The 286,900-nt window shown below is 47.6% G+C and overlaps 3 protein-coding genes and 1 non-coding gene across 4 annotated transcripts in view; all 4 read left to right on the top strand.

The window, feature by feature from the left end:
- The window catches only part of CETP (cholesteryl ester transfer protein), a 17,063-nt gene extending 3,033 nt beyond the window's left edge, over positions 1-14,030 (top strand). The window contains exons 3-16 of the mRNA XM_074969082.1: positions 1,067-1,201; positions 2,148-2,218; positions 4,145-4,232; positions 4,365-4,434; positions 4,992-5,052; positions 7,558-7,649; positions 8,498-8,677; positions 9,971-10,021; positions 10,615-10,782; positions 11,484-11,551; positions 11,673-11,715; positions 11,814-11,883; positions 13,668-13,753; positions 13,851-14,030. Coding sequence (XP_074825183.1) covers positions 1,067-1,201; positions 2,148-2,218; positions 4,145-4,232; positions 4,365-4,434; positions 4,992-5,052; positions 7,558-7,649; positions 8,498-8,677; positions 9,971-10,021; positions 10,615-10,782; positions 11,484-11,551; positions 11,673-11,715; positions 11,814-11,883; positions 13,668-13,753; positions 13,851-13,925 — 1,258 coding nt within the window. The 3' untranslated portion in view covers positions 13,926-14,030. The remainder of the gene's footprint in view (positions 1-1,066; positions 1,202-2,147; positions 2,219-4,144; positions 4,233-4,364; positions 4,435-4,991; positions 5,053-7,557; positions 7,650-8,497; positions 8,678-9,970; positions 10,022-10,614; positions 10,783-11,483; positions 11,552-11,672; positions 11,716-11,813; positions 11,884-13,667; positions 13,754-13,850) is intronic.
- Positions 14,031-26,002: 11,972 nt separating this feature from the next.
- NLRC5 (NLR family CARD domain containing 5) lies at positions 26,003-102,631 on the top strand. Its single transcript, XM_074969081.1, has 47 exons — positions 26,003-26,071; positions 26,680-26,974; positions 29,651-29,716; positions 37,014-37,082; positions 40,649-42,404; positions 43,352-43,435; positions 49,171-49,254; positions 49,348-49,431; positions 51,990-52,079; positions 53,100-53,150; positions 55,002-55,070; positions 58,626-58,709; positions 60,308-60,391; positions 60,937-61,026; positions 62,019-62,084; positions 63,403-63,474; positions 64,976-65,059; positions 67,552-67,635; positions 68,301-68,390; positions 68,526-68,573; positions 69,049-69,120; positions 70,445-70,528; positions 71,630-71,713; positions 73,435-73,524; positions 73,660-73,722; positions 74,542-74,625; positions 76,889-76,972; positions 78,207-78,296; positions 79,020-79,085; positions 81,018-81,101; positions 81,213-81,296; positions 82,215-82,301; positions 83,465-83,545; positions 84,012-84,095; positions 85,123-85,206; positions 86,719-86,802; positions 89,196-89,279; positions 90,602-90,685; positions 91,288-91,371; positions 92,495-92,578; positions 93,652-93,735; positions 94,860-94,943; positions 96,140-96,223; positions 96,847-96,930; positions 99,832-99,915; positions 101,049-101,132; positions 102,550-102,631. The coding sequence occupies exons 1-47, from the start codon at positions 26,066-26,068 to the stop codon at positions 102,629-102,631; spliced, it is 5,583 nt and encodes a 1,860-aa protein (XP_074825182.1). The 5' UTR covers positions 26,003-26,065.
- A 30,104-nt stretch (positions 102,632-132,735) lies between these two features.
- Positions 132,736-286,132, top strand: CPNE2 (copine 2). The gene is made up of 16 exons (XM_074968527.1): positions 132,736-132,867; positions 170,826-171,022; positions 195,930-196,109; positions 200,008-200,082; positions 212,585-212,656; positions 214,941-215,024; positions 222,145-222,234; positions 225,117-225,215; positions 231,202-231,288; positions 232,197-232,256; positions 236,756-236,889; positions 238,584-238,638; positions 250,297-250,348; positions 254,644-254,777; positions 284,329-284,565; positions 285,579-286,132. The coding sequence occupies exons 2-16, from the start codon at positions 170,855-170,857 to the stop codon at positions 285,684-285,686; spliced, it is 1,635 nt and encodes a 544-aa protein (XP_074824628.1). The 5' UTR covers positions 132,736-132,867; positions 170,826-170,854; the 3' UTR covers positions 285,687-286,132.
- Positions 272,454-272,596, top strand: LOC141996938 (small nucleolar RNA SNORA57). Its single transcript, XR_012641662.1, has one exon. It is a non-coding gene; the product is annotated as a small nucleolar RNA SNORA57 (small nucleolar RNA).
- Positions 286,133-286,900: the final 768 nt, after the last annotated feature.

Below are 286,900 nucleotides of genomic sequence, written 5' to 3'. Positions count from 1 at the left end.
GTCAAGCAGCTGCTGCAGACGGAGCTCCTTTCGTAGCGCTGCGTCCTTGGGTGGATTGCAGGCGGGGGGATTGCCCCTGCCACCTCTGTGTCTTAAAGCATGGGCCTCTAAAGGTACAGCTACACAGCAAGCAAGCATCAAAAAACAAACAAAACCCACAGCAGCAAGTCTCAGAGTGTGGGTCAACCGATTCGGGCTCACGCTGCAGGGCTGAAAAATAACCGTGTAGACATTCAGGCTTGGGCTGGAGCCAGGGCTCTGAAACCTGGCAGGGATCTCCGGCTCAGGCCCTCGCTTGAACATCTACACTGCTGTTTTCAGCCCCAAGCCAGAGGCAGTTGACCTGGGCTCTGAGATGCATGGCTGTGGCGGGGTGTGTGTGTGTGTGTGTGTGTGTGTGTGTGTTTTTTTGCTGCGTAGGGCTGGCTGACTGAGCTAAATGAGTCAGCTGTATCAGCCAACAGTGTATCAGGCTTATCAATCTCTAAATGACAGGTTTCAGAGTAACAGCCGTGTTAGTCTGTATTCGCAAAAAGAAAATGAAGTGAGCTGTAGCTCACGAAAGCTTATGCTCAAATAAATTGGTTAGTCTCTAAGGTGCCACAAGTCCTCCTTTTCTTTTTGCAATCTCTAAATGTGACCCAGCCACCGCCAGAGGGTGCCAGAGGGCCACCCAGGGGCACCGGTGACACATTTCAGGGGTGGATAAAGCAACTTCTACTTATAGTGAGGTGTTGAGTGTGTAACCACTCTGGGATGAAAGAAGCTGTATTCTATGTTGTTAACTTATTATTATTGATCATTTATACAATCCAGCAAAAGCAACTGTAAGAATGCAAGACTATATTATTATTTATTACTCACACAACCAAGAAGAAATGCAATGCAACAAAACAACTTTATGTCGTGTCTCTCCTAGAAATTGTCCCAGAGAATGTACGGAGTTAAGTACAATTACAAGGTTAGCAAGAAACAATAACCGAGAGAGGGCCAATGGAGAAAAGAGACGCATTCAGGTCACGCCGGGCATTCTGAATGTATCCACCCTTTTCATTTTCTTCTTTAGCATACAGATCAACGACTTGTCCATAGAAAACAGTGAGGTAGATTTTAAGGAAGATGATGCCATAGACATTGCAATTCAGAACGTGACAGCATCCTTCAAAGGGACCCTGAGTTATGGCTACACTGGTGCTTGGTTGTAAGTATGTAGGAACACAGGAACGGCCAGATTGGATCAAGCCCAGGCCCATTTAATCCAGTAGCATGTCTCTGCCAGAAGTAAGAAGCCCACAGTGGACAGATGTGGGGTAATCTGCCCCCACATGCTGGTCTCTAAAAGTTAGTGACTGTGCTTTAGAGTTTGATATCTCTTCCGACATTATTATTATTTATCATTTTTCATTGTAACTGGATATTCTTGACATCCAGATAAATCTCCAATCCCTTTTGGAATTGTGGTAAATTTTAGCCCTCAAAAGTTTCCTGTGGCAGTGAGTTCCACCATCTAATTATGTGTCGTGCAAAAGTATTTCCTTCTGCTGGTTTTGAATGTCCCTCCTTTTGATTTCATTGAATGTCCCCTTGATCTTGTGTTATGGGACAAGAAGAACAAAAATCCCCAATCTACTTTCTCTGTCCCACTCATTATTGTATAGACATGTACCCTGTCCCCTTTATTTGTCTCCTGTCTAAGGTAAACAATCCCAGACTTTTTCTAAAGGATTCTCAAAATAATCTGTATCCATTTAATCCTGCTTGGCAATGAGAACAAGCAGGTGGAGGGAGGGTGGGGGAAGTGAGAGAGCTTCACAGACAAGGAGGGGCCAGGTCTGAGCTCTGAATAGTGCATCAGTGACCACATCTATTCTTGATGTGACATCAGCTAGCAACTCACAGTGCAAAGAAACCCAGGGAGTGAATACAAGGGAAGGATGCACATTCTGGGTTATGGTTTTTTTAAACAATTTCTTGCCCTCTTTATTAAGGGGGAAATGGCTAATAAAGACAGAAATGGGGCTAGTCCTACATAGTCCATCTAATGTCTTCAAGGTGTTTAGAAGGCACCTATTGCCATTGGGGTCTATGTGCCAGACTTCTATTTCTAGGACGGATACGGTTGCTGAGTGTTTTCCATTCTCTTACAGTGTGAAACTCACCCACTCCATTGATTTTGAAATTGAATCCTCAATTGATCTCCAGATCAACGCTAAACTGAGTAAGTAGCCTGGAATACAGCATCCTTAGCGACAGCTGGATTAACTTCACTGAGCCCAGGGCACCGTGCGTAACCTCTCCTGCCATGCAGTACGAGGAGGTTTTGCCGTGAGACGCTTATAATGGCCCTTTTGTTGCTTATCTCTGTTAGAATAGCAGCGAGTGGCCCCGCCCGAGATTGAGGCCCCATTGCGCTGGGTGCTTTACAGACACGCGGCGAGAGGCTAACAATCTAACTAGGCAAGGCAGGCACAACGTAGGAGAAAGGAACCCCGTTTTACAGAGGGGGAACTGAGGTCCAGGGAGATTAAAGGGACAGGTTCTCCGCTGGTGTAAATCGTTTCGATGGAGCGACATGGATTTACATTGGTGGACAGCTGAGAATAGCGCTGGATCTCTTGAGGCCACGCCCGGTGCTCTAGCCACAGACCAGCCCTCTTCTCTATTTTGCAGTTTAGGATAACAAAAAACCCACACACCCATGCATGCATCCGATGAAGTGGGTTTTAGCCCACGAAAGCTTATGCCCAAATAAATGTGTTAGTCTCGAAGGTGCCACGAGGACTCCTCGTTGTTTTTGCTGATCCAGACTAGCACGGAGGCTGCTGCTCGGAAACAAACCCATGGGTGAGTTGCACAAACTTGCGTCAGCTGGGGTTTTTGATCCGGGGAAGCGAAACTTCACAAGAGCCACCTTCATTTTCAGTTAGCTCCTGTTCTGTAGCCAGTTTCTGAGTGCCGTGTAATAAATCAAGTGACTTACTTTATGGAAAATGAGTCAATGGCTTATCCCAGACTGGGCGTTAGAATCCTTGCTGGCTTCCGCATTCTCTCACCATTAGGCCATACTGAACCACCTGGAGGGGGTTGGGTTATTTCTTTGGTTTAAGACACCACTTCGGTGGTGCAATAACAGTGTGAAGCACGTGACAACAGTGTGTCATATGTTCAGAGCCCTGCACAAATGTTAAGCCGATTATCCCTTGCAACACGTCATTTATCAACAGGAAAAGCAAGGCAGAGCGAGGCGAAGGGAACTTGACCAAGGTATTGCAGCTAGTCCGTGCAGAACTAGAACCCAGAAGTTTGTGGTGAAACTTCCTACCAGTCGTCTCTCTCATCGGATGAATGACAGGAGCCTTTTGCATGCAGTTGTTTGCAAGCGTTGCTGAGTGCATGGAATGATTTGCAGACCTTTTCCTCACAGTTCAGTGGTTTGGGCCGGGAGGCTGGGGGAAGAAGTATGTTTAAAAATCGCTTTCTGTGAAGAAAACGTCTGGTGGAGGAAACACCTCTTTTGGTTGTGGTGGGGGTCGCCATAATACGGGAGTCGCTTTGAAGTCAAAGATGAGCGAGATCCTGGCGGGAAGGGCCAGAGTAGTTGATATTTGCTAGTCTTCTTGGAGAGGAAGCCAGGTGCTCCCGCTCTCAAAACGCTGCCTGGCAATGGGCAAGCGTTCACCCCATAGTACAGAGGGGCAAACAGAGGCCCAGAGAAATGAAGTGACTTTGCCCGCATCACAGAACGAGTTAGTGGGCAGAGTTGAGACACGGGTAACATTTTCAAAAGCATCCAAGTGACTTAGGAGCCTAAGTCCCATTGACTGTTAATAACACTTCGGGGATCTCTACTGTGTGAGGGCTACAGCAGAGTAGCCACTTGCTCTGGTGATGGGAGAGGTTCTCCTGCTCTTAATCCACCTGCTGGAGAAGCAGTAGCTTGGCTGACAGAAGAATTCTTCTGCGGATCTATCAGTGTCCACGCCAGGGCTTCGATCGGCTTAACTACATCTCTCAGGGGCGTGGACTTTTCACACACTTGAGCAACGTAGCTAAGTCGACCCACGTTTTAGGTGTAGACCAGACCTCAGACTCCTAAGTGCCTTTGTTCCCTTCCCGATCCATGTTCGGTTTTTGTGTTCTGCAGAGTGTGCAAAGGGCCGGGTGGCGGCTGATACCTCGGATTGCTACCTGACGTTCTATAAGCTGACGCTCCACCTCCAGGGAGACAAACAGTGAGTTCCCTCTTCAAGCAATGCATCGTTGTGCGCATGGCAGCTTGCACGGCCCATCGCGACCGTCCCCACGGGCTTTTGATCCCATTGGGCACCCCGCCACATTTCTGTAACGATATTTCTTCTCCGCAGGCCAGGGTGGCTAAAACAGCTCTTCACAGACTTCATCTCATTTACCTTGAAGCTCGTTCTAAAAGGCCAGGTAAGAAACACAAACGACTAGATGACAGAAAAGCAAAGGCTGTGTCTTATGTCCACAAAGTGCCATATAAGCCTCTGGCATTGGTACATAATAATAATGAAGGGCCTGATCCTGCAAAGATGTAGCCACCTACTTAACTTTATGCACCATGAGGAATCCCAGTGATACTTAGAGGCTGGTCTAGTGGCTAAGTGAAATACTCTGGACCGGCGCTGCCAGGCATAGGTTTGATTCCCAATTCTAGATCCTGGTATCCCGGGTTAGCAGGGTTTTGGCAACAAGCTGACAGGCATGGAGCATCCTGCCTTGCTTAGCAGCAACCTCTTCGTGCTGGTATCCAAAGAGAGGGTAACGTCAGACACTTGATGGTCACATTTAAAAAGCAGGAGGCTGATTTTAGTCTCCCAGCAGTGTAAATCGGGAGTGACTCCAGTGCAAAACTGGCATGAGTGAGATCACACTGAGGCCTCGGGGGCTGCAAGACTTGGATTTAGACACATGGCAACACCAGGGTTTTTTTGGCCCACACCGATGCATTCAATTTTTTCCCCTTGTAGGTGTGTAAAGAAATTAACCTCCTGGCTCAGCTGCTGGCAGATTTTATACAGGACAGAGCAGGTAAGTGTTCCGCCCATTTTCTCTTCCCTGTCTTCCTCCTTTCTTAGACACAATCCGCTAAGGCTGAGCTAGACCCGACGGAGACAATGACCCTGTCCCTGCGAAACGGGGATTGAGACATGGCCGTGGGAGGGGAAGCAGCACCAAAACAGCACTAATTGGAATTCCTCCCCTGTGTGGTGGGGGGCTTGGGGAAAGAAACGATGCAGGCTGGAGACGGAGGGTCCGTCTACCCTGCAGTTATGGGGTGGGACTTCCACTCGTGTGGGGTGGATCTTCTCAAGCGAGCTTTTATCTAGCTAGGGCTCCAGTGTGGGTTGTGCAAGCCATCCCTGGCCCCTGGGTAATTACTCAGGGCTAGTCTACACTTGGAATGCTACAGAGGTGCTGTGGCACTTAGGTTTAGACACTTACTACAATGACAGGAGAGCTTCTCCCCTCGCTGTACTTAATCCACCTCCCTGAGAGCTGGGTAGCTGGGTCAATGGAGGAATGATCCCCCCGACCTGGCGTTGTGTATGTCGCGGCTTAACTGTGTTGCTCGGGGGGGTGGATTTTTCACGCCCCCAAGAGATGTAGCTGGGTTGACCTCACGTCTTAGTGTAGACCTGGCCTCGGGCAGGTAGTACCCGAGTTCGCTAGATCAAAGCGAACTTGGGCACGTCTATATGGGCTGCAGTCACACCCAGTGGTTTCAGAGTTGACCTGCTCTGAGCTAAAACAGGAGGAGAGAGTGATTGTTGCTCAGGTTCCAAAGAGACGCTCAAGTCCATCGGGTACGTAAGATTGCATTAGAAGTGCCTGTGTAACACCAACAGACCTCGGTTGTCAGCAGGCAGGATCGAACCGAGGACCTCGGGAGCTGAGTGCGTGAGCCTCTACCCCATGAGCTGAAAGCCAGCTGGCTGTTAGCTAAGGCTGTAGAGCAGGCTCATTTGATCTCTCTCTTTAAGTGGTCTCGGTGCCACTAGATGGGGCAGAACGCCACACCCAGGAGGTGTGTGCGTTACACCTGCGTGAGACTTGAGGCTGGATTTTTCTAAAGCCTGTAAATGACTTCAGAGCACAAACCCCAGTGGAAGTCAGTAAGGCTCGTTCACCTACCCAGAAGTGACCTCTCAGACTGCCGGCAGAAGGGCAAACTGCTCCAGGCTGTCTGGTGCTTTGGAGATCCCATGAACCTGGGCCCAGCAGGAGCCTCTCTTCCGTTGTCCCTGTTTCCACACAACGGGCCCCACGCCAACGACATGGTTCTTTAAGAACCAGGATTTGCCCAGCAGACCTTGCTCCTCTTTTCACCAGGGCCGTTTTGCATGAGAAAAGACAGTTTCTCACGTTGGTGAATAGGACAATGGGTCATGTGTGGAGACAAACAGGACTGGTGCCTCTGAAACACACTCCAGCTTTTGATGGGATGGGAAACCTGTCTGGAAACACACCAGAGCGTGATTTTTGTGCGGGGGGGTCAGATGAAAGAAGTCAGGGCGTCGTGAATCAATGATTCGCTGAATGTGAAGAAACCTGAGTTTTGTGCCAGTGTTGTCAATAGTGTGATTCTTTTCGCACCATTCTACTAGCCAGTCCTATTACTGGGCCACTTTAGTGCTGCCTCAGATACTGGCCCAGGTCCTGCCCCATGTACTTGCTACGTTTTCTTTCAAGTGCCAACGTTGCCGTTAAACGCTGGCACTTACGCCATGAGAGCAGCTCTGGAACGGCATCAGCAAAGCCCTTAGGACCAGCGAACTGCTGTCTGTACACTGAACTGATGTCGCGTGCGTGGGCGCCCCCATCAGAACGTTCCCCCGAGGCTGCCCTTGCTTGAAATCCCTTCTGGGGTTCCGGCACCTGAAAGCACCTTAGACATTTGTCCTTCTGAGAACCAAACAGAAATTGACAAACGAAATGTTCATTGCAGCCATTGAAAACGACATCCCAGTTTGCCAGGGGCTTCTCCCTTAAGATGAAATATTGACCCCAGTTCTGTGCAGGTTTAAAAGCTTTAGGTGCCGTCCTGTAGGAAAATATTTGCCAACGGGGAAAAAATACTTGATAGAACTTGTGCTCCTAAGTCATGTAAAATGTGCTTGAAAATCCCACCCTTCCTGGTTGGCCTACGTGCTCAGACACCACAGGGATGGATAAATAATATTTATTAGATTAGTTAGATAGCAAGTGATCTTAAACTAATGCATGAGGCCTGAGAGACTGAAGCCATTCATGTCCATCTAGCTAAGGTTTTTCTATGGCACCCATCACTTTGGAATGCAAAGATTGAGAATTATTAGCCCTGTTTTAGAGGAGGGGAAACTGAGGCACAGAAGGTCCATGGCAGAGATAGTAATAGAATCCAGGTGTCCTGACTCCTAGTACTGTGCTATGTTATCTTCTGATAGTCTGCAGGAGTCAACCTGTTAGTGTTCGAAATGGACTTCGTAAATTCTGGCCTCGATCATGTGAAATTGCACAGTTGGTAAAATGAGTGGTTTTTATTTTTTTCTGCAGCAAATTTCCTCCAGGATGGGGCTATAGGAGTAGATATTTCACTGGCATCGTTTCCAGTAATAAAGGCAAACTACATGGAATCGCATCATAAGGTAAAGTAATTTGGGGGGGGAGGGGCATTTCAGACTAATTTCTTCCCAGTTCTCTTCTCTGTCCCATCTGTCTAGATGGCTAGAAGGCAGAGATGTCTAACCGTTAGAGCAAGGGCTAAGGAAGGAAGACTCCAGAGTTCTCCTGCTGGTTCTGCTTCTGATTCATTATATAATTGAAGTCACTTAATGACTCTCTGCCTCAGTTTCCCCACCTATGAAATAGGGATAATAAATCCCTACTTCGCAGGGTGCAGTGAGCTGTAAGGCCCCCAGATTAAAGGTGTTCTAGAAGGGCAGAGTATTCGTTTTTCTGGGACTAGTCTTCCGGGCCCCCGAGCCAGCACCACCTTAACTGATCTCTTGAGGACTCCCCCAGTGTGCAGGTGAATCTATCCCGCCTCCCACATAGGATGGCTAGTTTGTCACAAGGGGGTGTGGCTGAAGCATTACTGGGCTCTCGCCGTCCCTACCTGGCATAACAGTCCCTTGTGGCTTCAACCAGCTGCTGTGATTTAGAATGGTCCTTGAGTTGCTCTCATCTATGCTGGGGATGGGGCCAGCATAGACTCATCCCTAAAATCAGGAAGCTGCAACTGGCTTCTTTGCTCCACCATGCCCCTTTGGAATTAGCTATCCATGCTGGCTACACCCTGCACATATTCGGGGTAGCTGATTATTTTGCCCAGGCTGTATAGTGCCCCATCTTCCATCTGTGTCTGCTTAGCTTATCCTGTCAGGCTTTAATAAACACAACTAGCCCTTTGCATTGCAAACCAAGCATGACGTGTCCAGGTGAGGAGAGCCGGTTAATTGGTGGTCACCAGCAATGCATTCTCTTTCCTTTTAAGGGTCTGCTTTTGTACAAGAATTATTCAGTCGTCTTCAGTGATTCCATGTTTGCTCCATCTCTGCTCTCCGAGTCCAGGATGCTATACTTCTGGTTTTCAGACCAGGTCCTGAACTCTCTGGCCTTGGCAGCTTTCCTGGATGAACGTCTGGTGTTAACGATCACAGGGGAAGAGTTAAGGGTAACTATTACAGGGTTATTTTAACTTTTTCTCTCACTCAAATAGTATTTTGCAGCCCTTTCCCCCCACCCTACTTTGGGGAGAAGGTAAAAATTCTCAGAGCCTTCATTTGCTGTGCAATCTGGTTCCAAAAGAAGAAGGGAACCTACAGTGAGATACAGCCTACAGTGCGATCATAGTCAGAAAAGTGGTACCTTCTTAGACGTCCATACCTGCTCCCTGTGTGTTGGTTGATGAGTCCTATCTACTAATCCCCTGCAGACCCCAAAGAGCTATGGGAAAGCAAAGTGGATTCTATTTGGTTTCATGGTAACAACACACTCATCTTATTTTCTGGATTGCGGAATCTTTGCCATGAGTCTAGCTGGATTTTCAGATCCTGGGGTTAAGTCTGTGGTGCAGGTATAACAGTGGTCCTATGGGAAGGTTGTCAGCAGTGGGGATTGAAAGTGAGAACTCAGGATCTAAACTCCTGAGCTAAAAGTCTCAGCTGTTAAGCAAGGCTGTATCAGCAGCATCTGCCGCTGGCTGTGTGCGACAGAGTGGGTTACACTGGCAGATAGAAAATTAATCTTTTGATTTGTAAACTAAGCAAAATGTGCGGTGGGATCATTGGGAGAAAAGGAAATCTGCAACCTCACAGTGTCTTACACGGAGTCACTTTATTGGCTATAACCACATCTTAAGACAGAAAAAAGAAATCCTCAGAAAACAAAACGCTGTGGGTCTTGTTTTCCCAGCAGTACTGCAGAAGAGAAGGTGTTACAAGACCCGAAATTCCAGCTTGCACCACGCTTAGTTCTGAGTAGACAAGAGCACTTGGTTTATTGCAGCTTAGACTTGGTACTGGGTTTGGGCTCTGCTTAGGGGAATGACTGTGATGAAGAAGGAAAATCCAGTGGGTGAAACCTGCAGCGGCCGGGGTGAAAAAGCACAGACAGAGAGACAGGGGTAGGAGAAGGAGCTGACAGAAAAATTTGCTGATGTGGGGAACAATGTATTGTAATTTATCCTACTTTTAATGAGAGCAAAACCAGAGCCTGGTTCAGTGGTAGCAAAGATCTCCAGCCACACATTGTTCCTGTGGTTGGTTGGTTCAAGATAGACCATTGCCCTGTGGTCTCCAGGGGCTGCCCTTCCTGTTACATATTAATTCAGCCACATTTTAGAATTCCTTGGGAGTTGCCCTCAACCTACGGGTATTCTTTGGTCCCCCACCCCAGCTCTGGTGACACGTTGGGAACACATTGTGCTCAAGCCAACTCATAATTTCATTGTTGTTGTTCCTTGAAGGAGATGTTTGAAATGGAAGACACAGAGGCTCACCAAGGGATTGTGCAAGAGGTAACCATGGAGCTGGTTCAGAGCTAACTTTATGGACCATGGCACTGTTGTTTATTCACTTTACTGTTTTATATTCCATTAAAAGAAACACATAAGGACCGCCCTTCCTGAGCTGGAAGGCGATGACCCAGCTGAAGGTCAATGTCTGCCCTGTCCAATTGGACTCAAAAAGTCTAGTACAGAACACAGAGGTCCTGATTCTCCCTTGCCACACGGAACCACTGGGGGGGGGGGCAGGCTGGAACAGGTTGGGGCTGGGTGATTTGCTACTATGCAGCATCTTGGGTCCTTCCCCCTCCCCACCATCTCTAGGATGCTGGGGGAAAGGGATGCAGAGGCTACTTCGCCCCTTGGCTGGAGGAGCAGTTGTAGAGCTGGTGGGGAGGGAGTGGATTTCTCCAACCCCCATCTGCGTCGTTCCCCCAGGGTCCCAACTGAATTACTGGGGGTGGGGGTAGCACTGAGAAGAACCTGGGGCTATAAGAGGGTTACAGTGTGTTGCATGTTTCGCATAACTTAAGAAATCAAGTACCATGTCCCGAAGAAAAGCCTTGAGCACTTAGCCCGTATCCTGTCCCCCTTGTGCCCTGCAGATTTTTCAAGGCACTTCTTATAATGACTCGCTGGCTAAGGTCTGGAGTCTCACCCCTCCCCAGATCACCCTCCAGCCTGAAGGGACCATTGTGAGGTCATCGGTTGCCGTGGAACTCACCCTTTTCTCCCAAGGAGCAGAGCCCACGGTGGTGTTCTATTCTGAGAAGGTCAGTTTCTTATTCAGTTAATCTAGGTTGCAAACTCCTTGGGGCAGGGACCATGTCTCACTCTAGGCTCTGTATTGCATCACAAATACTCTTAGTGCTCCACCAATCAAACCAATAATAACTTTGACGTTCGGTCATTACGTTGACATTGTTTGGAAAGGAAATGCGTGCTGGGGGGTGCAGACAAATAGCAATCTGAAGTTGTTAGTTTCTCCCCCCCATCCTCTCTGAGTCTTGGGGTTTGTCCTCACCAGCCAGTATAGCTTGGGTGTTCCTTGACCCCCATCCACACATGTAAACCTGGACCATGACGTTATTTCTAGAGAGTCCTGTGGGAAAAGTGTTCAGTGGTGCGTTATATTAATGCTGACTCTGTGGGCCGTGCACATCTCTGGTCTGGAATTCCATTGGCTTTATCAGAACTACAGCAGAGCCCAGGGCATGCGCGGATGGGACTGTAAGGGTTTGGTCAGTGCTGTGTGCCTACCCAAACAGTATAGGCGGAATAAATAACGCTTATTAGACACGTACCTCACTGATCAAGGCACAGAGCTTCCATTCCCAGAGCTCCTCGTAACGAGGGACTCAACAGGATTTTACCATGCTGAACTGGCAAAAGGGAATGATCTTGATTTTCTTCCTCCAAATGAATCTGGTGATGAAGCCAGACAGACCATGTGACTGTCTCTTTCTCTTCACAGGAAGTCACTGTCACAATCCAGTCTGCGTATGTAGAAAAGAAACTGGTTTTGCACCTCGCTGACTCTGTGTAGGTACTCTTGTGCATTGCCACCGGTCTCTTAACTCGCCTGTGCTAGCTGCAAGGAAAGAAGGCCTTTTCAGATGCTTCTCACTGACTTGATCTTTTCTTGGTTAATATTTTCCTACAGGATAGAGCCTAAAGTTTTTAAATGTGCTTTGGAGAGAGCTGGGGTAAGTAGAGAGCATTTAATCTCCAGGGAAGATGACTTGCTAACTCAGGGGTCATTATAGATCTCTGCAGTTGCCCCTGTTTTCTGTTTGATTTTCAGGATGACAAATCTCTAAGCCACTTCCTGCAGAGAATCATCTCCGTTGCGGGAATCCCAGAAGTGATTTCAAGTGAGTTTATGCTCTGGAGAAAATTCTGGCAGAACGTGCACTGTCAGTTCTGTTCTCGAACAGCCGTTTGAAGTGGCTGCACATTGTTTCTAATTGTTCCATGGTTGCTGTTCAGAAATGAGTTGTTTTCCATGGAAAATTTTGACTTTTTGGTGAAAAATCAAAATTTGAAATACTTTGATTTGGAAATATGGTGTGGGAGTTGTCGTCTGGGTGCTTCCTCTATAGATCAGGCTCCCTGGTTGGATTACACTGACCATGCTGCGCCCTTTCTCTTCTTGGTGCGGAGAAGTGGTGCACCATGGGAGCCCCTGGCTGTAGTGCATCATGGGAGATGCTCTCAACCCCCTTAAAAAGAAAAGGAGGACTTGTGGCACCTTAGAGACTAACCAATTTATTTGAGCATAAGCTTTTGTGAGCTACAGCTCACTTCATCGGATGCATACATGCATAATTCCAATTCAGCAGTCTCTCGTTGGAGTCTGTTTTTGAAGTCTTTTTGTTCTAATATTGCGATCTTTAGGTCTGAAATCGAGTGACCAGAGAGACTGAAGTGTTCTCCAACTGGTTTATGAATGTTATATTATATCGGAGAACACTTCAATCTCTCTGGTCACTCGATTTCAGACCTAAAGATCACAATATTAGAACAAAAAGACTTCAAAAACAGACTCCAACGAGAGACTGCTGAATTGGAATTAATTTGCAAACTGGATACAATTAACTCAGGCTTGAATAGAGACTGGGAGTGGATGGGTCATTACACAAAGTAAAACTATTTCCCCATGTTTATTTCCCCCACCCCCCACTGCTCCTTGGACGTTCCTGTTAACTGCTGGAAATGGCCCACCTTGATTATCACTACACAAGGTTTTCTTCCCCCCTGCTCTCCTGCTGGTAATAGCTCATCTTAGGTGATCACTCTCGTTTCAGTGTGTATGATAACACCCATTTTTTCATGTTCTGTCTGTATATAAATCTCCCCACTGTATTTTCCACTGAATGCATCTGATGAAGTGAGCTGTAGCTCATGAAAGCTTATGCTCAAATAAATTGGTTAATCTCTAAGGTGCCACAAGTCCTCCTTTTCTTTTTGCGAATACAGACTAACGCAGCTGCTACTCTGAAACCTAAACCCCCTTAGTCTCTTTGGAAAATCTTCCGTCTAATCACAGTGTACCAAGTACATGGGGCAGTACCTGGTACGGTATCTGAGGCAGCACTAACGTGGTTAAATAATAATAAAGTGGCCAGTAAAGTAGTGTGAAAAAAGTCACATCATTGGCAAACCTGGCACAAAACGGAGTTTCCCTTAGATTCAGTGAATCACTGATTGATTTATGATGTACTTTTATCAGACTCACGAAAAAAATCACACTCTGGTGTGTTTCATTTGTTCATGTTTTCCAGCATGTCAAAAGCTCCTTGTGTGTGTGTGTGTGTTTCGAAGGCACAAACTAATGTTCATCCCCATGTGGGATCCACATTCCTATTCATCAAGATGAAAAACTGTCTTCCCTGTGCAAAATGACCCTTGTGAAAAGAGGATCAAGGCCTAGTGCACAAATGTTGGCGCTTAAAAGCAGCGGCATTGTGGAAACGGGCCCATTGTGTGAAAATAGGGACAATTGAAGTTCACGTGATCTCAGAGGTATCACACCCAGCCTGGGAAGTTTGCCCTTCTACTATGCAGTCAAACCGTCTCACTAAATGTGTTTATTGTCGAGGGAATAGCAAACCACCGTTAATGGACTTATAACGGGATGGTTTTATTGCTTTCATAGGGATCGAGCCAGCTTTAACTTCTCTGATGAACAGCAAAGGACTCAATCTATTTGAAATTAAAAATCCTGAGATCATCACAAAGGAGGTAAGTAAATTTACATCCACTTCTATGTACAGAGCACTGCAAGCTTTTTGTAAATGTGGTGTGAGCTAGTATAACTGGTCTCTCTCTTTCTTTATAGGGATACCTAATTATACAGCTGGACTTTGGCTTCCCACATCATTTGCTTGTAGATTTTCTTAAGAAAACATTATAGAAGGAATCCATTCAGAAAGGAGTGCTGGACTTGACTGTACAAATAGAAAGAATGCATGTGACCCAATAAAATTATGTCCTTTTTTGGGGTCAACTTCCCTCTAACCCAGCCATTAAAAGTGATATTGTTGCTTTAAAAGTCTTAGGTGATTTTCTGTGCTTATGAAAGTGAACAACTAAGTCAGTGGGTTTGGATCAGGCCCTACTACCTAGTGCCGGGCCCAGTGAAGGATTTAACTGGTCCATTTTCATCCCTGTTGATGTTGACATGCAGCGTTTTACTGTGCTAGTCCCAGGCTTCTTCTAGCCACCAGTCATATCAAAGGGTGTAGTGTGGTGATATTAACAAACCCGAGAGATGAGACCACCAGACTTGCTTAACTTCCCGGAGAGTAACGTCAGAAGCAGTACTGCCGAAATGTCTAGGCATGGTATTAGTACCAGTAAGTTGGTTATGACTCTGAAGTGTAATATGGCAGTCTCAATGACTGATGCTTATATAGAGGCATCACATCCTGGGACATGAGATGATGGGTATAGTCCCTTGCTACACCGTTTGCAACTGGTACAGTGTGTTCGGTTATAGCCATCTCAGTAACAGAGGGATGGTGATGCCAGTGGTGCAAGTTTACAAGCAGCAAAAAGAAGAGACTAGAAAGAGCACAAGGAAAGAGCAAAAGATACGAATAGATGGACCCCCCAGAACCATGCATTCTTTTGTATGCTCCTGCAGTGCAATGACATTTTGGTACCGTTCAATCTCTTTTTTATTTTCTTTTGTACCAATTATATCTTCTTTCCAGCCATCACATTTCTATGAAGCTTTCAATATGGGGGAAAAAACTCAAAAGCACAACAGGAGGAACAAATACTAAATGCAATGCCAAGAATCACAGGGTTATCACAATAATAAAAATAGGAGCTTGGAACTCTCTCCCATTGCACGAAAGCATATTAAAATCAGGGTTTCTCCAAGAAGTTTGAGACCCCCTCCCCACTAGGGGTCATGAAATGTGAGGTTCCATTTCTGCTTCTGGTTCTATGCTTTCATATTTATGTGGCAAACCCATGTGGAGAGGCCATGTGGTCTAGTGGCTAGCGCAAGAGACTGGGCACTGGCTGGCCTGGGTTCTGCACCCAGCTCAGCTATGGGCTTGTTTGAGTGTGAGCAAGTCACGTCATAGCTCTGTGCCTCAGTTTCCCCATTTGTTGAATCGGGGATTTCTTGAACTCACAGGAGGGGGTTTGAAACTTCACTAACTGCTGCTGAGATGGTCCAAGGAAAGGTGCTATTGAGATAACTCAGCAAGTTCAGAGATGCCAGGTGGTTTTAGTCAGACAATCGCTGGGACTCCTCTTTAGTCACCGCGACGGGGGATTGGGTGAGCTTCTTCCCAGGCAGCCACGTGGACAGGAAATAGCCCTCTCTGAGGCCTTGCTCGTGCTAGGAGAATCCTGCTAGTTCTCACTGGGGTGTTTGTATATTTTAAATAGCTCCCGTAGCACAGACCCAAAGTCATCTCTTTCGCAGCCAGCAGCAAACACTGTGGACATGAAATAAAGCCCCCCCCCCCCCCCCCGCGGCTGTGGCTGGGATCCCAGGACTCTCTTTCTCTTTATCTCTCACCTTGACACAAAAACTGCAAGGCAGTGCCAGGGACTTCCCAGCGTGGTCAGAAACAATGTTCAGGGTACCAGCCTAAACAGCAGTGGGCTGGTTTCAACCTCCGATTACCTCCCCCTCCCTGCGGCTGGCCAACCCCACTCTGCAAGCACACCAAGCTCTGCCACTTCCTGCTGCTCGGGGCGGGCTCGCCCCGCTGGCGGGCCAGGCGGTAGGGGCACTGCTGGGTTTGGCTGGGCTAGCTCCAGCAAAGGTAACGGGGCTGTGCCTACATAAACCGCATTCACATTGCTTGCGTTGCAGTGTAGACGTAACCTTAGGTGGAGCAGGGTGTAGTTCCCAGCTGAAGGAGACCTCCCTGCACTAGGCCGGATCCAACTAGAGGGTGGCAGTGGGAGGGGCGAGCCCCCCAGCAGGATCCCCTCCCAGACATTAGGTGCCTATAGGTTCACCCACTGCTCATACTGCCCTCGCCTGCTAGCTCCAGCAGAGTGACACAGGTCTGTGTGTCCTGGAGCTGGGGATCCTGCTCCAAGCGTAGCTGGGCCCTTTGTTACCAGATTTGCCCGTTACTTTGGGGTACACTCATTTATTACGGTTACTCTTCTGGGGAGGGTAGGATTCTGTATTTCTATCCATGTCCTGCTTGTGTCACTGGTGTTTTCACACACAGCTCCACTTCTCCCTTCTGCAAGTCCCCTCCAAATGGAGCTATCCTGCAGGACCGAGGTTCCCCAGGGCCGGGTTCCTCCAGCCCCAGAATCAGAGGAACACACACGCACACACATTAACAGAGCGAGTCTGAGCAGACCGGGACAATCAGCACTTCCAAGCTGTCACCCTCATATGCCCCAGGTTCAGCATGTCCCGATCCCCAATTTCACGTTACGATTGTTCTGGTCGTAACCCACTTGATGAGCAAACCCCACAGGATTTTTGGGCGCTACAGGGATCTTTAGCTTAGGTAAGAGGAGCACTGCTGCAGAGCGAATGAGGAAACCAAAATCACAAGAGAGAGTGAGAGAGGGAGGGAAGGAAGCAACCAGCTTAAGCATTCAAGTTATTTATTGCCAGGTAATAACCATAGGGAAACCAACCAAACAAAACAGTTACAATATTAAATCTAGCTTAAATTTGATTACCAAAGTATAACTGATCGCACAAGTCAGGGTTAGAAAGTGATACCTAGAGTAGGAAAAAAAACAGAGAGAGAGACAGTTGGGTTCTCACCACTCCGTGAAGCTTGAACTGGGTGGGGGTCCCGGGTGGTGGGAGTAGCTGAGGGTCCGGAGTGCTGGAGACAGGCAGAGCCCCCAGCATGGTCAGTCAGGAGAAGATGAAGTCCCAATGGAGCTGATGCAGATTTTGGATCCAGGCAACAGAACACTTACTGGAGCGTGGGTAGGGGTTTTTGTAGGGAAACAACGATGGTTCAAGGGAGACATTAGATTTGTTTATGGGTAAACTGATGGCTCAAGGGAGGAAAGCAACGTTGTTTTGTTCAGGCTAGACAATAGGAGCTGATCATTCCTGGCTATGGGCAGTGTTCCTTGGAGGGAGCTCACAATGCAATTAGGCAGCTTCAGTATTTTGGATACCAATTTATTTATTACTAGAACTGGTCTGGTAAGTACTGAGCTGGGTGTGTGCAGGCGTGGGGTCATTAACATCTGGAGCAGAGATTCCCCCATCACGCAGGGCTTCCCTGCTTTTCTGGTGCCAGAGTTCAGTGTGGTTCTTGCCTTGGAATCTCTGTTCTCCATTCTGTATGCTTTTTGTAAGTCTTTCTTCTGATCGGTTTTGGTTCAAGAAGAGGCTGAGGGAGGAGGGAGTGCCCTTCATGAGTCAGACAGGATGGATACTGCAGCTTGGTTCCCCAAGAACACAGAGCTGGCAGGTAACACCTTAGAAACCTACTTTGCAGAGCAGGGTCCCCAATAGCTGGTGTTTCTAAGTGTTCCTGCAGATCACGCCCCCTTTCCCCCTTATGATATCTTCTGAACACCCTGCTGAGTGCTACTCACCATCAATATACTCCGGAGGGGTCCCAGGAGCCATGCCCACAGCCAGCCAAGCGAGGTTTCGGATTCGCTTTAAATGGGTAAAAAATAAGAGGGGTGTGCGCACGCGAGAGGGAGAGACGTGCTCTCCCCTGGGCATACAGGGTTTCACAAACACTGGCTTCGCCCTCCGCTGCCCAGCACGTGGGATGAGTTTCAGTGCCCACAGACGAAGAACCACCTGATAAGCCCTCGGAGCGCGGGGTGCATGGCTCCCTGCACTTTTGGCTTCTCTGCTGCTGACCACTGAGGGGATAATCGGTTTGGCCTCGCACCTGGGGCTCTCACGGGCCTTTCCAACCCTACTGAATTAAACCAGCCAGCCCCTGGAGGCAGGATCTTCCAGGGAACACAGGGGGGTGAAAGGACTAGGTCAGAGTATCTGTGATTCTCTTTGAGCATGACCAGACAGCAAGTGTGAAAAATTGGGACGGTGGGGGGCGGGTAATAGGAGCCTATATAAGAAAAAAAAACACAAAATCAGGATTGTCCCTATAAAATCGGTACATCTGGTCACTCTATTCCCTCTCCTGTGTCAGCCCTGTGCTGGACACACCACTTCAGGGACACTGGCTTCTGCAAAAAGAGCAGATTGTCAAACAAATATTCCAGTGAAAAATTGTCAAACGGCTTTCTTTGACTAAATGGAATTTTTTGCGGGGGGGGGGAATCAATTTTGGTCTAAAACATTTGGGGCTCGCCCCCACATCCCGGGCACGAGGTGCCTGCGGGCACCCGGGAGAGCCCCTCCCGCTGCTCACACTACCCCCGCTCCGGTCCATCTGTGCAGGGCTGTGTGTCCTGAAGCTGGGGATCCTGCTCCCAGCCTAGCTGGACCCTGACAGACACCTACACTGCAGAGAGCAGCGTCTCCACAGACAAGCAAGCCTACGCCGCAAACCAAAACCCAACCGCAGCCCCACGATTTCCCGGCCTCTGCCACCTGCAAAACGCCCCTTCCGGCAGCTTTTGGACACCTGGCCGGGCCGGGGGCGGTTTGCTTTCCAGGGGTCCCAGACCAAATGCCTCTCGCGCCTGGGCACCTTAAGAGTTTGGCCCAGGTCTCCGCCGGGTTGCCTGGGAGGCTGCATGCAGGGTTTCCAACCCCTTTGAGCGCTTGGGCATTTACACCTGCGGAGGGAGTATTAGAATTCGGATTAAGCGAGGGGCCGGGGCGGGCCGGAGCCCGAGCCACGCGCAGCCCTGTCTTTAGCCGCCCTGGCTCGTCCCTCGACGGGGTGGAGCGCGGCCGCGGGGAGCCCCCGGTTCTCCCCCGGGCTCGCCTGCCCGGGCTGCGGCCCGCGGGCAGAGGGGGTGCCCGGCGTGCCGGGGCAGCGGGCGGCGGCCGGATCACATGGTTTCTTGGAAGCGGCACCCGGGCAGTTGTTTTCACTTTCGAAGGGGGCGGCGGCTCCCAGGTGGGGTGGCGGGGCGCGGGGCGGCGGCCCATGAGCACGGAGCGGGGAGCCCGGAGGAAGGGGCGCCCCACGGCGCGGGGTGAGTGTCTCCCCCCAGCCGGTGCCGGGTCTGGTGCAGATCTGGGCACGAGCGGGCCCAAGGCCGCCTTTGCTGCCCCCCATCCCACCCTGCTCCGGGCTGGGACCCCTTCCCCGCCGCCCTGCAACCCAGGGGGGCCCTGGCCCCTGCCCTGCCCCGGGGGATGGAGCTGAGGCTAGCCAGTGGGTGTAATACACCCCATCGGGGACTTTCTCCGCCCCCGCTCCGTCTCTGGGGGGCCGCCGGAGCCCCCTGGCACAGAGGGTGCCTTCGAGGCGCCCTTCTCCGCATCAGCACACGGAGGTGGGCCGGCTCCCCGCGGGTGGGGCATGAAATCTGCCCGCAGACGGATGCTGAAGAGCGATTCCTTGCAGGGAGGGGCTCCCCTCTGCAGAATACAGCCTTTAGTTCAGAGCCTGGTTTATGGGATTTCTGAGGTTGGATGGTCCTAGGGTAGGACAGTGGGCGAGGGCCACTGTCACCGGGTGCTTAGCCCATACAGAGCCTTTCCTTGAAACAGCTGGGTGAAAATCGTGCCAGCCTAATTTTCTGTTCCCTGAAGCTTTCAGTGGCTAAATCGGTCAGTGTTGCAGCTAGCAAAATACTCCTCCGGGTCCCTGTTATTTTTTTCCAGCCGCTCTTTCAAGCTCTCTCCCCCTAGATCTTACTGTATTTTAAATGTAAACATTTACCCTGACTGGTTAAAAGTGAATGGTTGAAATAGTCGAGGACCGTTGATTTGAAATGCCTGTTGCTTATTAACCTGGAGGCGTTTTTACATCAATCCCGGATGTCTTTCTAAAAGATTCAGCCACAAGTTACTGGGCTGAGTATTGTTCATTTGCATAGTAGAAAAGAATAAGTCCTTCCACCCAGTAACTTGAAATTCTGTGTTCTGCAGGAGACCACACTAAATGATCAAAATAGCCCTCTCTGGCCTTAACATCTGTGAATGTACTTAATAAACTGGAACCTGGTTAGCTTTCAGATCTGACTTTTTTCTCTCTCTTATGGCTCCATTTGTTTGATAAAAGGAGCATTTGCAAATTTATCAGACCACCCAAATATAATTCAGAGAGATTGGGGGTTTAGAGTTCCTGTCCCATGATTATAGAACCGGCTCCCTCTAGATAGTCAGAAAGGTAGACTTTTTCCCCTTTAGATTTGTATTTATTTATTTTATTGTCAGTATAGAAGCATAAAGACAACTGCCCCAGACTCTGTGCGGCCAATGGAGGTAACACCAGGAGCAAAGCCGTGACCTTTTTTCTGCACAGAATCAGCCAGTCAACAAAAGACCCCAAAACTTAGCTACCACCCACATTCAAACCCTGTATCTGTCAGGTCTGCCCAGCTAGATGGGGTGTGCTTGAAAGGTCAGAAAACAAGGGCGATTTCTGGTGGGGTGAGGGCAGAGGTGAGGGAGGGGGGAGAATTTATTCTGAAGTAGAGGGGCTCTCACAGGGACTGCTTTGCTTGCAATTCCCTCTGCTATGAACAAGTGAGCTCCAGCTGTGTTCACACTACCCTAAGGGCAGAGTCTGCATTGACCATATTAGAGAATTCTCTCTCTGTTTTCCCCGCCGTGCCCTCTAATCCTGTTCTGAGAAAGCCCGGACAACACTGGGGTAAAAACGCCAGCACCGTGTCTACACCAGTGCTCCCAGTTTTTGCTAACCCCGGAGAAGCTGCTAGCACAATGGTGAGAGATTTGCTTCCCAGATTCCCGCAGACAAGATACAGGCATAAGTATTTCTTCCTGAAACACGAGGATCAGCAGCTCTTGTCCTTTTATCCCAGCTTGGAGTTGTAGCTGCTGAACCTAATTATTATCTGATTATGTTATGTGGTTTCCACCATGTGCTAGTGTGGCCAAGTCGATAAAGCACCAGTGTGGGAACCAGGAGACCTGGTTCTATTCTCAGCGCTGTCACTGGCCTGCTGGGTGACCTTAGGCAAGTCACTTCCCTGCTCCATGTCTCAGTTTCCCCATCTGTAAAATACAGATAATGATACTGGCCTTTGAGATCTACTGGGGAAAATCCTAGGTATTATTAATACATATTGGGCTGGATCTTCGCTGGGTATCAGTCAGCATAGCTTCATTGGATTTAATCAGCACCAGAGGATCTGGCCTGCCATATCTGTGTGTCGGTGAAAGAATAGTAATATCTGATCTCCTTTTGGACCTTTAGCAAGCTGTTTGTCTGCAGTCATTCTGTGGCTAACTATTACAGAATAACCTCAGGACCCTCCTATCGATGCATGCAAGCCTCTTTGGATTCCTAGAACATTTCACAAATCGCCCGAGTCTCCAACGCGCTCGCCTAATCTCATGCCGTATCCAAAGCGAGAACCCTGAGCTTTTAGAACTTTCCCTTTCAATTCCTTGAGGCTGTGTCCATGCTTGGGAATTTTAGGGGGAGATTCCCATCAGTGCTTTTAGAGCCATGTGTACATTGAGGCTCCCACCCCCATAACCTTCATTATGGCTGAGCTGGGGTTAGCGCCAGTAGAGACTGGCTGGCTGGCTGATTTCCTTGGGGTGAATTCTTTAGGGAGGGATGCCCTTTTTACCTAGTCTCCCATCTGTATGTTTGGAAGGAATTCCTAATGTTTTTAATACAGGAAAGGGCCGTTGCAAGGGGGAATTCCTTATTGTTTTTACTTTCAGTTTTAGTTAGGCTTTGTGCCTTACCAGAGCCGGTAAGGGAGGTGTGGGGGTGTACGTGTGTGGTAGTTTGCAAGTAGTTACCAGGACGTGCAGAGGTCAGAGCTAAAGAGGACACAATTTTGGGACTTTCTTACTTCGGAGTCCTCTGTCCATTTCTGTGGTGGTTTGTGTCTCTTTCTCTCCCTCGGTAAGTACATGTTCTCCGGTGTCTGTGCAGCGTTTAGGCTCATGGTGGCCAGCTTCACGTTTTGGTTTTATGTTTCATGCTGGGGGTGGCAAGCAGCATGAATGCTGGCTTTTTCAACTGATGTTTTGATCGGTTTGCTGCTCAAGCGTTACAAAGGCTGTGATAGAAATCAAAATGTTTCCATTTGACTGAAAAGGTTCCTCTGCCTAGTTCGGAGCCAGGACGTAAATCTTTGGCCCTCACTACCCGTTGGGTTGCATTGTGCATTTATTTTGCAGTGGTGTATATGGAGAAGAGGATTAAAATATCTTGTGTACTTTAAGCTGTAGTCACACATTGTTCCCTTCTTCGTGTACAAATTTCCTCCTATTTACAAGAGTTGACATTCTGGACTAATGACCTTCCATTAGTACCTGCACTATGTTCTGTGGTATTATGGTCCAATCCTGCAAGCTCTTATTTGCATGAGTAGTCCTTGCTTATGTAAGTAGTCCCTGTATATCAAAGGTGAGGAAAGGTCACTCACTTATATTGTAAAATTAATTTAATTGCTCAGCAGTAGAAAACTTAAATAATTGTGTCCCAAAGATTGATAAGGAGAGCCGGCCAAAATTTAAAATTTCCATTCCATGGGAATTCATTCCAAATCGGAACTTAAATAAAAATATCAAAGTTTCCTCAAAAATGAAATTTAAAAAAATCATTTGGGTCAATCAAAACATTTTCCTTGTTGATAGCATTAAAATATTTTGGTCTGATATTTTGTTCCGATGTCTTTTAAAATTGTATGTTACCTCATGATTTATAACATAAAATAAATTCCATAATGAAAAGTAATCTTGAAATGAAACATCAAAGCATTCCTGTCTGATAAGGTCAAAACGTTTTTGATGCTTAGTTTCAAAGTGTTGTTGTTGAAATTGACACATTGCCATGGAAAGTTTCAATTTAGACAAAAAGACATTGGCTGATGGGAAACAATTCCATCGGAAAATTTTTGAGACGCTCTATTGCTAAGGACTATTGGAGAGGCATTGGTGGGTTTATATTTATTTGCTTTTTGGCCAGCATGTTTTCATGACACATTTGATGATTCCCTGTTCTGTTCATTCCCTCTGGGGCACTTGGTATTGTTCCACTGTTGGAAGACAGGATACTGGGCTAGATGGACCTTTGGTCTGACCCACGTGGCCGTTCCTATGTTCTTATTTCAACACAGAACAAAAGTTCATTTCCAAGTTATACACCCTAAAAACTGGATTTAGAATGGGAATGCTGATAGACTCTTAACTACAGCAGCCCTGTGAATGCTGGCATAATGAGTGTGCATAAAAGGTAAGGACTGTTATTAAGAGTTTGCCTACTAAAGTATCAAAGCAGTTAAGAAAGTTGCTAGAGTTTGGGAGGAATGAAAAAGTTCGGTACAGTTGGGGGGACAAATTAACCAATTAAGCTGGTGCATCAAGATGAATTGTGATGGCAAACCCCACTTGGCCTGGTAACAAGACCTTCAGAGATCAGTCAATTTATCTTGAGATTCAAAGTCTTTACAAATAAATGAATGTTACTGATCAATCCTGTTCCCATCAGTGTACTGGGAAGGGAGGGGTGGAGGTTTTGTTCTAAGAGACATTGTGGAGAGGGTGGCGACAAAGGCGACCCCATGCTTGCCGATGGGGAGGGGGGCCGAGTGAGGGCATCCAGCTTCAGCAGTGTTATTGAGCATGCTCAGTCCATGTGAGCATGCTCAGTACAAGCCAAGCAGCAAATGGGGGGGGGGGGCGGGGGGTGATCGGATTGACCCTCTCGGGGGCAATCTGCAGTGGGGAAGGTTTGTGCCTCTCTGGCTTTAGCTTGACAACAGATTTCCTCAGCTGTTTTTCCTCTGGATTCCTGAGGATGGGGCTGCTTCCTTTCTCCCCATATTTTGGTGTTGTGGGGTACGCCTTTAATTATAGAGAGAGTGGTCCTTTCCAAGCCAGAGAATTTGGGCTGCAGTGGTAAGCAATGCTCAGCCACCCAGGTTGCCCTGTAGGGGCAGCAAGGGTCCCTCTCAGCCTGCCCAGCCATCAGCCTTCTTTCACTTTTGAGTTTCTGGTTTGGGTTGTTCCCCCAGCTCCATGTCAAACCCCGGCCTTCGTCCGTGGCTCGCATGGGAACTGGAGGGCAGCAAACGGGGGGACAAGTTGCTGGGTCTTAGGCTACTCAGCTGGGGTCTAATGCAAACTCAGGAACGAGGGTGTAGCCGGTCAGTAATGGCTGGATTGGAAGGTGGTTTTTGCAGAACAGCGCCCCCTTTTGCTCTGTCAGATTATTATTACTGCAGTTGTTTTTTTGTTACAAAAGCACTTCTGATAGTGGGGGAAGAGGCTGGGGGGAAAAGGCTACAAATGCCTGATACTGGCTAGAAGGAGACGACTCTTTGAGCTCAAGAAAGCAAAAAACAACTCCGAGAAATGGATCCTGTCACCTGACCGTGTCTCACACTATTGGTAGCTCATGGCAACCTAAAACTGACAGATGCTATTTTGCTGTTTTGGTTCATTTCTACACACAAACACGCACTCACATATGCAGAGTCAAATACATCCGTGCTGGAACTCCCTTGATTTCAGGGTCAGTTTGGCTTGTTTTGTTTTGTGTGCGGGGGAGTTAAGGTCTGTGTATTTTCACTTTCGTTTGACTCCAAACTACATCAACAGTTCTCATCTAGAGCTTAACACTCCTGACGCTTGTACGCCTCTAAACTTTGTATCAGTGAGTTAATAGTAATGCTTTACCCTGCGTTTCCACCTGTTGAAATCAGAATCTGATTGTGCCAAAAAATGCAGATCATCTGTGAAATAGAGGCAGTGTTGTAAGGCTGATCCCTAAGCTCCCTGACGTTGAGGGGTGCCGTTCCATTGATTTCAATGAGTTTTGGATCAGGCACTTAGTCTATACCATGATCCGCAAATTCACTCACGTCTTCTCCCATCATCTTTATGCTCCCAGAATTACACAGAACAAATTCTGCAATGGAATATTCCCTGGCTTGCACAAAATGCACACTCAGGCTGTTGCTGGGACTCATCCAGTCTCATCTTTTTAGTTGGCAAGTGAAATGACCGATGGTGAAAGATGTTAGATGAGCAGCCTAGGAGACCAATCCAAAGTATAGGGAGCCTACCTGGGGAAGTCTCAGATCCTACAGAGATGGCGGCCAATATTAAGCCCTAAAATAGATTAAATAATGTTAGTGAAGGGTATCAGAGTAACAGTACAAGTTTCCCCACTCTGAGCCACCATCAGTATGTTTCAGCCCTGGGCTTGGAGGGACGCACCCGCCCCCAATAGGGGATAGAAGGTAATTCAGTTTCCATGGCCTCTTCCTTTCTTAGCCTCCCTGCCAAAATAACCCACAAGTCAGTTGTGGTGGGCTGGTGGCTTTACTAGAGCTTCGCAGTTCTGTAGCACTGCCCCTCTGAAAGCACCATCCAGGCATGAACTAGGCCTCAGAGCACCTCGGCTGCTGTGATCTCCATGTGGGAACGGAGGTACAAAAAGACAAAGTGTCTTGCGGAAGGTCACACAGTGACAGAGCTGAAAATAGAATCCAGTGCTGCCCTCTTCTAATCTCGAGATAAAATTGTCTCACACACACTGACATGAAACCCGATGTGTAAGGAGCTAGACTGAGTCTACCAACTCATTTCTCCCAGCCCAGTCCTCACAGGGCAAAACACTTTGGTCACCACTCACGTGGGCAGGATTTGAACTGTTCACCTGGAGATGAAAGGCCCTGTAGCCCAGTACTAGTCCCAGTCCCCTGCTGCTCTCCTAGACAGAGCTCCTAAATCTGAAACGCTGGTAATTGCATATGTCATTTTGTATTTGTTCGTGCGTTTTTATATCCTGCTCTGTTAACAGTCCGCTTCTTTCCCCGTAGGAGGCTGCACAGGACAAATCATCCACTTACATGCACAAAACATGCATCCAAGAACCGATATCTATTGAAAGTGTGATGTCTACGGGGGCCGGTAATTCTACAGGAAATGGAGGAGAATCCACAGTTACATTTGAAAATGTAAATGTCTAGCAAGAAAGTGACCGTCTCAGGATGCAGGTAGGAGATCTTCAATTGGGTAGGGCAGAAAAGATTGTGAGAGTAGAACATGGACATGGCAGGTTTTGTGTTGCCAAATGGGCCATGAACGTGTCACAATTCCCACTGAAGTCAATGGCGCGTGGCTAAAAGTGGCTGCATCAGTCCCCCAGATAGGCAAATATAACCCCACTCCTGGAGTCCAGAGCCTCCCAGCCGCTCTGTTTTATGACACTGTGTGATCTATGATCCAACTTGCCCTATCAGTGAAGTTATTGATGATGAAGTTGTACATGACTCTGCTTCTGTTATTTATTTCTAGCTCAGTAGCCCCCGAGTCCCCCAAAACGAGGATTGGCTTGCCATTGTGCTAGGCATTGTACAAACACACACTCCAAAAAGAGTCCCTGCCCCAAAGAGCTCCTAGTCTAGGGTTCTGACAATAATACAGCAGGTGAATGAAACAGACAATTGGCTGGGGATGGATGGGCAAGGGAACAATAGAGATGGGGTTTTGTATAAGCAGCCTAACCAAACAGTAGGCAGTAGTGATTTGGAAGTCTTAGGGTGAAGGCAGGTTTCCATTATTCCCAATTCCACTGCTAACCTATCCGGTTTCTTCCCTCCAGCCCAAGATGGAGGATATAGATCTCCAGAGGGCCATAGCAAACGCTCAGCCACAGCTGGTGGAGTCCCTGAGTCATACCCCTGAGTGGCTGCTTATGAAAGCCAAATGTTTCCTCCCTCACATGGACCTGAGCCACGTGGATGGAATCACTGACCGCAAAAAGAAGGTCTTGTTGCTCCTTGACACACTTGAGAATGCAGGGCCAGTCATTTGGAAGCAGTTTATCCAGTGCGTCTGCATGGAAGGCAACCTCCCCATGGACCTGGAGATACAACTCATGAGTGCGTCAGGAGAAGGTAAAGGAGAAAGAGCTGGGGGGTTGATCAGCAGCAATTCACACTGAAACACAGTCCCCACTGGCTTCTTCCCAAACAAGAAGCCAGAACCTTGATCCCTAGCACCACCACTCTTAGTCGTAGAGCTGATGGGCAAACTTTGTCCCTGGTGCAGCCCAGTGGCTTCGACAGAGCAATGGCAGGAGTGAATTTTGCATTATGGGAGTGGATGTTTTAGGATGGAAATACAGTAAATGGATCAGTTTGGACCGTGTCCACTTTGCTCGTTCTGGCCCTGATCCTGCAAGATACTGAGTGCTCTCAATTCCTGTTGACCTAACTGGGAGTTGAGGGTGTGCAATACCTTCCAAGATCAGGACCTGTCTCTGAATGATCAGAACATCCAGTTCCCAAACTGGAAATGTGCACAGAGGCAAAATCGCTTTGGAAGGACTCAGGGCATTGACTAGTCCAAATTGGGACTGTGGTATGACAATGTGTTCTGCCCCATAAGGATCCTGACAGCTTTGGTGAGAGGACAAAGAGTGATTATAATGTATACATCAGTCATTTTATTTCACATGCATAATTATATTAATATTGTTGTTTAAATCATTATAATTGAATGTCCCACCCGCTGGAACAATTTATCCCACAATCTTTATGCCTTTATAGCCCTCCAGAAGTTGTGAGGTGGTTTTCTCCCTTTGCAAACATCAAAAGAAATGTCTTCCCAGTCTGATCCATACAGCGGAATACGGGAGGTGGCTTTGCTCCACGTACGCTGTCGTCATTGACAATGAATTCCACCACACAGAGTGTTACAGACACCAAACTCTTATTTAATAGTTCCTGACACATTGGGTGAAATCTTGAGCCCCATCGACTTCAGTAGATCGAGGATTTCACCGAGGGTATCTTCTCTATTTAGCAGTTGGATATCCTCAGCCCTCAGCTTCCTGCTTAGCAGGAGGTTATGCAAATAACTGACAGCTCATCTAAGCAGACTGGTCATGCAGGCAGTCTTGTTATTGCACATTAACCCTGTTTGCCTCCATGAATAGCCAAGTGCACCAGGAGCAACCCACACAGGAAAGGAAAGGGGAACAAGGTTAAATCCAGCCACAAGCTAAAAAGAACTGTCCTGTACTTTCTTTGATCCAGAGTTCAAGCTAAAACAAGGTTTAGCCTCAGAGTTCAGTGGGGGTGTTTTTTTAAAGTTTCTTAGGTTGTAAAATCTCTAGATCAGGAGTTGTGGCTTCATGTGTTTATTTCACATAGGGTGGCCAGATGTCCCGATTTTATAGGGACAGTCCCGATATTCAGGGGTTTGTCTTATATAGGCACCTATGACCTGCCATCCTCCGTCCCCATTTTTCACACTTGCTGTTTGGTCACCCTAACTTCACAGTGTCTAATACAATTATTGTGATGGGCGCCTCTGAGTGCTACTGTAATACAAATATTAAGTAATCATTTAAAATAGTCATTGTTCATGGTTTTTGGTACCAGGCAAGTACAACGCAGGGACCTTCTACATGCATCTCTCTGCTTCCTGCTTTCAGCTGGGCCCTGAAAATGGAAATACCATACTACTGAACTGATCTCATTGTACTTCCAGCTTGAGCAGAAATAACAAATGCTGGAAATGACAGGAGAAAGAGTCTGTTCTTGGGAGTTTAATGTTTTTTAGACCAAAGATTCTCTGATAAATGCTGAGCTTTATCCAGACCTAAGCTCCAGACCTTTGGAGGTTCACTCATCACTAATGATACAGTGATCAACATTTACCCTGAACTGGGTCTGTGATTCTGCAGAAGTTTCCCCAGCTCCTCTCCTTGCCACAGAACTTTGCTCCAGAGTCTTTTTCATTTCAAAAGGAAAATGTTTTGTTGTTCTGGTTGTGAAGAGAAACTGCCAAACGGAAGCCATGTACAAACCAGTGTAGTGACGTCTGTCTGAATCTGCAGGCAGCCTAAAGCAACAGCTGTGAAATAAAACACCTGTTTATTTCTTTGGGGTGTTTACTCTGGTACCTAATAAGTTCTTTTATTGTTAACTATTTAGCTTAGCAGTTGTGCTTATCTCACAAGCCAAAAACATTTCCCACACATTCCTGGATAACAAAAACCTGAACTATTCTCCACCAGCTGCTGAAACTTCTGCCTTTTCCTTGACAGCTATGATGCATTAATCATTAATATATCATCAATACAAAAATCCATGGCAAACTGAAAATTGAGCATCAGCCAGGAATCTCCAGGCTTCCACTCTGGAGTGGTGCTGAAACCAGGTGATGCAGGAGTAATCAGGTTACCTAACAAATGAGAGTGTGGGTCAAATTTAGGCTGAGGCAGGTCTAGTACTGCAAATATTGTGAGTCCCATCAGAGCAAACTGCATTGTGTAAAAGTTGAAGCTTCACACCTCTCTGGGAACAAAAGATTAACTGTGAGTCAGGGCACATATGAGGTGGGACACAGTGCCCCATGCCTGTTTGCAACACAGCAGACTATCAGACACTAGTCAGACATTGTACCGGGGTTTCCTTTGCAGCACTGTGTGTGTGTTTGCATGTTGCATACCTTTGGTTTTGTCAGGCTGGTAATGCCACAAACAGGTGAGCCTAACCCATTTGGAGCACATTATAGGGAGGCACTGGCAATATCCTAATTTTATTTTAAATTAATAATTGTAGGTAATTTAAACCAGGAACAAGAAGCCTTTGCAGAAGCAAGTACTCAGTCTCCTTCTCAACCTACAGGTAAGCCTGGTATCTATGGCATGAATGCAAGGGGATAACATTCTAGGAGCTTCCCAGCTCTCTGAGAGGTAGCTGTCTTGGGGGTAGGGTTGCCAATTTTGGTAGGACGTGTTCCTGGAGGTTTCATCACATGACATAATCTTTAATTCCTGGAGACTCCAGGACAACCCTGGAGGGTGGGAACCCCTACTTGGGGGTGGAGCCAAAGACCAGGACATTGCAATAGTCGGAACCACCATAGAGTAGGCCACAAACTGAGCCCAGACAGAAACGCCCTGTGAGGGAACCCGCTTGTACCATGTTCTCTCATTCTCTACACGTCGCAGCTATTTGCCAAGGTTTTGATTTCCCTCTTCGTGTTTCAGAAAAACCCAATAAGCCCTGAATTCACCAATGGTCTACTGATTTGTTCTTCCAGTCTAGAGAAGCTCCTAGCCCCAGTGCATTATAACATGACCCCCTTTGGCTAATTCACTGCATTTGAATGACTGGCCTCACTGAGGGTTAGTTTGAGGAAACTCATTTGGTTTTATGCTGATTTAGTGACCCTTAATGCTTGGCTCCTGGTTTCCTGACTACGGATTGTGGTCCAAAGGTCAGTGCGAGGCCTTTAATCCAACGTATCAGGAAAGGCTCAGACTCAAATTTGCAGATGATACTAAACTGGGAGGAGTGGTAGATACGCTGGAGGGGAGGGATAGGATACAGAAGGACCTAGACAAATTGGAGGATTGGGCCAAAAGAAATCTGATGAGGTTCAATAAGGATAAGTGCAGGGTCCTGCACTTAGGATGGAAGAATCCAATGCACCGCTACAGACTAGGGACCGAATGGCTAGGCAGCAGTTCTGCGGAAAAGGACCTAGGGGTGACAGTGGACGAGAAGCTGGATATGAGTCAGCAGTGTGCCCTTGTTGCCAAGAAGGCCAATGGCATTTTGGGATGTATAAGTAGGGGCATAGCCAGCAGATCGAGGGATGTGATCGTTCCCCTCTATTCGACACTGGTGAGGCCTCATCTGGAGTACTGTGTCCAGTTTTGGGCCCCACACTACAAGAAGGATGTGGATAAATTGGAGAGAGTCCAGCGAAGGGCAACAAAAATGATTAGGGGTCTAGAGCACATGACTTATGAGGAGAGGCTGAGGGAGCTGGGATTGTTTAGTCTGCAGAAGAGAAGAATGAGGGGGGATTTGATAGCTGCTTTCAACTACCTGAAAGGGGGTTCCAAAGAGGATGGCTCTAGACTGTTCTCAATGGTAGCAGATGACAGAACGAGGAGTAATGGTCTCAAGTTGCAATGGGGGAGGTTTAGATTGGATATTAGGAAAAACTTTTTCACTAAGAGGGTGGTGAGACACTGGAATGCGTTACCTAGGGAGGTGGTAGAATCTCCTTCCTTAGAGGTTTTTAAGGTCAGGCTTGACAAAGCCCTGGCTGGGATGATTTAACTGGGAATTGGTCCTGCTTCAAGCAGGGGGTTGGACTAGATGACCTTCTGGGGTCCCTTCCAACCCTGATATTCTATGATTCTATGATTCTATGATTCCTCCACACACCCCAGTTACACATGACCCCCACCATGCGGTTCGTGGAAGTCATGTAACGGCCATCCGCGTGCCAAGCCTTGTGTATTATTAGATGGCTGTTACACCGCTAAAGAAACTCAGTGGGCGCCTCTCATTCGAATGGTGTTTGGTTTCTAAAAATCAAACCACTGGCACACCTCCCCGCCCACCCGCCTGAAGAGAATTACAGCAGATGGAGAAAGGCTGTGGTAAGTATTGCCACAGCACGATCACTTCCTGAGCTGGGAGGCAACTGTCCCCCAAGCCAGCAGCGACAGAAGAAGCTTGCTGGGTGTTGGTTAGCTTTTATATAGAAAGCTCTCACCTTCCTGCTGCATCCGCCCCAAAGGTGTAGGTAAGTAGAAATAACAATGCTGAAACGAACCCTTTGTTATTCTGTGCTCTGCAACGTGAAAAAATCTGCAGACAGAGCACGTAGAGCTGAATTTTTGAAACCTGGGGTGTCAGTGAGTGTCTGAGAACAGTGCAAGCTGATGGCTGTGCAGGGCTCTGTGCTTGGGCAGGGACAGGCTGAAAGTCAGTGGCCAAGTGTGATTTTGCATGGTAGAGAAATAATTGAGCAGAAGGCCGCCATGCTCTCCATTTGCCTAGGAAGTTCCCATTAGTGTGTTAAGTGCTGAGGAGAGTGGTGAGGGCTGCTAACTTGTTACAGCTACTCCGTGCTCCTGTGCTCGGCGCTCCGATGCCAGCTGCACTGGCAGTTAATGCCGCTTACCCCTTCAGGAGACCTCAGTGTTATTTGTCAAGAAAGACCACTGGCTGTGTTCGGTGGTGAAGGCACTTGGCCAGGTTTATTGTCAGCAAAGCACAGGCCTAGTGCCTTGGCTCAATGGTTACATGTACACTCACACATGTGTGCCCGCAACAATGGTACCGGGCTAATCGGCACACCAGGATGCTGTCCCCTAGGCAGGACGGCAATGCCCCCCATAGGACTTCTCCTTTCATACATGGATACAAACAAGTTACGTATTACACTCCGGATGTTAGTTACCACCCTTGTACCTGCTAGTTAGAACATCCTCATCCATTATCCTGTCATCCCCTCCTTATCTTACGAGGGGTCGATGTGTTCTTGTACCATCCCTTAAGAATGTGTTTACATAGTTACTTGAGAGATCCGTGTGTTTTTGTCCAGTCAGGAATGTGCTGACTTGGTTCGCTGACACCTGGCGCATTGCTGTTCTGCCAAAGCCAGGCCTACTCCCGGTTCAGAGCCTTTGGTTCATACAGTGACTCCTGCTTTGGGCTCCAGCCAGGCGTACATAGGTCTGTGAATTTAGAGACTAGCTAAGGTTTGGTCTACACTTATGTAACCCTTCTGCCCGTCAGAGTTGGCAGCAACAAGGGCCGGGTTCAATATCTAGGGGATCCATTCCAATAACACAATGCAAACCGGCTCAAGCCCCCACCCAGTGACCTGGGACAAATATATACCACCCCCGCTGGGCGCCTCCAAGAGGCAATACTTCCCCTCTCGCAAGCACATAGTCTGAGTGTAGCAAAAAGCCTTTTAATAACAGAGAGAAACAATGTGGCATTATGTTGGGGAAACACCACCAACAGGATTCATAACACAACCCATGAGCAAAAAAACCCACCCCAAGCAAATTGGGGCATGCCCCTTTCCCTTTGGTTCTTGAGTCCAGCAACCCCAAATCACCCAAAGTCCCAAAAGTCCAATGACCCAAAAGTCTCTGTCCCTGGTCAGGGCAGCCCCAGAGTTCAAAAGTTTATCTGCGGACCTTTACCTCCCAACCTGGGTGGAGATGGGACGGGGGTAAGAGGCACCTTACATGATCTGAAGCTGACCGCCCCACAGCTCCATAGGCCTTCGCTCCGCTCCGCTCCCCCAGCCGCCCCATGAACTCCTTCGCTCAGCTCCGCTCAGCTCCGCTCCGCTCCACCAGCCACCCCACGAACTCCTTCGCTCCCCTCCGCGGCCCGCCAGCAGCTCCCGCCGTCCCACAAACTACTCCACAATATATCTTCAGGCTCCCCCACTACTTAACACCACGCGCAGTGATTTCAGCTCTTAGTCAGTTCAGCTCTTTGGTGAATTCAGCTTGTAGTAGGAGAGCCTCAGTGCTGGTGCACCATTGGTCCAAAGTGAGCTCAGCAGCCTGTAACTAGACTTCTAATGAAATCAAAATTAGCTCTGATATTCCACACTGGAGAGAAGAGGAAGTGCAATTGGCATGTAAGGCCCTCACCAAGGGGCCCATGCCACCAAGTATTAATACTTGTCCCCAGCCTCTCTCAATTCACAGAGTTTTGGAACCCATGACCATTGCCTAGCAAGTGTTACTTAGTTGATGGTGAGTCCCTCCATCATAACAAAAGGCCAAGTACAGTTCCCAGCACAGTTCCCATAATAACAATTTATTCTTCCTGCCCCAATAACAGAGACACTGGGGATCCCACAGCAGCCAAAGTGACCATTTGGGCAGCTATGGCCTCATTCTAGGCGGGGTGGGTGTGCCTATGCAAATGAGATCGGCCCCTGAAGTTCTTTTCCACAGCTTGCCACACCTCGCCACCAGATGTCAGGGTGGAGCTCATCCTGACACTGCTTACACTTAAAAGTTAGGTTGACACAGCTACATTGGACATGCGTGTGAAAAAACCCACACCACTGACTAGCACAGTTTTGCCGATCTATTCCCCAGTGCAGATGCAGCTACACTGGGGTAGTGGTGTTCCTACATGGAGGGGAAAAACCCTTCCATCAACATAGGCTGCATCTACACTCTGGACTACACCACATGACGCAGCTCTGCTGGTAGAGGCACTGTAGTGTAGACATACCCTAAGGACTGGAAAATTAGGTCAACCCAGCGACGTAGCTCAGGGGTGTGAACAATTCACATGGAAGAAGTTTTCTGTCGACTTAGCAACCACCTCTCGGAGAGGTGGGTTTACTACAGCGCCAGAAGAGCCCCAGCAACTGTGCCGCTGCAGTGTTTCTAGCGTAGACATAGCCTGAGATTCAAATTCATAGGAACACGTAGCTCCTGCAGGGTGCCAGGCAGAATGTGGCTCTGAGTCACTAGTGCCAGTGGCCCTGATATCTTGTCATTTGTGCATGTGCAACGCACACCTATGTTTTTCACTTGAGGGTTTACACGCACAGCTAGAGAGCCATGCAGCCCTTGTATCCCCAGAACTGTGCGTGCACACGGAGTAAGCACCTGCATAAAATTGGCCTGCATTTGTGTGTGCGCAAACATGACTGCAAATTGGGACCAATATGCCTAAATTACAGTGTGGTTATGGAAAGGTTAAGGACATTGTGGGCTGTTTTCTGTGGTACAGTGTGCAGCTTTTGGATCTAGTATTGCAGTCTTGAATCCGCAAGACTCGCTCTCTTCTATGTATTCAAAACCACATCCTACACAACCTACCTCTCACTACTTCCTTATATAATGTACAGTTGAGAGGATTTTTTTTAAGACTACAATACCTATACCTCTGCATCCGCTTCTCTCTTCTCTGTATACCTACAAAACCTCAATATGGCAAAGTCCTGGCCCTTTAAAATTTTGTCTGCCCAGCTCAGGTCTCTTTAGACTGTAAGCTCTTGGGGGCAGGGACTGCCTCTTACTATGTATGTGTGCACCACCTTGCATCATGGGGGCCCTGATCCCAATTGGGGCTCCTATAATATAAATAACTAATAACAATGAGAGATATCCTTTATCAGTAATGTTAGGAGCTAGGTGAAACCTTGTTATGGAGTGAGTTAAAACCTCATTGAGATCGACAGGTGTGAACACATCTTTCAGTTAACATAACTGTAAAGGATAAACCCCAACCTAAACCACCAGGAGTATGTGAACCCACCCAGGAGCATTTGCTGAGTATTGTTTTGAGTAGGCGTGTGCAGGAATGGAAGGGAGGGAAGGCAGAACACAGAGAAACTGAAAACAGACAAAAATTGTGAGAGAGAGACAGACATCTGGAAGGAACAGCTGGAAGTGCAGAGCCTGACCCTGGAAGAAATCTAAGGAAAGGCTTTTGGGGCGGGGTGCAGACTGAGAGAGAGCTGTAACCATGTTCCATTGTAACAGGCCAGATTTCATAAATTCTGCTACCCGATTCTGTCAGGGGCTGGGGAATTGCGCACACACATCCATCGCCGGAGGCCAGGCGACATCCCCAGCTGGGTGGGTGGACTCATTCTGCCTGATTTCAGACATCCATGAATGTCATCGGTTGGGATGTTTGGCTCAGTCTTCATTAGGTTTCTGTCTTGCTTAGGAAAGAGGGTTTAAAAAAAAAAAAAAAAGAGCCGAAGGGAGGAAAATTCAGATGCAAAACTGAATCCGGCCCCTGCTGTGCCTGGCCATACTATGGTGATGGACACTTGAAAACGCTACTGTAACTAGACGGCTCATAAGGGGGACTCCTCTTTCCCTGATCCAGAACAAGTCTGCCTTGTTAAAGGTGAATGGCCTTTGTGGGGAGGCTGGAATATGCACTTAGATTGCATGAAAAAAATTGCTACCTCTAATGAGCCCAAGAAAGAGCTTAGGAGGCTTTCAAGACCTCCCACTGAATGAGGCTCCCCCATTCCCAATTCCAAGCCACGGCATCCTTGGAACTCTGGTGGGGTACCGCTTCATGGCTCCGTGTTACCTGTGCAGTGAGTTCTCCTCTGCCAATGCCCCCGTGGTCAGGTAGAAATCCATTCGCATGCCACTGTGTGCGGCAAACTGCCTCTGTCACTCTGCTCCAAATTGGAGTGTAAGATGATCAAACAGTGTAAGATGATCAAACTCCAGTTAGCCGGGCAGCCCTCCAGCTTTTAACCTGGATATAAATTACAATTAGGAATTTTGAGGCACTTTAACCAAGCAAATGGTTTTGTTAAGCAGCTGGTGCACAGTGGGTGCTGCTTATGATGCTGACTGGTATTGTCGTCAGTCTAGCTGGCAATGAGAAAATAAGATCCAATGACTGGCAATGGAAGCTAGACAAATTCAGACAGATAATCAATAAGGAACAATGAGGCGTATTGGCCATCGCAACAGTTGGATTCTCGATCACTGGCAATTCTGAAATCAAGATTGAATGTTTTTCTAAAAGACCTGCTGTAGTGCAAACAGGAATTAATTCAGGGAAGTTCCTACTACCTGTGTTGTACAGGGGGCCAGACTAGTTGCTCACAATGGACCCTTCTGGCCTTGGAGTCTAAGAATGTATATTGGCAGTCTCCGTGCAGTTCGTAACAGTCCCTCAGAGAACGGTCTGGTTAATGTGTTGGTGATCAAGGGGTCTTAGCACCGTGCGTCTTACCAAATGGTGAAAGGATCCGTCGAAATCATCAGACAACCGTTTTCTAAGTCTGAACACTTTTTTTTTTTTATAAATACCCCTTTTAATTTAAAGTGTTGCCAGTGAAGATATTTCAAACCCACAAACAGCCTCTAATGTTACACTGAAATTTTTATGCATCCAGTCAACTGTGGGATCAAAGTGACAGAATTTACACCCTCTCCCTGATACATGAAGCACAAATGAGTGTTACCCCCACAAATCAGGTGATGTTGACGTTCTATTATCCATCCCCATGTATGTCTGCACGGCACGCATGCTTTTACCTCAGCAGTTGCAGGGTTTGGACTGGCTGTTGTTGACGGGATGATGTACCATGTGATCTCAAACTCACAATGCTGCATTAAGATGTTTGCTACTTTTCAACTTTCAGGACTTGAAAGACGTCGTCATGGAAGCAATTCTCATCCCAATGGTAAAGAGTCTAAACAGCAACGATTAGGTATGTGGATTTCTCAAACGATGCAGGAGCATGTTTGTATTGGTGTATAGTGGTGAGCGTAGCTGCCTTCCAAGCAGTTGACCTGGGTTCGATTCCCAGCCAATGCAATAATGGATTTTCTCCTTTGTGGGGAGGGAAAGTTCAGTGGTTTGAGCATTAGCCTGCTAAACCCACGGTTAGGAGTTCAATCCTTGAAGGGGCCATTTAGGGATCTGGGACAAAAATCGGGGATTGGTCCTGCTTTGAGCAGGGAGTGGGACAAGATGACCTCCTGAGGTCCCTTCTAAGCCTGAGATTCTATGCTCATCTGGGGGGAAATGCCAAGTTATTGACTTTGTATGAGTCACATACAGTACTGACCCAAGGGTCCGTTATTTTTCTTGCATGCCAGTAAATAAATCAAAAGCACCACTAAATCATCCTTATGGGAAGCCTGTGTTGAGAAGCTGCATTATCTCATATGCAACTGATCTTAAAAAGAACAAAGACGTTTGCAAAAAACTGGCTCAGAGGTGCAATAAAAACCCTTCTGGAAAAAAATGGATTAAAATAATCTAGAATAAAAACCTTCTGACAGAATTACGTGCCCAGAAGGTATCTCGCAACTTGTTATGCATGAAAGATTTTTTTATATTTTTTTAGACTGGGGAACCAGTTCAGGAAATATGCACATTTAATACAAAACTCCAATAAGCCTTCAGAGCTAGTGTGGCACATTTGAAAATGCCCTTGTAGGATTTCATAACCCAGAGAAATTGAGGAAGAAATAAGTTTCCACAAACTGTAGGTGAGACAGAATAACACCAACATTGTCCATATGGCCTGAGCCAATACCCACAAAACATTAATGGACAAATTATAGCTGACTTACATTGGTGCACAATAGGAAGCAACAAAGGGGCTGGAGAGAGCAGGGGCTGTAGGGAGCTAGCTAGCATTTCCAGTAGGTACTAGTGTGTTCTCAGAGGGGGCATGTCTCAGGAGGTCAAGAACAAGGCCTTGATCCCACCACATTGTGAACTCGGAGAGTTGTTTAGAAACCGAAATGGGTGCAAAGCAAAATGTTGGATTTAGGCAACTCTCAGCTTGGAGGGGGCTGGACTCTGATCCCAGATAAGGATCCAAATTCATGACTGTAATTAAAGACTGTATCATATTGCACATGCACAAGGTGGATATGAGTTAAGGTTGCACAGGCAACCCTAATTCTGGCATTGCCTAACTTTTGGGTGCTTGACTTTGCAACCTTCACATTCTTTTAACTTAGGTTTTTTTTTAAAATGTAATTTCTAGGGATTTTTAAAAACTTAAAAATTGAAAAAAATAAAACCCAGCAAAATTCTATCTTGTGGAACCATACTGATCCTCTATCTTGGTCAGCAGCCTGGCTGGGATTTTTAGATCCGCAGCACAGTCCTCTACCATTCAAACTAATGGAGTAGCTGGTAGCAGTAGAAGACTTATCTTTTATGTGGACCTTCCCCTAGAGGGGAATGGAGACACACATTTTACCTGTATGTTTCACACCTATTTGCTAGACAGCAAGGCAATGTTGAGACTCAGGACTCATGGATTCAATTCCAGGTTCTGGAGGCAAGTAAGCTCTAGTTATGGACTCTTCTGCCCCTTCTCCCTCCCCCCCATTTCTCCCTGTCTCCTTCTGCTCCCTCTCCAGCCCCTCCGCCAACCTGGCTATCAACACCCCAGCTCCTGCCCCCAACTCCTTCCTCTGCCTCCCTGCTCCTGCACCTGTTGTCCCACCCCTACAGCTATCCTGACCCCTCCACAGCTCCTACTCCTACTTCATCTTCTGCCTCTTTCTACTCCTGCCTCTGTCCTCCCCTTCTGGCTCTAGCTCATATCCTTCCCCAACCCCCATTCCTCACCTCTCTGCATTTGAGCCAGGTTGTGTCTTCCTTTTCCTCCATGCTACCTGGGCACGAGCAAGGGTAGCTCTGAGAACACAGGAGAGGCAGAGTCTCCCTGCTCTCAATTCCAGTGCCTGCCACTACATCAGCTACCAGGAGGAGCAATGTCACAGGAAGTCCAGCTCATCCCTTGCAGCCTTGGCTGGAGCATGCTCAGTTGCTCTGTGCGGATGGCGCATGTGCAGGCTGATCACAGATAGGAGCTGTGAGGGGATGGAGCGTCCTCAGTGCAGTTGTAACCTTCAGAGAATTTAGCTGCCAAACGCTAACAAAGTCCTACTAAGCATGTGGGAACTGAGATTTTTTCAGAGGCTAATAACTTGGCCACATTTGGGCAAATTTTCCATAGGCACAGCAAAAAGCCACCTAAAAGTCAAATGTCAAGTCCCCCTGCTTCAAAGCATGGCTATACTACAGCTGCTCAGTGATGTGGTTGTAAGGATTTTTTTAAAAACAGAAATGGTTGAGCCATTTTAGCTGAAATTTTTTCAAAAGATTCAGCCTGAGGCAGACACCCAGCATGGGAAATTTCAGCCTAAAGTTTGGCAAAGTTAGAAGAAATTGAAAATAGGGTCTTATAATGGGAAATGTCGGGCAACCTTAACTATTGGCATCACTACATACAATATCTATAATAAAAAAGAGAAATACATGCAGATGCCATCTGTAAGGGACTCTGCTCTCCTGAGGGAGTGAACACCTATTAGGTTCTAGTCATTGCCCTTTATCTCCTGCGTTCTTGGCAGCCTAACAAAACACCCTAGGATCTTGTTTGAAATAAAAATAGTCTAGTGTCTCTAGGAGGGATCTCAACAGAGAACACCTTTCCTCAGAGTTAATCAGTGTGTTACTGGGCTGAGTTCCATACAGAGAATTGATGAGATTGCTCAGAAGACAAGGCTATTTTGTGTGTTTCTGAAACAGCCACTGGGGTCCTAATGGGGACATTTTCTAACCCATGGCTAATTTTATAGATCCATAGATTTTAAGGCCAGATGGAACCTTTATGATCATCTAGTCTGACCTCTTGCACAACACAGGGCAGAGAGCCTCATCCAGTAATTTCTGCATCAAGCCCATAACTTCTGTTTGAGCTGTGAGCTTGTCTTACTCCCCATACTGGGTGAGGGAGAAGTGTGAATCCGTAAAACCAGGTCCATGAGGCAGAGGATGGAAGATATGCTACTTTGGCAAATAACGCTATGTAATTGTGCATGCCTGTGGTTTGTTATTGTAAGGCCGCACAAAAGTGCTGCTTTGTTTACAAATTACTTGGTGTAGGGTTGCTGGGCTGGATATACTGCTTTGCGATTGCAGGGCTGCTGGTATGGATTTATTGTTTTAAATGCATGTTTAAGCATGGAGTTTTTAAAAAAATTGCATAGGTAAAGAATCACATGGACTTTGCAAATAGATCTGCCGGGTGGGGGGGGGGGGGAGAAGTACTTGATACCATGAACCTCCCAATGCAAATCAGGATCTATTTCAGTGGTTAAGCAACAGGTCAGATCCTATATGAACAAGCACAGCTCCACGGTCTCACTGTGTTTAGTACGGTGAAGATCACTTTTCATGAAGCTGATATAGCTGTTTCCCATTACCACTCTCACACACACTCTCTGTCATTCTCTGTCTCAGATTCAACTGAAAGGTACCGGCATCTCATTATTGCTTCAATGTGCCAAAGGTATGGAAATGAGAGAGCAGCAGGAGCAGCTGTCCTGGGAAAAGTACAGACACCAGCTTTCAGCCAAGCCTTCGTCAACCTAGTCATCCGGCAGAGTAAAGCTTCCCGACTAAAGGAGAGAGCAGATAAACCCAGAGAGGACTTGGCAGGCATGCAGGAAGCAGAGGAATGTGTGGACACGGCTGTGAAAGTCTCAGACCTGTTTGAAAGTGTCGTTAGCTCGGGTACCACCAAGGTTATCCTTTTGTTTGGCAAACCGGGGATGGGAAAGACCATGCTGATGCATAGGCTTTGCCAGAAGTGGGCAGAAGGAGCCTTGCATCAATTTCTGTTTACTTTTCTCTTTGAGTTTAGGCAGCTGAATCTGATCAGTAGAAAGCTGACTTTAAAGGAGCTTTTGTTTGACTTGCTCCTTCAGCCAGAAGATTGCCCTGATGCAGTATTTCAGCACCTCCTGGAGAACGCCCAGCGCATATTGTTCATCTTTGATGGGCTGGATGAATTTGTGGGGAACATAAGCCAGCCATCCTCGCCTTGTTTAAGCCCTGCCCTCCACAGGCCTATGTCCATATCAGAGCTGTTTGCTAATTTCTGCTTTGGAAAACTTCTCCCTGGGTGCACGGTGCTGGTCACCAGTCGGCCTAAGAAATTACCTGACTTTCTGTTAAACAGAGCAGATCTGCTGGCAGAAATTTGGGGATTTGACCGCGAGAAGGTTGAAGAGTATGTCAGCCACTATTTCCACCAACATTCCTTCAAAGAGCAGGCCATTGCTCACCTGAAAAACAACAGCAAGCTTCTGAGCATGTGCTTGATCCCTGCCTTGTGCTGCATCGTCTGCGTCTGTTTGGAATATTTGCTGAGGAAGCGTTTGTCAAAGGTGGAGCTTCCTCAGACCATGACCCAATTTTATATCAAAATGCTCCTCATCTTTATAAGTAAGCAGCAGACAGAGGGCACTGTGAGTGAAGACATGCAGCTGAATAACCACAGGACGGCCATTTTGGGCCTGTGTGACCTTGCACTGAAAGGTCTGGAAGAGAAGAAGCTTGTGTTTTATGTCGATGATATCCCAGAGCATGTGAAAGAGTTTGCTTCCCTACATGGGTTGCTGACTGTCTTTGAGGTCAAGAGGAGTGACAGCCTCCCAGAGGCCGGCCATGCCTTTGTGCACTTGAGTCTTCAAGAATTCTTTGCCGCTCTGAACCTGATGATAAATAATGCAGTTGACGGAAACTACCTGAAGAAAAAGTTCTCTCTGAAGTCAAAGTGGACTTTAAAAAATGAAGCCAGGACCGAGTTCATGGAGAATTTTCACACCTTTCTCTCAGGCCTCTCGTCGAAAGAGTGTAGGACGTTCCTCACCCTGCTAGCTGAACGGAATCAGGCGTGGGTGCGGGACAAGCAAGCCGCCATCTTGCAGTCATTGAAGAAGCTGGCAGCTACTCATCTAACGGGGCCCAAGATAATTGAGCTGTGCCATTGCGCCTATGAAACACAAGACCTTGAATTAGCCAAGCATGTCGGGAGCCAGTTAAATTTCAAGTATGAATTTAGAAACTTTAGATTGACACCTCTAGATATTTCAGCTTTGGTTTTCATCATTAACTGTGGCCGGGATTTGACTCACTTGGATTTTGCAGGCTGCCCCATGGAATTAGATTGTCTGGAGGTTCTAGCCAGCTGTAAAAATATAGAGCACCTGAGGTAAGTAATGCATGAAAGACGTGCATTTAGATTGAGATTTTTGAAGGGATTTCTATGCCCATTTACCATTAAAATTAATGGGAAATGGGTATCTAAATTACCTAGCATCGAAGGGCTCAGATATCTAGCCATGAAGTCCCAAGCATTTCACCTCTGGGTTGCTGGGTCACAGGCAGCCAGAACTGATAGCGATGCTGCCATTTGATTGCCGTTAGATATTGTAGACGAAATGAGTCTATTATCTCAGTCCAGTTTCTACTGGACAGGTGCCCCATTGCAGTGGGCACGTTCAGCGGAGACCTCAAAGATTATGAGTGAACTACCATCGCATCTCTAAAGCTGGTACTTGACAGCCTCCAGGTCGGGAGCTAGAGGGGCAAAGTAGGCACTTCAATCTCCAGAGCCGTCAATTTGATACCTTTTATGAGTGCGAAGTTCACTTTGAAGATTGCATGCATTCCAGGTCACTGTGTGCTACTAATTTACCATAGTGTAAATGGTATATTTCTCCAATAACAGCTTTAAAGCATTCAGACAAAATTCATCCCTGGTCTAACTCCATTGACTTCAATAGCTTTACACACAGGAACCATTAGTTGTTTCCAGTTCTTATGAGTCAGATTTTCACTGCTCACTGATATAACCGTGAGCTGAAAATGTCCTTAAATAAGGAATTACTTATCTTTATCATAGGGCTAGCAGAATGCTCAGTCATACTGTCTCCACAGTTTAGCAACAGCTACTGCATGAAGTGTCTTAGTAACCAAGTCAATAAAGTCTTTCCCCCTTTGTACATTTGATTATGTTGAAATTGTATTTAAAGAACTAATATGTTCAGAAATAAAAATGATGCAATAAGGTGGCTGGATCATAGATAATGTTAGAACAAAACAGAACTCTTTATTTTTTTCTATCATGTTTTAGCCCACTTTTTTTTATTGTTTTAGCTTTAGGAGCAGGAAATATGGTGACGAATTTGCAGCTGCTCTTTCCAAAAGCTTACCGAAGATCAAGAGTCTGAAGAAACTAGAGTAAGCATTTAATATTAGGGTCAACCCATCTTACTTTGCTCTAGTGCTGAATAGGAATAGGGAATGGGTTCCCCTTTGGATTTTGTACCACCATCTTATGTCATATGTATTTTAAATCTTTTGCTCTGGTTGATGTGGTCTAAAATATAATCTGTTGCATTGTATAGTGCTGCACAAAAATAGAAATCCATGAAAAATGTGATTGTATATGGTACCTTCTGTGCATTGCTACCAAATGCCAGGAGATAGCTTTTTGGTTTTCAGGTTTTCAAAAAAAATCAATTTTTTTGAGGAAAGCAGAGACACTTTCTGCAAAAAATTGAGTTAAGTAGAAAATCCAATTATTTGTCCAACCCCTCCCTAAAACCATGCTTCTATGGAAAATTTTTGACCAACCTTAATATCTGTACAGGATAGGAAGGATGGTCAATGGAGGTAGGTGTGGTGATCCGTGGGTTACTTGTCTAGGGTTGTCTGTAGGGTTCCACTGTTGAAGCTGACTGTGGTGTCCAAGAGGTTGATGCTATTGTGAGCGTGTTCCAGAGAGAGTTTAATGGATGGGTAGTTGTGTTGTGTTGTTGTGTTTAATGGATGTTGGAGTTGTGGTGGAAATCTATAAGACAGTTTAAGCTGTCTGTCCAGAGGATGAAAATATTATCAATATATCTCAAGTGTATCATTGATTTCATGGTGCACTGTCTCCATGGACCTGTAGTAGTCAAATCCTTGTTACCTATTTATCAATGAATTATTTTAGCCCCAAGATCTGCCTAACACTCCTAACTACCTAAAATAAACCCCTACATTTTTGATAGACTGAGTCCAGCACAAGAAGCTTGCACATTTAGGCCTGGTTGACACCTAAAATTTCGGTTGACATAGCTACATCACTCAGAAATGTGAAAAATTCACACCCCCGAGAGACATAGTCAAGCTGACCTTAGCCTCAGTGTAGACTCTGCTAGGTTGACAAAAGAATTCTTCCATCAACTTAGCTACCTTCTCTCGAGGGGATGGATTTATTATGTGATGGAAAAACCCCTTCCATTGTCATAGCAAGCGTCTATGCAACAGAGGTCAACCCTGGTCTCATTTTATGTCTGTATACACCTAGAACGTCAAAGGCAGTCTACCATTAACTATGGTATATGGTAGACGTGCAGTTCTGAAATCTTTGTTAACAACAGTAACTTGTTCAGTTTTAAAGCTACTTTACAACAGTCTTGGTTGGAACCTGGTCCAAAACAAAGACACATGCTGTAATTCTGTGACAACACACACACACAAGCATGTATACTTCCTTACTAATTAGGTACTCAGTTTCAGGAAGCGACCAATTGACTGATTTGGGTTGTCTCATGTAACAGGGCGGGACTCACCACTATGGTGCCTCCTGCCGGTCTTTCTGGGAATTAGCTCTGTCTTTTTGCAGGGCACCTTCCTCTGGTGGTGTCTCGCCACCGTGACTTCTGCTCCAGACCCGCAGCACCTCAAGGACTGTGGCGTCCTCTTCAGGACACAGGCCTCCGGCCAAGCCCCATTCTATTCTCTTTTCCTTCTGGGGGGGCAGCAGTCCTCTGTCCAGCCACTCACCTCTGTGGCCGACTGCAGCCCAAGCTTCTAGCCACTTGCCCCAGTGGCAAACTGCAGCCCTTCACTGGCCACTCCCCTCAGTGGCAAGTGGGGGCGAGGAAGACTTGGACCCACCCCCTACTCCAGGTCCCAACCCAGGGACCCTCTAGGCGACAGCCACACACTGCGTCTCCTTCAACCCCTGCCATCCCTTTCGGTGGGCCACTTCCCCTAGCCCTAGCCCCTTCTCTGCCCCTGTATCAGGGCTTCAGTCTTCCAGCCAGTCAGGCTGGAGCTCCCTGTCCAGCATTGCTCTGTCCAGGGTGCTGGCAGTTTCCTCAGCCTTTCAGGGACCCAGTCCTTTCTTCCTGGGCTCCCAAGAGGGAACTGCCCCGCTACCCTTCAGCTCTCCTTATATATGGGCCTGCTCTGCCCTGGTTGGCTGCTCATTGCAGCCCCTCTCTGGTTAGTTGTCTGCTGCACGGCCTCCCCAAGACTGTTTTTAACCCTTTCTCCACCATTGTGGGGCAGACGCCCCATCACATCTCCCAAAGAAAGTCTCTGTGTTACTTATCACTAGGTCTTTGCTCAGAAAACACCTTTCAGCTCAGTAATTGTCCACAGCAGGTCTTGACATGCAAACACAGATTGAGTAAAGGATGGATACAGCTATAGTCTTTTCCCAGTGTGCTAACAGGCAACCTGAACTGCTGGAAAATAGAAAGAGACGTTAAAGGTGGTCTGTCTGAAATAGGTCTTTGGTGTCACCAGGAGGACTCCGAGATTGCTGGCCCAGGAACTGTCTTCTCTCTTCCAGGTGTCTTCAGCTTTTGAGAAATGATGTGCTGAAGGACACCAGTCATTTTATCCTATTTCTGCTAGCTGGTCCAACTTGGTTCCTCTTTTTGGAGGTTCTGGCATGTTGACTTCTTCTGAAGATTCAAAATATCCAACCAAAAGGAGAGTCATCCTCTCTTACCATCCCATCAGGGAACAAGGCATCAGCTTTTGAGTTCTTGCAACTGAGACTGGGATTTTCCTGTCTCATTGTGTAATACATCTTGTCACACCAGCTAGTGTAAGACACGTTAGGCCATAACTGTTGGTACAACCATCTTGGGACACACCTTGAACACTGGCTGGCCTGCTCTGGTCAGCAGCTTATCTCCACAAGACCCTTTCTGTGGACCCCTTTATGGTGCGTCCCTTGGCCAATTTTGCAATTAATGCTTGTTTAATTTGCAGTTTTTCCATCAACATCAAGCTAGCTGCTGAAATGTCCAGTTTAAAGTTCATATAATTTATATAAAGTCTCTTTGTAATCTTTGGTGCTCTTTAAACATGTTTTAACAGTCCATTATACAATGCAAAGTCCCTTCAAGAACTGTTGTTCTCCAGAAGGCCGGAACAGCTGTATAAATATTCCATGCCTCTTCTCCTTGTTTTAACAACCACAGTAGGACCTTGGTATGCATGACTGAGCTGAACAGTTGTGATTATTCCACTCTGTGGCCAAGTGTCCTTATACACACACTGTGTGGTTTCAGTGCCTCTTCAGCACTACCTTGATAGCATAAGCATGCTTAATTGCAAACATTGGCCTTACTCCTTCACTTGATCATGTAAAGTAAAAGAAATCAGTGTGAATGCAACCTCGTTCTTTCCTGACAGGATTGCACAGCGGGCAAACTCGGGCACTAAAGTTTACAATAAGTAATACAGTTGACTTCCCTTTTACACATTTTAATTATTCCATCAAGTTCCCCATTTTTTACGACTGGGCTCTCAGCAACATCTCCTGCAGCTTCTTCCGCAGTCACTTTCTTCAGGAACCCTTCTAGTAAGTCTGTCATTCTTTCCCTTACTTCCCTGAGCTGAGGTCTGGGCTACCATCTGAATCAGAGGGGAGAAACTACATGCTAGGCAGATTTTATTTCAAGTTTATTTAGACGTAATAAAGTAGAACCCCAGCAAGGGAATTTGATTTTTACCTTTTGGACTGTGTGAAGTTCTTGAGGGGCCCTGTGAGAAGGGAAACTGAGGCAAGGTGCTGCAGAGCCATGCTTTGCCTGCAAGGAGTGCTACATTTGCATTCTGGTAGCACCTGGATCAGGGCCCCATTGTGCTAGGCACTGTACAAACACAGAACAAAGAGCTAGCCCTTGCCCCAAAGAGTGTACGTGAGAGGATGAGGGCCTGGACAAGAGTTTTAGCTGAGTGGATGGAGAGGAAGGATGGGATCTTAGAGATGTCATGCAGGAAGAAGTGGTGAGATTTAGGCTATGTCTGCACTACCACTTATGTCGCCACAACTTATGTTGCTCAGGGGTGTGACTATTCCACCCCCCCCCCCAAGCGACTTAAGTCACGCTGGCACAAGCGTAGTGTGCATAGTGTTGGCGGGAGAAGTTCTCCCGCCAATGTAGCTTCTGCCGCTTGCGGGGCTGGTTTTTCTAACTCGATGGAGCTTTCTCCCATCGTCATAGAGCGTCTTCACCACACGCGCTGCAGCGGTGCAGGGGAACCAGCATCGGCGGTGCATGACTCCTCCATGTGGGGAGGCTGTGAGCCCCCGGACGGTGGCCCCGCCCTGAGGCCCGCCCTTGCTCAGCCTCCTCCCCTGGAAGCTCCGCCCAGGCTCCGTCCCCGGCCCTGCGAGGCCCCCCCCCCGCCATTTGTGCCTCTTCGCCCCATCCGCGAGGACCCCCTGCCTGCCGCTTGTGCTGCTTTGCTGCCTCCCTCAGGCCCCCACAACCCACCTGCCGGTCAGCCAGCTGAGCCAGCTGCCGGCCACTCACCCGCCCATTGCCCGTCGGCAAGCCAGCTGCTCGCACATGCCTCTTCACCTCCACCCATGCGGGCGGAGTGGGGACAGGACGAGGCAGGGCCTGGAAGAAAGAGGACGAGCGGGACCACGGCCTCGGGGCAGAGCGCGGGTGGGGCCACAGCCAGGGCGCCCACCCTTTCGGCAGCAGCGTGCGCCGAAGGTGGCAGGCAGGCTGATTGGGGCAACTTAGCCTCCCCTGGCCTCTTACACCCGCCGCCTGTGTGTACCCGAGCGCTGTAAGTGTAGACAGGCCCTTTGAGATGGCTGGGCCTGAAGGCCGAGGGAGAGGGCCAAGTAGAAGACCATGCGTGGGTTACGGGGAAGGCTGCGATTCTCTCACAGATTCCGTGGCTTTCCACAACCTCCGTGGCTTCTGCAGCGGCTGGTGTGGCTGACTGTGCAGGCACCCCATGGCCAGCCGCACTGGTTGCTGTTGGCACAACCGGGGGCCAGCTGCTCGGCCGGTCCCTAGGGCCAGCCATACTGGCCACTCCTCGGGAGGCCCCGGGCAGCTGGCTCTGGGGATTGTGTGAGCAGCCGCCGGTGCGGCTGGCTCCAGGGAGTGCTCAAGCAGCGGTCCTGGGGCGCCCTGGGGACCGCCCGAGCAACAGCGGTCCCAAGGTGGCTGGAGCAGCATCCTCAGAGGTGCCTGGAAGCTGTCTGGAGAGTGATTCCCCAGGGAACAGCAGCCGGGGGCAGTCAACCCTCAGCACTGAAGGGGGGCCCCCCCCGGAGCAGCAGCTCCCCAGAAATAGAGATTTAATCAGAGGTATTTTTGGTAAAAGTCATGGATAGGTCACGGGCCATGAATCTTTATTTATTGCCAGTGACCTGTCCATGACTTTTACCAAAAATACCTGTGACTAATTCTTAGCCTTAGTTATGGGGCTGAGTGACACTGAGGGGGCTGTCCATGGTGCTGAAGAAAGAAGGGAGTGGACAGGGTTTAGGGTGGGAAAGATGAAGAGCTCCATTTTGGCTCTGTGGAGCTTTTGTTTGGAAGCAGTTTGGGATGTATTTTCCTCTCTACTTCCTGCAGCTTTCCCCTGCATGTTAAGAGACTGAAAAGCAGGGAAATTGAATGTGAGGGACTCAAATTCCTGCAAGCTGCGATGGATGCACAGCAAAGTGATGGTGCTGGAGCCCAGTTCTGCCCTTTGTCCCCAGGGGCATAACTTCCATTGACTGAGAGCAGAATCAGGCCACATGCCCCTGCATCTTCCTCCTGCTCACGTGTTGGACGTGGAACCCAGGGACATCCCAGACACTGTTTCTGCCACGAGTCTGGCGGATTTGTATTGATCCGACATTTTCAATCTGCTTTGTGTTTTTTCAGGTTAACTGGTGGTAGTATCACTGCCCTGGGGCTAACTGGCCTGGCACAAGTCTTTCCAAACTGCCTTCAGCTTGAAGAAATAAAGTAAGTGACCCGCGTTATTGGGGGTGAGTGATGCTTTTAAAATCAGCTGAGAATTATTTGTGGGGGATATTAACCAGGCAAACTGATTTGCAGCTTGCAAGATAATCGACTGAGGGACCAAGACATGGGGAAGATGATTGAAATGCTTTCCAGAGTGGAAAAGTTAAAGATGATTGAGTAAGTAAGAGATTTAATGACTTAAGCCCATTGCAAATATCATCTCTGAAGAAGCAAATCATCCCATCAAAGGGTCAAGTAGTTTAGGGTCAACATGAGGTCAGGAAGGAATGCCGGCAGTCCCTGGGGTCAGTCAGGGGCACAAATTTTTCACAGGGAGGTGGGCAGTCCAACTTGCAGCCCTTGGGCTGGCCTGTGGGATAATTTTGTCCAGCCCCCAACTGTGTCTGCCCCCATTTGTAGCAGACCTGCTCTGCAAAATGGTGTTCTCTGCACAGTGGGACTTTATCATTACAATACATGTGAGGTCACGCCGCATGGAGCACGCCGTTTTGTAGAGCACATATTCCTGGATGTGGCCTGCGGAGGTGCCCCAAACTAGCCTCTGGCCCACAGCACTGAAAAGATTGGACCACAGATCCTCAAATTCCACCCAAATACCCCTACATCATGGAGCCCAATGACTTCAATTAAAGCAAAGCATTTTAGTTCTCAGGAGACTAAACTGTTTTGTGCCACTGGGGAACAGGAAAGGCCGAGACACAGTCAATGCCTGAGGCCCCTTCCATTAACCATTAGAACAAGCTACCAAAGGAAACAGTGAATTCAAGAGGAGTTTTGAAGTCTCTAGATCAAAACTGGTTGCCTTCCTAGAAGAGCTGCTTTAGCCAAACACAAGCTACTGGGCTCAGAATGGGAGTAACAGGATGAAATTTGATGGGAATAATCTGATAGTCCCTCCTGGTTTTAATATCTAGGAAGGTATGTACAATTAGATTTCATTAAAAAAGAAAATAATCCCCAGCCTCAAGGTTTTACTAAACCTAATATGAATAAAAATGTTTTCTTGGGATGTACTTGTGTATGCAAATATGGTGAGGGGGAAGAAGGATCGGAGTCAAACATGCCTCTGCCAGGCTGGAAAGTGGAAACCCTGACACAACAGCATTGGCCTCATAATGCACAAGAGCCTTCAGTGAAACAAGTTGTCAACTGAAAAAAGAAGAGAGTGAAAGTTACCAAATAGACCAAGCTAATTTTAGGGCCTGTTCCTTCAAACTCTTACACATGTGCATAACTTTACTCGTGAGCAATTCCACTGATGTCCGTTGGAGTCAATTTATGCCCATGCAAAAGTGTTTGCAGGATCAGGGTCTTATGTTCTAAGTTGAGTGAAGTCCAAAACTTAAATAAGCAGCATAAATAAAGTAAATGATATTTTTAAAAAATCCTTTGAGTTTTACTAGTAACAGGTTAGATTTTTTTAAGCATAAGATTTTTATCTTGACTGTATTCCTTTAAAGTGCTGTACTTACATCTGTTATTTTGCTGCAGCAGACTATGAAAAATGTACTGTATGTATTAAATATTTTATCATAAATTCCTATGATATTGCAGCTGTATCACCTACATTATTAATAAGTGTTTTGTTTAGCCGAAAATGGTGCATAACTATTTTACTATCCTATAGATCTATCAAGTGTCCCTGATTCTGAACTCAGGGGCAGCAGTTGCATTTGAAAGAGTCCATAAAATAGAATTGAATTGCTGTCATGGTGCCTTCCCCATTCTGAACTCTAGGGTACAGATGTGGGGACCTGCATGAAAAACCCCCTAAGCTTATTTTTACCAGCTTAGGTTAAAACTTCTCCAAGGTACAAACTATTTTACCTTTTTCCGTTGGATTTTATTGCTACCACCACCAAGCGTCTAACAAATATATAACAGGGAAAGAGCCCGCTTGGAAACGTCTTTCCCCCCAAAAATCCTCTCAAACCCTACACCCCCTTTCCTGGGGAAGGCTTGATAAAAATCCTCACCAATTTGCATGGGTGAACACAGACCCAAACCCTTGGATCTTAAGAACAATGAAAAAGCAATCAGGTTCTTAAAAGAAGAATTTTAATAGAAGAAAAAGTAAAAGAATCACCTCTGTAAAATCAGGAGGGTAAATACCTTACAGGGTAATCAGATTCAAAACGTAGAGAATCCCTCTAGGCAAAACCTTAAGTTACAAAAAGACACAAAAACAGGAATATACATTCCATTCAGCACAACTTATTTTATCAGCCATTTAAAAAAAACAGATACCTAACGCATATCTAACGAGATTGCTTATTAACCCTTTACAGGAGTTCTGACCTGCATTCCTGCTCTGGTCCTGGCAAAGGCAACACACAGACAGAGAGAGCCTTTGTTTCTCCCCCCCCACAGCTTTGAAAGTATCTTGTCTCCTCGTTGGTCATTTTGGTCAGGTGCCAGCGAGGTTATCCTAGCTTCTTAACCCTTTACAGGTGAAAGGGGTTTTCCTCTGGCCAGGAGGGATTTAAAGGTGTTTACCCTTCCCTTTATATTTATGACAATTGCGAACAGACAGAAATGTCTGTTGGCTGAAAACAAACAGTATAGTTTAAATGGTCAACAAATCCATTAGATGTGCGTGTGTGCATGTGTGTGTGTGTGTTTGTGTTGAGAAGCAGTGATTGTGTATTAAATAAAAGAGACTTACTATCAAATACAAGCAGCTGATATTGTGATGCTCTGACTATTATCCACAGTTTAAGCCATAATGATATTTCGGTGAAGTCTGTTCTTACTTTGGCGAAGGGAGCCACTGCTTGTCCAAATGTTACTGAACTACATATAAGGTACTGGTAATATATGCTATGGAAATATACACTTCATTTCTCTAACTGTTGACTTTAAAAATTGACTTCTCTTTTCAGTAGAATTGCTCCTTAATAAAGATTGGTGCAAATTGAGTTCCAGTCTCTCCTCTTATTGACAAGTTGAAACATGGAGTTTGATTCAGTTACATTATACAATATGGAATTATTAAGGCATTGATCTTTACATGTTCATTTCACACATTGATTTTTCAATGTAAAATGTATATGTAACATAATTTAAACTCTGTTTTTAAAACATGCAATATCTACACGGTGAGATGCCTTGTCTGTGCAAATGAGTTATAAACCAGCGAAAATCACTGGAAAAGCAACACTTTGCATTGCTGTGCACTTGATATGTCTTTGAACAATGGTTTTGATATTATCACATGTCCAAGATATTGGGTAAAGTTGAGACTTAAATTACAGATCTTACAACTAGTTCACATCCACGTGTAAACTCCAGGAGCCAGATTAATCCCTAGTATAGCTCTAATGAAGTCATGTTGGACAGTTTGCTTTTTTCCAAGTTTCTCCACGCAGTACATGTGAGACTGAATCACTGCTGACCCTTCTTATAACTTGTCTTGCAGAAAACATTTGTGTTATTTTGCTCCATGCCACAGCTGGACAAAGGGCCAAATCGCTGCCGTAAATTGTGGCATTTTGGATCAATCAGTGGAATGATCTCCTATTTTCATGAGAGATGTATCTAGAGAAGGGGAACCCCAAGAAGCAGTCTGCCTAAGCTTCCGGCCAGCCTTGCTGAGACCAGTGATTCTTTTGATTAACATCCACTGCAATATTCCCTTTTGCTTCATAAGCTTAAGAGCTCTGAGAGCAGCACGTTTCTAAGGCTTGATTCAGCCCCACTGAATTGAATGGGAGCTTTGCCGTCCATTTCAAGGAGAGCAGACCCAGGCCCCTATTGAGCATTGCTGCATAAGAAGTTTAATCCTTTAGCATTTAACCTAATAGTGTGTTGTATTTTGCTTGCAGGAAGGACACCGTCATGATATATTTTTCTGGCCAGTCCAGAAAAGTCCCAAGGTGAGAAATTGACCTTGGAGTTGTGAGTATTTAAGGGAATTCTAATTCAAATAGTCATTTCTACCATGGACACTGGTGACTGCTGGCTCCAGAAATGGCAGGAGCGGATTTACCATTAAACAAACCGTGCGGTGGCACGGGGCCCCCAGTGACAGGGGGGCCCCAAAATGCAGAACAAATATCATAGAATCATAGAATATCAGGGTTGGAAGGGACCTCAGGAGGTCATCTAGTCCAATCCCCTGCTCAAAACAGGACCAATCCCCAACTAATATCTGACAACCTGCCCCCGAGTCCCGGCCAGCGGTGCAGCAGGGCTCAGGCAGGCAGGCTGCCTGCATGCCGTGGCCAGTGGCCCCACACCACTCCCGGAAGTGGCTGGCTGCTGGCACGTCTCTGCGTGCCCCTGGTGGGGGAGACCCACTGTCCCCTTCCCCACAAGGGGCGTGCAGAGACATGCCAGCAGCGGGGCTAAGGCGGCTCCCTGCCCTTTCTGCCTCCCTCCCTCTGCACCGCTTCATTCCCAGAAGTGGCCAGCATGTTCCTGTGGCCCCTGGGGGGAGTGTCTCCGCACGCTGCCCCCACCCCGAGCACCGACTCTGCAGCTCCCATTGGCCGGAAACTGTGCTTTGGGAGCTGCCCCGCCCAAGGTAAGCACCACCCCCCTTACCCCTCTCCCGCATCCCAACCCCCTGCCCCAGCCCAGAGCCTGCACCCCACACCCAAACTTCCTCCCAGAGCCCGCCCCCCGTACCCCTCCTGCACCCCAACCATCTGCCCCAATCAAGGTACCTCACTTTATTTTCATTTATTTCCCATTACTTATAATATAGGAGGAGGATGAAGAAAAAAAGAATGAAAAATGGGGGAGAGATCAGAGAGAATGTTCTTTTTCTTGGCTGGGTCCTGAGGGGGGGACTGAAAATGAAGTTGAGCACAGGGCCCCACTACCTCTAAATCCACCACTGAGAAATGGGACATAATTCCCCTGCACCCCGTGCAGTCATTTACACCTGTGAAAAGGGAATGTAAAACATTTAATCTGGAATGGTAGCATTTTGCATGGGAGTAAATGACAGTAGAGGTTGCAAGGCATTTCTGAATCACGGCCATGTTGATTTTTTCTTTAGGGGGTGGGGGCATAAATAGGGTGCAACACGTCTTGCACCTTGCTTGGTTGCCTCTTTTCATGCCTCTGCGTATGTGTGGGGACAGCCCAGGTCAGTAAATACCAAGCGAAATATGAGTCCTTGTTTTTCTCTTAGAGGATCAGTCTGAAAATGCCCCAGCCGGAAAGCACCTTTCATCACATGCTGTGCTCTGTAGTTGAACGTTTTCATTTGCAACGAGCAATCCTTAGCCTCCTAACTCCCATGCAGCCACACCTCGGCAACGCTGGGCCAGAGAACTGAATCCTGGAAAGAGACTCAAGCTACATCTGCACTGCAGCTGGGGTAGACATACGTGCATTAGCTTTGATCGCGCTAGCATGCTAAAAATAGCAATGTAGCCACGATGGTGTGGGTGGTGGGAGGCATGGGCTAAGTATAAGCCTATCTGAGACTCTAGGTATGCACTCAGAACGGCTAACCCATCCTGCTGCCCATGCCACTGCAGCCATTCTGCTGTTAGCACACTAACTCGATCAACGCTAGCGCAAGTTCGCCTACCCAAGCTGGGAATTACACCCCCCGCTGCAGTGTAAATGTACCCTCAGTGACTTCTTCCAACAAAGCTTTATTCCTTCCCTGTGCATACTGTATCCCACAGTGTAGCTGGAAAATATTCTCAACAGCGCAAATGTCTCATGATGGAGTTTCAAAGGCCGGTAAATATTTTGTTTCTTTGCAGATCACCAAATCTGAGGAGAAGGGAACATAAAAAGGAAAATGCTACTCAAATAAGAAATATGAAGTTCCGGTAAAAGAAATATATTTAAAAAGTCTATGGGTGAATAGAGATCTTCCTGTGACAGGTTGCACAGATGGGCAAAGTAACAGCCACCTTAGTCCTGAAAGGCAGAGGATATTACTATTGAAGAATGGTTTGAAATAGGGCTGGATAAATGGTTAGGAATTAAAAGTATCCCAGCCTGTCCAAATGAGGGCCCCAGCAGACATGGTTTGACAATGTTCCATTGTGACATCACATGTTGTCGTGGGAAAGTTTGCATCACAATGTCACCATGCCGTGACACCAGCCCGGCAGAGCCTGCACTTGTGGCAGGAAAGGGCTGTGTGCACTGGGAAGCCACCGACTTTCTTCCCCTCGCCTCCACGTGATGATGGGAGATGGACTCTCAGAGCACTGTGGTCATCATGGCTGGCATAAAAAGATAAAGAGGAGAATGGATGGCATGTGTAAAGAAGGTAGCCTGGGGATTATATCTGCCCTTTCTCACAATACAAGAACAAGGGGACGTTCCATGAAATTGAATGGCAGCAAATTTTAATCTGATGAAAAGAAAGACTCTTTAACACAGCATACAATTAGCCTGTGGAATTCCCTTCCACTATCTATAACTGAGGGGACAAGAGCTTAGCAGGAGTAAAAATGGACTGGATAGTTATAAGGATAATGAGAGCATCCAGATTTACAACAGTAAGGATTTTTTTAAACAAGCTTTGCACAGGGGAGAAAAACCCTCCTGCATCAGAGCAAAAGCCACCTTCTAACTGCAGGGGTTATGAAGAAAATTTCCCTAGGAGTTGGCTATTGCATAGAGACCTACTTCACAGTTTCTTGCTATTTTCTCTGTAGGAGCTGGTGCTGGCCACTATCAGAGACAGGGTACCACATTAGGTGGACCATGGGTCTGACCTGCCATGTTCATTCCTATTAAATCCAGCATGTTTCACCAGCACTAAATTCAGGGGGCAGCAGTGTTACAAAAATGACACTGATTGGCCAGCAGATGGCAAGCTCGATCTGGATCAGGAAGCCAAAACTGGAGTCCATGGCAGTAACAGACAGCACTTTATTCCAAAAAGAAAAGGAGGACTTGTGGCACCTTAGAGACTAACCAATTTATTTGAGCATAAGCTTTCGTGAGCTACAGCTCACTTCATCGGATGCAAAGTAAAACACTTTGAGATCTATGGATGAAAAGTGCTTGGTATTCTAATTGTTATTAAATATTAAATGCAGGGGGATTTATTGTTTTATTATTCTTTAAGAACAATTGGAGATAGAGCTGGGTAAGTGGTTCAAATACAAAAATCCCAGCCTGCCTAAACCAATGACCCCAAGTTATTGTGAGTGAGCTCAGCAGACATGGGTTTACAGTGTTCTGTTGTGATGTCATGTTGTCATGGGGAAGTTTGTATCACGATGTCATCGTGCCATGACACTAGCTCAGCAGAGCCTGCACTTGTGGCAGGAGAGGGCTAGGTGCGTACTGGGAAGCAGCCAGCCCGCTTCCCCTCACCTCCATATGGCGACGTGAGATGGACTCGCAGAGCATTAAGGTCACTGTGGCTGGTGTTGGATGATAAAGGTACACAGAATAATAGACGGCATAGAGAACACAGCTCAGGCACTTGTGTTCACCCTCTCGTATTAGAAGGACAAGGGGATAGTCAGTGAAGTTGAAAGAGAAAATTTAAAACTGATGAAAGGAAGTACTTTTTCTCAAAACTTACACATAGCCTTCTGCTCTGTGCCTCAGTTTCCCCATTTGTAAAATGGGAAGGATAATGATTACCCACATCACAGGGGGAATTGTGTGACTTTGTTATATAATAGTAGTTTGAACTCACGTAGCATTTTTCCTGTAAGGATCTCAAAGACTTGTACAAAAGTATTCTCATTATGTAGAGGAACTGAGGCACAGAGAGGTCAAGTGACTTGCTCATGCTCACATAACTGTCAGAGGCAGAGCTAAGAATAAAACTCAACTCTCCTGACTCACAAGCCGGTAGCCGATCCCTCTGCCTGTTTATATTCATTCAAAAGGGGGAATTCTCGATGGATCTAGAGAGGGATGGATGCTAGAAGTGCCTGTTGACAGTTGATATCAGCCCCTTGTTCTGTCTCTACTCAGCTCATTTAATCTCATCTTCCTGTTCATAGAAATATGTCTGAGTTTCCATGGGTTAATTGAGATCCTCAGAGAACAGGTTCCACACAAAGGCAAAGCAGCCATCGTATTAATTATTACATTCAGAGGGATTGTTTGTTGTTTTATTATTCTTTAAGACCGATTAGAAATGGAGGTGGGTGACTGATTAAAATATAAAAATCCCAGGCTGTCCAAACCAATCGCCCCCAGTTACTGTGAGCTGGGCTCACCTGATGTGGTTTTACAACGGTCCATTGTGCTGTCATGTTGTCACGGGGAAGTTTGTATCACAATGTTGTCGTGCCATGCACTTGCCCAGCAGACCCTTCACTTGTGGCAGGAGAGGGCTGTGAGCGCTGGGAAGCAGCCAGCCTGCTTCCCCTCACCTCCATGGGATGGTGTGCGTTGGAATCACAGAATCGGCTGGTATCAGGTGATAAAGATACACACGGTAATAAATAGTATAGAGAAGACATATCGGGGCACTTTGTCTATTCAATCCTATCTAGCGTCTTATCACTCATCACCGTAATATCTGAGTGTTGCTATCAGTCACTCTTTCTCATCATCGGTATTATTATAATTAAGTATTTATATTCTGGTAGCCCCCCCAAAACCTCAGTTAGGATCAGGGCCCCGTGTGCTGGGCACCATAAACCTCCCTAGAAGAGACTATCCCTGCCAAGAAGGAATCACAGTCTAGAGACCTAAACTGCTGCTGCGTCTGCTGAAAACAAAGATTATGTTCCAAAAACCATTTTGTTTTGATCAAAGAATCTAATCTGAGTTTTTCTACTGCTCCCTCCCTCTCAACGTGGCTTTTAAAGTAAACAGCTACCTCCTCTTTCCAAGGCCTCCTGCCTGGGATTCAGAAAGAGAAGTCACTTTTCTCCTAATATGGGAACACAGGCAGGGAGAATGAAGTTGAAATGAAGCAAATTTAAACCGCATAAAAGCGAAGGCTTTTTCTCACAACCTACAGTTAGTGTTGCTCTGTGCCTCAGTTTCCCCCACTCATAAAATGGGAATGATAATCCTTCCCTTCCTTGTAGGGAGGATGGTGAAACTTTGCTATGCAATAAAATTTTGCACTCTCATAGCACTTGTCAACGAAGGCTCTCAGAGCTCCTTACAAAGTCTTATCCTCATTTTACAACTAGAGAAACTGAGGCACAAGAGGAGTGAAGTGGCTTGCCCGAGGTCACCCAGACCCATCACTGGCAGAGCCGGGAACAGAATCCAGATCTGATGACTCCCAGTCTGCTCCCCTATCCACTGGCCCTCTCTGCATTTATCCCAGATGTGAATTCTCCCTAAATCTCGAGAGGGATGCGAGAACTGTCAGCACTCTGATATCAGCCTCCTGCTCTGTCTGTCTCTTCGCCGCTCATTTACTCTAATCTTCCTCTCCGTAGATTACAGGACTGCAGCCTCAATTCACAACATGCGGTGGAGATTGCTGCTCTTCTCAGGGACTGCGCCCACTTCTTGGAAGTGGAGTAAGTACATCAGGAAAGATCCTGTTTCTTTCTAAGGGTCCCTTCTCATGTTGATCTTGCAGCAGGTGGGATGGGAGAGGGAGAAATCATGTCAAATCACAAACCTAATCTGTGTTCCTCACCCCAGGGGGGGAAGGCTCGCCATGTTGAGCTGAGTTTAGGCATGCTGGGATTTTCGAAGAGATTCAGTGGGAGTTGGGTGCCTAAACCCCAGCTTCTGGCTCTGCGGGAATGTAACCAGAGACACCTATTTTAAAATAGCATTGTTGGCCACGCTCTGCTGGGGAGGCAAATGCATGTGCCAGGGCCCCTGGGGAACAGTGCTGCTCTGGAAGGCATTTATAGAGTCAGAGAAGGATCCATTGTGATGGTCTGCTCTGACCACCTGTATAACATAGGCCATAGGATGTCCCTGCCTTAATTCCTGTTTGAACTAGAGCACGTCTGTTAGATGCTTGAGGAGACGCATTTCCCGGGACTCTTGGGCACAGAGGACAGATATTCCTGTTGCACTGCCCTTATGCCCCTCCAAGGCCATTCACCTCTGCTATATGGTCTGGAGAGGTAGGGCCATGGCCGCACTCTTTGCCCTCCCCCATTGCGGGGACTAGCAGCTACTGCCCCCCTCCCCCCTTTTTTTTGCACAGGCAGGGTCTGGCTGTACAGATTTCATTGTAACCTGCTTGCAATAGGAAATTCAGGGAAATCTAATGTCTCTGGCAAGGTGATTCTCCAGCCCAGCTCAGCACCACAGATTTAGATTCGCCCCCAACCCCAGCTCTCCCATTGACTGGCTGGGATTAGGGTTAGAGGGTCTTTCTTACCCTGTGTTTTCCCCCTCCCATCAGGACTGCAGTCACCCGTTGACATGGTTCTTCTGTGGCTCGCATTCCCTCCCCAAATGCTTTAATGTAGGGTTCTTGTTGGGGCTGGAGCACACACGGAAGCAATGTGAAGCAGAGAGTGGACTCACTGAGGGGAGAGCTTCCCCCCTGAGGTCGCTTCATGTAGGAACTAGAGCAGGGAGAACGTTTTTGTCCGAAACAATTTTGGGGGGGAAGGGGGGGGAATGCAGGTTCGGAAACAGTGGAATATTTTGAGAATTCATGTGGTTTTTGCCAAATTGTTTTGGTTAAAAAAACAAACCTACAATTAAAAAAAAAATCAAAACATTTTGTTTCAAAGTTTTCAAAACAAAACATTTTGAGTTCTTGGTTTGAAATGACTTGGTGTTTCAAAATGTCCTTTACTTTTATTTAAAAAAAACCAATCAAAATGGTTGAAATGAAATGTTTCCTTGGACCCAAACCAGAACCGTTTTTTGAACTTTTCAATTTTCTGAACATTAAAAAAAAAAAAAAAAGTTTTGGTTCGACCTGAAACCATTTTGTTTTAGGTTTTTGTTTTCGGAATTGCCAGTAAACTGAAAGATCCATTTGCACAGTTCTACTGGGGCCAAGCAGGGGAGTTAGGTGCAGGAGAGGAAAGAAGGCCAAGAAAGAAAAGCAACAAGAGGAGGAGCGTGGAGTAGGAGGATGAGATTCTGGTGTCATTTACACTGTTCAAAATGAACCTCTTTAATGGGAAAAATCCCTCAGTTTATCAGGTAACCAACTCGGTGATGAAGGCTGCAGAGAGCTGGTGGAGAGTCTCCCCGAAGTACATATTTCCGAACGGTTGAAGTAAGTATTGCCTTACACCCCCCGAATTACCCTGTGATGAAGTTGATGGCTGTTGTACATAGAAGCTGACACCCTTCCTGGCCCTCACATAGGAGTATGGGTGGAATACTGAGTCAGGAGGAAGCCAATCAAGCCTCTCTTGGGGCTTGTCTACACTTGCAAGTTTTGTCACCAAAACTTGCAAGAGACATACCCCCAAAACTTGTGAGACGTACCCCCATACAGAGGAGCAGCCAAAGGCCCAGGAACCTCTGAAATCTTAGGTAGCTCACATGCTGCTAACATTGCATTCAGAAGCGGAGTCTCATCCTTTCAGAATATAGAAGTTCAGCATCAAATGCCTTGTCCCCAAGAATACTGGGTCCAGCTGTTTTCATCCCGACCACTTAAAAAAATTAAATGTTAGAATGTGCATGGTGTTCCCCCCACCCAGCAGTGAGAGCAATGTTCATCATGTCCCTCTAATGACTTCCTTCGTGGTCTGTTATTGCACACACGCTTTTCAGTCGGTAATCATTTGCTTGTCTGGTTGTTTTCTTTCTCAGTGTCAGTAACAACCAGATATCTGTGGACGGTGTTTGCTGTCTGTTGAATGCCGTGAACACCTGCTTGAATGTGGTGGAGTTTGAAGCCAGGTATGCAAAGTCAGATCAGGAAATTGTGCTCAACTGATCTATCTCATCTGTCTAACCTGTCTCATCTAAAGGCACTTATATAGCCCCCTTTAGCCTATCTAGTTTATCTAGCGGTACTTACATGACCCTTGTGAGCACAGTATCTGAGTGCTTCACAATCTGTAAAAAGAAAAGGAGTACTTGTGGCACCTTAGAGACTAACCAATTTATTTGAGCATGAGCTTTCGTGAGCTACAGCTCACTTCATGTGAGCTGTAGCTCACGAAAGCTCATGCTCAAATAAATTGGTTAGTCTCTAAGGTGCCACCAGTACTCCTTTTCTTTTTGCGAATACAGACTAACACGGCTGTTACTCTGAAACCTGTCACAATCTGTATTTATCCTTACAAGCACTGAAAATATGTGGCAGGGAATATTCTTGTATTGGCAGGACATGGACTAAATGACCATCCACTTCGAATTTCTGTAGTGCTGTGTATTCCCTCATAGCTAAAAGCGGTACCATTTAGCAGGAATAACTCTGCAGAATCAACAGCGGTTTTCAGGGTAAACTCCCATAACCCTTAGCAGAGAATCAGATACAGTAATCAGATTTCAGAGAGTCCGCATAAAACCCCTTTTTTGCCTCTTATACTATCAGTATCAGGGGATTTTAGACTAAACCCTGACTGAAATTCCCTACTGTAGACAAGACTCTGTGTTGTTAAGTGTAGTAACTTCAATAGGACCGTTTCCTTGATAGTGTTCCTGAACTACTCAATTGATATTGCATAATTAGACTCAAGTATAGTCATGTGAGATAGCTGGTTGTCTTGGGTAATATTTGAATTGACCTTGGAACTGCTGTCTTGGGTAATGTTTTAATTGACCTTTGAAGTGATGACTAAGTGATTTTGAGAAAACCCACAATATTATCAAGAGTAAATAGAATATAACTTAGTGACAGTCAGTGAACTGGGTGTGACATTGTTTGTCATCTCTTTCTTCCACAGCCTTCATCATCAGACTGCAATCCTGAAGTTTATAGGAGATAAAGAATTTCCTTCTACCCTTTCCAGGTACATCACATGGAAACAGACCCTTTGTTCTGTGTATCAGTCCGTGCTGATCACAAGTCAGAGCATGGCTGAAATGTTAATCCCCCCCGATCTGTTCCTTAAATGGTCCTGTTATTTACATGTTGGAATGAATCCAAACATATGATTTAGTTGATCATTAGGATGCACTGTGTACCCTGACAGTGTCTCCCCTCTGCTGCCCAACTCACTGTAAATCTTGGTGCTTTCTCTTAGCATCCTACCCAGTTTACTTGCTCTCGCTCTCTTTCCCCACACCCTGATTATAATGTCTTACATCTCGACAGCACTTTTCATCCCACAGGACCCCAAGCATAGCAGACTATGCTAAGATAAAAAGTCATCAGTGTAGCAATTGTTTAACACCACACAGCTGTGCTACACAACAGAAGGGCAGGTCGAATAGTTACAAAACCAGATTCACAGCTATGTTCACATAGAATGGCACCAAGTTCAGCTTACTGTAAATTCTAGGCTCATCATATGCATAACTCACAAGTCAAGCTGGTCAGAAAATGAGGTTTATGGTCTCAGAAAGTTTGGGCAAAAAAAAATTCAAAATATTTTGATTCTGAAATGCTGCCATTTGCCTCATGAGAGTTGTAGTTCGGGTGCCTTATGTTCCTGTTCTCTATAAGTTGGGCTTCCTGGTTGGACTACATCTCCCATGATGCACCAGGGTCTCCCCTTCTTAGTGAGGGGAGACAAGTGCATCATGGCAGTTGCCCATGTTGCATCATGGGAGATACAGTCCAACTGGAGAGCCCAGCTCCTAGAGAAAAATGGGAACAAAAGATACCTGAACTGCAACTCCCATGATGCACCACAGTGGCATTTTAGAATCAAAATATTTCAGTTTTGGGGTGTTCTGTTTTTGACCAAAAAATGGAAATTTCTCCATGCAAGACTGCCATTTTTCACAAAAATCTTTGTTCAGTCAAAACCCATATTTCTGCCCAAAACCAGTTTGGATGGAAAAATTTCAAACAGCCCTTCTCACAAGTATTTGGTTAACCACTGGAAGGAAGACTAGGCTAGTGCTAGACAAGTGCAGGGAAATGAGCTGGTCAGAGACAAGCTCTTTGAGGTAGATCATGGTGGCAAATCCATGGTGGCGTTACAAACAAGGGAAAGGAATGTATATTTCCCATAATTTGTCCTGCTTTTTGCGCTGGCTTCTTGTGGAGGTGAGTGCTCCCTGTGGACTGGTTACCTACGTACGACTCCTGGAGTTCTTCTCTTCACCTTGTCTTTTCAGAGAACAGTTCACGTTCAGATCTGATCATGTGTATTGTTACAGGGATACCTCTCGTAGTGGGGACCAGTCAGGTGGAGGTGAGAGCCAGAAGTCTGTGGTCTCAAGGAAAATAAGGTAGCTTGATGCTTTTCATGGGCGTTCAGAAATTTTTGGTGTCTGCAGCTGAGAAAACTATTTCTGATGCAAGTTCAAATGGTGAATAGCATTGACGAGGCTGTTGAAAGGAAGAGTCACATCTCATCGTTTATCGTTATTATCTTGGTGTGGGGGTAAAGTCTAGCATGCACTGCAGTGGCGGCTCTGTGGTCAGTGCTTGTGCAGTCCTGCCAGAGCCCACTTTGATGTCTAGTTATGAGATCTCATTCACCAAACCAGCCTGTGGTTAGTATTTCAACCAGCGGGTCAGAGGTGGGAACTTGCTTTGCTGAGCTGGTCAGTTACTCTTGTTCTGGGACATGCATTGCAAGAAGATCCTGGACTCAAACCCAAGTCTGGATTTAATCCAGACTATATAAACCTGTATAAGTCAGTGTGTGTTCGTATCTCTTGCAGGATGTCAAGAGGAAGGATGAGCATCTGGATATAGGTCTCAAGTAGCACTCATGATAGCTGGATTCAAATCCCTGCCCTGCCACAGACTCCCTGTGTGACCTTGGACAAGTCACTTAGTTTTTCTGTGCCTTGGTTCCTGAGGGGGCCATTTAGGGATCTGGGGCAAAAATTGGGGATTGGTCCTGCTTTGAGCAGGGGGTTGGACTAGATGACCTCCTGAGGTCCCTTTCAACCCTGATATTCTATGATCTATAAGAGGAGGCTAATCATCCTTTATTTATCTCATCCTTTGTCTGTTTAAACGTAAAGCTCCTTGGGACAGTGAGGATCTCTTACCATGTGTATGCACTGCGATGAGAACAATGGGGTTCACAGGGGCAGTTTCAGTGAGGACCTCCATGTGCTATTGTAATACAAATAAATAATGATAAAGAAGAGCCAGCCTCATCTCTTAGCAAATGATAACGCTCAGTGTCCATATAGCGCTTTTACCCATAACTTTCATACATGTATTATCCCCATTTTACAGATGGAGAAACGGAGGCACAAAACAGTGATGTGACTTGGTCAAGGTCACGCAGCTCAGAATAGCACCTCAGTCACCTGGCCCCCTGCCATATCCACTGGTCAGTGCTGGGCTGCTATGCAGGGTTGTATTCAGAGGGCTGAGTTGGAATTCAGTGTGGCTCTTGCTGATTTACCTTAATGTTTCCCAAGCAGAGCTCATTTTAAATCTGATTATGAAAGTCTCTTGTAGAACGACTCGCTCTTTCAGTCAGATGCAGTTTAACCCTCTGGGTTTGGCAACATTGCCAACTCTTATGATTTCATCATTAGTTTCATGGGTTTCTTAAAACCCCCAGCTCGTGGATGTATGAAAAAGTACATTTCTAATCCTCATATTTGCAGAGAAAAGCTGGAAAATGTGACCTGAGTATAAACAAAAGGCTCAAACACCAGAAGGCAATGAAAAGAACCTAAAAATTATTATTTTTTAAAATCTCATGATTTTTAAGCTTATCTCATGATTTGGGGTGTGGCGGGGGGTTGCTTTCTTTCTTAGGCTGACAGACAGTGGTTTCCCCCCCAGCGATCTGGACAAGTTGTGCACTGTGTTGAAGAAATGTAGCAGCGTATCAGAGCTCGAGTGAGTCTTCTTATTTTTTAGTGCTAAATTGTATTTTTGCGATTTATTGTTTATAATAAATATTTTTAAACGTTGGGCCTTATTTATAGGCCCCGGTTAGTTGTTCAGAGATTCATAATTTTAAGGCCAGAAGAGTGGTGATCTACTCTAACCTCCTGCACAACACAGGGGCAGAGAACTTTGCCCAGTAAGCTCTGCATCAAGCCCATTCACGTGTGTTTGAGCTGGAACGTTTCTATTAGAAAGACATCCAGTCTTGATTGAAACACGTGGAGTGATGGAGAATCCACCACATGCCTGGAGCAAATTGTTCCGTTGGTTCATTTGCATGCAGGCAAAATGTGCCTCTCTTTTGCACATTCACGATAGGGTGTGGTGCTCACGTATAGATCGTCAACACGGCTTACCTAGGATTTTCAGCATGAAAGCACAGATCTCTACCGTGTGAACAAAAGGGGTCATTCCATTTCCTAGCAGTGGGAGGTGGTTCTTGTTTTTGTGGTTGTAGACTTGCACAGATGTAGGATTTCAGAGATTCCTAGAGTTTACAGCCAGAAAGCACCGTTCTGATAATTTAACATGACCTCCTGTATAACACAGGCGAGAGATTTCACCCAGCGGTTCTTGCATTGAACCCAACAATGGGTGGTCAGACTATCTTTTAGTGACCACTTTCCGGAAGCATTCAGGCAATCAAGTTGCTTGGTCAAAAGCATGAACAAAGCCAGTTTGAATCCGGTGTGCTTCCGTGCTGGTCTTGGAAGTGGAGCGTTTTATCTGATATGGGGCAGTGCTTGATGCAACTTTCCCCAGGCCTCTTGCCAGAGCCCCGAGGAATGAGTCAAGTGAGCATTGGTATGAAGCCTGCATATTTCCAGGGAAATGGCTGTCTGTACCACAGAGACTCCTTTAATTATGTTGGCTGAGGGACAGTGCCTGCATCAGAGGCAGTACGTTGTAATGGAGATTTCAACCCCCTCTGCTAGGCCAAATTCAGCACAGCAACACATTTAAATGGCTTTCCTGGTAGGAGAGAAGATGGGAACTGATGCCTTGCTATTGTTTAATGAAATACATATTTCCATGGATGGCCTGGAGACTGAAGTCTTCTGTGTACTCACAGAACAGGTATAACGTTAATGGCAGCGGTGCAACCTTCCCAGCTAACTGCCCTGCCAATGTGCCTCCTGCCTGGCCCAGGAAAGGGGCAAGTGGGGAGTTTATTCTCCAGTAGTGTGGCAGAACTTTTTTTTTTTCCTCCAAAAAGTCATTTTGTCAACCCTGAAATGCTTTGTGGAAATGCATCTGTTTGGAGGGAAATTCAGGCCCAGGATGGAGTTGTTTTCTGGTGGCGGGGGGAAGAGAACAAGAGAGATCTAGACTAGCCTGCTGGTTAGGGCACTTGGCTGGGACATGGGAGAGCCAGGTTTGCAAGCCTGATCCAGCATGGGCCTTCCATACCCTAGGCAAGTGCCTTAACTGCCAAGCTGTTCTGGGATGAGTCTCGCTCGCTCTTTTTTTTTTGGTCAACATTTCGAAAGGTCTCATTGTTCTTCAGCATCGTAATGAAAACTGATCTTGAAACCTCAACATATGTTTTGCAAAACAGAAAAGTTGCATTGTCTGGGACTCATTCATGGACTCATGCAGTGTCTGGGATTCATGCATTGTCTGGGACTCATTCATGGACTCATGCAGTGTCTGGGATTCATGCATTGTCTGGGACTCATTCATGGACTCATGCATTGTCTGGGACTCATTCATGGACTCATGCAGTGTCTGGGATTCATGCATTGTCTGGGACTCATTCATGGACTCATGCATTGTCTGGGATTAATGCATTGACTGGGACTCATTCATGGACTCATGCATTGTCTGGGACCTTGGTTCCTCTGCTGAACCTGGTAACACGAGGGCCAGTTTGAGATCCTCCTGATGGATGTGGCCGTCTGACCTCTGGGGATGAGAAGCACCAGCTCATTCCAGAGGCTACTGAACAGGCATCAGACGATGAGGCAGTTCTGAGCACGATTCTCCTCTCGCTCACCCAGGCATAACTCAGTTGACTTCAGTGGACTTACTCCACTCAGTGGGAGGAAACTTGACTGGATTCGAATTAGAGTTGCAATGCTCCGGATCCCGTCAGTGGCCTTGCGCCCCCCAGGTTTTAGGCCTGAGGTCTGGGCTACGCTACAAAGTAGGGCTGACTTAAGTCACCGTGCGTCAACTTATTTGACAAAAAAGGCAAGGAGGAGACTGGATGAGCTAGCTGCTGCTTTGATTTGCATCCGAGGATGCCAGTGTTCTGCCCTTTGGGGACTGACATTAAGGGAACAGACCATTAATATTACAGAATCAGAGAATCACAGGACTGGAGGGGAGCTCGAGAGATCATCTAGCTCAGTCCGCTGCACTCATGGCAGGACTAAGTATTATCTAGACCATATTATTTTCTTCTTAATGAAAAAGAAATATCTTCCTTTAAATCCTAGTTTGTCAAATAACTCTCTGGGAGACCAGGGAGTCGGGAAGCTGGTTGGACTCCTTCCGGAGCTGAAGGCAGTGAGTTTCCTAAAGTAAGCGATCACTCGTCATTATGTAGCTTGTTTGAAATATTTGGCCTAATTCCCATCCTTGACTTACCCTGTGGATAGTTGTTTAAATCTGTGCAAAATAGGTGTAAAATGCCACCAAACTGGAATTTTCCACTCACACACAAGGGGAGAGGCATGTTTGACACCTAATTTGTGTAACACTCGCTTGGACTGAGTTACATTTGCACAGATAGAAATGTGGACAGGCGGTGCGAAGTGGCAGAGCATCAGGCCCTTAGGGTATGCCTATACTGCAGCTGCGAGTGTGTTTTTTAGCTCACCTAGACACACACACGCTAGCTTGAATGTGCTAAAAATAGCAATGCAGCCAGGGGTAGCGTGGGTGATGGCTTGTGGTAGCTGTCCGAGTATATAGCCAGTGGTCCAGCTGGGCTTGTACTCAAGTGGCTAGCCTGAGCTGCCTCCTGTGTGCTATCCCTGGCTACAGCTCGGTTTTTCTTGTCTGTCTAGCAAGTGTCTGTCTTCGCAAGCTGGGAAGCACGCTCCCGGCTGCAGTGAGACTGCAAGTTCCTCAGATCAAGGACCATTTCTGTTGTATCTTATGGCACTGTATAAATCATTAATGATAATGAGGATGGGGATTTAATCCTTTGAAAATAATGGTTTTATTCCATCTCTTCCTCTAGGCTGAGTGGCAATCAGATATCCTTGAGTGCTGTGTTTGGCTTAGCTCAGTGCTTATCGGCACTGGAACACATTAAATCAATAGACATCAGGTACGTTCGGGGCTCTTGTTGCTGTGTTTTCCCATCAGTGATGCTGCTTGAGACACGTGACCTTGGTTTGCAGTGCATGAAATGTGAGCATGCCTCTCCTGACTACGTGTTCATGGTGTTCTCTTTTGGTTACAGCCTGGGAAACGTTCAGTCAGTCCATTTAATCTTCTGGGAAAGTGTCAGGTAAAGATCCTGTCCTCCTGTCTGTCTAAGCATATCCTGTGTGCCATCCCCATAGTATCTAGATGTCCACGTTGCAATAGGGTGGTTTCCACGGGGTGTCAAAATCAGGGGTCCTTTTGGCTCTGAATGCTGGCTGGGAATAGTGGAGGCAGGGAGCAGCTGGGTGGTGTGGATGGGGGTGGGCAGCCGGGAGTGTGCGGGGTGGGGTGGCAGGGTCCGCAGTGGGTGATAGGGATGGGAGTTCACTTCCTCCTGGGCAGCCACCTGACCAAAGGCTAATGGTGCTGGGTGGATGTAAGGCATCCTAGAGGTCGGAGGGGTGGGGTGGCATGAGTCTTCGCTCCTGTGCACAGTGGGCCAGGGGAGGCTGGTGCGTGAAGCCACTGCACTGAGGCACGGAGCATCAGCTACCCATAGACAACACAGCATTTCGCACTCGGTGCAGTTGACATGGTATCAAAACCTCTGTCCCCAGGAACAGCCATACCAGATCTGCAGGAAAGTTCCCGGCTCATCCACAACAGTTAGAGAACGACCATTGCTTTCGGTATGGCACCTTTCCATTCTGGCTCCTTTTCCCATTTAGAAATGTCAGAAGAGCCATGCGTGGGTCACGATCATTTGGGGAGTCCTTCATCTCCAAGTGTTTTTCCTCAGCGGGTCTCTCCGTGCACTGCCTTGTTCTCACCCTAAGGAGAGATAGGGTGCCAGATTCTGCTTCCCATTGAAAGGGCTGCCTTGTACCCCTCTGATTGGCCAGTCACAGCTCTCAGAGCATGGGCAGAGGTGGAGAGAAAGGGTGGGGACCTAGCGGGCCCACAGCTGTTCCAAAACTAGAAGCATTCTTGGGGAGATCTTTCTAAATGATTTGCTTTAGGGGCCTCACCTTCCCAGCTCCTCCACCACTGGAATGAAAAGAGATCTGGGTGCCTGAAATACTTGTCTATAGAGCCACATCCTCAGCTGATGTAAATTGACATGGCTCCACTGAAGTCAATGACAATTAATACCAACTGAGGATCTGGCCCATAGGGTATTATGCTATTCCTCCCCTGTACACACACACAGAGAATCATAATTCAAATGAACTAGTCTGCTAAGAAAACAGTATCGCGTGTTGTATAGAAAGTGTTTTGGCTTGATTGGAGCTGTTTCCCATGATCACTGAGATATACAGGGCCTGATTCCCCACTGCTTTGCTCTCATGGAGTGATTTATACCTGCCAAAGTGAGAATCAGAATTCTCTACTCACACTAGTGTTCTACCCACACTTTGTACAGGTGTAAATGACTGTTGAATGTGAGGCAGCAGGGGATAAGGCCAGCTAAGGAGAAGGCCTTGGAAAGGCCCGTCTATAGGGAAAAGCAGATGCTTTCTCACAACACCATTCCCTCATTATGTAACCCTAACTCTCATTAAGGGAGCCCTGTGCAGCGAGAGAGCAATATACTCAGCCCTATTTCGAGGGAACCGAGAAGGCGTTTGACATTGGGAAAACAAGTTCTGATTCCCAAAAGAATTTTTATTGCCAAGTAGGCAGCTCCATTAAGTCTCTTCACAAAGTGGTATGATCACATGGGGCCAGATGCTCAGCTGTTGTGAATCAGCAGAGCTCCGCCAAAGTCAATTGAGCGACCCGCATTTACACCACCTGGGGATCTGGCCCAGAAGGTTTAGAACAGCAAAACCGTCACTCTGAATGCACTTGTGAAGTGAGCAAGGCAGTAGGTAGAAGGGCTGAGATTGGCTTTGAACCCCAGCCTAGCAGCTCAGCCTGAAACGTGAGGCTTTAAGGTCTAGATGGAGTTTCCCATGTCATCCCTGCTGTAGAAGGTAAATCTGAGGATCCTGAGTATGCTGTTTGCTTCAGTCTTAGGGAATGCACCGTGAGTCCCAAGGACATGGACAGGCTCTGCCAGATCCTTGAAAAATGCACAGGACTAACAGAACTTGAGTAAGTGCCGAGCATTGTGTAAGTGTGTCTATATGTCAGGCTGTCCTGTGCTCCTAGAAAATGAAATCCTCCTGTATAAAACCAACGGGCCAGATCTCCAGCTGGTGTGAATCAGCGTCACTCTATTTGCTTCATTGGAGCTATACCCATTTACAGCAGTTGACGTTCTGGCCCGGAGTAATTAGGCTTTGTGCAGATGGAGCACCTGGGGTGATGAAATCCATCCTCCCAACCCAGGGTCACCGAGCAGGACTGTGGAATGCCCTCCTCCTGCCAGAACTGCTCTTCCAGCCTATGGGCTGGAGTATCGCCTTCAGTCCTCGGTGCTAGTTGCGTGGAGTGTTTGGGGCCTCTGTCTCCATGTAAATGCAAATCTTATGACTCACCCCCATTGCAGCCTTCAGCATGGAATCCCCTCCTAAGGCAGAAAAGAATTGTCTGACTCTCCATCTGTGGTTCTTCCCCCCACCCTCACACACATGATCTCAGTGCCGTGTTAGGTCTTCAACTGGCTCTCTGCACCACAAGTGAATTTCATGCATATATTAATATACAAGTATCTACCCTCTGATATTCTGTACATGACCTCAGTGGAGTTACTCTGGTTTTACCCCAGTATATCTGAGAACAGAATTTGGCTTCCTGGAACTCTATGATTTGTGTGTAAATTCCCCAGGACATATGCAGTGCAGGCATACCCTTCTGTTCCCCTACCTATCCTAGATTCAGAGATGGTTACAGTCATTTAGAACTATTCTGATCTAGTTCTAGATAGTCTGGCCTCCTGTGTAGCACAGGCCAGAGACCCAGTGATCTCTGCATCAAACCCATAAAGATGTTTGTAAAACTAATGATCTAGCTAGTGGTCTCTTATAACTTATCCAGCCATTTTCATTTCTAAACAGTTTCCTTTGTTGTTCTTTTCTTGATTGGAAGGGGTAACTCCCATATTCCAGTAAATGAAACTTAAACCTTTGAAGTCAAGGATTTCTGAGCCTAGTGTATATTTTTCAACAGGAATATAATGTTTTAATATCCTCTAACTGTGAAACTTGCAAATCATTTCTAACCTTGCAATGTGTTTTCTCCCTTGCTTTGCAGATTATCTAGAAATGCACTGAGTGATCAAAGCATTGAAAGGCTGCTAATGTCCCTACCAAGTTTGCACGGTCTGAAGCTACTGAGGTAAAATTTGGGGCGGTTGTTTTGATGGATGTCATGAAATATTCATTTTGAAAGCTGTAATGCTGCAGTATATCCTACCAGCATTAATAAATCATTGACTCATTCTACATTAACATAGGAAGAAGCAAACCAAGTCCAGAAATATTCAGAAACTCACTCACCCGAATTCCTCTCCTATTTCCACACCCAAACACAAACTAAACCTCTTTTAAGATACTGAGATGATTGCCACTCTTGGTTTCTGGCTGCCACCAGATCCCCAAATCCCGAAATGCTACAAGAAAGATTGTTCTCATGTATTTACATCAGGAAGCAAAAGTGCTGGAGGTTCCACACTTCATTTTTTCATGATTTCCAGCCCCATTATTGCAGACTCAAGCCATGTTTACACTAAGCCTTGGCTGATATAGCTATGCTGGCAGAGCCCCCTAGTGCAGGGGTTCTCAGAACAACTTTTTTGGTGGCCTAAGAGTGTGGCCACCAACCCTCGCTTGTGGCTGCTCTGAAAATTTTTCCAAACCCAAGCCCCGCCGCCGCGGGCTGAAGCCCAGAGGTGGAGCCCAGGGCCTAAAGCCCAAAGCCTGCTGAGCACACGCACTGGCCCCATGTGTCTGCCGAGGTGCTGTCCGGAACCCCCAGGAGGCTGTGTGGTGCAGGCTGCTGATCGCCTGCGGTCGGTGCCAGCAAACACCAAGGCAGCCAGGAGCAACATCTGTGCGCTGCAGGGAGGGACCACTGCTTCCCCGCCCCAATCTCCACCCAGGAGGCTGTTGTGGACGCAGAAAAATCCCCTGGTGGCCACATGCAGCCACAGTGGCCGCATTTGAGAAACACTGCCCCAGTGCAGACACAATGAAAGCTGTCAGAAGAAGTTCTTCCCCCAGCATAAGTATACCACCTCCCCGAATGATATTAGGTAAGCTGACAGAAACACTCTTGTGTCGGCAGACTTGTGTTGGGGTTTTGTCGGGATAGCTATGACAGTTTGGGGAGTGCGGGGTATTTTTTTTCACGCTCCAGCAAAACTGTGTAGCGTAGACCGGGGCTCATAAGTTTTGGCTTATTTGATAAGCTTTGGGGCTTGATCCAAAGCCCATTGGTGTCGCTGGGAGTCTTTCCATTGGCTTTGGAGCAGGCCCCTGGGTGCTTATCCAAAAAGAACACAAACTTTGAACCTTTTAGGGTTAGCCTACCACAAAATGTCTAAGAGAAGAAACAAGGGCTATGAACTCCTGAATTCTGACCCAAACTTGGACACTGACTTGTGGTGTAGCATTGGAGATCAGTCACTTAGAAGTCACTTTCCAAGCGTATAGGTCGGCGTATCTGCAACCCATTTGCGCACAGAACTGCTGCAGTTGTGTAGGTGTAAATGGCCACTCATCCATCTAAGGGATCGCTTGCATGTGCAGATACCTGATCTGCACATGTGCAAATGGATTTGCAGGTGCAATAAAAAAAAATCACACACGCAAACTAGGGAGCTGATTCACCACTGTGTTACTCTAGCTTTACATCAGTGAAGTTACAGCAGTATAAAATTGGAGCTGACGCAGTGGAGAATCTAGTTGTTCAAAGGCAAGCACAGTTTCATGCCTACAGCTTTGGAAACCAGGCCCTCTCGCGTCTGTGTGTGAGTTTGTGGAAGTGACCGTCAAGTCCTACATGTGTGGAACCAACCTTCCTTGAAGATGAAGACTGATTTATTTTTGTCCTTCCAGTATTAGGAATAACAAATTTTCACCAAATTGCACTCTCTTACTGGCCAACTCCCTCAACCTGTGTGAGCGAATCAGAGAAGTAGAAGTCAGGTAAGGAACTGAGACCTCCTCTCTCCCAAACAAATCAGCCATCTTTGAATTCCAACTAGTGGAATTGAGAGCCTTGTCCTTTTCGAAGAATGTGGCTGTGGATGCAATGACTGGTTTTGCTTGTGTTTGCTACAGATCAAGCGAAAATGCTTTTTTGCATTTAGCGGGGAGGATAGAAAGCCAAGAAACATCCTGCAGGTCGGGCCTTACATTATTTATTTATAAGTTTGCTTCTTTTGCATGCATTTAAAATGTTAGCATTTGTTGAAATCATGTCGAGTGAATCCACATTTGACTAAATAACAGCATGGATAAAATTTGCACCAGATATTGTGTAATCCTTACTGATATTTTTAACATCGGGAATAAGAATTATTCTCACTCCTTGCATGGGCAGCACCATGTATCTGTGCATGTTGTACAAAAGTCCAGGATCCAGTCTCATGAGAAGAAGGGGGTGTTTCTGGAACACCTTGTAATCTATGAGTTGGAGCAGGAGGCTAGTAGTCAGGACTCCTGGGTTCTCTCTGCAGCTCTGCAAGTGACTCATATGACAAGTCATTAGTAGCCAACTTTTCAAAAGTGGCCTCTCATTCTGGGTGCTCAGCTTGAAGAACCCTTGTGTGTGATGTTCAAAAGTGCCCGTAACTCCTGGTGAAATAATTGGAGCAGGAGGTACTTAGTACCTCTGAAAGCCAGGCTCAAGGTGTCTCAGAATGGACACCCAACAACCAGTGACCACCTTTGAAAATGTGGGTCTTACCCTCGCTGTTTCCTTGCCTGAAAGATGGGGCTAATCATTACAGAGGTCTTGAGGCTTTATGGACATTGCAAAGATCTTTACAATCAATGGCAGGGCAACACAGTCTCGTTAATTAATGCAGGCATTGCCCATAGACTGCTGTACAAGCAAGCGACTGGGAATTTGTAGCTTTCAGTGCGGAGGCTAAGTCAGTGCAAGGCAGTTTCTCGGGATCTATTTCAAATGCTGTTTCTCACACGTCTGTCTTCAAACAGGCTAACTGACTGCAGCATCGGTCAGAACGAGGTTGAGGAACTCTGCCGAATCCTTGAACAATGTGGCCGTCTTGCAGAACTGGAGTAAGTGGGCTTTGAATTTCCACTGTGGCCTTAAAAGGAAGGTGAACAGAGCCAGTGAGAGAAAGCTGGGTGGATAGAGATAGGTGTCTCCATACACTCATGAGCCCTGTAGGCTCACTCTGTGTATATATCCAGTATCTAACAGCATATAAACAAAGAGAGAAGTGAAAGGAACCCATAATGCTTACTGGGGAGAGCTGATCTGTTAGAGAAGAGGTGCCTCCCCCGGGAAGAGTCCATTATGTAACAGAGTCACGGTGGGTCACAACTAAACTGCGTGTGTGTGCGGCCCCCAGCAGAAGCTGGCCATTTGGGTTCTAGGTCTGTTGTTTGCATTGCAGGAGGCGGGTAAGTGTAAAGAGCTAGTAAACGGCCAGCAGCCAGTGTGGGATGTGATGTCCTAAAAACGACACTTTGCGTGAGGATTTTTTTCCCAAAGCGGCTGCTGGAGTCTGCTGTGTGTGGAAACGTAGGCGTGTGCGCCCGAGTTCATTGCTGGTGAAAGGTGCTGGGGCAGTCAGCCAGGAGACAGAACTCCTCAATATATTCTCAGAACGGGAATGGCACAGGCAGGAGCCGTGCAAGCTTTCCCTGCACTGCCTTCTCAGCGTGGCCTAACCCAGACCCGGAGGGCCCACTCACCTGGTCCAACCCATACTCCCTCCATCTGTGGGGATCTGTGGAGATCCCTGGTACACAGAATCCCCAGGAGACAGTTTGATCCCACCCAGTGGTCCTCAACCTTTCTGTGGGAATAGCACATTCCTATCCCAGAAGACTGTGGCGGGCGCCAGACACCCCGCCGCCGAAATGCAGCCGAGAAACGGCAACGCTTCTCGGCGACATTTCGGCGGGCGGTTCTCCGGCGGCCGCGCTTGGCAGCAGCATTTCAGCAGCACAGTGTCCTGTGGGCGCACACAACTGCCCCAGCGGGCACCATTGCACCGGTGGGCACCGCGCTGGGGACTCCTGATCCCACCAAGGCTTCTGCTCTGGGCTAATATACATCACTGTCTTAGAGCCTGACCCACTGCTCATTGAAGTCACTGGGCGTCCTGCCATTGACTTCACTGGGCTTTGGATCCGGCCCTTACGGCCCAATCCTGCAAGGTGCTGAGCACCCTAAACTCCTCCCGAAATCAGTGGGTCTGAGTTAATGGATCAGACCCCGACTGGTAAAAGGACTTGAATAGTTTTGTTATCTCAGGGTTCTCACTGTGAAACTAGGTTTGTGAGGTAGTTTTCTATGACAGTGTCATGTGTATAAAATCCCTTTGCTTTCCAATGCTCCAGTTGCCCAGAAGAACTGTAAACAAACTCAGCTTTTATTTGTTCAGCTCCACATGGCTAGCCAATGGCTACAGCTCTTGGTCCCTTCAATCGAGAATATACCATGAAATGCCCATTGTAATGAGGCAGAGGAAAGAAGGTGCAGTGTGGGACTTGGGATACCGTCTCAGGGCTGGGATGTAGGCAGCCAGGCCTAGTGATTAATGGGGGTTGGGGAAGGGAAGGAGAGTCCCCACACTAGCCAGGGTTCAGAACCAGAAGGTCAGGAACCAAGATCTTGACCCACAAGTCAGAGACCAGGAATCAGGCCGAATGAGGAAACCAGGTGTTCGGGATCAGGAGACACAAGCAGGTAGCACTGGATGAAGCGCAAAAGCAGGATGGAGCCCAGTTGTAGGGACAACTTCCAACCCTGTTCCTCCTTCTGCCTTAAATAGAGGAAGCAACCAATCAGGATCTCTGGTGTTGCACCCATCAGGGCCCAGGGTGGAGTCTCCTATGTGAGCTGGGCTTCAAGAAGTCCCAGTCACCAGTGGGTGGAGGGTTGGAGCAAGATGACCCCAAGGAACTCTGCGAACCTGGGTTAAAAACTAGGTATTATTATTGTTTCTAAATCGGCAGCCTGTTTTACGCATTGTAAGAAATGTTTTCCGCCATGTGAGCCTTTAGATTAATACACTGAGCAAACTCCTTGTGCTTGCATTGAAGACAATCTGTGTAATGTGTCAAGAGGGTACCAGATTCATTAGCCAGAGACCTGGGTGACAGGACAGGAACTTCCTAGTAGATAATCTAAGGAATGTATTTTGTGGAACACCGACGTTCTAGTTTTCACCATGTGCTGCTGGGCAGGGTGTTGGCCCACGATGTTTGGCTGTGAAGTACCTGGGAACCCCGGCAAGGTAGTGCTCTAGCCTGAATTTCACATGTGAATTTGGTTGGTTGATTTTTACCTTGTTCTCTTCCCTTGCAGTCTCTCTGGGAATCAGCTCGGCAACGAGGGGCTGAGACGCCTCTTGGATCACTTGCTCCAAATGCACGTTTCCCGCTTACTGAAGTAAGAAAGCGCCCTGGGAACTTGGGGACTCAGAGCACTGGTGCGCCTGCTCTCAAGCTCGTCACCAAAAGCAGCAGAAGACAGGAGGGGCCGGATGGGGAGACATTCGCCTCCTAAAAAATAGCACCACGTGTGGGACTAGTGGCCACCCTTGTCCTGTCTCATTGGAGAGGCCAAGGATTCAATGGGCTGTGGGGATTGGACTGCCCCCTGGGACTGTTCCTGGCTGTCCCTCCAGGTCAGGAGTGAGTCATGTAGAATCTGATCAAAAACCCAGTGAAGTCTCTCAACTGGTTTCAATGGGAGTCAGTGTCTCTTCCCATCACTTTCACTCCACACTTGTCCCGCTTACCCTCTTTTCTCCTGCCTTCTTCCGCTCACCCTCCTTCCCAATTCCCTTCCCTTTTCTGTCTATTGGGGTTGGAGCAAACAGCCCGTCAGCACTGGGCAGAGAAAGTCCACAAGACAGGAGGAAGTTCTGTGAAAGTCCAGAGATGGCAGCTTTGGCTGCATCTGCCCCTGCGGGCTGGAGTCTCTGGCTGGTGCTTGAGCTGTGCCTGTTCCACAGATAAACAGAGAACTCCAGTCTCCCCCGATTCATTCAGCAGCTTTCTGCAGTGGGTGGAGCTGCTATTTTAGTGGCACTTCCTAGCAGGAAGTTCCATCTCCTAATACAGCTTGAGGTGGCGGGGATGCCGCTCAACCCATGAATGCATGGGAAAGGCAGGAGACTGTCACGTAAGTGCAGTTATGCCCAGGCAGTGAAGGAGAGACTTTGCCACAATATGTTAGGCATAAAGGGAGGTACACACAAGTATTAAAGGGGATACAGACCCTTTAGTCTCTCACAGATTTGAAAACTCTGAGTGTCCCTTTGCAAATGTTCATTCTCCTCAAATGTCAGCACAAGACTCTTTCGCTATGTCTACACAACAAAGAAAAACCATAACCGGTCCATGCCAGCTGACTCGGGCTTTGGGGCTGCTTCACCGCTGCATAGCCTTCCGGGCTCGGGCTAGAGACTGGGATCTAGGACCCTGCGAGGGGGGAGGCTCCCAGAGCTCAGGCTCCAGCCCGTGAGCCCAAGTTGGCTGGCACAGAGCAGCCGCGGGTGTCTATATGTCTATTTGTAGACATAGCCTTACGCTGACAGCACCAAATTGCATCAAAATATAACAGTAGCTGTAACTGAGATTTCCAATACTATATGAATCTTCATGTTCTATTGTTGTAGCCTCAGCCATAACAAAATATCTCAGGATGGTGTTCTGCATCTAATCAACACCCTCTCCACATGCAGAGATGTAACAGAAGTTCAAGTCAGGTATGGTTTCTCGTCATTAATTCTTGTTTCTCACTTAATTATCCTAAAGTTTATATATTGACTACCAGGGCCACATTTTCACCCAACTTAACTTTTTGTGTGCATGCACCCATTCCTACAAAATGTAAATGTCTGTATGCAAATGATCTTTTGCATATGCAAACGAACTTTTGCATATGCAAACGACAAAGTTAGCTGTGCAATTACCTTATTCTGTAGGTGCAAGTCCTTTTTTATGTATGCAAATCTGGGCATCGTGTGTGCAAATATAGATGCATGTACATTTTCTGATGAGCACTAGCCCGCCTCCGCTATCTGAAAATCCAAATTTTCATTTTAGAACTCTCTAATTTCTGTGTGACACTGCCAAAAATTATCCTTGATTTACTGAATTTGGGTTTGTTTTTTTCTCTCTTCCATGCCTGACAAAAGTATAGTCCACGGGCAGTACTGATTCTGCTCAACGTTATAATCTGCTAAGCAGGTTCTTCCTTCAGTTCTTTATTGTTCAGTTGCTGTTTAGTTTTCATTTTGGAGGCTTTGAACGCAATGAATCCCTCCGTCAGTGGCATGCAAACACAGGCTAAATGCAAACACGTATCAGGTACACAGTTGCAGGCATATTTTGCACAGGCAGTTGTGCACCTAAACTAAAAGTCTGGCCCCTTGGAGACTTGTCCAAAGCGCAGAGTATCCTAAACTTGTGTGGTCTTGTCTGTGCAGTTTGTGCTCCAAGGCAACGTCACTCATCAAGTTCACAAGAGAAGATGAACCAAGGAAGATTTTGAGGTAATTGTATGAGTATTTTGTGCGTGTTTCAATCTCCTTTAAAAAGCTAGAGTCTTCCCCTCTTTAGAGAAGAATGAAAAACATCTCTTTGCCCTCTAGATCCTAAGGAATTGCATGATATAATATCTGTAACAAATGGCATATTCATCAATTCCAAGGCTAGAAAAAACCATTATGGTCATCTAGTCTGACTTCCTGTATAAAACAAGCCATGGAACGTCCCCCAAATAATTCTTAGAGCAAGCTTTTAGAATAACATGCAATCTAGTTTGAAAAATTGTCAGTGATGGAGAATCCACCATGACCCTTGGTAAATTGTTCCAATGGTTCATTACTCTAATCATTAAAAATGTATGCCTTATTTCCAGCCTGAATTTGTCTAGTTTCAACTTCCAGCCATTGGATCGTGTTACACCTTTCTCTGCTAGACTGAAGAGCCCATTATTAAATATTTGTTCCCCATGTAGAAACGTATAGACTGTAATCAAGTCACCCCTTAACCTTCTCTTTGATAAGCTACATAGATTGTGCTCTTTGGGTCTATCAATATATGGCATGTTTTCTAATCCTTTACTCATTCTCATGGCTCTTCTCTGAGCCCTCTCCAATTTATGAACATTCTTCTTGAACTGTGGCCCCCAGAATTGGACACCGTATTCCCACAGTGGTCACATCAGTGCCAAATAAACTCACTACTCCTACTCAAGATTCCCTTGTTTATGCATCCCAGAATCGCATTAGCTCTTGAGCATCCAGTGTGATGATGTGGCCAATGTTCAGCTACTTAGTCACCAGGACACCCAAATCTTCTTCAGTCACTGCTTCCCAGAATGGAGTCCCCCATCCTGGAAGTGTTGCCTACGTTATTTTTTCCCAGATGTATACATTTACATTTCAGCCATTTTAGGATGCAGATTGTTTGCTTGTGCACAGTTTACCAAGTGATCCAAGTCTCTCTGAATCCTCTTTGTTTCACTCTCCCAATTTTTGTGTCATCTGCAAACTTTATCAGTGATGATTTTATGGTTTCTTCTAAGTCATTGATAGAAATGTTAAATAGTGTAGGATCAAGAACCAATGCCTGCTGGACCTCACTGGAAACACACTCACTCAATGACGATTCCCCATTTACAGTTTCATTTTGAGAACTATAAGTTAGCCAGTTTTTAATCCATTTAATTTGTGCCATGTTAATTTTATACTGTTCTAGTTTTTTAATCAAAATGTCATACAGTACCAATTCAAACACCTTACAGAAGTCTATATTATGTCAACACTATTACCTTTATCAACCAAACTTCTAATCTCATCAAAAAAAGATATCAAGTTAGTTTGACAGGATCTATTTTCCATAAACCCCATGTTGATTTGCATTAATTACATTTCCCTCTTTTAATTCTTTATTAATCGAGTCCCATATCAGCTGCTCCATTATCTTGCCTGGGATTGATGTCAGGCCTATAATTACCTAGGTCATCCCATTTACCCTTTTTAAAAATTGGTCCATCAGGTATTTCCTCCTGGTTTCCTTGCAATAATAGTCCCTTCATATGAGAGAGAGAGAAAAATCTGCACACACTCGCTCTGTAGCTCTGATCTCTTGTAATTCTTTATCCCACCAGTCTCTGCTAAATGTATCTGGATCCCTTGTTCATCTCTTAACTCTTAATCGTCAGTAGTTATCCATCCCTGTGCTTCAATTACAGAGGAGTATTTTGTGGAAGGTAGAGGGAAAGAACCCTCATAATAGGCTGCATCATAGCATATCAAAGAACTCTTTTAAGATTTTACCAAAAATCTTTTTCACAGTGTTTTAGCATTCAGATGTCCCTCCTCTTTTCTCAGAAGATGCCCTCAATACCTGCGATTTCTGGATCAAAGGGACTAATGACTGAGAAGGAACTAATACAGTTTTCTCCCCCATTCTTTCAGACTAACGGAGTGCAACTTTCAACCAGAACACCTGCCAAAGCTGTTCTCTCTACTGCAAAAGTGCACCAACCTGACGGCGTACATGTGAGTTAGATACTGCTGAGAAATCTGGCGTAGACGGAACTTTGCCTAACAATATTTTGTTCGTGTTTTAAATGTTTTGAAACCTTTCTTCGCAATGATCTATGATTCTAGATCAACAAACAACAACATGACAACCAAGGCAGTGGAAGATCTCTTGCGGGCACTGAGGAAAAGTCTGGGAACGCTGCGAATAAGGTACAGAATGGTTCTAGTGCTCAGTGCGTCAAACCCACTTTGGTTCTGATAGGCTAAGATCCAATTCTGCTGAAAATAACATCTAGGTATGGAAGGCAGAGGGGCTGGGATTTAGTTGCCATCTGAGTCAGCAGTGATTTAACGTTTGTCTGCACACAGAAGATAGTGTGAAATAAGCGGGGCTGTGAATTTAGAGCACAATAGCTGTTCTACTGTGGAATCGTTATTCTGGGCTATTTCCCACTGTTGACAAACCCTTTGTGTCCAGCATGGCGTAAGGGGGCGCTCTGCTGCTGGCACTACCCAGGATATTAGAGAGACAAGATGGGGGAGGTGATACCTGTTATTGGACCAGCTTCTGTTGGTGAAAGAGACAAACTTTGGAGCTTACACAGAGCTCTTCTTCAGGTCTGGGAACGGTACTCAGGGTGTCACAGGTCAACATAAGGTGGAACTATTTTGCTTAGCATAAATAGTTAACGCATGTCTCGAGGGACCATTCAAGGTGAAGTGACCTGTTAAACACCTCTCCTGACATAGGAGGAAAGGGAAAAAGAACCTGTCCCTGCAACATTTCATTTGAATAATTAATTCTTTACTTCCTGTCCCAAACTGTTTTGCATTGCTACTGTTGCCATCTTCTACCCTGTGGTGGAGACACCATATCCTGTCTTCTCATTACAGCTGGTGGGAAAAAAGGAGAAATATTGGGGGTAAAAAGAGAAAAAATTGAGGTTAACGTCCCCTTGTTTCCGGTTTGTACTGTGCTTCCTCCCCCGAGGTAGCCCCTCTGTGTATGGTGAGCTGAGAACCAAGGGCTGTACAGACACATACGGGGACGTAGCATCGAGATGGGAGTAGTTTAGATAAACGATGCTTACGAAATAAAGCAAAGCTGCCTGTGTTTTGAAATTGCAGCATTGAAGAGCCATGGGTGCGGAATGAAAGTGTCGCTAGCCTTCTGCAGATGGCCGTCCAACCCCACGGGAATGTTACAGAGATCACGTAAGTGGAGCCTGAACAGCTGCTTGTCACAGATCCAGGGCCTGTAATTCCCCCTCAACAGTCTAGGAAAGACACCTGCTCTCAGGCTTCTGGGTCGCCAGCTGTCACCTCGCTTGGGTGGAGACATCTCTCCCTTCTACCCAGGCTCCACAGCTCCCTGGTTATGCTGTGAATTCACCAGCAAAGGCAGGCAGCCGAAGCAGGCCTGCTTGCTTTCTCTTCAGAAACTAATAACAACAGTATAATGGCCTTAGAATCATAGAATATCAGGGTTGGAAGGGACCTCAGGAGATCATCTAGTCCAATGCCCTTAGCCTTCAGTTAAGCTACATTTCTTCCTATGGAGGGATAGCGCAGTGGTTTGAGCATCGGTCTGCTAAACCCAGGGTTCTGAGTTCAATCCTTGAGGGGGCCATTTAGGGATCTGGGGCAAAAATTGGGGATTGGTCCTGCTTTGAGCAGGGGGTTGGACTAGAGGACCTCCTGAGGTCCCTTCCAACCATGATATTCTATGATTCTATGCAAGTTAATGTATTCTTAGGGTAAAAGCATGACAAAGAAAATATTAAAACAAATAAAGAACCTAGGTGCATGCTAATAAGCTTAACCGAGATCACCCCAACTCCAACATGGGCTCTGGCAAACCCGACCCAGATGTCTCTTCCATGGTCATAAATTCATAACAGCCTTAGCTCAGACCTAGCACACTCAGGACAAATTTAGTCCATCCACGGGTCTCTGAAGTTCCTAACATTTCCATTAGTCACATCTCTAGAAAAGTTCCATACAAGCCTACAGAACACATAAACAATTGCATTTTTATACAATGGACCCCAAAAACTCAATTCAGTAAGATTTAACTTAATTCAATAAGGTTTCTCTGGAATCTTGCAGGAAATTACCATCTGTCACACTGCTGTTTTCAGTCCCTTTTCTAAAAATAAAAGCCTGTGTTTGGAAACCAGCCTTGGACGAATGCTGTCAAGTCCTTAGGCATAGATGGTTTCCAGTCATTCAACAAGTAAACTCCGATTGCCTGCGCTCTTCTGCTCTGTCCCATCTTGTGGAAAGTAGCCTTTGCTACAGGGCGTTTGAAACAATTTGTATCATGCACCCAGCAAGGTCTGGGCCTGTGATGTATTGTCATCTCCATCTTCTCCTAGGATATCAAAAGACAAAGGTCTCCTTCAAGTGGGCATAGGGTTCCCCTGTCGAACGGAGAAGATGGAGTCTGTGGTTAGCAGGTGAGGAGGTGCATCTGGTTGTGGTTTTCATTGCAGGTTGCTCCCTCTGACTGATCATCCAATAAAGGAACTCACTAGCTTTCCTATTGTACCCTGAATAAGTAGAAGCCTTGAATACATTAAGACCCAGGTCAGCTTGACACTTCCTTTTGCAAGGGTGTGCATGGAAGGGATCTTTCATGCTCTGGCCAGAGAAATCAGTCCTTGTGCCTGGGAGAATGCAGAGACTTCTAACTATGGGCACCCAGAGGTGGGGAAGGGCCAAGTTCCCCTGACTCTACACCAGACTTTGGAATGGGCACGGCACATCAAGGAGGAGCTTGGGTTTGTGCAGCTCTGCTCTCAAGCCCAGCCATATAGCATGGAAAAGCCATTGCTGCAGGCTGCAAGGCCCTGTGTAAGCGTGAGCTGGGTTGATTGTCATTGACGTTGATCGGTCGCATTTGTGTGTATCTGCACCCTGCAGGTTGAACCAGTGCAGGCTGGAAGCAAAGCACATTCACTTTCTCCAGAGGGTTACTGAGAAATGCACGCAGCTTCAGGAACTGAGGTGAGTTCTCAAAGCGGTGTAGCAATTTATCTCAGGAAGGAAATAGTTTCTCTTGTCCTGGTGCACAGAAAGAGTAGATGCATCTCTGAAACTGGGACTGGGGAGTTGGAAAATCATGTAAAGAAGCAACGGTAGTCAATAGTCAATTCTCCCCTGACATATGCACCCTGTCGAACCTCACTGAAGCCAACGGGAGCCCCAGAAGGGTGAACTTCTGAGCAGAATTTAGCCCTAAGTGACCCCAGTGAAGGAGATGGCTAGACACAGCAATACACGTACCATCTAACATGCAGTTCTTGCATGTGGCTTGACCACAGCTCGTCGCTACAGCTCACTCAGACACGCACGCCCTACGGCGAGTGAGCACCGAGGGCGTGGGAATGTTAGCAAGACGTGCTTGGTTTGGCGCATATGCTGTGCACTTCGTGATACGTGCTCTGCTGGCATTGTAGAGTGTATGAGAATTCCAAACGGCACCCCGGGGACACAACAGAAGGCCTGTCTCTCCTTGCCAGCCATTTCCCGGTTGGCTCTTAGGGCTGAGGATTCGCTCTTTACTGGTTGGTGCTTGAAATACTTTGACTGAGCTGACTCATGCAAGAAAACCTGGGGTGGTCAAACCTAGAGAGACTCAGCTTACAGTTGCGCTATTTGACAAACCCAAGCTCCTCCCCCTGTGTGTGTTACGCAGGAGGCCAGACTAGATGATCCGATGGTGCCCTCTGGCTTTAAAATTCCATGAACTATGAAAGCTTGGAGAACAGAGCCTGGGAATGCAGGGGTCATTTGGCTTGGCATCACAATGCGATTATGTTGCTCTAACAACAAGGGGGCAAATGTGGCTTATTCCGTATACCTTGAAGTGCTTCTTAATGGACTGTTGACCTGGATGTGGGTCAGCAGCCAGGCTGCCCTTGATCAGTTAACTCACGCAGAACAATCGCAAGCATCATACCACGCCAAGGCAGCTGTGGGCTGTTCAGAGCTTTGTGTGTCGCTGAGAGGATGTGCTTTTTCGTCCTTGCAGCTGGTCTCATATTGATCTCAACAATGCTGAAGAAGCAATGCTAGCCAGTGCGCTTCTGACTTTTCCAACGCTGAGGAAGTTTGAGTAAGTAATTATCTAAAAAGCTCGTTACTGTTGAATGTTCTACTTCATGAACTATGGCTCATTCTAAGCAGATATCCCTACCGCCCGCACTTGCCCTTTCCCCGGCCCATTACCCCCATGAAACTCTCTCCTTCCTATGCAATCTGTGCAGCTGGCTAAATCCAAACATGTATTTTCATAAAAAGAACAGGAGGACTTGTGGCACCTTAGAGACTAACCAATTTATTTGAGCATAAGCTTTCGTGAGCTACAGCTCACTCACAAAAGCTTATGCTCAAATAAATTGGTTAGTCTCTAAGGTGCCACAAGTACTCCTTTTCTTTTTGCGAATACAGACTAACACGGCTGTTACTCTGAAACATGTATTTTCATGATTTCTCTGAGCTTTGGGTTCTTGGGAGCAGCCTGGATCAAAGCTCTTTTCTGAAGTGCAGAAAAGTTCAGACCTGAATCAGCATCAGAACTCCATAGCTGGCCTGGGACTTTGTAACAGGCCAAACCGCAGACCCATTGGGTGGGAAAATTGGAATTCAGACATGAACGTTGCAACTTCCACACATCTGCGTGTTAACATGTCATATGTTCTAGAATGTTCTTCTGTGAATTGTTGGAAAGGGGCACTTGAGCATTTAGTCGTCGTGCAAGATTTCAGAGAAATTATCACTTCCTGCCCCCTTCCTTTAAGAAAAAACATATAAAGACAGAGGGCCTGATTCTCATGTACACTGTGGCCATTTTATCCTGCTCCTGTCATGTAAAAGGGACTTAAGGGTGTAAATATAATCTATTCTCACTTTAAGGCCCCTTTATACTCCCAGAGTGGTGTAAAGTGGCCTTAGCTAAATGAGAATCAGGCCCATAGACTGTATCTTTGCATAATACAATCTTTTGGGACTCATTCTCTGTTGCTGTTGGCAGAGCCTGCAGAGAGTCCGAGTCAGTACAGATCAGCACCCAACATTTTGGACTATCCAGTTCTCTTGGGTCTGTAAAACGGAGCTGGAAATCACAAAAACGTACTCTTCTCATGTGTTTTGGCTCCTCACGTTCCAAAAACTTTGCCCTGAGGGGTCCTTACCTTTATGCAGACCCCCAATTCTGAAAAGATTCAAGATTAACGGGGAGAAACTAATGCAGAGCTGTAATGTTTGGGTATAAAGCCAAGATCCCATGTCCATGTATGGTTTCTAAAGACCCTTTGGGATTTTTTGCAAGAGTATGAGTACCAGCCCTGGGACCCTGGCCAAATACTAATTACATTCTGGTGATCTAATTTCCCCTCTACGATTTTATTTGGAAATATCAGGCTCTTAGCGTTTTAGTATGTGGGTACCAATTGGTGTTAACACTTCCCAACTTCCCGGTTGTGTTTTATGCTGATAAAAAGCTTCTGCATTCCACCCCAGAAGCAGCTGCACGTCAATGGTGAGGGAAGTGATTCCTATATCTCCTATCTTGTTGGACTGCCTGAATGTAAGTCATTCTCATTCGGTGCTGTTACTGGTTTTTCAGGCTGATGTCCAGCAGTGTTACGCCAAGCGGAATGGGACACCTGGTTGCAGGGTTGCAGCAATGCCATGCTATTGAAGAGCTTAAGTAAGTTTATTATCCTGGTGCTATCTAGACCCTGTTAGGCCAGTCTATATTTTATGATTAAACTGCAGTTACTTACAAGCTGTGTGTCCTGGAGGAGTGTAACCACACAGATGGCTGGGAGACATCAGCTGCGGGAGAAGTATGAATTCCTTGGTATTTGCAACTAAGGATGGGCAGAACAGGATTAGTAATGTGTGATTAGGGCAGGGAGAGCAGAGTTCTGTGTACAGGCCAAGTGCTTTGGTGTCCTCAGTACCTCTGCAGTGGGTGTGCACACCCGTGTCCCACTGCAGAAAGGCAGTAATCTCAGGAACCACACTGCAGTGTTAGAAGATACACCACATCCAGGAAGGTAGCACCTTCTAGTGGCAGCAGATGGCATTTACAGAAGCACTTTTGCGCATTGCTGTACAACCTACCCATGATACACCTCTGATTCCTCCTGTTTTGGAGGGCCAGCCATAGGAAGGCACCCAGACCAAGATCTCGCACTAGACCAAGACACAATGGTCCTGAGAAATGCCAAGAGAAGAACTGAGTTTTTGGTTCTGTGACTGAACTGAAAAATCCAGAAAAAAATTGTTTCTGGTCAAACAAAACGTCTTTGACCTGAAACTAATTTGTCAAGTTTTTTTTTTTAATTTTGTTTTTGGGTGTATTTATCCTTTTTTGGTTTTGTTTTTTTAAATAAATCTAGCTAAATTTCTAAATGAAACATGTTTTGAAACGAAAAATCAGAATGTTTCCTTTTGAAAAAGTAGAAATGAAAAGTTTTGACTTTTTCTGGCTAAAACTCTTTGCCGAATTTGACCCAAAATCATAAATGGTTCAGTCGACCCCAAACTACATTTTTTGAGGAATAAACTATTGCAAAGAATTTTGTTCAGCTCTAGTCACGAGTGTTGCAACCTAAAGATCGGAAAGTAAATTATTTTATCATTCATATCACTGTAGAGGCATCACCCTTAGAAAACAGCATCCTTGCCCCAAAGATCTTACAGGCTAAATGTTGCAGAATTGTTAGTGTCTTGAACCTGCCTGTTTTACCTGGTTCTTGTAAAGAACATTGAAAAATCAACACCTTTTATAATGAGAGCAGGTAAAAGAAAATTAAAAGAATTTCTAAAACATTTTACTTCCCATGGTTTTTAGAAGGACTGACTTATTTTATTTTCCTAATTTTCCACAGATTTTTCTTTTCTTTTTGATAATTCACTGTTGCTTCTATTCATTTTTCTACACTTAATACATGGATTTTCTAACATCCATGTCACACAATCAGACATAAACCCTAGTGTTGTGACCATCAATGAAATAACAGGATGTGCAATTTAAAAGATGTTCTAGCAATTATTGGAAATCTCACTGGGTTTTTTAAAATTTTATTCTTATTGACATACATTAACTTTCCATACAAGTATTAATAAATCTTATTTATAACCTGGATTTGTTACCTGCAAAAGAGACCTAGTTGTGATTGGGCAACCTTTAATCATTATCAGTGTATTTATTTTGTTCAAATTCCCAAAATAGTAACCACCTGTTACAAAAGCTATGTGATCTCTGATATAAGGAGCTCTGTTATTTTTCCATTATCAAATTTTTATTTGCTTTAAAAATTGGTGATATCCTAAAATGAACATTTTCATTTTGGGCTGGGGGAGGGAGGGGAGGTGGGATCCCACCATATGACTAAGCTGTCCAGTCAAAATTGGGAAAGCAAAAAACAACCAACCAAACAAAACAACCTATTGAAGAGCAATATACTTTCTCATCATAAATTTCCATTGAGAAGTGAATGTATTGGCAGGTGGGGGAATCTCAAAATGCTTTCATGGTATCTTTGGTTTTGAAGCAAAAGTGAAGAATTCTTACGTCTGAAACATTTCTACCCGTCTCTGTTAATAATGACCCTGCAATTCTCAGCCTTTGTAATTGCTTGAGGTCTCAGAGAGGCAGCTCTTCTTCTCTCCGTGTCTCCTGGGGTCAGTTTCAGCTGAAAGGAAATGAAGAACTTGCCTCTCATGCTGTGTATGTGTTTTATGCACCTTTGGCCTCATCCCACGCTCACTGAAGTCAATGGCAAAACTCCCATTGACTTCAGGGGGTAGGGTCTTTGTAACTCCAGAAAAGCGTATTTCCCATTACAGTCTCCTCAGCAGCCCCACGCTGTGCAGGATACAGAGCTGCAAAACGTTTACACGACAGTTAAGAGGCTTCCCTTTCCTAACCATGCGGGATCAACATAACGACACGGCTTCCATAGAGAGCTAACGCTAGCCTCCGTCAGCCTCCCATTGCTTTGACAGCTCCTGCCTAGCAGACTGGTCACAGTGTGTGAACTATTCATTTAGATCTGTGCACACTCATTCCTGTGTCCATTTGCCTCTTAGCCTCAGCTCCCTGGGACTCGATGACACGGCCATTCGCATGCTGGTGCCAGGACTTCACAAAATGCCTTTACTGAAAAGACTCCTGTAAGTATGTCTGTGCAGGCCTTCACGTCCTGTAGTGTTATCTGGGCCATACACACACTGGTGAGGGAAGGAACTTTTGTGATTCATTCCCTGAGCTTCCCACAGAGATGCCCAGCTTAGCTACTGCGTAGTCTCTGGAGAGCAGATTTAGCCCTAAGGAATCTGCGTATGTTCTGTGCACTGAGCTAGAATCAAGAAGGAAAGTTTCCATTGTGAGTATGTCTGACCTCCTTGTAGACAGGCCTGCTATCAAAGCAACCTGGGCCTGTGTACATGGCACTGGTTGGGGTCTCAGGAGATGGAGGTTCATTTTTCCAGTTCCGCCACACACCCTGTGTGACCTTGAGCAGGTCTGTGCCTCAGTTTCACCTCTATGCAATAGGGGTAATAATCCTGTCCCTACTTCACAGGTTTGTTCTGAGGATGTTTGTTAATGCCTGAGTCACTCGGGTCCTGCAGTCTGAATCCTTCCCATGATGCCAAACATTGCTTTGGGCCTAACAAGACTCTGCCACCAGTCTATCCTGGGATAATGCAGTGAGGGGGTCAGATAAATACTAACATAAAGAGATAACTATCTTAGCAAACAGGTGCTGGACTGTTCTACTATTCTGCAGGGATGCTAGCAGCAGCTGCAGTATTTGCCCCCTTACTCTGCTATTTTTGGTAGTCCCTACTTTTACTGACTAAGTCATGAGAAAGCAGCATTTTTAAAAATATTTAAAATTTTAAAAAGTGTCCACCCTCCTCCTCGCAGCAAATACACTGAGAAGAGGAAACATTCAGGGGCAGATTTGCAAAGCTGAGCAAAACAGATGCACCCGGAAAAATTCACATGCACCCAGTGAGCCCACAAGAACTCCCCATGTAGGTCCAGTTCATAGACAAACATGTGGCCAAGATGATAATTTCCTGCTTTGCGGGAGCACAGAGGGGTCTTTCACTTGCACAGCCATCGGAATCTCCAGTCGCGATAGCATTACAGTTATGTTCCAGGAGACCATGGAGTTGATCATTTCGCTGTTAAGTATACTGTTCAGTGGTTACTGTGGATACATGCAGCTGTTTCAGAGACTGGTGATAGCATATTTGTTTCAAGCAGGGCGATGCAGTGCACAGATTTCTTTTTTCTTTTTGAATTCCAACACCAATGCACCACTTGCATTCCATTTATATCCCTGTCCTGAAGACTTAAGTGGGACTCAGATGGCCCATAGACCTTGCACTGCCCCTCTGCACAGAGGTGAATTTTATCCTCTGTCTATAAAGCCATGAACTGAATAACAGCCTAATGTGTGGTATTTTATTAATATTCTCTCCAGCTTGAACAATAACAGTATTGGTAATGAAGGCTGCTCCCACCTGGCAGAAGCTCTGAAGAATGCTCCTCATATGGAAGAAATCAAGTGGGTTCCTCCTTTCTTGTAATGTCTCTGCTAGTGATGGGGATGGATTATAGAGCTCAAGCCAGGGGGTGTTTTTAGGTGCAGTTATATGAAAGCAGCAAGTTTTACGGAGGCTGCTAATGCTCAAGTGTCTGGGCTGCTTGAATTAGAGATGGGATCAAACCAAAACTTCAGGTGCAAAATCTGAGCAAGTTTTGGTCTGATCCGAGCCGAGCAGCTGGCACGTGTAATGGCATATAATGGGTTCAACCAAAACTCCAAGTTTGAACACCCTCTGTCAAAATTTGGATCAGGAGCTGTGTATTGTAGCGGTCTCTGAGAACTGGTCCCAGCACTCCCAAGATCTAGAAAAGTTTGAATCTAGATCCAGTCTGCGGCCCTTGTTTTTGGTTAGTTTTCTTCATTGCAACCAAGCTCAGTCTCTTTTCTAACACAAGACGCAGTAAGAACAAACACCTTTTAGACTTTTGAAGTTCATTCAGCTGTGAATAGTGAAATGATTTTGGTTCCCTCCAACAGATCAGAGCAATTAAACAAGACATTGCGCTCAGTGGGCAACTCGGCATTTTCTTTCATAATGTGGCTTTTTTTTCCCTTTAAAGTTTAAGCCATAACAAGATTGAACATGTTGGTCTGGAAAAAATAGCCACGCTCCTGCCGGAAATGCAAAATCTAAAGAGAGTCAAGTGAGTCGCTTTATATTTCGGGTTGAATAATGGGATTAATTAGAGTTAGAGCCAAGGTTGGGGGGAATGTTCGTGTCTGATTTTATTTGACCTGCATAAACGTTACTGGGAAGGCTCCCACATCGACTGCAATTGGCTTTGGATCAGGCTCTTTGTGACTGAAACTTGCTGCCATGTCCTGGCCATGCAGTAATCTCAATACGGTTTTTAGCGGACAAGTGTCCGCGTCGCAAAAAGCAGCACAAGTCTCTCCCGTTATTGGAGACCTAGAGGCCAACGGTTGAATATGCCACAGGGAGTGGATGCCCTGGTGTGTTGGCCTGATGGGATGGTTGTACACTTTCCTACCCCGTGCATTACCTGTTCTGTAGCTACATGGAGGGTTTCAGCCTCTAGGGCTTTCAAAGCACCACGTCCCATCGCCACTACATTGATTTCCTAACAAAAGCCGGGGGGAAATGGAGAAATTTCTTTCTGGCCAGTTTCAGCTGGTAAGGAAATTCGCCCCGAATCTTAGGCCACGAAGGGGACACCAGCTAAGAGAAAAAGCAGCCATAGGCTCCCCATGCCAGTGCTCGCCAGCCATCAGGAGTGCAATATAATAAGTAGGACTGGAGAAGGAGGGGTCGGGTATTCAGAAGGCTCTAGTTCAGTGTGACACCAGGGGCTTGGCAAGATAAGCTGGGGCCAGGTTGCTTGCATATAACTTGTAGCGCCTTGGCCTGTAACACTGCCCACTCAGAATGCTTAATAAAGATCTCTCTCCTACAACTCGGTCTGCCATATCACTTATTGCCATGTGAAGCAAGTGTGGTCCTCGGGGTCAGTCATGGCAAGGTAACATCCTCTCTGATGGTCTAACCTAATGCATTAGAAAGCCTTTCTTTTCCAGGCTATTTGATGGAGAGACCTGTGTGTCTCTTGCCAAGCTTTGGATTGGCATCTCTGGGCCTGCTTCAGTGGTAGCTTGTTATTACGATGCTCTGTGCTCTTTGTCATGCCACTCAGCCATGAAACAATCTGCAGCGAAAGCGCCATTCGTGCCACGGCTTAATTTGTATCTGGTATATCCTGGCTCCTTTCAGCCATTGACAGACTCTGCCTATTTCCATGTGTATTTTAGCCTGTCGGCGAACAGTATTGGCCCAGCTGGAGGGGAGATGCTCGCGGAGGCTCTGGCTCACTGCAGGCATGTCGAGGAGTTACTGTGAGTCCCACATTCATACTGGCTGGTACAAAGTTCTGAGGCTTCACGTCTGGTCTTCCCAGGGGAATCAATGGGCTGTACAGACTTTGTTAATGGAGTGGAGCCCGAGCCTTACACAGAATAATAGCTAGGATTTCAGAAACACAGGGCTTAGAGTGTGCCACACATCTGCCTGATGTGTTACCTACGAAATAAATATGAAAGCTATCTAATTATTACTATATTAAAAATGGGGGTTGGGGCTGATTTGAGACTTTGTTAGCCGAGGACCATCGCTGAATTTATTACTGTTCATCTAACCCCCTATTCGTTTGCAGAAGAGAGGTGTCAATATCCTATGAAATAATAAAAATCTTTAACCAGAGTGGGGAAAATTATTTCTGTTGCAGTTAAGATGCATAACCCACCCAGTTAGCCTCCAGACTGCAGGATATTGGACTAGGCTCATGCATCAAAAAATATAATTACAGCATAAGGCCCCAGTCGTACAGTGCAGTCAGCTCACTGTGCATGCGAGTCAGTTGAGTCAACAGGACGCCACGTGGGTGCTGGTGGCATAACACACCAGTGTCGCATCCCCATCGAGTGGCTATTGCACATAGAGGAAAGCAGCCTACTACTACTGGGAGCTGATGGCGTTTCTCCTTTAGCTCAAGTAGCAGAGGGCTGTTCTGTCTTGCTGAAGACCCTGACTGAGGTTCTACCCTGCAGTCTGGACTGAAGGAATGGGGCCTAATCTCTATGTCGATAAAGGGGAAATAACAAGGATTTGAATTATTTAATTATCCTACTGGTTGTATGAGTTAGTGGTAATCGCAGCGGTATCAGGAAGTATAACCACAGGGTAATTACACCGTGCTTTAATTGACTGTTTAATGCCTGGATTATGAAGCATAACTATTACTCCTGTGTCTAAGTATATTCAGTCTCCAAAGGGTTAAGTAAGGAGATTTATGTTCTACCCTCAGCATGTGCAGTTCCTCTGAACATTAACAGTAGACACACGGATATGGGTGGGAGTGAGGAATTAGGCCTGTTAGTTCATCATAAATAATGTTTCATATTGTTTTCAGATTAGCTAGGAACCATGTGGGAGACAAGACGGCCGCGAGACTCTCCCTCTCTCTGCCGAGCATGGGCCACTTGAAGATCCTTCAGTAAGTGCTTGCCTCCCCTTCTGTACTCACATTCCAAGAGGCAGGGCACCCCAGAAATACTGGGGCTGATAAAAAAGAGACTGAACATGGAAGCAGGAGAACAATGAATCGGTGACATGGTTAAACAAATCTAAAATGCATGAAGTGGACAAAGATTTGCCAAGACCAGGTTTCATTACCTACCTGCTTCCTAACATAGTTTGATTACTATTTATTGCCATAGGTCTTGACAGTAGTGTCATTCCATCATAAAATCTTTTCCTCATTCCCACTAAGCTCTGGGCTTCGGTAATATCTTGTGGCAATCAGTTCCACAGATTAGTTAGGAAATGTATAAAAGACGATCTTTAATCAGTTCTGAATACGTTACATGTTAATGCTAATGGGTGTCCTCTTGTTCTCATATGATGAGAGGGTAAATAGGCGCATCCATCTGGCCCTTCATTAATTTGTCACCTCTTATGTGTCTCTGAGTAGTGCTAAGTTTTTAACCCTCACGTGGAAGTTTTGCCAAACCTCTAATTAATAGAACATTGCCCTGCTCTGCCACAGTAGCAAAACAGTTAAACGACCCTAATTTCTCTCTCTACTATCTTAGAACAAACTCCCCCATGCCATGGGTATAGGTCAAATAGGCTGTGCCATGCGGCTTTTAATTTCCTGGGGTCATTGCTTCTTATGGTGACTGGGAGGATCTTTGTCCATCATTTATTCATGCAGAGCTAAATCTCTCTGTTTAACTACAGCGGCTTTGTGAATGAGCGTCGCATGTGAAAAGCAAGGGAAGGTTACGTGTGAAATTCTAGCCCTGTTTAAGTCAACTGGGAGTTTTGTTTTGACTTTAGTGGGGTCAAGATTTCACCCTCCAGATGCACGGAGGTGAACGAGGGTACATTGGGGTGGCTAGTTAGAGTACAAATTGCTAGCCACATTCCGATCACTGGCTTGTCGCTGTTCTCAAGGTCTCATAAAGAAGGGTGCAAATGTCAAAGACAGTGATTCCGTTTGAATCCTGGGTGTCAGTTCCAGAAAAGCAGCTGTTTCTTTGACAGGAAGTCGCATATCAAAGGAGTTGTTATAGTTTTCTTCTGAAAAGTTTGTGTCTGAATTTCTTCTCTCACCAGTCTGCAGTCCAATAACATTGGTTCACTTGGAGGAACACCGCTGGCCAAAGGCCTGGTTGAATGCCAGCAGCTAGAAGAGATAAAGTAGGTGCAGTTGGGAGTTAATAGGGATGTTTTAAGAAATAGGACTTGGTGTACCTCTGCTGTCTCTCTGAAATATATATTGGCTTCCATGTAAAACTAAGTGTACAAACAATAGTATGCAGTTATGTGTAGAATTTGTAGAATTTACAACTATGTAGGATGAAATCCTGGCCCCACTGAAATCAATGGCAAAACTCCACTTGCTTTCACTGAGGCCTGGAGTTTAAAGCCCCTGTGCAAATGCACAGAGCCTTTAGGTCTACCCTGCTTCATGAACTGAGTTACAGAGAGTGTCCAGGGAGACCTTCCCTGCATATTCCCTCTTTGTGACACTGGTATCAGGATATTCCTCCCTCAGCATCACCATCTGCCAGCCAGCCTAGGCCCAAATGTGGGATGCCGTGTGTGACAGGAGGTAACACCCAAAATAATCAGACAGCAAATGGAAAATGCTTTGGGATGCCTTTCTTTCAATATAAAGGACTCCTTCTGTAACCTCTAGATCACGACTCTTTACATCTGAAGTAAATAATTTTCCAAAATAAAACTGACGGGGACATCAAATTAAATTGTGCTGATGCCCTTCACTTGCTTATTTCATCAGCAGCCTCTTTAAGTTAAATGACAGCAGGATGCCACCTGCTGGTAAGTGTGAGAATGCACTTGCCTTCTGCCCCAGGATACACTTCAAGCTGTCAGCGATGTCTTCACACTTCCAAAGAGTTGAGATAACCTTTGGTTCAGCCCTGGAGAGACCAGTTAGAGACGGTCCTTTGACTTATTCTCTCCCACGGCAAACAAGTGGGTGGAGTGAACCGTTGATCCAGGGTATGTTTTACAAAGCAACGTCTCTCTCTCTTAGGGACTGACATGACCCATCTCTCAGTCTTTAATGCATTTACCCGTACAGCACTCTGTGAGGCAGGGTAGTGCTGTTGTCCCCATTGTACAGATGGGGAACTGAGGCATAGGGAGGTTAAGTGATTTGCCCAAGGTCACACAGGAAGTCTGTGGCAGAGCTAGGACTTGAACCTGGGGTTCCCGAGCCCCAAGCTAGCCGCTGACCATCCTTCCTCTCCTCAGCACTGCTGTTTGTTAAGGAATGAGGCTGCTTTTTGCCAGTGTTAGCAGCCCAGTGTCTCTTCTCTGATCACAGCTTCTTACAACCACTCAGTGCATTCTGACTGTCCTTGCAGTTTGTCAGAGAACAGCTTTGGGGAAGGTGCCCTCCGCACCCTGTCAGAGGGGCTTCCACGGTTCACCCGGCTCAGGAAGATTGAGTAAGTTGAATTGCGTTAGGCACAGTGGAGCTGTGGTTCTCAGGACAAGATTGTAGTGGTGACCCAGCCAGGGGGGGCTTAATACTCTGCTGGTGTTGACTTCAGTGTACCTATGCCCGTTGACGCCAGCTCAGGATCTGGCCCGGGGGTCTGGTCTGTGGCTGCTCCAGTTTACACAGGGCGGGGAGAATTGGCCTCAGGCAGGGCCATGGATTGATGGGGGAGCACATCCAGGCACTTCCCCTGCCTCGATCAGACCCAAAGAGTGGGGCCTTTACGGGTATGTCTCAGAGCCCAGGTCTGCAGACTCGGGCTCGCGCTACGGCGCTGAACACAGCTGTGTCGACACTCAGTTGGGCTGGAGTTCGGGCTCCGAAGCCTAGGGGTGGGGTGGGTTTCATAGCCCTCACCACAGTGTCTACACAGCTGTTCGCAGCAGGAGCCGGAGTCTGTAGATCCGGGGTGTGAGACGCGCTGCCGTGGGTTGTAAAATGCGGCGTGGACGTTCCCAGGGGGATTGCAGACGCGCGAATGGAGTCCCCGACATTCCCTGGGATAAACTGCCTGCCGGCCGTGGGGGCCAGCGATTCCATTTGTTATTTCCAAATCCTGCTTCCCTTTAGACTGAAATTCTGTGGAATCAGCGATGGCGTTTCCAAACACCTTGCCCTCGGCTTCAGTCGTTGTCCCGTCATTGAAGACATCATGTGAGTCCAGGGCGTGGGTATATGTATCGCCTCGGGGCCCGAATATCCATTTCACACTCTTTAGCACCTGCCTGTCTTTTGGTTACTGTGCACATTCATTCCTGCCTTGCTATCACGGTCATGGGCGGCGAGTTCTATGGGCCCGTGGTGCCCGGGCACCAGGAATATTCCTGTCCCAGGGGCCCGGCTCCAGCAAAGTTTCCCACCTGCTGTCCCCAGGCGACTTAAAACAGCCCAGGGGCTCCCGCCGCCACCCGCAGCGCAGCGGGGCTGAGCGGCTTCCCGCGCGCTCGTTCCACGTGGCTGCCGGCGGGTCCTTGCAGCTCGTGGGAGGGGGCTGTGCGCTGCCCCCGCCCCAAACGCCCCTGCGGCCAATGGGAAGCTGCAGGGGCGGTGCCTGGAGACAGCAGCGTGAGGAGACCCCCCCCCCCGGCCTGCCCCGCCTAGGAGCCGCTGCCGGAGGGGGTGCCCCAGGTAAGCATCGAACCCCCCCATCCACTTCCAGAGCCTGCACCCACACCCCCTCCACAAACACCCCCTTCGGCCCCCAGATCTCCTCCTGCACCCCCACCCCCTCTCGCCCCCAAACTCCCTCCCAGAGCCTGCACCCCTCACCCCCTCCTGCACCCCCATCCTGCACCCCGCACCCCCTCCCCCCAACTCCTCTTGCACTCCCACCCCTCCCCTGCACCTACTTTTGTCCCCAAACTCCCTCCCAGAGCCTGCACACCCACTCCCTCCTGCACCCCCGCCCCCTGCCCAGAGCCTGCACCCAGCACCCAAACTCGTTCCCAGCGCCTGCTGCACCCAAATTCCCTTCCAGAGCCTGCAATCCCCTGCCCCAGCCCAGAGCCTGCACCCAAACTCCATCCCAGAGCCTGCACCCCAGACCCCGTCCCCCACCAAACTCCCTCCCAGAGCCTGACCTCTCACCACTTCTGCACCCAAACTCCCTCTCAGAGCCAGCATCCCCACCCCCTTGTGCACCCCAATCGCCTGAACCCCAAACTGCCTCCCAGAGCCTTAGGCAGGTGTGTGTGGGGAGTTTGCAGGCGGGGGAGTCCTGGGGGTTCTGGGCACCACCAAAATTTCTACAGTCCTGCTGCCCCGATCATGGTATCTTATTGAAACCTGAATGGAAATTGCAGGTCAGTGGAAATGAAACCCAAACCTTCCCCTTTAACATACGCCCCTTACTGTCAGCATCAGGGCATCTTGTTTGAGAGCGAGAGAAGCAAGTTACTGGTCCTGATTCTCTGCTGCCCTGTCCCATTGTAAAGTGGGTCTGAAAAGCGACCAGATCAGAATGGGAGCATTTTACATCTACTTTGCACAGTGAACATTATGGCAACTTCCAATTTCCTAGCAGTCTAGCAGGGGCTTGCAGCTGACTTTCTACATTCACAATCGCTCAGGTTATATGTATTGAACTGGTTAGCGTGTGTGCCTGTCACTGCCTTCCATTGGTTGGAATCAGAACTGCTCAGCTATGTGTCTCAGCTCCTATACTGCTAGTGGGTAAGGAAGAGTCTCCTTTAGTTGCGGTGTTATCGGTTTCTGGTTTTGGAGCAGGCAGTCCTGAGTTCTAATCCTTCTGTCACCGGGAAGCTTTGTGGATGGGGTGCAACAGAGTGACACTTGTGAGTTCCCTAAATGGCCAGGAAATTGTCACAATATAAGGCCCCGGTCCTGCAAAAAGTCCCTGTTTTATAATACATGGTGTAATCACACCAAAGCCACAATTCTGCCTCACAGCCAGCCCTGCTTCCTCCCACCCCAGGAGGGAATTGCCATTGCAACCCGGAGCAGGCAGGGGAACGCGGACTGGGCACCCCTGCCCCAGAGGCAGCCGTGGCATACCCAGCCCCTCTCTGCCCCCACAAGCGCTGCAGCTTCCTGCCCCGCCGAGCTGCTGCTGGCTCGTTTCAGCACTGCCAGCCCTTGGATGCTGCTGCCGGAGGCAGGAGCCAGCCTCTCTGCAGCCGGCTCCCTGCGCTGCTGCTCCCTGCCACCAAGGTGAACCGCCTGGCTAGAAGCGGTAGCTCTGCATTGCGGCAAGGCGCACAGAGCCGGTTGCGGAAGAGCTAGTCTGTGCTGCGGATGGCAGCATCCGAGGGCTGGCGGTGCGGAAACCTGCAGCAATTCTGAAAGGTTGTGATGTCGACTAACAGTTGCGGTTACTGCAACAAACCCGCAGCCCCCCCATTTCATGGAGCCTCACCGCTGCGCCATTTGGAACGTCCCCCTGCTCAGCGGGTGCGGACAGCTGGAGTCCGAGCCTCTCCCCTTCCAGTCAGGACAAAAACTCCCTCGGTAACAAACCAGAAAGCAAAACCTCTCGTTCTCTGAAAGGTCAAATGAAATCCTGTTATACAGGGCTCAGATTAAAGGGCAGGCAGGAGAATTTAACGGGTGCTGTTGTGGGCCCCATTAGCTGCAGCCTGCTGTGACAGTTTCACACCATGAACAGAGCAAGGAGCTGCCTCGCTGTAATGTTCTGAGCTGATGTACAGGAGACCCGAGTCTTGATTTCTTTGTCTCTCACGCCCTGGGTCAGCGGGCCCGCAGAATGAGCAGCATCCCACTCAGTTCTGTGGAGTCCTGTCGTGCGTAGAAAGATATTGCGGCCGTGAGGTAGTCCCTCAAGGGGAAGAGTAGAAAGCAAGGGGAAAATAAAGCTTCCTTAGGCTGTGACAGGGGAAAGTTTCCCCACAGGGTGAGAGCAAAATAAACTCTTTCCCTTGCTAAAATCTCATGGTTCACTGTATAACTTTGGGTCTCCAAAATCATTGTGCTAGTATGTGATGGAGACTGCACCAAAGCACTGCTGCTGTATCTCGGGGGCTTACGCTTTCCTTTGCCTCAGGTGACCAACCAGCTGATGTTTCTGGTTTTATTTAGATTGTCGTGGAACAGCCTTGGTGATGAAGGTGCCCTGGAGCTGGCCACGGTTCTCCCGAGAATGGCAAGGCTGAGGATGCTAGAGTGAGTGTGACATGGCAATATCAAGTATTTCCCCAGGGGAATTTCCATATATGGCATCACAGACCTTCTTAAATAGGAGACATTTGTTAAAGGAAATAGTTATGAACTGTAGACACAAGAAAACAGGCTTCCACACAGCTTGAGTGCTTGCTTAGTCTGCTTTGTTTACCAGGGACTGAACCATGCCTGGAACTCTACACAGTGCAGAGAGACCTCTAATAGCTCAATAATGCACTGCAAGTAAACATGCAATTATATTCACTAAAGAAATATCAGTTGACTACTAGGTGAGATTCAAAGTTACGATGAAAGGCGAGAGAGAGAGAGAGGATTTGGCTCAATAAGGAATTTTCTTGAGGTTTTTCACCGTAAAATGGATGTAGTTAAACTTACTTTTCATTATTAAATGTTTGTTTTATTTTCCCACGTCATTCATCTGGGGCCAAGGAAGCTAGATGTGTCAGTTTCTAAGGCTGTTACATGCTTAGTTTCACTGGCTGTGACTCAGGGGTTGTCTTCACAGCACAGTTAACTTGAGTTATAGCTTGAGTGTTACCCCGAACTCAGCTCCCATCCACACACAAAAATCTCTAGCCTGAGTCAAGTGGCGCTTTAAGCTAGCCATGCAACAGCGCCAGCTATCAGCAGCTAATCCACTCACTGGGTGCTGGTAATCCAGTCGCTCTGTGTAATTCCCAATGTTTTGATATGTGGTCACTACCACTCAGGATAGACTAGTTAGTCCAGTAACTCCAGCGAGAGCCACCACACTTCAAAACAGAGTGTACTTCACTCGAGCCAACTGCTGCAGTAGAGACAAGCCTGCAGGCACTAGCAAGAATGCCCGTGTTTGCAACAAGGGGGTTCGTTCCTGACAGTCCTTGGCACTGATCCTGGAGTGGGATCCACTGAGGTTCTGCTTAAATGCAGGGGTCCATGCTAGCAAATCTGAGGCCGTGGTGAACAGCCGCAGTGCACTTTGCTTTTGCAAACAGGGAAAGGAGGAAGGAGAACTTCTGAACCTGACCTGTGTTGCGGAGCATTGCAGGCTGCGGTACATAGCAGAAGCTTAGCCGGTCTTTTCCTAGCCTGTTCTGAAAACCATTTGCACATTCTTTTCCCATTTCTCAAAGCCTGGACAAAAACCGCATTGCAGCCCGGGGTGCCAAAAAGCTAGCAGAGGAGCTCGCCAAGTGTTGTGGAATTCAAGTCATCCGGTGAGCACGCATCTCTGGTGGTGCCAGGGGTTTGGGGCAGTACCACTTTTGTAAGGGTGATGGCGCCCCACTGACCAATCAGCACTGGGTTCGCTGGAGCGGATTAGGACACTAAATTGGGCCCAGACCTAAAAACGCTGTGGGCTTCCCAGACAGACTCTTCCCCGCAGAGGAGCTCGCCCCTCTCAGAAACAGTCATAGCAAGAAGTGATGGAAAGACTTTGTAGTTCCCATCTACAGAGACATGGTGGGTGAGGTAATATCTTCTATTGCACCAACTTCTGCTGGGCCAGACCTGAAGAAGAGCCCTGTGTGGCTCAAAAGCTTGTCTCTCTCACCAACAGAAGTTGGTTCAGCAAAAGATATTACCTCACCCTCCTTGTCTCTAATATCCTGGGACCGAGACAGCTACAACACCACTGCATAGGTCCCATCTAGCCCATCCTTTTGCCCAGTGTGAGTTTGCTCCTTATTGTGCATTTTCTGTTGCTCTGGTTTTCCATGGGACTCCCACCACTCCCCTTGGGAAGCTATTAGACAGCTTCATACATCTCACTGTCAGCAAGCTTATCCTGGTATTGCATTTCCCCTTCCATTTTTCTACATCTTGTTACACCTGGTTGTACTCCCTTGTGTTCTCCCACAAACAATCCATCTTCGCTCTTGGTGACTACATCTTTCCCATGCTTGGAGACTGCTTTGTTTCTCCCAACTTGAGTCATTGCTTAGCCAGTCTCTAGGTATTGAACTCCATTTAACATCTTTCCTAGTCCCTCCAGCGCTGTGATCATTCTTGTGGCTGTTCTTGGAACTCCCTCCAATTTGGCAATATCCCCCGGTAACGGGGCCCCCAGAACAGTATTCCAAGTGCAGTCACAGCAGAGCTGGAGAGAGAGAGATGGCCCCCTCCCTGTCTTGTGAGGTGATGTCTTTCACAAGCTGGTCCAAACGACATTGGTCTATTTTGCTGCTGTATCATGCTGAGCACTCCTGCATCACTTGCTGTTCCCTGCTACCCCGAGGAATGACTGCATCCCACATTTCTCCCTCTCATTACATTTTGGAATATTTTTGTGTGGGTTTATTAGGTCAGCTCTTCCTCCCACTTCTGATACCACAATGAACCCTTGTCTTTTGAATCCGAAATCTCTCCCCCAAGATAGACAACTCATCCCACCCCAGCTGGCAGGTCACAAGCCTTTGTGCTCCCCAACGCCAGCTGCAGCTCTGCCTCTAAAGCCGTGCTACACCCAGGCCCCTCTCACCACTGGGCGCGTGTGCCAGTGGTCCAGGCCTCCCTCTCCAATCAGGCCCTGTGGATTAGGGGCAGACAGTTATGAACTGCACCCCAGCAGGAAGGAGGAAGGTTATCTGGGGATTTTTCTAACCACGGATAACCATTGCAATGTCGTTTTAGGCTTTGGAGCAATCCAGTACCCAAGAACATTGAAGAAAGTCTTACGAAGCAAGATGCAAGATTGCATTTCTCATTCTTTTGATAAAGGAAGAACAGCAAATGAGTAAGAACTGATTTGGTAGGGCAGGTTACTGTTACCCTGGGGAATTGCACCGAAGAGGAGCCGAGAGAAACTGAAAAAGCAGAATTCTAAAAATAAACACTGCAAGCATGTAGCATTCTTGCCCTGCTCTCAGAACACACAGGTTTTCTTTATCTGTAACTCGAATAACTATTATATAAACTGCAAACTCAGCTTCCTCTAAGGAGTTCTAAGGTTACTCCCTGCAAGCCCTCTCTGTTCCTCACCTTAGTTCCCTTCTACCTCAAAGAGAGATTTAATTGTTTATACTCCTGGGTTGAAGCCAATAAGATCCACTGGGTCTGGCAATCGGGGTGAGTCAGAAGGATAGCTCTGTATCTTTATACAGGACCATAACACCTGGTACCAGGGTGAGTCAGAAGGACTCTGCATCTCAGTGTAGGGAGCTAGAACCTGACACCCTATTGCAAATATTCTCCCATGTGTTGTTTGAATATGGTGTATGTTTCCCTCAGACTGGTATCACTTCTAAGGCTGGGCAAAATATTCACAACAAACTGGGGACCGCTTGGGATTTTGTTTTGATTCTGCACACTCCCTGAAAAAGCACAAGAACAAATCTGCACAGACACACCCCTGGAACCCCAACCTGGGATATTCTATCTGCTACCCAAGATCCACAAACCTGGAAATCCTGGACGCCCCATCATCTCAGGCATTGGCACCCTGACAGCAGGATTGTCTGGCTATGTAGACTCCCTCCTCAGGCCCTACGCTACCAGCACTCCCAGCTATCTTCGAGACACCACTGACTTCCTGAGGAAACTACAATCCATCGGTGATCTTCCTGAAAACACCATCCTGGCCACTATGGATGTAGAAGCCCTCTACACCAACATTCCACACAAAGATGGACTACAAGCCGTCAGGAACAGTATCCCCGATAATGTCACGGCAAGCCTGGTGGCTGAACTTTGTGACTTTGTCCTCACCCATAACTATTTCACATTTGGGGACAATGTATACCTTCAAATCAGCGGCACTGCTATGGGTACCCGCATGACCCCACAGTATGCCAACATTTTTATGGCTGACTTAGAACAACGGTTCCTCAGCTCTCGTCTCCTAACGCATCTACTCTACTTGCGCTACATTGATGACATCTTCATCATCTGGACCCATGGCAAAGAAGCCCTTGAGGAATTCCACTATGATTTCAACAATTTCCATCCCACCATCAACCTCAGCCTGGTCCAGTCCACACAAGAGATCCACTTCCTGGACACTACCGTGCTAATAAGCGATGGTCACATAAACACCACCCTATACCGGAAACCTACTGACTGCTATGCCTACCTACATGCCTCCAGCTTTCATCCAGACCACACCACACGATCCATCGTCTACAGCCAAGCTCTACGATACAACCACATTTGCTCCAACGCCACAGACAGAGACAAACACCTACAAGATCTCTATCAAGCATTCTTACAACTGCAATACCCAGCTGCTGAAGAGAAGAAACAGATTGACAAAGCCAGATTTTCCACTGAATGCATCCAATGAAGTGAGCTGTAGCTCCCGAAAGCTTATGCTCAAATAAATTGGTTAGTCTCTAAGGTGGCACAAGTCCTCCTTTTCTTTCTGCGAATACAGACTAACACGGCTGCTACTCTGAAACCTGTCATTACTGTGTGGACATCAGCCTGCTGTCAAGCAAACAAAGATCAGTCTTCACATTTTGATCACGTAAAGATCATGGCTCAATGAGAAAATAGCCCTTTCAGAATGAGCAAAGTCTGGAGGCTGCAAAATGGCGTAGAACAAAATGGTGAATACTGTGTGTGAGGTATTTTAGGGTGGGGCCAGGAGAAAGATGTTCCCTATTTTCATCCTGCTTTCATTGTTTTGTTGGGCTTGGAATGCTACATGGGGCCCTATATTTGAAGTTGCACTAACCTGCTTGACGTGTGGTCTTCGATGCAATGCTGCAGTCGCTCCGTGGGCCCAAGCCTGCGATCTGATCTGTGTGAGCGTGTAGTCAAAGGGTCTGGCCATGCATATCCAATTGCAGGATTGGAGCCATGCGGAGCACCTTATTTATACCCATTCATTGCCATGTGGGTGACTTGTATGTTTGGTACTGTAAATATTTAACCTCTGAAATGGATTTATTTATCGACTTGTTTACAGCAGTGGTTTGGATTGGGCGCTGCATTCTGTTCTGTTAAAAGAGGCACTGTTAGCGATAACGAGTGCTGATAAGTGAAGAGCACATGTACTGCTGGATCCCACTGTTCCATGAAGTATGAGCAGTGATTGTTTTTATTGAAAGATCAGTGTTAAGTTTCCCAAGGTGCATATTTGGTTTTAATTTATATGGCTCTTTTGGTTGCAAAGTGGTTATGCTCTGAAAAGGGATGGGGCGGGGAGCCCAAAATCACCACTGAGCTTCCATATTTAGGTCCAAATTCAGTAACGCACTTGAGCTTGTGTGATTTGAGCATGCGCTCAAAGTTAAGCACGTACTTTGGTGGATCTGGGTTGTATTTCCAGATGTAATTTGCTTAGTTTACAAGTGAAAATAGGATTTTTTTAACTGCCAGCCCAGCAAACTGCAAATGGATGGCTCCTGGTGATCTGCTGTGGTCACTGAACCCAAGAAGCATCTGTGAGTTTGAGTTCTGCCCTTAGCAGGTTGCTGAGAACATGTGTGGGACACATTAATTGTTCTCTGCCTACACGGTCTCTCCCAGAAGTTTAGGCGATCAGATTAGCTGATTCTAATGGTCCCTTCTGGCCTGAAAATCTATGACACTCGGGCTGGGAACCTAAACGTCAAGTTGGTTTCTTCCTGCATTTTAAACCAGCATTGGCTGCTTTGTGCACTGAATTGTGATCATAGTTTTGTCACCTTCAAAAACAGCTATTGCAGAAGTTCTCTGCTTTTATCACCCACTCAGTAAAACAAAAATTCTAAAAACAAATTATAGCACTTGTAAAAGCAGATTTCTTTGCCTCTTTTATCGTCTTATTGATAACGCTGTAACTTCTACATTTGGATAGTGGGTCAGATTCTACTTGTTTATTTTCCTCTTTCATTGGTTGGAAACATTCACTGTTGCACAAATTTTTATGCCTTTTAATGAGAGCATATGTGTGATTATTGAATAAATAAGAGCATCTGGGATTCTGAAACAGTTTGACTTACTTTCGTGTTCTGTTTCTAGTCAGTTTCACTTTCTGGTGCTTAGGCATTAATGCACAACAGCTGCATGGGGTCAAAACATTGTGAAGGTAAATGTTGTTATTAATCATGTTTATTATGATAGCGCCTAGAACAGTGGTTCCCAAACTGGGGTTTGCGAACCCCTGGGGGTTCGCAGAACGTTACAGGGGGTTTGCCAGAAACATTTCACTAATGGCAGCCGGAAGACCCCAGACACTGGAGACAGCAGAAGGGGGCCCGGTTGCAGGGCAAACAGCCCAAGCCCCAGGGAGAGCGGGGCCAGGCAGTTGGGGCTGGCAGCCCGAGCCCTAGCGGTCAGCGGGACCTGCAGCCCGAGCTCAGTGGAGCTCAGTTGACCGGGGCGGTCAACGGGGTCCAGCAGCAGGAACCCCACGGAGTGCGGAGGAAATTTAAACTTAAATCCCTGGAAATATTCATTTTTAGGAGGGTGTTCATGAGATTTCACAATTTAGTGAAAGGGGTTCGCGGGCTGTTAAAGTTTGGGAACCACTGGGCTAGAGATAAACCAAGAATTGGGGTCCCATTGTGCTAGGCTAGTGCTGTACAAACACGGTGCATGGTGAGCAGTCCCTAAAAACACACTGTAAACAGTCCCTGCCCCAGAGAACTTACAATCTAATTAAGCAAATGCGTTATTGCCATATAAGTCATGAGTCAGGTCTACAAACATCGAGAGATTAGCTCAAAAATCACAAGTTTTTTTTTAAAATAATGTTGAGGTTTTTATTTACCTTCTGATTTTTAACTTTTAGGGAGCGCTTGGGTCACAGTTTCAATCTTTTTTTCCCCAACAGTGAAAGCGAAAAACAGACAATTTTTTTGTAAACAAAAGCTGAGATTCTCATATATTCACATGATTCCAGGAGCTGGGTTTCTAAGAAACACACCAAATATTGTGAGACTCAGGCTAAACTTGCGAGAGTTGGCAACACTGCCAACGTTTAAAAATTGAAAACAATCAGAGAGTTCGTGGGGAAAAAAATCTGTTCGTGTTAGGGATTATCCTGCTTCCCTCTCTTAAATCTAACTGTGAGACTTAACTAAGCTGAAGAAGAGCTCTCTGTCCGCTCGAAAGCTTGTCTCTCTCACCAACAGAGTCCAATAAACCCACCGTGTCTCGCTAATATCCTGGGACCTACATGGCTACAGCAACACTGCATGCTACTTATAGAATCCTTTTCAGAATTGAAGACCAACTTCCAGACACATGCCCATCACGGCCCTTCTTCATACACAAGGTCATTCTAGCAGCAAAAGAAAAAATATCATATGTACACAAAAGCAAATCATATATACATCATGTATACACACAGAGCTGAAACCAAACCCCATTCCTTCCAAACCATGAGGTGTCAGTATAACCTAAGAGATGGGGAAAAATCTGTTCCTATTCTAGAAACCTAGTACAGTATATACAATAGGGCTAGACACTGTACTTTGAACACACACAGTCCGACCTCACCTGTCTAAAGTCAAGGCGTGGGTACTCTGCAGCGGGCTGGACCGAATTGCTGCTCAAGACCTCTCCAGTCTGTGGAGCTCTTGATATTTTCCATGGCAGCATCATCTGAATTTTGAACAGTCAGGTTTGCATTGAATTAAATATGAAAAAAAAACAATCCAAACAGTCCCCGCTTATTTTTCATATCAAGTTCCATCTATTTTGTGCTGCTCCTCATGTAAGTAGGAATTTACACGTGGAGAAGCTGTCTGGGAAGGGGGTGGGCTTTTGCATTTGGTTTTTTTCTTCCAGTTTTACATAACAAGAGTCGATTGCTGGAAGCTGCAGTTCAACAAATTCAGCCTGGAAATACGAGTCGGTTTCCTAGCACTGAGGGTGATTAAACAGTAGATCAGCTTCCCAGGGGATGGCCTCACCGTTGCTTGGCGTCTTTAAAATGGGGTTGGGCGTCTTTCTAAAAGAGACGCTTTACTCCAGCTTCTGGCAGTTGTTTTATAGCATGTGTGTCGGAGGGGGGAGGGGTTGGACGGTTGTGAAGGTCCTTTCTGGCCTCGGACGCTGTGAATCCATGAGTTCCCCCTATTCATTCCCATCCTGTCCCCATGGGAGGACAGGATTGCCTGCATTGCCCTCAATACGCTTATAACCCTGGCAGCTCTGCATTAAAACAATGGCTGTAATCAAATCTCAGGCTTCAGGGCTTCTGCCAGTCAGGTGCAGGGGTCAGGAAAGGGTTTCTCTCCCAGTGCACAGTTGATCAGATACATTCTTCTTTTGGGGGGGCTGGGGGGCAGGGGTTTGGTTGGGTTTTTTGTTAGTTTGTGTGGCTTTGAAGCCGCAGAGCTTAGCCACAGCGGGAGACGGGTACAGAGAATACTCTCTTAGGGCTTGTCTACTCTGGCCCCGGACTACGGGAGGAGGTGAATTGCATCCATCTCAGTGGGGTGCTGTAACTGCCCCGTGTAGACACTGCAGGTGCGAGCTAAATGTCCTGTTTGAAACAGGACTGCGTTAGTGCTTTGATTTCATAGTTCAAATTGCAGGGCCATGTAGATAAGCCCTTAGATGCTTGGCTGGTGAGTCTCACTCACATGCTCAGCGTCATACTGATCACCAGATTTGGGGTCAGGAAAGAACTTTCCCTGGGGTCAGCTTGGCAGGAGGCCTGGGGGCGGGGGTGGTTGCCTTGCTTTGTAGCACGGGGTGTGGCCCGTCGGCGAGGATCATTTGAGCACGTCTCACCAAATCAATTCCCTGCCATCACAGGGAGCCTCCAGCACTGTGGGTGCAATGTGATGGCCCATGAGATGCCAGCCTATGTCATCCATCTGACAGCATGTTGCCACGTCATAGAAGTTTTCAGGGGAAGCTGGAGTTTTGGAAGCTGGCGAGGAGGCCGTTTAGGTCTGTGGCACTCAGGAAGACATGGGAGGTGGTTTGGGATTGCGGGAGGAGCACGCTAGCTGGATGCGTCTGCTCAAATGTTCAGCAGTGAAATAGTTCACGGGGTTGCCATTTAGATTGTCACCATTCGTTTTCAGCGTTTTCGCCCCACTGAGAGGGATGTGGGCAGTCCGCTCATCTCAGAGCTATTGTTTCAGGAGTTCTGCCTCTCAGGAAGACAGCACAGAACTTGGTTCACAGTGGGAGGTGTTTTTTCCTGAGATTGGAACATTTAAGAATAAATAACCAGAAGCTGAGAGTGTGGAACACAGCCACATAGCCCTGTGGCAAGGACCAGCGTCTGTGGGAAATGCCTTCTCTGTGAAATCAGGAGTGAAAGTAATTTAAAGGACTTACCGGTACGCCGGAGTCCTGAGCAGGGGTGTGGCCTCAACCGGAAGAGGTGGGGCCTTTAAATACCCGGGGCCCTTTAAATCACCCCCGGAGCTACCAGCTGCAGAGGCGGCTGGGAGCCCTGGGGCTTGGGTGGCGATTGAAAGGGCCCAGGCCTCCAGCCGTTGCGGGGAGCCCTGGGCCCTTTAAATCACACCGGAGCCCTGCCGCCTCTATCCGAGGGCTCCGTCAGCAAGGCTTGGGTGGTGCTTTAAAGGGCCCAGGGCTCCCCGCAGTGGCCGGAGCCCCTGGCCCTTTAAATCACCGCCAGAGCCCTGCCACCGCTACCCCAGGCCTCCGGCAGCTGGGCTCGGGCGGCGATTTAAAGGGCCCAGGGCTCCGGCCACTGCAGGGAGCCCCGGGCCCTTTAAATCGCCAGCCTGGGGAAGCCGGTCCAGTCCAGCAAACCGGACTGGACCGGACCGGCTTACTTTCACCTCTGTCTGAAATGCACAGAGCCATGACTAGCCAACCTCTTTCATGTGATGGACACAAGGACAGCCACAAGGATCTCTGGGACAAGAATCAGGACAAGGCAAGTACACGGGTGTCAGGACTTTTCTCTTGTTACTGACCTTTGTGACCTGAATACTCAGGAAAGGGGAAAACATTTGGTTAGGGAAATAGAGGGTTTCAGCTCCCTGGGAAGCAGCGCTGCACTAGAAGCTAGAGGGAACACAGCTGGGATTTTCAAATGGGGTGTGTCACGGGGTGATTGGCTCTGTATGTGGGAAGAGGCCAGTGCACCTGTGACTCGCAAGCTGCCTCCCAACTGGATTAAGAGAAGATACCTGGGCCATAGATGAGGGGAGGCAGGGCAGAAGGAGCAGTACGGAGTTGCCCTGGGGGGGAATCAGCTATAGGAGAACTGAAGGAAAGCAGTAAGTGGGAGCTGCTGGTGATGAGCTCCAAGGAAAGTTGTTTGGAGGACTGGCCAGAGCTGGGGAACCCTGTTAAGTTACAGGAGAGCTTGGGCAGAAGCCCCTGGGCAAAGGACAAGACCTAGCTTGGTTGGAGCAAGCCAGGCCCAGAAGCAAGAGGCAGACTCTGAAGGTGGATGCCAGGAACAGAGGTAGGACTCGCAGGCAAGGAAGCCTGAGGAGTGGAACGCTGCAGGGAGCCCTCTGGCAGAGGGCCTGAGGCCAGTGGGGGAGCACAAGAATAAGGGGTTGGTCCTGGAGGGAGGTTCCCTGAGCAGGGATAGGACACAAGGATGAGGAGGGCTGGAGAGTGGAATGCTGTGGGGACCCTTGTGGCCCTGGGAGACCTGGTTTGGGGCTACAGGGGAAAGCCTGTGAGACAGAAGCTCCTGGAAATCACAGGCCTGGAGAGTGGGGCCCTGGGACAGGGGCTAAGGGACTGGGACAGGGGTTAACGACTCTCAGGCGGCTGCCCTGGAAACAGTGACTTTACAAGGGGATTGAAGAGCTGCTCTGTTGTAGCCTTGTGGGATGTGGGGAGACTGGTTGTGTCCTGTGGTTCTGTGGATTACTGTGCGGGGACAGGAATAAACCATGCCCAGTGCTGGGCCTTGGAACCGGACACTGAGGCCTGGCATTTTAAAGGTGTTTAGGTATTGCTGCTCTCAGCATTGCAATGCCTAACTGATTTAGGAGCCTAAGTCTCACTTGCAAGAGGGATTTAGGTATCTCGGATCCTGGTGGTGGGATTTTGGTGCCCAAGCAGGGCTTGAGTTGTGCCAGAATGTCCTGGATTGCCGCTACGGGCAGCCTGCAGGATGTTCTGGTCCTGTCCCTTATGAGCGAGTGCTGTGGACGTGCATTCGGGGCACTGTTTTCAGGACTCGCACGCTGCTTTTATGTGCTTAAATCCTCTTGAAAATGGGATTTAGGATCCTAAATCGGGGGTTGCAATGCTGAGAGCAGCATTACCCCTTTTAAAAAAGTGAGCCAGAGAGACTTTATGTGCGACTCCGCGTCTCTGCAGGGGTGAATGACGGGGAAACTGAGACAGGCATGCGGGCTGTGCGGCAGTTTGCCACAAGGGGGTGCTCAAGGCAGAGGCTGCACAGCGACAGGCTCCCACTGAGCCTTCCGGCGCCTTTGACAATCCCAGCCCCCCAGCACGGTTCTGCCCGTCAGCGGCAAGAGTATCCGGCAAGTGGAAGATACAGCGCTGGCTTTCGCCGAGGCAGCAGGAGCTTTCAGACGAGAGGGCGTGTCTGCATTGCAGTTCAAACCCGGGCTGGCCTTTGCCAGCTAACGTGGGCTCCGGCTAAGGGGCTGTTTAGTTGTGGTGGAGCCGCTGGGGCTCGGGTTGCTGCCCAGGTTCTAGGACCCTGCGGGGATGGAGGGCCTCGGCGCTTGAGCTGCAGCCACAGCCACAACTAAACAGACCCTTAGTCCAAGCCCCGCAAGCCTGGGTCAGCTGGCAGGGGCCGGCCACGGGCGTCTAATTGCAGTGTAGACATACCTGGAGATTGCCATGTTCATTCTGTGCCGTGTCTCCTGGCGCTTCGAGGGTTGTGTCAACGTTTGAAAAGTTTCACTGGACCAATGCACTGATCCTTTAGCAGCAGGGTCAATGCCTGCCAACAGGGTGGTGGGCTTCAGGGCGGAAGGGACCTAAAGGGGGGGGGAGGGATAGCTCAGTGGTTTGAGCATTGGCCTGCTAAACCCAGGGTTGCAAGTTCAATCCTTGAGGGGGCCATTTAGGGATCTGGGGCAAAAATTGGGGATTGGTCCTGCTTTGAGCAGGGGGTTGGACTAGATGACCTCCTGAGGTCCCTTCCAACCCTGAGATTCTATGATTCTATTCTATGAAAGAGGTCATCTAATCCATCCCTCCCCAGGCTGAGGCAGGACCAAGCACACCTAGACGATCTGATGGGTGTTTTGTCCAATCTTTTGTAAACAACTTCTGATGCTGGGGATTCCATGACTCCTAGGTAACCTGTTACAGGTGCTCTTATGCCAAAAGCTCTCAGTATGGCATGTTACTAGAATACCAGATATTTCACGTGTTGTGATTTGAATAACTTTAAGGACCCGACACAAACTAACCTGCATTTTGCTGCTTGTGGCATTAACCACCAGCGTTAACGGAACTACTGACGTCTGCTTATCCCCTCTAGGCCGCTCAGTCAGACAAGATTCGCATCTGCTAACACGGTGATTTAAGAAGCAATTGCTTTCTGCCTCTGTCACATCTGTCCCCCTTATCTCTGGCCACATGTCAAGAATCTTCTCAGGGGATTGTAGTCTTCCGCTGATCACAACCTTGTTACTCTCAATGGTATCTAAATAGGGTGTGCCACCAGGAGTTTAGACGGGACGGTCTGGTGGTTAAAGCACTAGGCTGGGGCGCAGGAAAACTGGGCTCACGTCTCAGCACTGCCACAGACTTCCGGTGCGACCATGGGCAAATCGCTAAATCCCATAATTAGAATTGTCAACGTTTTGGGGCGGGGACAGTCCATTGTACAGCACTTGGGACTACAGGGCCCTGGCCATTTGCTGAGATCTCTGCATTCTGCTGTATCGCATACAATAATAATTCACACTTTCACTTGTAGTGTTTCCCCCACCCTCTTCTCTTTGCCGTCCCTTTTGTCTCCTACCATCCCCAACCCTGTGCCAAGGGGAGCTTCGTCACCAACTGCAATAAAGCCAGGATTTCAACTTCTGTTTGTTAGCTGTAGTGTAGCTACTTGTACCTGGAGAGTGTAAGCCCCTCATAATAATGGGGAGGGTGAAATAATGTCCCCAGTAGGACCCTAATTGTTGGTTCAGAAATACCCAAAATATCCTTGACTTTCCTGGAGTCTTCTGAGCAGTCTCGTCTATTCTCTGTGTACAACTCAGCCTGGTAACCTACTGATTAACTCTGAGGATAGAAGCTCATTGTTGAGATGCCTCCCAGAGACTGTAGAAATGTAGGACTGGCTGTGACCTTGATAGGTCATCTAGTCTATTGCCCTGCACTGAGACTGGACTACGTGTTATCTAGACCTGGGGTCGGCAACCTTTCAGAAGTGGTGTGCCAAGTCTTCGTTTATTCACTCTAATTTAAGGTTTCACATGCCAGGAATACATTTTAATGTTTTTAGATGGTCTCTCTCTGTAATATATAACTAAATTATTGTTGTATGTAAAGTAAATAAGGTTTTTAAAATGTTTAAGAAGCTTCGTTTAAAATTAAATTAAAATGCAGATCTTATCAGTTTAGTGTGATCCTTGCCCTTGCTTTTCCTTGCTGAGTTTTCCAATGTCTGGCACGTATTGGGATACTTTAAGCTGCAAACAGACTTCTGAGTGATCAGTTGTTAACCGGCTCCGAGAGGGACAGAGGACAGATGTCATGTGTGAAAATACCTGTTCACCTAGGTATGTGGATCCAAATGCTGAAAGCATTGCAAACGCAATTTTCTTCAAACAGTTAAATTTCACTGGCAGGTCAGAATAGAGGCCCCATGATCTCTCTCCGTAGCTTTAAGTGCCCACAGTTCTGAGCTTTTTAACTGAATGAGCTGCATTTCAAAATCTTCAACACCCATCCACTGAAATACAGACAAATCCCAGTCACTGTCGTTGAACTTTTCAGAAAGAAAGCATTGGACCAAATTGCTGAAAATCTTGAAATCTGTCAGAAAATCCTGATTCCAGTTCTTGCATGTACATTCCAATCTCAGCGACGCTGACAATGCAACGTGTCGATAGCTCTTTTATGTGTTGGAAGTAGCGGAAAGTCGAAGTTCGAATATCCCCAGAAAAAACCTGCTGGTTTTACAACCAATGCCTTCCAGGTTTCATAAAGCCCCAGAACCATTTGCCCTGTACCCTGGAGGCAGAGGTTGAGTTCATTTAGGTGAGCGGTGATGTCAGTTAGAAACATGAGCTTACACAGCCATTTGTCATCATCCAGTTTGGGGTAGTTTTGTCCCTTTTCAGACAAAAAGGCCTGGATTGCATCAAAAGAGTTTACAAAGCGCACCAAAACCTTGCCACGACTTAGCCACCGACTGTTGCTGTGAAGTGGAATGTCATTATAAGCACTGTCCGGGTCGTCTAGCAGTGCTTGAAACTGTCCATGAGTCAAAGCAGATCAAGCAACAAGGACATTCACAATTTGCACCACAGTATCCATCACATTATTAAGCTCTGAATTAGAAATTTTGGCACACAGGTTTTCTTGATGGATGACACAGTGAAATTTGACTGTCGGGCTGCCAATTTGATCTTCAAGTAACTTTACCAATCCCTTCTGTTTTCCGACCATGGCAGAAGCACCATCTGTTGTCACACAAAATATTTTTGTGATGTCAACTCCTCGTTCTTCAAAACGGTTTACAAAAGTTTCCACTATATCTTCCCCCTTTGTTGTGCCATGCAGGCAACAAAGTTCCTCTTGGATTTCATCGGAAGCACAATAACTTGCAACAACTGCCAAACGGGGAACGTCATTTATAGCCACGCTCTCATCGACTGCAACGCTTAACACTGCTGTGTCTTTTAACGCAGTCGTCTGCTTTTCTTTAACGTTTTCTGCCCTTTCACTTCCGTGTCTCTCAACTGTTCTGGCAGAGGCAGGCAGTTCTCTTATTCTAGATACGCAGCTTTATTTGGCAAATCATTGACCAGAACTCTGAAATGCTGAGAAAAACTTCTTTTATATATTCCCCATCTGTAAACAGCTTTCCGTTTTTTGCAATGCACTGTGACTGTGCAATCTCGTAACTTCCTTCTGTAGCTTGATTTTTACTTACACGTAAGCATTTAAAAACACTGCTTTGCTTCTCATATCCTGCTACTGCCTTTTTGATCAGTTCAGTCTTGTCTGCTTCATCAGGAAAGGTTTTTCTCGTGCTTCGTTTGAAAATGTCGTCGAACACTTGATGTGCGACAAACAACACTTTCACAACAGAAAGCACAAACAGCACGGTCCTTTTTTTGAATAAATCCAAATGTGTCTGTCCAAGAAGGCTGAAATGAATGGACATCTAACCTTGCTTTCTTAGGAGCTGACATTTTGTCAAATGTACCCCTCAACTTACAGTGGGGGGGGGGGGGGGAATTGCGACAGACAGCCCGCACAATGTCAAACACAATGCGCTGTTCCACGTGACGTGATAGTGATGTAAGCAGCAAATCAGGACTCAAAAATATTCCAGTACAGCAGCCCTGGAACAATCTTTAAGGCGGGGGTGCTGAGCTGCACCCCCTCTTGCCCCTGTCTGTACCCCTCACTGCCCTAGGTTGGGGCCAGTGGGCCCCAGCTGGGGGCGGCTGCAGAGGCCTGGGCCTAGGCCAGGAGCAGAGCCCCGGGCCGGTGGCTGGGACCTCAGGATGGCAACAGAGCCCCTGGGACCGGTGGCCAGGACCTGGGGCCGGCAGCGGGCTGAGTGGGGCCAGCGGATGGGACCCCAGGTGCTGGGGACTGGCGGTAGGACCCCAGGCCGGCAGCAGAGCCCCCAGGACCGGTGGCCAGGACCCGGGAAGTGTGAGTGTCACTCAAAATCCAGATGCATGCCATAGGTTGCTGACCCCTGATCTAGACCATCCCTGAGAGGTGTTTGTCCAACCTGCTCTTAAAAATCTCCAATGATAGAGATGCTACAACCTCCCAGGGCAATTTATTCCAGTGTTTAACCACCCTGGCAGGAACTTTTTTGTAATGTCCAACCTAAACTGCCCTTACTGCAATTGAAACTCATTACTTCTTATCCTGTCCTCAGTGGTTAAGGAGAACGGTTTACCACGCTCCTCTTTACAACAGCCTTTTACATATGTAACCCTTCTGCCAGGTGGAGCTGGCAGCAACCAGGGCCGGGTTTAATATCTAGGGGTTCCTTTCCATTGATACAACGCAGAACCGGCTCGAGCCCCCACCCAGTAACCTGGGAAATTTACACACCACCCCTGGGCGCCTCTGAGAGGCAATACTTCCCCACTCGCAAGCACAGTCTGAGTGTAGAAAAGAAACTTTTAATGAAAGGAGGGAAGTCCCCGACATTAGTTAGGGAGAATGCCACAAGCAGGATTCATAAGCATAAAACTGTCAGCAGGGCATCCACCCCAGCATGCTTTGGGCAGGGTCTTCTGCCTCATGTTCTTGAGTCCTACAAACAAAAGTTCCTTTTCTGTGCCCCTGTCTGCTCCCACACCACACACCACTCACAGTGGTTGTCCTTGGTCAGAGAGGACCCAGGGTTCAGAGGCGCAGCTGTGTGAGTTCACCTCCCACCCAGGGAAGAAGGCACCTTGCTTGCTCCACCATTTGAGCACTTGCTTTGCCTGGCTGCCCTGCCAACCGCTGCTCCTCGCTGCCTGGCCGCCCCACTAGCCGCTGCTTTTCGCTGCCTCGCCAGCCACACGTTCTGCTCACCGCCTCACCAGCGACTCGTTCGCCAGTCAACTGTCAGTCACCTTCTGCTGCCACCTGCTTGTCTGCTGTGACCTCTGCACATCAGTCTCTTAGCAATTTTCAGCTCTTTGCGGGCTGGGCAGAAACACTGCCCCATCTCAAGTGATTTCAGCTTTGACTGAGCATTTAAAATAACAAAAGGCTCCTAATGAAGTCTATTTAGCTCTTTCTTTTAACAGTGGGAAGGAACAGGTTAAACCAGACCAGGGACCTTTGGGGAGAGGCCACATCTCCTGGCTGGGACACCTGTCCCCACACCTCTTACTTTTACACGGGTCTGACATTCGAGCCCCTGGCTTAGCAAGTTCCTTTTGCTGAGGGTGACCCCTCAATCAGAACAAGCTCAGCACAGTTCTGCTCTCCTTTAGTCATACAATGAAGATGATAAAATTTCATTACCCCTGCATTCCATACTAAAGTGATTTGTAGCCCAACACCAGCCAAAGCCGATCACTTGGAGCTACACAACTGCTGTCTGCTAGATACCTATGCAGAGCAGGTGTGTTCATGTAAATAGAGTTTGCTCCTGAAGTCTCTCCCCCTCCCGAACTAGCTGTCAGGGGAGAGTTCATTCAGATCCTGCTTACACATACTTGAAAACTTATCTTGTCTCCCCTCAGTCTTCTGTTCTCCAGACTAAACAAACCCATTTTTTTTCAATCATTCCTCCTAGGTTATATTTTCTAAACTGTTAATCATTTTTGTTGCTCTTCTCTCAACTTTCTCTAATTTGTCCACATCTTTCCCGAAGTCTTGTGTCCAGTTCTGGGCACAGTGCCCCAGTTGAGGCCTTATCGGTGCTGCATAGAACAGAAGCTGTATCTCTTGTACCTGGCTTACAACACTACTGCTAATACATCCCTGAATTATGTTCATGAGGTGTGGGGAGTGGGTTGGGTTTTTTGGTGGGTTGTTTTTTTTCAACATTGTTGACTCCAGCTTAGTTTGTGATCCACTGTGACCCCCAGATCCCTTTCCTCAGTACTCCTTCCTAGGCAGTCATTTCCCATTTTGTATTTGTGCAATGGATTGTTCCTTCCTCAGTGTAATACTTTGCAATTGTCCTTGTTGTCGTCCTAGTTATTTCACACCATTTCTCCAGTTTGTCCAGATCATTTTGAATTCCAATCCTGTCCTCCAAAGTGCTCGCCACCCCTCCCAGCTTGGTGTTGTCCACAAACTTTATAAGTGTACTCTCTGTGCCACAATCCAAATCATGGATGAAGATATGGAACAGAAGCAGACCCAGAACTGATCCCTGCGGGACCCCACTTGATATGGCCTTCCATCTTGACTGTGCACCAATGATAACTACTCTGAGTATGCTTTTCCAAACAGTTATGCACCCACCATATAGTAGGTTCATTTTGGCTATATTTCTCTTGTTTGTTTATGAAAAGGTCATGTGAGACATTACCAAAAGCCTTACTAAAGTCGAGATATATCACATCTACTGCTTCCCACCCCGCCTCCCATCCACAAAGCTTGTTACCCTGTCAGAGAAGGATATTAGATTGGTTTGACAAGATTTGTTCTTGACACACCCATGTTGACTGTTACTTATCACCTTAATTTCTTCTAGGTGCTTGCAAATTGATTGATTACTTGCTCCATTGTCTTGCTGGGTACTGAAATTAAGCTGTCTGGTCTATAATTCCCTGGGTTGTCCTTATTCCCCTTTTTATGGATAAGTACTATATTTCCCCTCTTCCCGTCCTCTGGGAACTCTCCCATTCTCCACGAGTTCTCAAAGATAATCGCTAATGGCTCAGAGATCTCTCTCTTCAGACAGTTCATTAAGTATTGTATTTAGGATATATTTCTTCAGTCCCTGCCCACTTGAAGACATCTAACTTGTCTAAGTAATTCTTAACTTGTTCCTTTCCTATTTTAGCCTCAGCTCCTACCCCATTTACACTGATGTTCACTTTGTTAGGCCACATCTACACTGCCATTTATGTTGGCAAAACTTATGTTGCTCAGGGGTGTGGGGGGAAAACACCCCCCCAAGTGACATAAGTTTCGCTGACATAAGCGGTAGTGTGACGGTGGGAGAGCTTCTCCTGCTGACATAACTACTGCCGCTCGTTGAGGTGGTTTTCTTGTGTTGACAGAAGAGCTCTCTTATCTGCATAGAGCGGCTACACGAGCCATTTTACAGTGGCACAGCTGCGTCAGTACAGCAGTGCAAGCTCACTAGTGTAGACATAAAAACGATGAGGAGTCTGGTGGAACCTTAAAGACTAACAGATTTATTTGGGCATAAGCTTTCGTGGGTAAAAAGCCCCACTTCTTCAGATGCATGGAGTGAAAATTACAGATGCAAACAAATTTAACAGCATTACTTTGGGCTTGAATAGGGCCTGGGAGTGGCTGGCTCACTACAAAAGGAATTTTCCCTCTCTTGATATTGACACCTCCTACTCAGTTATTGGGAGTGGACCACATCCACCCTGACTGAACTGGCCTTGTTAACACTGGTTCTCCACTTGCTTCCCATGGGATTTTACCTACCAATTTGCTGCGTTGGCTAAACTCTGCCTTCTTGAAGCTCATTGTCTTTATTCTGATGTTTTCCCTCCTCCCGTTCTTCAGTATCATGAGTTCTATCGTTTCGTGATCACTTTTACCCAAGCTGCCTTGCATGTTCACATTCTCAGCCAGCTCCTCACTGTTTGTCAGAATCAAATCGAGAGTAGCCTCTCCTCCAGTTGCTGTCTCCATTTCCTGGAATAAAAAGTTGTGGATTACTTTTTTTTTTTTTATATTGCAAATGACATCCCGTGGTGTTTTGTTAGACAGGCTGCCAGGAATGCAGAAAACAGAGGGACAGATAACGAGTAATGATTGGAACCCATAGCATACCCTCCCTCGGGAGGGCAGAGTCTCTTACTGATGGTATCTGAGTGTATCTTTCTCATTATAGCTGTTGCAGGTAGCGATGCCTATAGTTAAGGTTGCCTGACATGTCCCATTATAACACCCTATTTTCCACATGAATGGTGAAAGTTTGGCAAAATTAAAAGAACTGAAACTTCCTTTGCTCTTTGTCTTCCTCAGTCTGGTTTTTTTTGTACTGGGAGCAAAAGTCAGTAAAGCTGTTTGGTGCCATTCTTGATTGGCTAAGCTTCCAAAGCTAAATGACCAACCTAGTGGGTGCTAATTAGCATCTCTGCTTGCTGTCACAGCAGGGAGACCAAGGACCTGGAGCACCAATGACCCTCTTTTCCTAGGATCTGGTCCCTTCTGCTCAGTAATGAGGCACATTGGTGAGACTGTGTGTGCAGGAGGGTGCGCGGGGAGAGAAACTTGCAGGGATGACTGCCCTTGCTCTGCAAATACAGACAGTTTCGCTCTGCTCTGAGGTTGTCAACCCAGCACCTCCCACTAGCCTTAAATTCCCTTCTGGTTTTTTTTTTAAAGGGGAAAAAGAAAGAGGGGGAAAAAAAAGGATTTTAATGCCAAGCAGAAAGATCCAGGTGTTTATCAGATCTGAACTTGAGAGAGCCACGAATTGGCTCTACCTCACTGATGTACAGTACTTCATCTCTTACGACACCTTAGAGACTCATGGGAAAGATAAGGCAGCTGAGCGTTTGTCAGTTTTCCACTTACAGAAATAAGCCCATTACACCAGCTGCATGTATTTGATGTCACTTGGAGTCGGACTTGCTGTTCTGGAAGCATGATCTATTAAGGGTTATTTGTAGGAGACTGAAGGAAAATGACTACTGCACCCCTTAAATCTTGAAACACTTTCCCAGTTGGAAGTGGAACTTACTGACTTCTTCAACAGCCTTTGTGATATGGAGACATGAGTGGGCATGCCCAATAGAGGGCACTGTCTAATAATATCAAAGCAGATGCTAGCCTTTCCAGCCCAGAGGCTGAAACTTTGCTCATGTCTTCAGCAATGTCACAATCTAGACGAAGCGCCCCTTGTGTCCTTTCCATGAGCAGCCCCACTCATTCCAGTGGGCAAATGGTGGGTGTGGGTGTGTAAAATTGGACACTACAGATAACTGAAAAGTGCATTTCACAATAGAGAAAACCTCCAGGAAAAGGGCTGTTAATCATCAAAGTAAAGGAGTACTTGTGGCACCTTAGAGACTAACCAATTTATTTGAGCATAAGCTTTCGTGAGCTACAGATGGATCCGATGAAGTGAGCTGTAGCTCACAAAAGCTTATGCTCAAATAAATTGGTTAGTCTCTAAGGTGCCACAAGTCCTCCTGTTCTTTTTGCGGATACAGACTAACACGGCTGTTACTCTGAAACCAATCATCAAAGTGACGCACTCAAGGGGAGGAAAAGACTATAGCAAAACAAAGTGTCCAATATACTTGAGACATTAATTGTTAGGAGGAAGGTCCCTCCCAGTGGACCCAAACCCTGTCTAATGTCTCTCTCCTGGCGCTTGTGGGTGCTTTGGAGATGGGACACACCTGGCCCCTCCAGTCAACATTGTCCCTTCTGGGCAATTTTTGAGAAGCCCTGGGACAGTTACTACCCTCCTATATTTGTCCTTCAAGACTGATGGTATGTCTTCATTACAGGCCTCTGCCAACGCAGCTGTGTCAGTCAGGGGTGTGAAGAGGTGTGATCCCTGACTGATGCAGAAGCCCTGTTGTAGATGCAGTTACACTGGCCAAACTGCACTTTTATCAGCAAAGCTTCTTCCTCCAGGTGTGTGTGTGAGAGAGTGTGGGTGTATGTGAGTGGGTGCAGAGGGAGTGGGAATAAATGATCCTGGTAAAAGCATAACTTTATGTCTATACATTGCATCCATGCTAGGCTTGCTTTGCTAGTATAACATACCAGTATTCCCATACTGGTAAAGTGCTCCTAGTGTAGACATGGCCTAAACTGTCAGGATGCATCCTGTTTGTGAAGTGTATTGCTCAGTGCTTCCCCAGCTAGTGGCTGATATACACAGAGAACAGGCTACTACTGCTACCAGCTAATAGTTACTCGGTTTAGCTCCAGGGTAGAGGGCTGTGTTGTGCCATGCTGCTGAAGATCCTGGGCGTGACCCGGGAAGGAGGTCATTACAATGATATTTGTAGAAGACCTTTTCTGTGGAGGATCCCCACACGTGTCCACCTTGGGCTTCCACCATCCAGCCTTTGGCTGACTGCCCTCTAGCACCCATCAACAGCATCTCTACACTGGCCTTCCCCCAACTCCTGCCAGAGAAGCGCTGTGTTTCCGTGAAGAACTCCAGTGAGCATCCTTGTGTTTGCTGCATCACTTTATCCAGCCATTGTAGGGCCTGCAGCCTGCTATAGCAGATGGAACTGTTATTCTTGGCAATTGAAATCAGTGTGGAGAGAGAGAGAGAGAGAGAGAGAGAGAGACAACAGCAATGTTTCTGGCTATGCTGGGAATGAGCAGCTTCTCCTTCAGTTAAGTGCCTGTTAAAGATGTCTCCAGATCAGGCTAGAAATGCGGAAGCCATTGATGGATGAGGTGGCTCTTCTGAAGGACTGGGAAAAGGGGCTGAGAAGTTGTCTCCTGAACATGAATGGGAAAAGCCACCCGCCTTCCCTCCCAGGGTCAGCACTGCTAATAAAGATGGGGAGGGAAGAAGGAAGTCCGGAAGAAGAATGGCTGGTTTGAATGGCAAGCAAAACTTGGTAACTTGTATCTTTAGAATGAGTTTGGGTTCTAGGAATCTCCTGGATGGGTCCCTTCCAGGTTCTTCACCAGGACTTCGAAGCCTAACTCAAAATCTGGGAACTCAGCCTGCAGCATTGGAGATGATCGAGCCAGGAGCTGCCTGTGAAGTTCAGTTCCAACCTACACACTGGACCAAACCTGAACCCCAGCTCTGAACATTTCTCACACTCTGATCTGGCTCCAGAGGTTTCAGCATGGCCTCATCTCCAAGTCAAAAGAGAGCCAGCCCCTAAAAGGTCCGTCCCAGGAGTTACATGCAGCTAGTGCGAGTGTGGTCCCTTCCAGACGGACATTTAGTCATGCTGAATGTGTCCAATAAACCTGCCTGCTCTTTACCTAAATATTGAGTAGCTATGTGTAACTTAAATGGTCCTTGGAACACATGAATGGCAGTGGTACAGTGCTTCCAGGTAGGGTGACAGAATGTCCAGGAGGGAAGTAATTGCTATGTGGAGAGGGGGATTATGAGCAGCTGAGTGTCAGAAGAGGAGCACAGAGCTCTGACCACCTCATGAGTGAGGAATCCCACCATGCCAGCGGTTAACTGCATCTCCAGCTCAAGATCCAGTTTCACCTGTCCTGCGTAATACTGCGGAGCGCTCTGCAAGCCTCCTGTCATCTGAAGACGGAGCGAAACCTCCTGTTGGCTGAACACGGAGCAACCTTGGACTGTGGGAATCGCAGGATCAGGCACAACTGATCCTTGGCAATTGCTAAACAAAAGGAGGAGAGGGAATCTTAATGCACTGAGGGCCAAATCCAGATCTGGGTTACACAGGGGCAAATCTGGAGTAAGTACACCAGAGTCAAGGAAAGAAGGACTGAATATGGGTGAAACCACCGAGGAGACTGAATGGGAGGGCAAGCTTTGCTCCCAAAGAGAGCTTCACAGAGAGGATCGGGCCCATCAGCGCAAAGATCCTTAGTCACCCCATAGCACTTAACCGTCAGAGAAGAGAGGTTCTGGAACAGCCTTCCAATAGAAGTAGTGGGCCAAACCACCTCACTAGCTGTAAGCTGGAGCTTGATACATTTATGAATGGGATGATATGGCTGGGTTGCCTGCAATAGCAGGGGGCTGGACTTGATGACTCAGGCCCCTTCCATCCAGTCCTGTGTCTCTGTGTACCCTGCCAACCCCTAAAATATCATCTTTGTTGCCATTGTTCTACACCTGCTGGAGGTCCTGCTCCCCTATGGGGGTAGCGCCAGCGACCCTCCGTTAGCACCACGTGGGGAAGGAGAAGTCTGAGATCTATGGAGGGGAGGGACCTCATTGACATGAGAACCCCTCTGAACATCTCCAGACCTGCTTCCACAGAGCCCCTTTCCTCCCTTACCATACCAGGCCTAACTGACCCCAGGACTCGTCAACTCCAGCTGCAGCGCCTTCTTAAATGGCTGCTGGGGACTTACGTGACCTGGTGACAAAGGCCACTGAATTCAGTGCTCTGTCCACTTCTCTCTCCTCCTCCGCTTTGAAGCATTAAATGACATTGGCAAATTGCACTGCTAAGTCCCCGATGCCCCGACGAGCCCGCCTAGGCTTGGTTGCGCTACACCGTTGAGTTACGGGCTGCCAGAGTTTTCCATGGGTGGCAAATCCAGGTAAAAGAATGATTTGTATTCCAGCCTGGGAAACGGGATACACAGCTCACCCCCCACCCAACCCATTTCTAGGCAGACCATTTTGGCTCTCTTTATCCTATATGACCCAGAGTCAGATTCTTAATACCTCTGCTAGAATGAGCATCCCCAGTTGCCCCAGGGCCTTGGCTCGAGTTGCCAGTTGGCAGCTGTTATTCAAGGCTTTAGTGGCATGTGCCCTTCTTATCACATTGCTGACTTTCCTCCACGATCCTTGCAGAAGCAGCATAAGATTTGGTTTCCTAATCCTCAGCTGCCTTTTCGCTGCAGCCTCCGCTCAAATGGTTCCGTTGCCATCTGTTTAATCCCGTGTCCCTCCCACTCCTACTGTCTGCCGTACAAGGGGAAGCATCGTTAAGGAGCATGGGGGGCGGCATCACGCATCACTTACACTGGTATAAATCTCAATGACGTTACTCTGGATTTACACCAATGTAGCTAGCGCAGAATCTGGCCCTACAACTCCCTTCCCCCATTGCCTCCCTGTCACACACGTGAGACAGTTCTCCAGCACCCAGGGACAAGTGAGGGTATCCTGAGCTGTCTTGCTCACGCTGAAGTCAATGGAAAACATCCCAGTGATGTCAAAGGGAGCAGGACTGGGCCCAGAGGAAGTGAGTGGCTGGGGACAGAGGCCCAGGTCCTCAAAGGCATTTAGGCTCCTAACTCCCACAGCATGGCCCCATCCTGCATGCCACAAGCCCTGACGGTGGCCACCCACCCACCGTGCATGGGCAGCTGCTGCTCCAAGTCTGTGGGGGGCAGGGGCAGGACCGTGGGGGAGCAGCTGCTCTCCTTGGCATGCTCCCCTCTGAGCCTGGCACATGTCTGAATGGCGTTAACGTAGCTCCAAGTGGCAATAACCCTCCCTGCCTGCCTGCACCTCCCCACCCCCGGGAGAAGGGAGGGATGCCAATGCAGCTGGCCTCTGCAAGCGCCTGCAGGCAGGGGCCAGCTGCCACGTGTGTGCAGGGACAGCCTTTGCCATGGAGGGGCTGGCTCTTGCTGGGCTTTCAGCATCTTTTCGAGGTGGAATCCCTGCTCTGTTCAGGGATCAGAAGCCAAGCCCCTTTGTAGGGGTTAGGGAGCGGTGTGGTTGGGGGCATACTCTTCTAAGCTCCGCCCCCAATAAGCTCCACCCCCAAATAAGCTCCACCCTTGTGAGTCAGCAGAATGAGATGCCACATGCAGTAGATTAGGCTGCTATTTAAAATTGGATCATGCGTGTTCTCTGAGCTCCTCTAGGTTTATGCCATAAGCTCGGCTCTTTCTTGAATAGCGGGGAAAACAAGTGGTGGAATTGCCCAAATGCTTGCTGGAATGAGACATCTCGTACTGCAAATTGAGCAGATCTGTGACCTTCCCGCTCCTTCCTCGCCTTTATGAGAGAGTTAACAATCCTGACATTGAACTTCTCACCGGGCATCTGTGTTAACCCCTCACTAAGCTGAATGGGGTAGTTTATATCGCTGAGCTAGTGTTCCGGCCAGGCTCGTTGCAGGTAGACATTTCTGCATTGGTTCCACTCCATTCACATTTTTGAAGTTTTCTTCACAACCATAACAGGTTTCTTCATAACCATAACTCTTTTATTTTTTAATGAAAGCTGAGATTCTGGAGAACAATAGAGCAGACTCAGAGACGAGGTGCTGGCTGCTTCCAAGCCCTGCTCTCCAAAACCTCTCCCCCTGGGAAGAACATCCCCAGGATCACCATGTGGTGAATGAATTTCATGGAGTTTCCTGGGGAAGAGTAGGAGAAGCTCCTGATCATGGAGAATATCCTATTACTCTGCAAATTCAGGGCAATCTCACTTCCTGTTTGGCAGAGGAACCAGTTGAGAGCTGGACTTAACTAACTGACCTTGTTGTTAAAGCCCTGGACTAGGAATCGGGCGATCAGGGTTCAGTTCCCAGTTCTGCCACTGATTCCCTGTGTGATCTTGGACAAGTCACTTAATCTCTGTGCCTCAGTTTCCTATCTTGTCTAGATATGTTAGATCTTCGGGACAGGGACTGTTTCTTACTGATTTTGTACAACGTGGCCCTGATCTCAGTTGGGGCCCTGTAGGCATTGCTGGACTATTGACGATGATGAGATGAGAAGCATAACTGGATTCTTCATCACTCAGAAATTGCTGTGTAACCCAACCAAGTCAGACTTTAAAATGGATAGCCCCTCCCTTTTGCACCTTATCAAAACTAGGAGATGAGGAATGTTGTTAGTCAGGCACCCAAACGCAATCAGGGATTCAAATTTGGTTCCAAAGGAACAATTTTAAGTGCAAAATCTAGCGGTTGTTTATTTAAAACAAACACACCCTTCATTTAAAAAAAAATCAATTGACTAGATTTTTCTTTAGGCCTGAAAACATACGTTGGCCTAGCGACATCTGTCAGGGATGTGAAAAATCCACGTCCCGGAGCGATGCCGCTCTGCCGACCTAACCCCTGGCGCTGTGCTAGGTCGACAGAAGGATTACGTACAGCAACGGGAGAACCCCTCCTGTCACTGTGGGGAGAGTCTACCCTGAACCGGTACAGCAGTAGCTGCTCCGTTGTGGCGTTTTAAATGGAGACGTACCCTTAGACTTGTAAGGCCAGTTCTATGCAACAGACCTACGTTGGTCTCACTACGTCGCTCAGGGGTGTGAAAAATCTACACCACTGAGCGATATAGTGATACCGACCTAACCTGCCATGTAGACAGCGCTATGTCAGCGGGAGAACTTCTCCTGTCAACAGAGCTACCACCACTCGGGCAGGTGGAATAACTACGCCGCCGACGGGAGAAGCTCTCCTATCAACACAGTGGAGCCTTCACTAACACACTGCGTGGCTGTACGTGAAGACAAACCCGAAAACTCTTACAGTTGTAACAATTCTAGTGCCAGGAAAAAGGGGAAAGTACCCCTTTAAATTCTTTTACAAAGCACCTACCGAAGGGAGTGTACAAACAAAGAGGAATAATTTAAATCAGAAACCTCCAAGGAGATTTGGTTCCGATTTTATTACCCCTTCTCTGCATCGAAAAATATCCTTCCAGGGCTGAGAATGTGTAAGCCAAGTTTCAGTCCCAAGGAGATAATTGGTCATAAAACACTGAAAATAGAGGTTTAGAATAGGAAGTCTGACAGCTCCTTAAGTCCAGCTGAGTGAATTATAGGCATAATATTAGAAATCAGGTATCCCTAGATAGTCATGCGTATCTGGGTCATGATCGCTTGCAGATATTCCCAATAGCTTCCACGGGCTGCCAAATCTTGTTTTGAAGGGTAATTATTGTCTCTGTGTAGCTTTGGTTCTAGGAGATGCTGGAAGTGAGTTAGAGAATGCAACTATTCTTTAGGTGATCTCTGGTGAGTTCCTATAACATAAACCAATCTAGGCATAAATGCTCTGGCTTTAATCCAGCAAAGCACTGAAGCATGTGGTCCCTTTGACTTCAGTGGGACTACTCCCATGCTTAAGTGCTTTTCTGGATGGTACAAACCACTAATTAGGAGCAAATTCTACCCTCAGATAAGTGCCTGGTACTCTGCATCACTTGTGCACTCATCTGAGTGAAGTATTAGGCCCTGAGAAAATTAACAGCCGGGGCTGGCTTCCATATACCGAAAGGCCAGAAGGTCATTGTGATAATTTAGTATGATTTCCTGCATAACAAAAGCCCTAGAATTTCCTCCAGGAAATTACCTGGTTATACCTTGAAAGACAGCATTGATCATGCAGAAATTGTTTTAACATGTAGCTAATCTAGCCATCGGTTGGATGCCTTCCGAAGGATCTCCTGTATGGAGAACTTACGGATGCTCAAGTTCACTGAGCCCACCTGGGCGCAGGTTCAGGGACATTTGCAAGAAGGACCTGCAAGCTGGGACGATGCTGCTAGCAACGGGCCACACCGGAGACCTGCACCGTGCCAGGAGGAGAGCTGGTGTAACTGCATCACTCAGGGGCATGGATTTTTCACACCCCTGCGCCCCTGAGTGATCCAGTGATACCGACCTAACGCCCCATGTAGACAGCGCTGTGTTGACCGGAGAGCTTCTTCCACCAACATAGCTACTACCTCTCGGGGAGGTGGATTAACTACGGGAAGCTCTCCCGTTGGCGTAGGCCTGTCTTCACTTAAGCCTTACAGTGGCGTAGCTACATCAGCGCAGCTTCACCGAGGCGGCGTTTTAAGTGTAGACCTGCCCCTAGGCAGAGCGAACGCAATGTGATATTAAGGATCTGCCTAATAAACCCAGAAAAGCCAGGAAAATCAAAGTCAAGCTGCAACCTTGTACTGCATCCTCCAGTTCCCATTTACTTTTGTGGCTCTCCCTTAATGCATCTTATCTGCCATTTGACAGCCAGCTCTTCAGCCCCAGGAATGGGGTCTGTCTCTAGTAAGATCTGTAAAGTGCCCTGTACACTGTGTGCTCTGAATAATAATGGTCCTTTAAAAACTGTAGACAGCAGAGGAAAAATAAGGACCTACCTTCCTAACCTCATTTGAAATACTCAGGACAAAAAAGGAAAAATGGCAATGTATTTTGCTGAAAGGCAAGGGCTGACCTTCCAAAGTGGGCATGATTGGCCTGTGACTCACTCCGTCATGCTAATGTATAGTGTGCAAAGTGATCCATTGTCCTATGATTGATTCCCGGCTAGAGACCCGTGGTGGTGATTGTATTAGATGTCGTCATATGGGAAGAGATTTACAGAAGCGCTCACCACCCACAACAAGGGCTGTGGGTTTTCAGAGGGGCACAGTGTATAGGGTGCACACCGGGTGCTGAGTATGTTTGTTTAATTGGGCCCTTTTTTAGGTGCTTAAAAGGAAGCTGTGCTTCCCTGGAAAATCTCGATCACTTGATGATCACCTGTTCTGTTCATTCCCTCTGAAGCACCCGGCACTGGCTACTGTCAGAAGACAGGATAGTGGGCTAGATGGACCATTGGTCTGACCCAGTAGGGCCATTCTTATGGATGGAAGAATCCAGGGGTAGTTAAGGCTGGTGCTTTCACTGTCCTCCACAGACACAAAATCCCATCTTTCTCCTGTTAAAATTGATGGGAGTTTTGCCATCGACTTCAGTGCAAGCGGGATGTTTGCATATTTGAGGCTATTTGCAGGTGGTGACAGTAATTTAAAGAGACAATGGCCCTGCTGGTAATGGAACCGTTCAGACTGTGTTTGTTTTTTTAACTTATGGGAGGAGGCTGCAGGTTCCAAATACCTGGAACCGTAGTTGGGCTTCTTGCTGCCTTCCACCCAAGAGGAGGTTGAATTTTAGTGGTGCGCTCTGTGTGTTGTTTGGAAGGTGCTTTTTGATCAAAAGAGCTGCGTGAGCAGGAAGGATTCTTTTTATCCAGTATATTGTAATGGCTTCGATGCTGATGTTCTAGTGATCTGGGGACTTCTATATTGACATATAAACCCGGCAGTGAGGGATGTGCTTGAGAGGTGTAGCATGTACTGGAGTCCAGAACCCTTTAGAAGACTGACACTTCATCCTGTACATGTGCATTTAGGGTGCAATTAACCCACTGGCCAAGGTCCTGTGGTGCCCCATTGCTGGGCAAAATAGCTACACCAGGAGAGCCTTTGGCCCACCTGGGAGGCTGGCTCCATGTTGATTGTGCACATGCTGGCAAAGAAGGGAGTGTTGGGGGTGGTCTGGAGCATTGGGTCCTTACATTTGATATAGAGCTAGTGGCTGGGAAGTTACCTAGGGAGGTGGTGGAATCTCCTTCCTTAGGTATTTTTAAGGTCAGGCTTGACAAAGCCCTGGCTGGGATGATTTAGTTGGGGATTGGTCCTGCTTTGAGCAGGGGGTTGGACTAGATGACCTCCTGAGGTCCCTTCCAACCCTGAGATTCTATGAGGTGGAACAAAGAGGAAGCAGCTGCTATTCCAGCTCATGTTATGGGTTGGAGTTGAAACCTTGTTCAACCTGATGAGTGAACGTGCCCTTCATTTCCGATAGTTGTAAGAGATTGTCAAGGGGCTACACTTAAAATAAGGCCTGTTACAGTCTTCCCAGAAGCTAGCACCATGTGGGTGGGGGGGTCCACAGAGTATTGTGACCCCGGGGGGAACGTAGGTGTGTGAGAGAACAGCCAAGAACAGAGAGGCAGAGGCAAAAAGCTACGAGTGGTAGCTGTTGAGCACAGTGTAATCCTGGGAAAAGCTAGACCGGCACCATTTGGGTCTGCTGGAGAAAGTGGCTTGGGGCTGTAAGGTAAGAAACTGCTCCTTTTGTTTGTGGTTCCTGCTGCATTTGAAGAAGTAGGACTTTGCACATTCCTTGTAAATAAACAAGCTTGCCTGAAAGAGAATACCAGACTCCATGCATTACTGCTTCCAACTGGAACATCCTCGGGGGCCCCAAAATTTGAGTAGCCACTCAGGACAAAAGTACTAATGAGGTCTTTAGCCCCGGGGGGAGAGAGGCACAACAAGAACCAATGGCTGGGAGCTGGAGCTGGACAAATTCAAACTAGTTTTTAACCGTGAGGATGACGAATCTCTGGAACAACTTACCCAGGAAAGTGGTGGATTCCCCATCTCTTGGTACCTTTTAACATCAAGACTGGATGCCTTTCTAGAAGACGCTTTAGTCAAACGCAAGTGATGGGGTTAAACCGAGGGGTAACTGGGTGACATGTCCAGGGCTGTGATATACAGGAGGGCAGACTAGGTGTTCTAATGATCTCCCTTATGGCCTTAACCTCTGTGAATCTGGGTAGGGGAGGAAGAAAAGCTGAAGTAGCAATCACAGAAGAGCTGCTTTTCAGCCCCATGCCCTTCCTGCTTGGGGCAGGGGATGTTTCTGACCACTCCCCAATCCTTCATTTGGTTCTTCTCGCCCAATCAGGTTTGTGCCAGTGTGGGTAAATTTCACCTTTTAAAGATTTTGCTTTTAAAATTCTTTAGGGCCTGATCCTGCCATCCATCAATGCCCCAAAGACTCATTGAGCCCAAAAGGGGACCCTGCACATAGGCCAGTGGCAGCGTTAACCCTCTGTATTGCTGTTCGGAGAAAATTGCTTCCTTGATTTTCAACTGCCAGGGAATCATCGTATGACTAGCCAGCCTAATTCCAGTTATGCTGCGAAAGGTCATGTCAGTACACTGCAACATTTCAAAGACAGTATCTTAATTATAGATGGGTAAACAGTGAGGGAAATTATCCACTAGGATTTCAGCAGTTTCTCAAGAGGATTGGGCTCTGACCACCTTTGCAAAAAGGAAATCCGAATTTGACTCTCTAATAGGTACGTATCGCACGCTCATCACCTCCAGTAGTGCAGTAAGCACCATGACGACATCTGTCCCCTTTTGTTTGTTCGCCTGGGGGAAGAAGCACATGCAGTTGCGTGTTTTGTTTTGGAAGGTTTTTTTCCAGTGCTTAATTTGTAATGAAAGAGATGCCGGGGCGGGAGCAATTTTATTACTTTCATAACTTATGCAGCAAGCTGGGGCTATGAACTGCCCAAGCCGAGAGGTACTAGGCCTCACTGTCACAAATTAAAGCACTGTGGCTGGGCTTTTTAAAATACATAGTAGTAACATTTGTGTTTTAGAGAAGGCCTGGGGGGAGAGGCTGGTGTTTGTCCCTGCTTTCACCAGTCCAGAAGGGGAGGGGGCGAACCATCCCCTGGGGCAGGTTACCTCCATGGAAAGTGAATTCTGGCTAAGGGGCCACAAGTCCGCCTTTTGTTTTCGCGGATACAGACTAACAGGGCTGCTACTCTGATAGATGAGATCTGTTTGACCCCAAAATGGAATTTGTTTCAAGGCAAAATAACTCTCATTTTAGGCTGAAGGGGTTCATAAAAGCTTAGATCATCCCAGGGGCACCAATCCCACGTGACCCAAGGGACCAATCATGTAGCTCGAATAGCAAAGCTTCAAAGGGATCCTCCCAGTTCCCCAAGAATTTGGGAAAGAAGAAACCTTTGGGGGCTGGTTTCAACTCGGAACGGCCCGCAGGCTGGTCAAACACATGCTTTGTGTGACCCAGTAGAAGCGAAAGGCCCCGATCCTGCCATCGGATCCACGCAGGGGATCCGATGGCAGGATCGGGCCCTCCATTGGCCGCGTAGTTTGTTTAGAAACCTTTCCCCCGGGTCTCGTTAGGGGCCCGGGCCGCTTCGCCCGTCTGCCCCAGCGGAGCGGGTTTCAAAGCCGTTCGCTAGGAGCCGGCTGGTTTTAAAAATACCACTTGCGTGGCATATTGGAGCGCGTCTCTTGCACGGGTCCTTTGAGGGGTAATTATTTACTTGGGAAGGGCCAGCCCCCTCGACAAAGCTATTTAAAGTATTTCTTGCCCTCCAAGAGCCAGACCGAGACGGGAGCCTAGACTGGAAAGACCCCGCAACCCTGGGAAGCCCAAGCGGGGGGATTCTGTGTGGGTTAAAGAAGCAGTTTCTGAAAATCCGCCTCCGGGTGTCGGTACGTTTCAGGGCTTCCGAAGGGGAGGAGGGATTGACACACCGGGGACGCTGCCAGCCAGTCCCGGTGCAGCGTGCGGGGGAAGTGGCTGGAGGGGGGCGCCCCGCTGCCTCTCTCGGAGGCGGAGGGCCGGGGGCTGGCCGGCGTGTGTCGCCTGGCTGGGCGCTGCGCGCTGATCCCACCCCTCGCTCCCCCAGTGCCGAGGCGCCGCTGCCGGGCGCAGCTGGTTCCGCTCGCTCGCTGCCGGGGGAGCCGCGGTGCCCGGGGTGCGCGGGCGGCGGAGCCCGCGCGGCGGCAGCCAGCCAAGCGGAGCCCCGAGAGCGCCCCCCGGGGAACGGGGCACTGCCGTCCCCGCCGGGAGGAGCCGCTGCCTGGCCGGGGAGGAGGCGGCGGCGGCGGCGATGCCCGCCCGCTGATCCCCCCCCAGAGCCGGCGGGGCTCTCCGGGGATGCCCCAGCAGCTCCCCGCCGCGGCCCCAGCAGCTCGGTGAGGAGCCCGGGGCCCCACCGCCCGGACGGCGGCGGCACGGCGGTAAGTGACCGGCGGGCGGGGGAGCCGCGGTCTGCGCCGGGCCACTCGCCGCTTCCAGGGGGGGGAGGCTGATCGTGGCAAGCCCCGGGGGGACCCCTGGGGGGCTGCTGCGCCGCAGCAGGCTTGGGGGCCCCTCTCCGGGCTGTGGCACGGTAAGTTTCCCGGCAGCGGCGCTGGGCGGTTCACGGGGTGGGGCTGGATCTTGGCCTTACTTCTGCACTTAGTTTCAGTCCAGGAAACAGTTCGCCTCCGAGGGAGCGTTCCCGGCTGAAAGGGCTGGCTCTGCCCGTCAGCCTCCCGCCTTGGCCCCACACCGCCCCTGGGGGAAGAGCCTTGTTTGAGCTGCACCCCTGAAAGGCCGCTGCTGGGAAAGGGCAGGCTGCCAGAGGCGGCTTGCAACACGATCAGCTGCGGTGGGTTCCCAGCGGCTGGGTCAGTTAAACTCCCCCTACCCGCTCCAGTCAACTGCTAAATGCAGACCATGGCCCCTGTTGTTCCAGCCCTCCTTTGAAAAATTACCCCGGGAGCTGCCTTTCCCAGAGTCCACCTGATGACAGGTGCCTTGCGCCTGGGGTCCGACCCAGTGTAGCAGTAACTGGGGGGGAGGAAATCCCTCTTGGTGGAGATGATAGTTAGAGTGGTGGGTTTTTTTTCCCCCTTTTAAAGCGACTGAGCTCTCATGCCATCTACAAATATGAAACAAAATCCAAGTCTTTAAGTGCCTTGCAGGGAGAATCCATCACAGCGCATGGCCTGTGGGTCTGTCTGCTGTGTGGAAGGGACAACACTGTCTTTCTCTTGCAGCTGCATCGCTGCCCATGTATGTGTGTGCCCTGCCACTGGGGGGGAGAGAAAGAAAAGGCTCTGTTAATGTTGGTAGGGGCGCACACCCGTCCACCCTTAATGTTTAAAATACCACCCAGACATGAGCACGAACCTTTTCTCTGCAGCAGCTCTGGGACCTTCAGGGAGTTGTTTAGAGTTGAGGGTATAAAGCCCGTTCCTCTCTCTCACCATGTGCCACAAATCCATCTTGCCTTCCTCAGGCCCGTAACGCAGCTTACTCGGGACTAGTACTTTGCTCCCACTCTGGCTGTCTCCTCTATTAAGATAGGGCACTCTTCAGGGCACCGTGTGTTCGTAACAAGCCCAGTGAGGCCCCGATCTGGCTTGTAGCCTCTTGGCTCTGCCATAGCACGTGGTTATAGCAGCCCTGCCGACGTTGACGGGACTGCTGTTGTGAGTGTGGCCGTTTAGGATTGAGCCTGGATTCACGGATGCCCAGAAACTTACCTTGGAGAAGAGATCAGTGACCCACTTTGCATTCTGATGGTTAACGTCTGGAGGCCCTGGACTTGGTGCTGTGAGGTGTTGGATATCTTTCTGGTAGCTCAGTGTACAGGGCCCCCCCTCTTTGCTCTGCCCCACTTGCTGTGGGTTGGGAGTCAGAGTGAATGGCAGCCAGCTGGTGAGCTACAGGGCGGAAGGGCAAAAGTGCTTGTTTGCCAGCAGTTTGTGGTGTGCCTTCACTTTTGTACCCTTCGCTGTAGGCTATTGTTCTCCTCGAAGCTGTTTGCTTTGTAGCAGCTGAGTCTGCTGGAGCCTTGGTGGGTGAGTCACTATTTTGTATGGGAGGTGGTGGGAAGGGCTCCCTTTCTTAGTGACAGCTCTGATTGCTGGCTGGGTTTAGGAAGTCCATCATTCGAATGTAGGGCAAGTAACTGAGCTACCAACAAGTAGCACACTCCAATGCTCCGTCTAGGTTTTGGATACACTGAATGCCATGAACACCTGGTGAATGAGTTGAACAAGGGAAATATTTTCCCTTAGCTCCCCCCTATTGCCAAACTAAGATCCTGATCCTGTAACTCTTCCTCATGTGAGTAACCCTTACACATGTAGCCCTGTTGGAGTCCAGGGACTGCATGGAGCAATCCGGATGAATGTACCGGCATGCTCACCTTTGCTGTCACCAGGGAAACTGCAGTGGTGGGAAATTTGTGGCAAAGAAGGCCCGAGGGCCAGATTCTGATTTTTGCTACACCTCTGTAAGGGTCTGATCCGCTTCCCATTGAAGTCAATGGAAAGATTCATCTCAATAGCCTGTGGATCCAGCCCTAAATCAGGCGTAATTTCACTGACTGTACTGGAGTTGCTCCTGAATGATGCTGGAGGAACTGGGGTGAGAGTCTGGCCTTTAGTGTAGACACGTCCCTAGAGTTCACCACTCTGACCCTCGGTATTACTGCAGAGCTCTGTTGCTCAGCTCCTGCTCTCTGTTAGCTTCCCTTGTAGCCGGGGATTCAACTTTGCAGTTCTCAGGGCTGTTAATGAAGTTTGTTGGCTGCTGACAGTGCAAGGCCCAGAATGTTGAAAGTCAGGGGAAAAGTTACAAGAAACATCAAATCATGTATTCCTTGACCACAGTGGCAATGTTCAGTCTGTCACAGGACATTGTCTGTGCTCCTTTAGTGGATCAGAAAACATTTAGGCAAGGAACTACGACAAACAGAGTCACATTAATAGCAGCAGTGAATAAACTGATCTAAGGATGGCTTAGAGCAAGAGCCTTTGACATCTTAAAGGGACACTGTCAAAATAAAGGGCTAGATCCTTAACTGGTGAGAATCGGTGTAGGGTAGAAACATTGACTTCTGATTTACTAAGCTAAGGGTCTGCCCCAAAATCATAGTTAAGTGTCTTGTTAATTCGCTTAAGTTAGTGCCAACAAGGGTAATTAAAACAAATTTTAAAATAGAATGTAGCTGCTTCATTTTTGCTCTTCATTCAGTTTGAAGAATGAAACTAGATTCGTCTGTCCCTGCATTGGCATTGTCCTGCTTTCGCTTACACCAGTTTTACACTGCTGTAAATTCACACGCTTCCATGAAGCTGCTCCTGATTTACATCAGTGTGGGTGAGAGAAGTGGGAGGATAATCCAGTGGTTCGGGTGCTAATCTGCCACATGGGAGACTGAAGACCCGTTTCTTGCTCTGAAACAGACTGTCTGTGGGACCGTGGGCAGCTCACTTAGTCTCTCTGTGCCTCAGGTTCTCCGCCTGCCCAGTGGGGATACTAGCACGGCCCTACCTTGCAGGGGTATTGTGTGGATAAATACACATCTGATGGTAATACAGCCATGTGAGTACCTAAGATAGACAGAATCAGGCCTTTAGTTCATAGTTACTTTCACTGTCTGGGTGCCATGTCCTAGGAGAGGGCTATTGGGCTTAGGTTTATATATCTATCTTTCTTTCTTCATATTGGATTGTATAATGCCATTAAAACAGCCATACAGCTGGCGTCTAAACTATTTACAGTGAGGTGACCCTTTGCTGAACCCTGACATAGAATTTGCAAAACTATTCCATGGAGCATATTGATTCAGGAAACTCAGATGCCCTAAACCGTGTAGGTACCAGACGAGGCTAGATGGACCCCATGGTTATAGTGACCTTCCTTGGGAGTGCCTTTGGGTCTCTGCAAAGGTGAAGTCAGATGCTCCTTCCCCTTAGGGATGAATATATTCTCTTCTCAGCGCTCCATCGTGCTAGGAGTCTACTGCAGATCTCATGTGGCAGTGAGGAGTCCTCGGCATACGCAAAGAGGCCAGGTGGCTAGGTCTCCTATCTGTTCTTTGGTTACTATTCTGACACATCAGGTTTCAAAGTGAGGCCTCTATTCTGAAGGCTGATGCACCCAACAAACTGTTTCTTTGAAGCTGCATGCTTCCTAACCCAGAGTAGCATCAATTACGGAGCTGAAGATATTGTCACGCTCGTGCATGCATAATTGTCAGTGCACCGTCAGCACACGGTGAGGCTACCTTAGGCTAAGATTTTCAAAAGTGGATGTTTAAAGTTAGACTCGTAAATCCATATTTATGCAGCCCAACAAGTGGGTTGGATTTCAAAAGAGCTGAGCACCCAAGCTTGCTGAGCACAAAACAGAGTGGATACAAATGGATGACTTAGTTGGATGATTTAGTTGGGGGTTGGTCCTGCTTTGGGCAGGGAGTTGGACTAGATGACCTCCTGAGGTCTCGTCCAACTCTAATCTTCTATGATTCTATGACACTTTTTTGGAAAAATACAAAATTGGATTTTTTTGTTATTTAAATTATAAGAAGTTTTTCATTTTAAAACAAACCTGTTTAAAATCTGAATTTACTCCAAAATGTTAAGGCCTAAACTTCTTCTAATGTTTTAAAAAAATTAAGTAAAAAATAAATAAGCTAAATCTGAGCCTCTATCACAAATTTTGAGTCAAAGGCTGCTCTTCAGGAATCGGGGGGGGGAAACATCTAACTTTGGAGGTTGAGCTTTGTAAACATGGCACAGTAGAAGACTGTCTCATTTTCAAGAGATCTAGGCGAGTAGGAACTTAAGCTCCAGTCACTTTCATTTAGGTGTGTGTGACAGTTTTCCCAGGCTGACCCTGATATAATGAGTTTAATTCATGGACTACAGTTAATCCCTCTGTTTAGTAAATGGTGAAGCATCTTTTGATACGAGAAGTTTGTGTATCGAAAACACCTGAAAGTTGTTTAAAAATAAATTGTATGTGCTGTTTTGTGTTTCATTACATTCCAGTTGCCATCTTAATACAGCTTGATACAAATAATGAGCAAAAAGTTATCTAGTAAATGAGCAATGTATCATTCACCATTTCCTGACATACTAAAAATGTACAATAAGAATACAAAAATATCAAGCTATATAATTGCTTAAAGACACGTATATAGTTATAGTGTACCCTCCTAGGTAGCAAGATGTACCAAATCTCTTGTAAAGACTCTATTTCACTGTAAATGTTTTAATGGTTATATCAGCTAATGGGAACACATCTTTCTTTAGAAAATAACTCCAGTACAAATGGAAAGGTGGATTAAAATTGATTATTTAAATTGAGGCTTTCCACGTGACGATTTAACTCACCCCACCCCATGCTCTTGTTGGCTGAAATCCAGCTAAAGCATCTACGCTGAGAAAGGCATCAAGTTTAAGTTGGTTTAGCTAGTTCGCATTCGCTAAACCTGAGCTAAACTTGGCCACTTTTCTGGGTCAAAACAAACCCTGAGGTTGTCACAGTCTGGTCCTGAGCTTTTTTAATATATGGGGAAACAAATGAATTGAAGCCTCGTTTCCAGACCTTCCTCTCTGCAAACACACACCCCGGTCAAATTATACCTGGGATTTATCCCAGGCCAGGGGACAATTCTGTGGGAGCCTTTTGCTTAAATTATTACCCGCCTATCATTGCCTCTCAGGATTGGATCCTAACCCTGCAGCTGTTAAAAGGTCTGTACTGGCTCAGCATTCCCTAATACTACCCCTGCTAGGTATGGGGTTTTTAGAATGCATTAAAATGACCTTTTCTGGAGCAGAGTGTGTCTAAAAACATTGTTTGACAAGGAAATTGCGACCTACAGTCTGAATGGCTTTGTTGCAGTGTGGTCTGCATTGTACTGGAGAGCAAGCTTCTTATCTGATCCCTCCTGCCTGGTGAAAGGAAAACAAGACAGCTGAATCTCCAGTGATGTTAAATTACGTGTGTTGGCTTGGAGACGCAGCTTGTAATTTTAAAGGCCTTCGGATGTGGCTTTTCCTCCTGCCTTCTTCTGCATCTCTTTTCTCTTTCCAGGTCATGGTGAACAGGTTGTGTCGCCCTCGAGCTGTCTGATTGCATGGCATTGTGAACTGACCGGTGCAGGAGCAGCCAGGGTGGATTAACAGTTCTCCCCGTTTGCTGTGATAGCATTGTCCATGGGGCTTTGAACCTGGCATTTTTGTTGCTTTTTAGTGCACCGAGAGTGATGATATTAGTCTCCGAGCCAGTAATAACCTAGGGCCGGATCCTGCTCTGGTTAAACTCTGTGGCAGAACTTCCACAGATGTCCGTGGAAGCAGGATCAAGCCCCTGCCCCTGACTTGAAGTGCTAACTTCTGGTTTGAACTGACTGGATTCAGGGCCTAATTCGGCTCTCGCTTGCGGTGTGAATCAGGAGTTCCATGAGTGGAATACCAGTCTCCGAGAGAGCAGAATGAAGCCTTCAGTCTGTTGTTCTCTTGAGACCGGTGTTGCCAGTTGTCACAGTTTGTGTGCGATTCCTTGAGGATCTCAGCTTTCATTGAAAAGAAAAAAGAACAGGAGGACTTGTGGCACCTTAGGGACTAACAAATTTATTTGAGCATAAGCTCACTTCATCGGCTGCAAGTACATTTCTAGCCTTTGCCTTGGGTGGCAAAGAAAAGCTTGAAAACGTGCCCCCGAAAGGCTCACAAAACAGAAAGGAAATAGAAAGAACCTACTATTGTTTTAAGCAAATCTCTGTTTATACGCATTGTAAGGAGAGTGATCACTTTAGATAAGCTATTACCAGCAGGAGAGTGGGGTGGGGGGAGAGAAAACCTTTTGTAGTGGTAAACACCCATTTTTTCATGGTTTTGTATGTATAAGAACATCTGTATTTTCCACAGTATGCATCCGATGAAGTGAGCTGTAGCTCACGAAAGCTTATGCTCAAATAAATTGGTTAGTCTCTAAGGTGCCACAAGTCCTCCTTTTCTTTTGCGAATACAGACTAACACGGCTGTTACTCTGAAATCTGTTTATTCATTCATTTTCATTGAGGAGGGAAGGGGCATGACTCATGATTTTTGAATGCTTTCAATTGGCCATGCTGTTTCCTTGCTGGCCATTCAGCTCTGCTGTGGCTGGTGATATAGGTTTCATCACAGGCGCAGGGTAAAATTTTCAAAAGCACCTAAGTGAAAGGAGCCCAAATTCCACTTTCAAAAGCATCTTAGTCGCTTGGGCTCCTAAACCACTTAGGCCTTTTTGAAAATGGTAGTTAGCTGCCCAAATCACCCTCCGTCTCTGAGATTTGCTTTACCTCCAGTTTTCTACATTGCCTCCGGGACCCAAATTAAACCGTGGTGTAAGCTCATCAGAGTCAGTGGTGTGACACCACAGACTAATTTGGCCCAAGGTATCTCTCCCTACACACTGAATTTCTGCCCCGTTCTAATTGAGAGCCCACTTCCATTTGACAGGCTTGTTTACGGAATGAATATGCAAAGAAACCCAGTGCTTAGACTTGCTCGGTGTTACGGTGTGTAAGGAGGAGGATGACCGTGACCCTGTAGGAGCTAGACCTGGTTGAAACTTTGGAATCGTAAACCTGCGGGAGACCCTGACATTCTGAAAGAGTTTTTGTTCCGAATGGGAATGACAACCCACATTTCGAAAGGAAATTCTGAAAAAATTCCCAAAGGGAAGAATCAACATGTTTCCATTCCGTTTTCCCAACCCAGAACAGCCGGCTGCCCCAAGTCCCTGGGCTCCCCTGATTGCAGGGGCTTCCCAGGGCGTCCCCCACCACAGAGTGGGGACCCTAGAAGCCCTGAGCGGCTTCTGGAGCTTCCAGACTCCCAGTGCCATGACAGGAAGCCTAACTCTGAGACGGGTTGACGGCAGGGTTGCCCCGGATCCACGGACCGGTCTCTCTAGCACCTACCAGCTGGCAGGAAAGCGTTTCAGCAGAAGTTTGTCAAAACCCAAACGTTTCCGCGAAACACTTCTGTTAGAAAATTCCAGTTTGTCCAGTGAAAAATTACTTTATCAGAAAACTCCTGACTGGCTCTTTTAGCTTTCCTTTGAGTCTGTGCTGATCCAGTGCCTCCTACAGGTCTGGGGCACTGGGCAGCTTGAGGTGCCATCACTTGCATGAGACATCAACCTGAGGCTCTGACAATTTGTGCCCATCAGAGACACTCCTCCTCCCGCCGTCACTTATTTTCTCCCCAAGGTTAGGAACTGGGATATTCGTATTCTCCTGGCTACTCGCAACTCTGGGGGGAGCTTTACCTTGACCCACCGTCGTTTCCACTGGATACGTTCTTCTGCTTCACCACTTACGCTACACTGTTTAGTGCAGTATCGCCAGCCCCAAGTACTCCGAAATTAGCAGGCACCAAAATAAAGCATGAGATTGGCTAAAAAAGCATAGAATTTTTAAATATAATCAGGGTTGGGTTCTTTTTATTTGCCTGCTGGTCACTGAGCCTTTAAGGGGATTATGTTTTCAAGCTCTTTTCCAGAACTACACGGACTAGAAAAGTACCTGTTTTTTAAAATGTGAATTGAGATTTTTCACAGGATTCCAGGAGATGGGGCTTTAAGAAAAACATCAACTGCCATGAGACTTGCGTTTAAAAAATCAGTAGTTGGCAATGTGGGTTGTGTTGCTAAACAGCCGTGTTCCACTCCAGAAGGGGCTGCACTACAGTGCAGGGCAGACTGGTACCTGGACACACAGTCTACAATGCACTTTGGGGTCCTTCCGAGCAAAAGGGATATTTTTCTCTGGGTCCTGGTGTCCAGCTTCTACAGTGGGTTGGTCTGTACGACTGTTCAGATGTGCTTTTCACCCGCTCTATGCAATCTCAAGCGCAGACCTCACCCCCTCCTATACCCCTGCCCCAGACCAGACTTCCTCCCAGAGCCCGCTCCCCCTCCTGCACCCCAACCCCCTGCCCCAGCCCACAGCCCGCACCCTAACTTCCTTCCAGAGCCTGCAGCCCTCACCCCTCCTCCCACACCCCAGCCCAGAGCCCACACCCAAACTTCCTCCCAGAGTCTGCACCCCTCACCCCTCCTCCCGCACCCCTCACCCCTCCTCCCACACCCCAACCCACTGCCCCCATCAAATTATCTTGCTTTATTTTCATTTACTTCCCATTACTTATAATATAGGAGGAAGAAAAAAAGAATGGGGCGGGGGAGATAAGAGAGCGTGTTCTTTTTCTTGGCTCAATCCCGGGGAGGGGCTGAAAATGAAGATGTGCAGAGGGCCCCACTAACCCTAAATCTGCCACTGCACAACGTGTCCTCATGTCATGCTCCCTTCTCCCCGCTCTGTTGTGTACATTTCACTTGAATAAGGAACCAGGTTTTGACTGGCTGTACGTGACAAAATACTTCTCGGGTCACCCCCGTGATGAAGTGAGGCATTTCACCCTGTTATGTTGCATCTGAGTCTTACTGTCCTAAACGAATACTGTGACTACCTCAGTTTCCCCGTGTACGGCACCAGTGCCTAGGTGGTGGGACTTGGGTGTGTGACTTTTGCTGAGGCCTTCAGGGCAGGTGAGGCTGCCCAGCTGCCTGCATGTAGGTGTTGGCCGGTGCCCTTTGTAACCTGAGAACCAGGAGGGGGATGCGACCAGGTGACACTTTGCCTGGGAAGCAAGACAAAGACCGGAGGAGAAGCAACGGTGTGTGTTGGAGGCCAGGCAGCGGAGTCCAGAGCAGTCTGCTATGGGAGACTGGAGTGGGGAGTCCAGGGGGTCCAGCCCAGGATTCTGCCAAGATGGACTTGGCTGAAAGTCACTGATTTCTGTGTTAACAAATTCTGTTCTATCCTGTGTACCTGTCGACTAATAAACCTTCTGTTTTACAGTGCTGGTTGAGAGTCACTGTGGAGTTGGGGTGCAGGGCCCTTTGGCTTCCCCAGGAGCCCTGCATGGGCAGACTCGCTGAAGGAAGCGCATGGTGAGAACAGGGATGCTGAATGCTCTGAGGTCAGACCCAGGAAGGCCGAAGCTGTGTAAGCTTCTTGCCCTGGCGACGGTATGCTCAGAGAGAGGAGACCCCCACCAGCGTCCTGGCTGGCTTCATACAGAGCGGTTCCAGAGCATCGGCCCGGTGACTCTGTGACAGCCCCACGTGACACATCTGGGCTATTGCGGACTGTTTGGAAGAAGCTGGGATATGCCACTTCTTCACCCAAAGCTTCTTTCTTCCCAAAAGGTTGTGGCCTATGTCACCAGCCCTCCTCCTTTCCACAACAAACAAACCATTTAGGGTAAACAGAAGCAGCAAAGGGGAGTTTCAGAGAGTGAAGCTGCAGCTCCTGTGCGTTGAGGTGTTTTCTGTGGGGCTTGTGTGGCTGGGCTGTAAGCCGCTGGACAGGTCAGGTGAGGCAGGTCTGTTTGTGTCACTGAGGGCTGTGTGGCTGGGACCCTTGGGTTTTTGAAAAGGACCAATGTTTGAAGTCTGAGTGGTTAATCCCTTCCTCTTAGCAAGGGAGTAGAGCAGACAAGCAAGTCTTAGTATATAGATTGGTTGCCAGGTGAATAGGAGTGATAAACATTCAAGTTTCAGTGGGAGTTTAGAGAGGGAGTGTGATTCCTGTTTTAGGTATGGCTCTATACCACATAAAGAATGTGGATGATGAGAGAACAACTACTGTGGCCTGCCTTGAGTGTGCTATGTTGTCTGTTCTGCTAGAAGACAGAAGTGATTTCAGGTGTATAATGTACAAGCTGGTGGACATATTGAAAGAGAAGATATGTGGGCTGGAAGCACAAGATTCAACAGTGTGCAGTATCTGAGAAAACAAAGACTTCATGGACAACCAGATTTGGAAACTGCTGTAACAGATGCCACAAGGCGAAGGTTCGGTGAAAAAAGAACCAGAGAGAGAAGAAACCAGAGAGATGGACTGGAGATTTGTGACCAAGAGGGGAAAGAGAGTCAGGAGGCATTCAACCCAGGTAGAAGCATCAAAACATTATCAGATGCTCAGTAAGTTAACTCTGGAAGACCCTGTCTCTGGAGGACTAGAATAGAAAGCGATAAGGGACATATCTGATAGGCATCCTTGCCGTATGAAGCAAGCAGCTATGAAGAGGGTTCTTCAGCCATCCTAAGAAAGCAAGCAATCCTCATCAGCAACTGCATATTAAGAAGAGAAGGCAGAGAATTTAGCAAAAGACACAAGGGCAATTGGACAGCATGCTGTCTCCCTCTAGCAAAAATATAAGATGTCTCTGGGACGGGTTCCCCCCAGGGTGCCATTTGGAACTGGGTTACCACTGAGCCCACCAGCCTGGGACCCCTATACACTGTACTGCTGAGGCAAGCCAGCCCAACCCTCCCTCAGGCTTCAGACTGCACTTTACCAGCACACATACAGGTAGGGACACACCCCGCTGCAGCTTTACACACAGATGCTGAGATCAGCTCTGCATGGGAAGGCTCAGCCAAGGAATTGCCCAGTACTCAAGTGCACACCCTTCTCTAGAGGGTAAACCCAAAATTATACCGTCTTCCGCTGCACAGAGAACTGTACAGTGTAAGCTCATAAAATTTGCCCCCTCCCTCAGTGTGCAGAAAGATATGCAACAGCTTTCTACCCCAAGTTATAATTTCCATACACTGGTTATAGACAAAACAAAATCAAGTTTATTAACTATGAAAGATAGATTTTTAAGTGATTATACGTGATAGCAAACAGATCAAAGCAAATTACCTTAGTAAGTAAACAAAACCGCAAACTGAACTCAACACACTAGATAAGTAGGATATGAATTAGCAAATTCTCACCCTGAGTGATAAACAGGCTGGCAGATTCTTAAGGCACAAGTTTCCTTGGCTTTCCCAGGTTTTAATAATCAGGCTAAGAATCCTTCTAGCCTGGGACCATCACTTCCCACAGTTCAGTCCTTGCCCCTCAGGTGTTTCCAGGTGTATTGTTGTAGGGAGAGTGAGGTCCCATCATGAAGTTGTTGTCCCCCTTTTATATCTTCTTCCCACTTGCTGGAAAGCTCTTTTGCTGTGACATGGGTCAAACAGTTTCCATTGTGCAGTGCTATCTCTGAGAGGTTTCTGTTGTACACAGTTACTGGGGTAATCCTTGTGCTCGTGCATTTCCTCAATAAGCCATGAACATTGTTTGACCTTTTTACTGTTGTACCTGAAAGGCTGCTTGTGGGTGTGTTCAACCGCATAACATAACTCTTTTCTTTTTTCAACCATGCAGCCGGTGTAGGGAAACCAACAGCCCTGGTTTCTTCAGAGAAACGGCTGGCTGGCTTGGCTGTTAGCAGAGATGAGCAGAAACCAAGTGCAGTGGAATTCAGAGGTGCTGTTTGTACTTGGTTCTCGTGTCTGGGTCTCTTGCCTGTTGCTTTCTTCATGCCTGCAGATGCTCTCGTCTTTTCTTTTCTCCCCCGCCCCTCCAAGGTGATTTTTTTCATCAAACAACCTGCCTTGATTACGCATTTCTATCCAAGGTACTTCGATGGCCCCGTTACGGAAGTGTGTGAGCACCTCATGACATTACTGTGCGGGAGGAAGTCCCTGCTTTAGATGTGGGGAACTGAGGCAGAGAGGGTGAGAGACTTGCCCAGGGTCACACAGGAAGTCTGTAGCAGAGCCAGGGATTGAATTCTGGCCTGCTGAGTCCCAGGCTGGGACTGTAACCACTGGACCATCTTTCTTCTCTGACTCATACTGGTGTAAATCAGGAGTAACTTCATCAGAGTCTATGAAATTACACCAATGTGAAACTGAGATGAGTACAGGAACGTACTCAATAAACTGGTGCTGACTTGTCTGGTTTCATTCTCCAGGATGAAGGAAGACCTGGAAGGACACAAACAGCGCAGGGAAATGAAATGACTATATTATATTTTGAAAATAATGGTTGCTTAATATTCTCATTGAACCGTGGTCTCCTGGAGTCTCAGGCCAGTGCCCTAAGCTCCAGGACCGTCCTTCCTCTGTGGACCGACGAAGTGTGGTCTAGTGGTCAGAGTGCCAGGCTCCCGAGTTCAAATTCCACCTTGGCCATTGCCTCACCATGGAGCGCTAGGACAAGTCTCTTCATCTGTTTGTTTCCGCTTTCTCATCTGTAAAATTAGAAGCGAGTCGGAGCAGCAAGATCTGGGTTTCACACTCCTTAAAGTTCTTGGGTCTTTGGATCCAGGGTTTTGGTTTGGTCCATTAGGAGGAGAGAGCGGGGCCAGCTGTGAAATTCCAATCCAGTCACTCCACTGCCAAAAGCGGGGTGTGTTTGGCTCAGACCCAACTCTGAGTACAATATTAATAACACTTCCCTGCCCCAGGTGCGTGAAGTGGGGGTGTGAGGTGTAATTTATTAGTGCTTGTAAAGCACTGGGATCATTAAAAAGCATTTTATAAGTGCTCAGCGGTGTTTATTGTACTAGCAACAATTCCATGTGTCATAAGAGCTCCGTTAGCATGACTAATAGTAAATAATATCTTTTACTTCACACTCCCGTAGCACTAGATCCTTCATTCAAGGATCTGGTGCCTGACAGAATAAACACGATTGCGCTGGCTAAGGATGAGGCACAGACAGATGGTTCCACCGACTTCATGGGAGTTGGATCAGGCCCCGGGAGACTTGCTGAAAGTTGTACAGCAAACAAGGCAGAGTTGGCAACTGAATCCAGAAGTCTTGTCTCTGAGGCCTCTGCTGTATCCGTTTGAAAGCGGAGGAGCTGCTCAGCAAATGGGCGGTGAGCACGTGCGTGTCATGCGTGTGATTGTGAATGTTCCCCCTCCCCCATTTTTCACGGATATTCCATTTTGCCAGCCCCTCTCGCAGATGAGCCCCGTATGCCCGCTCCAGCTGCGTGCCTTTACTTTTTGCCACGTTATGCCCCACGGACAATAACAGGTCAGGACGCTTTCATTGTCCTGCTGAGCAGAGCGAGCCCTGGGTGGCAGAACCCAGTCTGTGGCTCATGGACATCTTGATTCTCCTTTTGCTTTTCCATCCCTCTACCTGCAGCTTTTGCCTGGCTTTGCTCTGCAACCTCTTCTGGTTTGGTGCCCTCTGAGACGTACTTTGCTCTCTGCAAGAGGTCTGACATGAGACAGGAACCAGAGAGCAGATTGGAGAGAGGGGATAAGCCATGGCTTAACAGCACCGATTTCTACTCCTCCTCTAGTATTAACATGGGGCAAGCCTTTTGCTTGTCCCACCTGTGACCTCAAGTGACTTGCTGTCTGCTAAATCTCTCCTTGGCGCTCTGGCTTTTCCCTTCCTGGTTCCTCACAGGCCCCGTATCTACCAAACAAAGGTGGTTTCTTTGATGCTTAGACCTTAGTCAGAGTCATGCCCTCTGAGCAATGCAAGCCAGGGAGAGAGAGTGAAGCAAAGCTGCGTGTGCCACTTTTGGGCCTCTGGGATTTTGGATGTTGCCAGGGCCAGATTGGCCCCTGGGGCAAGCTAGAGCAACCCCATATACAGCTGCTGCCCAAGGTTCCCATGGAGCCGTCTGTCAGCCCAGAATAGCTGCAGTGCCAAGCACTCTGGCCACACCCTTTTCCTTCATAGGCCTGTCCATGGTATCCACCTACGCCAGGATTTTCAAGTGAGGAGAGTTTAGGGCCCCATAAGCTGTGCAGGAAGCAACCCCCTCTGGGTGGGTGGAGCTACCTGACTTCCAGCCCCTGTATCCTGTTGGTGGTGTAAAGGGGTGAGAATGTGCCCCAGGGCCTGTGGGATTGGGAATGAGAGAGCCACTCGCCTGTTTGTGAAATGCGGTGCAACTGGCAAACCCAGCCATGTCTCCGGGATTGCTCAGGAAATCCTGTCTCCAGCAGCAATTGTCTGCTGGTGGCAGGAAAATCAACCCCCCCAAGACTGAAAAGTCCTTGCAAAAATAAAAATGCAGATAAATCTGTAGCGTGAGGAGCGAGTGACAGGGATTTGGCGCGGAGAATTTCCCAGGAATGTCAAGCCTTAAACAAATAAACTTACACCCAGTGTAAACGCCCAGCTGGCTAGCACGGCAGAAATGAAGGCTCTCAGGAGCCAGCTGGCTGCCTGCCATCACTTCCAGGAAGGGAAGTAGCTCTGGGATGAGCTGGGAAGCATCCACCCTTCCCTAGGAGGGCGCAGAAAGACAGCAGAGACAACATTGTTTGAGGAGGCCCGCTGAGGTTCCCGTGTGGGTAAAATCAGTTTCCCATATTGAGGAAGCACCCTGGGATCTGTGTGACCAGCAGTCTGAAGAAGATCAAAGACAAACCACAAGCGTCTGTAGGTATCTAGCCTGTGCCTTCCTAGAACAAGAGAATAATCCCTTCTGGACTCCCCTGTATAACTGCCTTGAACACCTAGGGGTCTCCCATCTAAGCACTGGCCAGGCACCTCCCCACTTTGTGAGAACTGTGAGATTGTGTGACTGCAGCAGGCTTTATTTCTCCTGAAGCACCTGGCATTGTTCAGCAGCAGAGACTTGTTAGAGGGACCAGCAATCTGTGCTTGTTTGGCAATTCCTGTACTCCTGCCTGACTGCAAGAGTGGAAAGGCTAGCAAGGGATGGGGCACAGAGTACAGAAAGCTTGATACAGACAAACTCTGCGTCAGTTGAATCCCTGTGTCTGGGGATACATTTCTCCAGGGCAAAAAGGAAAGGTTAGAAGTCACTGAGTAGGCCACAGCAGAGAGTCTAAGCAATTGAAATTGCTAATGTTAACAAGGCACTAAACATGGCTGGATTACACTCAACTGTGCTCACTTAATGAGCAGCTGTTCAGGGTTTCCTTTTATTCTTATCATTCAGTGTGTGGCCTCGGGCCCCGTTTACTGCGCGACATCGAGGCCCTGTGCTAAATACTGAATTTTGGGCTTTTCTAGGGTGCTCGTTGCTAGTACGAGTGCTTCACAAGTGTTAATGAATTATCTTCGCAACACACCTCTGAGGTAGGGGTGGTTATACCTGTTTTAGAGGGGGGAAACTGAGGCACGGGGAAATTAATGCCAAAATTGGCAAGCATCCACTAATTTTGTGTGCCTTTGAGATACCTGGGACCTGACCTGTTTTTTTCAGAGTACTTAACATTTTGTTTGGTCATAGCACAACTCCCATTCATGTCCGTTACAGTTGTGAGCTCTTGGCACTTCTGGAAATCAGGCCTCCGCTTGTCTTACCTTGCTCATTTTCTGGATGACCAACGAACAATTATTGGCCAGCTGTGGCCATTTCTATTAACTGACGTGCCTGGAGTCACACAGAAACGCTGAGGCAGGGATAGAATCTAGTTCTTCAGTGGGGGCACTGAAGTACCTTAACCGTGAGGCCATTCTTTCGTTTCCTGCTGTCCCCTGCCTCATGCACTATACACCTTCTGACGTCTCCATCAAATGGTTCAGGGGTCCCACGGACTACAGACTCCTTTTACTGAGCAACCTTGGTTCACCTCTAGAGCATAGTCCATCCTGTGCACGCCTCAACATTCTTTTGTGGTTTTTTTTCATGTAATACGACACTGTGAACGGTGCAGAACTGACTCACTTCTAGACGGTAGCAAAATCTGTGGCATGAGTTACTTTGTAAGCTTATTAATGTATTCATTCTGTGGTACTGGAAACTGTTATGACTCAGCATTATCTGCCTCATGATTACCATTAACAAACATTATTTTGTTGATTATAGTTCCTGTCATGTAGATGCGCGCTTTCTCTCTATCATCTAATCTATAAATAAAATAATTGTTTTTTATGGAGGTTTTGATGGTAGGTCTGACCTGGCTTCTGCCTCAGTCATTTTTCACTGCTCTGGTAGAAATTCCATAGTTAAGATTGTGTTGTGATTTTTTTTTTTTTTTTCACTCAAATCATGATAAAAGCCCCAAGGACCTAGAATGATAGGACTGGAAGGGACCTCGAGAGGTCATCTAGTCCAGTCCCCTGCACTCATGGCAGGACTAAGTATTATCTAGACCATCCCTGACAGGTGTTTGTCCAACCTGCTCTTAAAAATCCCCAGTGATGGAGATTCCACAACCTCCCTAGGCAAGCTCGTCCCAAGCTCACACGCGGCTTGACTCCCTGTGGCCGGTGCTGCCCACGTCTCTGCAATCCTCCTCCTCTGCGGCCAATTCTGGTTTTAGCTGATGGCTGTGGCTGTAGCTTTAGCTGTAGGTGACCAGAACACCCCTCATCTGATTCATTTTAGAGAGTTAAAAATACTGTCTGGGCAACTGAGCTGCCGTGTTAAATGCAAACCAAATGGACATCTGAGTTACGTCATCGATGTGATTTTTTTTTTTTTCTTCAAGTGTAGCTACAGCCACATGTATCTATGTACTGGCCCTGTGCAAGTAAGCACGGTGGAATAGCTGATGTAGCGATTGTGCGTTCCACTAAGCACAAGAGAAGCCCCTGCCCTCCCTGTTGAGAAGGCCCCAGCAGGTCCACCAGCCTCTCTGCTGGGCTGCCCTGCGCCTCCAGTCAATTTTGTACCATCGGGGATGCAGGCACCACCTCCGAGCGCGCACAGCTGGGAAGTGGAGGCGCCGAGGGTCTCGCTGACTCTGCTCTGATGTTACTTCTGGCTTACAGTAAGCGTGGGATCCGGGGGCTTTTGCAAGGGGACGATTGCTGGAGCCTGGGGTGAAGATCTGCGTGCAGATGCCTCGCTGTTTAATCTGTTTAACCCCAGTGTGAGGTATGCTTTGGGGAAAGAGAGACTTCCCTGGGTAATGGACCCCCCGATCATTACACTCTAGCCTTGTAGCAGTCATAGCCCCTATAGCTACTCTGCCGCTCAGTGTGGGGTGATCGGGGTGGCAGATCTGTGTGCACTGTCTCTTTCCTTTTCCCTTTGGTGCCCCCACCTCATCCCCAGAACTTTCCGCGGACGGGAGCCTCTGCAGGTTTTCAAAAGTGCTCGGCATTGGCCTCACTCTGCTTCCATTGAGGTCACCAGGAGGAGAGTGAGTTTGGCCAACACAGAGCGCTGCTGAAAATCCCATCTCATGCCCTGCAGGAGCCATGACCTCCCTGTGCGGCTTCCCCTCAGCCTGGCCCATAGTGCAACAGAGCCAGATAGGTCCCACTGGAGCCAGGTTCTTCGGGGGTCGCAGAGAAGGGATGGGAATCGCACCTTGGTGCACATAGAAGACCCAGTCGTTCTTTCACCGCAGTGGGTCGCTAAGCTCTCATTGAGGTCAGTGGGAGCAGGGTTGGGCTGCTGAACCGGTAAGAGAACTGGGCAGTGTGCAAGAAGCTATTTGACTGGTTCATAACTTTACAATAACAATAAATTCTTTTGCATGTTTGCGGTGCCTTGAACCTGCCCTACTCAATGCTGTTTATGAGGGCTAATTTAAGCCTCAACACCCCAGGTACAGGATTATTGTCCACATTTTATTTCTAAGCCAATTTCTATTCCGAGTTGGCACAGCCCACAGGCCCCATCGCAGAGAATGTACCTGCCAAGCCCGGCCAGCTAAAGCCAAACCGTTCCCGAGTTATCCAAGCACAGAAGAGCACTCTGAACAGTTTCCCAGGCCATTAACACCTTCCCGCCCCGCTCCCCCCCCCAATCATCTCACTCAGATACTGCCAAATGGAATTGTAACCAGCAAAAACCTCCTTTAAGATGAGAATGACCCTTCAGTCCAAAGAGTAATAGTTTTCTCCAGAACACCTAAGAACTTGGATTGGAGGAAGGATGGTGGTGATGTTAGTGCACTGGACTGGGACTTGTGACAGGGGGGTTCATTTTCTGGTTGTCATAGACTCCCTGTAGGTTCACATAATCTCTCTGTGCCTTAATTCCCCATCTGGAAAGTGGGAATAATGATGATTAATACTTCCTTGTCTTGCAAAGGTTGGTGAGAGGGTAAATTCATTAATGTCTCTGCTGCACTTGGATTTGAAAGGGAGAGGGACAAATAAGTAAGTGGATAGAGAGAAAGTTCTTCCTGCACCTTAATATAGTGTCACTACTATGCTACTCGGAGACATGGCTGTCGGAGGCTTTTGACCATCTCATTGTCAACACCAGAATGGTTTGTGATGTTCGGGATGTTGCGGTCTGTATCTCCACTTGCCACGTTTCCCCTCCGTATTGTGTTCCGCATATTGTGGGTCCAGATCCGGGCATCGTTACTCATCCTCTGCTGCCCTGGTTTCTGCTGGGCACAGCCCAAGAGCTGCAAGAGAGCCAGTGGCAGCTCCCTGATTCTGAAAATAGTTCTGTGCCATCCTGGTGCGGGTGTAGACTAGAGCAGCCTGCAGGGTGCTCTAAGCTATGTTGACCCGCCATAAGCTGGGAGCTGTCAGAGTACAGCAAGCCACTCCCCTCCTCCTCCTGGGTGTTATGAGGATTGGAATAGACCTCAGCTAGGCAACTCTACAGTGGCTCTGTACCTGGTGGGGAATCTCCAGCTGGGGTGATTCCTTGGCTTTCTGGCTCCTTTACCCCACCAGAGCAGCAGAAAGGGGAAGGATAATTAAGAGAAAATCTGGATTGTATTATCACCTCTATCTCCTCTTTCAGTCTGGATTTAGACTATAAGCCCTTCAGGGCAGGGGCTGCACCTTTGTCTGTTCGTACAGCTTCTGATCTCCACTGAGGTGCTCCCATAATACAGACACTACCCGTGGGCTAGGTCGTGGCACAGTGTGCCATCAAACATGGATTGCAGTGTTGCTTTACTTGGTGTTCTGGGCTCTGCTGCTGGCAGGAATTTTCCTTGGGGAGGGTGGAATTTTTGCAAATCCCACATTGACGTCTGTGTGGAAGCTCCTTTTCTTTTCCATTGTGTCAGGTTCCCTAGTGATAGGTTCCCTTGTGCTTACTGGGCCGGCTCAATGAAGGGGCGGGTTGATGGCGCAGCGCTGCTGTAGTGAGAGGTATTTCTCCTCCTCTTTCCCTGATGAGGGAGGGGTCTCTGAAACCATAAGAGCCTCCCCGAGAAGGCCTGGGGCTGAGGAAGACCCTTCCATGCCATGAGATACCAGAATAGAGCAGAAAGACAGTCTCTTCCCATCCTCCAAAACAGCTCCAAAGAAGCTATTAAAAGCAGAAAAACAAACCCTTCTAAGGCATTGGAATGAGAAGGCGCATTGGGTGTTGCAATGGGCCTCATTGGCTAACTGGGGATGCCCCCATGGGTCGTTTAGTTTTGGCTTCACTATCTCCTACAGCACCTCCTCCTACTTGGGTCTCCTGGCTTCAGGGGAGTTGTGAGTTGCTGGGATGGGGCAGCTTTACTGCCCCTTTGCACCACTGCAGCACATGAAGGTGGGTGGATGAGGGGTTGGGGGTGTCGGTTCAGAAAGATGGCATCATACATTTGAAAGACTGCAGGCCCCGATTCTCTCACTGAGGCCTTATCTTCTCTGGGGATTTGCCCCAGTTCCAGTCATCAGTCTCGCTGCAGCGGTGTGATCTCCCTGCTATCTGCACCCAATGCCCCTTCCCCGGCAATCTGCACCCAATGCCCCTTCCCCTAGACTCAAGCAAGGGTAAGCTCTGCTGGTGCTGACTGTAGCTTTGCCAGACGACCGTAGAGGTTTGCATCCCTGGCTGGAATCGGGGCAACTCAGCAGATTAGGCAAGGCCCTGCGCTATTGTAAATCAGGAACAACTCTCTTGGCGTCCATGTAGTCACACCTGGTGCAACTGAGAGGAGAATCTCTATAGGCAATTAGCCAACCCAGTTCTAGAATGATGATTCCATCTGGTGCCAAATTCTCCTTTCCAGTTACACTGGCCCCAAACCCTATATTTAATTGAACAGGCTTGCGGTGGGGTAACTGAATGGAGAATCTGTCCTTCCCCCATGTTGAATTTAATGTTGATCATGGATTTCACAGGCTTCAAGGCCAGAAGGTACCTTTATTGTAATCTAGTTTCACCTTCTGCATAACATAGGTCCTAGAATTTCCACCACTGATTCCTACATCAAGGCCAATCACTTGTGGTTGAGCTCGAGCATAGCTCTTAGAAAGAGCCATCTTGTCTTGATTTAGAGACTCCCAAGTGATGGAGACCCTACCACATCCCTTGGTGAGCTGTTCCAACAGTTAATTACCTTCACTCTCCGAAATGGGTCTTATTTCCACATCCATGCCCATCCTTGGTGGGATGTGAAATGGTGGCTATAACGGTAGAAGAGAAGGATGGTTTGGTATTTAGGATCCTACATTAGGCCTTGGGAGATCTGCTCTTCACAGATTTCTGTGGGACCTTGGGCAAGTCACTCAGCTGCTCCGTGCCTCAGTTTCCCCTCTGTACAGTGTAGGTAACTAGCACTGCTCTGCCTCACAGGGGTGTTGTGAGGAGAAATATGTTAATGATTGTGGGGCACTCGGATGCTCCAGTATTGGGGGACCAGATAAGAACCTTGGATAGATAACTGCAAAACAGTTTCTGGGAAAATATATGGTGTGTTCTGTGACAAAACATCAGGCCTGACATTATAAGGTGCTGAGCACGCTCCAATTCCATCACAGGTTCTTACCTAGCAATCCTTTAGCTGAAGGTCATACCCAGACTAGCCAGAATCCAGAACACCAATAACACTCCCCGAATGATGTTTTGTGTTGCGGGCTATCTGTCCACACCGCACTTTCATGAACAAACACCTCTTTTCTGTACCTTTGCCTCTGTACTAGATGTTTGCCCAAAGCCGAGATTTTGCCGTGGATGGAACCAGGAAACTTTCAGAGGAACAGTGCAGTGTGTATGATTAATACAGAGTGGATTTGGAAGGCTGTTATTAAAACCAGGTGCGGGCTGGTGAGCCTACCATGCTGTCTGAACAGGAATGAATGGAAAACATTTTGTTTTGTAAAATAATTCCAGGATGACAGTATTTGTTTACGCAGTAAATCAAAGCGGCTGATCCAGTGTTGCGGGGAGGGAGCAAGGGAACCTCGGACAGATTTAGCTACGGACTCTAGTGGGCCCTTCCATTGCTAAAAGATTTATTTTTAAAACCTTTTATGATGCAGTTATGAGCACTGGGTATTTATCAGGGCTGGTAGGAAAATGCTATGTATTTTCTGTGAAAAGAAACATTTTCATTTGGTTTGACTTTTTTGGTGGCATTTTTGATTAAACTAAAACTGAAAAATGTTTGTTTTCAACCCCTCCCCCCCACGTTTGGTTTTCAGGTTTTGGTCCCCCCCCTCCCTTTTTCTCTTTTTCCCAGAAAGGAGAAAAAAAGGAAGAGAAGAGGTAGAAAAGGGGAACTCCCCTTTTGGGAAAAAAATATCACAACACTTTCACTCAAACGAGAAATTTCTGTGACTATCTGTTTTGGTCAACAAGTTATTTTTCATCAATAAAATATTTCTTGGGGGAAAATAGTCAGCTAGCGCTAGGGTATGAATTTTTTTAAATGTCAAAGTGGCTTGGGAGACTAAATCCCATTTTCAAAAGAGAGGCATGTAGAGCCAGATTTTCAAAAGTATTCAGTCATGTAAAAGGCATATAGGTGCTTTTGAAAGTCCCCACTGGGCACCTAAGCAGGTGGCAGGTTTCAGAGGGGCAGCCGCGTTAGTCTGTATCAGCAAAAACAACGAGCAGTCCTTGTGGCACCTTAGAGACTAACACATTGATTTGGGCATAAGCTTTTGTGGGCTATGAAGTGGGCTCTAGCCCATGAAAGCATATGCCCAAATAAATGTATTTAGTCTCTAAGGTGCCACAGGGGCTCTTTGTTGTTTAAGCAGGTTAGGTACCTAGCTCCCATTGAAATCAATGGGCCTTAGACTTGTAAGTCACTTTAGGCCAAGATTTTCAAAAGTGATTTTGGATACCTTGTTGAGAGGGTGCCCAATTTAAGACCCCTTTTAAAGGGGCCTGATTTTTATAAAATTCTGAGCATCCATCCTCTGAAGGTGTGGTTAAGGTGGGCACCAATAACTTGAGGCACCCAAATCACTAGTCACTTTTTGAAAATCTCAATTTTAGCCACATTTCAAGCTGCAGTGTATGGCTGCATTGAAATTCTACTTTTACCAAATGCTACTTTTACTTTTTGCAGCTATGTTCAGGAGGTGTCGAGTCTCAAGAGAGGTCACGTACCTTCGTATATCCATTCACACCAATACAAACTGAATACAAAATGCTACCATCCTGATCTAGTGGCATTGACGCCCACTGTGCACTGCTGGAAGGGACTACTCAAGACGCCAGGCAATGGAGAATCTTGCCCATAGTGAATCCATGGCAGAGATCCCTACGCCACCTATCGCAACAGTACATAAAGGGGACTATTTTTGTTTCCTCCAGGAGTGGAATAATATCGTTTTCTGAAAGCTGTGCTAAACGGTGGGGCAGTCGCTTTTTCTCCCAGTGCCATAGTAGATCTTGAACTGAAAAGTTGCTGGGCAAAAAGTGACCTACAGTTAGCCACACATGCTAACATATTGTAATTACTTAAGACATGTAGCGCACAGTGGTTGGGCCCACATATAAATACTTGACTACAATGGCATTTCTCTTGATTTACACCAGTGCCATTGAACTCAGATATGCTTTCGTTCCACCCCGGATGATTGAGATTGATGCGGGAGTCCCTGGATACAATTTTTATGGCCTGTGTTATACAGGAAGTCAGACTAGATGATCACAATTGTCCTGTAGGACTTTAAAATCTTCCTCTAACAAGGCACTGGCTACAAGTTTATGCCCCCAGTTTTACCTCCTTAAAGGAAGACCGATCCCACGTGCGGTCACTGAAGGGCGAATGTACTAAATAGTACATTATTTAATATTTAATTATTTAATAGTAATAGTACGTATTACCATGCGTAGGAAATAGAAACGATTCTCTAGTCCTGGTGGAGGGAAATCTGTCTGTCTCATTTATTAATCCCGTTTTCAGCACACCATTTTCAATTGATAAACAGTCGCTCTTGGTAAACAAAGTAATTCGCTTTTTATTGTACTTACTGGGAGGAGGGTGGTAGAGGGGAGACTTGGGGGGGGGGGAGTATCTTAAAAGACAGACAACTGCTCCCCCTTCAAAGCAGAAAATAACCCAGACTGCATCTTGTCTCCTCTTTTGTACAGAGACAGCTGAAAAAGTCAGTGGCAAGAGAACCAATTTATTAACTTGGGTCTCTTAGCTGATGTGTCGGGCTTTCTTGTTCATTTTCCTCCCCTCTCTCCTCTCTAGTAAGAGATGTGAAATGTCTTCTCTGAGTCATCTTCTGGATTTTTGTTCTGTTTTTTGTTCCATGATGACTGGGGTGCAAAGGGTCATGTTCTTGTGATTTCAGTGAGTGGGGAAGTAGCAGCCACTTCAGTTGAACCAGCACCTGTTCATAGGATACGTTGGGCATAATTCTCCATTGTGTTACTCCAGTTTTATGCTGATATAACTCCACTGATTTCAGAGGCATAAAATGAGGTATGTTGCGGTGAATCAGGCCTTTTGTTTTGGAATAAGATTTTTCTCTTTATTCCTTAACACTGTGGTGGGCAGGGAGTGGTGGAATGGCCATCAGTCGAAACCTATCAAGCCTTGACAATAGGCTGTTGGAGATGGACTTGGGATCCTGCCCCAGTGATCTACTAGAAGTTTCTTTTGGCCTTAGGAAGGCTATGGTGTTTTTCATCCCCTTGGCACAGGGGAGGGAGAGAGTTGAAATGTAGATGCAAAGTGGCATAGGGGAAGGAGATGTCTTCAGTAATCTTTATTTTACCACAGAGGTGATGGAGGGCTTGTCTACACTACAGGTTATGTCGGTGTAACTTATGTTACTCAGGGGTATGAATAAGCCAATCCCTCTGAGCGACGTAAATTACACTGACCTAAGTGCTGGTGTGGACAGCGCTATGTTGGTGGGAGAGCTTCTCCTGCCGACAGAGCTACTGCCTCTTGTGGAGGTGGTCTCATTATACCAACAGGAGAGCTCTCTCCCATTGGCATCGACGGGCCACGCAGCTGGAGTGTTTCTAGTATAGACTAGCCCTGAGAAGGTTCAGGACCATCTGTCGCTGAGTTCTCCTTGTCTCTCAGAAGGGTGGGTGCCAACTCTTTAACCTCTCTCAAGAGTAAAGCGTTTTCTGAGGTTACATTTATAATCCTCTCTTCCTACCTCTCGTCCAAGCCTTGTAGTGCCTCAGATGTGCAATTTATGAGCTCAAGAATTGCTTAATTGCCTGATGCCTTGTCCAGCTGCTGCTCCTGCCACATGACTGACAACCAGATCCTCAGCTGGTGTAAATCTGCATAGCTCCAGTGAAGTCAATGGATTTATGCCAGTTTACACACAAGGATCTGCCCCCAGGATCATGGAGGGAGAATGTGTGAAAGTGGGAGGCCGGGACTGGAAGATGCCAATGAGAAACAAAGTGAGACAAACCGATTGCTGTTGTAACTCTATTGGACTCAATGGAGTGATGATAGGGATGAATTGGGGCCAGTGATTCAATTTTCCAAGGTTCGTTTACTGACATGGGAGCTATGGCTGTGGAGCTGGAATTGTTACTTATTGTAGGGTAGTGTCTGGAGGACCAGTCTGAGATCAGTGTCCCATGATGCTAGTGTCACAGTTCAGGGAAGCTGCACCTATATTCCCCCGCTATGGTCTAGGGCGGGCACCCACTCTAGGCTCCAGGCTCCCCAGCCATCACCTCTCTTGTGTAGAGACCTGTGACACTCTCCCTCCTAACCAGCGTTTTTCCAGGCTGCACAGTTCCCTACCTGTACTGTCATATCCCCAGCAAGTCAGACTGCATAAGCAGGGCAGTTTTGCCTTCTCTTCAGAGGCTATCCACAGTGTAATTGGCCCTGGTTAGTCTGACACACAGCTCTTTCTAAGCAAGCATGTTTATTCTTAAGGTAAAAGCACTATAGAGGTAACATTAAAATAATAAAAGAATGATAATTAGCTTGCCAGAGATCACCCCAACAAGGGCTCTGGCAGGTGATCAGTCCTTTAAACCCCACCAAAGGTTTTTTTCCCTGTGGTTACAAGTTCATAACAGCTGTTAGCTCAGAACAAGCCCCCTCCGGGAATCTGAGTCACTCCTTTGTACAGTTTGGGTCTCTGAGCGTCAGAGCCCACAACTAAGTCATCAGCCAGACAATGGTCCCCTCCTCAGGGAAAAGCTTCTGAAGGTTGGGTCTTTGCATAACCAGAGTGAGTAATTTGCATTCACCTCCCCCCAGGTATTTCACAGGAGAACCCCACTTAAACTTTGTTTGTCTGGCATATCGTTTAAAAGAGTCCTTTGATGCTCATACCACTTCCCAAGGTTTACACGGGCCAGATCTCCCCCCGAGAAAAGTTACCTACAATCCCACAGTAATACATAGACTTTGCATTTCAATGCAGTGAACTGCTACGACACTTAATCTTAATTCAGTAAGATTTGTCCAGGTCGTTGCCAACCCTGTCCCAACAAGGTGCTGTACATAAACATAGTAAGAGACACTCCCTGCTCCAGAGAACTGATGGGCTAACCAGAGAGAGAGAGAGAGAGAATCAGGGGGTAGCCATATTAGTCTGCATCCACAAAAACAACAAGGAGTCCAGTCCGGTGGCACCTTAAAGACTAACAGATTTATTTGGGCATAAGTTTTCGTGGGTATAAACCCCCCTTCTTCATATGCATGGAGTGAATATTACAGATGCAGGCATTATTATACTGACACATGAAGAGAAGGGAGTTACCTCACAAGTGGAGAACCAGTGCTGACAGGGCCAATTCAGTCACCGTGGATGTGGTCCACTCCCAATAATTGAGGAGGAGGTGTCAATTCCAGGAGAGGCAAAGCTGCTTTTGTAGTGAGCCAGCCACTCCCAGTCCCTATTCAAGCCCAAATTAATGGTGTTAAATTTGCAAATGAATTTTAGTTCTGCCGTTTCTCTTTGAAATCTGTTTTTTAAGTTTTTGGGGGTTTTTTTTGTTCAAGAATGGCTACTTTTAAATCTGTTATAGAATGTCCAGGAAGATTGAAGTGCTCTCCTACTGGCTTTTGTATGTTACCATTCCTGATGTTCGATTTGTGTCCATTTATTCTTTTACGTAGGGACTGTCCTGTTTGGCCAATGTACATGGCAGAGGGGCACTGCTGGCACATGACAGCATATATCACATTACTAGATGTGCAGGTGAATGAGTCCCTGATGGTGTGGCTGATGTGGTTGGGTCCTCTGATGGTGTCACTAGAGTAGATATGGGGACAGAGTAGGCAATGAGGTTTGTTACAGGGATTGGTTCCTGGGTTAGTGTTTTTGTGGTGTGTGGTTGCTGGTGAGTATCTGCTTCAGGTTGGGGGGCTGTCTGTAAGCGAGGATTGGCCTGCCTCCCAAGGTCTGTGAGAGTGAGGGATCATTTTCCAGGATAGGTTGTAGATTGTTGATGTGCTGGAGAGGTTTTAGCTGAGGGCTGTACGTGATGGCCAGTGGTGTTCTGTTATTTTCCTTGTTGGGCCTGTCCTGTAGTAGGTGACTTCTGGGTACCCGTCTTGCTCTGTCAATCTGTTTCCTCTCTTCCCCAGGTGAGTATTGTAGTTGTTAGAAGGCTTCATAAAGATCTTGTAGGTGTTTGTCTCTATCTGAGGGACTGGAGCAAGAGCGAGGGGATTACTCTGTCCATTTCACAGAGTGTGAGCTGTGGCCCAGGGGAGTGAAGTGATTTATTTCACAGGCATACAGGGAGCTCTAGGCACAGCTAGGAACTGAACCCCGATTTCTTCAATCTCAGTCAAGAGCTTTACTGGGTCACAAGTCCTCTTGCTCTGGGCAGTGCTCAGGCCTGGTGCTGCCTTCACACGCCAGTCCTCCTCCTACCCCCCACTCTCCCTGAGGTGGGGAGCAAGCTCAGAATACCACAATGTAAACTGCTGGAACATGCGGAAAAGGACCTAGGGGTGACAGTGGACGAGAAGCTGGATATGAGTCAGCAGTGTGCCCTTGTTGCCAAGAAGGCCAATGGCATTTTGGGCTGTATAAGTAGGGGCATAGCGAGCAGATCGAGGGACGTGATCGTTCCCCTCTATTCGACATTGGTGAGGCCTCATCTGGAGTACTGTGTCCAGTTTTGGGCCCCACACTACAAGAAGGATGTGGATAAATTGGAGAGAGTCCAGCGAAGGGCAACAAAAATGATTAGGGGTCTGGAACACATGAGCTATGAGGAGAGTCTGAGGGAACTGGGATTGTTTAGTCTGCAGAAGAGAAGAATGAGGGGGGATTTGATAGCTGCTTTCAACTACCTGAGAGGTGGTTCCAGAGAGGATGGTTCTAGACTATTCTCAGTGGTAGAAGAGGACAGGACAAGGAGTAATGGTCTCAAGTTGCAGTGGGGGAGGTTTAGGTTGGATATTAGGAAAAACTTTTTCACTAGGAGGGTGGTGAAACACTGGAATGCGTTACCTAGGGAGGTGGTAGAATCTCCTTCCTTAGAAGTTTTTAAGGTCAGGCTTGACAAAGCCCTGGCTGGGATGATTTAATTGGGGATTGGTCCTGCTTTGAGCAGGGTGTTGGACTAGATGACCTCCTGAGGTCCCTTCCAACCCTGATATTCTATGATTCTGTGAGGGAGAGTGGGGTTAGTGTGGGGGGCAGACTCGGCGCTCCCCTGCAAGCAGTCCTTGTAATGAATGCGTCTCCTTGGGAATCTCCAGGAAAATCGGAGTCAGTCAGGTCTCCAGAGGAAAATACTGAACTGATGAAGTTAACAGCACAATGATAACCGCCTACCTTTGATAGCAGTTATAAATCGAGACCAACCCACCTTCCTGGCATCCCCTTGCTACCTTTTGGGGGCTATCTAGGCCAATAAAAATCCCTCCGCATAACCGATCCAGCTGTTTGAAGGAGCATACAAAGTCCAGTTCTGTCTACACTGCAGTTAAACAGCCAGGGTTGGCCTGCATCTGCCGACGCTGGCTGTGGGGTTGTAAGATTGCAGAGTAGGTGTGAGGGCTCAGGCTTGATCCCAGAGCTGGGCCTCCATCTTAGGCCCAAACGTCTACACTGCAATTTTTGCAGCCCAAGTCAGGTGACATGGGCCAGCCGCAGCCGTTTAATTGCAGCAGAGACATACCCTCGGAGGCCTCGGCCATAATGTTGCTGCTTGAAATCCACCCCGGGGCAGCCAGGATGTCTAAGAATTGTTCCTCTCTCTCGTCGTTGGGTAGCTTCTGTGAACTGAGTTGCTCTCAGGTCTGATCCTACGAGGGATTGGCTATAAAGCAAAGTTCTGCTCTGCATGCAAAAGCTCAGGGCTTAAATTCTCAGAGTATTTTCTGGACCGCTTCTTCTCCCCCCGCCATGCTATTAAAATCCCCTGGGGGTTTGAAAATATTTACCGGCGCTCTGCTTCGGACAGCTCCAGCTCAACTTAAGCCCTGCAAATGCCCCTGCAGTGCAGAAGGGCTCAGAGCCGGGAGCCTGGTCCGAGTCCATCTCCAGGGTACATCTTGTAAACAGCCATTGCCGTCTGCAAGAGAGGCCAGGGATTGAAAGGGCCCGAGGGACTGAACTCCCTTCTCGTTCTTAGGTTGAGGGATACTGATGGGGCCATGTGGGGCAAGTTGCTGTTGATGTACCTGTTAAATCCAGCACTTCAGACTCCAGGGCTGTAAACCTGTCACCTCTCCCCGGCACTGAATGTACATGATAAAATGTTAGCACTCGAGGGCCAGATCCTTAGCTGGGGTAGTTCAGTGTGGCCTCCTCGGCTTGGCCTTGAGTGCCTGGTGAGGGAGAAGTGGGAGAGGTTAGTGTCTCTGCTCCTTTGTTCGCTGTCCAGCATCTACCACAAAGAGAAATTTCTGCCTTGCAGCTTGACAAGCTGTGTGGTTTAGTAGACAGGGCTCCAGGCTAGGACTTGAGAGACCTGGGCTGAGGTTCTGTTCCTGGCTCTGCCCCTGATGTGCCATGTGGCCTTGGGCAAATCACTTCACATCGGCTTCCCCTCCCCCATCTTTGTCTGTTTGGCTTGTGAGCTCTTCTGTACAATACACACCAGTTCCTTGAGGCCTCCGGACGCTACTGTAATAGTAATGCTGCTTTTGAAGTGCCTAAGGCCCCTGTTAGAGGCATGACAGGGAGCAACCCCGAGGGATGTGCAAGGGAAAGACAGTTGTTTATGTGCCAGTCTGTACTGAGGAAAAGCCCCTCCACAGAGTCATTTACTGCCTCTGCTTTTAGGAGCAATAGCCGAGGTTTGGGCTTCTGCCAGCACTGCGGGACTGTGTTTGCTTTTGGGAGGCAGAGGCAAACAGACACAGTGGTATAAATAGAACGGGTCTGGCTATTTTAAGGCTTTGGTTGCATGATGTGTGTTTTAAAAAAAAAAAAAAAGAAAAAGAAAAAGGGGGGGGGGCGATCTAATGTGTTAACTGGAAAACCAGGCTTCAGGGGACAGAAACGGCTAGAAGATCTGACACTCTTAAATGTCAAGCCACCATTTCTTGGGGCAGATACCCCCCCCCCCCCTTCTGGGATGGATGGGGCTAGAAGATTGTCCTCCTTTTGTTCATTTCACGATATACACCCCTCTCGGAGACTTTCCGTGTCCTGGGTCCTTTTGAAATCCCTCATTTCTCCTTGAAATGGCGGCACGTTACGTTCTTGGCAATGTTGGTCTCGTTTCAGGGTAAACCAGACCAACCAATTACACTGTTATAAGTGAGATCAGAATCAAGCCCTGGAAAGAGAAATAATGTCTGAGGTTTTGGAGGCCTTGGGGTGTGTAAAGGGGAAATTAGGCTGCTCTCCTTTTACTTCCCGACCAGTAATTGGAATCCTCCCATGACCATGCTGGATCTGAAATTATGGCCCCTCCCCTGCTGGTCTGTACCTGTCAGTTAAATAAACGCAATTAATGCCTATCAAAGAGCTCAGATTTTTCCAGCAGGAGTTAAAATTAAGCCTATTGTGAGAGTGACTTTTAAATGCGAGGCAGAAATTGTGGCAACCTGGACAATGAGGCTAGAGAATTTAGAAAACTTCGGGTTTTTTTCCCAATGTGGAGTGAATTTCAATCACCACGGCTGTGCGGATCCGCTTATGGTGTGAGCAGACGTGCACGGTGTATAAATGTCTGACTTTGGGTGGGCATACGCAATGTACATCCCAAAGCACATGTTTTGTTCTCCTTGGGCGATGTTCCATATGGTGCTTGGGGGGGATGTTTTCCCCTGCCCTTTGTTCACATGTTAGGCCTCTCACCGCAGCTGGTGTGTTAGTGATCATACGGGGACAGCTCTACAGCTGGTGTAAACTGGCATGGCTCCATTTACACCAGAATGGGATGGGCCTGTTGTGAATAATGGCAAGTGTATCTGGGCAGGCCAGAGACAATGGAACAGCTGGTGTGTGTATGTTCTAAGTTCAAATTGTTAGCTACACACCTGTATAGATAACAACTTCAATGTGCCTTTCCAACCTGCCTCGTTATTGTGTGTCTCTGGGGAATCCTGCCAGAGGCAAGGTGGTAGGAGACCAGTTAGTCATAATACTGAGCTCTTAGATAATGCTTTTTATCCATAGATCTCAGAGTGGACATTATTCCTGCCTTTCAGTTAGGGAAAGTGAGGCACAGAAGTGATGTGAAGCAGCTCCCTGAAGGTGCAGGTTGGTAGCAGTGCCTGGAGTAGAACCCAGGTGTCCTGCCTTCCAGTCCAGTGTCCTGTGCACTGACCCCCATTGTCTTTGCTGAACCTGGGGCTCAATTTAGCTGGTTTAGACAATGCTGATTGCACATTTCCAGTTGTTGTTTTTTGTTTAACTGACTGTGACTTGTAACCACTGAAGGAGACCCCTATTCCCTCCTCTCCTCTGGAAATGAACAATCAGGATTATCATGCTCCTTGGTACAAAGATTCAACCATTAGCAAACGGAGCTAGGAGCAGGCATAAACCACTGACCCTTAACAGGGTGAGAGCAGAGCTGGCACAACTGGAGAGTGAGAGAGAGAGAATATTGATCAGTGTTCATGCCTATGCGAGATAAATAAAAGAGGATGAAAATCACATTTTAATACCCTGCCATATGGAAGCAGAGGCCATTTAGCAGCCTAGAGGAAGATGATGTTTGCAGTTTTGGAGTGGCGTTTCCATGAGCCGGTCTCAAAGAACGGGAGTATGGGAAGGATACTGGCTTAAAGACTTCCTCTTGCCTGAAGCTAAGAGTAGATGCCAGGGGATGGGTCACTTGATGATGACCTGTTCTATTTGTTCCCTTTGAAGCACCTGGCATTGGCTACTGTCAGAAGAAAGGATACTAGGCTAGATGGACCATTGGTCTGACCCAGTATAGCCATTCTTATGTTCTCCCTTTCCTCCTACCCCAGGGATCACTTGTAGGACTAGTCAGAAAAATGTTGTCCCCCCTCTTTCCCCCTCCTTCCCCCCCGCCTGCCTGAAAAATTTAGACTGTCAAGAAACCGGAAAACCCAAAAATTTGTAGGGTTTTAAATGTGACCCAAAAGCAGAAGCTTTCTGCAAAAACTTTCATTTAGTTGAAAACCCAATTGTCTGTCAAAAAACCACTGAAGTGGAAGATTTCCACCCTGTTTTAATCCCGTGCATCTTCATCAGCACCTGCAAATCGCTCTATTCTCCAGGTCGTGTGTCCTGCCCACCACTCCCCTCTGTCCCTTCTTTGTGCCCATCTGCTGCTCTTTAACTAGAAAGTAGAGCTGCTCTTGCGTAAAGCTGTCTTATTTTTCTTCCCCTCGACGTCACTAGAGATGGGGCTCAACCAAAACCCTGCACCTGAGCATCCCTGGTTTGGGGGAAGATTTAGATTCCGATCCGCTCTTCAAAGCTGCCCCCCTTTCTCTGGAATGGGTTGTGTCATAACTCCAGGTCAGAACATTCATGCTGAACCTTGAGCGGTTTCAGATCCAGACTTGTGGCTCAGGCCCATCTCTGCTCTAAATGTCTTTGTGCTGTGACGCAAGCTTTGCAGTGTCGTAATGGGTCCCGGGCATTGGTGAATGGCCTGCGAGAACTGTGTGTGAGCTCAGCCCAAGGAAACAGGACTAATCCCAGATATCACTGGACAGCTGGCACAAGTGATTTCCATTCTCCTCCTGCCCTGGACCCATTTCTCTACAGCGGGAAAGACGGTAGCGATCCTGTTCGCTCCCCAGCACAGCAGTGAGTGCTGCTGTGTGATAGACTTCTATGCCTACCCGGTCCCAGCAGTCGTGTCTGGATGCAGGGCTGGTTATACAGGCTGCACTGAAACTGCCAAACAGAAGCCCTTTCGCTTTCCACAAACTCCTGGAAAATACACACGGTTTAAATCTTATCTCCACCCTGGTGCCAGAAATCTACTGGAAGCTTAATTTAAAAGGTACTCAGGAGCACTACACTGAAAAGGAAGGGCTGGAAAACTTCTTTCCCTTTCAAACCGAAACAGCGGAGACAGGTGATGTGTGTTTTAATTTGCGTTTTAGGGTTGAATGAACTCTTCTGGGTTGGATCATAAACATAGATAGTATCATCATCAGGTGTGTTGCTCCTCAGTGTCAGCTCTCCCTGAAGGTTAGCTAATAGTGGACCTGGGACCATCCACTCTGACGGTGTGTATTTAAGACGGGGGTATTGCATTCAGGGACTTCCACCTGGAAAAAATACATTTGGCCTGATTCTCGCCAGTTTTGGCTCTTTTGTTAACATGATGTGAAATGTTGCCATATCAGAGGTAAGTGGCTCTGGGGCGCTTAAACTGGTTTACAACTGAGCCTAATGGGCTGACGTCACCGGAGGGGAGGGAAGCGTTCCTCGGTAAATTAGAATGTTGGCCACGCCTAATCCCGGATGAAACACCAGCCTGTGTTTGCTTTCCGTTGCCCCAGCCAGTAGCCCAGCTCCAGCCAGGTGAGGTGCCTTTAGAGGCGAGGGAGGAAGCCCTGCTGTTTAGAAACTCTTTCTCTCAAGGGTGTTTGGAGAGCACAGGAATAGAGCTGGGAGGCTCTCTAGATGTGTCAGCGTCTAGTGGCAGGTTTGCCTAAGAATTTGGCCCCCTCGTTGCTCAGGAATGGCACACAGAGGTACTTGAATCCAGCATTTGCTGCTAGAAGAGGCTGGGTGTTCCAGCAAGTCTATCTTTGAATTAGGGGCCTGGTTACAAAAGAAGTTCACCATTGTTAGCCCTCTACTGTCTGAATGCTCCCTAGGAACGTTACCCATGTTAGCAGTCAGTAGCTGCAGTGATAGTCACTCACTCATGCAGGCTTTTCTCCTGTTGGTCTGAGCCCCCCTTTCTTTCTCTGGGTATTTTTCCCACCATTCTGTCCTGCAAGGTGGGACATGGAAAAGGGGCTGGTAATTTAGAATTAGGCAACGACCCTTTTATACCAGGACAGAAGCCTTAATCTTAAGGCAGGGGAGGGAGTAGAAAGTGGGGAACTTGGGTTCCACCAACGTCCTGGAGTTTCCTTTTCAAAGACCTTAAAACGGCCCTTCCTAAATCAACAGAAAGCTCTTCCTGAGTTTCCCGGAAATGATGCGAGACCCAGACTTTCTATTTCTACCACCACATTAAGATCACAGTACACAGGAAGTTGAGTAATTGCATATGAAGCCTTCCTCCCTCTATGTAGCTGGTTCAACCCCAGCCTGGGTCAGTGCTGACCCACCATCCTTATCAGTAGACAGATGTTCGAGGCTTATGGGCAGTGAAATGTGGCTCTCTGTCCAGTTCTTCTTAGTGTGCAGGTCTCGATGTCACCAAAACCAATGTTACATTTAACACAAATGGGCAGCTGTGTTGGCATTCTCAACAGAAAGGCTAATGGCTGAATGGGCATGAATAAGGCCCTACCGAATTCCTGGTCCATTTTTTCGTAGATTTCATGGTGGTAGCATTTTAAGAAGCTTGAATTTCAGGGTTTCAGATATTTAAATGTTCAATTTCACAGTGTTGTAACAAAACATGAATATGTATTTAAAAACGGCAAAGTATATGTAAAGCCCAGACTTTGCATTTCTTAAACTGGGGGTCCTGACCCAAATGGGGATCACAAGGGGGCAGCACCGAAGTAAGGGTGGCAATGATGTGACCCCCTCCCCCGGTAATAGCCGAGAATGGTAAAAGTACACAAGACCAGATTTCATGGGGGACACCAGATTTCAGGATCTGTGACACGTTTTTCATGGCCACGAGTTTGGTAGGGCCCGAGGCATGAACCATTCATTTTACCCTCAGAGGTGCTACTGTCTGCTTTCTACCTGCCCTGTGGATACACAGAGGAATTTCAATTGCCTTGTCCAGGCACAAAAATTGTACAGCTTTAACCATACTACTGGAGTTTAAGTGATACCACCCAGCTAGTATGGATGCAGTTTTATCTACCCTGGTGAACTCATTCCTGTATGGAAAAGGGCACCGGCTACACCAGTATAAAGCACCTTTATACTAATATCACCATAGGCACGCTAGGGGTTGTTCCAGTTCAGTCTCTGTTTTGGTAACAAGTCACATCCCTGACCAAACTAGCTATACCAGCCAAACCCTGTGTGTCGGACGGGCCAAGGGGCCATCCTTTTTCACTGGCAGTAAAAATTCTTTCCTAAAAGCATGAACATCTGGACAGTTGTTTGCGGTTTACCGCCCTATTCAATGTTTCTAATTTTTAAAAACCAGATTTTACAGCTTTCAGAAAGCGTCAGCTCCTAGACTCATAGACTTTAAGGTCAGAAGGGACCATTGTGATCATCTCATCTGACCTCCTGCACATCGCAGGCCACAGAACCTCACCCACTCCTGAAATAGACCCCTAACCTCTGGCTGAGTTACTGCAGTCCTCAAATCATGGTTTAAAGACTTCAAGTTACAGAGAAATTCACCATTTACACTAGTTTAAACCTGCAAGTGACCTGTGTCCCACGCTGCATAGGAAGATAGAAAACCCCACAGGGTCTCTGCCAGTCTGACCCACAGGAAAATTCCTTCCCAACCCCAAATTTGACGATCAGTTAGACCCTGAGTATGTGGGTAAGACCTGCCAGGCAGATATCCGGGAAAGAATTATCTGTATTAACCAGTTTTTGGTTTTTTTTTAAGTTTAGATTTTGATGCATCACCGGTTTTCTTTCTTATATTATTGTTACTCCTTGGATTATTAAAATAGAATATTTAAAATCTAGTTTACTGTTCATTTATTGTTGCATTTCTCTCAGCTTGGACAATGAGAATAAACTAATCTGTTTCGCTGGTTAGTCTGTTTTTCAATCACTCACTTCTAGGCTCTCAGAGCTGGTTAAATCTTTTTGTGATCAACCTTTGAATATAGTGGTCGTTGTTGTTTAAATTTTAGCAAAAACAACAACATTTTCGAAAAAGTGTTGGCCAGGAGAAATCTTTTAAAAATGGTCTAAGTCCCATTTCCAAAAGTAACTTGGGCCCTTGAGGGCCTAAATCCCATTGGCTTTCAATGAGACTTGAGCCCTGATTTTTATAATTAAGTAGAGATTTTTGGCTTCCCAACAAGAGATGCTTTAATACAGGCTGGTTTTTCAAAGGGTGGAGGTTCAGCCCTTTCTGAAAATCTGGCTCCTTTCAGGCCCTGGGGATTGGGCACCCAAAATCTCTCATCACTTTTTAAAATCTTGGTTCTTCAGTGCCTATGTCACTTTTGAAAATGTAACATAGGCTCCTAAATAACTGAAGACTAGTCTAAACACAATACTGCTTTGGCTAGAGTTTGTTTGCACAGTCCCTAGCGTGGGTGCAATTATACTGGTATAAAGATGCCTTGTACCAGTATAGTTCATTCCCCTTCCCATACTGGAATAGTTACACTGACATAAAGCATCGTTTATGCCTATGTAACTGCATCCACACTGGCGGAAGCTGCACCGCTTTAACTGTAGCAGGAGAGTTAATGCGGTATGACAGCCCCGTCTCCACCACCACTCCAGCGTGGGCAAGGCCTGAGACTCTGGAAAATGTCTCCCCCTCTCCAGTGCTCATGCACAAGACGGCAATGTCTAAATTACAGACGCTGCCGGGGAATGTTTTTCTTTGAAGTCCTTTCAGTCCGATTTTAAAATCGATGTAGTGAAATAGCATCTGTTGGCTTTCAGTGTTGCTCTTCGGTGGTATAAATGTGGTGTGACGGTGTTCCATTGTCAGATACGCAAGGCTACTGGCAGCTTTTCTAGCTCTGTGTTTGCCGGCCTGCCATGCCAGTTCCTGTCCCGCTCGTGGTGGGAGGCCTGCAGTCTCAGTTGGAAATTACCTCTAGTGTTGATATGCCCCCATGAATGGCTTCCTTATTAGGTTAAATGTTAGAGCCTGACCTGAGCCTCTGTAGATTTGTGTAAAGGGTGTAGCTGCTGACTCAGATACCGGACTTGTTGTGTGTTTTTTTGTTTGTTTGTTTTTTCTAGGGTGTGGCCAAACCATCCTGTTCCAATTTAACTATTGGGTACTGGACACATTGACTTATTTTTAAATGCCAGCACACACTTTGCGGCTCTGCAGCTTCGTGGCAAGAGCTTAATAGAAGTGGTCAAGAAAGTCTCGTTTCTGTTCACTAGGATCTTCCCAGAATTGCTCCTCTTTCCACCTCCTTCCCTCGATGATGATTGTTGTTGGCGCCTTTCTGCTTCTTATTTCAGATGACGTTGAAGCTAGACAAATGACAGAAACAAGGTGCACACTTTTACCAGCGAGGGTAATTAACCATTGGAATAATTTACCAGGAGTTGTGGTGGATTCTCCATCACTGGAAATATTTCAATCAATCTTGGATGTTTTTCTAAAAGCGATGCTCTAGTCCAAACAGGAATTAATTCAGGGAAGCCCTATGGCCAGTATCCTACATGAGGTCAGACTAGATGATCACAATGGTCCCTTTCAGCCTTATGACCTACAAATTATTTAGTCTGACCTTGTCTATAACACAAGCTATAGAATTTCAACCAATAATTCCTGCAGTGGAGGGAATTCTTTTTCCCTCGTGCATGTGAACACTGAGCCCAGAAACACATGGGTGAGCAAGAGTGTCTCCCTTTGAGAAAGGCCTCCAAACTTGATGGAAAAACCACGCCCCACTACACTCACTGTTACAAAAAAGAAAAACCCTCTTTTCAATTTTCTAACTTGGAGCTCTTGGACTTTATTTTTTAATCTGCTGGGTTATAATGTCTTCCGATATCAGAAATCTTCTCTCTGGTCACTTGGGCCTTGATGATGTAAACACGAATAGAAGACACAGACAAAATAATCAGGATGGAAAGTCCTGTTTCAGGATGGAGCTCATGCAAAAGGCTCAGACTCTGGGTATTTTGGGAGCTCTGCTGCTGAAGCCTGAGCTGATGTAGTGTTGGCTACGATAAGCCCGCTGTTTGCTTTTCTGCCATGTCTGACGCTTCCCTACATTCCCTTGTCTCCTGCAGATTGCCTGGAGTTTTTCCTACTGGAGTCCATGGCGTATACATTAAGCCCCTCTCCTGCTGGGCCTATCGGGACCCAGTACTGTGTTTGCAAAGTCGAATTATCCGTGTGCGGCCAAAACCTTCTGGACAGGGACGTGACCTCCAAATCTGACCCGTTTTGTGTCTTATTCATAGACGTCAATGGCAAATGGACAGAGGTGAGTCACACATTGTCTACCCTATGCTGTTTGTGTGTTCATGTGAATAGTCACACTGAAGCCAATGGCGCTACATGCATGAGTGAAGTTATGCATGTCCTTAAATGTTTGTCTGATCAGGGCCTGAATGGACAGGAAATAGAGTGGAGAAACTGAGGCACGGAAGGGTCAAGTGACTCCATTTACAAATGTTCTCTAGACTGAATGGCTCGATCAGTTAAACCCCACTATTTTCACAAACTTCTGTAATACATTCCTATGTGGTGTAGTTTTGATTTCATCTGAATTCAGTATAAAGGGGTAATAAAATGCATGCTATTTAAGGAGGGCTGGGTGAACAAGTGCAGGTAAAACAAGAAATCACCAGAACCTTCTACCAATCAGAGCCACAGCTGCTTGGGCCATCGTTGGAACAAGCTAACACTAAAATGTCTTCCGTGTTCCCCTAGGTCTGTCCCTGTAGCGTAGTCAAAATTTGTGGCAGAAGTACTGAAATACACAGACTTTTGTCTTAGTGCTTCCAGCTGTCTGGAAGCAGGAAGTAATGGGAATAGCATGAGAGCTTGTGCCCATGGGATATATATATAGCCCAGTTTTTAAGAAAACTGGGGGAGAGATTTTCAAAGCTCTCTAAGCCCAGTTGGACACTTAGTTCCTGTTAAAATTAAGCCAAGTTGTTTGGACAAGTGTCCACGTTTTTGCAGTCGTCACCTGAATTGTTTATGATGTGACATTGCACTCTATATGATCTTATGAAAATATGCTAATGAGTGTGAATATAATGTAACTGGAATATGCTTCATGCAAAAGGTCTCTTTGTAAATTATCATTACAAAGCTTATAATCTACTGAGTGTGGTCATTCAATTTGTATAAATGCAACATTCCTGTATCTGAAACTTGAAATATGAAATATAACTCTGAGGTCCTACTGTAATTATGCAAAGAGTGGGCCATTAATGGTGGCTTGGAATCTTGATGTCTCCCATTAACCAGGACAATTTGGTTGTAAATGGCTCTGTTTACTTGTAAGTCTTCCTGAATACGTGTGCGCAACGAGTGGGTAAGGAAGTCTTACAGTGACATGTGATCATGTCACCTGACCTGGAATCCATCTTTAACCTGGGGCTTTTCCATTTAGAAGGAGGGGTGGGAACCCAGAGGGGGACAAAGGATTCCTGCCTTGTGCAAAAGCTATATAAGGGGGTAGAACAGAACAAAGGGGGCTGCAGTCATGAGAAATCCCCTAGCTACCACCTGATCTGGAACAAGGACTGTACCAGGGGAAAGGATTGGGCCCAGACTAGAAAGGGGCGAGTCTGTCAAAGATGCTTATTGGAACATCTCTGAGGGTGAGATTTACCTGCATTTAGTTTTCTACTGTATTAGGCTTAGACTTGCATCTTTTGTTTTATTTTGTTTGGTAATTTACTTTGTTCTGTCTGTTATTACTTGGAACCACTTAAATCCTACTTTTTATATTGAGTAGAATCACTTTTTACTTAATTATTAACCCAGAGTAAGTATTAATACTGGGGGTGGGTGGGTGAACAGCTGTGCAAATCTCTCTATCAGTGTTTATAGAGGGCGAACAATTTATGAGTTTATCTTGTATAAGCTTTATACGGGGTAAAAAGGATTTATTTGGGGTTTGGACCCCATTGGTAGTTGGGTATCTGAGTACTGGAGACAGGAGCGCTTCTTAAGCTGTTTTCAGTTAAGCCTGTAGCTTGTGGGGGATGTGGTTCAGACTTGGATCTGTGTTTGCGGCAGGCAAGCATGTCTGGCTCAAACAAGGGGGGAGGGAGAGCTCAGTGGTTTGAGCATTGGCCTGCTAAACCCAGGGTTGTGAGTTCAATCCTTGAGGGGGCCATTTAGGGATCTGGGCAACTATTGGTCCTGCTTTGAGCAGGGGGTGGGACTAGATGACCTCCTGAGGTCCCTTCCAACCCTGTGATTCTATGATTCTACTGAAGTCCCAAGCTGGCAGGGAAAACGGCCTCAGAGGTAGTCTAGGCACATCAGGTGGCAGTCCCAAAGGGGTTTCTGTGATCCAGCCCGTCACATATGGTCTGTCTGTCTTTTATTTAGACATGGTTGCACGCGTCAGTGCCTTTTCGTGTTTGATCAGTGTTTTTCTTTTAAGAGGAATGATCAGCGAAGCGTGATCATCTCTGGTGGGTATTGGAAACTTCAGAACATTCCCAAGTTTGCCTGAAAGCCTCTGTATTAGGTCGGCACAAGTGATCTTCTCAGACCCGAAAGTGTGGGTACGTGAGTTCTCACTGTGATGCGTCTGGTTTCGCTGCCCTTACATTCATCTCGCAGACTTGTCTCTCTTGTCATTTTGACAAAAATCTTTGATTATGATCACAGGGCTCGGAAATGTCAACCTCTGTCATGGCACAGTGAAGGCTTAAAATGATTCCTTAACATTCCAGAGCTGCCCGAGTCACGATCCATGGTCCTATGTGATGTGTAGAGGCTTGGGGCAATGCTGTCATGATCCCTAATGACTCGAGCCCAATCTGAGCACACTGCAATGCTAATCTAATGCGGTGTCCCGGGTGCCAAGGCCCTCGTTAGAATCCAGAGGTGCCATTCCAAGTTGTACGATGAGCTGTTTGTTTGGAGCCCCAGCCAAGTATGAAACTGCTCTTTTGTTTTGAATTGGCTAGTTATTCGGTCAGTATTGAATGTTACATGATGGTGCAGGTTTGGACTGGTGTATATTGGGTACTGCTGTTGATTTGCATTGTTCAGGGAGACTCTGGAGATGGGTTGTGTTTGAATACCTAAGGCCTCATCCGAAGCCCATGGAGGTCAATGGACTGGGGTCAGGCCCTTAATGAATTTCAGATTCATAGTTTGGGAACAGCAGGTGGGGGCCCCTGGGCAAGAAAAAGGAGAGGCACTAAAGTGATGAGGTTCAGTTATATGCTGTGTGAACTGCAGTCCAGTCAGTGACTCATGGGGAAAAGCCTTTGAACTGTTCATGAGTCTTGATCGTGCTTGGCTGGATGAGACGTATGCGCCGCACCTGTCACCCTTTATTGGAGGAGACGCTGAGAAGAAGCTACATCTTAACACTGTTGTGGCTTGTTTCTTCGCCATCAGATCCAAACACCCTAGAGCAGGGGTGGGCAAACTTTTTGGCCTGAGGACCACATCTGTATGGGGAAATTGCGTGCAGGGCCAGGAATGTAGGGCTGGGGTGCGGAGTGCAGGAGGGGTGCATCAGGGGATTCAGGAAAGGGGGTTGGAGTGCAGGAGGGGTGCGGAGTGCGGCAGGGGGCTCAAGGCAGGAGGTTGGGGTGCAGGGTGCAGGAGGGGGCTCAAGGCAGGAGGTTGGGGTGCAGGAAGGGTTCGGGGTGCGGGCTCCAGGGTGGTAGCGGCGCGCAGCAGGGCTAAGGCAGGCTCCCTGTCTGCCCTGGCCCCACGCCGCTCCCAGAAGTGGCTGGCACCATGTTCCTGCGGCCCCTGGGGAAGAGGGGGGGACAGAGGGCTCTGCGTGCTGCCCTCACCTGCGGGTACCTCCCCCGAAGCTCTCATCGGCTGTGGTTCCCCGTTCCCGGCCAATGGGAGCTGCGGGGGATGGAGCCTGCAGCCAAGGGCAGCACACGGCGCCCTCTGCTCCCCCTTCCCCCAGGGGCCGCAGGGACGTGATGCTGGCTGCTTCTGGTGTGGGGCCAGGGCAGGCAGGGAGCCTGCCTGAGCCCTGCTGGGCCATGGGGCTGGCAATCCTGCGGGCTGGATCCAAAGCCCCGACTAGCCGGATCCGGCCCCCAGGCCGTAGTTTGCTCACCCCTGCCCTATCGCCTTATAGCTCATGTCACCATGTCAAAACTAACATCCTTGGGGAGAACAGAACTAAAACCAAGTTATTTCCCAGGGCTGGAGTTTGACGGGTCTAGGAAAGTTGAGAGGAAATCTGAGAGTGTGAAATCTTATCCATTTGTGCTGGACGTTGTGCAGACCTGAAGTAGGAGGGTTGTGGCAACAAAGAGCCTATCTGCTAAAGAAGGACAAGATCAAAAACCCAAGCGGGAGGAGGGGGAAGATATGGTTAACCATTTTCAGAAGACAAGGTTGCATAGATTAGCGATGTGCGTTATTTGAAGGCTTATCCTGTTATCAAGAAGCCTGTTTCAAAAGGCACACGTGGAGGAGGGGGAAACATAAGCTGTAAACCTAGAGGGAGAGAACTAGAATATCACTTCCACTCCTTTTAGCACATCTGGGAAAATACAAGGTATGCTGCCCAGCTGCTATGAGCAGAGGTTAGCAGCTCTTGGGCAGTTTCTTTTGCAAATAATAATGTTGCCCATCAGCAAGGGCCAGCTGAGGTTCCTTAAAGAGAAACACACTGCCCCGCGCATGTTGAAAATCAGCGTTAGCAGCATGATTCCTCCTGGTGGGTTGATGAGCAGAGAACTGCCTTCATTTACTCCCTTTGCCACCCCTTAAATTGAGGCTGTGTGCCCTCCCCATGGCAGGGCCTGCAAACATGAATTTGTTCTGGGAGAAGAGGAACTCCAGCATCCACCCAGCCCTGTGACAGTGGAACAAAGATCTCTAATTTGTTCCCCCTTAAAAATGCAAAGCACAGAGAGCCATTGTGTGGTCTTGTTTCAAGCACTCTGCCTCTGCAGTATGAAGCTGCTAATGAAACTAATGGTGTGTGAATTGGATGAATTATTTGATGATTTAAGTCCGTTCTGGCCAGATTCCAAGGATCTACCATCCAAAAAAATAAAAAAAGAAGCGCCAGCCAAACATATACTCCGCTGAAAACAGGCCTCAGACTGGAATGCAGCACTAGGGAACATCGCACACATAGGAATACTTACAGTCCCTTTGGGCACTGTTTGTGTTTGAGAAGCAGGACGTACCTGGCCCAACTCAGGGGCTGGGGAGGAAGGATCTTGGCAACTTCCTAGGAGCTATGGGACCACTTGCGTAAGAGGAACAATGCTGCAGGTCTCCTCGTCCTTCATATGGAGACTACAGGCCCTAACATGTAAGGGTCCTTCTTGATCTGGACAGTCTTCCTTGTGGATGGAGGCAGACCATTGCATGCTAGGAGTTGTGATCTGCATGGGTCGAACCTTTGCATTTATAGATGAGAGCTACTGCAGGTTGGATTGCAGAATACCATGGACTTCACTGTAGATATGGAGTGTCTTATAGACTTGCCATAGTTAGGCAGCTCTCTGTTAAGACCACCAGAAAACCAACCCCAATTTCTCTCTCTCCTATCCCCTGGGATTGAGGTGGACGTTCCCCTCTTTATAGTAGAGGTTCCTGCAGCTCTTTAGAACCAAGAGTTCACCACTTTCTAAAGGGCAGCTTTTGGTCTTTCTTTGGTGTCTGGTCCCCATTCAGAGAACACGTTGCTCTGAGGAATTATGGGCAGCCTGTCCCCTTGTCACAATGGCGTGGGAGTTTTGCGTTTTTAAATTAAAACCCAAGATTGTGCATATGAAACGTGTTGGCTCAGTGTTCAACAAAAGCCGTGAAGAAGGCACGGGGCCAAGATGTTTGTGCGAGGAACTGCTGGTTTATTTTTGATTCTGAGGGATGCAGTGTGTTGGAAGACTTTTCCTTATGTAACAAGTCGCTGAATGGAAAAATCATAAACAGCACGGGGAGAATTGTGGAGACATTCGCTTCTAACCTGTAGGTCACTGCTTTGAATTTGGTCCAGGCCAGTAGTGGTAGAAGATAATTAATAGCTAAGGACAGGTACCACTCTGTGCCTTAAGTGGAACAAGTAGATTGTCCCTGAGGACAGGAGTCCCCACCAAAAAAACACTGACAATTGGAACGAATTGGACTGACAGCAGGAAGGTCTTGGCAAAGAAGCCGATGAATGAACTGGGTTACTGGGTTATAGCCTGAACTATCCTTAGCTCCTAGAGTTGGTCCCTTCAAGTCAGGGTTGAGGAACTTTGATGGGGCACCCTGGGTGGGGTATGGGAATCTTTCACTGCCATGTTGTACCTGTTCTGTGAGGCTAAAGAAGATCTTAAGTCTCCAGGGCTCTGAATTCTCAGCACCCTTCCACAGTAGTAAAATTTCACTTAAATCGAAAGCAAAAACCCATGTGTCTTGAATTTTTTTTGCTGATGCTAATGCGGTGATCTGGGTTAGATTCACAGGATTTCTAATCTTGTCATGCAGTGTCTCTTTAACCTGCCATAATTCTAAAGGCCTCTTTTGCTGTCGATAAGATTGTGTCAGATGGCTTCAACACCAGCTTCCTTTACGACGTAATCAAAAGTGTGTGGTTTATTTTTTGCCTGTGCTTTTTTTAGCTCCTGTTACTTTGCGAAATACACTATAGAGAGTTGTTCTTGAAAGGGCAGTGTCGGGGTTCCTTCCCCACTCTGAACTCTAGGGTACAGATGTGGGGACCTGCATGAAAAACCCCCTAAGCTTATTCTTACCAGCTTAGGTTAAAACTTCCCCAAGGTACAAACTATTTTTCCTTTTGTCCCTGGACTTTATTGCTGCCAGCACCAAGCGTCTAACAAAAATATAAGAGAGAAAGAGCCCGCTTGGAAACGTCTTCCCCCCCCCCCCCCCAAAATCCTCCCAAACCCTACACCCCCTTTCCTGGGGAAGGCTTGATAAAAATCCTCACCAATTTGCATAGGTGACCACAGACCCAAACCCTTGGATCTTAAGAACAATGAAAAAAGCAATCAGGTTCTTAAAAGAAGAATTTTAATTGAAGAAAAAGTAAAAGAATCACCTCTGTAAAATCAGGAGGGTAAATACCTTACAGGGTAATCAGATTCAAAACATAGAGAATCCCTCTAGGCAAAACCTTAAGTTACAAAAAGACACAAACAGGAATATCCATTCCATTCAGCACAGCTTATTTTATCAGCCATTTAAACAAAACAGAATCTAATGCATATCTAACTAGATTGCTTACTAACTCTTTACAGGAGTTCTGACCTGCATTCCTGCTCTGGTCCTGGCAAAAAAAAAAAAACCACACAGACAGAGAGAGCCCTTTGTCCCCCTTCCTCCCCCCCCCCCCCATCTTTGAAAGTATCTTGTCTCCTCATTGGTCATTTTGGTCAGGTGCCAGCGAGGTTGTCTTAACTTCTTAACCTTTTACAGGTGAAAGGGTTTTTCCTCTGGCCAGGAGGGATTAAAAGGAAGGGTAAACACCTTTAATATTTATGACAGGCAGTTTCTGAGACACTCTGCTTTTGTGGAGTCAGCGAAGGTCAGCACATTGCTAAACTTCGCTGCTAGTCCCTGGGCTGCCTCCAGCTGGAAAGGGGGAATGGTCACTGCTCCTGAATGCTGAATGTTCGAGTTTAGAGAGCAGCTGGCTGGGATCCACAAATGGGGGTGGGGGGGCAGGGACCTGAGACTGGCCAGTGTCACTCCCAGTAAGGCGCTGCTGTGGCAGTAAGAAGGTTTTGCCCTAGTATTTTCAGGTTTGTCTGGATACAGGACGGTCACTGGGCTGACGTAGCTTTGGGGACCCTCGGCATATCATCGTGCGATCTCGTGCCCTGATCACGTTGCAGTACCCCATATGATGTAAATGTTCTGTGATTGCAATGGAAGGACGAGTCGAGACTGTGTGTGTGTGTGTGTGTAATGGGGTTGAAGTGATGAACTCCCTTATAGGAGGAGGCATAGGTGGGAGAAAGCATGAAGTTGAAGCACCTTCAGAATGTAGGTAAAATCCGTCAGTAATCCCCCACTAACGATCAATCCAGATGACGACAATGGCGCTATAGTTAAGCGGAAGAAATATCCCCAGACTTGGTGCCTGCAATGCCTTAACATGCGGTGCCAGATAACGCCAACAAAGATTGCGATTCAGTGTTTCTAGCAGTCAGATTGGTTCCCAGGTGCCATGATTCTGTCTCACTAAGCTTAACAGGCACTGAAAATTTGCCGTGAATCAGCCTTTGAAAAAACACAAGCCAAGGAGCTCCATAAAAATTAGTCATGTCTTACTTAAACTTTCCATTGAACTGATGTCATGTTGCTCTGACCATAAAGGAGCTGCTGCAAGATGCAATGAGGCAGGCTGACGAATGCCGTTCCTGGTGTGCCCTGGCGAGAACGTCTGGCTGCTTTTGTGCCGCTCCTGCACAGGTCACCTCCGATTGATACGCCCAGCACCCACACCTGGAGCCAGAGTTTTCAAAAGCACTCACCCGCTGAACTGTTTTGAAACTCCGGCTGCGTACTTGGGTGCCTAAAATGGCAGCTGAAGCTCTGTTGAAAATCCGGTCCGACATATCCAGGTCAAACACCAGAAGGCATGGAGAGACATAGGACCAAATTTCAGACCTGGTGTAAGCAGGAGCAGCTCCTTGGTCCCTGTTCTGTGTTTCCCTCTCTCGCCTCAGGGTTAGAGATGAGGAGTTCTGGCTCCTCAGCCTCCATTCCTCCCCTTCTCTCTCTTGGGGGTGTTAGAGTGAGGCTCTGCAGACTCTGGACTGGCCCTCCCTTTTAGGTTCATCACCCTGCCAGCTCAAGCTTTCCTTAGACCCCCATAACAACGCTCCCCAGTTGTTGAGGACTATGGAACATCTATCTCCCTTCTGCTGCTATGGAGCTTTAAATTTGTGTTCATCCCGGGCAGGCTCCGTTACTTGGGGAACTTTTCCTCATTTTCTGCTTGTAATTCAAGGTGCTCTACTTGGCCCACACAGAAATCTTTATTTAGTCCGTTGCTCTTTCTGGGACAGATTAAAAATCTAGAACTTCTCTTCCATGTTTGGACTCAAATGACTCTTTCCATTGGGTTAACTCTTTGCAGGACTAAAAGAATTCCATAAAGGTTAAGGAAAGAAAAGGAGAGAGGTGGTTTTCTCCTGTGTCCTGGCTGTGTTATGAGAAGGGGGTTGTACTTGGTAATGGGTCACTGCCAGGTTTGAAGGGTACCTTTGTGATACCAACAATCCAACTGTGTGCCAAAGGACCAGAAGGTGGCCCACCTGCATTTGGTTGCGCATTGCAGCGTAAGAGACAGATTATAATATTGTCGGCTCTAGACCTGGTCTAAGGGAAGCTTTCCGCCTGTGAGTGCGGTAAAGCCGTCTTTTTCAAAGTGCTTGGAAATACTGTACAGCAGTCGGCCGGGATGAGAGCAGAACTCCTGATCTCATGGCGCCCAGGTCCTTGCAGCAGCCCCTAGGTTAATGGGAAGTCTCTTTAAATTTGTGGAAAGGGGCTGTGATCAGGGTCTCAGGGGAGCCAAGTGAGGTCATAGAATCCTAGAATATCAGGGTTGGAAGGGACCTCAGGAGGTCCTCTAGTCCAACCCCCTGCTCAAAGCAGGACCAGTCCCCACTCAATTAGGTCACTTAATTAGGGTGCACTGCAAAGAATGGGGCAAACAATCCCCAAAGCTGGTGGAGATTCCAATACTTTGATTTACCAAGCCAGCACAAAACAGGCTCTATAATACCTCATTGGTTACCCAGAAGCCAGCAACACAGTTCCCTTAAAGCAACCCAGCCTTAGGCCTCCACCCGGACACCCAAGTCAAATATGATGAGGATTACTGAAAATCTTATTCATCATATAGAAAAGTTCTACCAATCCCAAAGGATCGGACACATTACCTCCCAGGTTAATGAATACTCCAGATCTTACCCAAATCATAGAATCATAGAATATCAGGGTTGGAAGGGACCTCAGGAGGTCATCTAGTCCAACCCCCTGCTCAAAGCAGGACCAATCCCCAACTAAATGATCCCAGCCAGGGCTTTGTCAAGCTGGGCCTTAAAAACCTCTAAGGATGGAGATTCCACCACCTCCCTCGGTAACGCATTCCAGTGTTTCACCACCCTTCCAGTGAAAAAGCTTTTCCTAATATCCAACCTAAACCTCCCCCACTGCAACTTGAGACCATTACTCCTTGTTCTATCATCAGCTACCACTGAGAACAGTCTAGATCCATCCTCTTTGGAACCCCCTTTCAGGTAGTTGAAAGCAGCTATCAAATCCCCCCTCATTCTTCTCTTCTGCAGACTAAACAATCCCAGTTCCCTCAGACTCTCCTCATAAGTCATGTGTTCCAGTCCCCTAATCATTTTTGTTGCCCTCCGCTGGACTCTTTCCAGTTTTTCCACATCTTTCTTGTAGTGTGGAGCCCAAAACTGGACACAGTACTCCAGATGAGGCCTCACCAATGTCGAATAGAGGGGAACGATCACGTCCCTCGATCTGCTGGCAATGCCCCAACTTATACATCCCAAAATGCCATTGGCCTTCTTGGCAACAAGGGCACACTGTTGACTCATATCCAGCTTCTCGTCCACTGTAACCCCAGGTCCTTTTCTGCAGAACTGCTACCGAGCCATTCGGTCCCTAGTCTGTAGCGGTGCATGGGATTCTTCCATCCTAAGTGCAGGACTCTGCACTTGTCCTTGTTGAACCTCATCAGATTTCCTTTGGCCCAATCCTCCAATTTGTCTAGGTCCCTCTGTATCCTATCCCTACCCTCCAGCGTATCTACCTCTCCTCCCAGTTTAGTGTCATCTGCAAACTTGCTGAGGGTGCAATCCACACCATCCTCTAGATCATTTATGAAGATATTGAACAAAACTGGCCCGAGGACCGACCCTTGGGGCACTCCACTTGATACCGGCTGCCATCTAGACATGGAGCCATTGATCACTACCCGTTGAGCCCGACAATCTAGCCAACTTTCTATCCACCTTATAGTCCATTCATCCAGCCCATACTTCTTTAACTTGCTGGCAAGAATACTGTGGGAGACCGTGTCAAAAGCTTTGCTAAAGTCAAGGAACAACACGTCCACCACTTTCCCCTCATCCACAGAGCCAGTTATCTTGTCATAGAAGGCAATTAGATTAGTCAGACATGACTTGCCCTTGGTGAATCCATGCTGACTGTTCCTGATCACTTTCCTCTCCTTTAAGTGCTTCAGAATTGATTCCTTGAGGACCTGCTCCATGATTTTTCCAGGGACTGAGATGAGGCTGACTGGCCTGTAGTTCCCAGGATCCTCCTTCTTCCCTTTTTTAAAGATTGGCACTACATTAGCCTTTTTCCAGTCATCCGGGACTTCCCTGGATCGCCATGAGTTTTCAAAGATAATGGCCAATGGCTCTGCAATCTCATCCGCCAACTCCTTTAGCACTCTCGGATGCAGCGCATCCAGCCCCATGGACTTGTGCTCGTCCAGCTTTTCTAAATAGTCCTGAACCACTTCTTTCTCCACAGAGGGCTGGTCACCTCCTCCCCATGCTGTGCTGCCCAGTGCAGTAGTCTGGGAGCTGACCTTGTTCGTGAAGACAGAGGCAAAAAAAGCATTGAATACATTAGCTTTTTCCACATCCTCTGTCACTAGGTTGCCTCCCTCATTCAGTAAAGGGCCCACACTTTCCTTGACTTTCTTCTTGTTGCTAACATACCTGAAGAAACCCTTCTTGTTACTCTTAACATCTCTTGCTAGCTGGAACTCCAGGTGTGATTTGGCCTTCCTGATTTCACTCCTGCATGCCCGAGCAATATTTTTATACTCTTCCCTGGTCATTTGTCCAATCTTCCGCTTCTTGTAAGCTTCTTTTTTGTGTTTAAGATCAGCAAGGATTTCACTGTTAAACCAAGCTGGTCGCCTGCCATATTTACTATTCTTTCTACACATCGGGATGGTTTGTTCCTGTAATCTTTAAAATACAGCCAGCTCTCCTGGACTCCATTCCCCCTCACATTATTCTCCCAGGGGATCCTGCCCATCAGTTCCCTGAGGTTGTCAAAGTCTGCTTTTCTGAAGTCTAGGGTCCATATTCTGCTGCTCTCCTTTCTTCCCTGTGTCAGGATCCTGAACTCGACCATCTCATGGTCACTGCCTCCCAGGTTCCCATCCACTTTTGCTTTCCTTACTAATTCTTCCCGGTTTGTGAGCAGCAGGTCAAGAAGAGCTCTGCCCCTAGTTGGTTCCTCCAGCACTTGCACCAGGAAATTGTCCCCTACACTTTCCAAAAAACTTCCTGGATTGTCTGTGCACCGCTGTATTGCTCTCCCAGCAGATATCAGGGTGATTGAAGTCTCCCATGAGAACCAGGGCCTGTGATCTAGTAACTTCTGTGAGTTGCCGGAAGAAAGCCTCGTCCACCTCATCCCCCTGGTCCGGTGGTGTATAGCAGACTCCCACCACGACATCACCCTTGTTGCTCACACTTCTAAACTTAATCCAGAGACACTCAGGTTTTTCTGCAATTTCATACTTGAGCTCTGAGCAGTCATACTGCTCCCTAACATACAATGCAACTCCCCCACCTTTTCTGCCCTGCCTGTCCTTCCTGAACAGTTTATATCTATCTATGACAGTACTCCAGTCATGTGAGTTATCCCACCAAGTCTCTGTTATTCCAATCACATCATAATTCCTTGACTGTGCCAGGACTTCCAGTTCTCCCTGCTTGTTTCCCAGGCTTTTGCATTTGTGTATAGGCACTTGAGATAACTCACTGATCGTCCCTCCTTCTCAGTATGAGGCCGGAGACCTGCCCTCTCGCGCGCTCCTGCTCGTGCTTCCTCCCAGTATCCCACTTCCCCACTTACCTCAGGGCTTTGGTCTCCTTCCCCCGGTGAACCTAGTTTAAAGCCCTCCTCACTAGGTTAGCCAGCCTGCTTCTGAAGATGCTCTTCCCTCTCTTCGTTAGGTGGAGCCCGTCTCTGCCTAGCACTCCTCCTTCTTGGAACACCATCCCATGGTCAAAGAATTCAAAGCCTTCTCTCCCACACCACCTGCGTAGCCATTCGTTGACTTCTACGATTTGACAGTCTCTACACAGGCCTTTTCCTTCCACGGGGAGGATGGACGAGAAGACCACTTGCACCTCAAACTCCTTTATCCTTCTTCCCAGAGCCACGTAGTCTGCAGTGATCCGCTCAAGGTCATTCTTGGCAGTATCATTGGTGCCCACGTGGAGAAGCAGGAAGGGGTAGTGATCCGAGGGCTTGATGAGTCTCGGCAGTCTCTCCATCACATTGTGAATCCTAGCTCCTGGCAAGCAGCAGACTTCTCGGTTTTCCCGGTCGGGGCGGCAGATAGATGACTCAATCCCCCTGAGGAGAGAGTCCCCGACTACTACCACCCACCTCCTTCTCTTGGGAGCAGTGGTCGTGGAACCCCCAACCCTAGGACAGTGCATCTCATGCCTTCCAATCGGCGGAGTCTCCTTCTGTTCCCTTCCCTCAGATGTATCATCTAGTCCACTCTCCGCATTAGTACCTCTGGAGAGAACATGAAAACGGTTACTTACCTGTATCTGCGTTGCTGGTACATGGACGCTCCCCTTTCTTCTTCTGGAGGTCACATGCTGCCAAATTTCTTCACCGTCCTCCTGTCCCCACTCCGCAGCCTGCTCTGAATCTTCAGAACGTTGTGCCCGTAGAAGCATGTCCTGACGTCTGTCCAGGAAATCTTCAGTTTCTCTTATGCAACGCTTACAGCCAATTCTCATTAACTAAACTAAAATTTATTAAAGAGAGTGTGTATTGGTTAAAGGATTAGTACACATACAGACATGAGTACAGTTCTTGAGATTGAATTCATATTAGAGATGGCGAGCATTATAGTTGCAAAGAGTTCTTTCAGAATTAGTTCATAGGTTATAGTCCAATCTTCATATTCAGGGTGTTCCAGCTTAGGACTGGGATCTCAGCCTTTGGACTTAAGCTTCTCCTGCCTGAAGCATCAAGCAGGTCTGAGATCGAAAGGATTGGGATCAAAAGGTCTTTTATACAGTACCAGGCCTTCTGTGACCGCTCAGAGTCCTTTGGCAAACAATAAGCAATTATGGGGACTTCTGAAGTAGATCCATTTCCTAAGCATCGCTGGTAATCATCCACACCGATTAACATAAGGCAATTGCCCGTTTTCCATTGTTTTCAGGTGATTTGCTATACATTTCAAAGAGAGACAAACACAGCTATATCCTATGTTTACAGTTCATTTAAATGTTAATATTCCCTTTTGATCTCTGAATCAATAGCTATAGTGACAAACAGGAACTGTCTATTTACATGGCTAACATATGAGTACACACATACAATTAATATCCCCTCCAATTTCTAACAATATAGGTTTGTATTTCAAAGTTCTAGCCTATCTACCATAGAGTGGCTCTAATTACTGCCTCTAATGGTTGACTCTGTCATTTATCCTGCAGGATGCTTAACCCTTTCTGGCCACACATCACACTTTGTATGAGGTTTGTTGCAATGATATAACAGTGGTAGCAACAATGATCTGCATGGTCCTATTTTAATTGGATCATGTTACCTTTGTAGCACAGATGAGTAGGCAGCCTGGTCCAGTTGAGAGATGTTCTTCAAAATCTGGAACAACTGGGAGGTGTGATTAGAGGTGTTTGGAGCCGTAAATAACTTCTACAATTAGAGGGATCAATAACCCTGTACAGTTTGGTATTGGAGCAGTTCCCTAGCCCCCAGAGGGCCCTTCTGTAATATCAAGACTCAAATAACTAACCCTTTGGGATCAGCTTAACCCAAAAGCTGATGAGGATCCCCTTCCTTGAGCCCCTGGCTTTTTTTCCCCAGCATTGCTCCCCATTAGAAACACAACGGTATGATGTAAATCAAACCAGAATTAACTCAGGAAAGTTGCATGGCCTATGCTTATGCAGGAAGTCCGACTAAGTGATCACAGTACCTTTATAATCTATTCATCTTGCTGCAGCTTCTCCATAAATGTCACCTTGTTGATCCCTGCTAACTTTTTTTCTTCCGCACGGTGTATCTCTTTCCCCATCCTGCCAACAACCGGGCTATTTTCTCCGAGCGAGGCTAGCCCCAGGGGCACAGCTCTGTTCCCCTGACCCTCTTCCAGAGGTACTGTAGTGGTGCTAATGTAGAGTTTAAATAACAGTGCTTTTGAGGGTACTAATTTCAGCGGTCTCCCAAACTGAAGCGCTAATCAGAGTCTTTGGCATCCTAATTAAGGCTGTAGCATTTGCTCAGCACAGTCGTAGGAGTGGTTTGTTGTTGGCTGGGTTTTGCAAGTTGGGAGATATTATCCGTGGCCTGGTACCCTGTGCTGGTCTCCTCCACTCACTTTAAATCCATGGATCGGGTCCTCCGGCTGCAGACAGGGTTACTCAGCTCTGCTGCTCCAGGTCTATTGCACGGAGCGAAGCAATGAGGGCAAAATGAGCTCTCTGTGATGTGGTCCACGGGGATTCTGTCTAATCTTGTTACTGAGGTGCCAGTGAAGATCTTATTTAAAAAACAATAAATCAGATGCTAGCAGAAAAATAGGCCCCTCTGGCTTCATGGTTTTGTTGATGCAGTTTGGAATAATACAGAATTCACACCCGGAATAGGGGCCAGATTCCCTGTGGTTTTTGGCCCCCTTACACCGCTAAAACAGCCTAAAGGGGAAGTGGAATACACCCTATGAATCGGGTGCCCTGGCCAGTATGGAGTTGCTGGAAAGGCTCTTTATCAGCCCTGCTCCCAGCAGAAGGAGCATTTGGGGGCCGTGCATAGGGAGACGGGGAGTGTGGCTGGACTGTTCTGTGCTTGGGCTAGTCTCACCTGGCTGATGGGGTCCCTAGGAGGCAATTGCAGCCTGATCATAAATCTCAGTAGCCTTGTGGCTGCTCTGATTTATGCTGGGGTTCTGGTAGATCCCAGCAGCCCGAAATATTACAAGGAGTACGAAGGAGACTTAAATCTGTTTTTGTGCCACCTACTGCCACGTTCCTGTGCCGGGACAGAGGAACAGAGAATCAGGGCCTTGGTCTTTTAGATAGGAGTTGAAATCAAGTGAGTGGATGTAAAAATAGCAGGAGATCTTTTTTTTAATCAAAGACAGGGTTCTGGCAAGCCCTAGCCCAATACCAAATTGAGTAACTCAATATCCAGCCCCAAGAGATCAAAAACTGTCAGGTCCAAAAAAAAATTTGAGATTGGCTTAAAAATAATAATTTCTGGTTTCTGACCCTTTAGGGAGCTGTCACTTCACATTTTCAAGCCTTTCTCCACAATCACGAAGGCTGGAAACGTACGTTTTTAATTTTAAATGAAAGCTGAGATTCCCGTGCAATCTCCTGATTCCAGCAGCTGGGGGGTCTAAGAAACCCATCTGATATCATGAGATTTGCGATAAAAATCACAGCAGCTGGCATCGCTGTAAATCTTATTTTCTGCAGGATCAGCTGGCTCCATAGCTTCATTTCCTGTCCCGCACTGTGTAGCGTTGCTCTGAGCTGTTAAAACAGCTGCTGTGTTCCATCCAAGGGGTGACTGCATTTCAGTGGTGGGGGAGAGGGTTTCTGTATGGCTGCATGTGGTTGGTGGAATGGCTTGTTTTAGGGTTTTGTGCGGCCATCCATCACCATAATACCTGAGTGCCTTCCTTGTGGGTCAACAGCAGGAGTGAAGTCCCTGGTGTATTTCGTGGGGTCTCTGGCACTCCTCCCTTTTTAGGACAAACCCTCTGCTTGGGTTTTTTAGATTTTATTACTATCCCCTGTGTGTTGGTTGGTAGGGTTTCAATGGGTAGAAATCTGGGATCCTTCAGTACGGAGCAAAGCTATTAATATTTAGAATTACAGCAGCATCCAGAGTTCTGCATCAGAAACAGGGCCCCATTGTGCTGGATAATACTCCTCACATGTTGCTGATCGTTTGATTTTTTCATCTTCCCAGCGGGTGCAGCAGGGAGCTATTTTGAGATAATATTAGTTTACTCCACATGTTTTCCTGGCAATTAAGATGGAATAAGTTACTGCCTCATATAGACCAACTCTGCGTGTATTTTTAGCAAAATTACCATATTTCCATTCTGTCCCTCCAAAAAGGAAAAAAATCTCTCCTACACTGAATACATTTTGGTGGAACTAAAAGGTGTGTCCTTGTTTCCGCTCCTGTCACCTATCTGTTTGTAGCTTTCCAATGTTTGCAGGCCTTCTGTCTACATCCATTACTCCTGATGAAGCCGGTAGTCTTCGTGGTCCATGTGGATGAGTGTTTGTGGCAGGTGCTCTTTAGCAGAAGGACGTGTTTGTCTAGTGGTTAGAGCAAGGGACTGCGAGTCAGGAGAATGTAGGTGTCCTGGTCAAGTCTGTACTGTTCGCTTGTGGACGGTGGGGGAGTCACTCAACCTCTCTCTGATGTCTGTTTCCCAACTTGCAGAATGGGTATCATGGTGGTCTAATTAATAGGGAGGCAAAATTCCTTCCTTTTTGTGCAGTTCTTTGTGGCCCTCGGTGGGCAAAGGGTTGGTAAGCACCCTAGAAACACAGAAGAGGGAGTGGTGACTGGTAGCGGCTTTCTTAACAACCAAGGAAGCTAAGACAAGTGGTGGGCGATGCTGGAGGTAAAATGAGGAAGGAAACCGCTCCCCTTGTTGGAATAGTATTAAGGGAGGAAGACAGGAGTTTCCCTTGTCAGCTTGAATGGCAACATTCTTTGCCTATTGTATGGAAGGATGGTCTAGTGGTTAGGGGGCTAGCCTGGCACTTGAGAGACCTGAGTTCAATTCCTTGTGTGACCACCTTGGGCTTGTCTATACTTGGAAGTTAGTGCCGACTCAGGTAGGCTGTGACTTGAAAGCACAATGGCTGTCCCTGAATAACTCCGTATGTGGACACTCTTATTCTGGAACAAGAGTGCCCTGTTCCTGTTTCGCTTACCCTTCTTTAAACAGGAACAAGGCCCTCTTCTTTTGGAATAAAAGTGTTCACACACAGAGTTGCACAGGGACAGTTAATCACGAATAACTCTGTAGCCGAGCCTCTCTGTGGCTCGGGTCCTCGTGTGTACACTGGGGCTAATAGCACTGCCCTGCCTCACAGAGGTGTGGTGAGGATACACACAGTAGAGATTGTGAGGTGCTCAGCTACTGTGGTAATGGGGTGTATAAGTACAATTGGGACAGCTGGAACTGGACCTATGAAGCTGTCTTGTTCTTGCCTTCTGGGCCACGACCCCCAGGTGAACATCACTAATTGCCTTAGGAGAAGGGGACAGTTTAGTTAACCCCATCTTGTTCCCTCTGCCTCAGTATCCCGGAGCATCCCATAAACCCGTGTGCTGTTTCCTAAGCTGCCTCCTTTCGTAGTGCCATGTGACCCAGTGCAAAGAATTATGGGAGAACTGCACTAGAGGTCGGCAGGTGGCTGATGCCTGAATGTTGGGGGTGGCAGTTTAAAGGAAGAGTTCGCCCGTCCTGCTCGTGTTGGGCTGCAGTGAAGTGACACCGGCGAACAGCGAGAGGAAAGGCTCGGTCGGGGCAGTTAACGAGTGGCCGCTGAATTCATCTGACTCTGACCAACTGATGGTATCGTGCCTCAAAAATCCAGGCCCGGAACGCCAGCCCCAGCTGTGCAAATCCAAACAGTGCTCCCTTTCAGAGGCAGCGGCCGTTGCTGTGTGGCGTATGGCTCCAGGGAGAGCACATGGACCAACGCTCAAAGCATCACCATTTTCCAGCACCTGCAGCCAAGAAAAACAAGACTGGGCTGGAGTCTCAGGAGGCAGCGCTTCTCTAGTCCCTTAAAAGTAGCCCAGTTGGATCAAATCACAGCTGTGTGCTTTGTAATAGCTCCAGCAGCTTTGCCTGGAATAAGAGACGTGAAACAGGAAAAGACCTGTTCGATCATCTTATCCAGCCAGCTGTGTCAGGGCAGGATGGTTCTATGCACCATGTATTTTGCAGTAATTTATCCAGTTCAGCCTTAAATGCCTTAGTGAGGGACTGCTTCCCTTGTGATTCTATCCCACAGCCTCGTAGATCTGATAAGAAGTCTCTTAAATCAGCCTAGATTCCCCCTTTTGGGATTCATCCAGGTATTCCTCACTGAGCTTCCTTATACCACTCTCATTCCTCTGCTTCCTGTGCGCTCACATCCTGGAGACCTTTGTAGGTGGTTATCATGTTATAGCCTTCACTTCCCACTTAACAGCTGCTGAGCCAAGCTAGACTTACGTAGCTCTTTGAGTTTTCTCTCATGAATCTCACTCTTTAGCTTCCCGGAAGCATTTTTGAGCCTCTCCTCTGAACTTCCTCTAGTTTGTGTCGATCATCAGAGCTGGTTTTGTAGCTAAGGGGCTAGACAGGGACTTGGGAGATTAGGGTTCAATCCCTGACTTGGCCACAAACTTCCAGGGTGTTCACAGTGTTCAAAAGGGAGCTAGATAGATTCATGGAAGATAGGTCCATCTATGGCTATTAGCCAGGATGGACAGGAATGGTGTGTCCCTAGCCTCTGTTTGCCAAAAGCTGGGATTGGGTGACAGGGCATGGATCACTTGATGATAACCTGTCTGTTCATTCCCTTTGAGGCACCTGCCATTGGCCAACAACAGGGGACAGGATACTGGTCTGGATGGACCTTTGGTCTGACCCAGTCTGGCCGTTCTTATGTTCTTATGGGCAAGTCGCTTCAATCTCTCTGTGCCTTGTTTCCCCTGCTGCACAAATCCGTTGTTTTTCTTAGTCCTTGCCTGCTGAGAGTGTCAGCTTTTTAGAGCAGGGTCATTCTCACTGTGTTTATATAGTGCCTGGCCCAGTGGGGCTGCAGGATCAATCAGGGTCTCTAGGTCTCATTGCAGCAGAGAGAATGTTTCTGATAATGAAGTTCCAAGATTAGAGTTCGCTATCCCCTGGGGGCAGTGCCCCAGCCGTGTCAGATGTGTGCAGAGGGATGTGTGCTTTCCTGAGCCACTGGCCACTTTCTGCCATATCACACGTGCAAACTCACGTCCACTTTGCTGTGGTCTGGCTCTCTCATGCTCCATTACTGCTTCCTGTATTTCTCCCTCCCATTGTCAGTGTGTTCAGGTTATTTTTCTGCGTTGAATCTGGTCTTATTTGCTCGTCAACCCCTAGCTTCCTTAATAGGATTTTTCTGTCCTTCCTGGTGTTTGGAACTCCTCTCAGCTTTGGGCCTTGGCCGTTTTCAGCGTACTCCCTCTTCCAGATCAGTGAGGACCTTGTATAAAACCAGACCCAACATGATCCCCTGCATCTCTCCTTCCTCCAATGCAGTATGATGTTGTTTGTCTGCAGTCCTTCATAGACTCATAGAATCATAGAATATCAGGGTTGGAAGGGACCTCAGGAGGTCATCTAGTCCAACCCCCTGCTCAAAGCAGGACCAATCCCCAATTAAATCATCCCAGCCAGGGCTTTGTCAAGCCTGACCTTAAAAACTTCTAAGGAAGGAGATTCTACCACCTCCCTAGGTAACGCATTCCAGTGTTTCACCACCCTCCTAGTGAAAAAGTTTTTCCTAATATCCAACCTAAACCTCCCCCACTGCAACTTGAGACCATTACTCCTTGTTCTGTCATCAGCTACCACTGAGAACAGTCTAGATCCATCCTCTCTGGAACCACCTCTCAGGTAGTTGAAAGCAGCTATCAAATCCCCCCTCATTCTTCTCTTCTGCAGACTAAACAATCCCAGTTCCCTCAGACTCTCCTCATAAGTCATGTGTTCCAGACCCCTAATCATTTTTGTTGCCCTTCGCTGGACTCTCTCCAATTTATCCACATCCTTCTTGTAGTGTGGAGCCCAAAACTGGACACAGTACTCCAGATGAGGCCTCACCAATGTCGAATAGAGGGGAACGATCACGTCCCTCGATCTGCTCGCTATGCCCCTACTTATACATCCCAAAATGCCATTGGCCTTCTTGGCAACAAGGGCACACTGCTGACTCATATCCAGCTTCTCGTCCACTGTCACCCCTAGGTCCTTTTCCGCAGAACTGCTGCCTAGCCATTCGGTCCCTAGTCTGTAGCGGTGCATTGGGTTCTTCCGTCCTAAGTGCAGGACCCTGCACTTATCCTTATTGAACCTCATCAGATTTCTTTTGGCCCAATCCTCCAATTTGTCTAGGTCCCTCTGTATCCTATCCCTACCCTCCAGCGTATCCACTGGCCCAACTGGTTGCCAGTCCTTGTGACTGGGCTCAAACGCACACTGGCAGGAACTAAGTTCAAATTCACCTCACAACCCTTGTGTGTGGTGTTCTGGGGCACACACAGGCACAGGAGAACCAGCCGGTGGAGCCAAGATGCTGTCACTCTCTTCATTCTCAGCCTTTCTAGTAAGGTGAGCTCCGTTGCAGCTAAGCTCGTTAATGAAAACAAAACTTACAGTAGCTTTTTCAGCAGCTAGCTGAGTGGATGCCAGGGTTAGTCCGAGCTTCCAAGCAGGAGGGAATGGTTACATGCTGTGACGGGCAAGGGGACAGCCTTGTGATATGGGCACACGTTTCGGGTACTGTGTAAATATATTCTCTTCTCCCCACCGGATCCAGCCCTTTGAGCTCTCCACGGGGAGTGCTCTCCCGAGACTTCAGGCAGAGTTGTTCATCTCCTCCGGTGACTCGAGGCTGGAATACACACGTGACAGAACAAGAAGCAATGGTCTCAAATTTTAGTGGGGGAGGTCTAGGTTGGATATTAGGGAACGCTATTTCACTAGGAGGGTGGTGAAGCACTGGAATGGGTTACCTAGGGAGGTGGTGGAATCTCCTTCCTTAGCGGTTTTTAAGGCCCGGCTTGACAAAGCCCTGGAGGGGATGATTTAGTTGGGGATTGGTCCTGCTTTGAGCATTGGGTTGGACTAGATGACCACCTGAGGTCTCTTCCAACCCTGATATTCTATGATTCTATGCGTGACGGGAAAACATGGCCTCTTGGCCAACAAGAACACCTGGCACTGGTAACCCAGAAAGGGCCCAAGTGACCAGTCGATGCTAATGCAGCTTCCCAGTTACCCTTTTAAAACTGTGGGAACTTGCAAGGGGGGAAATGGCCAGTCTGTCCAAAAAGAAAAAATTAAAAAGCCCTGTGTTTGAGCCCTAGAGAAGGTGAACTGGGGTCCACGGAGAACTAAGGGGCCCTTTCGTATTCCATAAGCCCTGTTCAGTTAGGAGATGGGGAGAAGGGAACTGAAGCCGAGTGGCTAGCAGTTGGGCGTTTGGAAAGAGGAGGAGAGTTTGGCTTCATTGACAACTTCACAACTAGACAAACATCAGCCGAAGCTTTCTCCCCACACTTGGCTGGTCTAGGGTGTTGTCTGCATGCCCTCTGCTGGCCCCGTGCCTAGTTCTCTCTACCTCAGATCATGGACACTCCAGCCACTCGTCCAGCCTGGTTAGAGCTAACGGATAGCTCAGTGGTTTGAGCATTGGCCTGCTAAACCCAGGGCTGTGAGTTCAATCCTTGAGGGGGCCATTTGGGGCAAAAATTGGGGATTGTCCTGCTTTGGGCAGGGGGTTGGACTAGATGACCTCCTGAGGTCCCTTCCAACCCTGATATTCTATGATTCTATGAAGTCAAATCACCTGAGTCAGCAGTAAGGAGACTACGCAAAAGAACTTTAGCCTGGTTTCTAGAAGCTGCCTCCCTGTTAAGAGATCTAGAATTTGTCCCCTTCTTATTCCATTACTTAAGGCCCTTGGTCATAGCAGCCCTTCTGGCTGCTGGAGAGCAGTGCAGGGTTGTTCTGTGCCTGCCAGTCTCCCCAGTGCACTGAGCCCAGGATGCTCAAGGCTTGGCTTGTGACCAGCTGTTTCCTATGCTCAGGCAGTGCCTTTGGACATCAGATCAGGCCCCCTTTTTTCTGCTGCTGTTATACGTGTGCCTTAGTAACAGGCAGATGTAAAAAGCTTGCGTGATGGGAGGGGAATTCTGACTTGGGCGTGCATGTAACCCAGAGCTTAGCACAGAGGTGACAGTAATTCCAGTGCAATGTAATTGCACAGATCAACAAAAAAGATACCATGCTCTTTCCTTTAAAAAGGGACCCGTCTCCCCTCCTTTCTGCTGCAGGAGCAGCCAGCGCACCAGTCTCTGGGTTAGTCATGTGTTGGCTTAGGAGCAAGCTATACACATTTCTTACACGGCACCTTTGTATCCAGGTGATGAGTGTTAAGGCCAGCATGGTCAAAGTTGGCACCCAAAATAAGTGGCAGCTTTTTAGCGCTTCTGAAGATCAGGCCACTTATTGTCGGTGCCCAAATACAGATCTAGGTGCCCTTCTGTAACGGCTAGACCATATCTAGATTTGCTGTGAAAGGCAGGCTTATGTCCCAGTAGGTTGCACTGGGGCTGCTCCCATCCTCAGCCTGCTATGAAGGTAACAATACATTGGAAGCTGTTCTGGGTCAAGCGCTGGCTAGCGCACTGTGTAGGGTGGACCAGGGTGGGTTTCTAGAGGGCTGTTGAGAATGTCCCTTCCAGAATCCAGGGCCGATCTGCTGCAGGCGCTGAGCTGGGCACAGCACTCACCCACAGAAGTAGGTAAAGGCAGCCTCATCTGCCAGGTACATCCTAATGTTCCACTGATTTCTAAGTCATGTGGGGGTGCCAAAGGGCTGCCACAAAAGAGCAGCTGTGGTAGAGAACCAGCAGCAGGGAGGTGACGGAAAATCTGTTTCCTTTCAAAGATTTTCAGTTTGAAATACGTCAAGGGGTGGACATGAAGTCCAAACAACACCGCACAACGCGCAAGTCGACCAGCTAGAAAGTGACACCTGCTGCTTTAATATGTAGCTACATCTATCCAGTTCCCCCCCGCCACCTTCGAAAGGATCCCTCGTTCACCCTAGCTCAGTCTCTATTGTTAAGAGCGGGATATTTTGGACAGTAAACCTCAGTGGCAGTACTTAAGACTATCAGCCTTGCCAGCCTTCTCCTGCTAGCATATTGTCCTTCATCGTGCTGGGCTAAATCCATGGGCATTGAGTGTAACGTGTTTATTTTGTGGCAGCCCTGGAGAATAGAAGCCAGAGGAAACATGGAGGGCTCTGCGCCTCTGGCTCCGAGTTTGGAAGAACCTGTTGCTTGTTTGTGTTGTCGCTGCTTTTGGCAGAGACTTTCTGGCTCCTAGGTTGGACCTTAAGTAGCTTGGGCCCGACTTGAAAACATCTAGGATGTTCGAGAGCATCTCTGGCCACTGACACAGGCTGATGCTCTGTTTCCAGGCACAGCTGAGGTAATCGTCCGCGTGGGTTAAGTACACAACTGTACACCCACTTGGGGTGAAATGCCTCAGGTGAGGGAGCCCAGTGAAAGGCCCTCCGTGCAGCTTAAGCCCTTAGACAAGGGGGCCTGGCTGAGCACATGTGCTATGGAGACCCCTGCATCTGCTGTTATGGAAGGGCTTTCTGTGCCAGCCCCTCCTAGGCCAGCGCAAAGGGCATAGGTGGGGGAGGACCAGGTTTCAGGAGGCATGAGATGTACATTGATCCTTTGGCCCTCGTGGAATGTGCAAATCGGGCCTGTCCCAAAGCCCTCTGATGTCAACGCAGAGACTCTTATAGGCGTCAATGAGCTTTGGATCAAGCCCATAGCATGGAGCAGAGGCCCTGTGGAGGGGATGCACTGCAGCCCTGTGCTTTGGCCTCAGGACCAGAGCAGGATTTCACCACCTCCACCCTCTGCACTTCATCCTCATGAACCTCTGTTCTCCAGTTTTGAATCCCATCTCTCATGTGCTGAGTACTCAAGTCCAGGCCCATGGACTTGCGATGTATATCCTGAATGCTGTGTGTTTATTTTGGACATTGATTCTGTAGCTGGTTAATAATTGCTGCGGGATTTCTGAATGGCAGGGGAGCACGTGCAAGGGCTTGTCTACACAGAGAAGCTCATTCGGATTAAGGTAGGGTGTGAATTTAAAGTGGAATCGCTATTCCTGATTAACAAAGTGGATTAAGCTTTCAGAGTTAGGCACTTTTATTCCGGAATAACAGCATCCGCACAGAATAAGTTAGTAAGGAATCGTTAGGAATAACTCCCTGTGTAGAAAAGCCCTACGTGAGTGATGGGGTGGATACAGCGTGTACATATATGGTAGACCTGTTGATCACTTGCTCAAACTCCTTCTTTAATTGCAGATCGACAGGACAGAGACAGCCGTGAATAACCTCAACCCAGCCTTCTCCAAGAAGTTCATCATCGATTACCACTTTGAAGAAGTGCAGAAGCTGAAGTTTGCTCTCTTTGACCAGGACAAGTCGAGCATGCAGCTGTATGAGCATGACTTCCTGGGAGAATTCTCTTGCACCCTGGGCATGGTGAGTCTACAGCAATGCTGCGCCCCAGCAGTTAACAGTCACTTGTGTGGCTCCCTCAGTCAGAAGGATCCCTTACACCAAAAATCACAGCAGTGTTTAGGTTACTCCCAGTCCCAAAGGAGCAGTCACTTACCCCAGGGCCATTGCAGCTTAGATCTCACAAAAGTCAATGCTTGCAGCCAGTCCTATAATAAACTATCTTAAGATTTATTAACTGGGGAAAGGAAATAAGACAGTTATTTACAAGGCTTAAGCAAGTAAACATACACACACAAATGAGTTAGTCTTAAGTTCTAAAAGGTAATAGAAGCTTCTATAATAAGCAAGCTATGTGTGTCCCTTAGGGCTAACCCAGGCTAAACACTGGGGATTTTTTGCTTCTGCCTAGAAAACCTTGCCCTCAAGAGCCCAAGCAGCATAGAGATAGTTTCTTCTTATTTGGGATTTTTATTCCCTTTCTCTGACAGGCCTTCTCAGATGATGGAAGGGAATTAACTTGCATGGTTCCTCTTCATGGGGGACAGGAGAGAGCAATCAGCAAAGTCTTTCGTCCTCTTTGATGTTCCACAATAGTTTGCCTGGCATTGATGGACCTTTTCTGTTGGGCAGGAAGTAACACCTTCTGTTGGAAGGTGGCATTTCATACTAGTTAATATCTTTCTTCTGTTTACAGAGGACTGCCATGCAAACACTTAAATATTCCCTTTTTTACGTGGGCTACAGATGTTATAAGAGAGATTAATGCATGCAGCAATTTACAAGCATTTCATAAAAGTCTAATCACTAAACACATTCTTATAATTCTAATACCTATCTTAACGATACTAACACACAGATGAGCCAGACTGGTTCCCTCTGTGTATTTGTCAGTGTTCAGTTGAGACCTAGCGGCCTTGGCATGAGCTGGCACCTGGTTTGCCAGCATCACAAGCTTCACATCTACCTGCTGTAGCCTAGATTGTAAGCTCTTTGATGGCAAGACGCCTTTTCAATAAGGCCAGGTTTACACAAGAGCAGGTTTGCTGGTATAACTCTCTAAGCTAGCAGGGCTTGCCAGTAAACAGTTTATACTCGCAAAAAGGGCATGTGCCAGTATAGTTTATACCGGTTCGGCAAGTGAAATAAGTTACACGGGCAAAAACACATTGATGCTGGATAAACCTTACAGAAATATTGCAAAAAATTGCACCCTGGCCACGTAGCTATCTCGGCAAGGGTTTCTAAAGTCGCCCTGGCCTACAGATACAGCAATGAGCACAATGGGGCCTTCATCCCTGATTGGGGTTCGTAGGGACTACAACAGTAAATATAATTCCGCTTGAAGGGTGACATCAGACCAGTCGCTTTCCCTTTTGTTCATAGTCACTTTCACTTCTTAGTGCTGTTTTTCTGTTCCCCAGCAATGTTTCAAATACCCCCTCCAAAAAAAAAGCCACCCTGTTTTGCTTAGATTCCCATGAAAACTTTTCTCTTCAGTTCTGTCAAAGCCTCTTATAAAGAAAAAACGCCCGACATATTCAACACAAGTGACTCTGAGCTCCAGCTGATGTTCTGATTAACTAAGGTCAGTGATTCTCAACCTCTTTTCCCTAACGGACCCAATGTTACAATGAAAACGTTTTGGATCACCCTTCCCTCTAGCCATAAAGAGCGGGTTGCAACAAGGCTGTGAGCTCCTGGCTTATGCTGTGCCCAGGTAACTTGGCTGTGTGTGTTCTGCACCTGGTGGATTAATGTTGGAATCGAGCCCCCTGACTGGGGCGTCTTGCTGGAGCACAGTTGCTTTGTGGCTCTTGATGGTCTCGCAGTGGACAGCAGGTTGTTCCTATGCTTCGTTGTGATGATCTGGCAGCCCAGAATAATCTTGAGGACAAATTGGAGTGATGACACTTGCTTTTGTGTAACTGACTAGACAAGGTGCAGTGCAGTGGAGAATCAGGCTCACGGACTCAGCTGAGGGGGGTGGTGGCTTCTTTCACTGGATTTTGATCACTGCTTTTTGCCCTTGTAGGGTTTTATTAAACCTGCCCAGTTTTGAGGTCCAGGTAGCTATTAGAAGGGACAGGAAGCTTCCTTAGGTACAGATAACCTGGCTCTGGAGAGCCACTAGAAAAAGCATTTGACTTCCCCTTTTAATTTCACTTTTGCATCAGAGCTCTGTCAGATTAGTTTGGAGTGTTTTGTTGCACCTCATTAATTCTGCGGGTGGATTTCATTCCATGACCCCTAACCACCTCTGCAGCCATGCGAACTAAAAGTATGAGGCATGATCAAATCTCATGCTTCAGGGCACAAGCAGACAGCCTGCCACGGTCAGGAAGGAACTTTTAACCCCCGATGTGCAGTGCTATATAAATGCCTAGTTTCACTGAGGTTTTTTGCCTGTCTCTGAAGTAATGGCTTTTAGCCAGTGCTGGAGCGAAGATATCGGACTAGCTGGAATGATGGCCTGGTCCTGAAAGGAAAATCCTGTAGTCCTTGATACGATGAGACCTGGCTGTGACTTAGGCTATGTTTACACTTAAAACTGCATCAGCACAGCTGCAGTGATTCAGTGTAAACATTCACTACAGTGACGGGAGGGGTTCTTCCATCACAGTAGCGAATCCACCTCCCCAAGAGGCGGTCGCTAGGTTAATGAAAGAATTTTTGCATTAACGTAGTGCTGTCTACTCTGGAGGTCAGGTTGCATAGCTGCATCTCTCAGGGGTGTGGATTTTTCACCCCGCTAGGGGATGTAGCTATGCTGACGTAAATTTTTCGGATAGACCAGCCCTTACTGTTGCCTTTTAATGTCTCCTTCCTCAATTAGAGGAGAAGTCTGTCTTCCGGAGGGGGGAAAGCATTTCCTGTAAGCTCTAGTGAGAATCTGTGATAAAATCCAATTAGACCTCTGCCACCATCTCTTATCTCATCTGGGTGGAAAATGCTCTGGCCTAGGATCGGAGCTGGAAATTGCAGGAAAGCACTTTAACTAAGTGAATTTTTCCCTCTGATGCTGCTGCTAGTGCTCAAATTACAGATGATGCCGTATTGCAGCTAAGTAGATTGCAGAAGGTTATTTCGGCTTCCGAATGGCTGTTTTCAGGCTTCTTAGGAAGAGAACTGGGAATTATACACTATATATCCACTTCATAGTGGGATCAGCGCTGCTCCTCGTGGGAGAGCCGCTGAGGCAAAATGCAAAGTGCCCCTGAAAACTACAGGAGTTTGGGAATGTCCAGTATTCTGCAGGTTTGGGTCCTTAGGTAGTGAGGAAATCCGTCATTAAGAGAAGAGCAAAACTGGCAGAGAAAGGAATTTTACTGTCATGCTTCTGAGAAGTTATTTAAAACACAGAGGGGGAGTTCAAAAAGTAAATCTGTATCCTAAACTGGTGCAAATCCCTCTAGCTCCATTGACTTCAATAGACCTGTGCCCACTTACACTGGCTGAGGATATGACCCATAGTTTGAATTGGATATGGTGTTCTTTCACTCGGCCTAAAGTGTTGGGTAGGGTTGCTGTACACCATTTACCGGCTGACACATTCCACCATAGAGACAGCTGCATTTTGAGTGGGGTGAGCTTTTTCCCTGAATATATAGCTTAAAAACCCAGTCTTGTGAGCTGCCAAGCACACTCCATTAGACTTCAGGAGGGGCCAATGGTGTTTTGGATAAAACAGGAGCAAGGCCTGTGCTTTTAAATAGCTTTGGGAAGGAGGAACTTGATGCAAATGTGCTTTGGTGAGGATGGTGACATTAATCAAGTACTGTGTCTCTGTGTCCTTTTAAGGTACGTTTTGAAAAGGTGCATCTGTGAACATGTCACCGGAATTAGCTAACTTAGGCAGTGACCAATTCCTCCTCACTTTGCTTTTGATCATTTAGATCTCTGGTTTTTGTGGCTTCCTTAGATTGTCTCAAGCAAGAAGATAACAAGAACGCTACTTCTGGGAAATGGGAAGCCGGCTGGAAAGGGGATGATAACGGTACAGTTACTGATTTATTATATATATTGTGTGTGAATATAGATAATAGACACAGTGTGGTCCGCTTGATAGTACACTGGATTGGGACCCCGTAGACCTGAGTTCTATTTTCTGCAAGTCACTTCACCTTTCTGAGCTTCCGTTTCCTCTTCTAGCTTTTGTCTATTTAGATTGTAAGCGTTTTGGGGTAGGGACTGCCTCTTGCCAGGTGTTTGTACAGTGTTTAGTACAATGGGCCCCTTCTCTCAGCTGGGGTCTGGGGGCACTGAAATAACAAAATCTAATCTCTGTGTAAGTACTGAAGTAATATGCTTTTCTTGTCAATGCAAATGGTCTCTCCAAACCTCCCTGAAATAGACTGAGATAAAGGGGTTGATTATATTCCGCTGCTGATAATCAGTGGTTTTATTTGTAGTAAGAGGCCAGGACTTACAACTTAGCAACAGGTCTCTTAGCAACAGCATCTCTCACCTGATGTACAATCCCCCACGTGGTGGCTTTCCCATTGTTGGTATATTTAGCAATCTTTTCTTTACATGAAGAGGGTAGATTTAGGTCTGATTTTTTTACCTCCTCTCTCTTTTCTAATATGAACAGTCCCAGTCCTTTTCATCTCTCCTCGTATGGAACAGCTTCCCTACCCTTAATCAGTTTTGTTGCCCTTCTCTGTACCTTTTTCATTTCTCAAGTATCTTTTTTGAGATAGCCTGACCAGAACTGCAGGCAGTATGCAAGGTGTGGGCATACCATGGATTTATAGAGTGGCGTTCTCATGTTTACTGTCTTATTATCTATCCCTTTCCTAATGGTTGTTAACATTGATGGGTTTTTTTTAACTTCTTCTGCACATTAAGCTGGTGTTTTCCGAGAACAATCCACAATGACTCCAAGATCGTTCTTGAGTGGTAACAGCTAACTGAGACCCCATCATTTTGTATGTATAATTGGGTTTACGTTTTCAAATGTGTTGCTTTGCATTTATCTACACTGAATTTTATCTGCCATTTTGTTGCCCGGTCACCCAGTTTTGTGAGATCCCTTTGTAACTCTTCACAGCCTGCTTTGGACTTAACTATCTTGAGTACTTTTGTATCATCTGCAAACTTTGCCACCTCACTGTTTGTCTTTTTCCAGATCATTTGTGAATATGTTGAACAGCACTGATCCCAGTGTAAATCCTTGGGGGACTCCACTATTTACCTCTCTCCAGTCTGAAAACTGACCATTTATTTCTACCCTTTGTTTCCTGTCTTTTAACCAGTTACTGATCCGATAGAAAACCATCCCTCTTATCCCATGACTGCTTAGTTTACTTAAGAGCCTTTGGTGAGGGACCTTGTCAAAGGCTTTCAGAAAGTTTAAGTACACTATATCCACTGGATCGCCCTTGTCAGCATGCTTGTTGACCCCCTCAAAGAATTCTGATAAATAGGTGAGGCATGATTTTCCTTTACGAAAGCCATGTTGACTCTCTCCCAACAAATCATGTTCATCTATGTGTCTGATAATTCTTTTCTTTACTATAGGTTCAACCAGTTTGCCTGGCACTGAAGTTGCCAGGATTGCTTCTGGAGCCTTTTTAAAAAATCTTAAAAAGGCGAAAGAAAATGTAATGGGAAAATTAATGAGCAGTACCTAATTCACATGTCTTTCCTGATTAAATCTCTTTCCACCCCTGTGCTTGGCACTTACTTTGGAAGAATTGAGCCAGATTAAAGGGTCACTTGTCAAGTTTAAAAAAACACATTTGTTTCAAAAAATAATTCCTTATCTCTTGCTAAGACCTTGGATTACTAAAACTCAAAGGGGTTTAAATGTCTAATTCACTCTGTACAATTTATGTAATTTACTATTTTGCATTTAAATCCGGTTGGGCGGTGAAAATAGACTAATTAAACTTAACTTTGCTTCTAGTCGTTTCTCTTTCTGGTTCTCATACATAATGCTGCAGTGTTTAAACAGTGTTGCAATGTTAGCATGGCAAACACTGGAATGCAATAATCTTCCACATAAACAGTAACATGAAAACACCCTACTGTGTTTGGCTCTTGTAAACGTAAAGTTTGGACCAGTGGTGTCCCTTTAACTTTTTAAAGAAAGTATTGTTTCTGTAAAAGTGGTGACTGCATTAGAAGTGCCTAAGGCCGCTATAAGAGATGTTAATGTCCAAATGCTGGTCCTGTCTCTTTGGATTTTCCCTCTGTTAATTTAAACTCCCCCACCACCACGTTTGTGGGGATTGAATTTGGGATCTTCAGCACAGGTGTCTTCCACTTAAACTAAAGGCTGCTCTACACTAGAAGCCCTACATCGGTGCAGCTGCACTGCTGTAGCGCATCTGGGGAAGACGCTCTGTGCCGACGGGAGAGGCGGCATAATAAACCCACCCCCACGAGAGATGGTAGCTATGTGTGCGAGAGAAGTTCTCCTGCCAACATAGCTCTGTCCACACCAGCGCTTAGGTTGGTGTAATTTACGTCACTTAGGGGGGTGGCTTATTCACACCCCTGAGCGACGTAAGTTATGCCAAAGTATGTGGTAGTGTAGACCTGGCCTAAAGGATTAACTCTGTTAGCAGTAGCAGGCTCTTATCCTCTGGGCCAACCATGAGGAGGTGACACAGAACCCTGAGCAGCATGTTACGTGAGCAGTAGGTAGTTGCTTAGCGACTAGGTGCTATCTACCTGGCTTTTACTCAAGCATGAGGTATATCCCGGGTATCTCTGAATATGGGTGTTTCTTCTACCAGGTTCCGAGTCCCATATGTCTGGGTGTTCCTAGGGAGATGGAGAGCAGATGTCTTTAATGGAAGATAGAGCAGGGATATGTTAGTGTCTGTGCTGAAGCAGCTGGCTGCTCCTTTTATTCTCGGAGCTCTTGGTCGCTGTCTGGGAGCTCTTTCTGTTTCAGTCCTGCCAGCCCTCCCGCTGCTCCTATGGGTTCTGTGTACGTCCGTCCGAGGGTCCCCTGCCAAGTCTGAATCTCCACATTCCTTTCTGCCCGGCTAGGCTGGCGGCCCTGCTGGCTGCGTCCTTATGCAAATGAAGCCCATGTGAATGCACTGTGCTGTGGAGGGCTTTTGTCTCCCTTCCTGATCAGCAGCTTGAAAGGAATGGTTGAATATGTCGGAAGAGATCTTCATCTCATAGAATCATAGAATAACAGAGTTGGAAAGGACCTCTGGAGGCCATCTAGTCCAACCCCCTGCCCAGAGCAGGACCAATCCCAACTAAATCATCCCAGCCAGGGCTTTGTTAAGCCTGACCTTAAAAACTTCTAAGGAAGGAGATTCCACCATCTCCCTAGGTAACGCATTCCAGTGTTTCACCACCCTCCTAGTGAAAATTTTTTTCCTAATATCCAACCTAAACCTCCCCCACTGCAACATGAGACCATTATCTCTGCCCAGATCGCCCGCCGTGTGCGCAGCCAATCGCCAGTCCAGGAGTGGGGGTAGGGGATGAGTAAGTAAGGTGGCTATAGAAGGTCCACTGGCAGATGGCATCACTTAGTTATCCTGAGTGCTTCAAACATTCAAAGCATTGGCCCAAACGTTAACCAGTCCTTACACGTCCCCTGTCCCATGAGTAGTTATTTACCCCATGTTACCTATGGGGAACTGAGGAACGTGGAGTTTAAAGACGGGGTTTACAGAAGCATCTCAGTGACTGAGGGGCACAGTCCCTGTTAATTCACATACTTCCTGAGCCATTCTCCACTCTTGGGAACACACCAGCATCCTCGTAATACCAGTGCCACTGCAAGGCACGGGAACTTGTGCTCCTAAATCATCATGTAGGTGCTTTTGAAATGTCCACCCCTAGTGACTTGGCCAATGTCCCGAGGCTTGTCAGCATCAGAGCTGGGAACTCTCGGTGTCATGAGTAGAACTGGCTGCAACTTGGGATTTTTGGTTCCTGGGATATTTCAAAATTTGACTTAGTTCTGATGTGGAGCTGCGGATCCTGTAATCCCATGTTCCCCAGGACTCCACCAGGAAGCTGGGCAGGGTTCTCTGCAAAAGTCCATCGAACTTGAACCATTCTCGCAAAACGTTTCAGGTTTGACAAACCAGCGTTATCCAATGAAACTGTTGTCGGAAAATTCCTGGCCAGCTCTCCTCACGAGTGATCTGGTTGGTTGAGTGCAATGCTGCGATCATTCTGTTTCCGGTGTAGTCGTTCACGGGAATTGTGCTTTTTTAACTTTGCTTTCTGCAAGCAGTTGAGAGTGGGTGCTTCAGGTTTGCTTTCCACGAGCTTTTGTGCCAGCAATACCCAGTGGAGACACTCGGGGAAGGCAGACGCAAAGGGAGCGCAAATACGACTGGAGTGACTGATTCCAACGTTCTAACAAATATTCATAGGAAAATGTTCATTCCAGTCCAGTATTCGTGCAGGCCTACTGCTAAGTGTATATCAATTGCGATTACCTTCTAAATAGCTAGACCAAAGGGCCACTGAAAAGGATCCGGCCCTTTGAGGTTTTTGTGGAGGGGAAGGAATTTAATGCCTAAATCATGTTTAGAGTAAATAGAGAGATTTAGTTAATTAAAGAAGCTGCTTTAAAAAAGAAATGGCCCTATGCAAAGTGTCCCATGTGTGATAAGGTTGACTTTGGAAACCAAAGACTTAGGTGTCTGTTGCAAATTGTGCGTTGACAAAGCCCCTTCCCTGTGTTCAGGGTGTGGAAGAATTTCCAGTGTGTGTGTGTGACGGTGAGAAGCAAAAGGAAGCTAGCGGAGGTATGATGCGTGAATCTGATGGGAAACCTTCTAGCAGTGTGTGTTGGAAGGAGATTTATTTTAATGTTGTGTTTAAGAGGAGAGTGACTGCAGAATGTGTCTGCTGCTCTATTGTTCTGGTAGGTCTAATTAGGGGTAGTGGATAAAGGTTCACTTACCCTGAGCACCAGAGCTGGGTTTTTTTTAAAAGTATCCAAAGAGAGCCAGCCCCATCCAGCAAGGGTCAGGTTTACACCAAGAGCAGGCATCACAAAAAGCACTGCTTCTGGAAAAGTCCAAGACTGACCTGCCATGGAGACTGGAATCCCTTAGAGTTGTGGGCCCCATCTGCTGCCAGTGCTGGGTACCCCTCATGAGCGACCAGAAAACTTGGATCTCTAGGAGAGTCCAGTCTGTGCTTTCGCTAGCTCAAAACTCACATAAATTATTGGTTTTTAAAAGAACCAGAACAAGAGGCCAGTCTGGCATGTGGCAAACAGAACCCCCAGCTGGGGTGTTACATCAGCACTGTATCGTACAGCAGATCCCTTCTCCCAGATGACTGCAAGCAAGTTGGACTAACACGTCTTACCAGCCCGCGTCACCAGTCCGGTTCGGGCTGGGTTTATTCCCTGTGCTTTTCCTTACTGAATGAGACTCTACAGTTCTTGACTTAGCGTTGATCTGGAATAAGTTCAGTGCACACTCCCGGTAGCTCAGCGCAGAGAAATACAGAGTGGCGTTTGCATGCTGATCTGTCCTTTTGATTTATTCTTGCTGCTTTTGGGAAGAGCATCTCTGGCTGACACATCCCTGTATCTTGTGCCTCATGGATTGTCTCAAACTGGGCCTAATACATTGTAGCATACTGCCAAATATGGGACTGAAATACTCTGACCGGTACCTCTGAATTGTCTCCTCTTGGCTGGAGGCTGGTATGGCCGGACCGTCAGCAGTACCGGGGCTGCAGGTGTCAGCGTTGCTGCAGCCGAGGCACGTGAAGCCCCAGAACTGAGAGCAAAAGCCGCCTACGTGGGTCGTCGCTCCTGGGGGCCAGGATGGGGAGGAGAAACTTTCTGCCCAGCTGTAGCAAGCGGAGTTGGCCGGGGTGCATCGTGGTCTGTTCGGGGTGTCTGCATGGGGCCAGGATCTCCTCCATCACTTACCGCTCACGGGGAGTCCACCTCCTCCCGTTCACAGTGGGATGTGGTGGCTATTGTGGCTCGGAGTGAGGCCTGAGCAGGGAAAGTGCAGGAAACTCCTGCTCCGGTTTTCCAGCCAAGGCCCCTGAATCACTTGCTTTGCGCCTCTGAGTTATTCACTACTCTCTGTGCCCCCTTTGCTTGCCCTTCCGTGACACGGCTCACAAGGAAGACCACAGCTACCATTCCTATAACCCCCCTCAGCTAACATGGGCCCTCGTGGAAGGGGCTTTTTCTAAGTCCTTTGTGACGGCTTTGCAGGTTTTCCGGGTAAGTGAAGGCTCCCTGAGAGCCTGCTGCTTCGGAGACCCCCAGTGGGATGTGCAGTGCCCGGGTCACTAGCGCTGCTGCGCGTGAGTCCTTAGAGCCATTCAGAACTGGGGTGAAGCAACCTTCTCTGACCCTCCCACTCTCTGGAGTGAGTCACTTTGCCAGCGACAGACTCCCCACAGGTGCTGGGTCACCTACTCTCTCCTCCCACTCCTGTTAATGAGCCAGTGACCTCCCTGTCCCCAACATTTGGCCAATCGCTCTTTCTTGGGGTGCTAAGTCTTTTCAACCAGAGCGTCCCTCCTTTGAATACAGGGGCCAAATTTCCAAGGACCCTTCTTTGAAAAACGTATAGGTGGATCCACGTGTGCCTACAGAATGGGCAGTCATGGGAAAGGGGTAAATTCTCCCCTAAGCTCTGTACAATGCCTGAAGCTTGTGCCAAGGGTTTCATACCACAGTCAGGGCATGGACCATACTTCCAGCTGGAAGACCATCTGAATTTGTTTGTAGGTAGGGGGGTTAATTATGTGGGGTTTTCCCCAAGCACGGGCAGGGAAGAGGTGTAAAATAATTTCAGTCCCCAAAGTCACTTATGCAGCTTAACTTCTTATCCAAGGAGATAAGGCTGCCTGGTAACAGAACCTCTCTGCAGCAAAGGTGTGTGCTTCCAAAGCAGGAGCAGTGGCTTGTTAGGGTAATAGTTGCAGTGCTTTGAGTCAGACTTGGGATGGGCCCAGAGCGAGCGCAAAATGAAAGGGGAATGTGGAGACGACAAGCGAAAGATACAGCGGGCTCGGGAGCAGCTGCCATTCCCACCCTGCTGCAGCATCTGTGTGCACGGTATCGGGTCCTGCACACTGCCTTCCTAGGTCTTAGCCTTATTAGCAAAGAAATGAATGCTATACAGCCTAAATTCCAGCCCCAGCCTTGGCTTTGTGTCCCTCCTGTAGGGCCTTCCATGCTAGACTCTTTTTAATCTTCTGCCCACCATCATTATCCCCACATTAGAGAGGGGAAGTAACTTACCGAAGATTACACAACACATCTGTCACCGAGCCAGGACTAGAACCCAGGTCTCCTGACTCTCAGCCTGATGGTTTATCCATTAAGGCATGCAGCCTCTTCTTAAAGCACTATCTTTAGCCTTCAGCAGCTTTCCAGGCTCCTTACTCATAGGCGTGACCCATTCTCCTTCTAGCTCTGGCCCTTGGACATTGCATGTAGAGGGCAGATAGTGATGTATTTGGTCCTGAGAAGGGTGAAAGATAATCGTGAGAGAGCAGCCCTGCGCTTAGCATCTCCTCCCTGGAGCTGCAGGCAGCCTGTTGTAACGCATTAACCGGCAGCGTCTTGGTGCCCCTCTGATGGCCAGACCGCCTACAGAGATCAGAGTCTGTTGTCGCTTCCAGATATACAGGCCTGGTTCTTGAGCCATTAATGCTTTTAAATCCAGAGGTCCTGGGTTCAGTCTTTGCAACTGACCCATCCACGGGTGTCTTTACACTGCGAAACACGCCAGCCTTGACCGTTCTGTCCATCCTCCGTGAAGCACCCGGTCTCCTGTGTGCTTCTGCAGTGAAATCTTCACTTCTGTGCTGGGCCGTGCCAGGGCCGTGTAGTCCCCTTGAACCACACACAATACGTTTTGTTATTAGGAAGTTCAGCATGTACCATAATACAGTCAGCATCGCCCTAAGCGTGCGTGTTGCCTCTGTCTCCTAGAACAGAGGTCTATACTTCAAGTGCTTTGCTCGAATAGTTATTCAGAGGCCATAAATGATACTCTAGCCCAGCTGTCTGAAGAGACACGACAGGCTTTAACTCTCTCCTGCCTCTGCATTTTTCTGAAGCAGCGAGTCCTCTGATTGCTCCTTCTGATGAAAATTGTCCCTTGATTTCCCAAGTTTCCCAATGACCTAGATGTGATTATACTTCCTCTTAAACACTCACGCAGGGATCTTGCACCAGGGAACGCTCTGAAATATTATCGTACGAATACAAATCAAAATGTGTGTATTTCTGCCCTTCTGAGTTCCCCGGAGCTCCTTCAGCTGCTGTTTCATCCCCCTGTGTTCTGCCACGGCCACCCGCCTCAACGCCAGGAGTTTGTCGTGCCTGGTAATACCCTCTGCCACACATTGGCGGTGGCGCTAGGCAGCAGGATGCAGGGGAAGAGGATGGGTTGGGAGGGGGACAGCTCTTAGAGGAGGATGAAACTTTAAAAAAACAAAAAACAAAACCAGCAGTAGTGATTCGGACAATCGCTGGCAACATAAATGACTTTATATTTTTTTGTTATAAAACGTTCCCTTTCTTAAAATACCAAGAAACACATTAGAGCATATTCCAGGCAAAACCAGCCCACTGGTGTTTGGCAGTGAAAGCCATTTTGAAGTTTATAGGAGGGTAAAAAATGCCTCTTTAACTCCTTGTGTGCTGGGCTACATTCATGCCTGGTATAAATTGAGTAGCAACAATGGATGGTTTTGGCCCTTGGGGCCAGATCCTCAGCTGGTGAAAATTGGTGTCCACTGACTTACAGTTGTGACAGGTCTGCCCCGTCGTATGTGATAGCCTCATAAACTGAAAGCAGGTTAGAAAGTTTGCCTGTGAGGAATCCAATTGATCTAGCTGGGAGCAGGAACTGAACTTTTGCATCAGTTTAGACCTCTCAAATGCTGGGATGATGAATGGAAATGCAGGTTCTACCCAAAGTCATAGATACGGTTGGGTAAACAATTTGCATTTGCAGAGAAGACCCAGTCGGGCTTAACTTTCTAATGTCTAGGATCCTTTTGTATGACATTAATGAAAGACAAGGTGGGTGAGGTAATATCTGTTACTGGACCAACTTCTGTTGGTGAGAGAGACAGGCTTTCGAGCTTGCACAGAGCTCTTCTTCAGGTCTCTCTCACCAACAGAAGTTGATCCTGATGTAGAGGCTGGCCCCGGGTTCCCCTACAAGTCACTACTGGAGTGGCACACTAGGGATAGCCCATTTAGAGGCGACTGGAAGCAGACGTTGATGTTACCCCAGAAGGGGGGAGAACTTCAGTGTGACTTAGCCGGAGGGCTAAGCCATGAAGAGAAAAGAGCTGCAGCTCCTGGCGCATGAGAAGCCACGGAGTAAGTGACGGGAATGATGGGCTGAGTAACCTCAGGAAGTGGCATCAGACCAGATGGCAGAGCTAATTCCCTAGATGAGCCACAAGGAAGCAGTTGAGCAGTTAGTAGAGGTGATCCCGTCACAATACCCCAAATTAAAAAAAAAAAACATTGAGGACCAAAAAAGTGCAAGTATGGTTAAACAGCAGAGCAAAAGAGGCGGTTAGACATCCTTTAAAAATTGAAAATCAAATTCTATGGAGGAAAATAGAAAGGAACATGAACTCTGGCAGGTCAAAGGTAAGAGTTTAATTAGGCAGGCCAAAAAAGACTTTGACGAGCAACTAGCAAAGGACACAAAAGCTAACAGAAAACCTTTTTTTTTAAAGTACATCAGAAGCAGGAAGCCGGCCAAATGATCAGTGGTGCCACTGGACAATCAAGGTGCTAAAGGAGCCCTCAAGGAAGTTGAGACCATTGCGGAGAAGCTAGATGAATTCTTCGCATTGGTCTGGAGAGGATGTGGGGGAGATTCCCAAGCCTGAGCCATTCCTTTTAGGTGATCAATCTGAGGAACCGTCTCCGATTGAGATGTCAGTGGAGGAGGTTTTGGAACAAATTGATAGATTAAGCAATAGTAAGTCACCGGGAGCTGATGGTTGTCACTCAAAAGTTCTGAAGTGACTCAAATATGAAATTGCAGAACTACTAACTGTGTTAGCCTCTGTACAGATGACTGGAGGATACCTAATGTAATGATTTTTTAAAAAGGCTGCAGAGGCAATCCTGGTGATTACAGGCCAGTAAACCTAACTTCAGTACCAGGGGAAATGGTTGAAACTATAGTAAAGAAAAGAATTGTGAGACACATAGACGAACGTGATATGTTGGGGAGGAGTCAACATGGCTTTTGTAAAGGGAAATTATGCCTCACTAATCTATTAAAATTGGTGGGGGGTGGGGGGGGTCAACAAACATGTGGACTAGGTGATCCAGTTTACACAGTGTATTTGGACTTTCAGAAAGCTTCAGCATATTCATAAATGCTCTGGAAAAAATGATCTTATGTAAACAGTGAGGAGGCAAAGTTTGCAGATGATATAAAATTACTCATGATAGCTAAGTTCAAAGCAGACTGCAGAGAATTACAAAGGAATCTTGCAAAACTGAGTGACTGGGCAACAAAATGGCAGATGAAATTAAATGTTGGTCAATGAAAAGTAATGAACATTGGAAAACATAATCCCAACTACACATACAAAATGATGGGGTCTAAATTAGCTGTTGCCACTCAGGAAAGAGATCTTGGAGTCCTCGTGGATAGTTTTCTGAAAACATCAGCGTAATGAGCAGCAACAGTCAAAAAAGCGAACAGAATGTTAAGAACCATTAGGAAAGGGATACATAATAAGATAGAAAATGTCATCATGCCACTGTATAAATCCATGGTACGCCCACACCCTGAATACTGCATGTGGTTCTGGTCGCCCCATCTGAAAAAAGATAGGTTAGAACTGGAAAAGGTACAGAGAAGGGCGACAAAAATGCGTAGGGGTATGGAACAGCTTCCATATGAGGAGAGATTAAAAAGAGCGGGACTGATCAGCTTAGAAAAGAGATGACTAAGGGGAGAGATATGACAGAGGTCTCTAAAATCGTGAACGGTGTGGAGAAAGTGAATAAGGAAGTGTTACTTATCCCTTCACATAACACAAGAACCAGGGGTCACCCAATGAAATTAATAGGCAACAGGTTTAAAACGAACAAAAGGAAGTACTTCTTCACACAACACACAGTCAACCTGTGGAACTTGTCAGGGGATGTTGTGAAGGCCAAAATTATAGCTGGATTCACAAAAGAATCTGATAAATTCATGAAGGATAGGTCCATCGATGGCTGTTAGCCAAGATGGTCAGAGACTGAACTCTACGCTCTGGGTGTCCCTAAACCTCTGACTTCCAAAAGCTGGGAGTGGACGACAGGGGTTGATGGATCTGTCGGACGACAGGATACTGGGCTGGATAGACAATTGGTCTGACCCAATATGTCTGTTCTTATGATGATAACCAGCTCCGCTTGGCTCAAGCCCTACAGAAGTTCCATAACTCACTGTTTTTATTCTAATCATTTTGGGAAGCAAAGGTTGTTGGAGAAAAAGAGCTATTTTCAATGTCACTTTTCCAAGGCTAGGGCAGGAGGCGAATTGAGGGGGGAAATGCAACATATTGCCTTCATGCCAGCGATATTATTCCCATGGAATTATTTTTCTTTCTACCAGTTTGATTTCACAGAAGCTTTTTGGGTGAAATTTAAATGGGACAAAAGAGAAAATGGCCCAACCTGCATTTGCAAATGGATGCAATGTTTGAGTTATGGATGTTCTACTGAAGCGTGACGTGGGAAGACTAGAGAACAGAGCGAGTCAGCCATCTGGTCACATCTTCTGTGGAGTGGGAAAGTGGGAGGCAGGGATTCTGGAGGCGGATGGACTGAAGTAACTCAGCAGCTGTGCAACAAAGAACCGGTTTCTCTAGGCTATAGGGGTAAAGGAGACTAGATTTCAGTTTTAAGTTTCAAAGACACCAAGCAGTACTAGTGAGGAGTAGTGGAGGGGAAGAAAAGTACCTTGATGGTTCCTTCTGACTCCCCCATATCTCCTTCTGAATCCTAGTAGCAACACTTGGAGGCCCATCCTGCAACTGGGTCTGTCTGAGTTCAGTGGGGCTGCATATGGGTGAATGGATGCAGACATTTGTATCCAATTGCAGGATCAGGGCCATAGATGGTTTTAATTATGGGTCATGTGTATAAATCGACCTTGTAAATTTCTCCGTTGAGTGACGAGTTGATGGTTTTTATAAACTCAATAGTCTTTTTTTGTTTTTTCGTTTAACAATTATAGTAAAAGGCTGGAGGGACATAGACGTGTGTCTGGACTGGTAAAATTACCTACAGTTTGACAAGGGTGGTATTAGTCTTAACTCTGGCTGTATTTTTAGACTATGTAATGAGTTTATTTGAGAACAGGTTTTGTGCAGCTTGCAGTGATGCAGCTCATGCTAAATAGTAAACGATGAAACAAACAAAACAAGGCCTAACATGCTCTCTCGTAGTTTTGGCTTTGGAATCTCTTGTGCAATTAATCAGTGAATTTAATTTTCATTCTAAAAAATAAATAAAATGTTCTCTTGTCTTTCAGATAGCTGCCCAAGAGCTGTCAGATAACAGAGTGATCACTCTGAACATGGCTGGCAGAAAACTGGATAAAAAGGTGTGTGGGCGTTTTATTCCCAACATGCAAACGTTAAACCTCTTTATCTGCTATGGGATCCTGAAAATCATTCCTTGTAAAGGTATCAGTGACTCACGATACCCTAATGGATAGAGCATTGGACTGGGACTCAATAGACCTGAGGTCCATTTCCATCTCTGTCATTGGCCTGCTGGGTACTGGGGCAAGTCATTTTGTCTCCCTGTGCCTCAGTTTCCCCATCTGTAAAATGGGGATACTGATGTCCTTTGAAAATTGCTTTGAGATCTGCTGATGAAAAGGGCTGCAGTGGGGTGGAGCTGTGACCCTGGGATCAGTCGAGGGACTGGACGGGGTCAGGGACTGAGGACCTCTCGAGGTCCCTTCCAGTTCTAGGGTTTGCTCATGCATTGTTGCTGTTGCCCCTTTCCTTCCTTTCTGTATCGGCTTTGTTGAGTGTTTTGTCTTTTGAGGGTATTAAGCAGCACACACATTTCCCTCTAACCATTCCGGGTCAGGTTCTGATCCCTTTACTCACCGAGTAATGCCTTTCTCCACAAGTAATGCTACTGATGGGAAGTAGACTGCTCGTGGATTAAATTGTGCGTTTTGGCTGTAACGAACAGTGTCAATATGGTTCTCTATGGCCAGTGTGAGTGTACCTATAAATACTCTCTCTGCATACACACAGAGCGTGTGCGTCTATAAACTGGCAGGAAACAAGCGGCTCTTTATCGGGGGGCGGGATCTAAAGCTAGAGTGAAAGTTGGTAACAAACAAGCATAGGCTGGAGCGGAGTCAGCATGTCTCCCAGAGTAATACATGATCTGTCTGTCAAGGCTGATGTGGTTTGCTCTAGAGAAACCATAAAGGGTTTGCTCTGTTCACTCCTTATTGCGGTGTATATCTTTTCATTCCTGGATGTTTGTGCATTTTTAAATTTCTTTTTAACACGTTGGATGTTTTTCTAAACCTGAACTCAGCTACATGGTTTCCCGTTGCATGTGGAATGGAATGCGGCGTGCATGCAGGGGGAGGCATAGCTCAGTGGTTTGAGCACTGGCCTGCTGAACCCAGAATTGTAAGTTCAACCCTTGAGGGGGCCATTTAGGGATCTGGGGCAAAAATCTGTCAGGGACGGTACGTGGTCCTGCTAGTGAAGGCAGGGGACTGGACTCAATGACCTTTCAAAGTCCCTTCCAGTTCTGTGAGATAGAGAATATGCATTATATGGAGATATACCTATAGAATCCACTCGGCATGTTGCTGTTAGGACTGTGAATGTGAAATTGCACACGGAAACGTGTTTTGCATTTGTTGAATTTATGCATTTCTCTGGGCTTCTAGGTAAAATAGTTACCTGCAGGCTTGTTTGGCTACAAGAGTTTAATGTAATGCTTCATAAATATACCTCTGCCGTGCAAGTCTTCAGGGTTGCACAGCATTTTAGTTTCACGGCTCCCACTAAAGTTCGTGAGCTCTTTCATAAAGACAGACCCTCTCCCTGTGCTTTTGAAAATGTGGGGCTTGGAGACCTTCTTACGATAGCCAGTGTTACTCTTCGTTTGAGTGGTGTCCCTAACAATGTACGGGGGTACACTTACAACATTGGAGCTTTTCCCCTCTGCATAGGTACTCCACTTCCTGTACTAGGGTCTGGTCTAAGCAGAGTGGTTGAACTGAAAGTGGGATTTTAAACCGGTGTAATTAAATTGTTGCAACAGGGTGTGTGGACATTCTTAAATTGATTTACACCTGTCTATTGTCAGTTTAGCTGCCTCCCGTTAAATATACAGGGACAGCCTAACTTGCTAGAAATTTGAACCTGCTACAAATGTGTCCACACTTCTGAAGACAAGTCCTAAGAGTTTAGGTGTGAGTTTCAAGAGGGCTTAGCATTGCTGTAACACTGTGCCCACCACATCAATGGAGTTTTGTCATTGACTTCAAATAGGAGCAGAGTCAGACTAACGCTGAGAGCTTTTGAAAACCACACCCTTAATACTTACAATGTGCAGGTCAAAATAAATACAAGACCAGTCTCTTTTATATCAGTACTCCCATTCTAGGTGCTTATTACCAATCTGATCAGTTAATCTTGTAAAAATTGCTAGGGGATGTTTAATAACCATGTATTGTCACTTTAATTCTGTGTTATATTCTTCCCTGCAGAAGATAACTAGGACTATGAAGTCCTCTAACTTGTTGTGGAGAGTGTCATTTTCCTTTTGCAGGGTGTCCCATGCCTGAGCATCATACAGAGGAATGGAAATAATTGTATAACCCGTATTGCATTTTTCCACAGGACCTGTTTGGAAAGTCAGATCCATTTCTAGAGTTTTATAAACCAGGCGATGATGGGAAATGGATGCTGGTCCACAGAACAGAGGTAAGTTGGACTAGTATTTGAGGTTTTAGGTTAGCCACTTGGTATCTTTTTTGTCCTTAACCTTTTTTCTGATAGTATCACTGATCAGAGGTGAGAGGACAGGTGGACCTTGTTGTAAGTCCATTTCTTTACCTACCCATGTCCAGCTGAGACTGTTTGACTTGGAAAGTGGGAGTGTTGGTGGTGGTCAGAGTTGCAGCAAATAAGCTAAACATATAATTGAGGTTTTTAAGAGCAGGTTAGACAATCACCTGTCAGGGATGGTCTAGATAACACTTAGTCCTGCCATGAGTGCAGGGGACTGGACTAAATGACCTCTCAAAGTACATTCCAGTTCTGCGATTCTATGATTCTATAATCAAGGTATTTTTAGGGCTTCTGGGGCTTGGGGGTGGAGGTTATTTTTAGCAATTTTTAACTCTGTGTAGATGTGCAAAGACTGGGTTTTCTTCAGGGCTTTCTCTTTGTATGGACTGTAACTGGTAATATGTTCCGCACATTACTCATTACAGTTGTTTTTACTGTAATGAATAATCTCTGTAATGTTCCCTAGCATGCCTTAATTTAATGTAATACTGTTTCAAATGGCACTACGTTAAAGTGCACTAGAGAACGTTGAGTGCACATCAGCAGGGTCTGCACAGTCCAATTAATGCGTAACATGTTGGTGCACTTTAGAAATCACACCCCTGTAGTCCACATTACTGCTTCATGTGGACAGGCCCTTAGATACAAGTCACCATTTCCGGGGTTTTCTTGGTGTTCATTGGATATACAGATTTCATTTGTTTTTGTGGGGGGAGGGGGTTTCCTGGGTATTTATCAGTTAAAACTGACCATCAGAAATCCTGATTATTTAAATGTTGTAGCTATGCAGAGCACTTTGGAGAGAAGAGATTCCCCCTGGCCCAAAGAGTCTATGACTTGAATTCCACCAAATGAAGCACAGGGTAACAATATACAGATAGGAGGGTGTGGAGGCCTGATTAGAGGGGAGACCAACTTAGGCTTCATGTTAGAAATGTGTCTTAAGGAGGTGGAGCGGATGCACTGTAGTCAGGGGCACGGTTCCAGTTATAAGGGGCAGCCTGAATGAGTCCAAGCGAGGAAGGGGAAGACGGAAGGACTGGTAAAGTGAATGGATTGGGAGGGGACGGTGGAGTAGGACTGCAGAAGACCAGAGCTGGAAGAGGGTGTAGAGAGTGTAGAGCCATGGAGAAGAGGGGGTTGAACCTGAGGTAAAAACAAAGAGCCCAGGCAAGGACTCAAGGTGGGATAATGTAGCTTGAGCAGCAAAAGTAGGAGAAGCAGCAGGATTTTGGATAAACTGGAAAGGGGAGAAGCAGGCTGGTCACGTTAATCCTGGTGAGAGGTGACCCCGACGGAACAAGGGTCGCAGCAGTAGGTAAGGGACCCATTTAATTTAGCATTAAAATGTGCTAATTGAGGAGGCGTTGGGTCAGATCCTCAGCTGGCATGAAAGAGCACAGCTCTGTGGACTTCAATGGAGCGACACCAATGCACACCAGCTCAGCATCTGGCCCATTGTCTTGAGTCTAGAGCACTGGACTAAGGAGACAGGTTTGTATTTTTGACTTTGCCACTACCTCTGTCTGACCTTGGGCAATTCAGTCCCCTTCTGTGCCTCGGTTTCCCCATGTGTAAAAGGGGATCATGCTTGTAAGTCGTCAACTTGTGTTTTTAAAAAAATAAATAAATAAAAAAGCCCTGTACAAGTACAAAATGCTTTGGGCTAAATCCTCAGCTGGTGTAAATCGGCATAGTTTGAATAACTTCAGGGGAGCTACGCTGACCTTACACCATCTGTCACAGGTGGGAATATTTCCTGTTCATTTACATCAAAGTTAGCTTTGGGTGTACCGGTTCTGGGTGCGGGCTGGGGCTTTTGCATGTAAAGGACAAGCAGCAACAAGGCTGTGGGAGGACAGCGTGTGTTTGTGCGTTACCCTGTACGCACCGAACGTGGCTGCAGACCCTCTGTGGGTTGGAACCTAATGAGAGAGCCGCAGATGAAAGCTCTGGCTGGCACCTGGGCGAGGGGAATTGAGGCCGTTTTCCCACCTGTATGGTACAGCTGTGCCGAAGCTCTGGCCTCACTGACAAATGACGCTGAGAGGATGTTTGCTGAGGTGCCATAGCCTTTTCTCTCAGCTTCACTGTTTAGCACAGTGGTTACAGTGGTTGCAAGAGTCAGGTGAGGGAGACACGAGAGGAAACAACAAGGATCTTCTGCTTTTCCCCCACCCCCAAAGCTCATTTCAAAGGTAATGGCTGCTGCTTACGCATGGCTCTTGCCACTTAGCAAAGAAGGGAAGGGGGACAGTTAACTGACAGCTTCGCTGTGACAACGGGGTCTGGACACAGTTTCTCTCAGCTTTTGAGGATTTAATTGAGGCTCTGTTATGGCAGGTTAGTTCTTTCAGGGAACCTCACCACTTGGCTTTCTGTCCTTGTGTTCCTGGTGGGGAAATGGTCAGTTAGGCCCTGATTCAGCAAAAGCATTTAAGCAGGTGCTTAAGTCTCATTGAGTTCAATGGGACTAAGGCCGTGTCTCCATGGGGGAAATTGCGTGGCATAGTGTGACATACCAGGGTACAGTCCAGACTAATCGCCACAACTGTGGGTGCCGTACAATACCTTGCGGAAGTAGCTCCCACCTGGGCCACTCCCAAATAGCCTTCCAGCATATAAGCCCCACCCTGAGTGTTTGTATGGCTGCAGCCTGCCACCCACGCTTGGGTTACACTCTGGCTCTCTCCAGCCTTGTTTATATGGCAGGGTGACTCCTACACACCCCCAGTCTTAGATTTTCCCCCAGAGATGTATGTCCTGTACTGCTCCTGGACAATACAAATTATATTAAGTCCTTTATTCCTTTAAGAGAATAACATGCACACAATTTGTCAGCCTCAGTGGCATTTCCCGGACACTTCAATTTAAACACACTGTATTGGATAAAACAATAAAACAAGTTTATCAACTACAAGGAACTAAATTTTAAGTGAGTACAAGTAATGAGGCATAAAAGTCTGAAATGGTTTCAAGAATAATAAAGATAAGACGTATACTAATACCTAATTTAACAAACTATATCAGATTGAAGCAACGTTTCTTACCACATGCTTCTGGCAGTCTTACTTACCAAACCCTGTAGCTGGGGACCCCTTCCCCCAGAGTCCAACGAATGCTTCCTTCGTTGCTTCAGGTAACATGAATGCGATGGGCCGGGAGAGAAAGAGGGGTGCGTTGGGGTGTGTGTTCCTCCTTTTTATAGTTCCAATCCCTCTCTTGAAAAACATTTCCAGCTGGGCACTGGGAGACAAAGAGTCTATATGGAAGGATGTTCCCTGCTGCTTTTTCCCCCTCACCTGTTCGAGCTTTCTTTGTGTCCCTTCCTGCTTGATGGTTCTGTTTACTTCTTAAGTGCAAAGTAAGTAGAGCACATGTTCCTCTGTTTAGGACAGAGCTCTTTGCCAGCCTCAGTTTGGGCAGGGCTGTGAGGTGAGGTTAAGATCACCATAGTATGACTTCACATACAGTGTTGCCACATGTATGTTGTCAGGACTATGCTTACCAGCAAATTATGAGTTTTCAATTGATACCTCACAAGGCATGCCTTGTACAAAAATGATTACAGTAGCTTGCAGGATGTGAACACGGTTACATTCTGCCACATGCAGCCACTGCAGTAAAATTTAGCTATTCTGGAATAGCTCCCTGTGTGGATGCCCTATTTGTCATGAACTATGGGTTCCTTCAGTTGATCCTTGGGCTAGCTGGCTCAGTCCTTGGGCCAGTAAATGAGCCCAGCTGGGCTTCAGCAGCGTCCCCTTATGGGCTGGGCTGCCCGATTGGCTTCAAGGTGCCCACAGTTCTGCCTTGGAGTTCAGCAGTAGCAGCAGGTCACTGGCTGCTCTATACTTCACCCACAGCCGTGATTGCTCCTGCTCCAGCATTGTTCCCAGTCTTGTCCCTGCCCTGCTCCGGTCCACACCAGTCCTGCTCAGTTCCTGACCCTGGGCTGTGACCCTCCTGGTGCCTGGCCGTGCTCTGACCGCGAGGCCTCACCACCATGGCTCCAATCCATGACACTATTCCAGAATAATTAGCAGAGTCATTATTGCTAGAACAGTGTGTCTGCACAGGCAGCTATTCTGTAATGGCTCTTTCTGCAATAGCTTTGCCTATATTTGGCCTGTATGTGTAGGGGCTTTTCAAAGACATTTTCAAACTTAGTATATTGATCCCTAATGTGGAAAGAGCATATTATAACAGTTTTTGACTATCTAGGAAATTCAGTTGTCCCTACACTACATCACACAGCTCCTCAAAACTTAATAATGACAGTGGGAATAGAATTCAAATCCCACAAAAGCACCCTGCCATTTGAGCTAAAGGGGAATCTCCACTATTTTCTGTATGTGGCCTATGACACACAGTTGTGCTGTCCTAATTCTAATTCCGATGCTGCAGACATATACTAGCCAGTTTGTTGAAATATTATTGTGTATTTGCCTGTAATGGGCCACTTTTTTGTATGATTCCATAATACAAAATGCATAAGTAAGAGGACAAAATGGACTAGTCTGAAAAGCATTAGTTATTCTAGGCTATCAATCACTTTTCAGAACTTGGGTTCACAACTTTTTTCTTCTTCTTCTTTTTCTGGAGGGTGAAATCTAGTTAATAGACTAGATTTGTTGCTAGCAAAAGGGGAGGGAAATACTGTTTATAGGAAAATGCGTGGTGTGAGTGAGGAAATGGTGGAAGTATCTGAAACAGACCTTGTTCCATACTTTTGCTCTGTGATTTGTGCTGGTCTTTTGAGAGCTGTTTGGATTTATTTATTTTTTTTAATTAAAAAAGGAATACAAACATTTTCCAATTTGTTGACCACTTGTAGTCATTCTCTTACCTTGACTTCAGCCAGAGTAGCAGATGCTTGGTGCTTCTCAAAAACGTCTCAAGTTGGGCACTCAAAATCCGAGGCTGCTTTTGAAAATGTTGGCCAAGGCCCTTAAACTAAAGGACAGAATAATCAGTACAGATCCCGTGACTGCTGAAGCCCAGGGTAAACAGAGAATTTCAAACCCAGGGACCATCCATTCAGACCTCAGATGAATGGAAAAATAGAGCTGGCTGGGAATTTTGGAATAATTTTCTGACCCAATGCACCTCTCTTACAAAACTGAAATTTTCCATGGGAAAACTCGATTTCCGTTTGTTGGCCAGCTCGACTCAAGCACATGTTTTTAGTGAGTCCCATTTGACTGGTGGTTGGCCACTTGGCGGTGTGTGTTCATTATCTGCTGCAAACTTCATTGGGAAACCGGAGATGAAATAAAACACATGGGTTGTGAAGCTTAGTCCGTACACGGCAATGGGATCTATTGAAGCTTTATTTCCTTTTAGCGGCTCGGGGGGGGGAAAGGAGGGAGAAAAGGGGAGGGGGGAACTGTGCACGTTTTGAAGGGCTTAGATAACGTCCCACTTAACAGCCCGGAAAATAAACGGCTGCTCTCAACGGAATTCCAAATGACTGAAATATCTAGATTCTCTTTTTGGCGGGGAGGGTACCAGAAATAAAGTGATCGCCGGTTCCTATGGGCTGCAGCTTTTGATATGTTCCTGGCTATTAGTCTGAGCCCATTTAGTAGCAGAGGTGTCTGCTGTGGGAGGGTAATGCCGTCGTTAGAGTGTTTTAAAATAAGGTGCGAATCCCCAGCTGGGTGCCATGTGGTGAAATAATCATTGATCCTTTCATAGACACCCACCTCAAAGACCTGGTGTCTGGCGGCATACGGGCACCATACAGTTTGTATTCTTAATGTGCGTGGGTTCCCCCACCCTCCCTATCTTTCCAACCTGATGTAGGAGGTGTTTACAAATCCTTCATTAAACTGTGCTCTTAATGTCAGGTTTTTTTCCTGTTCCCTAATGAGGGACTGTCTGCATCACCCATTGTTGCAAAATAAAAGCCAGTCCTTGGTTCCCGTCGCTAGTTGCTGACAAAGCTCACCCTATCCTGCAGGAGCAATGCGAATCCTGATTGTAACCAAACCGAAATGCTCTGGTTGCAGTGGAAGCCACTTGATGGCTTTGGAGAAAGCAAAATTTTCATGTATAAATAGGCAATTAACTACCATACATATTTAGCGTTCACCTTTCTGCATGGCTGAAAACCTGCTATGCGTGTATCCTTAAGGAATGAGGTGTATTAATCGAGAGACGTGGAAAAATACAGTCTTAATCTTACCTGCTAGCTTTTCAAAGGCGAGGCTGAAGGCAAGTTTTCTTTGCTTGTGAAGCCTGCTGTTTGGTGTGTGTTACAGCGACTGGTTGCTCTCGAGGTAGGACAAGAAGTAATCAGCATAGTTTGCAGCAAGGGTGATTTAGGTTGTGTATTTAAAACTTTTTAACCCTAAGGACAGTTAAGCACGGGATCAGGTTACCAAGGGAGGTTGTGGAATCCCCATCTTTGGAAGTTTTTAAGAACAGGTTGGACAAACACCTGTGCGGGATGGTCTAGGTTTACTTGTTCCTGCCTCAGCACAGGGGGCTGGACTAGATGACCTCCTCCCTACACTTCTATGATGCACCCCTCAGTGCTGGTTCTATATGAGTGTCCTACAGCTCCGAGTTGGGAGATTGGTTCTTAAGCTCCTGCTATAGAGGCTTATGCTCTTAACTCTGGAAGTCCCAACGTCAACCATGGGTGATGACTAAGATGATAGACATTAGATCTGCCTGGGTTTAGACTTTGATGTGAAATGCTACAAAACTGTGTCCTGACCAACAGGAAAGGTTTCCAAGCAAGAAACTGCCATTTCTGAGGCCACTTAAGCTGAATTTCAACAAAGGACTGGCAATGTGGATCAGACCGATGGTTCGGTGTCTGTGACAACCACCATGACTGGGCGAGGCTGCTCCCCAGTAATGCAGTGGAGCGCCTCTGACATCAGCAGAGCTATGCCAGCCTTATGCCAGTTATCTGTTGAAAGTTGCTGAAAACATGTCTCCAGCCTTTACTTTGTGTTCAACACTTTGCTTCCACTGGCTCATTCTAACTGAACTGTTTTCCGTCTTTCCCAAACCACAGGTGATTAAGTACACGCTGGATCCCGTGTGGAAGCCGTTCACTGTGCCTTTAGTGTCGCTATGTGATGGAGATGTAGAAAAGCTGATCAAGGTAACTGTCAATATGGGGCTGGTCTCCACTTACCGGAGGATCAATGCGCGGTGATCAATCCATTCTAGTGAAGACCTGATAAATCAACTGCCGATCGCTCTCCCATTGACTCCAGTACTCCACCGGAACAAGAAGCATAAGGTAAGTCAACTGGAGAGTTTCTCCCGTCAACCCAGCACGGCGTAGACACCACAGGAAGTCAACCTAAGGTACGTCAACTCCAGCTACATTATTCATGTAGCTGGAGTTGCGGAACTTGGGTCGACTTAGCCCCGGAGTGTAGACCTGCCTATAGAGTGACCCTTATGTTGCTCTGGCTTCTTGTTGCATTATGGTACTCAGCCTCTGACAGTGTGGCAGGGAAGGAAGGGAGAAGCTGCCTTCGAGGCTGAAACTAACACAGATCCAGAACCGCTGAGGAGGAATTCATATGATACCAAGAAGCAAGGCCACATTTCTATGATAAACCCAGGGTGACCGGTCTCTTTTCATCCTAAAGTCACATCGGCTGACTGCAGAGGCTGAGCAAATGTTTTCTGGCAAACTGCAGCAGAAATTCCAGCAAGTGGCATCACATTTGCTACCCCCGTGGGTCATGGGCAGGCCTGGAGCCTTTAGAGCCACCACACACACCTCAGCAAGTGGAGCTCATGGTGTAACTGAAAGCAGGTAGTGGTAGGAGGCTGTGATTCTTAGTGGAGCAGCATTAGAGGGGGATGAGATGCTTTGCCAGGGGGTTTCACAGCTATTTGCTGGCAGCAGAGGATGGTAAGACTCGGGAACCTTGGTTTCCATTCCAGGCTCTGGAGGGGAAAGTGCTCCAGTGAGCACAGACGCTTCAGCTCTCCAACCTATCCCTGTCCCAGTCCTGTCTCTTCACCACCCCAGTATCTCATCCCATTCCCACTCTCCTCACCTAGTCAGTCCCACTCTCCACTCCTTAGGCTTCTTCTCCCAGGCCTAACTTGCCCCCTCCAGATTCCCATTCCCAGTCTAACCGCCCCCGACCCCGGCTCCCTGCCTGTTCTCTCTCCCCATGTTCTCCTTCCCCAGCGGCTCCCAACCTCCTGCCCCGGACCCCTTGTCCAATCTCAGTGTGTTGTGCTGCCCCTGCCCCTGCCCCAACTCCTTGGCCAGCCAGTCCTAGTTCTCCCCCTACATCCCAGCTCCTCATCAGATGTCTCCCCACTGATTCCCAGTCTCTTTGCCCAGCCAGTCCTAGTCTTCCCAGGGCTCCTTATCTGATCTCAGCTCCCCACTTCCTCCCATCTCCTTTGTTTTCCTCCCAGGATCTCCAGTCTCCTTCCCCCAAGGTCTGTCTCCTGTCCCCTCTGCATTCAAATCAGGCAGCTTGCTTCTCATTCTCTGGGCCTCAGTGGGGGGACATTGAGAGCACAGAAAAGACCCGTCAGTCTCCTTGTTTTCAGTTCTGGAGCTCAGCCCAGAGCTGCAATTGCAGGGAAAGTCCTGCTCAGTCCCCAGGCTGGAGCATGCTCAGTGCATACAGAATCCTCAGGGAATTTAACTGTGAAGATCTAGCAAGTCTCTACTGAGCATGTGCAAAGTCTGATTTTTAATTTTTTTTTTCAAGGGCTTATAACCTGGCCAACCTATAACTTGGGCAGGGCAGATTTTCACAGGACCAGCTAATGGCATTTCCATGCCACCCAGGCCACCCTCCCTGGTCAATTTCAAGTCCCTGGTCCAAAGCAAAGAAAAGGTCACCAAAATTTAACGTAGGTAGCCTGCAGTATGTTCTCCAGCCTAGTTCCTGGAAACTGTTGAACCATTTTGGCTGACATTTTTTCAGAAAAATTCAGCCGGAGGCAGACAGACACCTAGACTTAAAAGTTTCAGTCCAAGTGGTTAAAGTTTGGCAAAGTTATCAGCAACTGGATATAGGGCTTTATAATGGGAAGTGTAAGATGACCTTAACAACGGGTGACGCTACCAATCCTGCTACACTAAAGAGCCTTTACAATCAGCACAAGGGCTGAGCGACCGTGTCGGACTGTTTCATTACTGCACACTCAGGAGACACTTAGAGCTAGAAAAGCCGATGAGATGTTTCAGTGAGTACTCAGTAGCAACTGCCTGTCATGGGTTTAAAAAAATAGAATATTTTAACTATTCCATCCTATACGCTACGTCAGTCGTGGCAGTGCATATAATGCCCTCCTACAGTTTGATATGTCGCAAAAAAATGTAAAATCGATTTAAAAAAAATAAAAGCTTTTACAGCGTTTCTGAAACTGAATTTCTGGAAATTTCAAGTCTGGAGCAGTGCTCGTGGACTGGTTGCCGCTGGTGGTTTCATCATCATGTTATCAAAATTTGCTCTGAGTCGGGTTAGACCACATGCTGATGGTTAAAGCACCGCAGGCTGGCCTACACTAGCACTCATTCTGTTCCTACTGCCTGTAGGAAATTTCTAGTAATAGGCCCAGGCCACTGCTTAATTTGTAATGGCAGATGTGCCGGGGCTCAAGCAATTTTTTTACTTTCATAGCTGAAGTGGTGAGTCCAGAGGTGCCGGGGTTATGAACTGCCAAGTCTGGAGGTGCCAGCCCTGGCACAAATTAAGTACTGATCCCGGCCCCAGAGGAGGGAGCATCTAAAGTCATTCTCTGGAGATCCCGGCCTTCATGGTCAAGGCAGTGTTGTTTCTGACAGGATCCAAAGAGCTGTGCTCTGCGCTCATTGGCTGACAGAAAGGCTGTTATGAGCCAGGGCCTTCAGGAGGCAGTGTCGGGGTAGTGGGGAAAGCAAAAGAGGATAAATCTGAAGGATGAAGCAACGTGTAAACGTGACTCATCTAACCACAAGCAAGACCCGCACCTCTGCTGTGCATGAGAACGACCGCTTCCCCTCCTCTTCCCCAGGTCATGTGTTATGATTACGACAGTGATGGGGGACACGACTTCATTGGGGAGTTCGAGACCTCGGTAGCCAAGATGTGTGAAGCCCAAGATACCTTGCCGGTAAGTGCGGAAACACCGTCGGGTTTTAGAACAATGGTTTGGGGAGGAGGAACCCAGGGTCCCTTTGGCTAAGGGTTTCAAAAGTGGCTCTTACCCATGAGAGACTTCATGCTTTAAATCAATGTTAAAGCACCCACTTCCCCTCACTCTGAAAATCAGGCCCCTTTTAAGGAGTCTGGGCTCCCAAAATCACTAGTCATTTCTGAAAAACTTGACCCCTGTTGGTGGTTCTTTTTCTAACATTCTCCTGTCCTCATTTCTGAACCTGTTTCTGATGGAAGTGCTCTTTGGCTAACTGAGGGGTCTGCCACGTGGGGTTGAGCTTTGTGTCCACCCGGCCAGCCCTGGTGATGTGATGATGCTACTGCATGTCACACGGCAGCTGTCGCAGCATGACACGGCAATGTTTCTCCAGCCAGGCTGAAATTTGGGGGTGTTGTTTTAGATGCCAGCAGGTTCAAGGTAATGAAGGCATATAATAGAGCTCCATTTCCTTCCACGGGTTCTGGGTGGTGGTTATTTATTTGTACTGCAATCACACCAAGATTAGGCCTCATTGTGCTGGACCATGTCCATACACATCGGGTACGTCCACACTTCCAGCTCCAGGAGACATACCCGCGCTAGCGCTGGTTGAGCTAACGCACTAAAAATAGCAGGGGAGCCGTGGCAGTGGGAGCCACCCTGAATGTGACCTCGTCGAGATCCTAGGTGTCTAGTCCGCTGGCTAGCCGCTCGCGCCACTGCGACTATTGTCTACCTGAACGGGAAATGGCACCTCCAGTGCCAGTGTTGATATACACACCATGAGAGGCAGTGCCCACCCCAAAGAACTCCCCGTCTAAATAGACCAGACAGGGTGGGAGAAGGTAAGAATTATCCCATATGAGGAACAGAGAGGGACAGTGACCCCACCCAGGAAGTCTGTCAGAGCTTGGAATCGAACCTATTTCCCCTGATTCCCAACCGACTGCATTAGCTACAAAACCCACGTTCCCTTCAGTAACCCTACTACTAAACACTTCCTTGAGTTCCATCCACCTTCCGAGTACTGTGCAGGCCTTAATTACCTCCCCTACAAATTCCTCGGTGATGTGGGTGAGCGTCACGATCCCTGTCAAAACTGAGGCACAGAGGTGTAATGACTTGTGCAGACCCAGTGAAGGCTTCAGAGTTGGCTGCCCAACAGAGAAGCGCAGGTCTTGGGCCGTGATCTCACATGAATTGGGCGGGTGTTGGTGCGGTGAGATTCCTCTGCATCCTGCAATGTTGGATTGCTCTGCCGGCATTTCCTCGTTTTGATTCTTTTGGGGCTTTTTGAAGGGGTCTGATTCTCTTTCATTTAATTTTGTCCTTGCTTTAATATAACTTAAAACGCCATTTGCACTGCCACTGGGAGACTGAATCAGAGTGGAGCCTGTAATTCACGTACATCCTAACACCCAGCGAGTGTCCATCTCCTTTGACAGCTAGACCTGAACATACAGAACAGCATGAGCCCAGACCTCCCATTGACCTGCTGGCTACTGCTGTCGAGTGCTCATGGGGGACTGTGCCCATACATGTCATATTTTTGTCCCTCTTCACAGCAGTAGGGAATCTCCTGAGAGGGCTGGAAAGAATTGATGCTCAGACCATTCACTTGCACCTGCATCGAATCCCAGAAGGTGCTTTGCTGCATAAAGAAGTGCATGTTTTAGCGAAGATTCCCCATTCCAGCACTGCAGGATAATGAGAAGAGTATTTCCACCTGGTGCTAAAAGCTTCTCTCAGACAGGCACCCCTACTCTCCTTTGTCTGGGATCTGGCATCTAAGTACAATTTTAGAGGCCGCCATTAAAGTAGCTCCTAGCTCCACACGTGTGTCAAGTGGCTTTGTCTGTACAAAGCCTCCGGCAGACTGGCCCTGTGGCGGGAAAGGAAGGGTAGTGTTAAAGTGTGCCGGCTTGGGCAGACACACCCACCCCAGCTCTGCTCGAGCGATTGCGCTAAGATTAGCAGCGTGGCACAGGCTACCCTCCTGCGTACAACTCCAGCCGCTCCCCTGAGTGCATATTCGGGCAGCTAGCCCAAGTGACCGCTGGTGCCACCCTGCTATTTTTAGGCGCTACCTGGAGCAGAGCTAGTCTGTGTACATCTGCCTAAACTGGGAATTACAGCTCCCCGCTATTGTGTAGACGCACCCTAGGTCTGCTCACTGCAGTGCATCCGGGATCGGCGTGGTTCTAACCACCCCCCGAATGCTAAGGAATCTCCTGCACCTAAATGTCCAGGCCTCTGCCCCACCCTCCGGCCACATTCTGTCTCCAAACCAAGGCAGCTTTTAAAGTTGTTTCTCATTAAAATAACTGGAAACTATTGAGTGATTCATTTCCTGCCCTGGGATTTCTTCCCAGAGAATGTGCTGGTACTTGACCTACATGATGACACAAGATTTCTGACATACTTGGCCAAATATTCTCAGTGGGGGAGGTTTAGGTTGGATATTAGGAAAAACTTTTTCACTAGGAGGGTGGCGAAACACTGGAATGCGTTACCTAGGGAGGTGGTGGAATCTCCTTCCTTAGACGTTTTTAAGGTGAGGCTTGACGAAACCCTGGCTGGGATGATTTAGTTGGGGATTGGTCCTGCTTTGAGCAGGGGGTTGGACTAGATGACCTCCTGAAGTCCCTTCCAACCCTGATATTCTATGATTCTTTATAAAAGCTGTGAGAGCCACAGTGCTTCGGGCAGCTGAAGTTCGGTCCCACTTGCAGATGACTCAAGGTCTAATTTACTGGCTGTCTGGAATGATGCCTGTCCATAATGTGGATTCTCTCTGACCTAGTCACACTCCTCCTTTCCTCTGTGTCTCTCCCTTTGCTTAGTCCTTCTTCCTGAAGGGTAGCCTCTCACTCCTGTCCATGCCTGCATCTACAGATAGTCCCTGTAACCTTCTACTAGTTGGCTCTGTGGTGCCGCTTGTAGGGATGACGCGATACTGCAGAGAAGAAGGATGGTTAAAGTTGGGCCTCAAGAGATCTGGGTTTGATTCCTGGCTCTGCTACAGATTATCTGCGAGAGCTTGGGCAAGTCGTTTACTGTCTCTGTGACTGAAAACCCCACCTGTACAATGGGAATAACAACACTCCTATCCCGTAGGTTGCGAGGCAGATAGGTTAAGAACTGTCATCTACTTACTTGCATGTACACCGCCTCGGAGAATAACATCTTGATCTTGGCGAGAGCCAAGTTATTGCTACACAATAACTGTTCAAGAAGACAGTGTAAAGGATAGATTGTGACATTCCCAGATCTACTGCGTCTGACACACCTTTACTGTACATATGTCTGGGAAGAGGGAAGGTTTATGGAGAAAGGGGGAAGGGGCTGGGGCACGTCTCTGTAACAGCTTATAAATAGAACAAGTACACACACTAATCAACCTCTGCCTTCCTCCAGCTTGGGCTCTTGTCTGTTTCCTGCTTTCTGCTCTGTCTAGTACCCAGTGCTCCTAATACAACTACTTGCTGTAAATAACTCAGACAGCCTCTTTATTGCAGACCCCAGGAGCCAGCAGTGTCTCTCTGCTCTTTTTGTGTGAATATACAACAGCACTCCCATGGCACCTGTTTGGCAATATTATCCAGACTCAGTTTCCCACTAGGTCTTGACTCCCCTTAACATGCCTGTGTTTGCTAACGCCAAGCCAAGGGGCTGGGTTTCTACTTTCTCCGTTCAGCTTTGCCCTATGTTGGAAATATGTTTATAAAGCTGTGATCTTAAGCTGTGATCTTAAGCATACAAAGGCGTCGCATTTCATCTTAAGCACCACCTTTTCAAAACCCGGCTTTGCTGAGCTTTTTTCAAAATCTGGCTACTGATTTAGGTGCCCAAAGGGGAGCTGAGCCTTCTCTGAAAATCTGGTCCCCGGGGGTAGGGGGCATGTAGGGGAAAGGTATCTACCCTTTCCCCTAAAGTATCTGGGGAAGAAAGTAGGAGAAACTGAAGGACAGTAAAAATTGAGGCAAGGCTAGAGGACAAGACATCTGAAGCCGAGGGAGCTAAATTGATGTAATCTGGGGACGAGAAAGACATGATTGACCCTACAAAGTAACAAGCTCTCTGCTGAAAGGGAATTATTCCATCTCCAAAGAGAGCAGAGATGAGGAGCCAGCAATCCAACACTGAGGAAGGAAACGAGTATTGGTCATTAGAGCTAAGTTCTTACCAGTTAGACCCACTGGGCACTTTAACGGAATCTCTGGGAAGGGGATTGAGGCACCATCTCTGCTGGGACTGAGGCTCGGGTTAGGCTAGGTGGCAGGATTTCCCCCACTCCATTCCCAAACGCAGGCAGTCTCGGTTCAAGCCAAGTGGCCATGTCCAACCCTGGGTCTGATTCTGTGACCAGGTTCTGTGCTCACTCTAGCCAGGGGTTGGTTTGTCAGTTGGGTCACGTGGGCCGCTGGATGAAGGGAGCTGCAGATGAGCAATGGTGGTTAACCGAGATAGCGTGCTACACGGCACCCAGGAGCTGCATGTGCCTGTGGGCCACTGAACTATCTCCCCATGTGCCTGTCTGGAGGATGAGAAGCCATTCTGGGAATCCCTGGGTGGGTGGCACTATGGCCCTCCTTGGCTCTGCCATTGCATGTGGACCGTTGGTGATGCCACTGAGCCTGCTACATGCTGATACTCAGACTGGACACGACCCCGGCCACTAAAGATTCTCATGATGGGCCTGTACAGCCCTACCTGGGGAAGGACTCTGACTTCTGCCTGGGGTGGAGTTTTATTCTCCTTTAAATGTGGCTTTGGCTTGTCCCTTATTTCTGAAGCACTGATGTTCGCGCAGCCCTCTCAGCCCAACACACAATAGTTGGATATATAGCCAGGAAGCCCCAAGTAGGAGTAGGGTGGTGGTATTACCCCTATATATGGCATCTGGGAGCCCACTTCTGGAATGCCGCGTCTGGGTCTGGTGTCCACGCTTCCCCAAAAAAGCTGCGGAAACTGGGGAAAAGGGCTCCGGAAAGACCTACAAGAACGTTTCACGGTCTGGGAACCATGCCTCACAATGCGAGGTTTCCGAAGCTCAATCTATCCAAGAAAAGGGTCACAGGTGGCTTGACCATGGTCTACAAATACCTGCACGGGGAAGAGATTTCTGTTTGTAGGCAGCTATTTAGCAAGGGGGAAAAAACACATCCTGAGATTCAGGGGTTGGAGGCTGAAGCAACACAAATTCACACGAGAAATAAGGCACACATTTTTAAGTAAGGGTGACCAATCATTAGAACTACTGAAGGGAAAGCTGGGGTGGCATCTCTGCTTCTGAAAGAGGCTCTCCCTATCCAGTTACTGCTGAAAAATTCCTGCTGGATTGAATTGGTTTCTGAAGAGCATATGTGTTCCTTCACACTGGAGCAGATTGTTGAACTCCCAAGGAACGATGCCCCATTCCCCACTTGCAATGGCTTTCTTTCCCCCTCCCATCCCCTTAGATAACCCAAGGTGAGTGCTACATTGGGGACAGAAATTAGTGGGTGTGAGCACCTCTATAAATCACTCCCAAGGGTTCTCCAGGTGGGTACTCAAAAACTAGAGGTTACCCAAGTGGGCCTCAGCCTCCATAACCCATTATCCCCCCACTGTCAAATAGAGATAACTCATAAGCTTCATTCGTGCCCGTTAAGCACTCTGAAATCCCTGGGCAGAAGGTGCTGCAGTGGGGTAAAATGTTTTTTATTGTTTTAAAGATGAAAAATCATTAAAAATGAAGAATAATATTAACCATTAATTACTCTGAGATGTTTTTGGTTGTTGCAGCAGCTGGCTTACACTGGGAGACTCAGCTGTTGGCTGAGAAGTACTTAGGTGACCGATCAGCTAGTGTGCCCATGAGCTCCAGACTGCCGGGTTGCTATCCTACACTGAATGGGATGGCCAGCCCTTGTTGGAACTTGGCTTTCACAAGGGGTGCTGTGTGTCTTGTTTGTTACAGCTCGAATTAGAATGCATTAACCCCAAAAAACAAAAGAAGAAAAAGAATTACAAGAACTCCGGCGTCATCATTGTGAAATCCTGCAAAGTAAGTGCAAAGCTTTTAAAAACCCTGTCTCTTGTTGGGCGGGAGGGGAGGAGGTGCCCAGATCGGAGGAGAGTTCAGGAGCAAAATCCCACTAGAAAAACCGTGATGGACCAACGGATGCAAATCACTAGTAAAGCGACACTCCTCTGCTCGCCCAGCAAGACGTAAAAAATCGTGCCGCCGCATTGGGTCCGGTATGCAGTCATGATGCTGCCGCAGTGCGGTACGAAGGGGTCTGTAGAATTAGGCAGAGCGTGGAGTATCAAAGGTTTCTGTGGAGCAGGACTGCATGAATGGGCATGTTGCTGTGCCCATTGCTTTCACCTCTGGTGGCAAGCCGCCCCCTGCTTTATGGCAATAACCTTCCTGAGAAGGAGCAGAGGTCTCTGGTCTGTTTAACGACCGTCTGAAATTGTTGGAATCCACCCAGAAGCGGGAGAATAACAAGCTGGTAAGAAAGGGGATGTGGAATGGGGAGTTGTGCAATTACTGGTTTGGCCCTGACTTGTTTTAGGCTGCAAGGCCGTGCAAAATATCCCGTAAATAAAACGTAATCCTCCCCCGATAATTCTTAAGGGTTGAGGGGGATAAAGCCATGATTTCACGCCACATTTTGAGTTCGGGAGGTGCCCAGTTCAAGATGGCGGTCATCTTGCTGACACGGGGGCACCTTTCAGCGGTGCTACCTTTGCTTTTGATGTAGAAATGAAAGGCTGCCTCAGGAAATCCAGACATTTCTCCACATTTGCTTCATCCCGCGAGTAAAGAGTTTGAGAGAAGGGGTCAAAATGTCAGCTGCTCAATAGTTACACAATGTTTTTTGTTTTTTCTAAGCCTTCCAGGACTTTACTGATGATGAAGGGTGCTGAAATGCGGCTTTGAAAGTCTTTCTTTCCTCTTTCTTTCAGATAACCAGGGATTACTCCTTCCTGGACTACATCCTTGGGGGCTGCCAGTTAATGTTTACTGTAAGTATTTTTTGCTGCTCTTTGTCCATCAGGTGTAATGAATGAAAAATGTAATTGATTGGGAGCTCTGGGCTGGGGTCTGTGCACTAGCATACCCATTGGGCAAACGTTTTTAAAGGTCATTGGAAGCTCGCTGTGTTTAGCCTTCCTACAGCAGCCTAGATACCTTGTCCTTTATAGTAGCTCAGAAGCCTTTGTCTTCACCCTTAACCTTTGTCGGGACGAGGATTTTAGCCACCAGCAGAGCTACACGGATGTCTCTGCACCGACGGAAACCCCCTAGCAGAAACACAACCTACCCTAGTGCATGGTGATTTTTTTTTGCCAGTGCAACTTCTTCCCATTTCTAAGAAGGGTGAGTTGCCCCCGCATAAATAGTGACTGGTTTGTCCCCGTGAGACCACATCAGGGGCTGATTTTGGATTCGAAGGCTTTCAGGGCTTCCTCCAGGCTCACTCAGGCGCCACCTATGGCGTGAAGAATGGCAGGATTCGCTAAATCGTTTTTGTTGACCACAGTTGGCACAAATTGTGCATAATTATCACGAATGCGCACACCCAGTCATAGTGACTGTACGGGCTTCTTAGGTCAGTAGTTACCCAAGCATTTCTGTTGCTGGATCCACGGTAACGTTTTTCTGGGTATGCGACCCAAGCAGTCCTCTCAGAAGGTCTCCCTGGCGGCTGGAATTTCTCCAGCTCTGAGTCCCGTTCGTTTGCAGGCGTGTCTCTGATGCTCTCAGGAGTGTATCTGTCGGTCAGAATGTCTCACAGGTATTGTCCATGGTCCAAGAAGCCAGCCGCTTCCCAGTACACCCAGTATGGAGTAGCCTTTTTTCTGCTTCCTCTTCAAGAGGTGCCGCACCTCCTCTCTCCATCTCATTTTGGGCCTGCGTGTTTGGATGAGCTGAGCTATGTTTTGTTTGGCTCAATTTGTTAACTCTCCAGCATGTGACAAACCTTCATTGTTGCCCTGGGCAAATGTACTGTCGTTCAGGTTTGAACAGCTTGGAATCCAGTAGGAAATTAGAATACATATGATCTTTCTTCTGTGTCCGGTTCCTGGAATTCTCCGCTGTGCTACTTCATAGGATGTGCGGGGGGGAAATGAGGACGGACTTTTTTTTTTTTTTTATCAGAACCACGGAGCAGTTTTCAAGATCAATGAAGATCAAACTTCCCCCAGATCCCTCACTCAAAACTACCAGCCCTTTTTTTGAGGTTTGAAAAAGATCCATTAACTTCTCCCCACTATTTTTCACACTGGCCTCTACCTCTGCACTTCCTGGTTCCGGCTTGAGGTGGAAGTGCTGTAAAATACTACAAATGACCCTGTTCTTGGAGTCTGGTGTTCCTGAAGATGAACCAGGAAGCCTTTGGAGTCTCATGTGGGAGAGAGCCATTCTTGGAGACAGCTCCAGCTAACTCCCTGCAGACCTGAGAAGTTCAAAGATGGCTCCAAGTTCTTTGGGGCTTTAGTCTAACCCAGCTGAATCTCTAGATCGTCTTCTGAAGTTCGCAGTCATTGGTTGGGGGTTTACATTACATTAATTTTGCCTTGAAAAGCTGATCTGATTTTTGAGTGAAATTCACTCGTTTGGAATGTTGCTGACGTACGCTTTGGATGTAATGGGAGAATTTTGGTGTTTCCATTTGCATTTCTACCCCTCTTGTTTGAGCCAGCGTGCATGTGATTTTGTCAGGAGCAACTCGAGAAGAAACGAAGGCCCTCGAGTTTAACTGCTTACTAAAATGGATGTTCCTCCCCCCCTTAATTTCTGAAAATTCCGGTTTTTAGTACAGTATCTAGAGATCCGTGTGAGCATGCAGCATGCCAATTTTTATTTGTTGTCTAAAAAGAGATAGGAGGCGAGGGAGGAGGAGATGGGGGGAAAGGAAGAGTTACCATAGAAACAGAAATGAATGCCAGAGCTTTTTATACACAGCTCAACTGTTGTGTTAAGGTCTTAGAGCAAAAGAGGGAACAAAAGGGAAAATGACTAAGTTTACTGGTAACACCAAACTCCTGCGTACATCGGCATGAAAAGCTGAAATCCACCCTATGGTTTAACAATCTACCGGTAATTGGCCAGCTTTGTTGTTCTTTTTTTTTTTTAAATGGAATGTTTCTTTGATTAGTGTTTCAGTCAGGGAGGGTAGTTCTTCATTTATTATCCTGTAGGCACAATACCAACTTGCGGGGAGGGATAGCTCAGTGGTTTGAGCATTAGCCTGCTAAACCCAGGGTTGCGAGTTCAATCCTTGAGGGGGCCATTTGGGATCTGAGGCAAAAATTGAGGATTGGTCCTGCTTTGAGCAGGGGGTTGGACTGGATGACCTCCTGAGGTCCCTTCCAACCCTGTGATTCTATGATTAGGTTACCAGCAGCACCTGCTGGGTAATGACTTGAGGAGCCGCTGCAGAGAGAGGGCACCCCGAATTATGAAAGGCTGCCTGTCGACAAGGGCCTGGTGCCGCCCTGAAGGTCATGTGGTGTCACGGGAGACCATGAAAAACTGGAAGAAGATGCTGAAAGGAAGCAAGAGAAGATCAGGAAATGGGGTTCTAAAAATGGCACTTCCCAGCCCATCCAGTGGCTTTATGCTGAGGGGAATTCACAACTTTAGACAAACACTCATCAGCTTTTACCCACTTGGTTCCCCATTCATTTTCCACTGGTGATGCTGCAGGCGTTGATGGTGTCTATATATACACAAGAGGAGAGAGAGGACTGGGAGCCAGGAGACACAAGTTTCCTTCCCTTGTCCTGGTGTGCGGCCAGGGGAGAATCACTTCACCAACCCGAGACTGTTTCCCCTCCTGCCCTTTGTTTCGATCGTGAGCTCTCCTGGGTGTCTCATGGGGTGTCCGTACAGTGCCTAGCGCAACAAGGGCTGACTGCAGCTGGGGCCTCTGCCTGCTAAGCTGACACCGATACACGTGAATGTTTCTGGGTGGAACAACAGCTGTGAATGTGACACCTTAATGTTAACACTGGGATCATTCTGTCTCTGCTAGTGCCCTGACAGGGAATGGGATACTGCACTGAAGGGCTCGGCATTAAAAACCTGCGTAGACTAGGTTCTGTGTCTAATAAACATCTTTTGCAGGAAAATGAGGGAAGCCAGTGGAACGCAAGGAGCCTTCCCTCCCACCCCCCACTTTCTGTTTCTTTGTCTAGAGCATTAATTTGCTTCCGACTTAAGGATCAGCAAACCCTTTTGGATAAAATCTGAGCTGACCGGACTGCAGCTGAAAGATGAGGCTAATGCTGCTGTGCTTATCCATGCGTCCTGCCTTGCCTTGTTTGCATCCCGAACCAAAATACTGGAGTAACAAGAGGCAGTTCCCACAGGCCCACAGCTACCTCTGCTGGGCGTGACCTAGAAACCTTGTTGGGCAGCATTTCCATCCTATCGGAGACCTGGAAGTACTGGTGCCAAGTGCCAACCCTACAAAGAAAGAGAAGGAGACATGAACTTCCATGAGCCAAGCTGATCCCTGGTGTAAGCCGGCATCAGTGCAGTTACTCAGGGGTGGATTTGCCTCATTAACTGGGCTGGGCCTAACTCAGAGCTGATGTCACAGGTGATGAGGTGCATGCTGGTAAGCGAGCATGATTTTAGTCACCAAAGCAGTGGCCACTTCTGAAAAATATGGACCCGAGCCTCAGAGGGCGTAAAACCTAAACCAAATAGACTCTGGTTTTAATCAACTAAGCTTTGTAGGAAAGCCTATGCAAAAGAATTGAACTTCTAGAAACTTTCAAAAATTTTGGCATGGGGTGAGGTTGGTTTACATTTTGTCCAAACTGCTTTGCTGATCCCAAGTAAAAATGAAGTAAATATGAGTGAACAGTGTAACGCTGTTGCAAAAAAAGTGATTGTTCTGGGATGTATTAGCAAGAGTGTTATAAGCAAGACACAAGAAATAGTTCTTTCCGCTCTACTCCATGCTGATTAGGCCTCAACTGGAGTATTGTGACTACTGTAGCTCTGGGCTCCACATTTCAGGAAGGATGTGGACAAATTAGAGAGAATCCAGAGAAGAGCAACAAAAATGATTAAAGGTCTAGAAAACATAACCTATGAGGGAAGAGTGAAAAATTGTTTTTCTTAACCTCTGAGGATAGGACAAGAAGCAATGGGCTTAAATTGCCCCAAGGGAGGTTTAGACTGAGCATTAGGAAAAACTTCCTAACTGTCAGGGTAGTTAAGCACTGGAATAAATTGGCTAGGGAGGTTGTGGAATCTCCATCATTGGGGATTTTTAAGAGCAGGTTGGACAAACACCTGTCAGGGATGGTCTAGATAATACTTAGTCCTGTCTTGAGTGCAGGGGACTGGACTAGATGAAGGTCCCTTCCAGTCCTTTGGTTCTATGATTCATCATGAAAGGGGTAGTGGGAAGACAGTGAAGTTTTCTGTCTGGTCCATAGACCCGTTAGCTGGATTTATAATGGAGATTTCTACAGTTCTGTGCTTCTGTCTTCATATTCAGGTCGGCATTGACTTCACAGCATCCAATGGGAATCCGCGGGACCCCTCTTCGTTGCACTATATCAATCCCATGGGAACAAACGAATACTTGTCAGCTATTTGGGCAGTCGGACAGATCATTCAGGACTATGACTCGTAAGTACTGTCTCGTCCATTTGGATCATAGCTGCTTGGCCCAGAGTGTTCTCTTCCCTCGGTAGGATATTGGTAGGGTACATTCCATCCATTGCTAGTGCACATAGGCAGCATGGTTTAGTAGGGTGGGGCACTTGACTCTGCACTTGCTTACTGCAATATCTTGGGCAAATCACGTCCCCGCTGTGTGCCTCAGTTTCCCCATCTGTAAAATGGGGTTAGATACCCACTTAAGTGACGCTCTGAGATCTGTGGATGAAAACTGACACAAATTCAAGTTGTTGTTTCAGCCATGAATTGCCAAATAAATACAGAAGTGAATCTCTCTTTTCTTCTTCTTCTGGGGAGAGGAGAATTCAAGCATAAATGGGGTGTCGAAAATAATCCCATTTGCCCTCACACCATCAAAGACCAACCATTCTAACACTCAGGGGTAGGTCTGCACTGCACTCTTAGCCCAGTTCTGTGGGACCAGGACTTGTGGACTCCGTGTTTCCAACCCCATGCTTGACCATTGTAAACCTGGTCTTATAGTTGCTGGACCTGGGTCTCAGAATGGTGCTAACGTGTCCACACTGCACTATTCAGGCCACCTGACTTCGGTGTGCCCCTTGAGCCGTATCCACACTGCAAGATGACAGGGCTTGGACCTGAGTCTCAGCAGGACTCAGACTCTGATCCATCCCCTTAGCAGAGTCCTAGCACCCAGCTCCTGAGTGCTTACAGACCCGAGTCAGACTGATTTGTGTGTGGACAGAAGTGGGGCTTGGGCTCAAACCTGAGTCAAATCTGGGCTTCGCGTCCAGTGTAGACATACCCTTATTAGGGCTTGTCTACATGGTGGGGTAATGCTAGCTGTGGGGATATGATTTCTAAAATAGACAACTGTGTTGCTTATTAATTGGTCCCTGCTGATGCAGTGTTCAAGTGCACTAGGGAACCTTAAGTGAGTACCAGCAGAGTCTCCACGAGCCAGCGTGCAATGCATTAGTGCATCTTCGAAATCACATCCCCATAGCGTGCACTGCTGCTCCATGTAGACAAGCCCTTACAGTGTGTGGGCTGTCCGTTTGAAAAGCAGATGCCCTCTGCCCTAGTATCTTTTCCCATAAACAGCTGTGCTAATGTGCCTGTGTCCCTCGACTAACCGGTTGTGTGTTCCTCTAGTGTGGCATAAAATCAATAAATCAAACAATCATAGGAACGTCAGCGTTCTAATACTGGATAATATATTAGGGCCTGATCCTGGGAGCAGTGTTGCCAGCTCTCATGATTACAATAGGGAACCTTGCAATAGAATAGCTGGTGCTTTTCTTCAACCCCAAACTCCGGCAGTCCTGCAATGATGTGAGAATCTCAGCCACGACTTAAAAAGAGAAGAAATTTCTGGCTCTTGTGACTGCAGAGCAAACCTTGAAAGCGTGACCCCTAGAAGGCTGAAAAGCCCAAAGGCTAATAAAGCCCCCACATCTATTGGCCTAAGAACCATGTGATATTAAAAAGATAATCTCGCAATTTGGGGTCTGCTTGGGAATGACTGCCACAGATCTGTATTCAATGACCACTTCAGGTGCTGAGTACCTTCCAGCCTCTTCAGACCTTTCATGAATGAAGAAGTGTTGTTGTATGTTTGGGGAGGAGGTGCAAATCCAGTAACACTTCCTGTTTTGTTTTGGTTGTTTTTTTTTTTTAAGAGACAAAATGTTTCCTGCTCTGGGATTTGGTGCCCAGTTACCGCCAGACTGGAAGGTAAAGTATTCTGCCTGCCATATGCTCTGCATGTTTAAAATGTGTGCGTCCACTTGGGCAGGAATAAAGCTGTCTGTGGCTTCCTGAGGGTTCAGAACAGAATGGCTGCCTGTTGCAACTCGAGAGCTTTTTATGCAGGGGATGGGCTGGGGGGGACGGGATAGACGGGCTCTGGTTTTCAAGCTTTGGAGAAGGAAACATGATTGTACGTGTGTGTGAAGGAGTGGGGAGGGAGGCTGGCAGCCAATTTCTCCCTCCCTTTCAAGCTGGCATTAAAGCAGCCGCATTGGCATTAATTGGCCTAGTCAGCCACTGAGTCACTCTCCTGGCAGGAGGCAGGAGTGATTTGGGGAAAGTGACAGGGCCCACTTGGTAAGTGTGTCAGACAGACACAGAGGAGAAAATTAAAGGGGGCTGGAAAGGGAATGTCCGTTGTGTAATGTTTTACACGTAGAGTGTGGAAATGGACCCAGAAAGATAGTCATAGGTTTTAAATCTTTACACCTTAAGGACTGTATCTTGTACGGTCCGTGTTCTCAGGTGCGCTGAAAGCCAGTCACTTCCAGGGCTGGCTCTCAGCGAATCTCCCGAAAGCCATGTTGATCTTCGTTGGGAGTAGGCACTCAAATGGTTAAAGTGGACGTGATTCTGCAAATGCACATGCCAAAAAAAGAAATCTCCCCTAGCATATGGTGCGGTGCTCAGAGCATCGTTACAAAACCCAGTCCAGTCAGCGTTTGCACAGGAAACACGCATTTCGGTTTGTTGTTGTGACGTCCTGCAGAGACTTTGGACCAGCTGGCAGAATTAAGATCCCAAAGAATTCACACCCGTGGCTCACGGAAGAGCCAGTGCATGAATATAGGAGAAGGCATTTTAGAGTGTATGTGATCCTCCTGCTGAGTTTCTGGCTCTGTCTAAATACTGGGCCACGTCTGTCCGTGGTGGAACTCCTCTGGTGTCTATGGATGAATTTAGCCCATGGAATCTTGTTGTGTTAAGACCTGTAGTAAATTAGCACACAGCAAATCTCTCTGTGGTTTTGAACAGCACGGGCTGAACACTGAACCTGTCTGCATCTCCCCATCATGGTTATTCGTGTTCATTGCATTGTCCTGTTCTTGTATTCATGCAGTATTGGCCTCTGTACACCGACAAAAATCTCACTGGTACCCAGATTGGTTCTGGCGGGGTTCTAGAATGAAGTGGACTACCACATCTCTGCTTCTGGTTGACGGAGGGCACAGGGCACTCAGACTTCGGAACCTGGTCTTGTCCAGGGGAGAGCGATTTATTGGTAACCTGTTGCGACCCTATTGTGCCTTTCTGAGGCCTTTATAGCAGGAGATTTCAGTATGCATTTCTCCTCCCTTTTTCAGTGGAATTGTTATTTCTCCAGCCCCATAAATGTGCATAGTGCTTCAGACAGGACAATGTGGACCCTGCCATAAAGAAAATAGTCTACAGCCCTGATCCCATGAGTCGCTGGGTGCCTCTGGTGACATCAGTAGGAGTTGAGGATGTTCAGGACCACCGACTGGGTCAGTAGGTGACATGAGGTCAGGCTGTTTAAAAGTGGTTACACTGGAAGTTCATTATCATGGACAGGCTGTGACCCAAAGCTGGCCTTCTGAGGGGGAATTCTGAAGGCACCATTGTTTCCACTCATGGCTTCAGAGGCATGTTTATGTGGGGCGTTACAATGGTCAAACAAACTTCAGCTTGTGTCTCATGTATAGAGCGGTGCTCTCTGTGTCCGCAGTGGGTGGATTGCTGCTGCCCGCTAACTAACCCCCCTCGCTCTGAAATGTTCCACTTCTGAATGGTGGAGACATCCCAGCAGTGCCCATCGTGGCATGGCTAGTGAGCAGGTCGTTCCACCAGCCCCGGCACCCTTTGTACTGCAAGGGAGACTCTCCCATTTCTGGACACGGTGCGTGCTTTGGGGCCTTGTAATCTTTCCGTTGACTTCAATGGGCCTTGGATTGATTGAGGCAACAAAACATCGGAGTCGTAGCAAAACTCTCGGCAGTGAGGTTTGTGAGCTGTAGAAGGGAAGATCTGGAGGCTCCATACTGGAGCACTTTGAACTGAATCTTTGGAGAATAGATTGCAGGCACGGGCTAGATGGCCTAACAGGTCTTTTTCCATCTCTGATTTTCTGCCCTATTGAGCTGTGCACTTCATAACCAAAGGCCAGGGTGCTAAATGTTGAGTGAGGTCTATGTAACCTGGTTTTTAAGGTGTTGGGTCTTTAAAATGCACCAATCTAGGACATCAGTTAACCTTCCATCCAGTCTCTGGGGCTGGCCGGACGTCCCTTCCCACGGGAAAAGAGTCACTAGCCCGGCAGCCAGAGAGGCTGAGTCAGGCACTCGGCCTTTCTCTCTCCTCCCTCTCTTTGTCAGATTCATGGCAGAGAGTGAGATCGGAGCCATCCTTTCGCTTCTTCGTGTGGAAAATCACAATTGTCCCGTGGAAATGTTTGGCTTTTCAGGAAGGGCATTTACTGCAAATCATCCGGGCAAAGTCATTACAGTCAGTTCTACCCATCTCCTTTCCACTGGCACGCAGGACTTGCCCTGGGCTATGTCCCGCAGGGCTTATAAAGAGAGGTTGGTTTAGATGTTTGTTTTTCTGATGCTCGCCTTGTATTGCAATATCAGGAGCAGAGGAAACTGCCTAAAAATGGAGGGGCCATGGGCGCCCAAACCATGGCCCTGCCCGCGCACCACCCCTCCCCTCCCAGCCGTTGCTCTCGCGCTGCCTCTTCCCCGAGGCCCCGCCTCCCTACTCGCTCCCCTTCCCCCCCCCATCGCTCGCCCTTACAGCTAGTAAAAAGCCCTCCCACTTGTAAAAGTGATGGGGTTGTGGCCCCGTGCCCCCCCTCGTTCCAGCACCCCTGATTGCAACCCACCTTAGCTTTAAAGACAGGCCTTTATCTGAGTTGATACCTCCGAGTGATTTTCTTCCATCTCTCTGTTTGAAAACTACCAGCTGGGGAGCGTCTGGATTTCTACCCTCAGTACTGATTTGATGGCGCTTTACAGAGGAATAAAAAAGAAAGCCCCGCCCTGCAAAATGTATAGTCCAATGGCCCAGTCCTGCCGGCAGTAATTCCTCCACAGGGTGCCATAGAAGTCAGTAGGACTGCATGCCGGAGTCGCGGTTTGTAGGATCCCAGAGTTGTCATGGCCTAGTGGCATGAACACTGGACTGGGACTCCGGAGAAGTAGGGGTTCTGTTCCTGACTCTGCCACTGGTGTGCAGTGTGACCTTGAGCAAGGCACTTCACCCTGCCTGTTCCTCTATTTCCCCTCCTACACTTGTCTATTTAGATGGGAAACTCTTCAGGGCAATGAGGGTCTCTTGCGATGTATTTGTACAGCACCTAGTGCAATAGGGTCCCAGTCTTAGGTAGGGCCTCTAGGTGCTACTATTGTACAAAATAATAGGGCCCTAAATTAGGCCGCGGTGTCACAGGAGATGGTAATAGAGACCGGAAGGTGGGAGGAATGAACGGCAAAGCTTCCAACCATGAGTTCCTGTGATTGCATTGGCCAGTGATGTGCATGACCTTAGGGTCTCACGACAGGTTATCTTATATTGTCACTTTGAGCATCTGTTGGCTGAAAAATAGCTTTAATTTTCATAATTACATTTTGCTGCTACTCTGCACTGTGTTTTAAAACCTGTTCTGAAATAGCCCCAGTGTTTTCATTGCTAATTGGCTCCTGGAATGAGATGCAGCCACTCTGTTAACTGCTCTTGCCCAGGCTCGCCGCGCACTCTTCCTGCCCGCGTTGTTCTGCCCTAGTCCATCAGGGTTTTATGCATGGGCTTCGTTCATGCAGCCTTGGTATCTTTGAAATACTCACTTTGGGGGAAGGGGAGGGTTTTTCCAAAGCAAATGGAGTATGGGCTGAAGGGACCACAGTGCCAGCTCCGAAGATCCAAGTCTTCTGTCCCTGGATTGCAGGGCAGGGGTGTGTAAGTGGAACAGCCGCCATCTTGGCAGACACACCAGGGATTGAACCGGGGACCTCAAGGCATAGACTGCAATAGCTTGCGATAGGGAGCCAGGCTCTGTCGCTGGGGGCTGTACCAGGCTCCCACCTTTGGGGCATTGGGCACAGCGGGATGCATAACACCTGGATTGCACCATTTCCCCCCACACTGGTGGGACAAAGTGCCCCAAAGCTGCCCACCTCTAAAGGTGATAGGTAAGGCCCCACGGTCCATTATGGTCAATTTCACGGCCATAGGATTGGAAAATGGGTAAATTTCACATTTTCAGATGTTTAAATCTGAAATGTCAAGGTGTTGTAACCGTGGGGGTCCCAACCCAAAAGGGGATCGGGGCAGTTGCAAATGTGTTGTAGGGGAGTCACAAGATTGCCACCCTCACTTCTGTGCTGCCCTCCGAGCTGGACTCTGAAAGCAGCAACCACAGAGCAGAGCTTCGTGCAGCCGCAGGAGGTTCCCAGAGGTTGAGGTGGGTCTGATCTCCACACACCCCGCCCCCCCCAGAGCAGCTGTGCAGGAGATGGACAAGTCCTGTCCCTCCCCTGCCCAGCCGGAGCTAGGAGCCCCCTTTCCTGGGGTGCCCCTAGGAACAAGGGGACATCAGATTTCATGGGGAAGGGTTTATTTCACGGTCTGTGACATGTTTTTCGCAGCCGTGAAATTGGTAGGGCCCTAGTGATAGGGTAATTCTGCCCATTCAGACCCTAGCCTCTCTTCTGAATGTCAGCGAAGGGGCAGTTCTGATGGTTATACAGCATAGACAGGTGTCTACTAGGACCTAGAGTGAGACCGTTAATCCGTTTGCCATACACCATCAAACAGCCATCAGTGGGCCACTGGCGGGTTTGTCTACACTGCAGTTAAAAACCCGGGGCTGGCCCGTGCCAGCTGACAGGTTCGTGGGGCTCAGGCAAATGGGTGTTTAATTGCGGTGTAGATATTCGGACTCGGGCCCAGGCTCTAGGATCCTGCAAGGCAGGAGGGTCCCAGAGCTCGGGGTTGCAGCCTGAACATCTACACCACAATTAAACAGCCCCTTAGCCTGAGCCCGCTGGCACAGGCCAGCCATGGGGGTCTAATCAGAGTGTAGACATTCCCTTAAAGTCAGTACCCATGTAGGCTGGACCTGAACCTGCAGGCCAAAGGTGAAAGGCTCTGTAGCCAATTGGCCAAGCCCTTGGACTTTTCTCCCTTATGCTTTTTTCAGTATGGGATAAAATCAGTGCAGTTTCTCTGCTGTTGATTATTCATCCACAAAGTCCCATGGAGATAAAGTGGTTGGTTGCATCATTGACTTAGTTACTTACAAAAATGCACCTACAATGTTCTCTAGGAGCAACTGCAAAAAAATACTACCACGCTATTCGCCCATCACAAGAAACTCAGGGCACTTTCCTGTCAAATCTTCCCCTCTGGAAAAAAGCCTGAGTACTATAGAGAGGCCTTGCAAGTTGCCCTAACTGGCCTTGTCTTCCCTAGGGAAAAAAAGAGATTTTGTAGAGAGTCAGATACTGTGCTGAAATGCGAGTGTGGACAAGGCTGGTGGAGTTCTAACCCGTGTTAGCTGGTTGAGGACCCTCTACGACACACTGGCCTTTCACAGAATCATAGAATGTCAGGGTTGGAAGGGACCTCAGGAGGTATCTAGTCCAACCCCCTGCTCAAAGCAGGACCAATCCCCAATTTTTGGCCCAGATCCCTAAATGGCCCCCTCAAGGATTGAACTCCCAACCCTGGGTTTAGCAGGCCAATGCTCAAACCACTGAGCTATTCCCTCCCCCCGCTTTCAACACCGTGTCTAAACATGTTTCCCTAGTGGAGACGTGGCCGATGTCAGTCAGCTCTGGTTGGGGGACAAAGGGAGAAGCAAATTCCAGTGTGGGCATGTCTACACTACAAAATGAAGTCAACGTACAGCCACTGCAGCCATTACAGCGGTGCTTCCTGTCCACACTGTGCTGCTTCTGTGGGAGGTGCGTGTCCTCACCAGAAGCGCTTCCGCCAACTTAACTGTGTGGGGCATGGTGGGGCATTGACAGATGGAGCCTGCCCACCCCGCCCTGGGGCTGAGAGCTGGAGCCATTTGCCCCCGTATAAGTCAGTTGCTACAGCCACCCTCTCCCCCACCAAAACCAGTTCGTACCCTCCTCACCTTGGTGTGGGCCCTGCTGCTGTCCCTGATCCTCGTGGTCTGCTGCAGGAAGTCCTTAGTCGGCTCGGGCTGTCAGCTGTGAACAAGCGATGTAAGTAACACAGCGTCTACACAGACACTGCGTCACCCTAACATCGACCTAGGCGCTACGCCTCTCATGGAGATGGAGTTATTAAGTCGATGTAGTGGGCGACTTCCATTGGTGGGACGGGAGCTACATTTTAGTGTGGACGCTTACAGAGTTACCTAACTGTAGTATAGACCAGGCCATTGCTAGACTCCGTTCACCTTCCCTTCCCCCTCCCTGCCCCTTCCAGCCATACAGCTCAAGCAACTCAGCTGAGATGCACAGGGCCCAAACCATAAACAGCTTCTGGATCAACATCAACAGCTGGTGTTCAATCTGACAGCAAATGGGGAGCTTGAGCTATGGAGAGCGCCGGGGTGCCTTGCTCCATGCATGCTCTGGCTGGCTTCTGCTCTAGCTGAAGTTACCAAATAATCTTCAGCTGCAAAACTGGGATCTGCCGTTCTCCCCAGAGAACGCAGCTCCTCCCATAAGGACAACGGTGGGAGTGGTAGGGTAGGCAGGGTGGAGGTGTGCTGTCCAACATTGGTCTGTGGCCAGTGGAGCCAAGAGAAGAAGGCTTGATAACAAAATGCTTGGGTATGTCGGAAGTGTTTGAGTGACATGACATTGACTGACCATATGCTCCAGCCTTCTTTGTGCCTCTTCTTTCTCCGTCACCTCTCTGTGTGAGGTTTTTAACCAGGGGGCTGGGTCTGATTCTGTGGTCTGCGTGCAGGCAGAATGCCACTTGACTGCCTGTAGATCAGGGTCCCAGTGTACACCTTGGAGATGATTCATCTGCCCCCCTAACCAGTACATGGCACTCCTGTCTGTCATGTCACCTGTTTCAATGGGACAAATCTCCGTAAACAACTTGCAGTGAATAATTCTCCCACCTGTTGTTATGACTGACAGAAGCCAGAAATTGAAAACTTAATGGGACTGAAGAGAATATGGAAACTCCAGATGCATCCTGTGCTAGTTTCTCGCTGCATATTGCCACGCTGCTCAAACTGCTGAGATGTAATCTGGGCAGGGGCCGAGTCTTCATAGCTGCTTGTAAAACCCCTAGCCCAGCACTGGCATGGTCTTAATAATAATTTCACATTCCGGATTCCATTCCTGTTCACATTCAGAAAGGAGGATTCCAGAAGATCAAGCGTTTAATGAATATATGGAAACAAAGGGCCCTTAATTCCCACTGGCTCGGCTGTGGCCATGTTGATAATGATGCTATGGGTATCGAACCCTGGACCTTCGACACCAGAAAATAGAGGACTCAGTCCTGATCTGCTGTCTTTGTGCTGTTTTATTGCTGGACCTTTGCACATAGCTCTGGCAAATGAGCCTTCTTCCTCTCTTCCAGCGCTCCTTGCTTATTTCAGTCTTGGGTCTGCAGCCCTCTGCCAGTTCAGGGGTGGACTCCCACATGTAACTTGCTCTTCTAGTCCTGGGTCCTCAGCACTGCCCAGATTTTCCTGATATTCAAAACCAAAATGGCCATTACTCATTGAGACCACGGTCCTGTTTTAAGACAGGGTCTCTTATAGGAGTTCCACCCCCCCCTAACTGTTGCTCTTTTAATTTTTAAATAAGACCCCTCCCATGTGTAATAAAATGTACATGCAGCAGGTTAAAACTTGACCACAGAGGAGTGTGGCTCTCGTAGTGTGAGGACCAGAATAGAAAAGGGGAAGATCATTAAAGATAAGAGTCATATAAATCATGCTTTGTTCTCGTGATGCGCTCGTTGCCATGGCACTGCCAAATGCTTTCAAAAAACCGATATGAATACAATATTTTGCACACAAATGGAAATGTCAAAGAACATCTTGAAATCCTAGCATCTCCAGAAGGAGAACCTCAAGCCGTCTCACTGTCGAAGATGGGAAAAGGAAGCAGATGGGTTTAGACTTCACTGGGAAGATACAGAGGGTATATGGCATTGGATGGATTTTTGCTCAAAATCCCATCCCCCAACCCCATGCTGCTTAATGCCTTGCGTGAGATCTGGGTTCAAGCGTAGACTCTGGAATCCAACCTGATTTAATTTCTGAGCTGGTAGATGAAGGTTCCCAAAGCAAATGTTGTTGTTTGTTTTATTATTCTTTGTCTTCCAGTAGCACCGAGGGCCTCCATCAGAGTTTGGAGGCTTTGTACTAATAGACGGTGCCTTAAAAAGCAGTGTACCTAGACCAGACGACAGAAGTATGATCCCCATTTTACAGATGGGGAAATTGAGACACACAGGCCAGGGACTTGCCCAAGGTCCCAGTCTGTAGTTGAGCTAGAAATTGAAACCAGGTCTCCTGAGTCCCAGTCCTGGGCCTTATCCACCAGCCACCTTTCCTGGCTGTGTGACTCGGTCTCTGCTCTCAAAGAGGCACTTATAGGCACAATCTGGCTGAAGACCATGCTTTTCCAGGAGATGTCCGGAATTAACTGGGATGTCCGCGTCCACCTTTAGCCATGAGTTGTGAGAAGGAGGGTTTCTAGTCGTGTTGGGAGGGAGGGGGTTATAGGAGCACCTTGACGGCTTCTCTTCCAACCCTGCTGCCGGGGAGCCAACCCAGTGGTTTGGGAGCAGTGCCCTGTGCAGCTCGCCAGGAGAGACCAGTTCTATTTCTGAGCTTACTCGTCATCTGGGAGAGCTGCAGCATACGGGGCTGGGAAGAGGGGGCAGGGCCTTCTAGCCAGCTAAGGAGTCTGATCCAAAGCCCACTGAAGTCAATGGGATGCTTTACACTCACTTCAGCCAGCATTGAATGAACCCTAAGGAACTGTTGTTGATTGGCTCTGCAAAGGGCTACGCCCTCCGTTCTCCTCAGCTGGGAAGCCTGACGGCCTTAAAGATAGAAGGGGGGTTACACTGGGAAATATCAGGGGGCTGGAGGAGCGGAAAGGGGCTTGAGTGCACAATGCTGCAATTGTAACGTGGTCATCTTGCAGTCTGCTCTCTGGTACACAGGCCTGATGTGTAATCTCTGCGGAATGCTGCTGGCCAAGGGAAAGCTGCATTACAGAGCCCAGTCACTGAAAATTTGGCACATGCTTCGGTCACCAGGTCAGGGCTTGTGCATATGAATGGCAGCATTATTGATTGCCCTAAACCAGCATGAAGATACCCAGAGAGGAAATGGTAACGTTACCTTGTGCAACGGCTAATTGGCTTTAAACGCAGAAAAGAGTTTTAGGAGTTTTTTCCACTGACTCTTACGAAAAGATAGTCGTCTTCTTCTCTAGATAGCATGTATTTTGAATGGAGATGGGGGACATGCTGAAGAGGAGAGATCTGTATTTTCCTGACAGTCTGGAAGGTTTTTGTGTCCTATGAAGGGATGGTTAATGCTAACTTCCCTTGAAACCAAAGGTTCATTTCACTAGCTTTATTAATATTCATGGACTGTGACACCCTCTGTCTGAGGATATCCAGGCGCTTTACATACATTAATCAAAACCCATAAGAGATGGGAGATTTATTATCCCCAATGTCACTGGGAAACTGGGGCTGCATCTTCACATTTGGGCACCTGAGATTAGTGGCCTAAATAACCGGCCTAATTGTCAGAAGTGTTGAAAAAGGGAGTTGGGGATGCTCAGCACTACTGCTAGTCAGACTAGTTATTTAGGTGCCTACATTATCAGTTTAGGTGCCTACATTTACTCCTCTGAGTTTGACAGTTAAGTCCTAAGTGAATTGCTCACCCACATCAAATCACTGGCAGAGCTAGTGTTAGAACCCAAGTTCTAGCTGAATGCCAGTTCCTACCCCAGCCCTTGTGCTTGAACCAACGCATCACACTCTCTGGTAGCAAAGTTAGGCTAAAGAAAGTGGGGCATCTCTCTGTTGCTGATCTGTCTAGTCTGAGATTCTCCGTAGTGCCTGTATCCATCGTCTCCAGTCTGCATAGCGAGATTGCTAGTGGGTCTCAGGGAGTCATTCCTCTCTTCTAATTTCTTTGGGCCTCGTCAGAGAACAGTATGTGCTGATTAATTCAAAGCATCTGCTTCTGCAGGGGTTCCCAGCCTCTTTCATAGCATCACTTCCCACTCAGTCCCTCACCCTGGTCTTTCTCTGCTGGGCCTTAGAATCCTTTGCACATGTCACCAGGGCATTTCAGTGGTGTTATTCCACGAAACAGCGCAGTGATTTCTGGCAATTACCAGTCCAGAGCTGCTGAGCAAATCTTCTACACTGGAATGGCAGCGATGGGCAGTGAGACCTGGCTCAGTCTGAGTTTCATCGACTCTTCTTATCACTCTGGGATACATCGTGTCTCACTTACACTTGTGCACTCCCCTGGGAACCTGACTGGCACAGCACTTCCTGAGTAATTCATTCATATGGCATGAGCAGAATTATTAGGAACAATAAAAGCAAGTGCCTCGTAATGTAATTGATGCTGGGAATAGCTTCCTGAGGAGAGCTTTGCAATTAGCATCGCTATTAATTTTGCAAATGGCCATGCTGAGCCGCCACATAACTGATAGGAAACGCCAGGCACTCTTCATTTGCCAGCGTCCCAAGGAATCCCCATTTCTGGAGAGGTGGATAATTCCTCCCATATGGTGTCAGTTGCCTGAAGACCTTGAGTGTCTTGCTACTGCCTAGCAAGGTGGGCTTCCTTAAGCATTTTCCTTGATGGATGGGAAAGCCAGTCTAAGCAATTCCAGGGGTTTACCTCTCTCACCTGCTCTGCAATGCCAGCTTGCAAAGGGATGGGGAACAGGGACTGTGTCTACAACTAGGACTCCGTTTAATGTGGTCAATGTTGTTTGAGCCTTTTGTGAGCTTACATGGAATGAAAGTCACTTCATCTAGCGAGTGTGATTCTTGATGGGGTATGTGAGAGAAGTGCCCGCAATTGGCCCATCTCCATGGCTTCGCCCACATCCTCAAAGGTATGTAGGTGTCCAGGTCCCACTGAGATCAATAGGAGCTAGATGCCTAAATACCTTTTGAGGATCTGGGCCCTTCTCCCTATGCTCTTCCTCCAGGTAGGCAAAGGGAAGCAACATGGACAAACCCAGTTTCTTACTGTTCACTAAGGAACTAGTGATGGGAATCCCAATTTCAGAGGAAGCTGAGTGGAGATTTAATCAAAAGGCTTTAAGGCAAAAGGAACTATCCCAGCCCCCCAGAGCTTCTTAAGTCTGAGTGTGTTAATTTTCACTTTTCCTATGCTTGGCATAACTGGGGGTATAGGAAATGTTGCAAACCCAGCATGGGGAATTAATAAATTGGTGGCACTGCCAAAACAAAGCTAGAATCCCTTTGGGGAGTGCAAGGGAGTTCTGCCCATCAGACCCAAAAACCGCCTTACGTTCTTTTGCCAAGCCTATTGCCAGAAACCCCACTCTGTGCTTAGTTTCCATATCAATTTGGGTTATTGTTTCTTTTCCCCCACAGGTATCTCACGAATTTGCCATTAACTTCAACCCCACCAACCCATTCTGTTCCGGTAAGTACATATGTGGGCCCAGACCTTTCCAGCGTGGGGACCTGTATTTGCTAACTGTTAGTCTGCCTAGGACTTGTTACCTCCCCTGTGATGTCTTCCAAAGACCGAGAGGCGGAAGCGCAGTCGACCCTGCACCGTGAGGACGCGAGGTAAGTCGACCTAAGATACGTCGACTTCAGCTACGCTATTCTCATAGCTGAAGTTGCGTATCTTAGGTCGATTCCCCCCCACACACACTCCTCCCAGTGTAGATCAGGAACAAGGCAAAGAGAGGCAAAGTGACTTGGCCCACGGTCACCTGGAACTCGAACTCTGCCTCCTCCCTGAGGCCGTGCCTACAGGCGGGCATACTGGCAGGGATGGGAGGATGGAGATAACGACCTAACAAGACTGATAGTCCTGATTCTGTGGGCTGGAGAGAGGAAAGATGGTCCAGTGATTAGGGCACCAGTCTGGTACTCAAGGGACCCAGGTTCAATTCCTGGGTCTGCCACAGAGTGCCCTGGGCAAGTCACTTAATCTTTTGGTTTCCTCAGGTTTCAGAGTAGCAGCTGTGTTAGTCTGTATCCGTAAAAAGAAAAGGAGGACTTGTGGCACCTTAGAGACTAACCAATTTATTTGAGCATAAGCTTTCGTGAGCTAAAGCTGTAGCTCACGGAAGTTTATGCTCTAATAAATTTGTTAGTCTCTAAGGTGCCACAAGTCCTCCTTTTCTTTTTTTGTTTCCCCAGTTTCCCATCTGATAATGGGATAATCTGATAACAGCACCGCCCTCCCTCCTGGGGATACATAATGAGACTGTGGTGCTCCGATAAGTAATGGAGGACAGATAAGTACCTTCAACAGATGTTGCTGGACAGTGACGTTAATAATTGTAACTCTGCAGAACCACGGTGCCAGGGTCCTCCATAAACCTCCTGCTCTAGTGTAGCCTTTTATCAGACTGTTAAACCGGTACTAAACGTTTAGTTTAAATAGGAATACACTTCTCTGATTGGTAAACAGAGCAATGCAAGATACTATGCGCTAGTTGCATGTCTGTGCAGATGCATAGAATAATGGTTGAAATACTATTTGACACACATGCTGGGGTGGCACAAGTCCTTTTTTACCTCTTGGTAATGACATAATAAATCTTAGGTTGCCATATCATGCCCTATCTTCTATTCATGATAAATTATCTTAAATCAACCGGGGGGGAGGGAGAGATGAATTTCCCTAGAAACGAAGCATCTGAAGATAGCACAGATCTGATTGGGTGTGGGTGGTGGTGATTGCATTCTACAGGAGTTCCATTCACAGATGAACATTCCTCTCTGCAAGAAAGAGCTGGCTGGGAATGTTTCAGCAGAAACCATGAAATAGTTTAAATTGTCATCAGTAGGCTTCAGATTCAACACCCATCTGAGAGGAATCTCTGGACCTAAGGTCCTTGTTATACGCCGGGCTATATGTGCAGACTCAGACAGCACTGTACTGGGTCGTGTTCAGACAGTTCTCTTTCTATTCGGAAGTGGATATCAAACTCGTTCTGTGGAAAGAGCCAAATTATGTCAAATTATGCCGTTATACTACCCTTGAAGCACAGCGGAGTTAACAGTGGGATGCTTTCACAAACTTCAAAGGGAAGAATAGGACGCTAAACCTTTCATTCGTAAAATGAGAGAAAATGGTGCGGGGCCCCTTAGAACTACTGCTGTATTTCTCCTCTTTGGTCATTTTTGCATGGAATTACCCAGTTTACATATACAATCACAGTAATTCTGTGCATAAATTAGGTGCACAATTGAATACCAAAGTTTTATGTTTTAAAAAGGGGGTTAGTGTCACCATTGGGGTTAAGTGTTAACACCCCCATTGAAATGAACAGGGCAATTCAGACCTCTCAGAGCTATTATTGCAGACTCAGGCAGGTACCGCAGCATCCATTCTGCTCCGTGCACCCTTGGAAGGTTTTCTTGGCAGTCAGAGCAACATATTTGGTAAAATGAAAGCTTGCCAAAACTTACTTAGAACTGCAGAGGGCTCGGGGGTCTCCTCCCACTGTATTACAGGTGGGATTTTCAAGAGCGTCTAAGTGACACAGAAGCACAAGTCCCATTGACTTTGATGAGAGTTGAGAGCCTGAGTCACTTAGGCGCTCTTGAAAATCCCATCCTAAAATAGACACTTAGACCCAGATCCTGCAACTTCTTGCATGCAGGCAGATTGCTGTGCTTAAAGGGGAGCCCTGTCGACTCCAATAATTCTCCAGGCAAGGCACAGCAGCCCTCATGCACGCAAGTGGTTGCAGAGTAGGGGTTTTACTGGTAGCTGAAATTATGCATACAGCAGCTGGGCCCACCATGACTGTACTGCAATACTTTACCCCTTGGAATCAGCTATATTCAAACACAAGAACGGCCAGACTGGGTCAGACCAAAGGTCCATCTAGCCCAGAATCCTGTCTTCCAACAACGGCCAATGCCAGGTGCCCCAGAGGGAATCAACAGAACAGGGAATCACCAAGTGATCCAACCCCCACCCGCCGCCCCACCCCATTCTTTAGAGCCAAAGCCTTAACCCGTCAGTAAGAAGGGGAGAGAAAATTATTAGTTCCAGTTGATATTTATTCTGTCTTCAAAATCTGTGTGTGTGTGTGTGTGTTCAGAGGCAGATAGATGTAACTTTTGCATGAGTGTACTTTAAAAGAGAGGTGAAGGGATGGGAAAGAATGGAACTGAGAGTTCAGGACACAGCTGGAAATTGAACCTCTCAGTGCAGCCACATTCAAATCTTGCATCTGTGCAAAGACTTTGGCGGAGGCTGGTCTCCTAGGTGATCAGAGCACAGATGACCCTCCAGGGAATCGGTGTCATGCTGTTCCGGTCAGGCTGGAAGGCGTTGCCATCAGCCAGTCGTCTGGGGCTGCAGACATGAAATAGCCTGTGTGTTTCCTTTTTGTGTGTCTTTACTCCTAGATATTTCCATTTGAGCAATGTAACATTCGCTTGTCCAAGCAGCTTGGATTCCTGCTTCCCGCCCCAGCCACAGAGTTGGGCATTGCACTTTAGCAGAGCATTGAGTTTAAAGCCACATTCTGTCCTCTGATGTGTGTGGGTGGCTCCCTTTTGAAATGCCAGCTCCCTTTGCTCCCACGTTGCAGAGCAGAATTTGGCCTCGTTATTTCAGAAGTGAGGAACTTATTTAAAAAAAACATTTTTCTCGGCTACCTAAGCCAACAAGAGAGAATGCAGTAACTTCAGAGCCAGCCACCCCCAAGCCGCTTGCATAACCCAAGCTTGTAAATCTGCTGCCAACAATAGAAGTCCCCTGCAAGCAGGTGGGAGAGTTCAGACAATGGACGTGGTAGGGATAGACCAGTGTAATCCTTATCAGATGATCACCCATGGCGAACAGTCAATAAGGCATCTGCTCCAGGGATGGATTATTTCCTTGTGTAGCCTGAGCTGAGACAGTCCTGTATCCCTAGTCTAACTTCCTGACCGGCATGTACATACCTGAGCAGGGCTATCAGTAACGAAAGCAAAAGAGCTTCCTCTAACACTTTCAGAACTTCAGTGAAACTTCTTGGTTCAAGTTTCCATTCAGACTGTTCCTCTGAGTGTGGCTTCTCTCCACCCCTTTCCCTGCTTCATGGCTGCCTCAGTTTTTTCTTGGGCATGGTGAGATTCTTTAAGGGCATTTATTTGTGCTCCTGCTCAGGCAGGTTCTTCACATGGCTTGGTATATTTCCAAAAAACAAAAGGAAGCCCTATCTGAATTCAGGCATTAGAAACTCTTTCTCTCTTAACCACAAGGGCTCAGGTGTCTGCTGGAAAAGGTTTGTCGAAGCCAAAGGCATTTGAAGCCTTGTTTTCTGAAGTTCTGATCATCCACAACTCCAGAGGAAGCCAGCAGGTGGTTTCAAGAAACACTGGTGGTAGACTGTATGGCCCAGTGGTTAGGGCACTGGACTAGAATCCAGGAGACCTAGTGTCTACTCCTGATTCAGCCACTGACCTCGACTAACTTCACCTCTCTGTGTCTGTTTCCCTTACCACTTGTTGCCTGTCTGTTTGACTGGTCGGGTATAGTGCTGTTTGTATGGTCTCTCGCAGAAGTGGGCTCAGATCTCTGGTGGGGCTACAAGATGCTACTGTAAGATAAGTAGCAAAGTGAAATTTTGCTTTAGTGATCTCAAGCTTCTGCCCATTGTATCTGAAATCCATTTTGATGTGTATGTAGAAGGTTACTGCAAGGAGCCGGCCTGGAGGCTGTCTAGTTAATGTCTGGTTTGTCTGGTTCTCTTGAAGGAGTGGAAGGCATTGTCCAAGCATACTCAGCCTGTCTGCCTCACATACGCTTCTATGGACCAACCAACTTCTCTCCCATTGTCAATCACGTGGCTCGGTTTGCTGCCCAGGCTACCCATCAGGAGTTTGCAGCGGTAAGTTAACAAGCGTCTGTCGTTTTATCTGTATCCCTGCCTTGGCTTGGAATTTCAAAGCAAGACTCATTAAGCTTACCATCTTTTTATCTCCTCGAGGGCACAGGATCATAGAAGTGCAAGATAAAAAAGACCTATTAGATAACTTAATCCGTTCCTTGCAGGCACAGGCTGTGGTCCCTTGGTAGAGGATGTATCAGATGTCAGTGATACGTACCATGCTTGATCTTAGCCAACAGGCCAGTCACTAGCTCTGTTTAAAAGCTGAGGGGATGTCTCACTGGTAAAGGCATGGAACAGCTATATCTAGGGAAGAAGTAATTTCAGGTACCGTATGTTTAAACACTGTTGGTTTTAGTAAGGCCCGCTGCTGCAGGTTCATGACAAAGGCAGATACAATGACAAAGGCATTGATACCATGGAATTCGGAGTTTGAGGTTCTGTTCGGGGACTTATAGCCTCTGTCACTGCAACCGTGGAGCATCTTGTAGGCACCATGGAATTAACCTCCATGCCCCTGGGTGGTAAGGAAGTGGTGTTCTCTCCATAATACAGATGGGGAACTGAGGCACAAGGACATTAAGCAACTCGCCCAAACGCACAGGAAATCAGTGGCTGAGCCAAGAATTGAACCCAGGTCTCCCGAGCCCCAGTTTAGTAACCCCAGGGGCCATCCTTCTTCCTCTTGTGCCATGTGTGTTTTCAGGCAAGTGAAGAGATGCGGTTTATCCTAGGTACTTGTCTCACTATTATAGTGTCTGAGAACCTCTGAACACCCCTATGAGGTAGGGCAGTGCTTTTATCCCCATTGCCAGTGGGGGAACTGAGGCACAGAGAGGCCCAGTGTCTTGGCCAAGGTCTGTACCAGAGCAAGGAACTCGGCCTGGGTCTCCCAAACCCCAAGCTGGCACTGCAACCACTGGACCAGGCCTCTGATCGACTTTTTTTTCCGGTGCCCTTACCACACTGGCAAACAGCCGTGTGATTTATTTATTGACATAATACAGTTTGAGTCATTTCCTAGGTTAAACTCCGTGGGTGAGGTTTGGGAAAGCATTCAGTGTCAGTGTTAATTTTTGCTCCCATTAAAAGTTAGTGGGAGTCAGTGGGAAATGTGTTAATTGCTACAGCTTACGGACGATGAGTATGTATGGCCCACGGATAGGATACGCCAAAAGAATGATTCATCTAAAATAAGGAACTCTACATTTTCCCCGTGCCCCTCGTTTTAATAGGTGTCATTCAAACACAAGTGCTCCAGCAGCACTGTGATGAGCATAACAGGCAGGAGAGGAGGAGACGATAGAATGCAGGGTGGGAGGGCTAATGCTGTTTGATACAAAACCCGTCTTTGCAGGTGTAGAACAGTATTTCGTGTCTGGGGGCTGGGCTTTCAGGCTCCTGTGTTGTGTTCAGTGGTTTTGGAAACACAAGCAAGCAGACTGGCAAATGGGTTGCGACTGAGGGCTCGTCTTCACTGGACATCTTTACCATGAGTTAATGGGTTGCTGCGCATTTGGTCAAGGCTGCAAACATTTCTTCTTTACTCTAGGGATCAGCCATATAGGACAACCCTAGGACCCCAACTTGAGGCTGACCGCCATTAATTACATCAAGGCAAAAGCCTCATCTGCACTAGGATTTTGCCGTGAGGTAGCAATCTTGATGTCTTCACTGCAGAAAAGGCCTGAGTCACAATCTGTGTCCCAGTTCCCCTTGCTCCAAGGGGTGGGTGTGTGTGTGTGTGTGTGTGTGTGTTGGGGTTGTGGGGGGTAAAGTACCCAGCGCCTGCTTTATACCTGGTACATTCCCTGGAGCACTGGCCACATGCATGCGGAGTCAGATTAATTTAGCAGCCCCACCAGGGCTGCTCTCCTTTCCACTGCTACCCCCAGCATGGGTAGCCAGCCCAGGGGAGTAAGGGGCTCCTTATGTCTCCTGACTACCATTTGAGTGCACAGGATGGGCTACAACCTGGCCCATGATGAGTTAAAGCCACTCAGTTTGATTGTTGCAAAGCTTACAGCAGCTTGCCTGGCAAATCGGGTGGCCTGCAGGGAGGGTAGATTATTTTATTGATTTGGCATTTGGGGGTGGAATGGGGAGGATATCTGAACTTTTCATGGCTGCTGTGGTTTCAGTGCCAAGGCCTGGGGTACCCGGAAAATGTAGGTTGATGGAGCTATGACTCTCGGGGGGGTGAATAATCCACGCCTCTGAGCACGGTAGCTACGCCAACCCGTAGTGCAGATGCAGCTAAGTCAACAGAAGAATGCTTCCATTGACCTAGCTGCCATTGCTCAGGGAGGGGGTGTTCCTACAGTGTTCCTACAGTGATGGAAAAACCCCTTCCATTGGTATAGGATGTAACTACGCTATGGGGTTAATCAGCATAGCTACGGCGCCATACCTATAGTCCCCCGAGTGTAGACATGACATCAGCTTCCTTTCCAGGCCATGTACAATTTAAGCTGACTTGAGAAATGGGGAAGAAAAGATACGTTATTAATTGTACGGAAGACCTGCAAGGCATCTTGTTGTTGCTTTTAAAACAAAAATGTCTCCTGCATCTGTCTTACGCTGGTCTTACCTCTGCTGTCCTGTAGATGCCTGGAGTACTAGTAATATCATGATGTAACAATTGGAACCTGAGCAATTGGAGAGAGAAGAAATTCTTATTCAGATGGGTTTTTAAACTCTTTGGTTTATTTAGCTCCAACACACAACTAACAGTTAGGAGGAAAATCTTTGTTAAAGATTCAGCATCCTCACTCTTCCAGTTAAGGGCAGAAAAGGCTCCCACTCCAGTTCTCTGCGTCTTCCAGGGACGACTTGATATACCAAAGGTGAAAAGCAATCAACAAAGAAAACTTTAGTTTTATAACACAGTTCAGGTCTTCAGAGGTCCTAAAGAAGCCACAAAGAGGGAACAACCTGTTTATTTCCTTTGCAAGGAAATTCGACTTAATAGTACACTCAATATGTACAGATCACTGCTCAATAGCCAAGACGTTTTTGTCTCGAAGGGTATGTCTACACTACGAAATTAGGTCGATTTTATAGAAGTCTATTTTTAGGAAGCAATTTTATACAGTCGATTGTGTGTGTCCCCACTAAGCGCATTAAGTCGGCGGAGTGCGTCCACAGTACCGTGGCAAGCGTTGACTTTCGGAGCGGTGCACTGGGGGTAGCTATCCCACAGTTCCCGCAGTCTCCGCTGCCCATTGGAATTCTGGGTTGAGCTCCCAATGCCTGATGGGGCAAAAACATTGTCGCGGGTGGTTCTGGGTACATGGTTTCAGTCACCCCTCCCTCCCTCCCTCCGTGAAAGCAATGGCAGACAATCATTTTGCGCCCTTTTTCCCGGATTGCCCACGCAGACGCCATAGCACTGCAAGCATGGAGCCCGCTCAGCTCACCGCTGCAGTTGTGAGCATTGTAAACACCTCGCGCGTTATCCTGCAGTTTGTGCAGAACCTGCAAAAGCAAGTGAGCAGAGCAGGATCTAAAGCCTGCAGTAGGGGGCAGGAATCCCAGTCTCCAATCTCAGGGGCTTCAGAAAGAGTTGTCTTTCCTGACTAGGTCTCAAAGAGCTGGACATTGTTCTAGCAAGTCCTAGACCAAGGATTCAGCAGGGGCAGGTTGAGAGCCCTCCACTCCTGGGGAAGTTTCACTCTGAGCCCCTAGGGCTAGACAAGAAGCGGAAGGTGTTTTCCCACTCCTTTTCCCCCTCTGTCCCTTTCCCCCAGTTTCTTTACTTCCCTTCTCCCCACCTCTTTCTTACTCACTGTAAGAATCATACAAGGACCACGGTTAAAAAGTGAAAGGAAAAGTCAGCGAAACCAATATTCCCATTGTTATTGCAGCTTGCTGTGTGCTCCACCATATCTGTGAGAGTAAGGGGGAGACGTTTAAGGCTGGGTGGGAGGTTGAGGCAAATTGCCTGGCGGCCAACTACACACAGCCAGACACCAGGGTGGTTAGAAAAGCACAGCTGGGCGCCCTACGCATCAGAGACACTTTGAAAACCAGTTTCATGACTGGCCAGGCTACGATGTGACAGTTCTGTTTGTTTCTCTTTGATGAAAACCCACCCCCTTGGTTGACTCTGCTTCCCTGTAAGCCAACCGCCCTCCCCTCTTCGATCACCGCTTTCAGAGGCAATAAAGTCATTATTGTTTCAAAATCCTGCATTCTTTATTAATTCGTCACACAAATAGTGGGAAAACTCGCAAGGTAGTCTGGGAGGGGTGGGGGAGGAGGGAAGCACAGGGTGGGGTGGTGGATGATGGGAGGAGGGAAGGACAAGGCCACGCTACTGTTCAAAACTTATTGAATGCCAGCCTTCTGTTGCTTGGGCAAACCTCTGGGGTGGAGTGGCTGGGTGCCCGTAGCCTCCCTCCCCGCGTTCTTGGGCGTCTGGGTGAGGAGGCTATGGAACTTGGGGAGGGGCTGCAGCGGTGGTCTGTGCTCCTGCTGCCTTTCCTGCCACTCCACCAGACCCATGAGCATGTCAGTCTGCTTCCCCATTAGCCTCAGCATTGCATCCTGCCTCCTCTCATCACGCTCCTTTAACGCAGGGATCGGCAACCTGCGGCATGCATGCCGATTTTTGTTCCGTTCACCTGGCCGCCGGCCCTGCTTAGCCCAGCCCGGGGTTCCGTCCATGCCTTTGGAGATTTTGGCATATATATTGGCATTTCGTCTTTTGGAACGGACTTCTGCCTGCACGGATTCTTCTCCCCAGATAGTGATCCGATCCAATACCTCCCGTTCTGTCCATGCTGATGAGCTCGCCACGCTGGCCAAACAGGAAATGAAATTCAAAAGTTCCCGGGGCTTTTCCTGACTAGCTGGCTAGTGCATCTGAGTTCAAAGTGTTGTCCAGAGCAGTCACAATATAGCATTCTGGGATAGCTCCCAGAGGCCAATATCATCAAATTGCGTCCACAGTACCTCAAATCCAGAACAGCGATGTCGATTTTAGCGCTACCCCCCTTGCCAAGGTGGAGTACAGAAACCGGTTTTAAGAGCCCTTTACGTCAACAAAACCGGGTTGGTTGTGTGGACGGATTTAGTTTTAATTCGACCTAATGCAGCTAAATTTGACATAATCGCGTACTGTAGACCAGGCCTAACTCTGCTGATTTTGACGTGGTCTTTGATGAAACGTGAACCTTGAGCTGAGGGACAAGTTTTTTAAAAAATCCCTGTAAAGTCAGAAAAATATTTGACATCTTTATTTACAGTTTTTTAAGTCATGTGGGCAAACTGCCGATTCTGTGCCAGCAACCCAGTTCCAAAATGATGCTTCAAACCACTCTACAATCCCGGAAGTCCTGGTTAATTAGCCCATCAGACTGTTTACACAACGTGCCAAAAGGCTGCTTGTTATCTCTAAGGATGGCCCTCGTGACTCCTCTCTGTTTCATTAACCGGTGAGGTTCTGTCTCGTTCTGGAGAGACTGTACCAGGATGTTAGCAGTGGTTTAAGAGGCCAGGTTTTGCGGGTTACTTTCTGTTTAAGCAGGTAGGAAGGAAGGGCTCAGAGGAACATGGTAATTTAAAGAGACTCATGCAGCTGAAATAAAATAATGGCCTAAAAGGGAGGGAATCGCAGGACTGCAAGCGGATGGGTGTGAACCAGTTTCTAATGCATTGGAATCCCACACTTGTTCTCAGACTGAACTATCCTGTGCACCAAGAAGAACTTCGGGGCTCCTAGGTGCTTCAGGTCAATCTAGTCTGTGGTCTATTCAGGTCAATCCAGTAGTGGTCCTGTCCCAGGGGGCCTGTGCCACAAGGCAAGTTGAGCCCAGCCCCATCTGACACTAATCAGCTGATGCTGTGAGGCCAGGGACCAGGTGAGGGCTGAAGATGATCCAGTCCTCATAAGACTCCGGTGAGATGGAAATCTGCATAGAGCAGGGGAGCTTCAGGAGAACAGACCCGTAAAGGGGGCTCGCCCCACCAGCTAGGCGAACGACCTGGCTGGGATACCTGCTACTGTGTAGGCACCAGCAGAAGCTTCTGGGGAAGAGACCTTAGGAGAGGCGAGGTAGCAGGGCCTGGTTCACCTGTTTCGATTAATGTTTTGAACTGTTTTGTTGGAGCAATAAATGCATCCCTGGGGCAAGGGACTCAACAACAGACATGGGTGGGAACTTCACTGGATGCGCTGGCTGGTGAGTGGGCCCGCCCCTTACATACGAGTGGGAGACAGTGCTACACATTGTCACCTGGTACGATCCCCACTAGAGCATCTCCTCCTAGCTGCTCTGGGGATTAGCTCCTTCCCCGTCCGACACATCCTTCTGCCGCCCGTTTGGGCGCTCAGCCACCTCTCTCACTCTGTGTTACTCAGGGAGCTCTGTCTTCATAGCTTGGCCCTCCAGCCAGGTCAATGTGCTTTTTCAATTCCAGGGGTTGTTCGTCTTTCCATCCAAAATGGCTGACTTCTCCCTCACTGCCCTGTCTGTGCCACTTCCCCAGTGTTTGGTAGGGGAACCCTGGCCCACCCTCTACTCTGGGTTCCAGCTCAGGAACCCTCTAATAAGGGCCAAAGTCTGCAATGTCCCACTTTGCTGTCGTTTTCCTGAGCCTTTTCCTACACCACCGGTCTCAGGCTTTTGCTCCACCACCCTTCTCGATATACCCTTCCTTCAGGGCCTGGAACCCTGGGGGTTTCTACGCTCCCCCTGGGTTTCCTTCGTTCCCTGTCTAGCATCCAGAGCATGGCTGCAGGCTCTTTCACTGCAGCCCCATTTCCGCTGCTGACTTCCTGGCTTTCTACAAAATAAGAACGGCCAGACTGGGTCACACCAAAGGTCCATCCAGCCCCGGATCCTGTCTTCCAACAGTGGCCAATGCCAGGTGATTCAGAAGGAATGAACAGAACAGGGAATCATTAAGTGATCCATCCCCTGTCGCCCATTCCCAGTGTCTGGCAAACAGAGGCTGGGGACACCATCCCTGCCCATCCTGGCTAATAGCCATTGATGGACCTATCCTCCATGAACTTATCTAGTTCTTTTTTGAACCCTGTTATAGTCTTGGCCTTCACAACATCCTCTGGCAAGGAGTTCCACAAGTTGACTGCGCGTTGTGTGAAGAAATACTTCCTTTTGTTTGTTTAAAACCAGCTGTCTATTAATGTCATTTGTTGACCCCTAGTTCTCCTGTTAGAATAAGGAGTAAATAACACTTCCTTATTTACTTTCTCAACACCAGTCATGATTTTATAGACCTCTATCATATGCCCCCCCCCCCCTTAGTCATCTCTTTTCCAAGCTGAACAGTCCCAGTCTTCTTAATCTCTCCTCCTATGGAAGCGGTTCCATACCCCTAATCATTTTTGTTGCCCTTTTCTGTACCTTTTCCAGTTTCAATATTTCTTAAATAGTCCCACCTGTTCCTTCTCAGCTGGGCTCCATCATCAGTCCAGGGTTACTGAGCCCACTTAATTCCCCTAAGGTGTAGCCTATCCACTTAATTGGCCCCTTCTCAGCCTCGTTAATCCTTCCTATGCTAGGGTTGGGGGGGGCACACCCCACCACACATGCGCATATCAACATGCAGTAGAGCTGTCAAACACAGGCCCCGTGGGCTGTGCTGGGGCCAGCCTGTGTGGTGTGTTGATGTAGCCTGTATGACCTGTTCTGTACAGAGCCTCGGCTTTCGTTTGCAAATATCGTATGTAGCCTTCCTGACCGCAGAGTGAACTTTCAAGATGTGAAGTGAGTGCAAACCAATGCCATGTCTGCCTGAGTCTGCCGACAGCCTGAAACAATGACTTGGGCGTGAGCTCCCGTTAATTGCATTGGCTTGTCAGCTCTAGAGTCCAGTAAACGTATTGTCCATGCTGACTGTTCCGTAGCTGGTCTAGTGATCCGAAAAGGGGTGGGAATGGAGCCCTCGAATGGTGGGGAGGGAGTTCCCGGCAGGGAAGGAAATGCCCAGCTTGGAAAGAGGGAGGGGGAAGAATCAGGGAGAGAAGCAAAAGGCAGGAGCAGCAATAACCGAAAGGAGAGCAGGTCTTCTCACCAAGTGATACCGAATGGGACCATGAGGTCCTGGATAAATAATCAATGCCAACTTATTCATGACGCGAAGGCTACGTTCTCCCCTTAATCTCTGTGAAATCCTCCCCTTGACATCCGTGGGGAAGCATGAAGGCCTGAGTCTGTATTCTGGCCCCCAGACTGTAATCAAACCTGGAATCTGGCCCCTGCCGCCAAATGAGTTGACACCCCTGCTTGAGAGGGAGGAAAACCCCACTGTGCCGCCAAGGCTCTTACAATTCATGAGAGTCTTAGGTGCCCGAAGGGAGTTGGGGGGTGAATCAGCCCCTGTGTTGTGGTGTTGGAAGACTAGAGTAGTTACCACAGAGTCCCTCCCCTACAGCCCCCATGCTAAGGACAAGGGCCTGGGGTGCAAAGCCCCACCTGAATGTGAGGCTCCTAAAAGGGCCAGGTCCAAAACAGCTGTTTGCCTTGCTGGTATTTAGGCCAGCTCTGAAAGCACCAGGACAGCTGTACGACATTGCACCCTGGAGCCACAAGTGTGTACGTTCGCCTCTCCGGAGCCTTGTTTGGCAACTTCTGCAAAAGGCAGGAGTTCAGAGTTTCACACCTCCTTAATGCCTTCCTGAGCATCTCTTATCCCTGGCCAAATGTTCCCACTCCCAGAATGAGCAGAACTTATTCCAAGGCCTTGTCTAAAGTGGGGTTACTCCTGATTTCAGCATTCAGTGGCCAGCAACCGGCCTAGCCCCACAGCGAACCCATAGTGTAGACAGAGTTAGCAGCTATCAGCTGGTGGTTGCTTTGGTGCAGCTTCCATGAAGGGTGAGCTCAGCCAATGCAAATTGTGGCTTTGCCCATCTCCCATAGGGGTTTGCATTGGTGCTCTGCACTAGACACCAGTGACGGATTCCCGTCCTAGACAAGGCTGAGTTCTTTCCTGCTTACGCAGCAGGGATTACGTTTGCTACCCTAAGTGAGAGCAGGATACTGTGCTAGTGGTGACAGATCTGCCATCCATTTTAGTTTCCCGGGTCAGAGCCAGTGGCCAGCCTGAGTGATGCTGCCTTTCTGTCTGGGCCCATGGAAACAGCTCTGTTCCCTCCACACTGTGCCCCAGTCCCGAATGCCAACTGGCTGCATAATTATCCTGCCTCCCCATTACCTGTCTCCAGCAATTTTTCAAGCTGTCTGCGGTGATAACTCTGCTGTTCTTCCTTTTAAACCCGGTCCCTTGGTTTCAAGCTTGTGAGAGACGAACTTGCACGTTCGCCCAGGCAGAACCGAGAGAGAGCTGGAGCTGCAGCATCTCCTAGTGGGACACGGGGACATCTCGGCAGTGGGCCCATACTCACTCTGAACCCCACGTAGTGCAGCTGGTTGGGGGCCGGGGGGCTCTTGACAGCGTATGGCTGCGAGTGTGAATGTGGAACGGAAATGGCCTTTTGCGCTTCATTGGCTGAGTGCGGCCATTGGGGCAGTTGCAGGCATGTCAACAACCAGACGAGTCTAATTTGCTTAACAATAATGAAGATATTTCCAGGTCACTTTGCTTAGAGAGCAGAATCCATGGTCCCTTAGCCCAGCAACCTCTAAGGGGTGCGGTCTGGGCCCCAGAGACTGTTAAAGGGCCAGTGCAGCAGGGCCACGAGGCATTTTCAGTTGCCTGCCCTCTCAGGTCAAGAGAAGCGGGCAGCAAGCATAGGTTCTGCACTACCCCCTTCCACACAAAGCAACGGGATGGGGCAGTGGGCGTGACCAGCTGCCCCTCCAAGACTCAGAAGAGGCTAGAGAGCTGAAAGAGGGAAGCTGAGCCACTGGCGGAAGGGCAGGGGCGGTTGTCTGAAGTCCTGGGATCTTCCCATTTTGGGTCCAAGGACTGGAATTGCTGGGAGCTGGGGATCTTCACCCCCTCCCCCAGCTGAGACAAGGGCAGCATGAGATCGATGGCCTTTCCTAGCTGGGGGTGGATTGTAGGTGCGTGGGTTGGCTTGCTGTGTGCCACCCCTTTAAATGTAAGAAGTTGGCTTGCCTGTCGGCTAGGGTCGTACCTCGCTGAGGGGGTCGTACCTCGCTGACTGAGAGCTGCAAAATCCTGGGGTTGCCTGGATCCGTCGGGAGCCCAGGGCAGAGGAGGGGAGGAGCTGCTTTCCTCACAGCCCTCCAACCCCATTGCTGATTCCACCTCACATACGTAATCTGAAATTGTTGGCCAGGGAACATGGAATAGTCTTCCAAGGGAAGCAGTGCGGGCAAAAGACCTATCTGGCTTTAAGATTAAACTCGATAAGTTTATGGAGGAGATGGTATGATGGGATAACATGGTTTTGATAATTAAATATTCGTGGTAAATAGGCCCAATGGCCTGTGATGGGATATTAGATGGGGTGGGATCCGAGTTACCCGGGAAAGAATTTTCTGTAGTATCTGGCTGATGAATCTTTGCCCATATGCTCAGGGTTTAGCTGATCGCCATATTTGGGGTCGGGAAGGAATTTTCCTCCAGGGCAGAAGAGGCCCTGGAGGTTTTTTGCCTTCCTCTGTAGCATGGGGCACGGGTCACTTGCTGGAGGAGTCTCTGCTCCTTAAAGTCTTTAAACTACGATTTGGGGACTTCAATAGCACAGACATAGGTGTGAAGTTTTTTGCAGGAGTGGTGGGTGAAATTCTGTGGCCTGCGTTGTGCAGGAGGTCAGACTAGATGATCATAGTGGTCCCTTCTGACCTAAATATCTATGAATCTATGGGGGTGGCAGCTGCTGTAGCACTGATGAAGACCGTGTACGTTAAGAAATGCTACACACACAGTTCCAGACTCTGCGTGGTCTCTGGTGAACAAAGGGGACAAAGCTGAAAGTCAAGCTGAACGGAAGCCGGTTTGTAGCTAAAGCTGATTTAACAGGAAGCATTTACTGAGAAAGACTGATGCCACAGATCACAGCACATCCCCTGTTCCTTGTCTTTAATTAAAATACACAATTTCACTTGTTTCCTTTCCAAAGGAGCTGTAACAGCTTGCCCCCATCCGCTTTCCGATCGTAATATCTTTCTGCACTTTCGTTTCAGTCTTCCATCCCTTTTAAAAACTTCAGCAGTAAATTGCTTTTCGAGGAGACGTCTCTTGTGTCTGCGGCAGTTATATGCTTACTTTGTTGTTGGCAAGTCTGGGTTTGGTTTAATTCCCTATGAATTCTGATCACTCTTTATTTTCAATTTTTGTTTTATGTGTCAGAATTCAGGGGGTGGGGGGGAGGCTCCAGACCTAGGAATGAAAAGAGAAGCATTAATCATATGTAAATTGCACCCCTTGGTGGCACGAATATTTTAAGCAAAGGAGCTTTTAAATAGTACTAAGGTAATAGGCCTATAGTAGGCAAGTTTGAACTGGATTTTTCTTTTTTAAGATGCACAAAGAATAATTGATAAGAGTTTTATTCCCCCGTGACCTGCCCTCTTTCATCCCATCTTGAATGGATGGAGCAAATAATGTCAGTAATGTCATCTTTAATAATAGCCTTCTGACAAAGAGGTGTCCGCTGAGACGATGACAGCAGCTTCTTTCCAGGGAGAGAGGCACATTTTGTTTTTAGGAATGAAAGAGGCAGTAGGGGGCTGAGGGTGTGTGTGTGTGTGTGTGTGTTGCAAAAGCACAAGGGGCCCCGTGAGTCAGGTAAAAACAAGAGGTAAATAGCTGGGGCCCAAACCTATTTGGAGACCCTGGGCTCTGAGGTTCAAAGGGTTTCTGCTGGAGAAAACCAAACCCTAGATCTCGGTGTTCCCAAACATGGGAAGATTTTTGGCTCCAGATCTCGAATTTCCTGACCAGGAATGGAACATTGCAGCTCAGGGCCACCCCTCTGATCTTCACCATCGGCTGCTGGCCACCCCAAAGGAGTTGGCGCTCGATGTGGCAGCTTTAGGCCCACCACAGAGACCCGTGGAGGGTACTTCTACACCGCAGATTAAGGTGTGACTGCAGTGTGGGGAGATATACCCGTTTCAGCTGGCGCAGGTAGTGAAGACATGACGGTGCAGAATCCAGCCTAGGCTGCCTGCCCCGAGTGGCCCCAAGTGCTGGGGACACTTGGTACCTAGTTGTGTTGCCAACTCCGACCAAGTTTTCACTGCTGTCCTTACCTGCAGCAACTAGATGCAAGCTAGCCCAGGTCTGCCTACCCACGCGGCAGTCACACCTTAGTTTGCAGTTATGACCTACTCAGAGTGGTCTAAATTGGTTTAGATGAAGCCAGAGGGGCAGCGTCAGCTTGCACCAGAGAACTTGGCCCTCTGGTTGCAAATGGCTCCTGATGAGGATGGAGATTTGGGGAAGTCACGTGCTCAGCTGTGAACATTGAAAAGAATGCTGCTCATGTGTCTTTGATCCACCTCCCCCCGCCATTGTCGTTGTTCAGTCGCTAAGGCTAATATCCAACTGCAGTTATGGCCACGCGGACTTGAAAAAGAAAAGGAGTTCTAAGAAACGAGGCAACGTTAGTAAGTGGGGTGATTTATTTGGTTGGGACTCTGTGGCTAGAGAAAATTGCTTTGCACATGAGGAGGGGATCTGGAATGTAAGCATCAATTTGAGTGCTAGGGATTGGGGGGCTGAGGGGGTTACACAGATAACTTCCATCCCAGCCATAACTCCCGGCCATATCAGGGTGCAGATGGGGAATAGACTTTTACTAGGATAATTCACAAATGAACAGAAAGCAGCCGTCTGACTCTGCCTCTGGTTTTATCAGCATGGTTCGCTTAGCTCAAACCTTTGCTTCTCAGGCCCTGGGCCTTAAGAACCATGAGCTGCATGCAGGTGTGGGGTCATGAGCCGGCATCCATTTCTCATCTCAGGTTTTCAGCTGGAAGGGGTTTGCCTGGTCTCTTTCCAGCCATGGAGCCTGCCCTGGGGAAGCACCCCAGCACCGTTGTGTCAGTTCAAGTTACATCTCCTTTGAGGTGCCATGGAAACCGGAATAAATTATACAAGTTTAGGGTAGCGGCCGTTGGCAAGCAGCCAGGGGTCACTGTGTGAAATAAGCGGTGGCAAATGGCAAAAGAAGTATGAGTTGAAAACGTTAATGCAGATATTCTAGGCATGCTTGTAAATATCCAGCCTTGGGGGTAGGCGGATGCGGATCTATTGCTCTCTATCTGCCCAGCTATCTAGTTGGATGTCGTAATTCTAGGCATTTATGATTTGTGAACATCGCCGTGGTATCTGGGAACTTGCACTGTCACCGGGTCTGAATCGGCCCCGTTCTCATTCAGCTTCCCTCCAAGAGCTGTGACATTTCCTAAGACTAAAAAAACCCCCTGCTTATACCTTTTCCATGGCAACCCATATCACAAACAATGGAGCCCACCGGCTTTTAAGAGGTGGAAGCAGAAAACAGTGTGTGTGAGAGAGAGAGAGAGACTGCATGCACCTGACTTGACACGAAAAGGATTAATAAGCATTGGGAAATGAAAATTACCTTTCAAAGAGAATCTTCAGTTTCCAGATAGCCTCCTTTTTCACTAGCATGCTGGATATGTTGGATAATCCCTAGCAGTCTTGAATCTAATTCCTGACTTAACTAGCAGAAATAATTGGTGGTCACATTTTATAGGCAATACAGCCCATACGTGACTTAAATATCAAGTATCTTAAAAAACGGATGGAAAGAATGAATGATATTGGAAGAGCAGCCCGACTGTGTGCTAACAGTCCATGCTGAATACTAAAAAAGGAGGCATAAGCCCCTAGAAGGCACCTTAGTATGGAGTCCTCTGACCTTTCTTCCTCACCCGAAGATTGCCCAGAAGCCTGCAAGTCGTGAGTTGCTATCACTCCACATGCCGTCCGATTATTAAAAGACAACCTGGTTCTGAAGTTGCATCTGCCCAGCACATGGAAAAGCCCAGTCTGTCCCCAGCACCCAGGATCTGCTTCCCTGCAGTTAAGTTTTCCCCTCTTTAAGAAGCCCCTGCCTCAGTCCCCCCGTGTCTTCCTTGGTAAATCCCCAAAGATAGTGGAGGGAAAGAGAAGTGAAACTGAAAAACTGGTCCTGTTCATTGGTCTCTAAGGCCCCAGAATCTGTACCTCTGTGCATCCCTGGTTCTCCAGCTTGCTCCGAATCCCTTGTGAAAAGGTATTTCCATGCCTGTGCTTCTGAAGTTCTTTGTCTCTCTCTCTTATTGGCTTTCTGACAGGGTGGTTCCTTCAGCAGGTGATCGCTTTGCACCCTTGACTGCAGGAGTTTATGCTGTGTTCATGGTCCTGCCTTATTTATCCCTGCAAAGCAGCTTGGCGTACGCTTTGTATGTACGACATTCTCCAGAGTGAAACCACTCGTGGTCACCTGTATTTGTGGCCATCCTGTGCCTCAACCCAGCTGCAGCCACACCAGGGAACATCTCCAGTATCATGAGCTTTCCCCTCTCCCATGTGAACTCTCTGTGTATTACACAGCCAGCTGAGAAGGTCTCCTAGCCACATGCACGAACCATTTGGCTGCTTCATGCTGTAATGTAACTGGAAGGGAAGCTGTTCCTCCTGCAGCCAAAGGCTGAGCTCCAGTGCTGAAGGCCTTCTGGGGCAGCCAGCCCTATGTTACACGGTCGCCTAGTACCCTGGGGGGCGGAAAGGAAGTTCCAGTGGTAGCTGTTAGTGAGTTTCTTCACTTCTGGGAAGTGGCGGAGCAGAGAAACATGCCCATTCTCATCCTTGGGTGGAATTAGATGGTCTTGGTCAATATTCTAGTGAACGGGGTCCCCATCACCACCATAGCTGGCACTAACTGACCCCTTTCGTGGCAGACTCGAGCGCTGAATGAGGCATGGAGACAGGCCTAGTGACTGGAGCTCTAGACAGGGACACTGGAGAGTTGGGTGTCTATTCCTGGCTCTGCCACTGACCTCGGGCAAGTCACGTTCCTGCTCCTTGCCTCAGTTTTCCTATCTATAAGATGGGGGAAATGATACTGGCCTCCTTTGTAAAGTGCTTTGATATCGACAAAGGCAAGGCATTATGTAAGGGCGAGGTGAGGCTCTTATTTTGGAGGTGAGAATGGTTTTGCATCAGAAGGCTGAAGTGCATTGCGAAGACCGTTCGGTGACGCGTGTCCTGCCACCGCCCCGTACTGCACCTGTGCTCTGGGCGAAGAGAGGACAGTCGTTTGCAGGGCTGTGAATCCAGCACATTTCGCCAGCCCTCACTTCACTCTTGCTGAATATCATTGCTTCATTGTATTTCACCGCTGCCTCATTAGAGGGCTTGATATTGTTAAACCCTGGATTTTTAAGCACACTCGTAATTGGAGCTTATCCATGCTTGCTTGCATTTGGTACAAGGCTAAGTAAATAACTTAGGGCTCAGGGCAGCAGAAGCCACACTGTGGGGCCTGGACTAGCTGTAACCCTTGGCAGCTCATTCCTTAGAGAGCCTAATTCTGATGCACTGGTTCTTCGCTCCGTCCCTCCACCCTCAGTTATCTGATTCTAAGTTCCAGCCCTGGCCTCCCTCAATCTCTCTGCCCCAGCTGCTTGCAATTTCCGCTAGGTACTTCCAGTGGGAGACTCCCTGATCCCACAGGGGTTATGTTGTTTGTGAGGGACCATTTAAAAACAGGGGATATGTTTCCCCCACACATACTCATCCCTTTGAGGTTCAGCTACTGGCCACGGAGAAAATCGTTGGCAACTTTATGGTGAAACCGAGGCAGGGCCAGCTGGGTAAAGGCTGAACATAAGATAGCCCATAGGCGAAAAAAGTTAGGAAGAGACCAGATGAAAAGAAGAGATGTGAGAAGACCAATTGCTATGAAAAGCAGTTTGGATCGCAGAGCTCTTTTCAAGAGGTGACACAAGGAAATTGCTTTAGGAATAGTTGTGCTCACAGAAAATCAAGAATCGTTCTGTGGTGGCCTTATTATCTTCAATCCCCGGGGAATGGGGCAACGCTTCCGGGTGTTGTACAAGCGCCTAGGAAGACACAGCCTCTGCCCCAAAGTGCTTAGGCATTAGCGACAGACAATGTGTGCGCAGCAGGAGGAGGGGATACAACACCAAGGTAGAGTAAGCAGGAAGATGGCCAGCACCCAATGGGTTAATTCCATATCTCTTTCCCCGTCCTCTGTTGCCAGCTTGTGATTTCTTTTTTATTATCAGGGATCTTGTGATATTTGGTGTATTTTTAATTGAGTCCACAGCGCCCAGAGTTAGGTGATTACTGGAGACTATCAGCTTTCATTTAAAGAAAAAAAAAGTCTCTGGCTGTCATTCTTCTGGAGAAAAGGTTGAAAACATGACCCCCTAAAGGTTCGATAATCGGAGGGAAAATAACTGGAATCTCAGATGCATTATTTTAAAAACCACTTGTGATTTTTAAGCCGGTCTCCTGATTGTGGGGCCATGTCTTGTGGTTTTGGAGTGCTAGGGCCTGGCAAAGGTGGGCTTGTTTCCCAAATGTTAGTTTGGGGGGTCGGTGTTTGTGAGAGAGAGATGGGGAAAGGTGCTTGGAGTGAGAGAGGGAAGTGGGGAAAGGGAAACTGAAGCGAAGTCTTCACTGCAGAGTTACCGCGTTTGTAGATAACGCGAGTTCAGTCCTCTCGGGTTAGCCTAGCTCACGTGAGCTGTGCAGAGTGACTGGATTATACTACGCAGTGGTCATGTTAGCAGCTGACTCAAGCTGTAGCCTGTGCCCCTGACGGGCCAGCCGACTTGAGGTAAAAGCATCACGGCACTTGAGTGAAGGGGGTTTGTGTGTGGACGGGACTCCAAGTTGGGGGCAAGGCTGGAGGTATGACTCAAGTTAACTCAGCAGTGTAGATGAGCCCTGAAGGGGAGGAGACTGTGAACTCTTCTGGCTGTCTCTCGCTGTGTGTCTGTGCAGCACCCAGCTGTCTCTCGGCCCTACAGTAATATAAGTAAATAATCTGACGAGGAGAGGGGTGAGAGCCAGGCTGAGAGGCGTGATGGGCTGGGAAGGTGAGGCTGTGGGGCGGCTGCTTTTCGGGTGCTCCAGGCTGTTTGGCGTGGGGGAGAACAGGCTGTTTAGTCTTTCTCCCACTCAGTGAAGCAAGCTTCTGTAGCTATGCTCAGCCTCTAACCCGGCCGCCTCACTGGGTCCCTGTTGTTCTCAGTAGCCAGCCTCGGAGTCCATCTCATGAGCTGTTGGGTGAAAGGAAGCCCTCAGGTTGCTTACTCCCCTGTGTAATAAAAACACGTGAGATCCCAATGGGGTGGGCACATGGTGCTACAAACTACACACATTGCACTGGAAAACAGGCTGGGGATTGCGCGCTAAGGGCCAGGTCTTGTCCCTGCTAAGTGATCGCATGGCATGTCCCAAGTGATCAGTCAAGGGTGTGTCCAATGGGTTGCATGATGGAAGGAGAAAGGGCACAGGACGAGCTCTCTTCCCCCTCGGCAGAGACGACTTAGTTCAGTGGTGTCTCCCCAGGGCTGTCTGTGGAGCATAGCTCTGAGGGAGATTTCTACAGTACACCTGGGCGTCCTGGTCTGATGTAGGGCGGATGTGAAGTGCCCCAGCTGGCGATATCGCTACTAGATAAAGTGCTGGCCCTCTATTTTGTGGTGTTCTCGGCTGGGGGTTCTGGTTCTGATCTCCTTCCACCTCTGGGCGCAGAGTGGGGGGTTTGGGGCTGGGCTGGCTCCTCCAGTTATTGGCATGCATGCAGTAGCTCGTTCCCCCTGCGTATGATGTACGGAGGGATAGGAAATGCAAAACTCCAGTGTTGTGTCTGCAGAGCCGGCAGCTCCCGTCTGCTGGACCTGTCCTCATTCGCTGGCACATATTGCATGGGAGGGTGACAAGGGGCATCTGAGGCTGTTGGGACAGTTTTCAGGGTGGGGTGGCAGGAGGAAAACGAGTCACGAGTGTGATTTGGGGTAGGGTTCAAACACCACAGTGACGGTGTGTCTGGGCAAGGAGAGAGAAGGCCTGTCCTGGTCTGCAAAGGAGTGGGGTCGCTGAAGTTCTGCGTTGGGAGTGGGAGGGGCTGCAGGGAGAGCTGCTCCCCCAGAGGTTGAGCTAAACCTGATGTAGCGAGCGGGTTCCAATGGAGCCTGCAAGGGTGTGTATAAAACTTACTTGATTTGTGCAGTGACTGGAGTGTGATGGAGCCCGTGCTGCTCCCCCGACACCTTCCCCCATGCGCGCACGCAAGTGGCACGTTGCCCCAGACGCTTCCCCCCGCTGCTATGGTGTTGGCGGCCAAAGTTGGGTCTGTTCGGGCCACAGCGGGCTTTGCGGGATTTGCTAGGAGCCCAGGCCCTTGTGCTGACAGGAGGCAGGGAGTCCTGGGAGTTTGCAATGGGAACCCAGAGCCTCAGATAGTAGGGGAAGTGGGCCACTTGGACCCTCAAACAGTAGAAGCAAATGTGCCGTCAGGATGGGCATTGAATGCCACCAAGCGACATTTCATCAGCTTGCCGTATGGGTGTAAGGGTCGTCAGACGGCATTGGTCCAATTAGTCCAGCAGGCAGCCATTGGCAGTGGCCAGTTCCTGTTGCTTCAGAATGCGATGGAAATAATGTATCTGGCCAGATATGCAGTGCTGGGGGAAAATGCCCTCCCAACCCTGGTTGAATGGCTGTTTTTTGTGTCTATTCATGTGGATACCAGTCACGGGGCCAGATTCCCACAGGTGCTGATTGGCACCTATTGAGGTTTACAGAACCATCTAAGCAGGTTAGGTGCTTAATTCCTATTGATTTTGAGGTGAGTTAGGTACCTAACCTGCTTTAGATGGTATTATAGACACCTATCTGCATCTGGTAGGCCCCTAAACACCTTTGGAAATTTGGCCCCCAGTCACACTGATGAAATTGCTGATGCCTTTTCATCTGGGGCAATTGCTTTTGTAAGACTGTTCTCAGGAAAATAATCCTACGAATTTTCATTTGGTTGCACATTAGGGGAAGGTTTGTGTGGCCATCCTGAAATCTCCGAATTCCTGTTTATCACAGTTGCTCATCGGATCAGGATTTGGAAACAGCATGGTGACTCAGGTGGCCTGCGTTGCAGTCCTCGAGACTGGGGCCAGGGGATTTCAACAAGACCTCTGGGAGTTAGGCACCCATTTCCATTGAATTTCAGTGGGAATTGTATGCCCTGCTCCTTAAAGCCCCTTTGAAAACCACAGCCTGAGTGCCTAAGTACTTGTCTAATTCTTGTCTAATAACAGCTCCTCTAATGACTCTGCGGCACTGGGGTATGTCATGATAGTGTGGCACAATAAAATATAGACTCTTGGGGAAATGTTCCTGGTTAATGGAATGTCAAAAAAATAGAAGCATATTTGCAGTTGGATTTTTGTAGCCTCAGAGCCTGATTCTCTCTTGATGGTATAAATCAGGAGTAACACGCACCGGAATAACTTCAAGTAACACTGAGGTCGGTGGAGTTATGCTCCTGTGAAAGGAGACGGAGACCCATGGTCTCCTGTTAGGTGTAGAGCTTGAGAAGAAGATATGAGTATTAAGCAATTTCCATTGACCCAGGCTCAAAAGTTAAAGGGATAAAGGCAGTGAGGAGATGAGAATTTCATTTCAGTCCAACAAGGAGATAGATAGCTACGACATCCCAGGATCTGCTGCTCTCCACCAGCTCTGATCGTGTGTCCTTGCCAGATTGCTCTGCCGTAATCCCAAGGATGATCTTATCAGATGTCACTTAGCCTTTGAAATATCCTGTTGATATAACATTTGTTGAGCTCTACTCCCTCCTTCTCTCTTGCATGCCTTTTAGTGCTCATCTCTGATGCCATTGCCAATTTCACAGAGAGAAAGAACAAAGGGAAACAGATTTTTTTTAACATGCATTGAGGCAAATTCTGCACTGTTTTATGACTGAATCTGGTAGAGTTGTATGGGGAGGAAATCAGCACCAAGTTCAGCCCGTGGTGTTTTTTACATTTACTCCTTGCTCATAGAAATTGCCAGACTAGATCAAACCCAGTGTCCCATCTCTGACAGTGGCCAGTGTCAGCAGCTGCAGAGGAAGGTGTAAAAACCCCATGTTAGAAATTGTCTCAAGCCCAGAAGCACAAGGTTAATATCCCTTCCAAAATTTTTGTTGCCATGGATTCTGATAACTCTGTATATTCTTGATATCCAGACAAAAATCCCTTGTTACGTTCTCTGCAGCTGTGTCCATGTGTGTATTTATAACTACACAGCTGTCAGATTCATGGTTCCCTTGGTTTAGCTAGAGCCCTCTGATCCCTAATCACGCAGCAAAATCCACATTGGAAACTGGATCTTTTCAGTAGAGTGTAAAATAATCCAGTCTTTTTCTATTGCCAGATTGGCTTTATTTTAAGTGTTTGGAGGCTGAGGGTTGGCTCCCTAAATCTCTCTGATAATACAGCATTACCAACCTCAAGGATTCAGAAATCACAAGTGATTTAAATAATCATGTGGTTGCAGAAAACTGAGGTTCTTTTTCATTGTTTCAGTTTTCTGAGCCTTTAGGGGTCATCTTTTCAAGCTCTTCTCAGCAGCCAGGCAAGCTAGAAACATCCTTTATTCTTTTGTAGATGAAAGGGGAGATTCCTCACAAAATTCCCTGACTCCAGAAGCTGTGGCTTTAAGGAAAACATTAGGTATAACAGAACGCATGAAAAATGCAGTTTTGGGAGGACTGGAACTATTCACGAATTTGGATCGAATTTGAATTTGAATCATTTCAGCCAAAACAAAGAAGAAGAAAAACCTGAAAACAAACATTTCAAAAGGGTTGAAATGGTTGGTTTAAGAGTCAGACTTTTGTTTCGAATGACATTTTCAGAACGAAATGTTGGCTTGAAATGACATTGTTAGAACAAAATGTCGATTTGAATATGTATTGAAAATGTGATGTTCGACCCCAATGAAGATTTCTATCTATCTATTTATTTATTTATTTAAATCTCTGTTCAAAAGAAAACAGATTTTTCTGGTTTGGCTGAAAATCAATGATTCACTCAGCTCTGGTGGCCAGCAGCAACTGCTCCAGAGGAAGGAGTAAGAGCCACACAGTAGGCACATGTGGGGCAATCGGCTCATAATGAAATATACTTCCTAGCCCCCATTGGGTAGGGGTTAGTTTATGCCTTGAAGCATGAGGGTTTATATCCATTTCAAAACACTTGTTATGAAAAAAACAGCATTATTGTAAGTCTGAATTTTCTTGTTATTTACATAAACTTCGAGACCTTTTTTGGATCCTGTTAAACTCTTAAGCTACGTCTACACTGCAATAAAAATAAACCACAGTACCGAGTCTCAGTACCGAGTCTCAGGTCAATTGACTGGGACTCGCAGGACTCGGGCTGCAGGGCTAAAATTAGTAGTGTCGATGCTCGGGCTGGAGCCCAATCCCTGGGACCCACCCCCCTCGCAGGGTTTCCGAGCCCAGGCTCCTGCCCACGCCTGAATATCTGCATCGTAAGTTTGAGCCCTGTGAGCCTGAGTCAGCTGATCTGGGCCAACTGTGGCTGTGCCGTGGGTCTTTTATTGCCGCGTAGACATATCCTTAGCATCAGTGATATTTTGTTAGCAATGAGTTTGCGGCTGATCAGTGGTTTTCTTAAACTGGGGCTGGAACCATGGGTCCCATTTTTAATAAGTCAGGGTGGGTCACTTATTCACCTAATACATGTACTTCCTTTCATCTTAGCTGTTCTGAGTGCCCATGAGCCCCACACCATTTTTCCTAAGACCCCGCCCCCCTCCAAAGTTCCCCCAGGCTGGGAGGTGCTCAGATCTGGGTGGCTTGATCCAAGCCCATGTCTGATCAACATAGAGCAAGTGAGCTATGAATTTCACACACGGGTGCATTGTATTAATTTTCGATGGCCTAGATGAGCCAAGGGTGTAAACATAGCCCAGTCACTGGCCAGCGTTAAATAAAGTCTGGGGTTGGGTATACAGAGATCTCAGCCAGCTGAGAACCATGGCAAAAGCAACATTAAACATCCTTTTAGCCTTTTATTAAAGATACAGAAAAGAAGGGGAAACCAGTTAAAGCATTTGAAATGTAAAGTAGTGAGTCAGGCTTCCCTTTTAACAGCATTTCTTGTTCCCTTTCCCTGTAGCTAGAGAGAGTTTGAAAAGGAACCCCCACCCCCTTTTTGACACTCTCTTCGATGGTATCAAAGATAGTAACAACTGTCCTTTTGGGGAAAGAGAAATTGGTTGAGATGGGCTGGAGCTACTGTTAAAGTCAGTTTTCGAAGGAAAACCTCCCTTGTTTGACAGTGTCTGGATGGTAAGGGCGGTCATCCCAGGTGGTGGTTGGAATTCAGCTGGAGCTGGTAGGGCGAAGCAGTGTCTGGCTCCCTCTCTCTCTGGAGGACACCTCTCAGGATCAGGGTGAAGAAGACCCAAGGTGCCAAGAAACTGTGGGGGTGGAGCCATGAAGCTGCAGTAGTCTCTTGTCTTTTCTTCCCAAGAGTTCTTCCCCCCCGAAAAGTCTCTTTCCCACAAAGGGAATGGTGGGTGGAATAGCCCATCCCCCCATAATTTTGTCCACCAATTAGGCCTAATATCCAACCCACCAGTTTTGGGTTCATTATCTTCCCGCTCCATGTCATCTGTTTTTAAGAAGCATCATTTCAGCAGTCCTTGGATTGTATTGATGTGGCCTTTTTGGTTTCGATTAAAATAGTTTCTGTCTCTGTTCTCTTGCATCTGTTTAGACCATGCTTTATTATATGTTACTGTGACAAATTTTTACAGCTGAACTCACAATTAGGGTAGATTGGTAGGCCCAGTTATCACAACAGACCCTTCTTGGAGCCCCCATCACAGGAAAGGGCACCAGTGCCCAGCCAGCTAATGACCGGATGTTTCTGTAGAAGAGGATGGAAGAACAAAAGCAGGATTTCAATGGTGCTTACAAATAACTTCAGGCAAAACCATTAACTTTTCACACCAGCTTAGGATCTTCAAGGGGCACGAGATAAAAAAGCCTGTGAGCAGAGTGTGTGGAGTTCATTGTAATTAAGGGCATGTTTGAATCTGTGTGGTTACAGTCGGTGGTGCTTTTTCATGGAGTTAAATCTTTTGATATTAAATGTTCTCTGTTAGCAAGCACGCAAGACATGTCAGCTGTGAGAAGCATCAGCTTGAGTGATTCAGGCTCTGAATAGGACAGCTGGTTCTTTGGTGATTAGGGTGACCTCTGAGCATTTACTGTTGACCCTCAAAACATCTCGCTCCCCCCTCAGATATGTTTCCTCCAGATCTTGCAGTGTTGGTGGAGAAGAGACCATCCTTGGTTGTAACAAATGTAAAAAGGGTGCTGTATCAAGGCTGCTGGACACAGTCAGATCTTTTGGTTCTCTCTGGCTCTCATACTTCCAAGGGGACTAACACAACCAAGGCTGACTTTTGTCACCAACGGGGCCTCCCTAAGTCCAGGCCTGGAGTGAGTCCTCATGGAAGGGACTGCTGACTGCACTCTAGGACCTGCATGTCCTTTTGTTGCATACAGATCCGTGCAGGCCATCCGATAGGTGTTATGGAGTTGTGACCCCTGCAAAATACTTCAAAAACGGTGGCACTTCTCTTTGACCAGCCCTCTGTAGCATTGGCTCAGAGTTCTGAGAGATTTTTCTCTCAGACTGTGACCTTGCACAGCTGCTGTGTCGCTGAGGAACAATGAAACTAGCATCCACAAGGGCGAGATTCACAAACACTGGGAGACGAAGTTTTCTCGGCACCTGGCCTGGATCTGCAGAGCTCACGTCTCCAAGAGCTTGGAATGAGCATGGACCTTACTGCTTTCCCAGCAAAGAGCTAAAGCTCACTGCTTCAATTCCGCTTTCCCGTGATAGGGGAGTGATGGTAGGGGAAGGCAAATAGGGAGAGACATGTTCCAAATCCAACTGAAGGTGACACAGAAGTTTTTTCACCCTACCTATAGTTGTGGGGGACGTCAGAGATTTTGCGTCTCCACCATGACAACTGCAAAGTTTTGACTAGTGGATCACCTCTTGGTGATGGACAGTCTGACTGAATTCAAGCTTCCTCCCCTTGGAGAGTGTTGGGTATCTCTCACTCCATCTTCATGAATAGGACTGCTCGGATCCATGGCAGTACCAAGTTCCATGGATACAGTATCAAAGAGGATCTGGGGATCTTTTGGCTAAGTCTGACTAGGTTTCGTTGATGGCGTTTTGGGATGTACCTGTCAGATGGACCTTTGTAAAAGCCATTAGGGAGAGCTTGGTTCTGATACTGATGAGGCTGTTTAACGCTTCTCTTTTTTAAGGCAAGATGCCACTTATACCATAAGCGGTTAGTCTTGACACGAACCAATATCCACCATATCTTGAACCTCCCTCTCTGGGAAATGTTATTGAGAAGATCAATATTAGCAGGTCTACACTAGCATCCTCGAAATTCTCCCTGTTTCCTTTTTCCTTGTAAACCTAGTCTCCCTCTAGCATGGAGACCGCACCGGACTTTTGGTTCCCCTGTCAGTGAACAAAGATCAGCCATCTATGTTCCCAGACTGTTCAGTAGTTCTAGATGTGCTTGACCAGAAGGACATAGGTGGATGGGTTTGCTTTGGAGTAGAATCTGCTCATCCCTCTCAGGGGTGCTGAGAGGCAATCACTGATCTCCTCTGAGGGCTCTCTTGTGGGGTTCCATCACCCATCCCTTCTGATGGGTGCCAGGCTGCTGGGGAAGACTGATGGTTAGATATGTGGGCTGCAGCAGCATCCATTTGCTGATGATCCTCAGCTTCCTTTGTCATAGAACCTGGATTCTACACTCTACTTACTTTACCCAGAGCCCCTTGATGCAAGTTGGGTGAATTGAGCTTTATCCAGACAACAGAGGTGATGCTGGAAGGAAGGGGACAAATGTCTGGAGGTATTGAGAGGCTGGGACTGATCACTCTGTAAAGAAGGGCATAGCAGGCCTTAGTCTTAGCAGATTGCAATCTTGAGGTCTTATTGGGTCCATTAGTGCTCTTGGTCTCCAAAGCTGGCTCATAATACTACTGCCATCTTCAGCTGATCCAGAAGCTGCTTGGCCCTTCCTCTCTGAAGTGGACCATACCACAATTATCCACTTCCAGGCTGGCCTGCTGTAATGAGCCTTCTTGGGGCTACCTTTGAAAGCCTATTTCACCTAAAGGTCCAGTTCAGCAAGGTGCCAAGTCCCTTCAAATCCCATCGATTTCAGTAAGCGCCATGGGTGCTCAGCGTCTTGCAGGATCAAGCCCCTGGTGGAGAATGCAGCTGCCTGGTTATTAGATGAGCCAGGACAATGCAAGCATTCTGCACTGGCTTCCTAGTGACCTTCAGGGGCAATGGAAATGGTCCTGTCTACACAGTGGCTCTGGTCCCTGATAGCTGCCAGACTCCTTTATACCCCACTGAGGCAGTAACGGACCACTAGAAAGCTCTTGCTATCTTCCCAGAAAGCTGAACCCCAGAAGGCAGGCCATAGGGCCTTCTCAGAGGGGAGCCCTTACTTGGAACTCTCCAAAGTAGAAGAAGCAGTGCAAGATACATCAGGAAGTGTCATTGCAGTTGACAAGGAATGGTAGCTGGAGTGAGGCTCAGCCTTGTTTTGTAGCTGTATCAGTTAAGCAGTTTGAAGCTTGTCTGTTTAATGTTCATAACGAAACATGATACGGTAGGGCGGTTTGTGCATGAATAGATACATACGTATGCGCAAAGCTAGCACCAGTAATTATACCAAGAAACACAGGTGCTACCAACCCTCATGCTTCAGGGCATAATCCAATCACCAGGTGGGGTCAGGAAAAAATTTCCCCTTCCTGGGAAAGCATTGCACAATTAAGCATATCACTGTGGGTTTGTGCCTTCCACCTAAACACATGGATTTGGGTGTTACTAATAAACTAGACTCTATGGGTCCCATTGGTCTGATCTAATCGTAGGTCTGTGTTAGTAAGCCTTTTCCAAGCTCAGGTGAACTGTGTTTTTTACTTATATGGGGTTTGTTTCTCATGAAGAGAGTGAGTCTGGTCTGAAATGCAGTCAAACCCTGGCACACGGGCTCAGTCCTCTGTGTTTTACTGGCAATTTAGGGAGTACCAGAAGCAGCCGAATGATAACTGACTTGACTGGGATTTCTACATTTCTGCACCAAAGTTTTGCCTTAACTAGAAGTGACCTGGAGAGCAGGGCCTCTGTCTCAAGCTGTTACATCTCCATTGGCAGCGCTGGAGGTCGATGGGAGAGAAATCACAGCTCTTGCTCTGTCAGGTAATCTCTTCCGGCCTGCTTGCCTCCGGTGTAGGAAGTGGGGAAGAGCTCAAATGCTTGTGCATCACTGAGTCATCTTGCGCCCCTTGGAATGACGTTGTCATGGAAATGTCATAAGCAAATTCACATCCGCCTTGAGGGTGTCCGACCTCTTTGCAATTGCACAGCCATTTTCACTGGGGGGGTGTGCGCGCACGCACAATCTCACTCACCACAGAACTGCATGGAATCGTTCCGGTGCTGGGTATGACTCACCCTAGACCTGCATGGAATAGTTCTGGTGCTGAGCAATGTCTGTAAGTCCAGAGGAGTCCTCACCAAGGACATGGGGCTAAGTTTATTTCCGATATAGCTGACTTCATGGCGTTTAAATGGAGGATGATGTTGGCCCAAGGAGTTGTGGCCTCGACAGTGCAGCTATAAAGCTCTCTTATCTTTAGAGCATAACACAATGAAGGGTGCCGTAAGCTGTGTGGCAGCTAAAAATCTTAGCTGAAAACCAAGGGAGATGTACCTGAGCTCTGTACTACTTTGCTCCCAGGGGAGAGGCAGGCTCTGTGCCGGAGTTTAGCTCTACAGCAGCCAGGGTTAAAACTGCAAGAGCAGGGGCTAGAAGAGTAAAACCCCTTCACACGCCCTTCTCCTGCCCGCACTTCCAAACTGGCTGCACCCCTGGAGTTTTGCACCTTCAGAATGAGCAGCTTCGGGGGCGCCGAGCGCCAGCTGCAGGTTTTGCACATGTAAAGCCAAGCTCTGGGGGCGCCCTTTGGATGGGCTCACTTGGAAATTTTGGCCCGAACAGTCAATAATCCGGTGACTTTAAAAATTAAGATGGTTGGAAATGTTTGAAGCAGGTTAAAATTCAGGGGCGCCAAAGCGTGGCTGGTGACCCCTTTAACTCTTAAAATGCTGGGCTCTGAGTCGAAGGGACAGGTGGTGCTCGTTGAGGCAGTTTCATTAGCCAGTAGGATGAGTGTCTTGGCGGTGCACTGTACACCAGTGGGAAGACCCATGACAGACATTGTTACACCTGCATCTGAGCAGGGATTGGGTGCATCCCTAGGCTGCTTAATAGTAGTGTATTTGGAGGCAAACCCCCCACTTGGGTTTGACTCAGTAACGTTGCAGGGAGCATTCTCGCTCCACAATTGTGGATATTTCCCCAAATCTGACGCACAGTCCATGTATTTCTTATCCCTCCCCCGTCTTCCCGGTGAGCTGCACTAGTTAATCTCCAACCTTTCTATCGGTGGTCAGCAGGGACTGAACGGGAATTTAGATCTCACTTCCCTCTTCTGTTTTACTTCCTGCCAAATAAGCAGCGCTCCTGTAGCCACAGCCCTGGGGACACACCTGTGTTGTTTTGAATAGAATTAGAACCGTTTTGTTTTTTTTCTTTTAGAAACAATGTAATGACCCAGTGGGAGTGGGGAAAGTTGACCGTAAGCAGTTGAGTTGGAACCATGTGTTTGCTCACTGTTGTAGCATCAGGACCTGGCTGTTACTGGGTGACGTTCACCCCCGGGCAGAGGGTCGGCGCACAGCCCGTGGACTCCTGGTGGGATCCCAGAGCTTGGGCTCCTGCCCGAGCCTGCTCGTTTACATTGCAATTTTACAGCCCCATAAGCCAGAGTCAGCTGACATGGGCCAGCTGCGTCTGTTTAATTGCAGTGTAGACATACACCCCAGGCCATGGTAAGCCCTTTATTGAGAGCTGAAGTGATACTTGGGCCATTTGTTGATACTTAGGCCATTTGTTGGCTTTCTGCCCTTGGTGAATAGAATGGATGGAATTTGCGTAGTCCGGTCAATAGCATAGAAAGCTGGGGGAGATGTGGACTGTCTAGCACAGTGAATCGGTAATGGGCTATGGAGAAGAGCAGTGTATATTACCACGTTTGGTTTGTCTGGGTTTTGGCTGATGTTGCTTCTCACGCCCCTTGAGCAAACTTGAATCTTGGACTCCCTGTGATGGAGGCAAAACTCACACTGAAATGGGGCAAGTTTTGTTAATAATAATTTCTAGCTCTTCTCATCAGTACAGCTCAAAGCGCTTTATACAGGAGGCCAGGATCACTGTCCCCATTTTACAAATGGGAAAACTGAGGCTTAGAGACTTGCCCAAGGTCACCCCTCAGGCCAGTGTCAGAGCTGGGACTAGAACTCAAGTATCCCAAGTCTCAGTCTAGTGCACTATCCACTTCACCACACTGCCTCCGCAAAGCAGTTGAACACTGTGCATCGCATACCGGATCCCAGGGTTTCACCCAGGGGATCCACTAATGGTTCTGCTACAGGTATCTAATAATTATCAAATGTCCACTTAACAAAGATTAAACGGCCACAGCTCTCACCTGTTTGTCTTAATGGGACAAACACAGGCAATAAGCAATACAAGAGGAAGGGAAGAGGGAGTAAAGATCACGAGAATTGTACTAAGTTTCATAGGAGTCTCAGAACCAGTTGTGCCAAGGTGCATTTGGAACGCTTGGAAAACCAACCAGCTTCTAGGCCAGGTGACACCTGGGAACTAGATAGTTCTTAGAAGCCGGGAGATGGGTGCGGTAGAGGGCGCTAACCCATGGGTGGCTTCAGTCTCAGGGCTTTCCTCCAGGTGAGTCAGCCATTGCTAGTGGAGATGTGGGAAGGCTGGGAGCAAATGTCCAGAGGGTCAGTGAGGAAAACCATAAGGGAGGTGGCTGGGTGGGTGACCAGTGACCAGGAGGGATCTTGGCTTGAGCCTCTTCCTGATGGAAGGGTGGTTGCAGGAGTGTAAGGCAACAAGGAGGAGACCAAGTCTCCTGGCAAATGATGAGGAGAGAGGTCTGAGGAGGTGAGTAAGGGGCCTACAGGGCTTCAGAGCAGCGGGTTGATGGAGGATGGATATAGCTGGATGGGATGGTGGACCGTGAGGAGACACTGGCCCAAATTTTCTGAAATAGGAGCCTAAAGTTAGGTTGCAAAGTTCATGTTCAGGCAGCTACGGGTGGGGTTTTCAATGTGATGTAGGAGCGCAAGTCCCATTGAAAGTGAATCTCATTGAGAGTCAGTGGCGCTTATGCTCCTAAATCACTTAGGCTCTTGACTTGCCCATATCATATGGGAAAGGCATCTGCAATCTCTCAGCACTACAATTGCCCAGACACATGGACTGGGGCTGTGTTCGTGTTAACTCTTTCCTCTCCCCCTCGAGCAAGTCTTTGTGGGGGCGTGCATGGGGCTGGGAGAAGCCTGGAGCCAATAACCTACCCGCAGCGCGGCGGCTGATTTCACTCTCGGCTCTGTCTCCCCAGCAATACTTCATCCTCCTGATCATCACGGACGGCGTCATCAGCGACATGGACGAGACGAGACACGCCGTGGTGCAGGCCTCCAAGCTGCCCATGTCCATCATCATCGTGGGGGTGGGCAACGCAGACTTTGCAGCCATGGAGTTTCTGGATGGGGATAACCGCGTGCTCCGGTCTTACACCGGCGAGGAAGCCATGCGGGACATTGTGCAGTTTGTGCCCTTCCGCGAGTTCCGCAGTGTAAGTGCAGGCGGCTTTGCTGTGCCCGCCAGACCCGGTCCATTTCCAGCAGGGTGTAAGTCAGCCACAGAGACCCGTCCCAGGGGGGAAATGCCCCAGAACTGGCGTGCTCTGTTTATTTCCCTAGTTAAAGAAGAGGGGACAGGCTCATATGTTTCGTGCTGTACAGAATTCTAGGTACGCACTCCCAGCTCAGAGTCAGAGTTCAAGTCCTCTTGCTAGACTGGGAGTCCTACCCAGTTCTCAGGTGGTGCATTGCTGCAGAGGAGACGTGAACCCAGGGGACGTTATTGGCATTTTCCAGACTGCCAGCAAAATCAAAGCGCAGATAAGTGTGAGTCTGGGCAGCAAGGCTTGGCACTTGCATCTGTTTTGCAGGCCGGAGCGTAAGTGATGCTGCCCAAGCTCACAAAGCAGGTTGGTGGCAGCGCTGGGGTTATAACCTGGAATCCCTGACTCTCAGTCCTGGGCCACAACCACTCGGCAATTCTGCCTCCTCTGCATAGAAGCTTTTCAGACTCCATCGGGGCTTAGTTCCTGCTATCCAGCGAGCAATCCCATACAATAGCGCTGTGAGGATAGTCCCGGTGTCCGGGCCATCATCCCGTCTCCCTGCAGAGCAGCTGCTGTTGCCCAAGGCTGTGTGAGAGCTATTAGCGAGTGCGTAATGCATGCTACGCAGTCACTGCAGGGTAACTGTCTGACTCAACGCTCTAAGTGCTTTGGGATGCCAGGAGAAAGAGAGGCAGGATACCAAGGCACATTCTCTAGTATCAGCCCCGCTGGCCTCCATTGTAGTGGTGAGTGGGCGTGATCCAAAGCCACCGTGGCAACTGTTACCTTCTCTACCAGCACCTGGGCTTGCATGAAAACCTGGTAACCGTAGGTGGGCCTACACCCACCCTGGTAATTGTACATGGGCCTTAATACCAGTCCAGTGACCCGCTGGGGCAGCTGCTGGGCACAAGTGACGACAATAAATCATTTGGCCTGTTTGTTCTTTTTTTATACAGGCACCTAAAGAAACTTTGGCCAAAGCGGTGTTGGCAGAACTCCCCCAGCAAGTCGTTCAGTATTTCAAGCATCAAAATCTGCCTCCCCTCAGCTCGGAGCCAGTGTAGGGCTGAGAGCATCGGTGTTGTCTGCATGTTGCCGATTTCCGGAGGGTGCATGTCTCACATGCTTTTAAACCTTTGTACTCTTTTAATTTAATTCGTTTATTTTATTAAAAACTCTCCAACCTGGAGAAGCCGCTAGATTGGCGTTGTATGTTCCTGGGCCAGGGTAACGGTCGCGGGCTGAACGGAGACCTCTCCTGCCTCCCTCCCATCACTTTTAAGTATTGAAGGCACTTTGTATAATTTTAGTGGAACGGGATTAAAATTTTTACAGATCAGAACTTGCTTTTTTCCAAACGACAAAAAGTTTAATATATTATCGCCCACTCCTGTGTATAGATCACGTATCTGTGTTGTACCCATAACCCTCTCATGCTCTATGGTCATTTTTATACTGTGTACATGTTATATTTGTTATACTCAGGTTAATAAAGAAACTCAGATATTTAAAAGCCAGGCCTGGGTCTGTTGTTTGGGTCCAGTGCAGAAAGGCCTCTTAGCGCCCTGTACAGCATTTAATGCTGGCTGTCTTGCTCTGTCGGGGTAATCGTGCGAATATCTTACTCCTCCTTTGGCAAGAACGTTCCCTGGTTGGGTCTCACCCTTGTCTGTATCTTAAATGGTTGACTGGGGCCCTGATTCAGCAAAGCATTGAAGCAAGCGCTTAAGTCCCTTTGACTTCAGTGGCTCCGAAGCATGTGATTAAAGCGAAGCACAAGTGTGGAAGTGTTTTGCTGAATACAGATGGACGTAAGCAGATGCTTAATTTTAATTACGTGATTAACTTCGTGACTGGGTCTTCTGTCTGACCGAGATTGATGTTTAAGGGGGCCCCATCTTTTGTTTGTGCAGCACCTAGCACAATGGGGTCCCTGACTAGAACAATAATAGTGATAGTGTTGGAGCATCTTGTACACATTTCATGTATCAACCCTCACAACACCCCTGCAAGGTAAGACAGCAGTGTAAAGAGGGGAAACTGAGGCACATCAAGGCGAAGTGATTTGCCCCATGGTCACCCAGGGAGTCTGTGGAAGAGCCAGGAAGTTGCCCCTAGATCTTTTGAGTGTCAATCCAGTGCCTTAGCCAGATGGCCGTCCTACCTATGTCTAGCATGTAGACATTGAAGTAGAGGAAGAAAGAGGAGCCTAAATACTCTAAACAAAAGTGACCTCCGCTCTTCCTTCTAAGGGTGCAGCCGTTGGCCTTGCATTATT

This window comes from Natator depressus, chromosome 12 (assembly GCF_965152275.1).
Source record: "Natator depressus isolate rNatDep1 chromosome 12, rNatDep2.hap1, whole genome shotgun sequence".
In the NCBI taxonomy this organism is placed as follows: Eukaryota; Metazoa; Chordata; order Testudines; family Cheloniidae; genus Natator; species Natator depressus.
This window is presented reverse-complemented; position numbering and strand designations above follow the sequence as displayed.

Excerpts from the sequence above, each read along its gene's own strand:
- CPNE2 (XM_074968527.1), top strand. The coding sequence starts at position 170,855 with ATGGCGTATACATTAAGCCCCTCTCCTGCTGGGCCTATCGGGACCCAG. Across the intron at positions 236,890-238,583 it reads ATCATTCAGGACTATGACTC|AGACAAAATGTTTCCTGCTC; the intron begins GTAAGTACTGTC and ends TTTTTTTTTAAG. Across the intron at positions 250,349-254,643 it reads CACCAACCCATTCTGTTCCG|GAGTGGAAGGCATTGTCCAA; the intron begins GTAAGTACATAT and ends GTTCTCTTGAAG.
- NLRC5 (XM_074969081.1), top strand. Across the intron at positions 53,151-55,001 it reads CAGTCCAGAAAAGTCCCAAG|ATCACCAAATCTGAGGAGAA; the intron begins GTGAGAAATTGA and ends GTTTCTTTGCAG. Across the intron at positions 89,280-90,601 it reads CCTTTACTGAAAAGACTCCT|CTTGAACAATAACAGTATTG; the intron begins GTAAGTATGTCT and ends TATTCTCTCCAG.